Source organism: Phocoena phocoena, chromosome 17 (genome assembly GCF_963924675.1).
Source record: "Phocoena phocoena chromosome 17, mPhoPho1.1, whole genome shotgun sequence".
NCBI lineage: Eukaryota > Metazoa > Chordata > Mammalia > Artiodactyla > Phocoenidae > Phocoena > Phocoena phocoena.
Window position 1 is genome coordinate 8,107,835 of NC_089235.1, and position 288,358 is coordinate 8,396,192.

The 288,358-nt window shown below is 46.5% G+C and overlaps 1 protein-coding gene across 1 annotated transcript; it reads left to right on the forward strand.

Moving 5' to 3' along the window:
• The first annotated feature begins 25,401 nt into the window (after positions 1-25,401).
• On the forward strand, positions 25,402-145,027 carry CHD7 (chromodomain helicase DNA binding protein 7). The gene is made up of 37 exons (XM_065895739.1): positions 25,402-27,162; positions 64,150-64,580; positions 78,480-78,621; positions 83,657-83,794; positions 85,073-85,138; positions 91,212-91,267; positions 97,550-97,664; positions 100,857-100,940; positions 102,383-102,520; positions 102,603-102,724; positions 103,079-103,322; positions 104,536-104,712; positions 108,865-109,008; positions 110,215-110,470; positions 116,365-116,575; positions 117,235-117,430; positions 117,718-117,885; positions 118,098-118,277; positions 121,216-121,326; positions 121,413-121,618; positions 123,910-124,109; positions 124,285-124,444; positions 128,686-128,775; positions 129,238-129,341; positions 130,677-130,806; positions 131,242-131,314; positions 131,474-131,531; positions 132,221-132,449; positions 132,699-132,907; positions 132,986-133,654; positions 134,390-134,550; positions 136,706-136,933; positions 137,162-137,605; positions 140,827-141,048; positions 142,300-142,440; positions 142,660-142,764; positions 144,074-145,027. The coding sequence occupies exons 1-37, from the start codon at positions 25,468-25,470 to the stop codon at positions 145,025-145,027; spliced, it is 9,057 nt and encodes a 3,018-aa protein (XP_065751811.1). The 5' UTR covers positions 25,402-25,467.
• The last annotated feature ends 143,331 nt before the right edge of the window (positions 145,028-288,358 follow it).

Genomic DNA, 288,358 nt, shown 5'->3' on the forward strand with positions numbered 1-288,358 from the left:
TGGATGAGCGAATGGACAGATGGACTTGACAGGCTGGCAAGGGCCGTGGTGGGGTGTCGAGGGTGCAGGTGACACAGGGAAGAGGAAGGACATTCTTCTGGCAGCCACAAGAGAGTCAGAAGGAGAAATATTCTGTCTAAAACATGTGTTTTTTGAGTTTACAGGATAGCTGAACGCATGTCTCCTGGGATCAGTGAGAAATGTGACTGGGGAAGGACATGAGGGTTTTACCGGTGACGTTACGAAACAGCAACATGGACACTATCTGCCTCTTAAGGGAGAGCAGGGAGAGCAGCGGACAGCCCGAGGCTCCGCTCTGGACCTCTGGGGCTGGATGGGCCCTTGCTCTCCTTCTAGCTGTGCGGATCCCTTGTAGAATCGCTCAGGCTCCCCTGAGTGAGGGACTCTGCAGCATACAGATGGCCTGCGTGTATCGGGCTTCTGCTTGGTAAAGGGAGCTTCCCGACCTCCAGCTGCAGGTGAGTTCAGGTGAGGCAGCTCGTGGGTCGAAGCCAGCTTTGGAAACACCTTAGAACAAGGCGTCTCCATTTTCTGTAGTACTCTGCCTTGAGAAAATAAACGGAAAACCAAAAAAAGCCACACGAGATAGTGGAAAAAAACCCTACACTTGGGAAGGAGATCCAGGCTCCTGTTTAGTTTTGTTTCCAACACTACTGTAGACAGACAAAACACTTGCTGGTTCAGGCTCCTTCCCTGCATTTGTAAAGGGTGGGAACCCCACCTTCACAGCCTGCTTCACGGGACTGTGCGTGCCGCGGCGTGAGATGGGATGCTCTAGGATGCAGTGCTTCCCGACATCCGCCTGGCCTCCGGAGCCTCCATCACGCGGCCGTCTGACGTGGAAGCTTGGGATGCTCTTTGACTTGCCCTGCCCACCAACTCACGCTGCATCACATTTGTCCTCGGAGGCTGTTGGCCCCACCTTCAGACTATGGGCAGGGTCCGACACCTTCTGTCTCTACCTGTGCCGTCCGCCCACGTGGCCATTTTTCCTGCTGGAGCTCCTGCAGCGGCTCCCTGACTGGTCTCTGCATCCGCCCGCTGCCTTCAGACTGTTTCCTCGGTCCTGCGCCCTCTGCCCAGCGCCCCCCAGACCCTTGGTCCCAGACTTCCAGAGTCCTCTTCCTGAGAAGCTTCCCCACCTCCACTTTGAAATCTTACCCCTCCCTCCAAATTGCCTGTCTTCCTTCCGTGCTGTGGTTTTTCTCTCATTTTACCTTTTACTTATTGTACTGATAATTTACGTCCTGACTCTGTCCTCACTAGACGGCAGTTTAGCTCCACGAAGGAGGGAGTTGCTGCCTGTGACGTTTACTGCCGCCTCCCCGGTGCCTGGAGCAGCCTTCCACCTGTGGCAGGTGCTCTGGAAACAGTTCTGCATCAGAGTCCACGGAAGTTCATCACCGGAGGGAAAGAGATCGTCAGTGTGCTTCTCTGTGGTACATGTTTTTGGCCTGCACAGCAGGTGGAACTTCATGGAAGGTAGCAGCTATCGTTATACTGTGGTGGCGTTCAGAAATTAGGCACCTCCTCTCCTTGTAGTGGTCCGCCTAGCAACCTAATGAGCAAATCAGACTTTCCCCCTCCTGTTTAGACTTAGGTTAAGCCTGTTTCGGTCAGAGTAGCACACGGGCGATGGTGTGTCTGTCTTTAGGGCATTGCGTCGGGAGACATGGTGTCTCTCCGTCCCGTTTACTGCTGATGTCTGGTTTGATCATTTGGTGAAGGGGGTATATTCCGTCTTGAAAAGGAGGTCATTAGAATTCCATGCATAACCTTAATTTATTGCCAATTAGAATTACAGTGACTGGTCTGCTGGAAAATGAAGGAAAGTGGGTCACTGTGGTGTTTCCATTTAGTTGTTACTTGTTGGTTGTAATAGAAACACTTTGGTTAGTTACTGGACTTGGCAATTGAAGCCTTCGTGTAGAACAGCTTCTCCAGGAGCTCCAAATAATTTTGCATTTGTTATTTCACCGTACATTTTGTTTATCTAGAGAGAGAGTGACTGAGGTCTTGACATGGATGAGGCCTTGGTAGTCGTACAGCAAGTGGCCGCAGTGTCTGCACTTGGCTCCTGGTTGCGCTGCCACTCGACTGGCTACACAGTTAAACCTTAGCCGCACAGGGGATGGGTGGGCGGGAGGTGGGCGCGAGGGCCTGAAAAGTGTAAATGAACTAGCTGGAAGGGTTGACTCATGAAAGTCTGATCATAGGTTCATGGATAACGTCTCACGTTCTGGACCATCACTTGAGAAATGCACTCTTTGTATTTGGGAAAGAATTTGTCACCCAAGGGGTAAGAAGCTTTGGAGATGACAGACTTCCTTTTTTTTTTTTTTGCGGTACGCGGGCCTCTCACTGTTGTGGCCTCTCCTGTTGCAGAGCACAGGCTCCGGATGCGCAGGCTCAGCGGCCACGGGCCCAGCTGCTCTGTGGCATGTGGGATCTTCCTGGACCGGGGCACGAACCTGCATCCCCGGCATTGGTAGGCGGACTCTCAACCACTGCGCCACCAGGGAAGCTCCGACAGACTTCCTTTTTGATTCAAATACATCTGAGTTATGATTTCAGATGAGTACCCTGAAAATATTTTATTTATTTTTTTATTTATGGCTGTGTTGGGTCCTCGTTTCTGTGCGAGGGCTTTCTCCAGTTGTGGCAAGCGGGGGCCACCCTTCATCACAGTGCGCGGGCCTCTCACTATCGTGGCCTCCCCTGTTGCTGAGCACAGGCTCCAGACGTGCAGTCTCGGTAGTTGTGGCTCACGGGCCCCGTTCCTCCGCAGCACGTGGGATCCCCCCAGACCAGGGCTCGAACCCATGTCCCCTGCACTGGCAGGCAGACTCAACCACTGCGCCACCGGGGAAGCCCTGAAAATATTTTTTAAGCTTCCAACAGGAATGTGCAAAAATTTGGACATCTTTCATTTTGAACTTCCACAATTGTTAAGACATTTAGATAGGTGAGTCAGTTTTATACCTTTAGAATGTTTGGAGTGTGTGTGGCATTTCAAAGATTCATAAACCCTTTTTTCCAAGATTCCCTTTTGAGAGTGAAATGTATTTCAGCCTTGGACTGACACATTCTTCTATGGTTAGCATTGATTTCAGTATGCTAGCTCTAGGTCATCTTGTTCACGAATTATCATTTGGTCAACTTTTTGTACTAGGCAGTCAGGGGGCCCTGGCATAACAGGTGAACAGGGCACACAGGCCCGCTGTCTGGGGGCTCCCAGCCCACAGACCCTCGCCACCACGCCCAAGGTGTGAGCGCAATGAAGGGAAGCAGGGGGTACATTGAGAGCGGACCACAGGCGCCCCGTGTCCCCCAGCACTGTTCCTGCTGACTGGTGAGGAAGCCGGGGCTTTGTGAGATTTAATAACGCAGCCAGGGTTACCAGTTAGCGCAACTTGGATGGAAGCTAGATCAGCATGACATAGGAAAAAATAAATTGTAATAAATTATTTTTCTAACATCTGCCTAATTGTAAGTATGCTCATTCCCAAAGGTTCACCCCATAAAACATGTATAAAGTAGAAGGTGAAAGCCCCCATCCCCATAAACTCTGGTATATGAATTATTCCTCTAGGTTTTTAGCGGGAGAAAGGTTGTCACAGTGCAAACATACTGTACATATTGCAACTCCCTTTTTTCATAGTACTGTGGCTGATTTTTCATATCTATACCCGGCGCCGTACTTCATCTTTTCCAATAGCTCAGACAGTGACATCCTATGCTGTGTTGCTTCATTTGCCCATCCTCCTTTAACGGGCATTTAGGTCATTTCCCGCGTTTCCCTGTTGAAATCAGTGAATCAGTGCTGCTGTGAAGATTCGCCCTTCTTGTCCATCTGCATGCACCTTTAGAGCACGTTCCTAGGAAGGGGTGTCCTGGGGTCCCAGGCTGTGTCCATCTTGTAGGGTGCCTGTCCTCTGAGTTCACCGTCCTTTCCGTGGTGTGGGCTTGCCCATTTGTTCTGCACTTGCCAACTTGGGACGTTATTGTCCTTTGCCAATTTGGTAGGTGCCCTTCTTTCATTGTCCGTGAAGTCGGGTGTTTTCCGTGTGTGTTACGGTCTTCTGTGTTTCCTTAGCTTCCGTCCCCTGCGTCACGTGCTTTGTGGCCTCTGGCACCTGGAAGCGCTCTCTGGTTGAAGATCCCACGTGAGCCTGTGCCCTTTTCTCCCTTCTCGGAGAGAGTAGAGGTTAGGACCGCTGGCTCTGAGAGCAGCCTTGGGAATCTTCCTCTCACTGCTGGTGCGTCCAGCAGCGGCTCGTTGGCGGGTTGCTTAACCTTTAAATCCTCCATTTCCATTCCTGTAACAGGGGTGACAAGGATTACATGAGTGAGGGTATCTGCAGCCTGGCAGCTGAGTGAATGCCACCGCCAGCATGAGGCACCAGTGTGGGAGGTGGCTTTCCCTCCCTCCTCCCCTCCTGTGGGAGCCCCTGAGTTGCTCAGCTGCTCTGGGCCCTCGTCAGGGCTGGAATTCCCTTGACAGGTGCTGCTCTTCCAAGTGAACCCCTTTCTCCTTGTCCCGGCATCTCTCGGGCTCTGCAGGTGAGCTCCTGGACCAGCAGTGCCAGCCTTGGCGTGGGGCCCAAGCATTCCTTCTGACGTTGGTTACGGACTGGACCGTGTCCCCCCAAATCCATGCGCTGAAGTCCCAATCCCAACGTGACTGTTTGGAGATAGGCCTTTACGGAGGCAGTTCAGGTTAGATGAGGTCACATGGGTGGGGCCTTCACCGAGTAGGATCGATGGCCTTATAAGAGGAAGAGAAAGAATCCTCTCCCATCTTTGGCACAAAGAGGTCATGTGGGACACAATGCAGTGATGCCATGTACACACCAAGGGCAGAGGCCCCAGGATGAAACCTACCTTGCCAGTTCCTTGAGCTTGGACTTCTAGCCTCCAGAGCTGTGAGACATGAAGTCCCGTAGTTTAAGCCCCCCAGCCTGTGGAAGCTCCAGCAACTGAGATAGTTGTCCTGACAGATGGGTGTCTGCCTAGGGTGTCATTGTTTGTAGGCCATCGCTCCAAACATCAAAAGCACCTGGAGGGCTTGTGAAACACAGATTGCTGGGCTCACCCCAAGAATTTCGAATTTAATAGGCTTGGATTGGTCTGAGAAGTCAAGTTGCTAACAAGTTCCCAGTGGCGTTGATGCTTCTCGTGCAGGACCACACTTGAGAACCACTAAGTAGTGTGTGGAAGGGCTTCAAACAGGAGCCCAGGAGACTTGGGGTCGGGATGTTGGTGCACCCACCCAGCTATGGAAGTCTTTTTAAACCCAGTTCCATCATTTGTGACATGGGATAATGTTTATATTGTTCATCTCATAGGGTTATGGAAGCTACGATACATACATAAAATAAAAGCTTTGGGTCTTCCTACCCTTCAGACGAAGTGGCGGGAGCGGATGTGTCACATCCTTGAGGAAGAGAAGAACGAAGGGATGGAGGCCGGAGAGTTTTGCTAGTAAACTCAAAGCAAAGGGAACGCGCTCTGTTGCTTTTCCGCCCTGGACACTTCCCGGATATTTGACTTGCTGGCTGCAGGGACATTCTCTTTACCTTCTTCTCTTGTCTGCATCCCTCACCCAGCTTCTCTTGAAAGCCGGGCATCTTAGCCAGGCGGCCTGGGGAGTGTCAACTTCTCCCCTGTCAAGGGTGGCTGTGGCTCTTTTGGTGATTGTGGCGTCGGAAATTACCAAGTTTCTAGTTCTCCACGGGTAAGACTTGCTTTTCATGGCCAGGTATTGTGTTTGAAAGGTCTTTTTTTTGGTTTCGTTTTTTGTTTTGCCACGTTTAAAATGTTTTACGGTATACACGTTTTAAGTGTGTGTATAATTAATGGTAGGTGTGTTGCATTTTCAGCAATGTTGTTGACCAGTGATGAGCCTCTGAATCATTTGGAGCTGTGGTTCTCAAACTTTGTGGTCTCACGGCCACCTTATACTCTTATCGAGAACCCCAAAGAGCCGTTGCTGATGTGGGTTATATCTATTGAGATTTACTGTATTTGAAGTGTAAACTGTTTAATCATCTTATTTAGTTAATTTCAAATAACATTAAGTCCATTACATACTAATATAAACAACATAATTTTTATGAAAGATAATTATTTTCCCAAACAAAAGTTTAGTGAGAATGAAGGACGTTACTTTATATTTATTTAAAAATTTTTTAAATTGCAGTACGATATTGTATGTTACAGATGTATAATATAGTGATTCACAGTTTTTACAGGTTATATTCCATTTATAGTTATTATAAAATACTGGCTCTATTCCCTATGTTGTACAATGTATCCTTTTATAAAAAATATCCTTTATTTTATTTTATTTATTTTTAATTGAAATGTAATGATTTACAGTATTGTGTTAGGATGTTAGTTTCAGGTGTACAGCACGGTGATTCAGTTATATATATATATATATATATATATATACACACACACACACACTTCTTCAGATTCTCTTCCTTTATAGGTTATTACAAAATATTGAGTATAGTTCCCTGTGCTATACAGTAGGTCCTTGTTGTTTATTTCATATGTAATACTGTGTATATGTTAATTGCATGCAACCTCCTAATTTATCCCTTCCCCCACCCCCTTTTCCCCCTTGGTAACCATAAGTTTGTTTCTCTGTTTTCTGTTTTTTTTTTTTTTTCGATTCCACTTTTAAGCAATACCATGTGATATTTATCTTTCTCTGTCTGGCTTACTTCACTTAGTGTGATAATCTCTAGGTCCATCCATGTTTCTGCAAGTGGCATTATTTCATTCTTTTTTATGGCTAAGTGTACAATATATCCTTGTAGCTTATTTTATACCTAATAGTTTGTACCTCTTAATCCCCTACCCGTATATTGCCCCTCCCCCCATTACTTTATATTTTTGTAAACCTCTTCAGTGTCTGGTTCAAGAGAAGACAGATTCTGATAGCTGCTGTACATTCCATCTGTTGTAATATGTTGTTTTGGTTGAAGAACATGAAGAAAATCTGGCATGCAGATTTGTAATTGAAAAGGGAGGAGTATTTGAAGAGCCTTTTCAGATAATTTGATATTACACTAAAACCATAAGGGGTAGTTTCCTAAAGGTTAGTTGCAATGTGGACTCTGAAATCCTATGAGTGAAATTTTTGTATTTGGTTTCATTAAAATTCGTTGGTGTGTTTTGCACTTTGAATGGCTCTTTTATCTGTGCATGGTTTTGTAACATCATGTGTTGGTAATTTGGAAAATATTGCTTCAGTGAATTACAGAAATGTTGACACATTTCATTATACAATATTAAAAAAAAATCACATTTGTTAATATCACCACCCATATAATCAGAAAAGTCTTTAGGTATTGGGAAGCTGTCAAGTTCGTGATGATGGATAGAGATTTTCCAAAATTCTGATTTTTGCTTTGAAAACTCAAATTCTGTCATTGGCAACAAAACTGTCAATTGTTTTCCTTGAAGTGACAGACTTATTTTGTTCACTTTTGAGGAAAATGCCTGCCAAGTGCTCATGTCTGAATAACTATAGTTTTTCAGTTTTCTTCTCCCCCCCCAAGTCGAAGTGGTGCTCTTTGAAAAAAGGTTGCAACTCAGTTGTACAACCTATTTCTGTATCTGCCTTGAATTGGATGGTTTCTGACATGCACCATCATCTAGAAGGATGCAGAGGTACAGGAATGGTGGTGTAGAGAGCAGATGTCTGTGTGTATAAAGGCTTCTCAGAGACATTTTGGGGAAGCAAGTATACTCTGCTGGTTAAAAGAAAAAATTCCTCATAACACAGTTGACTTAATACACCAGACATTATGCAAATGAATGTTGCTTCCTTCAGCGTAGTGACCTTGGAGACAGAATACCACGTTAGGACGTTTTAGAATGCTGCCTTATTTAGAACAGCTTCAAGTTATGACTAGAGCTCACTCCATAGATCGTGTTTGGATGTCCTGTTTTAAAACCGTATTGCCTCCACTGTCTGTTAACATTTTCCCGATGATGCATAAATACAGTTGTCTAGTCTGAGAACAGGGGGCATGCTCTTCCGCAGTGTAGGGTGTTTATTACAGTAGCACTGGCCCTAGTCTTGGGGACCGAGCATGAGTCTTGGCTCTGTCCCTGACTAGCTGGGTGACCTTGAACAAAGCACGTGTCTCCTTAGCGCCTCTGTGTAAGGTCAAGTGATCGGATTAGAGCTTTGGTCTTTTAGTGCTCCCATTCTGGGGTTCCCAGGTTCCCGAGGCATGAAAGTAGGATTCCCCTGTAATCTGGGAGGGTGCCCTGCAGGGGACTTGTCTGCAGCCATCCTGTCCCTTCCTGCCAGCCCTGCGTCTGCCTCAAAAGGTGGCAGGTTAAGGTCGGTGCAGATGTGGGGAGGGCAGCTAGTGTTACTGTCTGCCTGCCGGGTGTGGTTTGTGAATAGCCACTTGCGACAGTGAAATGAGATCATGTCTAAGTATCCCTTTGGGGGAGGTGATGGAACACTTACTTTCATATTTTCGTGGTTGAGGAAGCTGAGGTCCACAGACCTGCTTTAATTTGCCTGAGGTAGAGAGAGTGTCAGAGCCAGATCCAGATCGAGCTGGTTTTCCCCAAATTTCTCCGTGCTGCTCTTCTGCCTCCCTCCCTGGCCCTGATGTTTCTTCTTCATTTCTGTCTCCAAGATGGTTACAGCCTTTTCTGAAGTGTTGAAGAGATGTCACGATTGGGCATCATTCATCTTTGATGAGAAGCGGTGATTTTATAAACTGTTTTTTTTTTTTTTTTTTTTGCTGTACGCGGGCCTCTCCCGTTGCGGAGCACAGGCTCCGGACGCGCAGGCTCAGTGGCCATGGCTCACGGGTCCAGCCGCTCCGCGGCATGTGGGATCTTCCCGGACCGGGGCACGAACCCGTGTCCCCTGCATCGGCAGGCGGACTCTCAACCGCTCCGCCACCAGGGAAGCCCCTTATAAACTTTTAACATTTGTAAACTTAATGTTTGACAGCGGCCGCTAAAAGTTAAAGGATGAGAAAATGCTGATCTGAACCCTTAAGCTTGTGTTGAACTGGGGTCTGCCCAGGGTGGTTAGACACAGAAAACCAAAGGGCAGGTAAGCCTGGGGGTGAGTACAGAAACTGGTGGCCGGATCCGCAAATAGAACATTTGGGTGTTTGCAGTGTGCCTTCCCGTATCAAGAACTAGAAAGTCCAGTCTTTGTGGATTACTTGTTGAGAAGAGCTCTTAGTTTTCTTACTCTTCCCACCAGCACGTCTGTACACCTGCTTATCCTGGCCACAGTGAGATGTGCACCATGACAAGAGCCTGGGGCTCTGGGGGCCGTGGTCGGGGTCCCCCAGCTCCTCGGGGTGAGGGGTCCAGGCAGGGACCCGTCTGGCAGAGGTGCCCTGCTCTGGACTCCAGACGCGGGGAAACACCCTGATCCTGGGTGGTTAGGGAAGACGATGTTCTAAAGAAATAGTGGAAGCCGAGGTCAAGGATGGTTTGAAGGTGAAATCTCTTGTGGCTTCTTGATGAGAGAGTCTTTCCATGTGCATTGTCAGGGCATCTCAGGGAAGAAGTGTCCCAACCTAGACCTTCGAGACTAATCGAAGTGGAGAATAAACATTTTTATATATTTTCTATCTTACTAAGCATGTTTTCGGTAGGAATTTGAAGTAGTTAAGTCATCCTCACAGCATCCCTGAAGATGACAGTTGACAGTAACCCGCTTTGTTAGTGGAAAAGGAAGTTAAAGAAGTTACTTCGCACTTAAGTTTGTTCAGCAAATAAATGGGAAATGGAAAGAATATATCCAGCACCCAGCTCTTAACTTCAGAGCTTTCTAGGGTGCCTTGTATATAGCTGTGTTCTGAACACTAATGTTGTTAATTTAATGGAGGAATCGCAGTTGTGTGGCCAAGGGCGTCCACTGTTGGTGCTCGGCGGGGAGGGTGTGCTGCCGGTTCTGCTGCGGAAAGGAAGCGTGAGGTTCCCCTCTTCTGGGAAATTCACTTCAGGTGGCTGCCTGGGCTCCAGACGTTCAGGAAAGGACCTGGGAGATGTCCGAGGCCTTTGTCCTAGAGGTGGTGCCAGCAGGTACCCTATGGCCCTGACCTCTCTTTCTCCAGGTGGGCTGAGGCCGAGGGATTTCCTATGACAGGTGAACGTGTTCTGAGAAGTGATGGCTTCATAGTCTTGCTGTGTAAACCAGGTGCTAATTTATGTGTAGGGAGCAACAATTGCTTTAGAAATACTAGTGGGTCCGAGCAATTTTACATTTAAAGCTGAAGCTTCACTGAATTATTTACATGATACGTATATGTGTGTGTAATTTATCTTTATAATCACTTTTCATCAATTATCTGTGCTTCTTGAAATTTTGATTATTTTCCTACCATTAAAAATGTGAGTTTCAGGGCTTCCCTGGTGGTGCAGTGGTTGAGAGTCCGCCTGCCGATGCAGGGGACGCGGGTTCGTGCCCCGGTCCGGGAAGATCCCACATACCGCGGAGCGGCTGGGCCCGTGAGCCATGGCCGCTGAGCCTGCGCGTCCGGAGCCTGTGCTCCGCAACAGGAGAGGCCACAGCAGTGAGAGGCCCGCGTACCGCAAAAAAAAAAAAAAAAAAAAAAAGTGTGAGTTTCGGAAGATGACAGCTATACTTTGCATAAGTCTAATTGCACAGCTACTTAGGTTAGGGTCTTCTAGTGGAGGGATGTTTGCCATTTTGTTCAGCTACCTTTCCAGCTCCGCACCCTACAGGTGAGAAACCAGGAACTGAGAGGCTAAGTAACTGGGTCAAGGCCACACAGCCTGGTCGACATACTTTGTGTATCTAAATTTCTCATGTTGAAGGGGAAATGGATCATCTGCATTGTGTACTAAGTGTGTGCCAAGTGCTGTGTCAGGCGCTTTATGTATACACTCTCGTCTTCATGAATTAGAGGTTGGTGGTATTATTTGTACTTTACAGATGAGAAAAGGAAGTTCTAGGACAGGACGTCATTCACAGTTGGTCTCAGACCTTGGGTTCATAGTGCCCTTTGACTCTGCCACTTGGTTCAGTCGATTTCTTGGAGTCTTCTGTGGTTCCATACAAATTTTAGGATTGCTTGTTTCTTTGAAAAATGCCATTGGCATTTTGATAAGGATTGTAGATTTGTAGATTGCTTTGGGTAGGATGGACATTTTAAGAATATTAATTCTTCCAACCCACGAGCATGGAATATCTTCCCATTTATTTGTGTCTTCTTCCATTTCTTTCTTTAAAATTCACACCTCACAACCAGCGCCTCCCTCTGAGTTCAAGCCAGTTGAAGCCATGGGGATGAGACCACGTTCTCTTGGTTACTTCTTTGCCTCTGCACCCGCCCCCCCTTACTGTCCCAGTGCAAGAGGCGGGTCTCGTGTCCTGTGCTGTGGCTCTCACTCATCTCCCCTCTTCAGAGATGCGTGCGCTGGTTCTTCCCCTTCTTTGCGCCACTTCTCAGACTCTTGCCCTCCGTGCTCTCCTTCTGTTAGTGTTTGTATGTTTTACTAAGTGGCAGGCACTGTTCTAAGTGCTTTACGAATATGAACGCACTTAATTCTAATAACCCCATGAAATACATGCTCTTACCATCCCCATATTATATTGAAGCACACAGAGGCTAAGGAACCTGCCCAGGGTTACCCGGCCTGTGCGGGAACACAACCCAGTTTCTCTCACGCTGGGGAGAACAATACTAGTCCTTGATCTGTCCACGCCCATGACTCCCGGCCCTTCCCCTTCTCGGTCCACAGTCGGGAGCCTTCTGTACTGTTTCTCCCCACCCATCATCACCATAACTGAGCACTTCAGCTTCTGCCACCACTACTTTATAGAAACCCCTCTGAACAGTTACTAATCTCCTACTGGTGGAGTCTGATGGACACTTCTTTCTCTCTAGCATTTGAACTTTTTTTTTTAGCATTTGAACTTTTTGATCGCTTCTTCCTCACAGCCTCTTTGTGGTGTTTGTTTCTGTCTTACTGGCTGACTCTGCTGTTTGCTCTGTACGTGTTGGTATTCTGCAGGATTCTGTCCTTGTTTTCTTCTCTTGTCCCTTTAGGATATGTCTGACCGTGCTCTCTGGGTGATCTCATCTGCTCCTAGACTTTGCCCTGCTTCTGCCTGTTGTGACTTGAATAGTTGCGTCTTCAGCTCTGCTCTCTCCCTGGAGTGCTCTTCCCTCTTACATTGTGCTGCTAACTGGGTAGCTCCTCGCGGACTTTCTCTGCACCTCCCCCCTCCCCCCGTGTGAATTCTCCTCCTCTTCTGTTCCCTATGTTTCAGTGCACGGTATTGCCATCTGCTCAGTTACCCAAGCCAGAGTGCTGTCCTCCTAGACGCTTCTTCACCCTCCAGCATCCAATCAGAAACCGAGTCAGATGGCTGGTGTCCTGTCTCCAGTATCTCCATCCCCTTCTTTTCTGCACCATCATCTCTTACCTGAATTCCTGTAAGAGCCTTCAAACTGGTCTTCCTGGCCCTAGTCTTGTAATATTCCCCCCTCTCCCAATCTGTGATCCATATTTTAGTAAGGGAGATTTTGTCTAAAATGTACATCTTTCTGAATGGATAAAGAAGATGTGGTGTGTACACACCACACCACACACACACACACACACACACACACACACACACACCCCAATGGAAAATTACTCAACCATAAAAAAGAATGAAACAATGCCATTTGCAGTAACATGGGTGGACCTAGAAATTATCATACTAAGTGAAGTCAGACAGAGAAAGAGATATTAATATGATATCATTTATATGTGGAATCTAAAAAATAATACAGATGAATCTATTTAAGAAACAGACTCACAGACACAGGAAACAAACTTATAGTTACCAAAGGGGAAAGGGGGTGGGGGAGGGATAAGTTAGGAGTATGAGATTAATATAGATACACACTACTACATGTAAAATAGGTAAACAATAAGGGCCTACTATATAACACAGGGAACTTATACTCAGTATCTTGTAATAACCTATAAGGGAAAAGAATCTGGAAAAGAACATATGTCTATTCATATAACTGAATCACTTTGCTGTACACCTGAAGCTAACACAATATTATAAATCATACTTCAGTTTAAAAAATAAGATGTACGTCTTTCTAAACAGCATCGCCGAAAAACTTTAGACTGACTTCTCCATGAATTCAGAATGAATTATGAGGCCCTTCACGATCTGGCCTCTGCTTAAGATCCCTACACCTTGGAAATGGACTTTTCAGGCCTCTCTACCTCCCTCTTGCCCAGACCCTCTACTTGCCAATCTCCTGTTTGCCCTTGAGGTCTCAGCTTAGGCAGAGTCTTCTAGACCAGCGCTGCCTGTGAATTTCTTGTCATGATGACAAGTCAGCTGAGCTGTGTGTTTGCTGTGTCCCGTTCCGTAGCCACCCGAGTGGCTGTTGAGCGCTTGAACGTGGCTGGTGTGACAGAGGAACTGGATTTTAAATGTTTTGTAGTTGTAGTTAATTTAAATTTAAATAGCCACACGGGGCTCCTGGATCCTGTACTGGACAACACAGGGATTGTTGGGAGGGGCGCCTGTGTGCTGCTTGGCTTTCCGTGCTTATCTCCACCGAAACACTTCCCCAAGGGCAGCGCAATAGCTGATAGTGTTGGAGGGGTCAGAAAAAATTCACAGAAAACAAACTCAAGAACTCAAAGCATTTGTATGAACATGCAACCAATATTATAATGCAGAAAAATGATTTTACTAAAAATGATTTATCAAGAAGCAGGTATTTTCAGCATGTTCACGTGGTTACTTTTTAAATTTTTATCATTATTATTATTTATTTATTATTTATTTTTGGCTGCGTCGGGTCGTCGTTGCTGTGCGCGGGCTTCTCATTGCGGTGGCTTCTCGTTGTGAAGCACGGGCTCTAGGTGTGCGGGCTTCAGTAGTTGTGGCTCGCGGGCTCAGTAGTTGTGGCTCGCGGGCTCAGTAGCTGTGGCTCATGGGCTCTAGAGCTCAGGTTCAGTAGTTGTGGCGCACTGGCTTAGTTGCTCTGCGGCATGTGGGATCTTCCTGGACCAGAGATCAAACCCGTGTCCCCTGCATTGTCAGGCAGGTTCTTAACCACTGTGCCACGAGGGGAGCCCCACGTGGTTACTTTTTAAATACTAGATTTACATCTGAAATTTTAAAATAGAAGCTGCGGACCAAAGGGGCCAGGTGAAATTTATAGTCAAAATTTATTTCAAACGTTTTCTTTTTGAGTGCCAGATAACATTATAGTTTTTAATGGTACTTGAAATTGGATGGTTAGCAATTATTGATGGAACTTGAAATAGGTGAGAAAGCAGTGTATAGGGAACTTTGGACTTTTTGGAGGAAAGGTGTACAGCTGCAATAAGCAATAAATAGCATTTAATGCATTCCTTTCTTGGGTACACCAGAAGATAGGTAGAACATAAAGTGGGGAGAAGAGAGTGCCGGGTCCTTTGGACCCTGTTGATGGGATGTGCACCAGGTCACGTTGCTCTGGAAGGTTTAGTCTGAAGGCTGGAGCAGGTCATAACACAAACAAGGAGTTGTAAAGCTAGAAGATTGTCACCAGCATGCAGTTCTCCTTTTAAACGGCACAGCAGGACTTCCCTAGTGGCGCAGTGGTTAAGAATCCGCCTGCCAGTGCAGGGGGACATGGGTTCAAGCCCTGGTCCGGGAAGATCCCACATGCCACGGAGCAACTAAGCCCGTGCGCCTGGAGCCCGTGCTCCGCAACGGGAGAGGCCACCGTGGTGAGAAGCCCGCACACCACAAAGAAGAGCAGTCCCCACTCTCCTCAACTAGAGAAAGCCCGCACGCAGCGGGGAAGACCCAACGCAGCCATAAATAAATAAAACTTTAAAAGTGGTACAGCAACTGTGGAGAGATGGAAGATGGCTAGTCGAGTAATTTTTAGGGGAAGTATGTGAGGCAGGTCATTACAGGAGGCTTTCAGTGATGCAGAAGAGTTTGGTGATACAGTCAGATATGTTACATATATGTACGTATGTTACATAAAAGAATGTGTTACAGACTGTACTGTAGCTTTTTGGGAAGCAGATTTAGGTTATGAATTAGTTTCCTTAGAAAAATGTAAAAGATATTTCATGAAGTTACTTTTCCCCACGGCACACAGCGCATTGGGGGAAAGGCTCAGAAGATTTCGGGGCAACGAGGAAAGGGGCCAGGTTAGGGTTGAGCCTTTGCTATGGATGCAGAAAAATATACACATAGTTTATGGATAAATCTTTTGTCTTTTGTTATATGCAAATATGAATGAAGACATTTAATTTAGCTAAGAGAGATCAGGCTTATTTAGTTGCATGAATTGGATAGTTTTAATAGTAGTTATTTTATCGTAATAGTTTTTGATAATGGTTTTGATTGTCAGATAGTTTTGATTATGGTGGCGTTGTAGAACCAGCTTGCATTCATAAGTGTACGTATGGAAAAAAGTTTCCAACTTTGTTATATGTCAGGATGATTATGACATAATGAATGCAAACTGTTTACTGTATATTCCAGCCTTAATTCCATTTCCTTTCTCAAATATAACTTCTTGAAAGAGTAATATAATACTGTAGTCACAGAGTAAGTGAAATTTGTTTTCTTCCATTTTTTTGTCTATAGATTGAGCTTTTTGAGACCATGGTCAGTTTTCCAAAATAGTTTCTCTAATACTCTTCCAAAGGTGTCCTCGACCCTCCTTAACAGTTCTGTTTCCCTTTTTTCTTTCTTCTGGCCGCGCTGTGCAGATCTTAGTTTCCTCACCAGGGATGGAACCTGCGTCCCCTGCATTGGAAGCACGGAGTCCTAACCACTGGACCGCCAGGGAAGTCCCCTGTTTGACTTTTATATTGCTCACTTCCCTGATGGAAGTTTGGATTTATATAATTCCTGTGTATTTCTCTTTTGCATGAAATGTGGCATCTTAGAACACCCTCCAGGTTGCCGTGTGACTTCTGCCCTCGGTGTCCTGTGACACTGGCCTGGCTCTGAGCTCGGGTTTATTCGTGATGGATAAGGCTCCCTTGTCATCACATGCGCTCTGCTCTCGCAGGGAAAATAGATTATTTTCAGCTGTGGTGTTGCCGAAGGGGTTCCCACCCCGCCCCCCGAAGGAAAAGAACATTGGAGGTGTGTGTATCAGAGGAGACTGTTTAACCACACTCTCTCTCCCTTCATTTCAACCAAGCAGAATTGGGGTACAGTTTTAAACTCTTCCCAGACTATGAGGCGAGATCCCCCTTTCAGCTTTCCAGAACCTTTCAAAATGCAAAAGAATGCAGCCAATTGCCAGGTCAGTTAGTTAACCAGTGACAACCGCAGTGCGTGTACAGAGAGCTTGGTCCTTACAGGAGCAGTTGGCTGCTCGCGGTGTTTGCATCCCCTCAGCATGTCGCCCTTGGCGTCCTCCAGTGACTCAGGGTCGCTGCCTAGGAGCTCGGGATCACCCAGGGCATCTCAGGATGGGGGTGGTCCCGGGCTGCACCTCCCGTCCCTCCTCCTGTCGTACGCTCACGCCTTGTAGGCTTGGCCTCACCCAGATGTTTGGCGTGCATGTGTGTGTCAAATCAGTAGCTTGAAATAGATCTAGAGTGAGTGGGAAAGTATATTTTCAAATGACTTTTTTTTTAGTGGCTTAGTAAACATGTGGCGTCATTTACCTTTATAGACCAGCCAGGTTGTGTCTAAACTATCCCCGGATGTTTTACAATGTTAAGCAAGATACCCGAGTGATCGGCACACTGTGTAAAATGTTCATTACTCTCCCCTTAGTCTGCACTATACACCCCCTGTCACGTGGGTTGAAGTACATTTCCAAAGTTGAATTCTTCCCAGTCCCAAACGAATTACACACAGAATTTCCATTTTTTAATTTCTGGACCTGTCTCTCTTCATTTGCTTTCCCCTTCACCTACAATAAAATTAATTAGGGTAGCATTAAAAAGATAAGGGAGAGATACACATATGGATATGGTATGTGTGGCTCTGAATACAGATGATTTTCCTCATCCCTCTTCTGCCATATACTGTTGCTTATTTTAAGTGTTCCTGGAATGTGTACTGGTCTCCTGCTGGGCCACGCTGAGCTGCATATGGAAGGAAGATTGCCCCGGATCTTCTCCTGGTGTCTGTGGTGGCATGAGCAGGTCAGCTGTCTTCTCACTGGGCTTAGTCTTAGAAGGAGTTAATTTCAAAGAGTGATATTTCAGTGTTGAATTGCAGGGTGTAAAGGTTGTTCTCTGAAGGACATTGATCCTGGTGCTTTAGTGGCACAGCTTATGTATAGGACAGTATACGCCTTTTGACCAATTTAGGAAAAAAAAAAAAGTGCGGAGGCAGTGCGCTTGGAATAAACTGTTAGCTGAGTCCCATTTCATTAGTTGCCTTGAAAGAAAACATATTAGCCCCAGGACTCTTACGTAGGAAAAAAACCCATCTTTATCTGAAAGGCAGCTCAGAATATCCAGACTCCTCAAAGTTGTGTAGAAATAACTGAAGTATTTCTGCAAGAGACCTGTGAAATAGGGGGTTATGTAACGTAGCATTAGATATTAATATTAACTGCATTTTTTTTTTGTCTTGCAAAAATGATAGTCAAGCAGAGGGACAGATGAATCTTTGAAATTAAACCACTTTCAGATGTCCTCTCTTTGACAAGTTAAAACTTGTCACTAAGGGTTATTCCTAATTCTTTGGATGAGGTCAGTATTGTTTCTTTGTGGGTCAGGAATAACAAGACTCCCTTTCCTTAAATGTAAGATGACATACCTTTGTTTTACTTGCTTTGTAATTCTTTGGGACCTGTTGTTGATTATTTCTTCTCACGTTAATTGAGGGGAATCCCAGCTGTAGCTCCGGAGACGCCCAGAGTCTGCCAGCAGGACTTGCTACACTTGCAGGTGTCCGGGCATCACCAGGGCGCCTTGTTAATAACACGCAGACTCCAGGGCGGGAGGTTGGGTTGGGCCCAGGACCCTGCATCTCTCACCAGCTCCCGGGGGGTGCCAGTGCTTCCAGGACCCTCCTTCAAACGGCAAGGCTGCGGTCTGCAGGGAGAGAGGCAGGGAAAGAAACAAGAACAAGGTGTGCTTGGTGCTTGTGTAGCTCCTGCCCCCAGCGTGGTGGGAATAACGGGGAGGGCTGAGGGTCAGGCTGCTTCCCGGGATGAGTGGTAACAAAGGAACCGAGCTCACGAGTGGGAGGTCAGACCACACAGCACGGCGTGGGGGTGAGGAAGGTGTGAGGAGGTGAGTGGATGATACGCAGCAAACTTCCCGTGCCTTGACGGACCCAGCCTGGGTGCTGGTGAAGGCTTCAGGGGCAGAGGGAAGGGAACTGGGGCGTAGAGAATGGAGTGGCTGACGGGGCTCTGAATACAAAGTGCCTTGCGACCTGCTGGAGCTTTGGGGCTCCATCCTGGGAGCTAGGGAACTGCTTTAAGGATGTTAATCAGGGTGGAGAGAGGACACGTTTTGTGTCTTACAAGATCATTCAGTCAGCTGTGCGAGCGTATTGAGACCGGATTCAGGAGAACCAGTCAGCCTTTAAAGTTCTGTCCTTCACGAAACCATGACGCCTGATTACATCAGAGACTATGAACTGGAGGAGGACGAAGACTTGTGACATACTTGGGAGGAGAATCCACAGGTTGGTCAGTGGACTGAATATGCAGGATATCCTCACGTCTTTATTAGAACAGCAAGCTGCATGGAACAGGGGCCACGTCTGTTCGTTCAACTCTGTATACCCAGTGTCTATTAAATGCTTTATGCAGGGTTGGCCCTCATTAAATATTTTTTAAGTGAATGAATGCTGAGAAAGATTGAGGGTGGTTTTCCATCATCTGGCTGGGTGGAAGGGGTGGGTGGAGGGAGCTTAACTGCCATGGGGAATGCTGGCGGAAAGCACAGCATTGCTTTACATAATGAAAGATATATCTGTTCAACTAACACCAGCAAAATTGGAGGCTACCTAGTGGTATAAATCGAAGCTAACTGTAAATGCAATTCTTATTTCCTTTTTTTGGTTTTATTTTTCATGTGCTTGGGACTAACATAGACCTTCTGAAGGACTTCACATCCTTTTCTTCCAGTAAAACAGAGAATGAAAATAATGCACAAAGCCACTAAAAAAAGTAATGGCCTCACTATTGCTATGTAGATTTTTTTTGTGTTAAAATTAAGCTTGCAAATACTTCATTAAAGAGCAATGGTAATATGGCAACTATAAGTGAAAAGGATTCTGAAATTATTCCTAAGTGTCTGAATTTTGTGTAGTTGAGAATCATTCCTAACATAATAAAAATTATTTATTAAGAAATAGAGGGCTTCCCAGGTGGCGCAGTGGTTGAGAGTCCGCCCGCCGATGCAGGGGACACGGGTTCGTGCCCCGGTCCGGGAAGATCCCACATGCCGCGGAGCCTGCGTGTCCGGAGCCTGTCCTCCGCAACGGGAGAGGCCACAACAGTGAGAGGCCCGCGTACCAAAAAAAAAAAAAAAAAAGAAATAGAGCCTTTTCAGCAACTGTGAAGCTGGGGAGGTCCCGGCTGGGAGAAGGACGTCGAATCTCATTGTCCTCCCGGCCTTTCGACCCTCCCCCGAAGCCCGTCAATAAAATGGCTTGATTCCAAAAAAACAAAACAAAACGAAACAAAAAGAAAAAAGAAATAGAAATATATGCTGGGAGACATTACAGAAAGGAGAAATTTTATAGGTTGAAAATATAGTTAATAACATAAAATATGATGTATGGAAAGAATACTATAAATTTCATCACAAGGGCTGGGTATGGACCTTTGAAAGAACACTAATCCCTGAGCAGGAGAAAAAATTTTTCATCAGAGAATTGCTACTATTTAATATGGTCTTCACCTAAGAATGTTACCTCTAGGAAGAAACCAGTAGCAGTGCTGTCCATAGAATTTTCCGCCCTGATGGAAGGGTTCCACGGGTGCACTGTCCACATGTGCACCACGGCCACCAGCTACACAGGTGTGCTGAGCACTTGAAATGCAGCTTGTTCAACTGAGCAACCGGAGTTAAAATTTTATTTAGTTTTAGTTAATTTAAACAGCAACACGTGGCCAGAGGCTGCCGTGTGGGACAGCACAGCCATAGCCCCGACACATGAGCGAGGAAGAAAATGTAGTCTAGCCCGGGCTGGGGGGGTCCGGGAGGGGCATCATTTGGTCCATGTGGCAAACCTGGAACTGACTGGTGATGAACTGATGCTGGTAACTTGGAGACGCTTCCTGCCTCTCTCTCTGGGTCGCTGTCCATGGGATCAATGTCTGGGCCGACCCCCCGCCCCCTTCGGCGGCTGCTAGGGGCCATGGGTGGGGAGTACCGTCCATAGGCCTCGTGATCGAGCTGGAAGGACTCTCAGGGTGAGGAGAAGCCCAGCCATGCGGAGCCGTTTCTCTTCTGTCCATTCCCCTCTCAGCCGTGGGTCCTTCCCCCTCGCGATGTGATTTGTAGCCTTGAGGGTCTAGAGGCATCTCCCGGGCTGCTCTGAGGGTGGGAGGCGTGCTTTCCCGCTGCTCCACACTCCCTTGGAAATGCTGGCACAGGCTCCACCCGGTCCCAAGAACCCTGATCAAGTAATGTCACAAACCTTAGGCTCTTGGGAGGTGGAGGGGAGACGAGTAAAGAGAACAATGCAGGTCGAGCTACGGAACACTAAGGTGGTCTTAGCGTCTACAGGGCAGCTCCCTTTTACTTGCCCCATGTGTTGGATACTTTTGAAAAAATGGACAGCACCTGGATGGCGTTCTACTTCCACAACCGAATACAAAGTGGTTGAGCTGTAGGAAGTATTTTGCCCACGAAATGAAAGGTGTCCTGTGTTCACCCATCTCCTTTCTAGCTTTTCAGGTCACTGTGATACCAAATTAAAACTGGGCTACACAAATGCCGTCCTACTTTAAGCAGAGCACAGTAGTTAAGCATTGTTTATGTAACCTTTGGGAAGTCAGAACTTCACTTCAAAATCTTAATATGTATTTTTGCACGACTTATTTCTTTCACCTTGGTTTGTTGTACACCCCCTGCTTCTGTCCCCAGTTTTCTGGGTGCTGTTTACTTTTTGGGGCTGCCTACTTCGCATCCTGCTTATTTCCCAAAATATTAACCAGTAGCCTCAATGTGGTGCTAATATGTGCTTGCTTCCTTAAAGTTATCGATAGTATAAGTAAAAATTTCCTTAAAAGGAAACTCTCTTCTGTTTGGTGGTTTCAGCAATTGTTCTAGTGACTTACCTCTGAATAAATAGGACCCCGTGTAGGCCTTTCATAGGACCCCGTCTAGGCTTCACTGGTGAGTTGCCATTTCATCTATACATTTCTCTTTCATCTCTGGGAGTTGTTCGTCATTAAAATATTTTGTTGGAGATGTTTACTGCTCTCAGTATATAAAAGGGTTTCTTCATCTGTACAATGAAGAGGGGCTTGAATTAGGAGGTCTTCAAAGTGTTAGCCGGCTCTAAATTTTCATCATTGGTTTCACAGTGAGTCTCCATGGTGTCCACGATGCTGTGAGTTAGGGTGTCTCATGGTGCCTCTCTTCACCCCTAAACACGCCCCCAAGCACCTTCTGAACTCAGAAGAGACTTGCCAGTAGGGTGCTGAGCAGAAGCACGTATTATGTCCTCGTTACAGGTGTCTATACTGTTTAGTATATAATATCACACACACAGCACTTGTCATCATGAATTACCAAGAAATATTTTGTAAAATGGTATCGTAAACTTTTATACCATGACCCATGAATCTTAATTTTTAATTAAAAGTTTCATCATTTACAGATGACTGTAACCTCCATGAGGAAGAAAGGGAACTTTGTTTTTATTCACCGATATATCTCTGGCAGCTGTGATCAGTGCCTGGCTCATAGTAGAGGCTCAGTAAATATATTTTGAATACATAAATGCTATTTGAGATTTAACGTGATTTTCATTTAAAGCCAAATCAAATGTAAATACAGCTTGAATATTTATCTCCCAAGTGATAATGATGAGAATTATTTGGTAACACTGATAACTTGCATTTCTGCCTCTTCTTTTTAATAATCTATACCTGTGCCGTCCAGTATAGTAGCCATTGCCCCCATGTGCACCTTTTTGACTTGAAATGTGGCCAGTTGGTATTGGTATACTGTAAGTGTGAACTACCGGGTTTCAAAGACTCAGTACCGAAAAATGTAAACTGTCTCATCTCTATTGATTACATGTTGAAGTAATATGTAATTACTTACATATATTGGTTTTATTTAAATAAATAAAACCAATAAATAAATTGGTTTTATTGGTTAAATAAAATTTAACCAATAAATTGGTTTTATTCGTTAAATAAAAATGATGAAAATTAATTTCACTCTTTTTGGGGCTACTTTTTAAACGTGGCTACTAGAAAATTTTAGACAAATATGGCTTTGATTTGATGGCTCATTGGACTGCTGATTTAGACACAGAAAATGTAGATAGTGAATGTAGACAAGGGGGCAAACTCCAAAAAGGAATTTTAAATGAATATCTTTGATAGGAACAAAATTAAATGTTGCAGCTGTGACTTGGGAAAGTGGGCATTCAAATGGTCTTGATCAAATTAAAAAAGACAAAAATAAATTAATTAGATTAGCTCAGATCAGAAATATGAAATCCAGCTACCAGATGGATTCCTAGCATAGTCGCCAGCCAGAGTCTTGAGGTCAGAAAAGGGGCAGGAAGGCCGTGATGGCTGCCCCAGCAAGCGTAAGTGGTGACCGGTGACACACTAAAGCCATAGTTTTTGGACTTCTTTGCCCGAACTTCACGTGACTGGGGTCGCAGCTGTGGTGGGTGACACGTTTGCTGTACCAGGTAATGCTGCCATTTTTCCTGCTGCTGGGAAATGGCCTCTTGGTGGAAGGAGCCGGGAACTGGAGACCCAAGTGTCGGGTAGGATTACTCGCAGTGAGTGCTCTGTTTTGTCCCTCCCCTGGGCCTGTAGTCAAGTTCTTTTTCCCTTTCTGCTCAGCCTTATAAAGTGAGTGCCAACTCCATGCTGCCCCTCCAGGCAGTGGACCGAGCCATCTCCTCCCCCTGGGCTCCTTTCCCTCTGGAGCTGGCTGGGAACACATCCAGTCCGTAGCAGTTCCTCCCGTGACACATGCTGGGCCCTGGAGGATGAAGCCACCATTATCCTGTAAAGGCCACCCAGGACAGGCAACTAGACGTTACCTTCCTTCAGCTAATTTGAAAGGTTATTTTGGTAAGTGGTTAGTCTGCACGGCTGGTTTTAAGTTCTTATCAAGTCCATTCCCGTATTTATTTCCTTGAAAGCTAGAATGAGCCTTGAATAAATGAGGACTGACCGCGTAGGCTTTTTAGGATTAAATTCAATTTATAAATATTTGTTTCATTTGGCACTGGAGATCTCGACTTCTCTTTGGTTTGGGTTTTAAAGCAGCATGTCTGTAAATAAAATGGTTTTCATGCTCACCTTACTTCCACCTGCCTGACCTCTGTTTCTGGAGAAAGTAGATCAGAAAATTCACAGCACTTAGCGGCAGAGTGAGGAGACCTTTGGCTTCGGCTGACAGCTGTCGCCTGAGTACTGCCGACCTGGAGACCCTCTCAGGTGTGCTGTCTGTGGTTCTGACAGCGAGCAAGAATGTTGTTTACATACATTTCCTGTAGGCGAAGTTCTCCCCTTGCTGGGTGCATGGGTTCTTGGTGGGGCTGGCTGCCTCCACCCCACTCCTACCCCAGCCGTCCCCAGTCCCGCCCCAGCCGTCCCCAGTCCCGCCCCAGCCGTCCCCATTCCCACCCCAGCCGTCCCCAGTCCCGCCCCAGCCGTCCCCATTCCCGTGCTCCTGTGGACGTGTGTCAGTAGGATTTATGGCGGGGCCTGTTTGTAATATCCCTTTTGAAATTCTTCAACGAGATACTGTTTTTTTCAAGTTGGGCAGTATCACACAATGCTTCATGTGCTTATGAAAGAGGGAAAAAAATGAGTTAAATTCCAGAGATGTTTAAGATTTTGGACATTTTTCCTATGTGAATTAGTTCTTTATTAGGTCGTTGATTTAATTAGCATTCAACAAAAACACTTTCCTGTCTTGATTGTGGAAACATTCTTTACGTTGGTTATTTTCATCTGACACAGAAGCCGTTAGCAAGTGTTTGCATGAAGCGCAGAGCAGTAGTAGTTAGTCTACAAGGTGTGCTGTAAACGGGATGCTTACGGGCAGGCCTGCCCACCTTTCCGCCTACCTGCTCCGGTCTGCCTTGTCCCAGAAGAGGTCAAGGCGAGGGTGAGGGCTGCATGGACATTTTGAACTTCATTCTGTTAAAAGTTTCAGTTTTGACCAGTTTGGGGGAAAGGTTTCTGTCTCTGCTGATGAGAATGGTCATCGTCTAGAAACTGTCCGTCCAGCTAGAGTTTGTCCGCGTGGTCTCATGGCTCCTGGTCCATCCCCAGAGCCCGGGACCCTCGGGTGGATGAGGGACCCGTGATGGGACTTGCTCTGGCAGGGGGGAGGGGGGGCGGGCGTGTGTTGCTGGAGAACGAAAGCCTGGCGTGTTCCTGCCGTCAGACGGACGTAAGGAAATGATGAGTTACCGCTCCGCTCGCCAGCGTGCCTGCCAGCATCCTTGCCTCGGCCGCTTTCTCCTTCGACGCCTCTGTTTGCCGTTCTGTAGTTGGTTGTATGTGGGCCGTAAATATCCAATTTGTACGAAATGACTGATTTTGGTATTTGTATAATCCTCTAGTCAATTTAACTAAGTTGAGCTTTTCACAGCCCTCGGTGCTGTGGCTGCTCATCTGATTACACCGCTCAGGGGAATAAGGTGAAGGGCGGGCTGTTGGTAACCAGAGCATTTCCAGGGCTTTCGTGCAGCAGATGGGCTGCTTGGCGACATTCGTACATCTGCTGGCCTGCTGTGGCAGCTGCTGCCGCTTCATGTTGTGTTCTTTTGTTCTGTTCCATCCAAGAATGGAACGTGAGGAAGTGGAGTGAATGGATTAATTTAAGGTTAAGGTTAGTGTTTTGCTTGCTTTCTAAGTAACCGATCATAATAACGCTTCTGGTAGAAGCTAATGAGTTTCTCTTAAAGTGAACTAGATTTATAAAATACAGCTCAGTGAGGGGGCTAGACCAGTATTGTCGATGGAGACCAAATTCAAATGCGTGCGATGCCGGCAGTTTTTATCATTGGTTCCTAATTCTTTGTTTTCTTCCTCCCTCTTCCCCACCTCCCGCTCCCCTCCTAGGACCTCTATCCAGATTTGCCTGACACTGCAGGGTCCAAGAGAATTAGAGAAATATGGAGTGACATGAAGAAGATTAGTCAAGGATTATAGGCTCTGAGGACAAACCCTCAGTGAAGTGAAGCACAGACAAGCTCCTGAGCGCTGGTCTGGAGGAGCCGTGTGTTGGGAGAAGATGGCGGATCCAGGAATGATGAGTCTTTTCGGCGAGGACGGGAATATTTTCAGCGAAGGCCTCGAAAGCCTGGGAGAATGTGGTTACCCTGAAAATCCCGTGAATCCCATGAGTCAGCAGATGCCGATAGACCAAGGCTTTGCCTCCTTACAGCCGTCCCTCCACCATCCCTCCGCGAATCAGAATCAAACCAAGTTGACCCACTTCGATCACTATAATCAGTACGAGCAGCAAAAGATGCATCTGATGGACCAGCCGAACAGAATGATGAGCAATGCCCCTGGGAACGGACTGGCGTCTCCCCACTCGCAGTACCACACCCCGCCCGTCCCCCAGGTCCCCCACGGGGCGGGCGGCGGCGGTGGCGGCGGCGGCGGCGGCGGCAGCGGCGGCGGCGGCGGCAGCCAGATGGGTGTCTACCCCGGCCTGCCGAACGAGCGGCACGGGGGGCAGTCTTTCGTGGACGGCGGCTCCATGTGGGCTCCCCGGGCCGTGCAGGTGCCGGACCAGATCCGAGCCCCCTACCAGCCGCCACCGCCACAGCCCCAGGCGGCCCCTTCGGGGCCCCCCGCGCAGGGTCATCCCCCGCACCTGCAGCAGCTGGGCGGCTACCTGGCGCGCGGGGACTTCTCCATGCAGCAGCACGGGCCGCCGCAGCCGAGGATGGGCCAGTTTCCCCCGGGCCAGGAGGGCCTCGGTCAGGGAAGCCCCTTCATCGCCGGCCCCGGCCACCTGTCGCACGTGCCCCCGCAGAGCCCCGGGGTGGCGCCGAGCCTGCGCCACGCGGTGCAGCCCTTCCACCACCATCCCCCCGCCGCTCTCCACGGGGAGCCCGTAGCCCACAGCCCCCGGTTCTCCCCCAACCCTCCCCCGCAAGGGGCCGTGAGGCCGCAGACCCTCACCTTTAGTTCTCGGAGCCAGACCGTCCCCTCACCTACTATAAACAACTCAGGGCAGTATTCTCGCTATCCTTACAGTAACCTAAATCAGGGATTAGTTAACAATACAGGGATGAATCAGAATCTAGGCCTTACAAATAATACTCCAATGAACCAGTCCGTCCCAAGATACCCCAACGCTGTAGGATTCCCATCGAACAGTGGCCAAGGACTCATGCACCAGCAGCCTATCCACCCCAGCGGCTCCCTTAACCAAATGAACACGCAAACTATGCACCCTTCGCAGCCTCAGGGAACTTACGCCTCTCCGCCTCCCATGTCACCCATGAAAGCAATGAGTAACCCGGCGGGCACCCCTCCTCCGCAAGTCCGGCCCGGAAGTGCCGGGATCCCGATGGAAGTCGGCAGTTACCCAAATATGCCTCACCCGCAGCCGTCTCACCAGCCCCCTGGCGCCATGGGGATCGGACAGAGGAACATGGGCCCCAGGAACATGCAACCGTCCCGTCCGTTTATGGGCATGTCCCCGGCGCCGAGGGAGCTGGCCGGGCACCTGAGAGCCAACGGTTGTCCCGGCGTCGGCCTCACAGACCCGCAGGCGATCCAGGACCGGCTGCTCCCTGGCCAGCAGCACCCCGGGCAGCCGCCGGCCTTCCAGCAGTTGCCAAGCTGCCCTCCGCTGCAGCCCCATCCGGGCCTGCACCACCAGGCTTCGCCCCCGCCCTCGCACCACCAGCCTTGGGCACAGCTCCACCCCTCGCCCCAGAGCGCCCCGCAGAAAGTGCCTGTGCCGCAGGTAAGGGGGCGTGGCCCTGCCCGCCCTGCCGCGTGGGGCGCAGGCGCGAGGAGCCTGACGCGCAGGGCTCCCTCTCAGCCTCGCCAGACGTTGCTTCGTCCCGAGGTCCTTGAGTTCTGCCGTGTAAGCTGCTCCAGCACCTCTCTTGTTTTCTGTTTCTCTCTCTCTCTCTCTATTTTATTTATTTTTTTTACTCCCTCACTGTTGGCTTGTGTATTTATTCACTTTTTCAAAAAGTCGTGACTCCTCCCGTCCCGGGGTTGTGCTGGAGCTGAGGGTGCGTAGAAAACTAAGCCTGGGTCCTGCCTGCAAGGAGCTCTGTTCTCACTGCCAGCAGTGAGACGGACATTGGGTCTAAACTGTTTTTTCCTTCCCTTTATTCTTCTATGCTGTGCTCGCTCTCTCCCTCCCTCCCTCCCGCTCTCTTTCTCTCTCTCTGATTTAGAAACACACAGAAACTTGGTTTCCAGCAACGTTTTATATTTTTGTGATGGTCCCTCCCACCTCTTTTAGAAAATTATTATTTTTCCCTTGGGAAGCTACAAAATATGTTCTTCTGTAATACTTATCGGACCAGTTGTTAAATGTTAGCGTTAACTTGCACACTTAGAAAATCACAGTGAATGATAGGCCGCACGAAGCGGTCTCTGAGAGATCTGGATGCCTAGTACTAAAAGCAGAAGTCTTCCTTTTCGTTTGCTGGGATTGTATCCGACAGAATTTATAAGCAGACAGATTTAGGTTTTAAGCTCTAGTACTCCCGTACACACCTTTCCATTATAAATGTTGGCGTTTGTGCTCTAGCTCTAGGAAAAATAATGTCTGTATGTCTAGATTATTCAGAGTGCTATTCAGAAATGTGCACTGATCTTCCACTGCGATGGCAGCCCTGAATGTGGATGGTACAGTGTGATCTTTAGAGCTGTTAGGCGCAATGCTTGTTCTTAATGAACCTGTAATCAGTTTGGGGAAACGTGACCAATCCGTGAAAGTATAAAGTATAGTAAAAGACCACGCATGGTTACGTGACAGGTGTTCAGAGAGAGGCAGCACCTGTGGTGCTTGGAATCTGGCTAGGACGTAGCCAGGGATGTGAACCGAGGATGGTATTTCAGGTTGGGGGATGGTTCCTTAGAGGGGGCATGGCACGCTGAATTCGCTGCAGGGCAGGGCCAGGTGGTAGAGGTCTGATCTTCTGTTGTAAAGGATTTGGACTTCACTGGGGAGCCAGTGATATCAAACTAGACAGTGCACGGGGATAGCTGGGGAACCAGAAGATGAACTGTGAGCCTGTGGTCCAGGCCTGTGAGGACAGTTTGGTCCAGGGACCAGGGATTGGGGAATGGGAACAGAAGGGAATGAAGCTACGTGCAAGTAAAAGGGTCGGGTCAGGAAACAAAGCCCTCCGGGGCATCCCGGGTGGAGAGGCATTTAGATTGGAGATCAGAAGCTTCAGCCTTGGTGGGACTGGGGAAGTGGAGGCCAGGAAGGTCTCCTGGGGAACCTCAGGACACAGGACTCGTTGGGGTCTCGGGAAGGCTGCCCTCACAGGTCCAGCGGACTTGGAGATTCTCAGGAGGAGCCCCGAGGTCAGCGGGGACCACGTGGGCCTCAGCCACCGGAGAGAGCCGCTTCCCTCCTGGGGAGCCTCATCTGCAGTGATGGGAGCGGGCTCCTGAGACCGTGGACAGCGTGGAGGGGGGTGAGAAAGGGCGTCTACCAGCTGCTGGGGCCTCGGCCCACCTGGATGGCTCCTAGGGCAGAAATGAACATGACTTAGTTTCCAGGGATTATTCTTTTCTTGCTCCTTGGGAGTTTCTTACTAAACATGGGATCTTTTCAGAGCAGTGGTCCTCAGACTTCTCCTGGTCCCAGCATCTTCAGTTCTCCCTGGAGGACAAAGCACAGTTTGAAGGAGACCCCCTGTGACTATAATCCCATCCCTGGTTGGGAATCGTTGGTCTCCTCCAGCGTTTCTTAGTTTTAAGAGCACAGATTTCTCAAGGGGTGTTTCAGAGGACGAGTGTGAGTAGGTGGACTCTGGGTCCCTGAGCGCTGGGGGACACCAAGTGTATTTCCCTTTTTCTCCAGCTCCATTTTCTCGAGCGTGCCATCATAGACACACTTGGAACGGTTTAAGGGGTGCAAACAAGTACACTTGAGGTATCTTTATTATATAAGTTCAGTTGCATGTTTTAAACATTTCGCACGGTATTTGCTTTCTTATTTCTGCTCACCTTTGCATCCACTTCAGCTTTTGAAGCACTCAGTTCTGCACGTCATGCTAGGGAGGTATAAAGTCTTGAGAAGAGCACAGACTTTGAAATCAGCAAAGTGTTTGAAGTCCAGGTCTGCTGCTTACTAGCTTGGTGGCTTCAGGCAGCTTGACCCCTCTGAACTTCAGATTCGTCATCAGTACAACAGGAAAAATAGTACCCATCTCAAAAGGTGTTGAGATTAATTAGGGTAATACACTCACATCAAGTGAGTGTGATCTCTAGCCAGTGGTGCATACTTAAGTGTGAATTCTCCTCTAGGTTTTAGTTTCTGATCTCCTGCAATGCGAACCTTACTTTATAATTCATGTCATTTCAGATGTACTAAATACAATGTAAAATTACTTTTATTTTTAAGGAACAGGTTACATATTATGAAATGTAGCCTTAGTTGTGACACATGAAATTTGACTTGTGGAAATATTACCCGCCTTTGTGCCCGTGTTGCTGGGTGTGGTGAGGATAATGAGGTAGGTTCAAAATGCTGTTACAGAATCCGAAACGCCTCGCTCTCCCTGGGACTGACTCACATTCTACTCTAGCAAATAATCTATTATTATTGTTTTGCTTTAGAACTACTAAAATTATTTTGCATTTCGTGTATGACCGGATGGTGGTTTGAAACCATGCTGTGTAGCAGGGAAATCACCAGATTAAGTTGAAATATTGATGTAATTTGCTGAATTATCACATTCAGAGAGGCTTATTGACTCTTTTGTTTTTTGTTTTTTTTTTTGCGGTACGCGGGCCTCTCACTGTTGTGGCCTCTCCCGTTGTGGAGCACAGGCTCCGGACACGCAGGCTCAGCGGCCATGGCTCACGGGCCCAGCTGCTCCGCGGCATGTGGGATCTTCCCGGACCGGGGCACGAACCCGCGTCCCCTGCATCGGCAGGCGGACTCTCAACCACTGCGCCACCAGGGAAGCCCGCTTGTTGACTTTTCTATCTTGAGATTTTACTTTGAAAAAAATAGAAGTTACGCTTTTTAGATGTTTCATGGGTAGTGAACAGATATTTTCTAAATTCTATCACATGTTAAAGTATCTTTGAAGATAAGTCTAACTTTATATTAAAGAGTCAGCAAAGAAAAATATTAGAACTGAGGCCAGAGTTCCTCATGCCATATGTTCATTGTCTGGACACAGTCTTTAATGGAAGCTCCAGACTAGCCTGATGATTTGATAAAAATGTACAAGGAAGGAGAAAACCTAGCTTCCGTTTCAACAGCTGATTAGGAGAGTGGTTTTCCTTCTCATTCTCAGACCCGTTTTTCTATCCATCCATCCATCCATCCATCATTAAATAATTTATTATATTTTAAGTTTTTCTTCCAGTTTTACTGAGATATCGTTGATCTGTAGCCCCGTATAGAGTGTATAAGGGCCACAGCATGATTTGATTTACATACGTCATGAAGTGATTGTCACAGTAACTTCCGTGAGCACCCATCATCTAAGCACACAATGAAAGAAATAGAAAAAAACATTTCTTGTGATGAGAACTTTTAGGATCTCCTCTCGTAACAGCTTCTGTATGTAACATACAGCAGTGTTCGTTATCCTTCCGATGCTGTACGCTCCACCCCTGGTACTTACTTATCTTACAACTGGAAGTCTGTACCTTTGGACCACCTTCCTCCAGTTCGCCCTCGGCCAGCCCCTGCCTCTGGTAATCACAGATCTCATCTCTTTTTCTGTGAATTTTTGGTTTGTACTTGAAGTATAGTTGACCTACAACACTGTGTTAGTTCCTGTTACACAACACAGTGCTTCGATATTTCTTTACCTTTCAAACTGGTCACCACAGTGAGTCTAGTTACGATATGTCACCATACAAAGATATTACGTAATTGTGGACGCTATTCCCCATGCTGTACATTTCACACCTGTGACTCATTTGTCTTGTAACTGAAAGTTTGTACCTCTTAACCTCCCTCACCTATTTCTCTTCCCCTCAACCCCCTCCCCTCCAGCAGACACCTGTTTGTTCTCTGTATCTGTGACCCTGTTTCTGTTTAGTTATGTTTGTTCACTTGTTTTGCTTTTCCAGGTCCCACATGTAAGTGGAGTCATACACTGTTTGTCTTTCTCTGCATCTCAGACCCTTTTATGCTCCTAAAAATTACTGGTGACTCCAAAGATCCTTTGTTTATGTGGACTTTATGTGTTGGTATTTGTTGTCTTAGAAATTTAGACTGAGGACAGTTTGAAATATTCGTTATTCATTTTTAAAATCAGTAAAAATAATAAACCATTATGCGTTAACATACATCACATTTTTAACTGAAAAGCAGCTGTTTTCTAAGACAACAGAACATTAACGGCATTGTTTTACGTTTTCCGAAGTGTTGGATTCTAATAGCCGCTTCTGCGTGCAGTCTGCGGGAGCCTCTGGCCAAGCCCGTGCACGCCTGGAGAGAAGGCGAGTGAGAGGCGGAGAACATCTCAGGGTCCTTACGAAAAACGGTCCTGACCTCGCAGGCCCCGCACCCTGAGAGCCACCGGTGTGGGGGCAGGAGCGTAGGTCTCGGAGCCTGCAGTTCCTGAGCCGGAGAATCAGCAGCTGATTTCTCACCCCACGACCTCGGGCAGGTTCCTTAACCTCAGGGCCCTGGCTGCATTCTCTCCAAAATGAGGGACGATACACCTTCCTAGTTAGAGCCATAGAGAGATTAGCAGTAACGTCTCTCAGAATTTAACATGGTGTCAGACACGCGGTGGGCACTCACAAATGATCCGTTATCATCGGGCAGATGTTTACAGTTGCTTGTCGCGGAGTTTAGGAAGTAATCTCAAGCACTTGTTCCAGTGTTAAGTACGGTCAGAGTTGTTGCACTTCCTTCCCTTGGCTTCTGGGAGCAGTTAGCAGACCTTGAGGCTTCACCTCCTGCTCCCTGGGAGAGAGGAAGGGCCGGTCGGGGCAGAGGTGGTGCAGGAAGCCCCTGGAAGGCGCAACACGGAGGCGAGCTCGCGTGCTTGGGGGCAGCGCCTGGTCCAGCGTGGGCGGGCGTGCCGGGGCAGGCGACAGCTCTGCTGAGCTGTGGAGCATCAGTTGAGTTGAGAGGAGGACACACAAGCGTGGAGGAGGAGAGAGTTTAAGGCTTGGCAACCGTGAGGGTGAAGAGAGTGCGCCTGTGTCCCTGGCATGTGGGGCCGGGGCCTGGGGGTCCCCTCTGCAGGACGCTCCTACCAGGCCCCGGGTCCACGGGTGCACTGGGAGGACGTGGCGGGAGCCGGCACCGTCCTCGGCAGCAGGAAGCGAACAGAGAACGGAGCCAGGTGGACGCCAGCGAGGACTGCGTGGAAGGAGAGCTCAGCACGTCGTTTTGTTTGTTTGAAGAGCTTGTCTAAGGAAGACTTAGTTACGTGGGTTGTCCTTCGAGGTTCCAGGGGAGTTTCTGAATCACTCATCCTGCTTTTAGGCCTACACAGGTGTAGGTAGAGTCACAGATTACGCTCACAGGCGGGCAGATCCTGGTGGGATTTTTAGGATCTGCAATATTGTGTCCTTGGATTAAGTGTATGTTGGGTGTATTTATGTGTGCTCCCCTCATTAATTGGGTCCTGAATACAGTCATGGTGAAGCAGGACAGAAGCAGAAAGCATTTTCAAAGGACCACTAAGATTGAGGTGGTGGGTAGTAATTTCTGTGTCCTGATTTTCCCCTGGAGATTAAAATAAAACAGATCCAGAAGAATCAGTGGTGCAGCTTCTCCAGTCCTCTGTCTTTCCGTGATGTGTTACGAATATCGTTAAAAAATAGCCTTTCTGGGAAAACCTTTTCCTGGTAAATCTCAAGTAGAGAAATCCTCTCGGTTCACCTGGTAAATACAGAATTGCAGACACGAGCAGAGTAACTGCAACTACTAAATACATTTTTATGGAAAAAATAGGCACGTATCTTACGCCTCATTTATGCAAACTGTGCTCAGAAGTAGAGGAAAGGGCCTTTTGAATCGTGTCTCTCTGAATACTACTCCGGACAGACTTATACTTTCACACCCCTAAAGACGTCTGGTGGAGATGGGGAAATGGATCATCTCTGAAGAAAACCCAGTTTGGACCTAAGTGGCTCCCAGGGGCTGTGGTGAGTGTGCCCACGTTCCGGGACAGGCACGCGTGGTTAGACCTGCTTGGAGCAGCTGCCCTGCAGCACTGTTAGGGGGAGCCCTGCTCTCCCACATGCCGGCCTTCAGGACATCGTGGGTTAAGGCCGCCTGCCCCTCCCCGATTGCTCTCGACTTCCCTGGTCCATGAGGCGCTCCCAGAGCCTCCTGTTGTTCACGAAGACTGAAGATGTCTCTTCTGACCACCTCTGTTCGTATATGTTACCGCTCAGTGAGCACTGCCCGGCATTTCCCTCGAGCATAGCTGGTTTATCCAGAGGGCAGCGTTTCGGTGGGTTAAAATGGAAAACGCCAAGTGTAGACTTAGAGCAAAGAAAAGCAGTCTACTCCATCTGTCCTTTCACCCCACAGTCTGAAAGCATGAAATGAGCCGAATACTAAATGTTAGCCTTGCGTCTTAGTGGCTTTTATTTTGTAAAAGGGTATTGCTTCCTGTGACTGTCAAAAAATGTTGTAGGTAATAAGAAGTTCGTTTTTAAATTACTTTCTAAGCCTGCATGTTAACCATCTGCTAGGTGTCCCAAGTAGCCAGTGGGTTTTCTTAACTTTTAAGAAGCCACTTTTAGATACTGCTTTTTAATCTTGTAACTTGGTTGCCTTCATTCAGCTCCATTAAAGAAACATTTATCGAGTGCCTGTTGTGTGCTGTGCACTGTGTTAAGGACAGAGATTGGCGGTGTGCTGGAAGCTGGGGAGGAGGTCAAGGCCTTCACTGAGACGGACAGGGAATTTTGTTATTTAGGTAGGACCTGACCTTCATTTCTTTGTGTACCTACTATGTTGTAGACCAGTGCTGTCCAACTGAAATATGATGGGAGCAGTGAATGCAAGGCACATGTGTTACTTTAAATTTTCTAGTAGCCACATTAAAAAAAAAGAAACCACGCGTTAGTATTGTATATTTAATTAACCAAATATATCCAGGATATTCCACCACATAATCAGAATAAAAAGACATTTTACACAGCTGTTTGAGATCCGATGTGTACTTACAGGCAGAGCCCTTCTGCATTTGTATCTGCATAAGGCAAGCCAGTAGCCCCATGTGGCTGGTGGCTGCCATATTGGACAGTGCAGAGCTACACCCTTTCCATAGCCGTTGCTTCTAATTCTTTTGGAAAACAAGTCAGAGTGTAAGCAAGGCTAATGCACATATAAATAAATTTAAAATTGTTTAATGGCAACAGTCAACCTCCAGCACAGGTGTTAGCACCCTCATTGTAAGGTTGGAAACTTAGTAGCATTGTTTAATATATGAACAATGCAGGTATTGTTGGAGGGGTGTGTGTGTGTGTGTGTGTGTATATAGTATCAGTATCAGTTCCTGAAAAGATAGATTTTCAAAGTGAAATTTCATTTGTTTAGATTTCAAAGAAGGCTGTCTTTCTATTTTCTTGTGGGGAAAAAAATAACATTTTTCTCAGAAAGGTGGATTACAGCCATTTAGTTTCAAGTGGTTTTTGGATACTTTTAGTAGTTATTCACACACACACACACACACACACACACACACACAACCCAGCTCAACCTTTCTTTGCCCCTCTGTCTCTGATGCTTGTTTCTTTATGAGACTGGTCCTCCAAGGATGAGGGAGAAAGCCTTCATTTTCACTCTTACACATGCACTGCCACGTGCCCCTGCCGGCCCCCTCCACTCTTTTTCCTTTCACCTGTTTATTCTCTGCTGCTTTTTCTTCTTCGTTTTATCAGTTGTTCAGAAAGGCAGTCTCTGGCACTGCAGAGCGATAATTGGCTGGGAGAGGAGAATTGGGAAAAGGCTCAGGGGGACAGTTAAGGGAAAAGCATCGCTGGACCTAACTTGGAGAATTTATCTTAATCTTGCTATCTAATAGTAGTCTCCGTTCTCTGTAGTTACAGCTGTCAGTCTGTAGATAATCTCTAAGTAACCACGGGGAGATGGCCTTCATTCTTCCTTTGTTACTGAATACAGCTCTTTATCAGCGAAGGAAGTCAGTAGCAAACTTTTACTTGTTTTTTTTTTTTTTTTTTTTTTTTTTTTTGCAGTGCGCAGGCCTCTCACTGTTGTGGCCTCTCCCGTTGTGGAGCACAGGCTCCGGACGTGCAGCCTCAGTGGCCATGGCTGACGGGCCCAGCTGCTCCGCGGCATGTGGGATCTTCCCAGACCGGGGCACGAACCCGTGTCCCCTGCATCGGCAGGCGGACTCTCAATCACTGCGCCACCAGGGAAGCCCTACTTGTGCTTTTGCCTTGCAAAACCTTAGTAGGTTTTATTTATGTGTCACCACGAGTGAGGTTTCGATTTTTCTTCACTTAGTGTAAAAAACATAGACCTTCTAGGGGCTGGGCCATGGCACTGGGTCAGGGTACTAGTGGAGAACTTAAATGAAGTTGGCAAAAGGCCAAGAGATTGGCACCATTTTAAAAAGTCAACATAGATACAGAGGCGCTTGTGATTCTGCTTGCTTGTGTCCTGGTCTGGATTGAATGATGAGAGAGATGGTCTGGGAAGACTGGGTGGGATTTCCTTAATTCTTCATTTAATGATTGAATCAAAATCAGCACCCAGGAAGTTATTTGAAGGAAACACGCCATTTTGATGTCCATTCGTGAAGAGCATGGTATTTCTCATCTGCTTTATATAGCGTTTCTGGTCTGTTCTCTGCTGCCTTCTGTGTTTAGTTTAACTCCAGATAATTCTGTACCACAGATCTCAGGAGAATTCTTAGACTTGAACGCTAACTGGGTGAAAGTAAAAACAGTTGTTTTAAGTTGTAAGTAAAGAGGTCTTAATCTCAAGAGCATTTTTGCTTTGTTTGTTTGCTTTGGCTGTGGGCGTAAAGAGTTGGAGAATGTCGAAGGCAGTGCAAGTGGTGACGTTGGAAAAACCTGGTTAAGAGTTTCTCCAATGATGTTAACTTGTGCTCTCCTGCCTTGTCATGGGCTGGCTGGACAGGTGTGCAGCCTTAGCATAAGAATCCCACCCTCGCCCTTTGGTGGGCTGTGAAGTCCCTGCCTCTTGTTTATCGTAGGGGGTCAGGAGCATCTCAGGGTGGATTTCCCTGAGATGCTAGTGAATAGGCAAGGACTTTCAGATCATCCTTTTCCCAAAACTTTAATAAAGTTATATTTCTGGATGTACTTTTAAATGAAGGGACATGGGAACCCTCTTGCACTGTTGGTGGGAATGTAAATTGATACAGCCACTATGGAGAACAGTATGGAGGTTACTTAAAAAACGAAAAATAGAATTACCATCTGACCCAGCAGTCCCACTACTGGGCATATACCCAGAGAAAACCATAATTCAGAAAGACACATGCACCCCAATGTTCATTGCAGCACTATTTACAATAGCCAGGTCATGGAAGCAACCTAAATGCCCATCGACAGACGAATGGGTAAAGAAGATGTGGTACATATATACAATGGAATATTACTCAGCCATAAAAAGGAACAAAATTGGGTCATTTGTAGAGATGTGGTTGGATCTAAAGACTGTTGTACAGAGTGAAGTAACTCAGAAAGAGAAAAACAAATACCGTATATTAACGCATATATGTGGAATCCAGAAAAATGGTACAGATAACTGGTTTGCAGGGCAGAAATAGAGACACAGACGTAGAGAACAAACATATGGACACTAAGGCGGGAGAGCCGGGGGGGCAGGGTGGTGGTGGGATGAATTGGGAGATTGGGATTGACATGTACACTAATATGTATAAAGTAGATGACTAATAAGAACCTGCTACATAAATAAATAAAATAAAATAAATGAAGGGGCAGTATATCGACTTAAAGTTCTCTTTTTTTAAATATTTATTTTATTTTACTTATTTATTTGGTTGCAACGGATCTTAATTGCGGCAGGTGGGCTCCTTAGTTGTGGCACGTGAACTCTTAGTTGCGGCATGCATGTGAGACCTAGTTCCCTGACCAGGGATTGAACCCAGGCCCCCTGCATTGGGAGTGTGGAGTCTTAGCCACTGTGCCACCAGGGAAGTCCTAGACTTAGAGTTCTTACTGAATATGGTAATACTTGAAATTAGGGTTCAATTTTTAGGTTACGCCTCTAGATAGACTCTTATAGTCTGAACATTCTCTTTAACTTAGAAAAACATCATATACAATTGTGGGATTATTCAGAGTTGTGATGTGTTTGTTTTCACTGTTAATGTTGGAAACACTTCAAAATGTCAGCATGAAGCGATGGTCAAACTTTAATACCACCATGGAGGTGGCTAGAAATAGACAGTGGGGACTTATGGAGAATTTACCTTAACCTTGACATTTCGCTGTTACTCTCCCTTCTCTGGAGTTGCAGCTGTAAATCTCCAGGTGATCTGTGAGTAGCCATGGAACGCCGTGGCACTGGGGCAGTGACCTAGCGTGATGCGCTAGCATTGCTTTAACTCGGCCCACTCACTACTAAGCTAACTCCGCTTCTGGCGGCTCTAACACTGCAAGGACATTTTCACAAAGGAAAGCTGATGAAACACATGGAGGCACACCATGGATTAAAGGAGATAAGTGAGAGTTCTTCAGGGAAAAAGTTGATGATTTGGTGAAAAGTTAGGTAGTATTTTATTTTTACAGTTCTCTGAATATCTGATATCCTTTTCACTTTAACCGTTGTCCCCCAAACTCTGGGGATGTTAACGGAGCATCCCCATCCTTCACGCTGGGGTCAGAGGCCACAGTGGCTCGTGTGCTCAGTGCCTTCAATCACTCAACTTCTGACTCAGCCAGGTGTCCCTCTTACTTTGAAACTTAGCTTAAGGCAGGAAATATTCCAGGGTCTGATTTTGGAAAAGGTCTAGTCCTTAGAGCTGAGTTTAAAGCTCACAGCTTTAGTTTTTGCAAGGAAGTTAAAAAATCAATATTTTCATATAAGGTCTCTAAGCTAGGGTGTCATTGGTGAAGGGAAAAAAAAAGGAAGAAACTAGTCACTTATAGAGTAAAAATGAGCCAGATTATAAGATCGGTTTTAACGTTTCCCTCGTTGCAGACTTGAGTGGAAATCCTTTCAATGCTGTGCTGCGTTAGATGCTAGCATAATAATTCATATTAAATATAAATATAGTTCCAAGAATAAGGTAATGGGAAGAGGTGTCCATTTACTTGTTTTATTTAGAGTTTCTCTCCTCATAGTTTAGACGCCTCACGCCTGCTCTTGGGTCCAGTGGCCTCACTGGGCTCTGTGTGTCCCTGCTGGCAGGAGGTAGCTGAGGGGACACGGGCGCATGCAGAGCCGTGGAGACCATGGGTTTTAGGGCACAGGAACTGCATTGGAGTCTCGCTCTTCCAGTGTTTTGCTTGGCAAAAATTTTGACTTGGTAAAAAAAACTGGATACGTCCCTAAACCTTAGTTTGCTGAGGATAATAGTTGTACCAATTGCACAAGATTCTTGCAAGGATTAAAGGAGGTGAAGTTTGGCTGTGAAGTTTTAGCACAGTGCAGGACACTCAGTGAGTCCTCAGGGAGTCTTAACTGTTTTATTATAACTTTTGTAAATGTGGTTGTTGAAATGAGCTCTTGGAATTTTTCTCCCCTTTTCTACTCTTCATCATAAAATAGAAAAAGTTTCCCTTGTTGTGTAAAATAGAACATCATTATCTCAGCGCCCTAAAAACCGATGTGTCAGATTCTCCATTGGGCAAACACAAATTCATAATAGTTTTAAGGGGGGAGGGCAAAAATTGCTATCATGCTGCTGTATTTCTTTTTAATTGAATCTCTAGGAAATGGGATACTATAGATAAAATACTAATTTCTTTCTCAGTGTTTAATTTCTTCCCAATTTTGACCAAGGCGAAAACCATCTCTTCAGCGTTCAGCAACTTGAGGCTGCAGGGGTGAAGCCAGCATCCTGTTTTGTATTGCGAGGGAAGTTGGCTGGCGTTCCCCCCAGCATCCAAGAGGTTAACCCGCGAACTCCGTTTACACCTATATATAGTCAGTCTTGACTTGGTTAAATATAAATCTAAAGTTACAGCTGGTAACCACAAATGCAGCGATCCACTTCATCCGGTCGTCCTGGCTGGCATCTTGCTGTGTCTTCACCGTGGGTTCTCACACACCTTGAGCTGAAACTGCAATGTTGGATTTGTTTGGTGAGCGGGTTCCTGGGGAAGTAGCACTGCCCGCAGTTCTGAACTCACTTGGTTTGTGAGGGTCGTACCACTTTATTGTTTCCTTTCCTAATCTTTTTTTTTTTTTTTCTTTAAAAAGTGACTTCATGTTTTAAAGTGAGACAGTCAAAAAAGAAAATAGTTTGTTGTAGTTTGATTCAGTAGCTAAATTTTAAAACCATTGCCAAAGAAAAGGTGATTGACATTTTTGAGTATGTGAGGTCTACAGCTTTGGAAACGATTTTTATGCAACTCATAGCACTGTTGCCCCTCTTTGAAGTTTGCTGCTTGGGGCTCTGGCGCTTTAGAGCTGGCAGAGGCTGGAGCCCGAGTGTTGTTCTGTAGGAAAGGTCACAGTTGCGTCTTTGCTCCTGTTTGCAGATGAGGGACGGGGCCTGTTGGCTTATCATCTTCAAACTTTATGTACTGTGGGTTTTTGCGTTTTATAACAATATTGGTTGAAAAGCAAGATCAGAAAAAAGTAAGTGGAAAACCTCTTATTTGTTGTCTAATGTCCAGATATAAAGTGTTTCTCAAATACCATGTGTGGGGTTTGTACATACTACTTTTTTGAACCGCAGTCTACAATCTGTGTGTAAAATGAAGCGCTCCTTTCACATTATGGAAATACTAGAGAGTGGCTGCAATCCAGGCCTGTCATATACTTTCATTTAATTCAGTGTTTAGGGGGAAAAAAACGCCTCTAAATATACTTAGCTGTGTACTGAAGTTTGTCAGAAAGTATCTAGTGTTTTCCAAATTATTTTTTTAAAGAAAGTTTGCCATGTTTTTGGATGTCACACGGTAATGTGCTTGTAGGAAATGTATAGCCTAGTGCTGTCTGTGAACTTGCTGTGATGGTGAGAATGGCCCTTGTTTGCTCTGTCTGGTATGGAAGCCACCAGCCACATGGGGCTCCTGAGCATCTGAAATGAGGCGAGTGAAACTGAGGAATTGAAATTTTAATTTAATTTAATTGTAGTTAATTTAAGTTTAAATAGCCATATGTGGCTAGTGACATACATGTTGGACAGCTCAGTGTGTATAACCAAATAAGACAAATTATTTAAATCACAGGAATATAAGATGTAACGAGTAGACCTAGAAAAAGACAGTGTTTTGTTGAGTGCGTAGCCAGTGTAAGCTTTGTATTTCTACCGTTATTCGCTCACCTCTTAACCGCATGGGCCCTGCTAGATAGTGAGAGGATATAGTGAATGATCCACACGTGGTAATGCCGACACAGTTCACCTCATTATTTCTGGAGTAAATCTTTGCTGGGTACCAGCCAGTTGTCGCTTAACACAACGCACTCTCTTTAGTAATGTGAAGAGAGTGTCTTGTTTGAAAATATAAGTGATCTTTCAGAAAGTCGTTGTTTAAATTTCTTTCCCAAAGTCATCCCGGTCACACATACTTCATATAAAATGTTTGATAGTACTTGGTTTTGTAAGTTGGAAAGCTGTTATTACAGGTGGTAAAAAATCGATTTTTTTCTCCTCGAAAAAGATTTTTCACAATTTGATATTAAATTCGGTCTCCTCATTCCTGGAAGAAAAAATTTCAAAACGCTTTCTCCAGTGGGTGCCAGCCGTGTCCTGCCCAATGGCCTCCCAGGCTGTACTTTGCACGTCTCCAGGTCGGCGTGGGAACCTGTGTGGATCTCTCGATCAGAAGGTGCTTGGCCTTCATTTGGCATTAAAGACAAGCAGAGAAACTTCAGTTGTTGTAAGATGTTATTTTAGGGTGAATTAGTCCTGTATTAAGATTGATGTTGTTCCCAAATTTTCTAATGTATGATTAGTGGCAGAGGGTATATGGAATTAATAGAAATTTAGGTTATAGTCCTTAGCCGATATTTGTCCAAAAAGGATTTGAGACATTTTGACAAAAGTGTGTGCGTGCGTGTGTGTGTGTGTGTGTGTGAGTGAAATAGAAACAGGAAATCAGGTTCTGAAATGGAGAGCGAGGAAATATGCTAATTGCGGCCCTGGCTGCTGGGCTGAGTGCCCTGGTGAGTTTGCAGAGGGAAGCAGGGAGGATATATCTTTCTCTTCATCAGAAAGAAGGAAACTTTTTTTCTCCCCCTCAGAGATATTTTTTTTTCCCTGGCATGAAATCCTAAGAGAAATCGTGCTTGGTGTATTTTATACGTAGGAGGTGTCGACAGGCATCACAAATTCTTTTCTTGACAAGAGTAGTTTTACAGCACATGTAGAAGTAGTTTTGGGTTTTTTGTTTGTTTTTCATCTGCTAGTTCCTTCCTTGACCCTGGATGATACTGTCCGAGGGAGTGTAGCACTCAGGGCTACGAGGCGAAAGCTGTCCTGTGAGGGCTGCCTTGACCTGGCCCAAGTGATGTATCCCAGAGAGCCTGCTCGGTGAAGTCTGTGGGCTGAGGACGTCCGAGGTGACGGGTTGCACGTCGTAGGCAATCTCCCCGAGACTTCTGGTCTATTAATTAGGTCATGGATAGGCTCTTGACAGAAGATAATTTGACAGTTCTTTAGGTCATCAAGAGTCTAAATTATTGTGAGTATATTTAATGCCACTGAATTATTCACTTTAAAATGGTTAATTTTATATCTGTGAATCTCAACTCAATTAAAAAAAAAAAGAGTCTAAAATACTAATTTTGTATATTACTGGTGGAGAGCCAGAGCCCTGTCCTTTGGCAACTAGATTATCGGGTTATCGGGTGAACATTCCGTTTTGAAAGTTGGGTTCCCAGTAGGCATGGTCACGTGGATGGCAATCTCTCACCTGCTGTTGGCATTTGGGGCCGTAAAAATGCTTGTGGGTAAAATCCAGGATTTCCTCTAGAAACAAAGTCAGTCCTTTATTAAGCAGTTGATCAAGACCCCAGAGCCGGCCCTGCCTTGTGAATTTTCTGGAGGATGAAAGTGTCTTCTGCACTGTCCATTCCGGTAGCCTGTAGCCACGTGTGGTTATGAACATTTGAACTGTGGCTGGTGAGACTGAGCAACTAAATTTTAAATTTTATTGAATTTTAAGCAATTTAAATGCCACATGTGGCTGGTGACTCCTGTATCCAACAGCACAATTCTAGAGTCATAATCGATAGAGCAGAGGTATTCAATGTTTTTTGGTCCCCTAAAAGCATTTTGAAACAAAAAAACTTTAAAAATTTTATTTTTCAGTTCAAACAAATACGTTAACTTGTGTCGGTCTGCGTGACCGTCACCACTAAACAGGCATTTGCCCCCTGGCGCTGCCCCCTTTTGATGTTTCTTACTTGAACTCTTTGCTGCTGAGGAGACGTCTCCTTGGGAGCTGACACTGAGCAGAAAACCTGAATAAAGTGAAGGGAGCAAGTCTTGTGAACATCTGGCGGAAGAGGGTATAGCCTGTGCAAAGGCCCTGAGGCAAGAATGTGCTTGGGATGTTTGAGGGGCACAAAGAGACCAGTGTGTTTGGAGTGGAGGGAGGGAGAGAGTGAGGGAGTGATAGGCGCTTCGGTTAGGAGCGTGAAAGGGGGTCAGATCAGGTAGGGTGTTGTGGGCTCTGGTAAGGAGTTTGAATTTTACTGTGAGTGAGATGGAAAGCTGTCGCAGGGTTTTGAGCATGCGAGTGGCGCCATGTGTTGTGTATTTTAGCAGGCTCACTCTGCTCTATGAGGACTAGATAGGAGGGCATGTGTGGTCCCACAAGGGGACTGTTGATCAGGCAGGATGCAGTGGTGGCCTGGACTAGGGGCTGGTAGTAGAAAGTGACAGTTTTGCTGACAGATTGGAAATGGGGTTTAAGAGAGAGAGAGAGCCCTCGAGGTTTTGACTCGAGCAGTCGGGAGATCTGGAGATGGCTTTGGTTTGGACATGTTAATGTGGAGATGCTTCTAGACTCCAGTGGAGGTTTCAGATAGGTAGTCGGATATGGAAATCTGGGGAGGAGTTTAAGAGTTACCATTGCATAGGTGGTATATGCTGCCATAGGCCTCGACGAGGTCATTTAGAGCAGATGGTTAGAAGAGAAGAGTGAGGCTAGGTCTCTTGTACAGCCCATTGTTAATACTCTAGACTAGAGCAGAGGATCCGGGAAGGTACAATGAGGAGGAGAGACCACCGCCAGGTGCACGTCCTGGCTTCCAGGCGGGGAGAGGGTTGCCAGGAGGGAGCCATGCGTGGTGTCAAATGCGCTTCACTGTGAGGTCCAGTGAGACGAGGACTGAATCTTACCAGTTTTCAGTCTTAAAGGTCAACCCTTTTCATTACCCTTATATGCTTCTCGCCAACATCACTCTTTTTTTGGTTGTTAAATTTTAGCAGAATTCTGAATTTGAGGTAGCAGTTCACCTAGAGATGGTTGTAAGAACACTTGGCAGCTACCATGTACCAGCTTGCGTTGGCTCCTGAGGTGCAAAGGTGAATAAGAGAGGCCCTTGTAAACTTCCCAGACTTGTAATCTTAAGAGAGAAGGTATGTAAAAATTTTAGTTCAACGCTTGCCATGATAAATAGGTGGAGATCGATTGAGCGCCGCAGAGGAGCTAATGATAGATGACTCGCAGGGAGGTGGTGCTGAGAGCAGCATCAGAACCAGGACTCACCTGACATTCAGTCGCTACTCACCTTCCTCCAGCCGGTGCCATCTTTACACCGTAAAAAATAACCAGTCTTAAAGTTCATGAAGATGTTTACGGGAGGACGTCCACTTGAAAAACAAAATCACTGTACTTCCCAGGTGCCAGTAGAAATCTTTGCGTGTTGTTTGTCCCACTTTCCTACCATGTGCTGTCACTAAAATAAAAGAAAGAATGAACCTCTGTGTGTGTGTGTGTGTGTGTGTGTGTGTGTGTGTGTGTGTTGGGGGCTAGGGGGTGTCCTGTGGTGTTGCTTGAATTGACTGACAAGATAAGCATTTCTTCTAAATCTCACGTTTCATCTTTACAATGAAAGTGAAGTTTGCAGTCCACTCAGATGTGTCATGTTTGCTTAGCTATTTGATCATTTAACTCCCCCTTCACCCCAAGGCCTTAAGCAAAAATTCTGATGCTTAAGGAAGATGTGCTTTGGGAGTTACTTTGAATCCCTGTTGGCTGCTTTGGGGGAAATGCTTAAGCTGGTGGTTTTGTCACATTTCTACTCCGTAACCTTGTGATCAGAAATTTCCGTAACGTCTAGGTGTATGTCTCCGTTGGATAAAATTAGTACAATCTTCAGAAGCCCTTAGGCAGGGCCACTAGAATTCCTCACGAGGACTGGGTTTCCCACTGGTCAAGACGGGAAGTTCTGGCTCGCGCATCGGACAGGGAGTGAGCGCTGCAGGGCCCCCTCCTCTTACATCAGGGAGCCATGCGAGGGGCCCATCTCCCCGGTTTTTGGTTTGTCCTTCGCCAGGCTTCTGGGTCGGCCTGTCTCATGGCTTCACAGACCCTGCAGGCTCTTTAGAAAAGCTCCTTCTGCAACCACAGATGAGCAAAGCCCTGTCTTCCTCTACCTGCTGCCCTTTCTCTCCCCCTCAGACACAGTGAACTGATTCTAGTTCCTCCAGACCTTGTCACCCCAGGACTTCTGGTTCAGAACATTCACCTGTAGTGTAGAGATCGCTTGCTCTGTAATGTCTTTTCTCACCCCACCTATTGTGGGGTCCGGGCTGCCCCTCTGTGTCCATAGCAGCTGTGTGATCACTCATCTTGGGAGTGGGCGCAGCGTGGAAGAGCAGTGTCCCGGTTCCATCACTTACGAGCTGTGTGACCTCGGGCGAACTGCGTAGCTTCTCTGGGCCTCCGTTTTCTCACCTCTACAGTAGGAATCATACGAGTACCTGTCTGATACTGTCGTTAGGAGGATTAAGTGAGACCATACACGTGGTTTGCTTAGAATTGTGCCCGGCGCATGGTCTGGTGTCTGTAAGTGACTACTGCTGTTAATGCCTCATTATTATGTCATAACTACTCCTGTGACTCTATTTTTGCTAGAGTATTTGACAGGGTATTTTCTCTGTCGCCCCCGCTGTGTTCTAAGTTAGGTGAGGGCTCCTGTCCATCACCTTCTGTGTCGTATTCCCAGTGCAGGGCATGTCCAATGTGCGACACCGCACGGCAGAGCCTGGGAGAGAGGAGGCCCTGTAGGGGGGGAAGGGGGTGTGGGGAGAATGGTATTGAGGGACCCCCCTGCTGGAGGAGGTGCCTTCTGGGCTGAGTTGCCCCTGCTGGTGGAAGGCAGGCAGATCGGAGAGTCACGGGGCAGCCGCCTGGAGGACTCTGGGGAGGGTGGGCGGGGAAGACAGACGACAGGGGGAGGCCGGCAAAGAAACTGAGGGCTGCCCTGGGCAGCGCTGTCCCCTGGGAACCGGATGTGAGCCCCAGGTGTGGAGTAAAATCGCCTCATTGTCACATTAAAAAAGCAAAAAGAAGCAGTGGAGTTCATTTAGATATATTTAATGTAATGTACTATATCCAAAGTATGGTTTCAGCATATAATAATTGAATATCCTTTCAACAAACAGTATCTAATACAAAAACATTAACGGGGTAGTTCACACGTTTTCCCCTAATTCTTTGAGCTCTAGTGTGATTTACACTTGGAGCCCCTCTTAGGTCAGGCCTGCCACATTTCCAGTGCCCTGAGGCCACACGTGTCTGGTGGCCGCCGCCTTGGACGTCACAGGCCTTGGGAAAAGGTGGGCGGGAGGTATCGGGTCTGGAAGAAGGCAGCGGCGGTGTGTGTAGGGGTCGGGGAGGGAGAATCGGGCCACCACGTTGCTCGCTTGCTTAACCAGGTGAGTGGTGGCCTCACAGGTAGGTGGAAGACATCAGCAAAAAGAGCACAAGGTCTTCGGGTGTTTGTTTCAGCAGTAGAAGGGCAGGAGGTAAGACGGTGAGTGAGGTTCTGGAGTTTGAGGTCCACGTAGGTCATCGGGCTTCATGGTGATGGAGCCTAGTCTAGGGTCTTTATGACCTTGGGGCCTAGGAACTGGGACTAGAGCTCCTTAAACCCAGCGCAGACCCCTGGGCCATCCATCCCTCCAGCAGGCTCCAGGCCTCTCTTCTTGGGCTTCAGCGGAAGACAGATGATCTTCCCCCCACCCTCTCGAGAGATGGGCTGTGGTCAGAGCCAAAAAGAGAAGCAAGCGGGGCTTCCCTGGCGGCACAGTGGTTGAGAGTCCGCCTGCCGATGCAGGGGACACGGGTTCGTGCCCCAGTCTGGGAAGATCCCATATGCCGCGGAGCGGCTGGGCCCATGAGCCATGGCCTCTGAGCCTGCGCGTCCAGAGCCTGTGCTCCGCAACTGGAGAGGCCACAGCAGTGAGAGGCCCGCGTACCGCAAAAAAAAAAAAAAAAAAAAAAAAAAAAGAAGCAAGCGTGTGGCAGAATTCGCAAACGTGCCTTAACCTTCCATCTAAAGCAGCTGAAATATTTCACAGTTCAAAGTCATTCGAATTTTAATAATTTACATACAGAGAAATTAAAAGCCATCTTAGATAAAAATATATGATCACTGTAGTTTGGCAACTACAGGAAAATGTCTGTACCTTTTTATTTTTGGAGGTCAAATTCTGAGAACTCTTTCTAGATGTCTTCCCCAGGAGCGCTTTTGTTGGGAATGAGATATGGGATGGTAATCAGTTCATAGCAGAGGGACAACGTTTGGTGCCTGTCAGGCCTTATTTAAGGATATTTAAAGATGAGGTGAGAACCTCACCCATCTGTCCACCCATCCGTTCATTCTCCATTTATTCATCCGTCGGCAGTTTTGAGCATTTATAACGTGCCAGTCGCTATGTGAGGTCGTGGAGATATATAAAAGAAGCTATTCTCCCCTTTAAAAAATTCCAGTTAAACAGTGATGTAACTGCAATGAAAAGAGAGAAGTGCAGACTTGTATGGGAGTAGATACACAACTTAGCTATTTGCAGGGCCAGGAAGAAAGGTGATACTTGAGTCAGGGAAAGAGGAATAATGAAGAAGTTTGTGCAGACAAAAGGCGCAGAATATGGTTCTTTCAATGGACAGCGAATGTTTCAACATTGCCTTGGACCGGTCAGTAAAATGTGTGCCCACTTATGTATGCATTTATTAGTTCCACAACGGCTTAAGGCACCCTTCTGGGCACCTTGGGGGTACAGCTGCTGCAAGGATGCAAGGAGCTCCCAAAGGGTGTGCACGTGATCAGGACAGAGGCTGGAGGTGTGACATCTGTTTTAACGTTTGAAGGAGACTTGGGGAGGGTTTGATATTCAGTCGGTAAACACTAGGCCTACGGTATGTATCAGCTCTTGCTTTAGGTGTTGGAGAGATAAGACAGACAGACACATATTCTTGTGTCTATATGCTCCCGTATACAGTTGACCCTTGAACAACTCGGGGGTTTGGGGCACCAACCTTCTGCAGGTCAAAAATCGGAGTATGAGTTGCAGTTGGTCCTCCGTGTGTCCATGGTTCCTCTGTATCCACAGTCCTGCATCTGTAGGCTCAGCCAGCCTCGACTGTGTAGTATCATCGCATTTGCTGTTGGAAAAAAGTCCTTGTTCAAGGGTCACCTGTACATACGAAAACAGTCTCTCAGAGGCTTACAAGTCCCGGGGTCTAGAAGGATCTAATGGTAAAGAGCCAAGTGATGTGGTGTTACTAGCCTGGTGAGACTGTTTGACTCTACCTGGAGGGATCAGGGAAGGCCTCAGGAAGAGGTTACGTTTGGGTTGAGTTTTGAGGATGGAGTAGGATTTAACTGGGAGGAGAGAGTAGCAACAGGCATTCCAGGCGGGGGAGTGACTTGTCCACAGGCCCAAGTTGGGAAAGAGCAAAGTACATGGGTGTGACCGCAGCTGTTGGCCTGGGGGGGCGGTGTGTGTGGTGGGGAGAGGTGGACCCAGGGCCGGGAGGGGGTAGGGGGAGGGCCCTGACCAGCTATCCCCAGCGGCTCCGTTTTAGATGTAATTGATGGGGAATTGCCGACAAATGGTACAAAGAAAAGCAGCAGAGGCGCTTTGCGTTTTAGAATGGTCTCCACTATGATTCAGGTAGTCCAGTGAAGAAGGCGAGCCCAGTGGGAGAAGGATGGGCACGGAGAGGAGAATGGGGCCGGAGGAGAGGCAGGTCTTATCCACCGGTGGGCTGGGGCCAGTGAGGGTGAGGGGGAAACAAGAGTGGGTGACCGGGAATCATGGCGACTTTAACCAAGGTGGGGGAGCAAGGCTGTTGGCAGGGGAGAGTGATTCTGGTTTCGGCTGACCCTGTGGTGCTGGGGCAACATCCAGGCTCAGCGCACTGAGCAGCCGGGCCTGCTGGACTGTGTCACTTGGAGACTGGAGTCCTGGGGACGCCCAGACCTGGGGGAAACCACAGAGGAAGGAGGAGGGTCAGGAAAGGGCAGATGAGGGAAGAATGGTCAGAAACAAGGTACAAGAGGGAGTAATTATGTGGAAGCAAGGAGGTTTTCCCCCTCCAAGTTTGAGTTTTGAAAATTTTTGAATCTACAGAAAACTTCAAGGATTAATGCAATGAATACTTGTTTATCCTTTACCTGAAATCACCAGTTAACATTTTGTTATATTTGTGTTAATCTGTTGCTGCCTCAGCCCTTTTGACGGAAGCAAGGGAGGTAGCCATGGAGAAGCTTGGGTGAAGAGCTCTGAGGACAGAGACAGCCTGTGCAAATGTCCTGAGGTGGAAGGGCTTTTGGCCTTTGTTGTTTGACAATAAGCAAGTGGTCAAAACAGTTGGAGTGGAAGGCCTCAATTTTTTTTTTTTGGTAGGATAATGCTGTTTATTAAAAGTATATTCAGGGAGAAGGAAGTCAGTGCATTTATGCAATTTTACATACACATCTGTAGTTTGAGGCCAGGGTGGGGCTGGGGGAGGATTGTAGGAGATGAGGTTAGGGAGGTGGCCAGAGTCCATGCCATTTGAGGCCTTGTAGGCCATGCTGAGGACTTTTTTTTTTTTTTTTTGCAGTACGCGGGCCTCTCACTGTTGTGGCCTCTCCCGTTGCGGAGCACAGGCTCCGGACGCGCAGGCTCAGGACTTTTGATTTTACCATGAATGAAATGAGAAGGTACTAGAGGTTTCGAATAGAGGTGTGACATGGTCTGATTTGCCTGTTTGAAGGATCACTCGGCCTGTGTAGCACACAGACTGGGGCCGAGGGCAGACCTGGGAACCAGGGGTCAGCTATCGAGGCTGTGGCAGCGGTCCAGGCAGGCCTCCTGGTGTGTGGAGAGGGCATCAGAGGCCATTTCCTGTCTGCTGAAGGCGGAGCCAACAGGACTCCCATAGTGGATAGAAAGCGTTAGGTGAGACCAAGTGGAGAGTTGGGGTGACTCCACGCATCTGGCTTCTGCTGCTGGCGGAGTGACAGTTCATGGGGCTGGAGTTTGGTAGAGAAATCAAGAGTTTGGTTTGGAATTCATTAAGTGTGAGATGCCTCTTGGGGCGTGCAGGTTGCCATGTCAGGTAGACAGTCGCATAGGGAAGCATGGAGCTCAGGGGAGGGGTCTGGGCTCCGGGAGGGACCCTGGGAGCCATCATCCGTGGGTGGGCGGTATTTAGAGCAGTGGCACCCCCGGAGGGAGGAAGCGTAGATCTGAGATCCAAACGTGAAGGCGCAGGGCACCTCGGGGGATGTAGTGGAGAGGTTGAGGTCGGAGCGGGCAGGGCTGTGTCAGCTCCTGCGGACAGAGGGGCCAGGAGCAGCGAGGGAGGGAGGGGCCTGGGGTCCCCGCAAGGGGGAGGGCCGGCCGCCCGGGTGGAGTGTGAGTGTGAACTCTGTCTACCGGGAGGAGGGCAGCAAACGCTCACTCTCTGGAGGATTCTGTTCTAAAGGAGTGCAGAGACAGGTGACCGGCTGCAGGAGGATGTGGGCTCAGGAAAGGCCCCGTTGGTCGCTGAGAATCCGAGCGAGGGGCGGAGGGGGTTGAAGGTGGAGAGAAATGAGGTACCTTTGGAGGCTGTCGCTATTTACATCATCCCGAGGCCGACTTCTGTAAATGACCGTTCTTAAAGCCTGTTGCTACCAGGCTGTCCCGTGGGGAGCCCGCGCACGGCTACGGGACTGGTGTTGCGTGGCCCCCGGGTGATGGGCATCTGTGCTGCTGCGGCCCACACTGAGCTGTGTCGTGAGGAATTTGGGGCCCCCAGGAATTCCCTGTGCCTGCCTGCCTGCCTGAAGTCAACCGTGCCTCGCTCCAAAGGTCTCAGCACACCTTTCAGGGCTGGGAGACGGCCCCTGTGCAGTGGCCCTCGTGTGCGCCTTCTCGCTGCTTCCTGTCCCTCCTGCCCCACCTTTGTCCTTCCCCTTCCGTGTCACCTCCCCATGGTTTATGTGGTGTGGATCCAGGACTTCAGGGGTTCACAGACATGAGTGGATTTTTATACCTTAGTAGTATTTGGCGTGTACTGCGATGTTTGATAAATATTGTGACACATTATATTGAGCAGAGACTAAACTTACTGGGAGAAAACCTTGTAGAGGTTAGGTATCGATGAAATGAGATTATGAATTATTGCAATGCAGTTATAAAAGTTCTCCTTTTTATAAATGGGAAAAGTAAATTGTATATTTTAAGATTTCTTTTATATTTCTAATTCTGGTGTATCTCATTTAATTTGGGCTTTCTTTTGTAGATTTTCAAATCAGTTTTATTTATTTTCTTGTGTTTAAGAAACTTCCTTAATAGTTCCCTCTGAAATTATCTTCACTTCCCATTTCACTTTACAAATGCTCATTTCTTTTTGGACGTGTGGGCGAGTTATTTAAGCAGGGCTGAAGCCAGATCTATCCATCTATCTATCTATCTATTTTTGGCTGTGTTGGGTCTTCGTTGCAGCGCGCGGGCTTTCTCTAGTTGCGGTGAGCGGGGGGCTACTCTTCGTTGCGGTGCGCGGGCTTCTCATTGCAGTGGCTTCTCTTGTTGCGGAGCACGGGGTCTAGGCATGCGGGCTTCAGTAGTTGAGGCTCGTGGGCTCAGTAGTTGTGGCTCGCAGGCTCTAGAGCACAGGCTCAGTAGTTTTGGCGCACGGGCTTAGTTGCTCCGCGGCATGTGGGATCTTCCCAGACCAGGGCTCGAACCCGTGTCCCCTGCATCGGCAGACGGATTCTTAACCACTGTGCCACCAGGGAAGCCCTGAAGCCAGATCTTAGCAGTAGAGAATATCCAACTGTAGAGTCTTAGAGTTAGAAGGCTTTACAGATCAGCTCATCCACTTCTTCATCTTTCAGACAGGAAGTTGAGGCATCCTCAGAAGAGTGTCTTCACACTTGATTGTTAAAGCCCCCCAGAGAAAATCCCCAAAGCCAGACCTAATAGCGAATCCTCTAGTCCATCCTCCTGTTCTTCCTTCAGCTGACTTACATCGCAAGAGCTGCCAGGGGCTTCCCTGGTGGCGCGGTGCTTGAGAGTCTGCCTGCCGATGCAGGGGACACGGGTTCGTGCCCCGGTCCGGGAAGATCCCACATGGCGCGGAGCAGCTGGGCCCGTGAGCCATGGCCACTGAGCCTGTGCGTCCGGAGCCTGTGCTCCGCAACGGGAGAGGCTGCAACAGTGAGAGGCCCGCATATAGCAAAAAAAAAAAAGAGCTGCCAGCACACAGAGGAACGTGCCCAGGTGAGTGCCCGGCTGGTGCTGGGTGTGGGTGCAGACCCACTGCAGCCGCGAGAGACCTCGACTGCCGTCAGGCGCCCTGGGCCAGGGCCGCTCCGTGGTGGCCTCATCCCTGTTGGCTGGGTCCTTCCTGGTTGGAGGTAAATCCTTTCTGCATGTTGTTTCCTGTTTGTCAGCTCTTCCTGGGGTCGGGATGGTAACAGATAGAAACAGTTGTGAGATTGTCCCCAAGATAATTTCTGTTTCTAGTTCTGATTTGCTGTAATAGAAGCAAAGGAGAAAACCTTTAGGGTTCCTGAATTAGAGAAGTGTTTAATGTTGGACTGGATGTTAGATGATTATTAAATTTTGCAACTGGAGAGTTGATCATCCTAATACTTTTGAATAACTATGTTAAACGGCCATTGAAAACCTCCGCTCCTTTGTTTGCTGATGTCCATAGGTAAATATTGCTCAAACACACCATCTCATTGTGAATAAATACATTCTTATTCATCCCCCTAAATTACATTTTAAAAGGGAATATCAAAATACAAATATTTGGGCTTCCCTGGTGGCGCAGTGGTTGAGAGTCCGGCTGCCGATGCAGGGGACGCGGGTTCGTGCTCCGGTCCGGGAAGATCCCACATGCCGCGGAGCGGCTGGGCCCCTGAGCCATGGCCGCTGAGCCTGCGCGTCGGGAGCCTGTGCTCCGCAACGGGAGAGGCCACAACAGTGAGAGGCCCGCGTGCCGCAAAAAACAAAAACAAACAAGAAATACAAATATTATTTTAGGCATAAGTGATATTGTCAGGAGTCATCTGAAGTTACACATTTTCAAGAAAGTGATGAATTTTTAAATATAAATAAGTTAAAATAGAAACAGATTACTCAAAATATACATCATTACATAACAGCGTCTTCAAATTGTTCCAGTAGTTTCAGATAGACACAGGTATCTGAGGACCATGAAGAAGGCTGCTTGAACGGAGGGTGACATTAGGCGCGGGGTAAGTCACGCAGCGGTTTAAACTAAAACAGCTTAGTTCAGAGGGCACTGCTGTTTTATCACCATATTTAAAAATCTGTCCCTCCTTTACTCCCTCAAACTGAGCTCAGGGATATAATGGATCCCATTATAGGTAAAAGGTCTGTGACTCAGCCATCGAGCTACTCAAACTCTTGGCTGTTTTAATTGCCGCCATTAAAGCTTTAGTACTTTTATCTCATAAAAATAGATATCATTGATGTAAAATGTGTGCCTGTCGAAGATACATTGGTACTTCTGCCCTGATGGTTAGCTAATCATCCTTTCGTGTTTGAAGTTAGGTTTTAGGCAGACGGGAACTTGACATGGATCACAAATTTGTTCGGATTTAGTCACTTAATTAAGAAGAGAATTCATGGAGTCATAAGGATAATATCCAGCTAGAATATCATATGAAAAGAAACTTGTTTTGGTTTGTATTTTAACTACATTTAATTGACGGAAGGACGGTGGATTTTTACCAAGCTCGTTCGTGAGCCCCAGAGAATAACGATGTCTCTCTGATTCTAATGCCGCAACTTCAGCAGTTCAAGGGAAATATACTAGTCACTCTTCGGTCCCTGTCAGGCACATCTGTGTAAACTTACATGTGGTAATTGGCGGTGTTTCTCTGCCTATCTTCTGCAAAGGGGAAAATACCAAGGTGGGAAGGAAACTCCAAGAACACAGTGGGAGCTGAATGTTAAAATGTGAAAAGCAACTTTGTTCTGGGCTCTCCCTCCAGTATGTGCCCCAGTCATGGTCATTCATTATTCATATCACCGTGCACAAACAAGATAAAATGTCTCTGGAAGAGATCTGAAATGAGTGCATCGCAAGGAAGTTTCACCTCCTCACCGCTCTGTACACACTTATTCTTCCGTAGTACAAATGACAGCAAATAATTGGTGGGGCAGTTCATTAAGTTTTCTCTTCTGCAGTTGTAATTGTGGAATTGTATTCGGTTGAGAGAAAAAAAATCTGACTGTTAAAGGGTCTCAAATCTGAACCAGTGCTAAAACGAAAACCTACCCACACAAAGCATTTGTGAGCTGATAGACATAACCAGGCTTCTATTCTTGCCCAGCTGTGTAGATTCAATTATAATAATTTTCTCAGTTGCATAACATTGCTGTTTGTTTATTACTGCATTATTAGTCAGTGAATGAACCTCCCTCTTTTTGACCCCTCAGCAGTGTTTATACAATACTTAATTGCTTTGGTATCTTCTGTTTCATGTGTAATTCCAGCTGGAAGGAGTCATGGGGACACACAGTCCCCTTTAAGTGTTAAACTGACTGTTTCAAAGGTGCAGTACATTTTCTGTTAAAGTACATTATCAGGGACCTTTGATGTCGCTTGTAGCGCAGTTTCTTTTCCTTTTCTTCTTTGTCCCTTCCTTCCTTCCTTCCTTCCTCCCTTCCTTCCTTTACTGGAAGGAAGCGATTTTCTTTTAAAATCTTCTGCCTGTGATGGTTTCAATGTTAGTTAACTGTCTCACGGTGTCAGGCTCCAGCCTGCCTGTAACAGCTACACACCCTTTATGTCATCCGGGTTCTTCCTGTCAGAGAGGGTCCCACCTCTGTCCAGCTGTTACCTCGCACCCAGCTCTCGGTGTCATCACGTCTTCCTCCTCTTTGAAGACACGGCGGCAGGAATGGGTGAGCTGTGTAACAGCTGAGATGTGGGCTCTGCAGACAGGTGGCCTGGGTTGAGTCCTGACTCTTACAACCAGCTTTTTGTGACTTTGGACAGATGCGTAACCTCTTTGTGAGCCTGGAACAGTGCCTGGCACAGAAGGGCTCAGTTTGACCCTCAGCAGAGCAGCGTCGCAAAGGGATAAGGAAGTCCTGCTGTGCTGTCCGTCCTCCTGCGGACAGAGACATGTCTAGCATGGAAGGGGGATCCTGGATGGGAAAAAAAGACTGAAAAAAATTCCTTTTTGAGTGACAGAGGATTTTAAGGTATGCATTGTTTATCGCTGCATAACGAATTGCCACAGATTTCGTGGCTTGAAACAACATTGCCTTCTTATCCCTCACCTCCGGCAGTCAGGATTTGAACGCAGCTTAGCTGGCCCCTCCGCTTGGGGTCTCTCCAGGCTACAGTCAGGTGTCAGGACTGCGTTCACATCTGGAGCCTTGGCTGGGCAACGATCAGCTTCCGGGTCCACTGAGGTTGTGGGCAGAATTCATCCCGGGCAGCTGTGAGACTTGGGACCTCAGCTTGCACTGCCTGTTGCCTGGGGCTGCCCTTGACCCCTGGAGGCTGCCCTTGACCCTTGGAGGCTGCCCTTGGCTCCTGACCGTGGGGGCTGCCTCCTAGCAGGCAACAGGGAGTGTCTGGCCCTCAAGGGGGGCCCACACCCTCTTCACAAGCCCCCTGATTAAGTCAGGCCCACCGACGGTAATCTCCCCTTTGAGTAACTCAGAACCAACTGACTTGGGCCCCTTGATCACAACCTGCGAGACCCTCTCAGCTTTGCCATGTTCCGCTGGCTTGCAGCACACGTGCCTCCACAGCCAGGATGCGGAGGTCATGGGGTCACCTTAGAATTCGGCCTCCTACAAGATGTGAACGAGTTTTTTTTTTTATAGGACCAAAGTAGTCCATCATTAAGCATTTATTGCCAACTAGATTTGCTGTACTCAAAGGCTCTGAATCCCAGAGAACTTGCCGAGTGTAAATTAGCTTTATCGCCAAGCTCTTTATAAATGGATTTTTTTTTCCCCTGAAAGATTGTTCTATTCCCATTTCTACACAAACCCTTGGGATTGTTCAATGCTAGGTAAAAAGGCACATTTTCCTTTCAGTCTATTGAGGTTTGACTTTTTAAATTCATAGGAATAGCATCGTAAGTTACCTTTATTTTTAACATCTTTATTGGCGTATAATTGCTTTACAATGGTGTGTTAGTTTCTGCTTTATAGTAAGTTACCTTTAACATTGACCTTTTTTTTTTTTTTTTTTTTTTTTTTTTGCGGTACGCGGGCTTCTCACTGTTGTGGCCTCTCCTGTTGCGAGGACGCGCAGGCTCAGCGGCCATGGCTCACGGGCCCAGCCGCTCCGCGGTATGTGGGATCTTCCCGGACTGGGGCACGAACCCGTGTCCCCTGCATTGGCAGGCGGACTCTCAACCACTGCGCCACCAGGGAAGCCCAACATTGACCTTTTTTAGGCCAGTGCAAACTTGGAATAAATTGCTTCTCCAGAGCCAAACTCCATACAGTTCACCTTTCTGTCTTGAGGATCAAACTTACAATTTAGGTACACCAGTGATAGCTAAAAACAATGGAAGTGTACGGTTAAAAAAAAAAAAGAAAAGATTGAATTGAACGAAATGATTTTTAGTACGTAAATTTGGTCTTTGTCCTTAGTGCCTTGAATAGGATTTATTTATGTTAAAACATGTCGACCAGCCCAGAAGCCCTGCTGTCTTGTGTTTTTGCCGAGTTTTATCCCTGGTAAGCTGGGTGGCTTCACTTCTGGGTATCTGCTGCCAAAGTCCAGCCTCCAGACACTCCTTTGAGAACATTATGGACCTTAGAGATAACTTGAAATAAGGAAGAGACACGCCCGCGAACTGGGATTGGTTCTCTAGACCCTCATTCCCTGCTGTTTGTGGAGTGGAGCCTATTAAGGGTAGGGCACCATATGCACCGTGGTGAAGGAAGAAAAAATGAGGGACGGGAGAGACAATACCGATGACTCTGCTAAGGACCCTGAGCACATACGTTATCTTTTCTGTTTTTACTTCTAGCGGGCAATGTCTGGTAAAAGACAACACTTGATGATTTACCGCCTTTAGGAACCAAGACGTGCAGAGCAAGAGGGTGAAAGTGTGACTGTGTCTCGGATTCCCCGAGTGAGCTCAGAGTTTGGTTTGCTTATTGTAAGTCAGAGGCACCATGATGCCACAGTTGCAGGCCCTGTTTCTTCTTGGGGGGCTGCTGTTGGAGGAGAATGGGTGTCATCTTTATGGGTGGGTGGCCCTGCTGCGTGCAGGGCCTGCTCCCCTGTGTGCGGTCCAGGAGGCCTAGGAAGTTACTCATCGTTCCAGCGCGTGGCTTTGAATTGTGTCGAGTTTGTGCTGGTGTTTGTTTCTCCCCTGCCCAGAGGAGTGATGCTCCTCTCGGCCCCTCTGCGTTTCCCTTCCTTCTATTAAAAGTGCTGGGATGGGAGATTCTCAAGGTCAGGGGCTTGGTCTGATGACTCGCGTACGCTTTCTGGAAAACTAACACATGTTAAAACGACATTCAACTCTTGTCCAGACGATTAAGCTACTTTTCCCAGGCCCTTGTGGAGAAACATCAAAAAAACAAAAACAAAAAACAAATTTCAGAACTTTAACATCACTTCAATTCTATGCCCTTGGGGTGTGTGTGTGTCTGTGTGTGTGTGTGTGGCAGACAAACGTTATTTCACTGCATGGTTTTTAAGTGCAAGCCTGTTACTTGGCCTGGTGCTTTTTCTGAGAAGTAGAATTGACCTGTTACCCAACTGGAATGGTGGCCACAGAGCCGCACCCTTGGGCCAGCACCTCCTGAGCCTGGTGGCACAGACACAGTGGGCGGTGGCGAGAGTGAGGGGCGGCGGCCAGACGCCCTCTTCTCCTCCACTGAGAGGGAGTCCGCACCACTTAGAGCTTCTCAGACACTCAGGAAGGAGGTTTGCATTGCTGGAGCCTCACCGCTGGGCTGTTCTGGTCCAGCTGACCATAGAAACACCTCAGCACAGTGTGTCACACGTTACAGAGGCCATGGGACCCTTCCTGTGGCGTCGTTCCACCCTGAAGACTGGAAGGTGGTCAGTATTCAATATGGGATGGGAAGCTATTTAACATTAAATTTAACATGGCCAGTTGGTTCAGTATTTCTCATTATTTTGGACTCTAGTGATTCAAAATGCATTTATAATGTAGGTGCTGTCACAGTGGCTCACGTTAATTTGTAGCTGTTCAAGATTCTGTGCATATGGCAGATCTATTCTAAGGACAAAATGTAAGCAGAAAACCAAAGGTTCAAAAATGCCTTCAGATGATTTTTAGACGAGATACTTCACAGTAATTAAAAATTTTTTTTTTCAATTCTAAAATTTAATGATTCTTCTGAGGGACCCACTAAGATAAGTTATTAAATTTCAAAGTTCATTTTATTTAACTTAGTAATTATCTTCACTGCATATATATTATAATGGAAATTGTACAAGTCAGAAGATTATATGATTATCCTAATATTCCTGTTTTATTCCTACATCTGTGCATAATTGAGTAAGCTGTTTCAGTGCGTTTATATAAAATTGTATTTATTCGTAGAGTCATATGCTATCTTTTGAAACATTTGATAACCACTGCTTTGAGACTGGCGCGTGCCGTCTCTCTTGTTCTCTCTCACACTCTCATATCCCTGCCACAGAGGTGATGGATTAACTGTATCAGTGTAATCCAGAGTGTATTTTGAAGAGCATTTTTATTCAGGATATTCTTGGAAGAAGAATATCTTTTTCCTGTATGGCACACTGTGTCCTGTTCCCCCTCAGAGCGTAGTAAGGGCTTGGAGAGCTTTACCGTAAAGAAAAATGCTTAACTTTGTTTAACCCAGAATTCTCAAAACTCCCGTGACCCGAGTCTTCTTTTCTTGGAACACGTCTTAAAATCCTAAACTTAGAAAATGTTGTTCTCTACTTTCTGCCTTCTCAAGTCACATGACCAACAAGCGTGATGATGTTCCATCTTTGTGTTTGTGTCCGTAAAAGTATTCACTCGATATTTTTTTCCCTAGAAATTGTCTTTAAAAATGAGCTGAATAAAACTAACTGACAGATGAAAGGCTTGAACTTGAGGCCGTGACTCTGATACCAAATTTAGTCAAGCAGAAAATATTCTAATCCTTGATTCTTTTCTTAAGATTATTTCTGTACGTATTATTTTGTATCAAAGAACCAAAGGTAAAAGTTATTTCAGTTGACCCTTCAAACTAATATCTGTTCTTCTTGATCTCCTCCCCACAAAGAAGGTTTTAAAAGCCGCTTGTGATGCATTTTTGTGCCTTCTGTCACCCCATCCTGGACGTGGTCTGTTGCTTGGGCTGGTCCATTGGGGAAGGAGCCCCTGGCCAGCACGTGTCTCCCCTTCAGTCCCAGCCTGGCTGCCTTTTTTCCAAGAACCCTCCTTGGCATCAGCCTGGGTTAGGCGCTCTGTTCTGCCCCGGCAGGTACCAGGGCTGCTTGGTTTACTGTTACGTCCTCAGCTGTCTGTTGGATGAATAAATGAATTGGGCACCGAGTATTACCGAGTGCTCTTCTTTTTATCAGTGTCACTGACGAGAAAAAGATGTGAAAATCTCAGTGGGACTTGCTGAACATTGGCTGAATGATCTTTTGAACCCTGCGTTCACTCCTTTGGCTGGAGATTGAGCTTCAGGGCTCATATTGGAATTCCTTTTGAGAAGAGTGCGGAGGGACTGAGAACCTGTGGGATCCTGGAAGAGTAAACAGAAGTGAAGAAGGCCGGTAGTAGGAATGTGTCTCCAAAGCGATTAAAAAAAAAAAATACCCCAAAACTGAATTGTACTTTTCAGTCTTAAATGACTACTTAATATTTGTATTTTTACAAGCCACTTAAATCCTAGTGTAGCGTTTTAAGATTGTATTTGTTGTCACGTGGGTTGTAGTTGGCCTGCCGCTTCTCCCCCAGAACCTGCGTTTCTCTGAGCTCGCAAGTGCCTGTCTCCCTTCGGCCTGATTTGTGGGGCGGGGCGTGCGTGTCTCCTGGAAGTGCCATGTTACTCTCATCCGGTTGGTAGTATCTTCTCCTTATTATAAAAGTAGTGTTTTGATTTTAGACGTGTTCGTGTCACCCAGTAAGTAGAATGTTTGCCCAGAGACGTCCTGTATTACAGAATGGTGCGGCTTTGCAGGGATTGTCCATACTGGAGACATTGCACACTGCTTGCTCATTCATGGTGCTTGACGCTGAAAGCACGTTGAGGCTTCAAGACTATAATTAAGACAAAATATGGTTAAATAAGATAGCCTTTAAAGTCAGAAAATGCTGGGTGAGGTTGGAGGGAAAACACAGTGGAGATGGATGAAAAGTGTCTTCTTACACATTGTATTTATGTTGTTCTGACGAAGGCTCCCGAGCGTTTTGGGTCATGTTTGCTTAAAGGTAACGGAGGGGTTGGCCCCGCCTCCCCGGCCCCTCTCCTTTGGTTAAATTTACATCCTGCCTACTCTGCTGTTTTATGTGAGGCAACTTGTTTATGTGTTTGTCTAATTTATATGTGACGAAAAGTGAAGTTAAGGCTAAAAACGACTATCTTTAGTTTATGGTAATTTTTTGGACAACACGCACCTTGGATCGTTTTAATTTATTGTTCAACTGTCCGTCATTCTGTTTCAGTTTCAGAAGTCCACGCGTAGTCCTTATATATTCCATAATGCTCCAAAAGGCATGTGGAATTATGATAGCAAATATGTCAAGCAGGAAGTCCTAAAGGGTGTATTTAAAAATACCTTTGGTATCTAACATTCTCTGCTTTTGCCCTAGTAAATGAGAGGTTTGAGGAATGCCCTATATGGTGATATCAGATGTTAATGGCATTGATTACCTGTCAGGCAGTGGGAATTGATGGGAAAATGTCCGCTGTAAAATTAAATAGCATTAGAGAAGACTGTACCATGCGCGGGGGTGTTGGGAGGGAAACGGCGGGCCTGGGAGACTTTGTCAGGGTATTACTGTGAGCTCCAGGTTTTTTCCCCACATGATTAAGGCAGGCCATCTGTTCTTTGTTAAATGTTTACAAAAACAGCTTTTCTCTAAAAGATTTAAGGAGATGTGGGCCTGGTAAACACTATAATATTTCCGAGCACCTTTCCACCCTATTTCAAACAGTACCAAAACATAATTCTGCCGCGTATCAAACAGGACTACTATCTTTTTTGTGTTTGGTCTTTACATTTTTTTCCTTCTTATGGAAGATTAAATTTTTAAGGGATACTAATTTATGGCTTCATGTATTACTGAAAGGAGCATCCAGAATGATTTGTGTGCTCAAGTGCAGATAAATTTTCAGTCGTCTGGTATCACGTGTTACACGCCTTTTCTGATTCACAAATGTGGACCAGGTATCTCTCATCAGAGGCTGGCATTTGGTTACCGGAGTTAATGCCATGCAGATTAAAGAAAGGTACACATGCAGAAAAATGGTACAGATGAACTGGTTTGCAGGGCAGAAGTAGAGACACAGATGTAGAGAACAAACGTATGGACACCAAGGGGGGAAAATGGCAGGTGGTGGTGGTGGTGGTGGTGGTGGTGGTGGTGGGATGAATTGGGAGATTGGGATTGACATGTATACACTGATGTATATAAAATAGATAACTAGTGAGAACCTGCTGTATAAAAAAATAAATAAAATAAAATTCAAAAATTAAAACAAAAAAAAGAAAGGTACACATACCTGGAATTAATTCACCGTTCTAAGCTGTAAGCATTGTTTACTGGTAGACTTTCCTCTTTCCTTCCCTTTCCAGGAAATGTTTTTTCTTCCATCTCCTGAGAAATAGCTTGTCCCAAATAAGTTTGACCTCTGTGTCTCTTATGAAAAGAATTGGCTTTTTCCTTACATTAGGAAATAATATGTAACAATTAATTCTACTTCAGTAACTTAGGTATAGTAAAACCATTAAATCAGATCCCTTTATTTCTCAGCGAATATAATTTGGAGAGCTCCTTGGTTGATGTTTGTTAAGCGTGTTTGTGAGGGAAAAACCGGGGGCAGGTGAGTGGCTTTTCTCAGGATCTGGTCGGTTGTGTTACCCCTGGATGGACACTGCATCCATGTTGTGTTCATTCTCACTCCTCTGCCCTGGCTTCTCTCCCCTCCTGTCTGTCCTTACTCTCCTTCAGCATCTTTCTCTCTCAGCTCTGACCAAGAAAGGGCAATGTGTATTTTAAGATTTTCTCATACCGTAGGATTTTGGAAGAGACTTTGGAAATCAGCTGAACCAAACGCTTCATTTTGCAGATGAAGAAGAAGTGAAATGATTTTCCCCAGATCACAAAGCTCATGGCAGGGCCCGGGCTAGAATTTTCTCTCTCAGCTCACGGTTCTGGGCTCATTCCCTCACGCTAGTGCAGGTGGAGAACTGAATGTAGGTTTTTTTCAGTGACCGTAGTAGGTTGTACTGGGAACAGGAAAACCAGTTTCTTTTCTGGCAGTGATTTCGTTTTTTAAACGTTTCTTTGGGTCACTGAGCACTTTGGAAATAAAGTGAATCCTGTGGCACCTTTCCTAGGAGGACGCCCGTGTGTGAGGTTTTAGGAGCCGGACAGAGTCAGAAGAGCACTGGATTTAGGAAACCTAGATTCAGATGTCACCTCTGTCCCCCATGGTGTGGCCTTGGGTAGCCACGTGGCCTCCTCAAATTTTACTTCTTTTCTGAAAAATGGGGGTAAATTATCACATTTTGGTGTGAGGTTCGGGTGCACAAACTCCTGCAAGCACCTTGCTTAGTGTATAACATGAAGTAGATGCTCAGTGGATGTGAGTCGTACCGGAATCTGATTTGTAGCCCTTTGTGGATGGTGAGTAGCAACTCCTGGGCGCCTCAGCGGACCTGGGCCTGGGCTTCCCTGTGGCTCCTCTTTTGAGGGTCATGTGTGAGGGGCCCAGTTCTCAGTTCTGTCACTTGCATCCCTAACTCCTTGGGTGCGTTCTTCATCTTAGCAAGTCTGTGTCTCCATGGAGCTCTCCGGGCTGGCGTGGGGATCGGATGGTGTCCGGGCGTAAAGTGCTCACTGAGCACATGCCCAGCACGTGGTAAGGCTGTCGCGTACACGCTTGTGGCTGTTGCTGTTTATATTACAGTTACTATTTCGTGTCTGGAGAAGCATATGAAAAAGGCAGATACAGCATTTTCAAGTCTTGCGTTCAAATGTAAAGGCTCATTAGATGTCATAGTTTACAGTGGAGACAGATGGTCCCCTACCTCTGCCCTGATTTGTATCATGACCACTCAGCGTCCCATCCCAGGTGTTGGTATTCTCCACCATGTTTAAGACCATTTCTGGGTATGGTCTTAGTGGATGCTGAAAATCTCCTGCAAGGCATGTCAAATTGACTATGTGGGGGCGCTTTCCCTCTCTCTCTCTCTCTCTCTCTCTCTCTCTCTCTCTCTCTCTCGCTCTCTCTCTCTCGCTCTCTCTCTCGCTCTCTCTCTCGCTCTCTCTCACTCGCTCTCTCAGTGAGATTTGGAAATGTAAAGCTTTAATAACTTAAGAAAAACATTGTCTGCGTTTTCTATCAGTATGAGAAATCTAACCAACCCAGAGTCGTTAAGCTTGTATATGTGCTTTTAATTTGACATTTGAATGTCATTTAAATCAGAAATGACCTGTACTGTGTAAGATTTATGTTTTTACACTCGGATTTCAAACTTTCATGGTATCTGATTCTTACAATGCTCAGTACACTTGTTCTTTTTAAAAGTGACTTGATTATGTATCTTTAATTGGAGCTCCTGTTCCTGCATGGGGAAAATTCCACTTGAATTCCATCTGTGTGTCTTAGCTTTTGCTGCTGTTTTGTTCTTCCCCATTTCCTACATGGGTGCTAAGGACATGGAAAGTGTCTTCAGCTGAATGAGAAATTTTCTTCCACCCGAACAGAAGTTTTTCCTGTATTACTAAATTGCCCTCTTTATTTATTTAAAAGCTTTCCTGTTGAAGAAACCTGTTTTTTTTTCTGGATGAGAGAAAATGATAGGTTTCACAAATGCGTAGTTGGTTAAGTTTGCTACCTTGAGTGTAGTGTAAGTTTCAGAAGCATCAGCCACTTAACTTTCAGTTCCTTTCTTCACTATGAAGAACAATAAACTAACTTCAATTCCTATTTGTGTCTCTTAGCATTCTCCATCGGAGCCCTTTCTAGAGAAACCAGTGCCGGATATGACTCAGGTTAGTGGACCGAACGCTCAGCTAGTGAACAGTGATGATTACCTGCTGTCCGTAGAACAGCAGCCGCAGCAGAAGAAGAAGAAAAAGAAAAACAACCACATTGTTGCAGAGGATCCCAGTAAAAGTTTCGGTAAAGATGACTTCCCTGGTGGGGTTGATAACCAAGAACTAAACAGGAACTCGCTAGATGGGTCCCAAGAAGAGAAAAAGAAAAAGAAAAGGCCGAAGGCAAAAAAAGATCCCAAGGAACCGAAAGAACCCAAGGAGAAGAAAGAGCCCAAGGAACCCAAGACCCCGAAAGCCCCTAAGATTCCCAAAGAGCCAAAGGAAAAGAAAGCAAAAACTGCCACGCCAAAACCCAAATCCAGCAAAAAGTCAAGGTAGGCTGTGGGCAGAAACAACCACCACCAAACACAGTAGAGACAAGCACAACAGTCACAGCCTGTGGAATGGGGGTGGGGACACGGGGTGGGCGCGGGACGCTCTGACACTTGTCCTCATTGCTGAGCTGCCTTTTCTCATACCTGAACTGAAAAGTTAAGGTGTTTATGCGTTCTAAGTAAGATTTAGGACTCAATTATTATGAACTGTTGATTCGGTTGGTAGATTCTTTAGAAACGTTACTGGATAAAAATTGTTTATTATTTTAAAATCACTTTCTTGTATTTTTGTGAAAGCCTGTCATTTTAACAAATACAACCAAGTTACCAGCAGAATCATTTGTGAGCTTAGACCACCAACCTCATTTTCAGCGACAGTGCCAAACTGGGTAAGAAGGATTCTAGAAGGCAAGGCGAGTCACTGCATTTCACTAGGCTTTTTCAGTCCTGCTTCCCAGAAGTTGAAACGGGAGAATGCATTCTCTCCACTTGGCAGGCGGAGTAAGCCTTCCAGGGGCAGCGTTGGAATCCTAGTGGGCAACGTGGGAGAAATCAAATAGCAGTTACCCATTAGATATGCACTGGAGAGTAGCATGCATTTTAGGTCCTAGGAAATAGCCGCCTCCACATCGTGCTTCCCCTCTGGTACTTCCCCACCAACTCTCTGACCCCCCAGGAGGCATATTTATTCAGTAAGAAAAGCTGAGAGGAGAAGACATTGAAGACTAATTTTTTTCATTTGTACCGAACATTTCTTACAACTGTTCTGAACCAGTTCCAAACATCTGAATCTGTTTTTCAGAATGTGGCTCATGTTAGAAAATATAGTTTCCAGATGCAAGTACGGTCAGACTTGGTTACTCTGAACCTGTTTGCGGACGCAGGAGAAAACACGCTCCACCGCTTCCCGCCACGAGCGAATGCCCGCTTGTGCAGGGCGCGTGGCATTCCACCCCGAGATTGACATGCTCCACGCGGGCTTTGCGAGCTCGCCGGCCTGGCAGCCCTGGGCTTGTGAGCTTGCTTGTGTGTCAGGAGCAGGTACACAAAGAAGGGTGGTTTCTGTAACTAGAAAGATGCCGCAAAGTGAGAGAACAAACTTGGATTTTCAGCTTCCTGCTAAAAATATCTAAACAACCCAATACATTATTCTGTAGTGTTTTGAAAGTTTGAATCATAGACATTAACAAAACTTTTGTCACCAGTACTTTTTATGGTACCCAGATAACTGAATTACAGTTGGCCCTCCACAAAGGGCTTGAGCATCTGCAGATTTGGGTATCCGCCGGGGTCCTAAAACCGATTCCTTGCAGATACTGAGGGACCACCGTATATTCAGTAACTCAGTCTTATAGGTAACTTAATATTTGCATTCACTTATAGTGTCCTTTGATGCCTCAGTATGTGGTCTCTTAATTGAAAGCCATTAGGTTTTTCTCCCTGTGAACACTCCTCTGACCTCAGAATTTATTATAAATTCTGTTTTCATTTACTTAAGCAATACTTTATTAAGGACTTATTGTTTGTAGGTACTGTGTAGGTACTGTCTGAGGGATGTGAGGCCAGAGGACAGTTATACTTTCAGTCTGATTTATGAGGGGGTTTTAAAAAATACATAGTTGCTTAAGTCTGAGTATTGCGCTTTTAGTAGGAGGAAGCATGTGCTTTATTTCTCCTAAGGAGAAAGAAATGAAAGCAAAATCTTAAAAGAATGTATTTTTTTAAAACAAACTTACAATGTAAGAGTGTGTGTTCTAAAGAAGTTTTCTGGAACTCAGAACATATATCACCAAAACTAACTGTAGCCTCAAAATACATCTGTCTTAAGTTTTTATCTTAAGTTTTTGAATTTATTACCAAATGGTAAAAATTGATATAAAAAACCCCACTGTATCTTGGATACTTGTCGTAAATTTCCAAATATATTCTTTCAAGCTCTCAGTCTACCTCAGACTGACCCTATCTTTATTTTTTTCTTTTCTTTTTTTATAAATTTATTTACTTTTTAATTTTTGGCTGCGTTGGGTCTTCGTTGCTGCGCATGGGCTTTTCTCTAGTTGCGGCGAGCGGGGGCTACTCTTCGTTGTGGTGCGCCGGCCTCTCATTGCGGTGGCTTCTCTTGCTGCAGAGCACGGGCTCTAGGCGCGCGGGCTTCAGTAGTTGTGGCTCATGGGCTCTGGAGCACAGGCTCAGTAGTTGTGGCGTACGGGCTCAGTTGCTCCGCGGCATGTGGGATCTTCCCGGACCGGGGCTTGAACCCGTGTCCCCTGCGTCGGCAGGTGGACTCGCAACCACTGCACCACCAGGGAAGCCCGTCTAGTACTTTTTTTTTTTCTCTTTATTTTTGCTTTTGACTAGTAGTCTCAGTTGATGGCTGCTGTAGGTGACAGTCATTTTTCTCCGAGTGGTGTGAAAGTAATTGAGGGGAACCCTTCTTTAGAGCTTGGAGAAGTGCAAGTGGGAAGGGGTTGCGTCCAGGAGGGTCACTGAGGGCATTTGCAGCACCTCTGCTGGCCCTGGCGACTTGCCCTTGGAGGGCCACTTGCTGATTTAGGATGAAGTGGGGTGAGGACAATGCCTGAGAGGTTTTCCTGTCGTTGATGTTCAAATGGGGGTGGCTGTCCAAGAATTTGGTAACTGAATAGAGATTGTCATTGAATTAACCAGCCAACGCATTATTGTGTTGAGCTACAGTGTTTCAGGTGGTCAGGGGAGTGGAGTATCTCAAGTTGTGGTCTCGTTGTTCCTCTAAGTCTGGGAAGGAAAAAGCATCCCTGAAGCAAGGATAAGTAGATTGCACACAGCTACCTGTAAATTCTGAATAGCATAGCAGAATAATTATGTAAATTGAATATGCAGTCATGAAGGTAATAGGAGGTTTGGGTTATGTCAGTGCTGGGGCTGAATTGCTGGAGCAGGTTGCTTTAGGCGCTGGAATACTGCAGTGGCAATTTTGTTTTGCAAAACGTTATGTGATACCAGTTATTTCCATCCTTGAATAAGTTAACTTGATGAATTTGTTTATACAGAAAATAATTCTCCTACAGAGGGCTGAAGCAGAGGGGATAAACAGAAATGGAAGGAAACATTTACTGTAGAACTACTCACATCTTTCTTGTTTGGCCCTCTATGCCTTATCGCTGGTGAGATTCTCCTAACAGACGTGCGGCCCTTTGAGCGGCTGGTGACGGCAGTGACCCGCTGGGGGTCTGCATTATGTCCACACAGGAGAGAGCTGGTTTCGCGTCATTCACCTACTGTCATAAATGACATGAGAAAGGTGGCTATCATTGGTGGGGCTGAGTTTCTCTGTGTGCCTTCACCGTGTCCTTCTCACTGCCTGTCATCCCTGAAAGCCACCGAGGCTTGAATTTGTGGCCATTCCCAGCACACTCGCCCTTTTGGCAACCGAGATATAATTGGGTCTGTCTTGCCTCTGCAGGAGAACCTAAAAGAATCTGCCCAGAAGCTGTTATATAGAATGGTAGTGAAACAGAAAAAGGTGTCAGCATTTCAGAAAGAGACATTTATTTATTTATTTGTTTGTTTGTTTATTTTTGGCTGCCTTGGGTCTGCGCGCGGGCTTTCTCTAGTTATGGCAAGCAGGGGCTACTCTTCGTTGCGGTGCGCAGGCTTCTCATTGTGGTGGCTTCTCTTGTTGCGGAGCACGGGCTCTAGGCTCATGGGCTTCAGTAGTTGCGGTGCATGGGCTCAGTAGTTGTGGCTCGTGGGCTTCCGTAGTTGTGGCACGTGGGCTCTAGAGTGCAGGCTCAGTAGTTGTGGCACGCGGGCTCAGTAGTTGTGGCTCGCGGGCTCTAGAGCGCAGGCTCAGTAGTTGTGGCGCACAGGTTTAGCTGCTCCGCGGCCATGTGGGGTCTTCCTGGACCAGGGCTCGAACCCGTGTCCCTTGCGTTGGCAGGTGGATTCTTTTTTTTTATAAATTTATTTATTTATTTTTGTCTGTGTTGGGTTTTTGTTTCTGTGCGTGGACTTTCTCTAGCTGCGGCGAGCGGGGGCTACTCTTCCCTGCGGCGTGCAGGCTTCTCATTGTCATGGTTTCTCGTGTTGTGGAGCACAGGCTCTACACGTGCAGGCTCCGTAGTTGTGCCTCACGGGCTTAGTTGCTCCGCGGCATGTGGGATCTTCCCAGACCAGGGCTCGAACCCATGTCCCCTGCATTGGCAGGCAGATTCCTAACCACTGTGCCACCAGGGAAGCCCGCAGGTGGATTCTTAACCACTGCACCACCAGGGAAGTCCCCAAAAAGAGACATTTAAAATCTTGGTGAAAAAAATGGACCACATGCCTCTTTTCTAATTAGGACCATATCTTTCTTCCCCTCTTCCCATTTTACATTAAATATATATTTTTCTACCTGTCTAGTGCTTTCCCCAGGTGTCTTTATAGCTTTTAAATATTGACGGTTAATATTGAAAATAAAGGCTAAGACAGTTGTGTCCTGGAGAGGATGCCATTTTGCATATGGAAGGATTCACAGAGCTGAAATATGAGGATTCGTGGTCTTCTCTTCAATGCGTTTTCTGTTGTGTGTGCTTGGGTCTTGTGAAATGAGAGAGAATTTGGAGGAAGTGCTTCCTTTGAATGACTCTTGGAGGATTTAGTGGTCCATTTAGCTATATAAAGATTCTTTGAATGTACATAAAGAAGGGAACTTAGCCAAAGGTTGTGACTTGATTACTGAAGCTTCATTTAAATGAAGCTGTGGAGATTTGCTTCTAATGCAGTTTCTAGGAACTCATCTGGTCCTTGCCCCCCCCTCCATCCACCCCCAGTATTAAAGTTAATAGGAAGCTAAAATGCTGCTTCTCAATTAAGAGTGAAGAGATATATTTTTTAAACTGTGAAAAGTAAACATACCACTCTTGCTTCAAAAGACATATAAAGTACCCAAAACACGTTAAGTGTATTTTTTGCATACCACACTGTCCTTAATATTTATGTTGCTACTTTCTTCTGAGGAACTTGGTTAACTTTTCAGATATTGTTTTCTCAGTGATGATCTAAAAGAGTAGCAGCATTTACCTGAGAAATATTTTTATTCAGCCAGCAAGCCCAATAGTGGTGTATTTTGAGTAACTAATACATATTTTCTAATGTGCTCTTATATATGTAAAATTTCTCGGACACAAAAGCAAACCGTTAAACTTGTTTTGCTAATGAGTGCAGAAAACCTAGATAGTCAGGTATCTCCCCATCAGGTAATAAAGTAAATGAAACCAGCAGCTTTTCTTCTTCTATTTTCTTGTTCTTTCTTTTATTCACGTGCCGTGACTTAGCTTTGACCCAAGACATTGGATAGTTGAACAGACTGAACTAGGTATTTTGGATACTGTACCAGCAGAAGAGAGTGTAGGTTTCTTTGGCATGTGGTTACAAAGGACTTTTGAGCCCTTTAGGTGTTGGCAAGGAACAAGGAAGATGTGTCCGTGAGCATCAGGCGTCTGCCCACAGGCCTGCCCTGTCCGCTCCTGGTCACTACGTCCAAGCTCCGGGCCAGGGGTGCAACCAGGTGCCCCCTTCCCCTTCCAAAGATTGCCTTCTCTTTGACAAAGGCGCCGGGCCGTGAGGTCTTCTTAATCCCCGTGGGGATTCCTTTCCTTCGAGAAAGGAAGGATAACCATCTCAGAGCCTTCCTTGTACGTGTAAAAGGCCAGTGACAGGCCACCTTGTGACCCTGCCTCTATCTGATTTGTCTTAAATCAGGATGAGCGGTGAGGGAGCTGTCAGCCGCCTTCAGTTCAGACCCTGCCGTCTCTGATAGCCCGTGGTTCCCTTTACGCTCCCTGGCGGGGACGGATGCCCAACGTCACTGACCCTAAACAGCAAGTTCAGCTGATTCATGCTCTGTGCCGGATGCAGGAATGGGCCGCAGTGGGCCTGGTGGGAATTTGTTCCTGCCCGTCCAGGGAGCTGCAGTAGACTTCAGAGCGGTGGCCTGCTGGCCTTGTGGTTGTGTGGCAGAGGTGAGGTAGGTCCCACTGCACCCGTCGGAGGAGAGGTGAGGAGGCCCTGGGCAGCAGGAGGATGTTAAAGAGGCATTTTTCTGGAGACACCTTCCTTTGAAGTCTTCTTAAGTGGAATTTTAGGGTGTCGCACGTGTTGCCGTAGGAGATGTGTTGGGGATGTCAGAGTCGGAAGATAAAGAGCAGGAGGCGTCACAGGCTGATTTTTTAAATTATCGTTAAAAATGTCTATGGATATGAATGTGCTTTTGAAAAGTATGAAGTTCTGTGCAGATGCAAAACTTGTCACGTGGCACATAAAGATCTTTTTGCTAGTTGTCTTCTGCCCAGCCAGAGCCCCCCCTGTGGGGTGTTGGATGCAAAGCCACTGTGAGAGCATCAGTCACGTGAGAGGCCGGCCTCTGCTTCAGCCACCTTTCCGTGGAAGTCCGTGTGACTGAGCTCTAAAATGTTAAACAGGGAGCTGGAGCGTTTGAATTAAGAAAAACGACACTGTGGGACATCCCCGGCGGTCCAGCGGTTAAGACTCCGCGCTTCCACTGCAGGGGGCGCGGGTTCAATCCCTAGTCGGGGAACTAAGATCCCACAAGCCGAGTGCTGTGGCGAAAGAAAGAAAGAAGACACTGTTCTCTCTCTCTCTCTCTCTCTCTCTTAATTTTAGAAAGGCAACACCCTTGAACTTCCATTAGATTACTAATTTTATGTGTAGCCCAATTCCTGTAGGAATGATGTAGCTTCATGCTTCTTCTGTTGGGGTAGGTGGTGAGGTTTTCTCCTCGTAGGCCTTGCCATTTGCTCTGCCTGATTCTCCACCTACATACCTCATACCTCACCCTTAAACCGAGGGTGGGCTGCATGTCTCACCGGTTGTCATAGCCACCTTGGCGGATCAGAGAAGATACTTATGAATCCAGGAAGTGGGCTTCTGGCTGCTAACGCTGTCCTCACTCTCCGCGTCCTGGGTCGTGGGAACGCTGGGCGTGAGTAAGGCTGGCGTCTTAGGACTTGGCACAGACAGCCAAGTATTGGCCCTTGGAAGAATGTCCCATAGTAAAAGGGCACTGAAAGGCATGCTTTCTGCACAGGTCGTGTGATGTCTGGCTTGCCCGATCCTTTCTGCCGTGTTGCAGTGCCAGGTGGTGCTGCAGAGCTGGGGGGCTGATGTTCATGTTTGTTGAGCTTCTGGGATCGGACAACACATCAGCTCACCAGACTTTGCTTCCATCTTACTTCTGGTGGATCTTAATCCATTCCATAATACTCAATAACCTTTAGATTTTCAATGATAATTCGTGGCTTGGTGATTTTTTTTTTTCCCCCCATCTACAGTATATTCAACATTAAAAATGGGTTTAGCTCTTTCAGGAGAACTATCTACTGTACTTTCTCTTTCATTTTTAAAAAACATTCTTCTTTATAAAATGGTCAACTGGAGCTTTCCTCAGGACAGGGTTCTGATGTTATTGGAAGGCCACCCAGGGATGAGCCGGAGTAACAGAGGCGTTCACCAGGGAAGGTTTCCAAGGCCTGGAGGGTCCCGCAAAAGGCCAGGCCAGTGCTGGACGCATAGTACGTCTCCACGAGGAGGTGAGACCTTCAGGCCGGTCCCAGGACGGAGACGGGGGCTCTGGAGCCGGGCAGGTTCTGGCCCAGTCCTGGGACGGCTGCTTCCTGGGCCGAGCGTGTAACCTCTTCGACCCTGTTTCCTTATCCTTGCACAGTTTGATTGTAAGATGTGAAGGCAAGGCCTGTTGAGTTTGAAATATACATTTTAAATGAAAGCAAGTTGGGTTTCTGTGTCTTTCCTAACTGTGCTATTCCCTTCCTAGAAATTTAGCACAGTTAATGTACCTCAGGAGTACTTGATCGTGTAAGAGCTACCTAAGGTAACAATATAAATTATTCGTCTTTGAGGCAGAGAACTTAAAAACTCGATTGATAATTTGTCTTTGCAATTTGTTGTTCAGAAATAAAATAGAGCCCCCTCCCCCAACCCCCTCTCTCTTCCACTTCTCAGCTCTCCTTCTTTCTCTTTCTCAAGCAGAAGCATAGGGTGAAGAATTTGTGGGTGGCATTTAGGAGTCGGGGGCCGGCTCAGCACCCGAGGGCTGACTGCCTGGGCGGACGGGGGCTCCTGTCCCCCGATCCTGCCCAGATGCTCTCTGCCCTGCGCTGCCTTGTAGGGAGTCTCAAGCATTCGGATCGTCTGCTGACCGCTGCTGGGCCCTTGGCCTAGGGAGCTCCAAGGGCCTTCGTGTGAAGGTGGTGTTGACTTCTGCGTTTCTTGTCTGTCGTGCAGAATTTGTCTTGACTCTTATTTCATTAGTTTATTCTGTCACCTGCATTTTATCACATCCCAGTTTAGCTGTTAAATAAAACTTTGGTCTTGGGACTTTTAACATTTTATTTTGTTGGGTTATTTTACTTTATGATGTATCACATTTTATATTGCCTTCATTGATCCTTTTAGTCCTTGATCTTGTCGCTTTTTTAGTTTGCCTCTTTATCTTTTAATTTTCTTTTTCATTGTTTAAAAACTTAGAGGAAAATCTGAAGTTGAGAGGCCAGACGCTTTTCTCCTACCAGCCTTGAGACCTCGACCCTAGCGACTCATGTATTTTATCATACGTGATCTTTCTGAATCACGACAAGCCATACACTTCCTGTGCCACAGACATCCCTCACTTCTCATCCATGACATTCAGTTTTTTATTAAAAGGGCTTTATGTATGTAAAATATAAGGATATGTTTCAATACTCTCTGCTCTCCTAAAAGATGGTAGTGTGACACTTCGGCTTGATTTCCTGAAAACGGACCTGTTTGATCTTCACGAGCCTCCAGGTTGATTTTCCCCGGTGTGAGGGGGCCCATCACTGACGTGTCCTGTCTCGAGGGTCTGTGTGGTGGAGAATCCGCTGCCCCCGCTCCGCCCAACCCCGCCACTGTCCGCACAGCTTCACCCGCTGACTCGACTCCTCTCGTTATGTTTGGCTCCACGATACGGTTCCTTTTCAAACTGTCTCTCCTTCGAGGACTTAGACCCTTAGGCTGGTGCTATCCATGTTTCACGGCACTCTGTAATAAATCAGGGCAGCTAGCTGACTTTCCAGTAAGTTCTAGCCCTTTGCATAAAGTCGTGTATAAAAAACCTGTACTCGTTTCTCACCGAAAAGACTTCATTATTTACATGCTCTATCTTAGCTTGGATTTATGTGTCCAGCCCCACTTCAGGTACTGTCACTGGGCCCATCGTTGTGGACTCTTACAGCCATACACTGAATATGTCCTTCCAGAGGGATGACTCCCTCCATGTGGATTCCTCCTCTCTGAACCCAGCATTTGTTTCTTGGAGTTTTCATCAGGATGGTGTAGGTTTTGATCACTTGGGGTTGGGGGAGGCAACCACAGAACTTCAGAGCTTGGTCTGGCAGGGTGACCTAAGTGTTACTTAGCCATGGACCCTGAGAATATCCCGCTGCCCGCCACTGGGACTTCCCTCTCATGGTGAAATGTGACATGTAAGTAAAACTGGTGGAGGGATGGTGGCCCTACGGTGGTCAGCAGCATCCCCAGAAAGATATAACCCTTTCCAAGAGTACAACGGCCTGCCTAGCTTCACGAGGGGGTGGCCCTGCATCTTGGCCTCACCAGTAATGGTGGGCAATAAGGGTCAGGAAATGAAAGAACTCTGTGAGTCCGGAGGAGAGGTATACAGATGTATGGGGTTTGAAAACTTGCTAGGTTTCACTCTACTTTGATAGTAGTTTAGCCCCATTTTACTGAGCTTCGTAAAGATAGAATCTACGTGGGGTTTTCGTAAATGAATTAAGGAGAAGAGCGCTTTAGCTGCATGTAGTCAGGGCTGTGTATGTGTTTGTTGATTTCACGGTTACTTGTACTGTTTAATTGGTCAGCTAAAGTTTATAAGTAGCCCATCTGACCAGGTACAAGGAATACAGAGATAAATAAGACACATTTCCTTCTTGAGCTAACAGGATAGTTGGAGAAAGACATATACACACACACACCTGGCGCTTTGGTTTTACTGCATTGCAGTAATGTTACCACCCAGTACTGTGTGTTTTAAACATCCCTTGTGTGGGGGTACATCACGTGGCATGCAGCGTGTGTGAGATCTTACTAATCCAGACTTTGGTGGCCAGAAAATGGTTCTCTGACTGAGTGATGTCCAGCTGAGCCTTGCAGAGGAGTGCGCAAGGGGCAGTGGAGGGAGGAGAGATGCGCGTACGCTTCTGGGAGCGGTCCTGTATATCTGCAGGGTGGAGGGTGGAGAGTTTGGGGTGTGGGAAAGGTAGAAAAATAAAGTTCATGTTGCCGATGATAAAAACCGCGCACTGAGAATCTCAGACGTCAGTACACGTGGGGCTGCGGCTTTGGGCGGAATGATTCGGTCGGGTCTGTGTGTGAGCGGGGCCGCTCTGCTGGTGCCTGGAGCTGGGTTCGCAGGGCATGTTCGGGCGTCAGGACTGAGCCACAGAGCTCGGGGACGCGGCGGGCAGGGACGGTCCAGGGGGCGTGTGGAGGCAGCCGGGGCTTCTCCGGGCCACGGCCAGTCGGGGCTGGACCCCGCACAGCTGGCTCTTCTGGCAGTCCTGGCTGGCGGGGCGTCGGGCCGGGGCCAGCCCTGCAGCTGTTGGCGGCGCCCTGAGGGTCTGGATTTGCGCCAGGCAGCCCGTGGCTTCGTCCCGGGCCTCGTAGTGTCGGGTTGAGGGGTTGTCCATGTGAATAAGTACCGCTTCCTTCTCCCCAACCGGAAGAGCTGCCCTCTTCGTGCGTTCAGGCTTCCCAGATTCTAGCCGGGGAGAGGAATGTGTACGGCCGTGTTTTGGCTCAGACATTACGAAAGACCAGCCTTGAACCTTACAGATTTGGGTCGCGGCTGTGGCCGTGGGATACGTGTCCTCTCGCCAGCAGTCTGATGGCGGGTGGCCCTGCCCCTGGCTGGTGACGGGGACGAGGCGGGGAGGCCGTTGTGACGGTCGGGGTGGGACATGATACGCGTCTGAACTAAAGCAGGGGCCAGGGGTATAGAGGCGAGTGGCCTCTGGGCGGGTGTTGAGACTGTTGATAAAGGCCGTTCCTTCTCTTCACGTGGCCTAGGTGATGTGGTCACGACGCAGAGGGTCCCGTCCCTAAGTCTCCGCAGTTGATTCCGCCCGTGGGTCTGAGCCGCAGTCAGAGAACAGCTCCCAGTCGAGTGTGCCAGGTGCTTGGAAAGGTCGAAGCTTGGAGCAAAATGTAATTACTCACCTCATTTTATGGATGAGAAAACTGAGACTCAGGGAAAAGAAATGACGTATCCAGAGTCACAGACAGGCAGGTTATAAATGACAGAGTTGGAACTTGAACTGAGGGCTGTCTGAAATCAGTGCTCCTCGTTGGCTAAAAAAAAAAAAAAAAATTCTGGCTTTAGCTCTTTTGGGGCAAAGCAGTTTTAATATAACAGTTGAAAATCCAAATGAGCTTATTGCAAAATAGTGGCAAAGGCAATCTGATGTAAATAACTTCATCTTGTCTTTGATTGTAATGTCTTGGGGTGAACATTGAAGACTTTGTAGCTTTTTTGACTGCTTGGTGTGTTTTTGATTTGTACGTTGATGTCACGAGAAGATGTTAGCAAGGAAATGCTTCGATGTCTCGGGGCAGCATGAATAGCTCAAGGTCCACTGAGTTTAGAAATCCTCCAGTCATCAGAACTGGGGTGGTTGCTTCCCTTGGCTACAGGCATTTTGTCCGGGCATTTGGAGAGGTCCTGTCTGACTTTGCACGTTCTTGGAGGTTCCACAGAGTGCATCCTTGGGACAGACGGAACATCATTAGCACTTCTCTCCTCCAGTAGATTGACGTCTCCTCAGACCTGGGCTCTGGCGGGCTCCGAGGCAGTAAGCCTTTTTCTCCCGTAGGACAGTTTACCCCTGGTGCAGGAACCCCACTAAATCAAATTGTGTCCTTCACTGTGGCGTGGAGAGGGCACTGGGGAAGGACCTGCTGCCAGCTTTCTTTACCTGGCAGTGGTTCAGCTCCGTGACAGGCCTACCTCTGATTTAAACAAATTTGAGAAATATGTAAAGTTTTGGAAGCAGTTTTGCACTGATTTGATAAAAGAAACCACAAAACACTGCAGCGCAGGTGTTGAGAATGTTTGAAAGCTGATTGAGGGAAGCAGATGGCTTTAGTCAGTGGCATCCAGCCAAAAGAGCAGGTGCTGGTCATGTGACCGCTGGTTACCAGGGTAATCTGATTGCTCTTGGCGTGCAGATGAAAGGAAAGGGGCCCAGCGTTCAGCTGTAGTATTGTATAATTTGTGGCAGTTAGAGCGGAAATAAATGCTGGAAATGGAGCCTCATAGTAGGGGAGACTTCTGTCCATGTGTAGCGTAAACACTAGGACAGTTGGATGAAGAACTGTTGTATGGATTTTTTTTTTTAATTTAAAAAATATGCTTTCTGTGGATCTTTTGGGGGCTTAAAGTTTTTAGGACACTCCTTTTATTTATTTATTTGTAAATTAAAAAGAACTCTTTAAACCTAACTGCTGCTTGCTGTAATCTGAATTGTCGTAAGTTTTTTCCTTATGTGGCCATTTACTAGGCTCAGATATTAACAGAACAAAATAAAAACAAGCTCTGAGTATTTGAAAATGACTAGTTTATCAAATATTGTATTTATTCATTACAAAAATGCCTTTTAGGTGTGTAATTATACTAAGTACTTTTGAAACATTTTACATGACATGCTTTACTTAAATAAAAGCATATCGGTATCTTGGCCTCTTTTCCTTTTGTAGTTGTTGGGATTGAAAAAAAATACTGTTTAATGCATTCTGACAGCATACTTTTCTAGGAATTTACAAACTTAAATAAACTTTTCAAAGCTTTTCGAAATGTATCTTTTGTTTTCAAAATTTATTAGAATTTTAGGCTTTCTTGAAATAGTAAAAATAATTATTACTGAGGTTGGATTATTTGAAATGTTGGATAGTAAATGGTAATAATCAATATTAGAAAACCCTTGGGGCTGGGTTTTGGAAATTGGTATGGAAGGCAGCACCAAGTGTGCATTCTAAAAGAATGGCAAATAAAGGTTCTAAAGGTGATAGTAAACTTAAATTAAAAAAATTTTTTCTTACAGTTCACTTGTCTTTTGACTTACGTAACATTCAAATCCTGTTAACGTTTGATGGAAACATACTGTGGAACGCGCACTTGAATTGCTGGGGTCACTTTGCTATATTTCTGTATTTTGGAGACCCAGCTTTTGAAAAAAAGGCCATCGTGACTACCTCAAAAAAAAAAATGTCTAGCACCAAAATAAAGCTGATTTTTACTTAAGGATACAGCGTTAAATAAATTTATGTAGAAGAGGAATTGCTATATATCTTCTTATGTTTTGAAAGGTTATAAATTGGATAAAAATGTATCAGTGTTATAAAAGTGGTGTCAAGAAAAGGACTTAAACAGGAGTATTTAAAACTATCTGCAAGAGACAGAAGAAATGATCATTGTGTTCTAGTTTTCCTTGACAGTTTTAAAAACCATCTTCTGGTACCTTAAAAAGTTGATAGCAAAATGATTTCTTAATTCAATTTTTCATTATGGCTTGGTGTATTGGCAGGGATCGTGCGTTGTCTAGATGAACAGATGTATTCTGTGTGGTATTAGGAGTTTTTGCATGCAGTTTTTCATTAGGTCAGATATCTGCTGAAGGTCATCAGTATGGGGTTTTGCTGTAAAAACTTAATTGAGAGTACTATTTAACTCTCGATGGCCCACATGCATTGATTTATCAATTGTTATCGATACTTTAGGGATATTGACGTGGGAAATATAAGGCGTGGGGCGTACGAAAAACCTTGTTAAAAAGTGAACACTAAGTGATCCACTTTGAATTCTAGTAATAAGAAACCTGATTCAGAAGCAAGTGCTTTGAAGAAAAAGGCCAACAAGGGAAAAACAGAAGGTTCTGAGAATTCAGACTTAGACAAAACACCCCCATCATCTCCTCCTCCTGAAGAAGACGAGGACCCAGGTGTTCAGGTAATACCATTATTCTGATCCCGAGCTGTGGTTGTTTAGCGTGGGTAACTTTAGCTGCATATCGAGTGCACTGGACCTCCCTGGCTTTGTTATAGAGCTGCCGTAGAGATGGCTTTATTGTCGCCTGGAACATTATATCCATAGTGATGAGAGCTGGGGGGCCAACCCAGAATTAAATAAACTCCTGACTTCTTGGTTTTGCCATCTTTGACTCTGTGATAAATAAAACTGAGACTCTTCATTTATTTCTGTACATGTATCTTTTGATGTTTATGTTAGTGTTAACATAGCCTTAATATGTTGGTCCATTTAAAGCTTCACCCACATTTCTGATTTTCTGCTAAGTTTGGTTCCTTGTCAATTCTTTTATTTTGCAGAACAGAAAGTCCCAGTGTAATCTGTAGCTCGTCTTCAGGTTTCTGACATCTGACGGTCAGAGTCGAGATGTATTTGTGTAACACTAAAGTTTCTGAACAAGTTAGTGACTTTCTGGACAGCAGCCCCGCACAAATTTCCAGTGTTAGAGTCTCCTGGCTTTCGGAGACTTTTATAGGAATCAGTCAAAAAAACTGGCCCTGAAATAAACATCAGGAATTTAGGTTCTTGTGCGTAAAGCACACTGCCTTCGCTGATTGGACAGTAAGTAAGGGACCCCTACACGTGACCGTTAAACATTATTTCCTTGTTACGTTCCCTGGAAGCATGCCAGCTTGGTCCTCTGGGATGGCTGGGAATGTGGCTTCTGTGAATGACATCTAAGTTATCAAGGAGCAGTTACTGAGGATCCTGCTAGAAAAGCAAGCAGCCCCTGGAAGCGGGCTTGACCTTTTCTAATAGTTTGGTGCACTCTCAGTACTTCTCCCTGTACCTACTGATTTGCTTAAAAGTTAGAAACAAAGTACTTGCAATATACAGCTCTGTGCTAAAGAATTTCAGATAGATTTTGTGTGTGTGCGTGCGTGCGTGTGTGTGTGTGTGTGTTTAACTAGAACTCCCTGATATCTATAACTTCACAGAACGACGTAACCTTAGAGGACCTGAAAGGGCGGGGAGAGAGAGAGAGAGAGAGAGAGAGAGTGTGTGTGTGTGTGTGTGTGTGTGTAAATGAATGTGTTTCAGTTTGGTTTGGTTCTATAACTAACATAGTGATAAACTCTGGCAGTTAGAGTTAATCTTGTAATTTCCTCTAACTTTCCATATCAGTGAAAAGATATTGGGAAGGTAAGTAGCTATCTTTTAAAAAATTGTTCAGGGGGTTTTAAACTGAAGTATTTTTAATTATTTTGAATTTATTCCTTATGCCCACAGGTGTTTTTTTTTTCCCCTGAATTGCTTTTGCTTAAACTAAGACCTTTGTGCAGTAGTATTTGGACAATACTAAGAAGACTGTCACACAAGTCAAGAAAATTCTGTTGTTCTTTCACAAACACTGCTGTTTTTTACAAGTCTGTTTGCATTAACACAGACTCAAAATGGACTTTATGAAATACTAGTGGTGTTTTTTTTTCCTTCTGCATCTCAGTTATAGAAAAATGCTAATCAATGCAAATGAACATCCGTGCATCCTTTCTAATTGGCTGGTGCCGAACTGTCACGGGTCAGACAGCTAATATCAGTAAACACACAGGTCCATGTTTCTCAGTGTCTCTTCTGTATCACAGCAACACAGGAAGTGACGCTGACTGCTTGTTTGTTGTATTTCTTCCTGTAGCACACGCGTAAAGGGCTTAAAGTTCTTGAGTTTTATGATCAACTTGTTTAAACTTTAGTAAATGCCATGTCTTTTTTTTTTTTCTTTTTTCTTTTAACAAACTGAAAAGTTTGTGTCACAAAGTACTACAACAGTGAGATTGTGGTAACGCATTTAAATTTGTTCTTCAGCCTACCTGTTTTAACTATATGAAACTTTTCGAAAACAATCCAAGTTTAACAAGTTGACCTGTTATTGTAGTGTTAATTCAAAAGTTTTGAGCTTTCAATGCAGTTGGTTTCAGTACAGTTCTTATATTTTATTTTGATTCCCCCAAATGTTTCAAATAACAATAGTTTTAACAGACCATAAAGAAGCCTATTATGTGATAAATAATTTTATCTTATGTTGGGAAATTGGGAAAGGAACCTTGATATCCAAAATAAATGAACTTAAGATCAATTATTATTTAGAAGGCAGAGAAGCCATATAACATTTAAAACTTTCAGCAAGTTGAGTTCTAATTGTATTTTGGGGTTTCTTTTACTCTTATGAAGTGACCTTGTGTCCACTATTACTAACCCTATCACTGTTGCATAGATTTATAACACAAAGTTGATATGAGGGGAAACTTCCGTTATAAACATTATATTCACCAATATGCACATTTCTATTAGAAAAATAAACAGAAGTCTCTGCTTTTATTGTACTGGAACTTTAATATCAGAGTGGGATTTAGTGTAAAGTAGATTTGTCTTAGACTCTGTCCAAGCTTAGACTCTGTCCAAGGATGTTTAGTTACTTGTGCTGGAAGAATACTAGGGCAGTGTGGCCCCAACCATGGAAACCTGATGAAACATCACAGATGTGTCATTAGTAGCACATTTTCCTTAAAGTAATGACAGAAAGGTGAAACTGTAGATTCATCCATTTCCATTTAGCTAAATTGATATATCAAAAGAAATACAGATACGATACTAAATTTCACCAAATTAAAATGTTGTTCCTGATAATAGGCTTTTATATCTTAAAGAAACTGACAGCCAGAAGCAGGCGATGCTGAAGTAAGCAGAAGAGGCGGAGCTATTCCAGATCAGCTTTGGGAAAAGAGGAGGGAAGCCGTATGACGTAGCCCGGCTTCAGAGCCTCATTGCTTTCTGATTTTCCCTTGGAAAGGTGGAGCTAGTTACTGATGACTGTAATCCTACTAATTGCATTTGGCATTAACATGTCCCTTTAAGTGCGCTGTTTTAAGTGCTTTCAATGAATTCTCATAGATCTTCACAGTATACAGATGAGGCAGCTACTATCATTACCCCTAGTCTACAGACCAGGAAGCTGAGGTCCCTAAAGGAACTCGTCCAGGGTCACGCAGTGAGAGCCTGGCCTCATTCTAACGTGGGCACTCAGCTCCTGGACCCCCGAGGTCAAACTGCCCCTGGTGACGTGGGGCAAGATGGACGGTGGTAGGACCCCCGCAGGCCTGGGTGTCACCTCCACGTGGAACTGGTTATTCTGTGCGGGGCTGGAGAAGAGAGAAGGGTCAGAGGTGGAGCCTTTGGCCCACATCACCGCTCCCTCTCGTCTGAGCCGCTAGGAATTCTGTTAATAAGATGTTACCCGCCCCCCACACACACCAGATACCTCCCGGCAGAGGGGTACATCGCGCCTCTGCAGCCCTGGCTGTAGGGCTGAGTTCACAGCCTCGAATGACCCATCTGACGGTCCTATTATACACAGTCGTAACGTGAGCTGTCTCACATCCCCTTTGAGAGCAGGGCGAGCACAAACTTAATACAGTAAAATTGAGTGGTTCCCATTCTTTGAGACATGGTACGGGGGCTTGTTGGTCCTGACTTGTGCCCCGTAGGACCCATGCCCGTCCCTCCTGAGGTCTGCACGGCAGGGTGATTTGCCTCTCTCTGCCCTACTATCCCAACTTTAAAATTCGAAAGGCTCTTCAGAAGGGTTTATTTCATAATTCTTAGAGAACAGTTAGTATCAGTGTTACTTTTCTCAGTATTCTTTTTATTTCTTCCATGTGCTTTGCCAACTCACCCGTGAGTTGTAATTGAACAGGGTTTTAAAATTTACACGTGTCATTTTAGAGTTATCTGAGATGTCATCACATACACATATTAATGAGAAGGTTATTTCTGTCTGTTTTTAATTAACTGACAAAACTATTTCTATATCAAAAAGGTCAAGCCATCTAGAATTGTTTTGAACAAAAAGTACAAAATCCTTTTTTCTGCTCCATTCATTTCACTCTCCAGAATTAATAGCTATTAACAGTTTGTTGTGTCTTTTCAGATTTTTTTTCTGTTATTGAAAACATTCATTTTTTCGCAAGTATTCACTGCGTGTAGGGAAGTAAACAGGATTTACAGTATGTTTCTCTGGAGTTTATATATTTATCGCCCACGCATACAAATAGATACACAAGGTATTTTTGTAATCTTAGAATTATAAGCTAGCTATTGTCACTTGACTTGCTTTTCTTTTTACTTAACCATTTATCTGCTAGATGTTATCCAGATGCGTCATGTAGCTTACTAGACGTGTGCTTGCTGGGAAGGGGGATGGGCGTGTTTTACGTTTTGACCACACTGTCCTGCAAAGGTGTACTGCGTTCTATTTTGACCACTGGGTGGGAGAGGGCCCATTTTGCCAATAATCCTATTAATACTAGCTAGTAACAGTCCTTCACATTTTCATCAGTGCAGTAAAAAAAATTGTTTTAATTCCTTTTCCTAGTCACTCATTATAAATTCTGCCGTTCAATCCTTCAGCTCTTTAAAAATGTTCAGACTCTTTCTTTCAGGACCAAGATGAAAATACAAACTTTCTATTTAACTGGGTCTCTGAGATAGTTTTAGAACCTTGGATACTACTGTAACAATAGTTATCTAGAACTTTATTATTCACAAATTATCTTCTCATGCCTTCACTTTTTTTGACTTTTTCTTGTGGGGAAAATTTTTAAAACCTACAGAACTAGAATAGTATAACGAACCCCTACATATCCATCACCCGGCTTCAGTATTGCCTTCACGTTTGAGCAACTCACCGGCTGAACGAGGAGGAAGATGTATCGTTACTTCCATGTCCCAGTTAAAGGTCACGTACCCGGGAGTGGCAGGGCCATCGCTGGCCGAGGCACCTGGCTTCAGATTGCCCCCATTTCCATTATATTTGTTGCCACTGTGATATCTTCTGTGATTTGCAGGGTTAAAGTCACCAGCTTTTCTTTACGATTATTATTATTTTATAAATGTACCGTGCCATTCTGAGAAGGGGGAGAGCAGCAGCTTTCTAAACCCAGGCTGTGGGTTTTCGTTTTAGAAGAGACGGTCCAGCAGGCAGGTGAAGAGAAAGCGGTACACCGAGGACTTGGAGTTCAAGATCTCCGACGAGGAGGCCGATGACGCAGACGCTGCTGGGAGAGACTCGCCCTCCACAACCTCGCAGTCGGAGCCGCAGGTGAGTGGCCTGTGCAGTTCTCGTGTGCATTTCAAAAGATGGGCTGGAGGGCTTCCCTGGTGGCGCAGTGGTTGAGAGTCCGCCTGCCGATACGGGGGACGCGGGTTCGTGCCCCGGTCCGGGAGGATCCCACATGCCGCAGAGCGGCTGGGCCCGTGAGCCATGGCCGCTGAGCCTGCGCGTCCGGAGCCTGTGCTCCGCAACGGGAGAGGCCACCACAGTGAGAGGCCCACGTACCGCAAAAAAAAAATTAAAATTAAAAAAAAAATCAAAAGATGGGCTGGAAATTTTATAGCTGGAATCTGAGAAGTTCAGTAGAAGCGTCGGACTTTGAGCTGGGAACATTCATCTCGTGTTGGTGAACACGCTATGGGAAATTAGTCCTTTAGGAGTGTCTTTTAAAAAGCCCCGTTCACTGGGATTTATTTTTGTACAAGCCTGTGATATGTAATTTGACACAATTTTGGAGAATTAATGGTCTTCGTTGAGGATGAGGCAGACCTAGGATGCAAGGAGGCTGAATTTACCTCCGAGAGTTCAGTGCTGTAGCTTCTGGGACTTTAATAAACCACTCAAGCTTGTCTCCTGCTGCTTGGCACTGTAAGAGCCCCTTTATGAAATTATTGCCTTGTAGTACCCAGCAGGGCCTACTTTATTCTCTGTGCCATGTAAGTGATGGATAAAAGAGTTTGTATAAAGTATGGGTAGTAATGGAGGATTGATTATTGTGAAGATCTTCCCCGCCCCCCAACAAAAGCCCTCTTCTTACTGTTGCTGTGCTTTAGTTAACAAACTGGTAACCCATTGAAAGATATATTAAACACAGTTTTGTATTTTATTTGGTAATTGGCGCTCTGTTGTTATATAGCGTTTTATGTGACCTCCATAGATAAAAAGTTGCCTACAATAACAGAATGATGAGTATATTAACCCCATGGGTCCAGACGAGGAAAAGTTAGGTTTTTGCTGTCACGCAGAGGTCATTTTCTCTTGGCAGCTGGAATTTCTGAACACTCCTTGGCTTTAGGGACCCGTGCTAGTCCACGCAATTAAACCACATAATCAGGAAGTAATAAACAAGCTCTTCCTTTTGCCTTTCTGCAAGGGAGATTTTTGTTCTTTTCAGTCATATTCCCCACTGGTGATCGTACCCAGTGATTTAAAGGGTATGAATTTAAAGGGTATGGAAGGAGGTGCAAAAGGGAATGATTTCTTGCTTTTACAGCTTAGAATGAAATACTTTCTGTTTGGATTCATTCATTCCACTTTATGTTTTAGGAATCTGTTGATGCAGACGGTCCAGTGGTAGAAAAAATTATGAGTAGTCGTTCAGTAAAAAAACAGGTAAGCACCGTGTAGAGCTATCAAAACCTGTGGTGTGTGTGTGACTCTTAAATTATTTTTTTGCTTTATAATTTTCTTTAAAAATTTCACTGTTGGGCTTCCCTGGTGGCGCAGTGGTTGAGAGTCCGCCTGCCGGTGCAGGGGACACGGGTTCGTGCCCCAGTCCGGGAAGATCCCACATGCCGTGGAGCGGCTGGGCCCGTGAGCCATGGCCGCTGAGCCTGCACGTCCGGAGCCTGTGCTCTGCAACGGGAGAGGCCACAATAGTGAGAGGCCCGCGTACCGCAAAAAAAAAAAAAAAAAAAAAAATTTCACTGTTGAAAATGAAACTTCTGGTGATGTTTCTAATCCTGTCTGATTTATTAGTCCAATATCAATCTTTGGGATGTTCAGCCCAAAATGAAATTAAAATGTAGCAAACAATCAGTGCTTTATTACCCCGTTTAGAGTAGGCAAGAACTCAAACGTCTCAAAAGAAATACATTAGGACTCCTAGAGTTGTAGGCTGCCTTTTTCATAAATATTATTTCCGAAAAATCATGACCATGAATCTATCTCTCATCTCTCTTAGGGAGGTCCCTACCCCAGCCCCCCACCCCCCGGAAGATCTCTTTATCATGTTAGCAAGTAGGTGTTTTCTCATACTTTTCATATGCATTTGAAATATTAGTATTCTTTTGTTAGTGCAGAAGTGAAATACAGAACTATTTTCAGTGTAATTTTTGAAGATAATGTGACTTATCCTTCCAAATTATTTGGAATTCATGTTGATCCGCGAAGGTAAGCCCTAAGTACCTGTCACTAGCCTGGTGCCCATGTCACTGAGGGGCACATACACTCTGTGACAACAAATTCCAGGAACACTGCATCTTCTTTTACTGATGGAGACTCCCCATTTCATCCCCCCCATTTCCCTTCTTGCCCAGTTTGAGAAAACACTTGAAGAAGCACATAGGCATCCAGATGCATTCACGTATTCCAGCAAACCGTGTTTGGTGTCTCTAGAAAATGGTCTCCTTTAGACATAGGTGTCTGTCTTCTAGCTTGAATCATTGTCAAAGGCAGAGTTGTTACTTTTTATTGCTTTCAAGGTGTGTGGAAGACAACCTCATTGTTTTGACATGTAAAATAAGCTTTTTTTTTAAAAGATGTAAAGTGTATACGAAGTGTAATTTCCAGGGAGAGAGATGAGGAATGTAGGAATTATGAGATTTAAAGTGAGCTTCTGGGTTTATCAAACAGGAAATGTTTACTATTCAGATACTATCTAGAGATCCTTGAAAATGGTATTGCACCAGCCGTAAACTTCTCTTTACCTTTGCTCCAATACTCTCTGCTTTTTGTGTTGTGTTATTCAAAGTATAGATTTTTGTCAGAAGATAAAACTCTGGTTCAAACAAAAATAATCAAGAACAACATGTCAAGGTATTTTCATAATGAGTGGAGGTAGTGGGAGTGTATGGGGTGTCTATCTGGTAGCTCTTTGAACCTGAGGATTTCCTCTCTGATGAACATAAAATCTCAACCAAATTTCCCACCCGTTCAAGCAGAAATGAGCACTATTTAACTAATTGGAAAGGTTGCATTTGTGTCCTTCTAATGACTCTAGAACTGTTCACTTGTGAATTGTAGATATATGGCAGAATTTGAAGGCTTGATGTCCTTTAAAGAATAATCCCCTTCAGCGGATTGAAGTGGCTTGTTTGAATAAATCGCACGTGGTTCGGATGGGATATAATAATTTTCATTCAAGCGATACTGCTTCAGCAGGCATACCCAGCAGGTTTGGGGGTTGCAGATTATAATTAGCTCTGTTATTCAGAGCTGCTTAGGCTATGCATGATGTAGGGCATCACTTTTTCTTTCTGTTTTGCCCACCGGAGGGCATTTTTTTGTTTTTTCTTTCCAGCCCTTTAAAGATAGGTACCCGCAGTTGAGGAGTAGGTATTGCTGCCATTTACAGACGACCAGGCTTCTCTTAACACAGGAGATTAAAAATCACGGTAACTGTACTTGAGGGTAGAGTATTTGTTGAGTAGGTGAATTTTAGGATGGAGAAAATTACTGGGAAATTTCCTCTGGAAGGAGAGCTATGCCTTGAGGTATGATTTGCAACAAGAAAGAGGTTATGGAGCCCATTGAATTGCTTGTAGATTAGTGGCATTTCATAAAGGGCCAAAGAAAACCATTAGAAGGTTGTAAACGTTAGCAGGTGCTAACTTTTTAAACTGCTCATGTTCTCCAAATAGTTACTTTAGTTATCAGCTTCAGTAATATTGGAGGAAAGTGTAGCAGGTAGAAGCAAAAGGAAATTTGAGATTTTTTCCCCCGGATTCTAGCTATGCCTGCTGGTCTGTTTCCTATTACCATGAATAATGGAAGACATGGCTGTGAGACGGTGCCTTTGTCTCCCCCTGGCAGCACTGTGGAAACCGGTTAAGGGCTCAGAGCCTCCCCAGCATGGTGCCGACACGTAGTGGGGACAGTTAACGGGTTTTGCAATCAGCTGACCTCATCACTGTAGCCTGAGAAGCATCAGCCATTATGGTGGAGTCGTGCAAACTCACAGAACTCATCCGGCAGAACCTCCCTAACTCCGCACCTCGTGTTATATAGGGATGGCTCAGGCACTTATGTTGTTCTAAACCCAAATCAATGTGCGTGAGACCCAGTGCAAGAGACATAGGTGGTACTTGTATTTGAATTTCGAGGTAGATTTAAGAATGGACTTTTGGGTTGTATAAAGGTTAATTTTCTTCTTTTCCACATTTGGTCATCATGTAGCCCCTTCTGCTTTGAGCCATCTGTCTTTGGGGGAAAACAGTTCAAATCCTTTTTGTACCAGAAGGTCAAAAATAGTTTTGAAAGTGGATTCTGTATTATTATGTCCTATTTTCTTTCTAAATGAACTATGATTTGGCATCTCTGGTAGAATATACAGCAGGTTGGGCCAGAAGTAGGAATGGATTCATACCTTTGCTTTATTGTTACCTTTCTCAAGGTGCTTTCTCATTCTTTTGTGCATTGTTTAACAAAATTTCTGCCTTTTCACACTACGGTTTAGCTTCGTTTCCCCAGTGTGACTGCTTAATTTAGTAGTAGGATGCTTGGGAAAGGTCACTCGTTCTTTCAGGTATGATAGGATTATCATTTGCTGAACGGCTGTTTTAGAATCCAGGTGACCAGAAGAGTTGATTTAGTGCCTGGTCAAGGTTTCTGTTTCATGTGAACAGTGGAACAAGTATGGCTCAATGTGTTTGGAACTTTCTATTTCATGTGAATAGTAAGGATTTTGACAGACTGCTTTAGGAGTCTAATGAATGAAACGATATACACATTTCTCAAAACTAGTCTATCGAGCACATAAAATTACTTTAGAGGACTCTCAAATTTAACGGTAACTGTCCTAGAAATAAATCTGAGTGGTGTGTGTGTGTGTGTGTGTGTGTGTGTGCACGCACGCACACACACACCTGCAGAAATAGTGCCTTGACTCAGTTATGCATCGGACATGCCCGTTATGGAAAGGCTTCGGAACACTGGGGCATGGGCGGTAGAGGCTGGGGCTGTTTTCAACTGTCAAGAGAGTCTGGTCAAACCGACTGCCGTTCAGTGTGTAATTAAAATGATGCTCCTGAGAGCTTATGAATGCACACACTTTTGTTAATTGTTTTGCCCTAAGTAAAGCAGAAGAGGCCAGCATGATAATATTTATATGAAATGAAGGGCAAAACGGCTCTATTACAGCTCTCTACTTACAGCTCTGGGAGCAAGAAGCTGATCCAGTATGTGTGGTCAGTTAAACAAAGCACAGGGTTCTAATTTGGGACATCCAAGAGAAATAGGTCCTGGGACAGTTCCCTACAAGCTCCAGGTGCTACTAAATGAGGTCTCAGAACCTGATCACCTCCTCCCAGACAGCCTGAGACTCTCTTGTTGAGATCTCCACAGCACACCCCCAGAGGCATAGCTGATCGTGATGAGAAAATGGGTGTTCACGAGAGTCAGGGACAGGCAGCTGATGGCGTTAAGAGTCGGAACTTTCTGGAGCAGAATCGAGACAGAATGAAAACTGCCCCTTTGTTCAAGAGTTGATCTGTGTGCTTTGAGGCCCACTTAGAAGTTACAGACAGTGAGGCCACTTGGAACGAGATGGAAAGGGGACAGTACGGGAGGAAAGATCCGGAAGAAGGAAATCAGGAGATAACAGAACATAGAAAGGATAAAGCGTGTCTTTTTACTACCTCAAAGATAAGTAATTTTGAAAAACTCTTTCAGAACTGAAAGAAATATAGTTAACATCAAAAAAGCAAAAACAGTAGACCAGACGTTTGAATTCCACTCGAGGTTTGAATTTCACGATACACTATGAGAAGCATCACAAGATCTAGCCTCACCCTGGTTCCCCATTCTCCTTGGCTGACCACAGTCTTATCTTTGCCTTTCTACTGTGATCTCCAGTTCTGTGCAAAGATACTGTGTCTTGAAATGGTTGCTGAAATGTGGGAGTGGAACGGAGTAATGTTAAGGGCTAGAAAAATGTAAGGCGAGTTTGGGATGGATTGTTACTTGAATCGACCAGAATTTACCTATACAGTAATTGCAGGCTTATATCCCTGCTCTTGAGGGCACCCAGCAAACATTTCTTTTCATTTTGGACACCTGAAAGTCTGGGACATGCCACAACACTGTAAATCAACTATACTCTAATAAAAATTAATTTAAAAAAAGAAAATCTGGGGATACAGATGGTTTTCTGAACACGTTGATTTAAGAAGCTGCTTTAGGGTGATGACCGTTTATAGATCCATTAGGGCAGGATCAGATATTAATGGGTCTCGACCCCTCTCCTGAATATCCTGTCTTCTTACTGGTGATCTCTAGGCAGATGGAAAAACTGCTTAAAATTTAGGTTTAACTGATAACGTGGGATAGTTTTGAAGACAAGTTTTAAGTTCACAGTCTTTGACAGTAGTTCGAAGATTGGGGATTGAGGCTGATCCTAGGCTCTTTGAGCAGATCTGGTGCCAGTCTGTCACCCAGTGAGAAGTCTCTGCTCCTTTGTTCGCCCTCTGCTGCGTTCTGACTTGCCTTAATTTTCTTTGCGGCACCTCTGAGGCAGTTTAGCAGCCAAATGTGACCCTCAAGGCAGGTACTCTTGTAAGAGTGTAAAAGCAATCTCTAGACATCTGTAAGTGGTGTTGATTTTTTTACATCCCTGATTTATCTGATCAAATGTTCCAAAAGAACATTACCTATTACAACTTGTTTAACAGCCTACAACCAAGAGGAAAAAAAATATTGAAAGAGATGCTTAAAATATTATATGTGCAGTGTCTTCTGCAGACATTACAATAGGCAGGATCAGGGGAGACGTTCGAGATAATCCCGCCACTGCACCCTTGACTTGGCTGATGGGTCACGATTTTAACCTCACCTCGGTGTCGTATTTGGAGTGTTAATTTTATTTGGCTGCTGTGCGTATGTGACATCTTGTCTGAGAGATTTTAATTGTACCATTGAGTCAAACTGAAACTGTGAATAGTGATGCACTGAAATTACAGCCTCGGAACAAGGTTTAGTTTTAGATGGTTTCTTGTTTAGCGTTATTAACTATATGGAGGAATAAATGTCTTTTAAATATTTTAAAACATTACAAAACCCACCATGTAAAGTTGCCATGAGGCGGCCAAAAATAATCCATATGGCATTCAGGAGAGCAGTGGCTAATTGGCTGCTGCCTGAGAAAATGGTACACTTGGCGTCTACTTAGCCCTGTGGGTTTGGCAGAAAGCCACATTTGGGGTCAGGCTGTTGTGAATGAAGCTGCATGTGGTTAGGGACGAGCTAAAGCCATGCACGTCTGAGAAGCCGGAGCCCATCGGGTAGCGCGCGTGGTCCGCCCTCATCCCTCTGGCCTCCCAGCAGCTCACCAGATGCTCATCCTTCCAGGAGCGAGCGCCCTGTGCCGCTTCCGCGATGCCTGTTTGTGCCCACACGGGAGTAAATCATGCCTTTGGAACATTCTAGTAGATGGTTTCAAGTGCATGCCTGAAATTTTCCTCTGTTGCAGAAGGAATCTGGAGAAGAGGTAGAAGTTGAGGAGTTCTACGTGAAATACAAAAACTTGTAAGTACATTGTGATTTCTTTTTTTTTTTCCATGGAGGAATATATTTTCAATGTACCAAATTTTAAAAGGTAATCAGGAAGTTTTTTTTTTTAAATTGGCAACGGGGAAATTCTGGTGTGGTTTATTCAGTGCCATCTAGGCCGTTGCCTACTAACTTTTCTATCTTTGATAGTTTACGAACTTTATTTTTCTGCAAAATGTGTAATTGGTGTACAGGCTGACTAGCTTTTGTGTATAACCAAGACGTTCTTTTTAGAGGGGATGAAAGCTCATGCAGTAACAGAAAAGTGAGGAAAGTATTATAATACCTGCCTGACTCTGAGAATGAATTTTGCTCTGCGGGGCTCCCTGCCTTCGTATTTCATCGGGATGCTTGGCACCCGAGATGAGAACTCTGCTCTCAGGCAGAGGCTCTGGGAAATCGTGACATCACTCGTGTTCTGAAATGCAGTGAGCTATGATTTTGTTGCTCCGTTTTCATTTCTAATTTTTGTCTAGTGAATTTGAATTGCATAACTCTTAAGAAAACTGCATGAAAAACCACCGTGAGTTGTTCTGATTGTAGATGGAAGCTGGATACTAGGGCCAGGCACACTCTGACGAGGCAACCTCGTTGGAAGCATCAATAGTCACCCTGCTGAGGAGGTCAAATAACAATCACAGAACAAGGACAAAAGTATTTATTGATAACATACAAGTGAAATGTGCTGTAAACTTTTTAAATGTACTTTAAGCTTTTTGAGGCAAGGAACTCAAGTACCATATTAATAAATTCTAGGGTTAAAGAGAGGCTTTGGGGAGCTGTCAGAACAGCTTAAGAAAATTTACCCTACCCTCGAAAATAAAAGCATCAGGCCTCGTGGTTTCCGTCATTCCCCCCTGTTGCAGTTGGCACTGGGTTAATTAGCGGATGCATTTCTGACGTTTGCGGGCAAAACCTTTTACCAGGTAAAAAGATGGTAAGAGAAGGAGTCTCTTACCAGTGTTATTGTAAGAATTCAGTGAAATGAAAAATGCTCAGTAAACATTAGACGCTGTCATCGTTCTATATACTCAGAGCACGATGAGTTTACACACGTGCAAGTTATGCACATGGCGTGGTTTCAGATAGTCTTATAAGGAGAGTGGAAAGACCAGATAAGGAGGAGAAAACGAAGTAAGCTGGAGAGACAGAGAGTTCTCTGGCCGGTTGATCAAATCACACTCAAAGCACAGAAGTTTTAAGTATCGATTGCCAGGAAGTGGCACCGCGAGACAGGCACCCGTCCCGGTCAGCGTGTGGCTGTGGGAGGTGAGGCGCTCGGTCTGTGGGAACCATCTCAAGTCGCCTGCGCACAGCCCCAGAGCTGGGCCCGGGCTCCCTGCCCGGGTGCCACTGCCGCCAGCCAGGGGAGGCGAGCCACCTGTCTGCCATCGGTCACGTGAGATGAGGCAAAGCAGTGCTCAGAAGTAGCTTTCCTCTCTGATGTTATCGAGATCTAAGGGAAGTTAACGTTTCCATAAAATTAAAAGTTTTTCTTAACCTTTCATTTTGACATGATTTGAGATTTACAGAAAAATTGCAAAACCAGTGCAAAGAATTCCTGGTTTTCTTCTTATAATTAAAGAGTATCCTGTGGAAAGATGCTTTGAGACTATTACACACGACAGTCGCTAAGTGGTGATTTAACAATTCCATTGTTCCTGCTGAATTTACGGGTCGGGCGTCTGCTGTTAGGAAGAGCTTTACCTTCTTACCTATCTGCTTATTTATAGCTGTGTGGACTTGCGGAGTCTTCTTTCATGCAGTGCGTCATAGTTCCTTACCGTCCTACCGTTACTTACTTTGCTCACATTATCCCAGATCTGGCCGGTGGGAGCCCCTGCAGGCTGTCTCCTCCCTTCCTTTTGTCTTGTCCCCATCCTTCTTCGAGCTCTTCCTTACTTTCTGGCACCAGAGGATGTTCCTAACCCATTTGCATCTTCCCTATTTAAGTCCTGGAACCGATCGTTTCTCTAAGGAGCCTTGGTTGTTTTTTACTGGAGAAGGGCATTTAGAAACCAAGATTTGGGTACTAGATGTGCTCATTGCTGCTGGGGGGTCATTGCTTCCAGACCTCTCAGTGGATGGGGCTTGGAAGGGCATGCACGTGCATGTGTATATTTGATATGTATGTATGTATGTATGACATGTATACCTACATATGTTCCACAGACATATATGTTTGTTATATATACACACATGCACGTCTCTCTACCTACCTCCCTACCAACAAGGAGAACCAGTGCCTTTATAGTGATACTTCCAATTTTATTTCAATACCACAGGGTTCATTCTATTCTTTCCCCTTCCAATATTAATAACTCCATTTTTTTCGACTATGAGAAACCTGGCTCCTATTTTCCGTAATATATTTTCTTATTTGTTAATCCTAGGGTATATCAGAAGTGCTTTCAGAATTACTAGACCATATTTCTGTGAAAAAGAAGCCTGCTAACTAGCGTTCATTCTGTATTGGTTTAGAGTTCTTCTGTCTTTAGCCTGATGCTGTAGAGGCTAAATGCTTTTTCCAGTATTTCCTCAGGTTAGTTCTCCTCCCCGACCCCCTTCAGTGCAATGTTATTTGCTACTCAGTTTGGTTCATTAGCTTCTGTGTTTGTATTCCATTGTAGGCCGCCCCCACCCCCATCCTTGTTGATTTTCTTTTTTTCTTTTTGCTTTTTTCCAAGTTCGTGAAATATTAACACGGCTCAGTAGTCATAACTGTACACAAAATGATGCCCAAAGAAGAGGCGCCATCCTCCCTTCCTTCCCACCTCATTCCTACTTACCTTTTCATTAATCCCAGATTTATCCTTCCTATAAGTTTTGGCATGAATGTGCGGATAGATAACTATTATTTCCCCTTCTTCCTTAAACACAGAGGAATAGCATCAGTACACACTTGCACTTTGCTGTTTTCACAATACTGTGTATACTAAGTTACTCAACAGCAGTTCAGAGCATCTTCCTCATTCTTTGTTACGACTGCCTAGTACTCCTTTGCATGGCTGTGTCGTTAACTTATCCAGCCAGTCTCCTGGGTATGCCGGCATGTAAGTGGCTTCTCATATTTCACAGTTACAGATAATGCTGCAATATATATTCTCATGCCTGTGTATTTGCGAATTGTTGGAGGCATAGCTTCAGGGTGAATTTTTAGAATAGGGATTGCTAGATCGAAAGGCATAACATAAATGTAGTTCTGTTAGACATTGCAAAATTCCCTTCCAGAAGTGTTGTGTCAGTTTGCATTCCTACCAGCAATGTAGGAGAGCACCTATTTCCCCACAACCTTTCTCCCGTGTAGTGTGGTGTGTTTTTTTGTTGTTCTGTTTTTTGTTATTTTTACTTTTCGTGGGAAGTCGTATTTCAGTGTGGTTTTAATTAGCATTTTCTTTCATTGTGAGTGATTTAGAACATCTTTTCATAAATGTAACGGCCACTTTTGTATCTTGTTCTGTCAATTACGTGTTCCTGTCTCTTGCCCATTTTTCTGTTGTGCTTCCCTCAGTTTTTAACGGTTCTCTGTATATGTGGGACATTAGTCCTTAATCTGCGTTATATGTTGCAGCTATCTTTTCCCAGTTTCCGTGGTCATTTGGCTTTATTTATTGTTGGTTATAGCATTGTAAGTGTTAAAAAGTGTTTTGTATATTGAGATTTATTAATCTTTCCTTTTATAGGATCTGACATTTGAAGCATAGTTAGAAAACCTTTTCCTACCCCCTGGTTAAAGGGGAATTTGCCATGTTTTCCTCTAGTACTTGAATGGTTTCATTTTCTCTGTTTATTAGGTGCTTGATCCACTGGTGTTTACTCTTGTAAATGGGGTAAAGCGTGACTCTAATTTTTTATTGTTTTCCAAATATTGTTGTTCCAGCACCATTATTAAAAAGCCCATCTTTGCCCGGGTGATTTGAGATGCAATCTTTATCCTGAACTGAAGATACATATTTATGGTATCCATATCTGTTATTTATTCTAATCCTTCGCTCTGTCTCTTCACGAGTCAGTAGCACACTGTTTTTACTTGTAGAGGATTTATAGTGTATTTTAATATCTGATTTATCTAGTTTCCTTTTTAGTGTTTTCCTGGATGTTTTGCGTGTCTGTTTTTATATATAAATCTAGCATTCACTTGTCTAACTCCATTGAAATGGTTGTTTATATTTTTATTTACATTGTGTTAAATCACAAATTTATGATTTATGATGTTGAGTCATGCTATCTAAAAACAAGGATGTCTTTCCAGTTGGTTCAACTTGATTTTCTTATCTTTTAGGAGGGTTTTAAATGCTTCCTCATGCAAGTTTCACACACTTCTTGTTAAATATATTACTAAGGATTTTATCTTTGTTGATACCGTAAAAGAGGTTTTCCCTGATGCTATTTTCTCTAAGTGGCTATTATTTGTGTGAATGGAGACATTTGACTTCTGTCTGTTAATTTTATATCCTGCTGCATAACGGAATTATTTTATTTTATTATTTGAATTACTTTCCTAATTGATTCTCTAGGGTTTTCCAGTTATACAGTCATGGCATCTGCAAATAAAGATAGTTTTACTTCTTATTTTCCAATTATCACTCCTCTTGTTGTCTTCTCTCATGTAATAGCATTGGCTAATGCCTGGAATATGATATTGAATAGTAGTGGAGAGATATGGGCGCCCTTGCCTTGTTTCTGATCCTAGAGCAAAAGCCTGTGGTTTTTCTCCATTGAGTTAAAGCAGAGTCACTGCCAGAAAGTTTCAGCCCAGTTTACAAGAGGGAGAGCAGAGCTGGACCCACCTGCTCAAGTGCCTGTGTCTCCCTTGTGGTCACCCTGGCAGTGCTTTATGGCAGGTTCACCTCAGCCGAGACAAGGGTGCTGACTGCACACATGCCTTTTTCTGTCCAATAATTAGGAGACTAGACTAGGTGATTTTTATAATATTTGGTTTCGGTTGTAGCAGTATTGCAAATAATTTATTGAAAATTTGGAAATTACAAGTTGAAAGTAGAAGATAGAATATTTACCATCTTACCACCCACAATGATCATTACTAACATTTTGATGCATTTTCGTCTAGTCTGTTTTCTCTCTCTCTCTCTCTCCCTCTGTGCGCAGGGTTTCTATCAATTCATATCTGTACAAGGTATATGTATTTAAAGTCCTTATCTCCCTTGGTCAATTGCAGAAGGACTAAATCAGTCCTACCTATGAAAATGCATATTAGACGTTACATAAATACAAATGATGTGATATTTAATGTCAGAAGCTTTTTCCATATCGTTCATTATTTTTTGAGAGATTTTATAGTGGCTGCATAATTTCTAAGAGTAGTAGTACCTTGATTGTGAAAGCACCTCATTTCTTTTTAATGTCATCACCAGAAAGAGAAACAAGAGACAGTCGAGGCCATGGAGGGGGGTGGGGGGGTGGCAGAGAGAGGATGATAGTACAGAAGAATATTGAAATACCAAACGAAAGAATGTCAGAGGTACCATAAAACAGTAACTATATACCAGTGAGTCTTGGGGATGGACAAGGAAAGGTGGGGAGTATTCAAGTTCAGGTCAGAGAAGACACAGCAAATGCTCAGCACAGGCCTGTGGCAGGTCTGAACGGGAGGAGACTAGCCAGTGCAAGGAGAGGGTAGACAGTAGGGAGTGAAAGATTCACAAGGGACCCCAAGGGGCATCAGTCCTCTCAGAGCTGGGAGACGGGAACTGACCAGGAGCTGGTTGGGGACAAGGGAGTTCCAGAGCTGGTGGTGGCCCTTTGCTGCCCAGCAGCTGTAGAAGGAGGGAGTTAGGTTTACCTTCGCTCTTTTAAATTTGAATTCTTTTACCTTGACAGAAACCTTTTATTTCTCAATTAATGATAAAAGGCTCAAAACGAATTCATAATTAAGGCCACCCTGTAGTGCTAATTGTTTTGTATTGAAGTGTAATCCATTCACTTATGAAAACAGCTTGTTACTAGGTCATTTCCTTTTCTTTCTTTCTTTTTTTTTTTTTAAATGGGAGGTGGGTAAGAGAACTGCAGGCCCAGGACAGAAGGCAAATTTTAGGCATTATTATTGATTTTCTTTTCTTATTCTCAAACATTAGTAGTTATATTGAACGTGGCTTGGCAACCTCTGTGAGTAATTAAACAGGTTATTATGTTAATTATCTGTTTAGTTCATTTTGGGGGGGAATGATAATGAACATGTATAATAAAATAGATTAATTATCTTCTACCTGTTTCAAGGATATTATTTTGTTCTTTTAGCTCTTATCTTCATTGTCAGTGGGCATCTGTAGAAGATCTGGAAAAAGATAAGAGAATTCAGCAAAAGATTAAACGATTTAAGGCAAAGCAGGGCCAGAACAAATTCCTTTCAGAGGTATGGAAAACCTGGTTAATTTTCTAAAGTGTTTACATTTTTAAAATGTTCTGAATTTTGAATTTTAGGTCAGTATATTGTTAAGAAAAACTAGTTTGCCTCATTTGGTGCTGTTACTTGCATATCGGTAACTGGTTATTGCTAAAATAATTTGTAAACAGGAAATTTCTCATTCTTCCTGTTGCTTAGTTCTAGAAGATACTGGTCCTTATGATATTATGTGGAAATATGATGGTGTGATTAAATCTTGTAATGAAAATACAGTTAGTAGACAGTGAAAAAAGTAAGTAGACAAAAGTCCTGTTAAGATTTTAGCAGGGTAAAAACGCTACAGTGAGTATTAAGTATAAGTTCTAGGATATAAAAGTTTCTTTCTGTTGGGGGAGGTGTGTGACAAATTTCTTCTGTTCAAGTCAGTGCCTAATTACAGAGAGTTTTCACTGAACTCCTTTTCACAGATTATGCGCTGTGGTACAGGAGTTGATATAATATTCTAATACCTTTGCCTGCCCCCCTTTATCCTAGGTTATCAATTATGATGAGAAGGTACCCATACCTAGGGCAGGGAAGAAGTCCTGCGTATTTTACGAAGTGCCAGGTTCCCCTCCAGTGTAGTCAATTACATTGACAAAATGCTCTCACAGAGTGCTTCCTGGGGTCCCTGGGCTTGTGACCACCAATTTGCTTTCACTTTACAGCCTAAAGCAGATAAAAGAGAAACCTTCACATTGAAAGGCTAAATTGGCTGACTTATTAGTTTTTCCTCTCCATAAGGGAATTAACAGAATGCAAACTGTAAAGAAGTGTGAAATTTGATGGAAAATAATACCTGCTTCACGACCAACTTCACACACACCGACCCCTTGTTGGAGACGGGGGAACGGGGGACCGAAGAAAGTTCCGTAGTTTTATGTCCTAGAGTCAATCCTTATACCCTCAGGTGACAGGTCTGGGTTCTCCTGGAATCTGATTTCCACGCCCCCAAAGGCATATTGTAAAATCTGCACTGGATGGGAAATGAGGTGGAGGGGATTCCGCTAGACAGATGTGTCCATGTCACCAAGCCCCAGCCTCCTTGCCTGCAGTGGTCAGCACCAAGGGGTGCAGGTGCTTGGATGGGACTCACTCCCTCATGTCCTGGGGAATATGTAGGTGATTCTTTCTTTGAAAGGACAGGTTCTGAGAAAATACTAGGAAGTTCTGTTTTTCATGCCCCTTAATGAAACTAAAGTTAAAAATGTTTGTGATATTGGGCAAGTTGAAATCCTTAGCTTCCTCCTAGAAAGAGACACTGTACGTTCTACTGATGTTTTTGTGCATCCGTGTTAGGAAAAGGAAAGAGTACTGTGGTTACCCCCACCCTGCTCCTTAAATCATGGTTCTGCTCATTAAGTTTATTTGTGCTTCTTGGAGTCAGATGCCCTTCAGGGACGTGGGCCCGGCCCGAGGTGTGTAGTCTACCTTTTTGAGTCTATCTCTGGGAATCACCTGTACCAAGGCTGAAATACATTATCTTGCTGGTAACTTGGCAGCTAGAGATCTCAAGTTTTGTCCTGAATGGAAGTAGCATAAACTTGAGTCTGAAAAGGTGATCTGAAGGTTAACAGAGAAGGATACCAATTCTCTTCCCCTCTTTCTTTCTTACATACACACACGCACCCCCCGACCCCCACCCCCCGCTCACCACACACACTGTTTGTCATGTCCCGTAGATGGTCCTGGCTTCAGGTGCCCGAGGGTTCTGCTTCTTTGGGAGTTTTAGTTATGACCACCTTTGCATTCTCTGTTTCACCTTAGGCTTCCTTTTAAGTCACTGCAACTCAAATCTCTACTCAAAAGGATTATCGGAACTGGACATTATGTCACACGCGTGGCGGCATAGATTGCCCGCTTGAAGGATAAACGTGTTTAGGAGTCAGGTTAAGGATTTTACTTCAGTGATGAAAGATTCTGTTTAAGAACAAGTTGTCTTAGAGCTTTTATCAGAAGAGCCTAGTTTATGGCCAGCTCCAGTGCTTATGCTTTATCTTGTATGCCTAAGTCTAGAAGCTTTGACAAAGCCAATGCATTTAATATATGAACATTTTAAATTAACGGAACGTTCCAAGGCTTTCTTTGCCTTCGTCGTGAACTCTGTGTAAAGGCCTGAGGCAGTTGAAACACATTCTGGTATTTCTGGCTTTTGTTTTATAATTCACAGTTCAAAGCATCCAGACTGGGTGCTCTAAGTGGGCCCAGGGGCCCAGGGAATGTTTGTTATCCTCAAGCCAACTGTGACCAAACGGCCCTTTAACCTGCAACTCAGGGGATACAAAGAGTATCTAAGCGGCTTGTAATATGTCTTTGCCAAGCATTTGAATGAAGTTACATTACTGATGAATTAATCTCTAGAAACACGTAATAATGTGTCTTTTCTAACTTGTCTGACTCTGACTTCTTTAAAGTATGGCCGCATTCAGTTCTTTTACATGAGATAACTTTGCAGGCACGCAGCCTTACTTTAGTTTTGTAAAGATTGTTAATATATTGGCTAAAGAACCCAAATTTTTAAGCCTCATTTCTTTATCCTTAAGAGTTTTAGCCAAATGCTCTGTGTTCAGTACAAATAAATCATTAGAACACTTAGATGAACGCCAAGACTGTGTTCAAATGAGGTACTAATACTGATTGGCAAAGACAACCAACCATCACAAGCTCTGTTCACACCAAAATATGGAATTCACTGGTCTCAGCGTTTTTAGCTTTTGAATAACATTCTGCAAATGATGCTGTGAGGCATCAGACAACTCCAATAGTTGTGAGACTCCAACAGCACTTACTGTGCATGGCTCTGAGTCTTCATTGCAAGCTGTGGCTTCAAGAATGTCAAACGCATTGTGTGCCGTAAGCCTTTTGGATTGCTCATTAGTGAATTATAATTTCACACTTCATTTAAAATATTCTTAAACATTTTCTCACAGTAAAAAGGTTTCACACAGTAATTAAAAGACCCAGTTAACAAAGTCTGAGAAGTCTGATTTCCTCATGGGGAGTGATTTTGCTAAATTGTAGCATTTCACTTAATATAGTAGAACTTGCCAAATATAAATTTTGTATTGCTGTGACCCAAAATATTATTGCCTGATGAAGAGTGAAATACTGTCTACTCTGAGGAGTTAAATAAACATTTTAACTTTTTTTCCTTTGGTGTAGATTGAAGATGAGCTTTTTAATCCAGATTACGTGGAGGTTGACCGGATAATGGACTTTGCACGTAGCACAGATGACCGGGGAGAGGTAACAGAAGATCATTTGTATTAGAAGCCAGTGACTCAGAGAGCTTATGTGTGCTTATGGAGGATGATTGTGGACTCCTAGATCTGGTTCTGGTCGGGGCCTTGGGTTATGACACACTTGCTCTAAACTTAACTGAAATTTATTGACTTACTATTAGTTTTAGGACTTAATAATCACTGTAAATGTGTTGTTTTGTTTAGTCTGAGAGCTTTTTAAAAGAAATCAGTTTTCAGTGTGAAGCAAATAGACTTTTTGCACGGTTCCAGATACGATCAATAAAGGATTCAATATATTTTGGTATAAATCTATTACGTAGCATGAATTTCCCTTATAAACTAAGAGTGCTCTTAGAGCAGAATGCAGTGCAACGATATTTAACATTGGACGTCCTTAGTGAAGCTGACGGACCTCATTTAATGTGGTGCACAGAAGATACTATAAAATCTTTCTCTTTATGAGATCCCAGTCTAGGCATGCCCAGGTTGCTTTGCAGAACCCTACGAGGCTGTTAAGGACAGTCGGTAGGGCACAAGAGTAAAGACAAGTCTAGTGACTTCTGAGCATTGTGTCTTAGTAAGTCTATGCCCGCCCGCCATGAGGTATGTCATTCCTAGCTTCTTCTTGTAAATTAAACTTTGTAAAGGTTTGTATCTTGCTTGTCTAGTGAGTCTGCAGTGAACTCCCATTTTACTCCAAACTCTGTATCACGAGGTCCACGATGTTTCAGAGATCGTGTCTGTGACATGATGTTTACCTTTCTAGTTTTGCTAAGTTGCACTTAAAAAAAATTTTTTTTTTCCCCATCGTATATTTACCTAGTACAGCAAATGTTTGTAACATCACAACCAGGTCAGTGTACCTTGGTCCTGAGATGAAGATCAACAAACCAAAATATTTTCAAGAAGAAAGACAAAGGAAGTCCTATTGATCTGCGTTATCCAAACTGTTTTGCTCTGCAGTCTTTCTAGAGCTCAAGCACATTATTTTAAAGTGATAGCATGCAAATAGTATCTCTTTAAGAAGAAGGCAGAAATCCTCATAAATTGAAGTCTGTTTCTCATTCCTTAAGAAAGTAGCCAGTTAGGCAAATATGTGAACACACCAAGATGGGTTACCGCGTAAGTCTGAATCAGACGCCCGATGATTTGCACAGATCAGAATAAGGCTCAGATTCGGCTTTGTTATTTGCTAGCTATGTCTGTGTACTTTTTTGGCTTTTGAACATGACTTACCGGTGGCTTAGATAAAAGTCAGTTTGTTCTGATAATATTCAGTAATATTACTTCCAGTTTAGACTTGAGACTCTGTAACTAAGGACTCCTCGTTCAGTGGTCATAGTTCTAAAACTTCTCCCAGCTCCATCTCACTGTGTCTGGGGTAGTGTCTGTCGGTAAGTGCAGTAGAGCATGAACCCAACTGTGCTGTGTTTAAACCCGGCCCAGCCTGTGACTCACTACCTGGTGAAGTGGTGCTCACTGCCTTATGAAGACAGCACGTGGGAGCTGAGGCAGGACATAGACCAAGCCAAGATCGAAGAGTTTGAGAAGCTGCTGTCCCGGGAGCCGGAAACAGAGCGCGTGGTAAGGAGGGCGAGTGGCGGTGGCTTTAATGTATGTGGTCTCTGAGAAACCACTAATGGGACTTTTACTATATTTGAAACAGGAGCGACCTCCTGCTGATGACTGGAAGAAATCGGAGAGTTCCAGGGAGTATAAAAACAATAACAAACTCAGGGAATACCAGTTGGAGGGAGTAAACTGGCTACTTTTCAATTGGTACAACATGTACGTAAAATGTGGGGGTTTTCACTTAAAAAAAAAAAAGCCTACAGTAGCTCTTTTGTCGTTATCTAAAGTATTGATCAAATATAACTTAACATTTTAACTCGCTAATAGAAATTATTTTGAAAAAAAGCAAACACTGGAAGTATGTATGCTTAATATTTGTTTACTTAACACATATTAATATAGAGATTGCTAGAAGTGTGTAGCAATAATTTTTATGTCTTAGAGCATTTTGTTTGAAACTGTTATTTTGTTGCATGTAAGGGAACGTCTAAGGCATGCATTTATGAGTATGAAAGCACTGTCTTGTGTGTATACTTACTAAAGTTTCCTTGTTTTATTTCCCTCCCAAAGGCGAAACTGCATTTTAGCAGATGAAATGGGTTTGGGAAAAACTATCCAGTCCATTACATTTCTCTATGAGATATATTTGAAAGGAATCCATGGCCCTTTTTTAGTAATTGCCCCATTGTCCACAATCCCCAACTGGGAAAGGGAATTCCGGACCTGGACAGAGTTGAACGTGGTTGTGTATCATGGGAGTCAAGCTAGTCGTCGGACCATTCAGTTGTATGAAATGTACTTCAAAGATCCCCAGGTAAAGCATCACAGGCGGGCGGTCCTTAGGCTTATAGACGTTTTAAGGCGTTGGCTGTTAAAATGGTCTTAGACCTTTGGCACGGGAGGTCTAGATTTTGCAGATAGAGAATTTTGCTTTAGATTTCTTACCCAATTTGTGTTTGTCTTATAATTCCACATCTTTTGCTTGCAGCTCTTTATTTTTATAGCCTTGGTCATTCTAATTATTAGAATGAATGAAATTTCGTTTTACCTTGGATGACTGCTAAAAATCATTTCATGCGTTGATATGCTCATTTGGTTTATTTTGCAAGCCCTAGAAGAAAGCGAGACAGAAAATGGAGTTTTTTAATGTGAATGGAAAGAATATTGTGTTATTTATTGTTGCTAGAAGTGAAAAATATTAGGTATGTGGTATTAACTGGTACATTGAATGAAGTATACCCAAAGGGGAGAGTTTATACTTTGGGTCTTAGTAGCAGCTGCTATGATTTTTAACTAATTTTAGTTACCTGTCTGCAATTATCCTATGATATTGACAGTGAAGCATTATAAATGACAAAGAAAGAAGAATAAATAGTATATGCGAAAATAGTTTTAAGCAATAGGTGGTAAATGGAAGTCCTAGAGCTGGAAATGGGACAGAGTTTTGTTGTCTGTGTTTGGTTAGCTTGAGTGTAAAATCTGCCCTACAATTAAATACTTAAAGGAGAAAAAACCTAAAATCTATTTTGGTGTTGATCTTTAGATTTGGGAAATTGTTATAAGTCCTGTCCTGAGTTGAATGTTCTTTTCGTGTTAGCACGTTAAAAGTAAAAAGCAAGTTTTACAAAAGTTTAGATACATAAATAAAAAGTTTTAAAAAGTAAAAGCGGTTTTAAAAAGTTGTCTTAGTACATAATCTCTTTGGCCTTTCACCTTTTGGAGTCTGTAGGATGTAACTAGAATGGGCCCACTTAGTGACTCTTTACTGCGTGTGATCTGTAAGGAAATTGGGTTGGAAATTTTACTAACAATTTTCAGACTTCCTTGAAAAAGGTAAGGTTTTAAAACTCTGTGGTACCATAAGAGCTTAAAACCTCCAAAACACCTTGAAAACAAAGTATAAGTGTTATGTAGAATAAAGATGTCCCCAAGGGGATCAGTACGTATATTTGACTGCCGTTTATTCATCCTTAAAGTTATGAACGTAACCTTTAATGCTAAGTAATAATCCAGAGTTGTTCTTGTAGGGTCGAGTGATAAAGGGGTCCTATAAGTTTCATGCCATCATCACTACGTTTGAGATGATTCTGACCGATTGTCCTGAGCTGCGGAATATTCCCTGGCGCTGCGTGGTCATTGATGAAGCCCACAGGCTGAAGAATCGGAACTGCAAGCTGTTGGAGGGACTCAAGCTGATGGACTTGGTCAGTGGTCATGTTGGCGATTCCCTTGACCCCGGATAGAGTTGTCACTGACTCAGTATTCCCGTTGCTCTGAATCTGAATGGTACCTTTGAAGGGTGTTTGCAAAACCAGTCAAACGCTGTGAGGTACGCTCCTGCGCTTCCAGTGACTTAGAAGTCGCTGCTGTCTTCCTCATTCTCACGCTGTTGGCTGGTGTCTTTGCACGGTTGTATCACAGCAGAGGATAGTCATGGTATTTTTCACTGAAATGAGTTTCCAGTATTTGCTTTTCCCTTTTGTATGTAAATACTGCCATTTCGTAGGCTGTTGGGCCAAATGTTAGCTCCGTGACGACCATCCAGTTATATTCCAGGGCTCGTAGGTTTTGGCGTCCAGGGGCCAGGAGGACTTGACTTGTAGGTGCAAGTTCTCAGTAAGTTGAACGGATATCTGGAATTGGTTCAGTTCATGCAGACACTTAGAAGTTTGGGGCATTGCAAGACCTTGCGTTTGATCTGGAATTTTAGACATGTCTATCCCATACTCTTCCAGCTTCCTAAGGGCTAGTCAGGGCTTCCTGATTTTCTAGATTTTTTTTCAGTAGGAGTATCATAGGAAAACATACTGTAGAAGTGGTGGAATTTGACTGATTTTCCTTTCCACACTGTTGTATGATTTTCTAGCAGAAATTACTACATGACTCAGTCATCCTCAGGTTTCTTTTCACTCTATAGTTTACAAGGTGGGTTTTGATCACTTGTTTTTATTTTTAATGTACATTTAAGAAGCAAAGCTATTGTTATTTAGCATGTCTTGGATGTTTTGATGAGCTTTTCAAAAATACAGAAAGATTTTTTAAATCCCTTTAGTGTTGACTTCTATAGATTAATTTGACCTCCTGTTAATCGAGAGTCTGAGATGGGAAGGAATATGCTGTATGTTCACGGCTTGTAAATTTCTTACTGAAGACTGGTACCACCGAAAAGAACACTTAAAAGCTTTCTGTTGCAGCTGGTTCTTTGAAGCAGCTTCTTTTATTCCTAAATTATGGGGATTGGATTAGCCAGCTATTCTTTTAATTAACAACAAACAAAAATCTAGTTTTGTTTAAAGGAAAAGGTCTGACTGAATTATCCTATTTAGGATGGGATTTCCCATCCTTAAGACCTTTCTCAGAGCAGTTTTGTATTATTTGGTGTTCAGTCCACAGAACGAATTAGAACACTTGTAAATGGTGAACAGTCTTCAAGACATGAGTAAGCATGTGGAAAAGAGAAGCTCTGTGGCTGTATTTGGTCTCTCTAGGTGATGTTTTAGTCTTACATTGAAGTAAGCCTGTTAATGGTTAGGTGAACATTAATTCTCGTGAAATATCTAACTACGTCTTCTGAGTAGGGACCCATCTTCACAGTGGTCCATATAAGACACGGTTACGGCACCATTTCCTGAAGGCTTAGATAGTCATCTCAGTTTATTTCAGTTGTTTTCTGTTATTAGTGTCTGTGCTCCCAGGTAGTAGATTCTTAACGGCAAAACAGCCCTTCATTGGTGAGCACAGTTCGTTTAACTGTCAACATCAAACAACCTTATTGTCGCTGGGAGATTTCAAAGGATTTTCTGTTGTTTATAGTAACACTTCATTGGTGGATTAGAATTTGCTACCCAGACAATTTTTCTGTTACACATTGCAGTGTTCCCAAACCACTTTCACATAATGGCACATATAGAAAATGATATTTGTATATCATACCGGGGTAAGCTGAGAAGGGCTGGCCACTACTGCAGGTGACCGGCCCTGGGGTCCTGACTGTCACAGCCGTGCCGGCTGCCCCAAGGACTTGGCGTACCTGTAACTCATTCATGTCTCACCATGGGAAGCTCTGATTAACAAATGAACAAAATCATTCTTTTTTCTGATGATCAAGAATCTTTACTTTCACAAGAATTGTTTTCTAGATGGAGCACATTATTATTGTTCAGAGTTAGAATATAATTATATTTGTCCAATTCTGAACGGCTCATTGCCTGGTCTTTAAGTCCTTCCTTAAAATATCCATCATGAGAACTTATACACTGGCCACTTTTTGTTCATCGTTTCTAGAATAAGGCACGGCGCAAATAATAACTATATCCAGCTGTGGAGCAGGTCACAGGGAACTGCTGTTACCTGCCCTAGACGCAGTTACGATGGAGGTGATTCGGGTTGTCTTTAAGTGCGTTCTGAGAAAGGGAGGACCAGTGAATGTTTTCAGCTCTCCCATCGCAAAGGAAATTCTTGTGAAGATGCTGGGATGAGGGACATTTACGGTCCCCACTGTCCTCCACGGGAGCCTTGGAAGCAGGGCCATCTCCTTGTCCCTTCTTGACAAGGAGGGGACTCTCTGGAGGTGGCAGTAGTTCTTCGTGGATTCTGTTACCTCATCTTTCATTGTCAGGAGGCCTCACACAAATTAAAGACTGCTGAAATGAAGTCAAATGGATGCCACTCCATCAGAGCTAAAAAGAATGGTAACGTTTTCAAGCCAAAAGCCCAGCTGCTGACATGGTTGAGCTTGGAGATGATAAGCTTGGTAGCCCGTCTCTCACGTGACATTCTGTGACACCTGTATATTAATTGTATGTTACATAATAGTTACTTTCAAAGGGAAACCTGGTTTTTTTTTTTGCTACCCATGCAGCCTTACCAAAGGGTCATATGTGTAATCATTCAGTGAAACTGGTTTCAAACAGCCCTTGAGGGGAAGCAGCATAAAAAAGAAGTTCTTTTTTTCCCCCCCCCAAATAAGTTAATTTTGAAATTAATAACTTACAAGGCTTTTTCTGAAGTACTGATATTTGGTTAGCGGCTCAGCATTTCACTTGGTCACAAAGGATATAAAAAAAACCAGGAGACAATCTTTAGTACCCACACAGCTCTCCCACAGCAATAACTCTTTTCCTGAATCTATGGCAATATTTTAAACAATTCTTGGATGAAGTAATTTTGGACTTGAATATGTCAGGGACCGTGGCCCAGGTTACTCACCAGTATGGTTATACGTTAGAAAATCCTGAATTGATTTGCAAGCTTCTTACTCTTTATGAATTTAATGAGTTGGAAGATGATGATGGTCTGTGTATCTTCCTGAATCAGAGACCTCTTATTCAAAAGGGAGCAAAGGAAGAATAAAAGCAAATTGAACTGCTTCACCTCGCTTTCAAAGTACTCCATTGACAGATAAGACACGGTAGGTACTGAGAAAAAGAGCATGCCCTTAGGTGTATCAGCATCCAGGGTTTACTGAGCACATACTCTCTGCTCGGCAACCAAGCCTTATCGGACTTCCAGTTGAGTCAGAATATTGCTTTTGAACCTCCTAGAAGGTGTAGCCACTTTTTGAAATAGCTTTAGTAACTGGACTGTGTACCAGATGGCCAAAGTAGAAAATAATAAGGCCCTTCAGATTAATAAATTCACCGTCGTTAAGACTGGTCACCATGTCGGATACGTGGAAGTGTGAGGACAAGGGTACAAACGCATAAGGAAAGGTGGAGAAAGAGCTCGTAAACAGGAAGAATTGCCTTAAAGAAATACGTACCTTGGTTCAAGGAGACAAAGTTAGAAGTAGCATCTATTTACAAAAAAAAACAAAAAAGTGATTGTGGTATTTAAGACCAAGCTGACCTCTTTGCTAGTTTGAAATGTTTGCAGAAAAAAATAGCTTTTCATGTGCTGTTGCCTGTGGAAGACCTTCTTTTGTCTCTGAAGTGAGTCATGCAGGAAGTAGACGGGGAGGGGAGAGCCCTGTCGGTGTGGAGAGCAGAGAGAAGCATGCGAGCTTTGTCTGAGCCTAGGGATTTGAGGGAAAAGCTTAAACTTTGGTGAGGAGAGAAGCCTCAAGATGTAGGGGACCTGTGAAGCCACAGCACCAGAATGTTTCCTGGGACCTAAAAATCCCAGGAAAAAACAAAATGGCAAGACACGTTTACGGGGTCCGGGAGTCTGTCTGAAGCAGAGACCACATTTCTCGCATCTCCGCCTTCGGATCTAACTCCTGTATTTTATGCAGGGTGGGTGCTGAATTTCAGCGTTCCTGAGTGGAAGTCGGAAAATGCCTGTGTCGAGAGAGGCTTTGGTGTTAAGAGATGCGCTTTGTTATGATCTGCTCAGTTGCTCTCCTCGCACCCCTGTAGGAACACAAAGTGCTGCTGACAGGGACCCCGCTCCAGAACACCGTGGAAGAGCTCTTCAGCTTGCTTCACTTCTTGGAACCAGGTCGATTCCCTTCGGAAACCACCTTTATGCAAGAATTCGGTGATCTGAAAACCGAAGAACAGGTACTGACCAAGCCTCCTTTGTATTTCAGTCACGTAATTGAAGATGAACCCCCGAAAGGGCAGAGCGTTAAGATTCAACCATTTAAAAATGTAAATTATATCCATTCCCCGCCCCCAGCCAACCTCAGTAGACCGGTGAGCTTTACACCCCCTTTCCTTGGACATTCTGAGTCTTGGTTAAGGTGGTGTTCTGATTGGTTTGTTTGTCCCTTTGCCCTCCGGAAGGGCTGTCGAGACTCATAGAGAGGTTCCATAACTGTTCATGTACTTTTCAGCCGCTGTGCTTTTGAGTTTGGTGGTTTTGCCATGTATGCTTTTGGGTGTAGTGTCAGAAGCTGCTGAAATTTGTCGAGCCGTTTCCCTCCTGGAGTTCTGAGGTTCTAGTCTTATTTCTTACTTGGTCACATTGCTTACTTTTCTTGAGTCTACATATGTTCATTTAGAAACGTGGGTCCTAACTACCTTGCAGGATTTCTGTGAGAAATAAATATGGTATTGCATATGAAAAGTGGTCGGTTATTTCATACATCGTGAGAGTTATGTTGGTGTTGGTTATTAGGCTGTATTTGAGATAAACATGGAGATACGCTTGAAATCTTGGTCTTCATGTGCCCCCTTCCCTAACTTACTGTCTAAAACCTCTTAGCTTAGTTCAGAGTGGAGTCTGTTTTGTTTTGTTTTGCTTTTCTTTAAGTAAGAGCTGTCGGGTGTGCAGTATCCTATTGCCAGTCAACAGAAAAGAACAGAGGGGGACGTCCCTGCATGCTCATTGGTGCAGGGACCGGACAGCTCCTTGGCTTCCTCACGCTTTCTATCAGCTCTCTCTAGAAAGGAAGAGAATTGAAGTGTGGCACTCCCATGGCATTGTCTCTTCCTTCCTCATCATCACAAAGGCTTAAGACAAACAGAAGGGAAAACTAACAGAATAAGTGGGGTTCTTTTCTGCTGTGTTGTACCGTTCAAGCCTCCTGGCTGTTCAGGACTCCTGGGCAAGCGAAGTAGCCCATCGGAAATTGGCCACGCAGCCTTTATGCACTTCTGTTACGACATCTGTAATGTAAGATCAGTGCTTCCATACCCTTCCTGGGCTTCGACAAATGAAAATGAATGGTAAATAAATAGGAGAATTGTGGTTTTTCATGTTAGTATATGTTATACCATGCAAGCAAGTCATGATACCGGTATTTACTTGAGGTCCTTTTTTAGGTGCAAAAACTCCAGGCTATTCTAAAGCCAATGATGTTGAGACGTCTCAAAGAGGACGTGGAAAAGAACTTGGCCCCCAAGGAAGAAACGATCATCGAAGTCGAGCTAACAAACATTCAGAAGAAATATTACCGAGCCATCCTTGAGAAGAATTTTACGTTTCTTTCCAAAGGTGGTGGTCAAGCTAACGTACCCAACCTTTTAAACACTATGATGGAATTACGGAAGTGCTGCAATCATCCCTACCTTATTAACGGTAAGCTGCCCGCCTGGCACCTTGTTTCAGTAGTTGTCCAAACCCCAGAAATCCTTTTCTCCCTCCAGACTGATGATTTTACGGTTCGTGATCATCCCAGTGTGGGTTTCATCACCTTCCTATTCTTCACAAAGCCTCCTTCTCTGTAGCCGAGGGTACAGAACTGTTGCCCCCGCCGATCCCTGAAGCAGGACCTCCACGCACCTTTCCTGTGTCTGCATCTCACCCCTTGAAGGGAGGTGTTGCTGCTTGGTGGCTAGAAGTCATCAAACATGGTAACAGTTAAAGAGAAATTAGCCCCTGATTGAGGTTTCCCTGCTCTGTATGTGTGTGTGTTTAGGTCAGAGAAGTTAAAGAGCAGCTTTGGAGTGAGAGGCAGCTGTCAGCTGTCTCAAGACTTTGATGGGAGAAAAGTTCTTGCAGTCTTGAGGCCTCTAGCATCCTTTCTCTAAGAGTGAGAGGTTATCTCGAGTGTTGATAATAGTTGGTTCCTGGTGCTGATGGATGGTTTTCCTGTTTTCTTAACTAAACTGATAGTGTTATGAACTGATATGAGTAAAAACCTGTATCGTACCCTTCCAAAAATCATTAGAGGAATAAAGCTTTCGTGCCTATGATGTGTAAGATACTCTGGGGAATACAAGAACCTTCAGTTTGTGAGGGATTGAGATTAGGAAAGCTGCTAGAAAGCGATGGCGTTGAGACAAGGATTTTGCCAGTCAGGGTTAGAAAAAGAAAGCACATTTAGGCTGATGTAATCACGTGAACAAAGAGAAGGAGGCAAGAGAACAAAGGGGGGAACCTGCCTGCCCAAAGTATAAAGGACGCGTAAGAAACGGTGGGACAGTGAACCTTAGACACAGTGGGACCTTGTGGGAAGCCCAGATGCTGGCTCGTGGAATTCGGGTGAAGCTTGGAAATGATGAGAGATGTGATTCAGGATGATTGATCTGGCAACATGGTATAAAATGGACGGGAGTAGGGAAAGACATACGAGCAGAAAGCCCCGCTAGGAGGCGACTGCTGTAGTCCAGGCCGGAGTTAATATGGGTTAAAGAAAAGTGATGGCCGGCTAAATCAGGGTGCTGTGTGCAATTATAATTGGCCAGCAATTCAGTTAGGTTCCTTTCCAGGCGAGAAGGAACAAAGCCAGGTTTGTCATTACCACACTCCATGAGGTTCAAGCACAGCTAAATTAAAGAGTTCCTCATCTCTCCCCGTTGCGTAACTACACACGTACCGACCACCTCACATCCAGAAGCTGCAGTTACTAAACCACAGAGTAGTCCCCACCTGGGACTGTCTCCACGTAGCACACGAGGTCGTGGCTGTGGTGTGACATCAGTGGATGTCTTGTTCAAACTTTGCGCTTGTAGCTTGGTCTTTAAAGAGAGTATCACGTGTGATCATTGCCTCTTTAATGCTGCCAGCCTGCTAATTGCCATGTGTTTAAGAGCCTGTGAGGCCACTGTGGCGAGTGTCACCAGCCTGGTCCTGAGCTGGGGAGATGGAGTTGGGGCTGAAGGTGGTTGATGGTATGAATAAAACTCTGGTGCATGGACACACGCACGTGAGAGAGACACACACACACGTTTTCATTTAATGTCTGTAAAAATAAAAAATAAAAAAACGAGGCACGGTAGCTTCCAAGGGGAAAGAAAAGGCACTAACAAAAGCTGAAATGCTGTAGCAGGACGTGTGGGAAAGGAATGTCTCCCCAGTGGTTGGTAGAAATCCACCCTAGTCCCATCAGTTTACCTTGTCGGTTTACACGCTAATCACGTGCCTTGAGCACTCTGAAGGGGGCAGCCCACCCCAAACCACCGCCCGGAGGTCCCCTCCCTGACTGACAGCTCTCCAGGGTCATCCTGTGTCATTCCCTGTTGGCAGAGGTTCTGAGGACTTCCCAGGTGTGGATCCGTGGCTGTTGTTCTGAGTGGTCACACCTCGAGGTCAGCTTTTCTGTCCTGACAGCAAGTTACAAGGTGTCTCTTAAGCAGGCATCCTTACATGCCTTCACGTTGGGAAATTATAGTAAAAAAAAAATACACACATGGACGCACCAGGTGTTACAGCTGCCCAGATGACCTATGTAAAGGTTGTGTTTCAGAGGTTGACCCAGGGCCAGGACTGTCTGTTCTCATCCACGACCTGGAGAAGGAAGGACAGAAGTACTGACCCAATGCCAGCTCCACGCTCATTTATCGAGCGGTTACAGGAGGCTTTCAGTTTTGAAAATTAAACTGACATTTGGGTTGGTTGTGAAAGAGCAAAGCATCCCCAGTCAAACGAAAGTTCAGTTCAACAAAGCACAACATTTCTGTGATCGTGGACAAGAGAAGCAACTGTTTGTGTAGGTTGAGAGCGATAACATCAGCAAAGCGGAAAAAACATTAGAAGTGATTGTAGAACACAAACTGTACATAAATGAGAAATGTTTCTAATATGTACTGAGACTTTTAAGAGCATCGAACAGTGTTAGGCGACCATAACAAACGTTTGGTAAGTGTTGCTAGTTGTTTTTCTTGCTAAAAGTTGAGCAGGTAACTGTATGTTACCGTATGTGAGAGTGAAAATGATGTTGAAGACTTGGTAGGGGCCCCAATGTTTCAGGGCGACTTACGCATCCTCTGTTGACCACCACGGTGGAGAGCCGTGGGCAGAAAGAAGACAAGACTGAGCTCACGTGATGGAATGAATTTCAGAGAGAAAATGGTAATCTGCAAAAGAAAATAGTTTCTTGGGCTTCCCTGGTGGCTCAGTGGTTAAGAATCCGCCTGCCAATGCAGGGGACACGGGTTCGAGCCCTGGTTCGGGAAGATCCCACATGCCACGGAGCAACTAAGCCCGTGCGCCACAACTACTGAGCCCGCGAGCCACAACTACTGAAGCCCGCGCGCCTAGAGCCCATGCTCCACAACAAGAGAAGCCACCGCAATGAGAAGCCCGCGCACCGCAACGAGAGTAGCCCCTGCTTGCTGCTGCTAGAGAAAGCCAGCACGCAGCAACGAAGACCCATAAATAAGTAAAATTTAAAAAGAAAAGAATTTCTTGTTTGTTTGCAGCTAATATAGCCAGGTGACATTGCAGCTCCTGCCCTCACAGTGACCATCTGTTTAAGGGAACAGACTTCCACACTTCTTCAAGTTATCTCTGACACACACACACACACACACTTTTAAATGTAAATGCAGGACTTTAGGGCAGTGCCAACGGTGTATTTGGGCTTACCATAACCTATTTCCAGTTCATTTTCTGATTTGATATTTACAAATCTAGCGTCAAGGTAGATCTTTAACTGGTGAACTTGAAAATTCGGCCTTGTAATGACTTAGAAGGTAGGTGCTGCTTCCCTGCCCTCTTGTCTTCAGCTCTTCTGGGCATAATACGGTGCTACAGGAAGCACATAGGAACTATGTTCGCTGATAGCTCTAAGTGAAGTGTTCTTGGTGTCAACTGGCTGCCACTCTAAGAACCTGAATTCACGGCAAAGAGCGGAATTGATCAATTCAGGAGAAACTTCTGTCAGATAAGAAAGAGTGTATTTTAATTCTGGCTACTTTTGATGACATGAGAAATCATTGGTAGTATTGAAAAAGCAGGCAAGTTATTTTTGTCATATAAATAAATTTAAAATGAAAAGATTAAATTTCTCTACTAATTAGACTGAGCTTATATTTTCAAATTTTTTACTAAAATAACTCAAACATGTTTATTTTGTCAAAACGATTATTTCATTTTTTTTTTTTTTTTTTTTTGCGGTATGTGGGCCTCTCACTGTTGTGGCCTCTCCCGTTGCAGAGCACAGGCTCCGGACGCGCAGGCTCAGTGGCCATGGCTCACGGGCCCAGCCGCTCCGCGGCATGTGGGATCTTCCCGGACCGGGGCACAAACCTGTGTCCCCCGCATCGGCAGGCGGACTCTCAACCACTGCGCCACCAGGGAAGCCCCCGATTATTTCATTTTTAAAAGCTGATTCACCGACCGTTAGCTTAAGCTAAAATGCTGTATTTTGATTATGGACTGTAATCCTAATATGAGCAAAAAATAACTGCCCAGATATTATGAGTAAAATCTGTTTCTGACTTGCAGAGCTTGTAGTATATTATCCAACAAGAACAAACTTTTTGAAAAGACCTAATGTAATATATGGATGTAAACCTGTTTTTCCTGTCTCCTGAGGGCCTTCTTGTCCTGAATCCGGAACCTAGATTTCTAAATTTCTTGCCTTGAAAAACATTATTCAACTTTACGCAAGAGTATTTATTCAAGAATATTCTTTATTCAAGAATATTCCTGCCGATTCTCTGCAACAGCATTTTGGTTTTTACCTTTTCCTAGTAAAACCTTTGCCATTTGTTTCACTTAGATTAACATCCTGAACGTTAGCGTTTTATCATGTGGAAGGGGGAGGGAGAGACAGCAGTTTGGACCCAGCCGGCATTTTCTGCCAGGCCCTTCCTGAGAAGCAGCGATGCACTTTGCGTGGACCTCAGTGCCCGGTCCAGGCATTAGTGACTTTAATCTGGTCTCAGTAAGATCCTTTGTTGATTAATAATGAACAAGCTGTGTTTCAGTGTGTGACCGTGTCATGAATTAACTTGCCCGAGTGCCCTGAAAACGGGAATGGAGGGCACTTCTGTCCCACCCACTGCTGTGTGCCACCGTTCTGTCCTCACGGCTCTGGTGGCCCAGCTCACGTGACCTTTACACCCTGTGAGGGTCCCATATCCCCATCCTGTGCATAGTTCGTTCACGTTTAAAACCAGTGGTAAGAAGAGTAGTTTAAAGTTCCTGGTACGGTTTAAGGCTGAGGACAAATCCCATTAGATGGTTTTGTTTGTATTTTCCAAAGGATAGGTGACCACCCCTCTGTGCCCAGGGGAGAGGGGCTGGCTGAGCACAGCTGCCGGCCCTGATCGACCCCCCTGCCCCCGGCCAGCGCGGCCGAGCCCCTGCTGCCTAATTCTAGTTAAGCCACCTAAGCGGCTGCAGGAAGCTCAGCCTGCTGCTCCCTGAGCCAGCACGTCTGGGGTCAGGGGAGGAGGTGGAAGGGCTTCCATCCCTGGGAAGGTCCCTGTCTCTCCAGGCTTCTCTCTGATGCACCCAGGTCTTGGAGCAAAGCAGAGGTCTCTTGTGGGGCGATGAGATAAAGAGGGTTAGGTATAGAAGTCTTTCATGAAACAGAGGTCAGGTTTTGTTTTTTTAAAGCTTTGGATAATTCAGGGTAGAATTTTTGTAACTCACCAGTTGAGAATGACCGTGGAGGGAGCTGCAGAGACCGCAGTAAAGATATGCTCGGGCACCCTGAGAAATCCCTAAAATGACCCTGGAAAATGGGCTTCCTGTTGTCGCAGCCCTTTTGGCTGTACTAATGTGTGGTTGGATACACAGACGTCTGCCCTTGCACCGTAACTGTTAGAACCCTGTTCCCTCGTCTCTTCGTTTCAGAACAGATTCTGTCATTTGTGTTTATATTCAGCTAGTAAACAGTTCTTCCTTTCTTTAGCATTTTAGGTTCCAGGTTTTCTGTAGGTATCTGGCCCTTGGCTTGTTTGTGCCACTTCTGGCGTGGCAGTCTGTTGTTGAAATTCAGTTTCTACAGACAGCAAACGTTTGTTTGTTGGAAAATGTGGGGCGTTTTTTTTCCCCCCACAAACGCCTAAATGTGCTGCGCTTAAAACTTTGATCCCTTCTGTACTTCCACGGTTCTGTGTAGACCCTCCTTGGAGCCAGTGGACGGATGTGTGTTCATAAACACGAGTGCGGCCTCCCGGCCCTTACAGTTTGCAGTGGGTTTCGAAAGCAGGTTCACTGTTCTTACTCATAAAAACAGTATTCCGTACCGCAAGAGAATATTCCAGTGTTCCCGTTACGCTCTCCAATCTCCGCAGGTGCTGAAGAGAAGATTTTGGAAGAGTTTAAGGAAACACACAATGCCGACTCTCCAGATTTCCAGCTCCAGGCGATGATCCAGGCTGCTGGGAAGCTCGTGCTGATTGACAAGCTGCTGCCGAAGCTGAAGGCCGGCGGCCACAGGGTGCTCATCTTCTCCCAGATGGTGCGCTGCCTGGACATCCTGGAAGACTACCTCATTCAGAGACGGTGAGGGCCACGCACCGGGCTGGCGAGCTGGGGTCAGAAGACGGGGGCTCCACGCGCTTCACCTCCAAGTGGCGTGGTGGGGTGGGGGTTGGTTTTTTTTTTTTTTATAATTTTTTTGGCTCTACAGCACGGCGTGCGGGATCTTAGCCCCCTGACTAGGGATCGAACCCGTGCCCCCCTGCAGTGGAAGCTTGGAGTCTTAACCACCGGACCGCCAGGGAAGTCCCTTGAAGTGGCGTTTATAGTAAAGGGGACGGAGTAGGGGACATGTCACACCTCTTTTTAAAAGCTCTAGATGGGCATGACGGCTATTCCATGCGACACGTGCTTTTGTGGGCAGTTCTGCTTTCCAGTTCTTTCCTTCGGCTAGGCGAGAACAGTGCCTACCGAAAATTGAAATTGATTGTTGTTTCACTGTTGGAGGTGTCAGCCCTTTTCAGACACTGGAGAGGAAGTAGCGGGAACTTTAATCTTTGGGGCATTCGACCAGTTGTATGAAAAACTACAACAACACCTATTTGCTCTGACATTATTTCTGATAAATAATACCATCCTGTTAATACATATCCCATATCCATTTGGTTCTTTAAAACACCAAAAAAGGAAGAATGTAGTTTGGCCGTTCGTCAGGCCTCCTTGTTAACACTGACATTTTCTAGGTACCCGTACGAAAGGATCGACGGCCGGGTCAGAGGGAACCTCCGCCAGGCAGCTATCGACAGGTTCTCCAAACCTGACTCTGATAGGTTTGTTTTCCTCCTGTGTACAAGGGCAGGAGGTTTAGGCATTAATCTTACTGCTGCTGATACCTGCATCATCTTTGATTCCGACTGGAATCCCCAAAATGATCTCCAGGTAAACATGCAAGAAAATCTCCCCGATGCCTCCCTCTCCCACTTTTGAAAGTCGTTCTGCTGTGTCAGACCAACAAATTAAAATCGTGTAGTCGCTCAGGCAGCGTCCCGTGATTGGGGCAAATGAACCAACTAGTAATCGATTTATTAATAATGTGACAGTAATTTCTTAGTGTGTCAACCCTCTTCTCTTAAACTGCACCCCTGTTTATTGGAACAGATGCTCTGATAACTTGACAGTCGAGCCTTTTCTTTCTTTGGTAGCCATTCATTTCCTTTTTCTTCCAGGCTCAGGCTAGATGTCACAGAATAGGACAGAGCAAATCTGTGAAAATCTACAGGCTGATTACAAGGAATTCTTACGAGAGGGAGATGTTCGACAAAGCTAGCTTGAAGCTCGGTCTGGATAAAGCTGTCCTGCAGTCCATGAGCGGAAGAGAAAACGCTCCCAACGGGGTAAAGCGCGCCGCCCACACCGTGCATTCACTCTCGCTCCGTCATTTAACTGACACTGAGAAATTTTCCGGCATCTGATCATCTTTTGGCCTCGATATCTTAAGCATATCTTGTCACACTTTCCTTGCTTGTCATTACGGTTTACCCTCTTTGAGAAAGATGAATCATTTGTTCAGTCTACAGACAATTCTAAAAATATTTCTCTAAAACAGGTACAGCAGCTTTCCAAGAAAGAAATAGAGGATCTTCTCCGGAAAGGGGCCTATGGTGCCCTCATGGATGAGGAGGACGAAGGGTCTAAATTCTGCGAAGAAGATATCGACCAGATTCTCCTCCGGCGAACCCACACCATCACCATCGAGTCTGAGGGAAAGGGCTCCACGTTTGCTAAGGTGTGGATCGATCCCAAGCGGCGGGTGTTCTGTGGCAGCGGAACAGAGTTTGTGTCACGCGCTCCCGGGAAGCACACGTAATGTCTGCTTTATGTTGCACGTTACGAGATGCGTGATTAACTCCCGCTCGGTGGAGCCCCCCGATGCACGAAGCACTCGTTGTGTTTTGGGTTCTCTTCTCTGTACCGGGCCTCGGGGTCACCCTCGCCTTGTCCCAGCCACGCTTCCCGCCTCGCCAGGCTCGTCCTTTACCTGTGTTCAGGCCCCGCCCTCTCTGCTTCTTGAGCCTCTGCTCCGTCACCCTCTCCCCCGTTTCCTGTGATCCTGACCCCTGACAGCCTTCAGACCAGTCAGCTCACCCCTATCTGAAGAAGACCCCATCTGTTTTCCGCTCTGGCTACAAGCCCGCAGCTCTTCTTTCGCAGCGAAGAGCCACGCAAGCGTTATCTACGCAGCTCTCTCCCCTGCCTCCCTTTCTGCTAATTTCCCACCTGCCAGCTTCCACCCCTCCCTCACCTCTCCACTCCATCCCCTCCGCCCAGGACCCCTTCTGAGGCTTCCCCCATCCACACCCAGGCCCAGTGCCACGCTTTCATTTTTAACAACTCTATTGAAATGGAATTTACTTACCGCAGAATTCCCCTACTTTAAGTGTACCGTTGAGTGCATCTCCCGTATTCACAGACTTGTACAAGTATCCCCCCATCTAAGTTTAGAACGTCTCCATCACCCCAGTAACAATCCCCCCACCCCGCCTCCCCCTCTGAGTCCTGGCAACCCTTCAACTGCTTTCTGTCTCTCGAGGTTTGCCTACTCCGGACATTTCATATAAGTGGAATCATACAACGTGTGGTCTTCTGTGCCTGGCCTCGCTCACTCAGCATGTTTTTGAGGTTCATCCACGTTGTAGCACGCATCAGACATTCCTTTTCATTGCTGACCAATATCCCATTCTATGGTTATACCTCACTTACCACTTGATAATGGACATTGATTGTTGATCCATTCACTAGCTGATAATGAAATTTGGATTGTTTCCATTCTTTGGTTATTATGGATACTGTTGTTACAGACATCTGTGAACAAGTTTTTTTGTGGACATACGTTTTCATTTCTCTTGCATATATACCGGGAGTGGCATTACTGGGTCGTATGTTAACTCTGTGTTTAATCGTTTGAGGAACTGCCAGACTGTTCTCTAAAGTGACTATGCCATTTTCCCTTCCTACTAGCAGTGTTCAGGGTTCTAATCTCTCTGCATCCTCACCAACGCTTTTCGTCGTCTGACTTTTTGATTATCGTCCTGTTACTGGGTGTGAAGTGGTAGCCCACTCTGGTCCGTTCTGCGTTTCTCTGCTGCTGTTTAGCGTCTATTCATGTTCTTATTGGCTATATATATATATATCACATCTTTGGAGAAATGTCTATTCAAATCTTTTGAACAACTCTGAACTCTTTTGAGTGAGTTGTCTTTTTTAATTGAACTTTAAGAATTCCAGATAAAAGTTTCTCATCAGATAATACAATTTGCAAATATTTCCCCTAGTCTTTTCCTAATGGTGTTTAATTTTAAGAAGCCCACCCATTTTCTCTTTTATTGTTTGTGCTTTTGGTTCATTGTTTAACCTTAGGTCACAGAGATTTGCTCCTGTGTTTTCTTCTAAGAGCTTTATAGTTTTCACTCTTAACTTTATGTCTCTGATCCCTGTTGAGTGAATTTTTGTGTGTGATGTGAGACAGAGGTCCAGCTCCCTCCTTTTGCCTGTAGATTTCCAGTTACTTCAGCTACTTCAGTTGTCCCAGCTACTCTACTTGTCCCAGCTACTCCACTTGTCCCAGCTACTCCAGTCTTGAAAGGCTCTCCTCCTCTGGGCTCTGTGACCCAACACCTTCTCGCTCACATCTTTCAGCCTCTTTTCAGGTTCTTTCCTCCATCCTCACAGGCACCTCAGATTCAGTAGGTACCAAAGCAGATTAATCATCCCTGTCCCTCCACCCTCTGTTTGCACGCGTGTGCGTGTGTGTGTACACACACGCACACGCCCCTGTTTTTACACCTGAGCCACACCTTTCAGATGCCAGAGTTGGGTGCTGAGGTTTTCCTGGCTTACTCGTCCTTCAGGCTTCACATCCACTCAGATTCCAACGCCTTTAATTTTACCTCTTAAAGACTGCCTTCTAGGCTGTATCCTTTTCTTCATTTCTGCCGGTCTTCACTATTCCTCCCTAAACTATGGCCGCAGCCTGTCCTCTTTGTTCTGCCCTCCCTGCTCCAGGACACCGCTGTGGTCCCTCTGGCAGGTGACTTTGGATATGGTCGCATACCTCTTGAGATTATTCCCATCTTCAAAGAGTTCCCCACTACCTCAGGATGGAGTTCAGACTCTGTTAACAGGACATGCAAGGCCCTGCTTGACCCGGCTTCTGCCTCCTCACCAGCTTGACCTTGGGCTACACTCCCCTGACCACCCAAATCCCCAGCCGTACGACGTGATCACCTTTCTTCTCGGTGCCTTGGCACATGCCCCGCACTGAGCGTTTCCACATGCTTTGCTGTTCTGTGGGCTTTTAACACTCTGGTCCAGGCAGACGTATTCTGGAGGGCCTGTTCTCTCCGCCCAGCAGTGCCCTCCCTGTACCCGCACCCAACCTGAGCCTGGTTAGGTCTCCTCTCTGTATATCGGCTACACCTGTAAGTACCTTTGTTGCCTGTCATTTACTATGCTGTGCTGTCATCTTTTATTTTATCATCTTTTATCAACCCCTGGACAGTGAGCTGCCTGAGGGACAGTCCTTCATCCCAGTCCCATGGGCCACAGCCTCTGGCTCACGGTAGAAGGATGGGTCCATGTTCGAGTGAATGAATATGTGAAAACTGCTTTGCATTTTGCCACTGAGAAAAGCATCTCAAAGTAATGCGTGCGTTTTTCCCTTTCAGGCCAGTTTTGTTGCATCTGGAAACAGGACAGATATTTCCTTGGATGATCCAAATTTCTGGCAAAAGTGGGCTAAGAAGGCGGAATTGGATATTGATGCCTTAAATGGGAGGGTGAGTGAGAGGCCCCTTCACAGTCTGCCTGATCTCCCCCAGGGGTTGCTTTTTCAGAAGTTTCCAATGTATCTGCTGTCTTTCAGAACAACCTGGTTATTGACACTCCAAGAGTGAGGAAGCAAACCAGGCTGTACAGTGCAGTGAAGGAGGACGAGCTGATGGAATTTTCAGACCTGGAGAGTGATTCTGAAGAGAAGCCCTGCACGAAGCCACGGCGGCCGCAGGACAGGTCCCAGGGCTATGCCAGGAGCGAGTGCTTCAGAGTAGAGAAGAACCTGCTTGTCTATGGGTGAGTCAGGCTCATGTGAGAGATTGACTTTTATTCGAAAAATGGTTAGAATTCCAAGTGGCGGAGGAAAACCCTATTTGTGTTTGGATTTCTGTGACTCTCCGTAGCAAATGCCTTTGACGCAACCCGGGCAGGCCTGGGGCCTCTTGGTTAAAGAGCTAAAAGCCGTGCAGATCCTCACGGATTTGAAGGGGGATTTTGCCCCTTAAGGAATTATGTCAGATCCAAATTGACTTGCTAATCATTAATAACCCAGAACAAAGTCTCAGAATAACAACCTCTTTTCCTAGTGTACCTTCACATAAAGTTTACCACTATGGTAATCTTTCATTATTTTTCCATTACAAAAACTTGTTAAAGGCAATCGTCTCAACTTGTATAGCTCTTCCAAGTCATCTGAAATATAAATGGCAGTCATTTCAACTCTCTGAATGGGTCGTGTTTCTCCTTCTGGACCACAAGATCCACATCTGACCCATGTCTGACCCTCCGGCACCCACACAGGGCTCTGAAAGGCAGGTGCTCGGTGTGCATCTGGATCCGTAAATACGCCTGCTCTGGCACATGGCGGGACTGCGGGCGAATGCCGCTCAAGTGAAAAAGCTGCCGCCAAAATGATATTTCTATAGATCTGGTGACATCTGCTCTGTGATTTTTTTTCTTCCGATGGATCAGCATTAGTTTCAGAAGAAACACAAACATTCTGCCAACGTGGCAGACAGGGCTCCTACCTGGCCCTTGTCTGTCTCGTGGGTCCTTTCCGCGGGCACCCCGGGCTGCTGTTGGGACAGAGGCTTCTTCTCCTGCGGTGTGCGCTGCTCCCTCTGTTTCCACACGCAGCCCTGCCCGCCCACCATCTCCTGCCCTTGACCTCTGAGCAGGCATCACCTCAGCACCTGCCCCAGAGGGTCTCCCTGCACTTGCTGTCACACTCGGCATGTCAGGTGATAGCCTCTCCTGCTGGAGCCCTGGTGAAGGGCTCCGTGAGGACCAGGGCTCCCTCTTCGTGTCCTCGGGGCAGAGTGCGGGGCCCGTGGGCACGGTGAGTGCTGGGTCAGTGGCTGCTTATGCAGTAAAGGAGGTTCCGCTGCAGCCGGTCCTGTGTCTCGGCAGCTGTGTCACCTCTCATCATCATCTCTGCAAGCCGGGCGTTCTTTCCTGGCCACCCCTAGCCACCGAGCCCTTTGCTGCTTCCCCTACTTCCATGTTTCACCCTAATGATCAAAGTTGAGAACGTTGCTGCTGCCTTTAGAAGCGGAACGTTAGTAACTGCTGAAGCTAAACAGTATGCTTCCAGTGACGCCCTTCCCGCCTCCCACGGGCCTCAGGTGTGTTGGACACCTACCACCTGCAGGGCACGGTGCTAGGACAGGGCTGTGAGCAGGTTACCCGGGGGGCAGGTGGGCAGGCAGGTGAACCAGCAGAAAGGGCAGTAAACTGGTAAAGCTGCGCAGGTGCTCACATGCCAGTGGGGCAGAGGCACGTCCTCTCTAAGATGCAGCTCGGGGCTGTCTGCCCACTGTGGGGGGGGGCGGGAATCAAAGGAGGCGCGTGAATGGATATCATGAATTAGCTGGGGTAAGAGGGAGGGTGGGACGTCGTCGGGCAGGGAGGAGGAGACAGTTCCCAGCAGAAGGAGCCGTGTGTCCGAAGGCGATTTGAGGAACTGGGGAAACTTCTCTGAAGCTGGGAGGACCAGGCGGGGCCGCGGGGCGAACTGTGCCCCTCGCGTGGAGGCTGGTTCCCGCCCTGAGCGCCTGGAACCCGGGGAGGGCACGCTCACGCAGCGTCTGCCTGTGCACTGCACGCGTAGGTCTGTCCACGGTCCTCTCTCCCCCCGTTTCACACAAGGACTTAGGAGCGCTCTTATACTTGGCACCTAGCACCCCTGTCTCAAAGGGAGACCTTTCGTGGCCTCTCACTAATTATCAGGGCGTCCCTTGGAGGTGAATAGGTGCAGCTGCACCTTTACCCGCGTGCACCCCTGACTGGGGGGAGTCATTCCCGTCACTTTCCCTCTCAAACGGTGGGTCAGCTGCGGAAGGTACGAACCATGCCCACGTGAAGGGGAGCAGGGGGTTTCCAGGGGAAGGCCTGTGTCAGCCCCTGCCCGACGGCGCAGTGAACATGCGGCCGGGTGCTAACAGCGCCCTGGATTGCCTCACGATAACCTGATGTCACATGTCGCTAGTTTTGACCCAGGCTCTCCTAACACTGCCACCTGACCATGAAACCAAAGCCGCACGTCTAAACCCAGAGGCACCGTCTGCATGTGAATGTTTGCTTTGCAGCTGGGGGCGCTGGACAGACATCCTTTCCCATGGCCGCTACAAGCGTCCGCTCAGCGAGCAGGACGTGGAAACCATCTGCAGGACTATCCTCGTGTACTGCCTCAACCACTACCGGGGGGACGAGAACATCAAGAGCTTCATCTGGGATCTGATCACACCCACGGCCGACGGCCAGACGCGAGCCCTGGTCAACCATTCCGGTGGGTCGGCGTCACGCCTCGTGCGGTGGGGTCCCAGGGAGCTGTCGGGGACGCTCAGGACGTGTCCCAGACCCCGTGTGTCCCTGCCTTGCACGGAGATTCCTGACCCTGACGCCGTAACTGGGGTCGTGGAGAGCTTCTGTTGCTATGGTTATCGTGACTACTCTGCTTGTAGGTTTATCAGCCCCGGTGCCCAGGGGGCGGAAGGGCAAAAAGGTGAAAGCCCAGAGCTCGCATCCAGTGGTGCAGGACGCTGACTGGCTGGCCGGCTGCAACCCAGATGCCCTGTTCCAGGAGGACAGCTACAAGAAGCACCTGAAGCACCACTGCAACAAGTATGTCAGGGAGGGCGGTCGTGGGGAGCTGGCGACCCTTCTTTTCCTTAGACATGCGTGTGTTTAAGTAGATGCATATACTAGATGTGTATCAGTAAGGCTATTATACCATATTTACTGTGTTGGTACAACCTTGCTGTTTTTCTTGAAGCATGATGCCAAGTCACGTGGCAGCCTGCCTTTAGGCAACTGATTTTTTTTGGGGGGGGTGGGGGTGGTGGTAAAAGATGCGTGACACAGTTTTACTATCTTAACTATTTGTAAGTGAACAACTCACTGGGAATGATTATACTCAGATTGCTGCGTCCTCATCACCACTGTCTATACCCAAAATCTTTTTGTTGACCTTCATATGAACTCTGTACCCATTAAATGATCTCCCCCCTGAAGCCCCCGGCAACCACGCCATTCTACCTTCTGTCTCTCTGAATTTGCCTATTCTAGGCACCTCATAAGTGGACTCATATAATACTTGCCTTGCTGTATCTGGTTTATTTTACTTAGCCCAGTTTCCAAGGTTCATCCGTGTTGTAGCTTGTGCCAGATTTTCGTTCCTTTTTATGGCTGAGCCATATTCCATTGTACGTGTAGACCACATTTGTTTATCCATCCATCCATCGGTGGGCACTTGGGTTGGCTGATACCTTTTGACGGTTGTGAAGGATGCTGCTGTGGACGTCGTGGATAACTGAGTTTTCACCGACGTGTATTAGAGGATTATGGTTAACTTTATGTGATCCCGCCTTCAACTGACTGCTTTCAGTCGAGCAACGGCGGAGTTCACATGGTGTTTTTTGCTTCATAATGCCTCAGTTACTGGGTCCTTTCTTCTTACCTCTGAGCTTAGAATCATATGCCTTATCTTTACTTCCAGAACCTGATTATATATAATTGAAGGATACTAGGTCTGAATTCCTTTCATCGCTTGGAGCTCTGTGAGCTGCCGACACATTACACCAGCATCCACATGTGTTGATTCCTTCCGTCCTCTGAGCGTGCATGTTCGGTATCCGGGCTCAGGCAGCACTACCGCTGCACAGCGCTCCCCTTCCTGGCTTTGGGCGACCTGGGGCAAGCTCCTTGACCTCTCAAAGACCCACTTTCTGTATTCGTCAAATAGAGCTTAAATAAATGTCTATCTCTCTAAGAAATCGTAGCAGCAAAAGTCTGAGCACCTAATACTGGCAGCACGCCAAGCGCTTCCTATGGATTATGTGTTTTGAGTTGTCTAAGATAAGTCGTGCTCTTTCATCCCCATTTACCTGGCAAGGAGACCAAGTCTCGGGTGCTTAAGGTCCCTCAGCTAGTTAAGGGGCAGCGAGCACCTTTGCTTCCGAGCAGCCCTGCCCATCTCGGAACCCTGCCTCCCCTCAGGGTTGTCGAAAACCTCAGTGAAATAATTCCTGGAGAACATCTGCTACTCCTGGGTCGCACTGACTTGTGGTTCTCGTCCCTTTTTAAATGCAGTGGTGCCTTCAGGGACTCGCTTTGATCATCATTGCTGGATTTTGACCGACAAAATTTTTCCCTTTTGAGTCTTCAAAACCTATTACCTCAAACCCTTTTGGCACCTCAGAAACTGCTGTTACTGCCATAGCATAATGGTTCTCCCTAAAGTCCTGCCCTGCCTAGAGCTATTAGAAAACTTCTGTTTCTTTGTGGTTTATGTGAACTTGGGGTCCATAACCTTCCGAACTCTGGATTCAGACAAACTGTAAGTGAAGGGGTTTAGTGTGGGAACAACGGCTCCTCTTCCTGGACCCCAGTGTCATGGTAGCGGTTTTTAATTCCCCACTCTGATGTCAGTAACAGACTTCTGCAGGGTACGCGGCCCAGTTAGTACGTGAGATATAACTAGTGTTCTTCACATCTTCCCCTGGGTCTCAGGAGAAGAACTGGCAGTGCCTCTTCCATCTCCTCTCTGGGATGAGCAGTCAGAGAGAAAATGAGACCCAAATTGAGGGACCTCCTGGAAAATAGCTGGCCAGTCCTCTTCAAAAGTTTCAAGAGACAGGGCTTCCCTGCTGGCGCAGTGGTTGAGAGTCCGCCTGCCGATGCAGGGGACGCGGGTTCGTGACCCGGTCCGGGAAGATCCCACATGCCGCGGAGCGGCTGGGCCCGTGAACCATGGCCGCTGAGCCTGTGCATCTGGAGCCTGTGCTCCGCAGCGGGAGAGGCCGCACAGTGAGAGGCCTGCGTACCGCAAAAAAAAAAAAAAAAAAAAAAAAAAAAGTTGCAAGAGACAAAGACAGGAACTGTCTCAAGTTGAAGGAGATGAAAAGGGGGTAGGACAGTTCGGTGCACACGTGCTCCCGGTCCGGATGCTGGTCCAGAAAACGGGCACCAGTGGGATAGCCGCTGAAATGAGAGTGAGGTCTGGGGACTTGTTAGGAGTCCTGTCTGTCTGACTCACCACGTGCAAGCTCCTTAGGGTCAGAGGCCACCTCCCATCACCCCGTTATCCTGCCACTCCACTCAGCTTGCCAGTGCATTGGTTTGAATTTTTTCCTCTAGAAGAAAGGTGACATTCACAGTTCGTTCGTAAAAGTCTCCACAAAACTAAAATTCCTCATGAGGTAGAAAACTTTGTCTTCTACCGAAGGGAGGGAAACCGTCAGGATCACTGCTGCCGCACCGAGTTTTGGTGAATAAAAGAGGATCCAGCTAAAGGTGGAGGGCATCCCCTTGCCAAGCATCCTCTGTAAGGAGATCTGGTGTGCAGGTTCTTCTTGTGCCAGCCATGGGGGCCTGCACTGTCACTTTTCTTCTGCTGGTTCAGTGTGGCACAGCCAATTTTTAATCTTATCAAAAGAAAGAAATCTTAAAAAATAAAAACGAAATATCCAGAAAGGTCGCTTACTTTGGAGTGCATTCAGGTATTTACAGCCTCACGCTTTGCCCGCTAAGAACCCAGGTTGGCCAGGAGCAGCCTGTTGGTGGAGAAGGCGGCGGGTCACGGGGTATCTGTGTATGATTGGGAGTGGCCTGTCGTGGTGAAGCTGCCCCTAGTTGTCATTTTGATATTTTCAATGACAAGTGCCACGTCCCTAGAGACATTAAGAAGTGATGGAGTCAGAAGGCCTAATTCTGAGTGGTCCATGCTCAAGGTGACCCTGTGACCTTGGATATGTCATTTGCCCTCTGTTGGCCTCAGTTTTCACGTTTGTGAAAATGGAAATTGTAACTTGCTCCACTTTGTCATAGAGTTATTGTAAAGATCAAATGAGCTAGTGTTAGTCAGTGTGATACATGGGTTGTAAAGTGTTCTGCAAGTGTATGATGGGATTATCTAGCTGGGGGAGTAGCACTTGGTGTTATCTACTCATGGCCAAGGAGGTAGTCTTCAGATTATGCACAGTGGGGGCTGTCCAGCAGGAGATGCTAGGCTTGGAGTAGACAGGCCTTGGGGATTTACCAGGTGGGCATTATTGAAAGAATTAGGTGTACGCCATTGAGGAAATCCAAGTGAGATCAAAAGTCTGGTTCCTAGAATTCCATGAGTTTTTAAAAACTGATTCCTTGAAAATGACTAGGAACTTCAGTGAACTGGACACATTTTAATCTCCTTTGTGATGTTTTATTATTACTTGTTAAGCTATAACTTAGGCTTCCAGGTAATATAAGCTAGAAGGAATAAAAAACGGTTACTGTTCCTTAAGGGGGAAACGTAAGGATCCACTGCCACCACCATCTTCCTTTCTCGGAAGCAAAGTTGTATAATCTGAAAAACCTGACATTCCATATTGAGGGTTTATTGTAAGGTAGTAAAACCAGATTTTGTATCTCGTTTATTCCTACAACTTCTGATGTGCTTCCAAAAATGGTATTAAGGCAGCAGCTGAGGAAGTTTTATGAGATAATGAAGCAGAACAGTTACTGAAAGCCATCTGCTCCGTTGTTTACAAACTCGCTTCGATACTTCAGAGGCAGCGGTGGACTACGTGTCTAAACTTCACAAGCTGCGCTAGGTAGACTCCACGAAGTGTGCCCGGGCCGGGCTGAGCTCCGGCCCTCTCTGTGCAGGGGGAAGCGGTTGCCAGGCAGGCCTGCTGGAAGCTAGCAGAAAGCACCACGCAGAGGTGATTATGTGCCACCATCTGTCACGCTTCAAGCCTACCATACAGCATGGCTAATCAGCCTTGGCAGGATGATGGATGAACACCAGCAGCTGCCAGGAGCCGCTGTTGGCAAACAGTCCAGAAGTTGAGAACTTCTCCCCCCGCCCCCGTCTTCCTCTCCAGGGTCCTGCTGCGTGTCCGCATGCTGTACTACCTGAGACAAGAAGTGATAGGAGACCAGGCGGAGAAGATCCTAGAGGGCGCCGACTCAAGGTTGGTGTGAGCCCACGTTCACCCCGTTCCTCTCGGCGATGATCCGGGCGGTCAGAACAGAGCACGGAGCGCGCCCCGAACCTCCGTCAGCCGTCAGTGGCGCCTCTCCCTTTTTGCATCTCAAGAGCAGTTGTTTGCCCTACCAGCCTGGGGACGTGATGAGAATCGGGAAAAGCCTGTTCGTATGTATGTGTGGATGTACGAAAAGGTGTGCACTAAACGACCGGTGTTCTGAGCTGACCTTTAAAAAATGGGGCCCTGCGTGGTAAAGTTCACCTCTGGTCCTGCTAGGACGTGGCCGACTTCTGCCCTTTCTTTTAACCTTTGCTTACGCCGCCCCCAGCCCCACCTCACGATGCTCAGGTGCTTGTGGGAAGGGGGCGCGGGTTGCGTTCGTCCCTTGGCGTTCCTTTTTAATACTGGGATTTGTTTTAAATATCACGTAAACGGTTGTCTTTGTAGTGAAGCTGATGTGTGGATACCTGAGCCTTTCCACGCGGAAGTCCCCACAGATTGGTGGGATAAGGAAGCTGATAAGTCCCTCCTGATTGGAGTGTTCAAGCACGGTAAGGGGCGTCTCTGTTGGACCACATCTTGACCGTGTGGCTTTGTCTTTATTTAGAGCTCTGTGCATTCTCTTTCCAAAGTCATAATATTAATGAGGATAGTTCCAGAGGACTCTTGGCGTCTACCATTTCCTGTACTAAAAATCTAATATGAACTGTAAATATCAGATGCTGTTTTTGAATGTTTGTTGAGTATTTGAGAAGAAAACATTTCTTTCTTGGCTGTAAATAAAACCCAAGCCATATTTGTTTTAATAATAGCCAAGTTGTCCTATAGCTCTCCCTAAACTTTGCTTCCAGCATGGCTCCCCTTGCGAGCTCTGCCAGCCCGTGTCAAAGTGGACGGTGGGCTTAACCTCTGCTATTAATCTGTACAAGTGCCTCCTGGGCTTTGTTCCAAGCAATATTTCACAAATGTCAGTGCCGAGAACTCGTGGCTCCCCTGAGTGGGATGCAGCCTTGTTAACTTTGAAAGGCTGGGGATGCAGAACTGGCATGATATATACAGTGAACGATTCCTGATTATAATCCCGAGTCTCTGGAGGTCGTGGAGGTATTCTCAGCAGCCCGGCCTGACTAAAGGGGAGAATGATGGCTTATAAAACCTTTCATGATCACAGTTTGGCTTGCGGCTCTAGAGCAGTTAGGAGCGGGGTGTGGTAGTACACGTCCTAATTGAATTGTGCTGTTCTGCCTCTGTACCACAGCCGTGTTTTGTGAGCTCAGCCTAAAAATCATCTTCCCGCAGCGCACTGTTGGGATCTGCCATCTTCCATCTAGTCAACGTGGGCAGTCAAAAAGCAAATTGCAGTCTGAAAACCATAGAGGGAACAGTGTCATCTTACTGACACGCATCACCCTAAACCTAATAAGACAGGTTCGCTGGCCTGACGTAGACAGGGATGTTTCAGCCGGCGGTGCACGTTCCTGCAGGACTGAAGCCGTTCCCGGGGAAGGTGGGGTGGACCACTGCAGAGGTCACAGAAGAACATTACGAAGCCTTTTAATGCCAAGCAAAATTAGATCCTGGGGACAGTCGGGTCAGACACCTTCCCAGGCATCTTGCAGTTATTCTGAACCCGTTTTTCCGTTAGTATTTGCAGTCATTCTGATAACATCCCTGAAATGTAACCTGGCCCCCTCCTCCCCCTCCAAATCTGCCCGGGGATAGGTGTTCCGTAGAATAGGCTACTGCAGCCTGGTTCGTTTAAAGCCAACATAAAATGATCATCTCAGTCGAGAGCCACGGGTGAGGTGGCCCTGCTCGTGATTCTGTGAGTGACGGGCCTTCGTTGTTTCCGTGTGTGTCCTCCGTGGGCCGGTGGGACGGCACAGGGTACGAGAAGTACAATTCCATGCGAGCTGACCCCGCGCTGTGCTTCCTGGAACGAGTTGGTATGCCCGATGCCAAGGCCATCGCTGCCGAGCAGAGAGGAACAGACATGCTAGCAGATGGCGGTGATGGGTAAGAAGGACATTTTAAAATTTTAATAAACTTTATGTCAGTGTCACATCTACTGGCAGGGTTCAGTTCTTACACGGCACTGTGCATTACATTGCATCTGATTTGGACTTAAGTGATGTTTACCAGTGTAGTCTGTTTATATATCATAATGACTATTTAAACACAATATATGATCTAGATAATCTGCAACTTGTCTGTCTTTTCCAAATGATGACAACCCCCCGCCCCCCAATGCGCGCGCGCGCGCACACACACACACACACACACACACACACCCTACCCCTCATGGCTGCACGCTTTGAATACCGACAGAGTCGCTTTGGATGTCAGACTCAGAATTCAAAGTAGCATCAGGCGGGGTGTTACTCTTTCCCAGGCTCCCTTCAGTCTCTTGCTAATCAGTGTGATTTAAACATTTTTTAAAATTTTATATAGGGGAGAGTTTGATAGAGAAGATGAAGACCCAGAATATAAACCAACCAGAACACCGTTCAAGGATGAAATAGATGTAAGAACTTGAGTACATTGACTTTTACGGCACCAGTAAAATATTGTATGCTCATATAAGACTTGTTAAACTTTATAGATAACGGCCTTTTCTTTAAAAGATAAAAGCAAAATAAAACCACAACTTAAAATAATTTCTCTTTCTCGCTTTGCTTTTGAGGAATTTGCAAATTCTCCTCCAGAAGATAAGGAAGAACCCATGGAAATACGCGGCCCAGGTATGACTCCCTGAAAGCCGGGGGGAGCAGGGCTGAAGAGTGGGGTGCAGGCCTTGCCTTGCAGCTGGACTGCTGCCGCTTCACCACGGCGGTGTCTTCAAGTGCCGCTTCATCTACGCTGACTCACCTCTTTTGTGAAGAATTCTAATGCCTGTTTATTCTCGGTTTTTCATTCTGTTGAATTTCTTTGATAAAGTAGCTATTTTTTGGATTAAGATAATTTACATATTTATGTTTCAAATCAGGTGGTGAAAACTTTTAAGCATCCTTAGAAATACAGCTCTTACAAACAGGGCATTTGTTAAGCATCTGCCAGTTTATTGAGACACTACTACCCTTTTTTCCTAATGCAAGATCATTAGCTAACAATCATGTGATTGTTTTTTACGTTCAAGATTATCACATTACAGGAGAGCACCCTTATCACGTTGTCTGTGGCACAAAGTATGTTTCTTTATGTAGGATTGACGTACGACCTTGGTTTTTTCCCCCTAAGGAGCTGAGAAAGAAACGGTTTACAAGTTCCACACTAACATCACTCCTTATTTATATTTTAAAAACGAGAGCACTGCGATGCCCTTTCCCATGCTGCCATTTGAATGTTGGCGAGTCATCTCGTTTTGCTGGGAAACCCTGTGTATGGCGAGGTTATGGCTACGCATTCAGAAATCTTCTCTTCGATTCCCCAGGCAAGCACAGCGAGGGCAGCGCTGAGTTAGGCCAGCTGTACTGGCCCAATACCTCGACCCTGACCACCCGTCTGCGCAGGCTCATTACCGCCTATCAGCGCAGCTATAAAAGGCAGCAGATGAGGCAGGAGGCCCTGATGAAGACCGACCGGCGGAGACGTCGGCCCCGGGAGGAAGTGCGGGCCCTGGAAGCTGAAAGGGAGGCTATAATATCGGAGAAACGGCAGAAGTGAGTTTCCGAGGGTCTACCAGCGCCTGATACCTTGCCCTCTCCTCTGTTCTTCTGCACCCGCGGGAGGCAGACATCGCAGGCAAGATAACCGCCGTCAGAGGGCCCCGCCGCGCCCCCCCCCCCCCCCCCCCCCCCCAGAAAGAGACAAGCCCTGTGAATTAAGTTCAGGGCAAACGAGGAAAAGCAGTAATAAACGTGAAGCCTTTTTACGCAGCCCAAGTCCGGCTAACGTCTCCTTTCTGACAGGTGGACGAGACGGGAAGAGGCGGACTTTTACCGCGTGGTGTCCACGTTTGGGGTTATTTTTGACCCAGCGAAACAGCAGTTCGACTGGAACCAATTCCGAGCCTTTGCCAGGCTTGACAAGAAGTCCGATGAGAGTCTGGAGAAGTACTTCAGCTGCTTCGTGGCCATGTGCCGGCGGGTGTGTCGCGTGCCCGCCAAGCCAGATGGCGGTAGGTTCGCCGGGCACGGAACAGTGGGGCGGGGGAGGGGCGGGCGCCCTCGGGTGACACGCGCTCCCCCTGCCGCAGAGCCGCCCGACCTGCCCTCGGCGATCGAGCCCATCACGGAGGAGCGCGCCTCGCGCACCCTGTACCGCATCGAGCTGCTGCGGAAGATCCGCGAGCAGGTGCTGCGCCACCCGCAGCTGGCCGAGCGGCTCCGGCTCTGCCAGCCCAGCCTGGACCTGCCCGAGTGGTGGGAGTGCGGCAGGCACGACCGGGACCTGCTGGTGGGCGCCGCCAAGCACGGGGTCAGTCGCACGGACTACCACATCCTCAACGACCCCGAGCTCTCCTTCCTGGACGCGCACAAAACCTTCGCCCAGACCCGAGGGGCGGCCGGCGCCCCGGCCCTGAGCGCTCTGGCCCTGGGCTTTGGCCAGACGCCCGCCACCGCCGTCACCGCCGCCGCCGCCACCGCCGCCCCGGGCCAGGAGGAGAAGGCGGGAGGGGCGGAGGCCAAGGCCGGGGAGGCGGGGGAGGCCGAGGCAGAGGAGGAGGAGGTCGAGGGCGGCGGGAAGGACCGGAAGCAGGACCGCGAGGCCGAGGCCGAGCCCGGCACTGGGAAGAGCGATCCGAGAGGGGCGGAGGTCGGTGCGGACATGGGGCCCAAGTCCATTTCAGAAAAGGGTTCCGAGGAGGATGAAGAGGAAAAGCTGGAGGACGATGACAAGTCGGAAGAGTCTTCCCAGCCCGAAGGTAACTCCTGGCCCTTCAGGCCTCTCCTAACCCCATCCACGCAGGTGTCTTCCTGTCATGTGACCGGTCCTCTTTTTTTTCTACCCCCCCCCCCCCCCCCCCCCCGGTCGTTTTAAAGGTAATGAACGTACATTTCTTTCTGTGAAGGAATAGTGTCAGGTTATGCCTAGATGTACGTTTTGCTCTGATATGATGTGTGAGCATGCTATTTCGAACGACTTAACTTCCCAGAAGGAGGGTTTTACAGACACTAACAATTTTAAAACAAATGATGCTTTATTTTTCATTCCGAAGTAACGGGTGGGAGTAGAGTCTGGGAAGAACCAGTTCTCTTCCTAAGTCCCAGGTGGGTTACCGTACCTGCCACGAAGGAAAAGTGAAGCGCCGCGTTGTACTTTTCCTGCTGGAGGAACAGAGGCTCTGCTGGGTCAGAGGTTTGGCTGTCGATTCAGCCGCCTGTGAGACTTGTTCGCAGGATGCCTGACGACTAGTGAGACGTAAGGTCCCTAAGCCTCTACTTCCTCATCTGTAAAACAGGAATGACACCATCTACGTGAAAGGGCCCTTGCAAGCTTTAAGCGACAAGACTTGTAACATGCCTAATACCATTGTAGCCGCAGTAGGTACTCGATAAAATGGAGCTCATCAGCATTCAGATATTAAATCATGTCTTTTCTACACTCCCTTTCCAGCGATATGCTGGTCGTGAGCGATGCACATTAACTCATTTCTCAGCAGGAACTGTCTCGAGAGGGAAGAATTTTGATGAAGAGAGCAATGCTTCCATGAGCACTGCTAGGGATGAGACCCGAGACGGATTCTACATGGAGGATGGAGATCCGTCCGTAGCTCAGCTCCTTCATGAAAGAACGTTTGCCTTCTCATTTTGGCCTAAGGTCGGTGGGGTTTTGTTGTTGTTTTGGTGACCAAAAAAGAATAGGGTGGAGGAAATCATTCTAGCTTGATTTTTCAACTAATTTTAAGGTAAACTCTGACACAGTGTATGAAGATTGTAGATTTTTCTTGTGTTTTTAAAAGAATGATCTGGGAAAGCCCAAAGAAAAAATTCTGTGGAATAACTTTTTTGATAGGATAGGAAAGGTGCCAGGAAGCAAAGCGAGTAAGAAAAAAGAACTGTTCGTAAGGATCTTTGCTTCCTCGCGGTGTTTTAGATTATTTGTCTAGTACCGTCTACGGATTATTGTTTCAAAAGACTCACCCCTCTGACAAAATAAAATGTGTGAATCTTTTTTAAAAAGAATTTTTTATTGTGGTAAAAAACACATACCATGAAATTTACAATCTTGACTGTTTTTAAGTGTGTAGTTGGGTAGAGTTAAATATTTTCAGGTTGCTGTAAAAGAGACCCCCAGGACTTTTTTTTATCTTGCAGGACTGAAACTCCTTCCCGGTAGATCAACTCCCCTGCCCCACTGCCCCTAGACAGCTACTATTCTACTTTCTGTTTCTGTGAACTTGACTGCTTTAGCTTAGATGTGCCTCATACAAGTGGAACCATACAATACTAGTTCTTTTATGACTGGTTTACTTCGCTTAGTGTAATGTCCTCAAGGTCCATCTGTGTCAAAGCATGTACCAGGGTTTCCTTCTGTTTTAAGGCTGAATAATATTCTATCGTGTGTATATACCACATTTTCTTTATCCGTTCATCCATCATTGGGACCTTTGGGTACCTTCCTCCTCTTGGCTTATTATGGTGCTACAGTAAATGTGAATGGACTAATGTCTCTTTGAGACCCTGCTTTCATTTCTTTGGGAAACATACCCATAAGTGGTATTGCTGGATCATGTGATGGTTCTATTTTTAATTTGGGGGGGAACTTCTATACTGTTTTCCATAGCCATTGTACCATTTTGTAATCCCAACAACAATGCCCGATGGAACCTGTGTGTACTTTAAAAACTGTGTGTTTTGGGTTTCTTTTAAATCCTGAAGCAGAACCTTCAGATTTAAGACAACTTCATACATTTGGAACCCTGTAATCTTCTGAACTGGGGAGAGGGTGGGCGTTGGCCCATTTGCTCGCATACATTATGAGATAATTCCAAATGTAGTTATCTATAACCCAAGAACAAAGTAGAAATTACTTTTTTGGCTAACTGGCATAATTTGATAATAAATCCCTGTGTAATTTGGGTCTGTTTCTCAGGGTGGAGAGAGAATCATCCTAATCACCATGACAGGGCTGTCTGGTTTAAAACAAACACAGAAAAGGCTTCCTTCGACTCATCCCCAGGCTGCTCTCCCATAGTATTAATTGTGAAGGAAACAATGTGAAATTTTTAACTGAAGAGTGTACTATCGGAGACATTTTTTTTTTCCTCTGTATGCTCCCTTATTTCCCCTGTTTTGCTAGTCTGCCTTATTGAGTTGAGAAGGCAGCTTCCCAGGTAAGCCGAAAGGTCTATAGTAGCAGGCTTTTAATCTATGGAAACTGGGTCTAAGAGCTGTAATTAGACATTTTTAAAGGACACGCTTCAATGAAACTTGAAGTGATAATAGGTAGGAGATGCAAATTGACGCTCATTAGGTGTTCCTAGGTTGGTGCCCATTCGTAATGCTGAACTTTATTAATAGTGACGCTAATGATGTCCCACTTCCTGGGACAGGCTGCAGTCCAGCCTGGGGACTGAAGCGCCAGAGCGTCGAGAAGCTGACTGCAGGCTTCCACTGTCACCTGCTGACATGCACCAACAATCTTTAGCCTACACAACAGTTACTTGTAAAACATGGGGACATTTTAGAGGTGGTGGTTAGGTAACGTTCTCTCGTTTGTGTGATTCATTGTTCATAATTGAAAAATGCTGTCTTATGTGTTGCGGTCACCTTCAGGCCTCGCACCAGAGTAAAGTGGTTCTGGTGGGTTTGGTTTATTTCCATGCTTGTTTGCTTTTTGTTTACTTTTGCTTTTCGCTCGCCCGTCTGCTTTTAAGCCTTTTCTGCTCTTCAGCGTCTCAGTGGATGTATTCATCCCGTAATTTTCACCAGGTCTTTGTTACAGTTTCGTGTGGCTTTTCTTCTCCCTCCAGGATCGAGTAATGATAAACCGATTAGACAACATCTGTGAAGCAGTGTTGAAAGGCAAATGGCCGGTAAATAGGCGCCAGATGTTTGATTTCCAGGGCCTCATCCCCGGCTACACGCCCCCCACTGCCGACAGCCCCCTGCAGAAGAGGAGCCTGGCCGAGCTCTCCATGGTGGGCCAGGCGAGCATCAGCGGCAGCGAGGACCTCACCGCTTCCCCTCAGTTGTCCAAGGTCAGTTAGAGCGCTTTGCTGGTGCCGCTTAAACATAAGCTCCCTTGACTCGGTTTGGAAGCGTGTGTTCGCTGGTCCTGCTGAGAACTAAGGAGGCGGCTGTTTCCTCAGCTCCGTTCAGTAGCCTCGGATGTTTAATTCCTTAAGCTTCTCGTTCCCGCTTTCCGCGAGCCGGCCCGTGCAGCAGGTGCAGTTTTGGCTCACTCTTGTGTTGGGATTTCTCAACAGGAAGACGCCCTCAACCTCTCCGTCCCTCGCCAGAGGAGGAGGAGGAGGAGAAAGATCGAAATCGAGGCCGAAAGAGCTGCCAAGCGGCGAAACCTCATGGAGATGGTTGCCCAGCTGCGGGAGAATCAGGTGGTCTCGGAAAACGGACAAGAGAAAGTTGTCGATTTATCAAAGGCCTCGAGAGAGGCAGCAAGCTCTACCTCAAATTTTTCATCTCTTACTTCAAAGTTTATCTTGCCTAATGTCTCGGCGCCCATGTCTGATGCCTTTAAGACTCAAATGGAGCTGCTCCAGGCAGGCCTGTCCCGCACGCCCGCCAGGCATCTGCTCAACGGCTCCCTTGTGGACGGAGAGCCTCCCATGAAGAGGAGGCGGGGAAGGAGGAAAAACGTGGAGGGCCTCGACCTGCTGTTCATGAGCCACAAACGGACGTCATTGAGTGCAGTAAGTCCAGGGGCTGGCTCCTCCCCGCGTGCCCGCGCCGGCGGCCCGGGTCCCGGCACGCGCCCCTCGGTGACGCGGCGCGAAAGCCGGCCCCTTCCGCTAAAGAAGCAGTCGCGATGGACAGAGTCGTGGTTCTGAGCCGGAAAACTGTGTTGAGCGTTGACGCAGATCACTCGGCCTGAACCATGGGTAGCTTGAGGACCTATTCTGCCCAAGATCCTAATGTATTGATCACTCTCGGAAGAGTAGCCCAAAACAAAAACATGTTCTTCTGAGCCTGTAATCGTTAGCTCTGAACCCTCGAGGTGGAAAAAGCTTCTGCTCTTAAAAGTATCCATCTGTTTGGGGCCTGGCGTTTATTAGATTTGTTCCGTTTCAGACTTAAGATTTTTGTTCGCATGCAAAGCTAGGGATTGCAAATTCTCTTGCCTCCAGAAGCAGATATTTTAAAAATCTCAACTGAATTGAGACCTGTGCTAGTTTAGGTTTGCAAGAAATATGTCGTTTTCTTCTTCAATTCAAAGGAAATGAGTGCAGTGTAGTCAAAATAACTGTCTTCCTTAACCCGCTTCAACCACTCGCCTCAAAAGTGCCGCCCAGCTAACGATGAGGTTTCACCCCAGAGAACCCGATTACACGAGGTCTTTTTAAAGCGCTGAAACTGGTACAAGGTACTGTAAGCCTTTGGATTTGAAACCCGAATCAGCACAGAGGTGCTGGAGCTCCTGCCCGAGGAGATGGGATGCCGGCGGCCGGCCCATCCCCTGGGCGGCGGGACACAGTTTGGGAAACGCCGAGGGGAGACGTTTGTTTCAATATGTTTTTCCTTATTTCATTCCTATTATTATTTCCCCAGTTTTTTTTTTTTTTTTTTTTGCGGTACACGGGCCTCTCACTGTTGTGGCCTCTCCCGTTGCGGAGCACAGGCCCCGGACGCGCAGGCTCAGCGGCCATGGCTCACGGGCCCAGCCGCTCCGCGGCATGTGGGATCTTCCCGGACCGGGGCACGAACCCGTGTCCCCTGCATCGGCAGGCGGACGCTCAACCACTGCGCCACCAGGGAAGCCCTTTCCCCAGTTTTTATTTCTTGAATTTAGAGGAAACTTAATAAAAGAGTAGGGAAGGCGTGGTCAAGTTAGAGTCTCGAAGTGACAAAATAGCCTTCACTGAAACTTGCCCCCTAGCGGGGTCTGATTAAACCAGAAGCATCCGGGTGGTTAAAAGGTAATTTTCAAAACTCATTACAAATGTACCAGTGGTAGTAATGGTCATTTTTGTCGATCATCTGACTACTTCTAGAATCTTGAAAAATACACCTCACAGTGGATCAGCTGTGATTGTTTTTTCCCTAAGTTAAAACGCCATTTCTAGGTGTGTGGTCCCCAAAGTGGCATCGCCAGCCATTAGCTTCCTGCTGGGAACCACGCTGATGCTTTGATAGGTTTTGTTCACTGAACAAACATCAACAAATCGGGGAGTTCCTGCAGCTCACACACGGCTTCATTTACTGTCTTTCAATTTGAATCTCACGTTTGTCTGTGGACCCAGCGTCAGGGATTAACAGTCAGCGCGACCAAGTGCTTCTTCCTATTGTAGTTACACACCCTATATTAAATAGTCACGGCTGACTTCATTCATTCACGTATTTTAAGCTGTCCCTAGGAATTTGTTTTTTTCCCTGAAGGCATATTTAGCAACCTGGCTCAAATCTCCTAACAGATGTTAAGAGAATGTATTTTAATATATATATATTTTTTTTTAACTCTTAACTGTTGGAATTTGGGGATTCCTCATTTGGTGTTATAGAGGGTTATGTACATGCACATTAAACACAAGGAGAATGCTGATTGGTCTGTAAATAAACTGAGTAGTGAAGAGGTATAGAGGTCGGCAAGGTTACTTGTGTGGAACAAGACAGATCCCAAAATCTTGTGTTAGCATTCAAACTGGAGCCCACTGAGCAGCCGTGAAAAGTAAGTAAGTTGTGAGAGCCAACCCCGCCCTGTGCCAGGCACGGGGGACGCGAAGAATAAAGGCCCGACGGGTGCTTGCACCAGAGAACTCAGTGTATAAGATGGGTGACAGATAAATAACAACATACCACTGTTGTGAGAAGTCCCTGGGGTACTTTGAAAACCCAAAGGAAGAATGGGACTGGAGGAGGTGGATATGGGGAGAAACAGGTGGGGCAGTTTCCCTGGAGTTGGTCATACCTTGGTGAAAGTTTGAAGGTTGTATGGGGGTAAGTCATTTGAAAAGAGGGGGCGGGGAGAGCGTGTGCAAAGGGACTGAGGCCAGAGAGAGCCTGTCGTGTCTGGTGAACTGAAAGTTACTGGCCAGGGAATTTGGTGAGGAGGCAGCTTCGGCAGAGCTGGCCTTGCCGACGCGGTAGGCTACAAATCACGGAGGGCTGTGATTCTTATGCTAAAGAACTTGGATTTTATCCTGAAGGTGATGCGGGTTCACTTATCAAAATGGCTTAAACAGGGGAATGATGTAACATGATTTTGGAGCAGAGTGGAGGTTGGATTAAAGAAGGGTGGAACTAGAATCAGGTGGACCGTTCAGGAGTAATGCAGTGATACAGGTGGTCAGTGACGGAGACCTGAACCAAAGCGGGAACGGTAGGGATGGACAGATGGGCCTCACTGAAGATGTCTGCAGGTTGAAATAACAGAGTTTGAGGACCAGTGGCTGGGCGATGGTAGAGTCTCAGCTCTAACTCAACTCCAGTTAGCATTGATCTTTCCATGTTGCCACACACGCCTCACATGAGCTATTGTACTACTGACAAAAGTGTGCTGACCACAAAGTGCCACAGAGCTAGGTATAAACTGGCTTTGGGAACATTCCTTTAATTATAATTTCTTTAATGATGCTATCCAGGGATCCCCAAAGGAGATTGAGAGGCTACCTTTCATACGTATCGGGCTCAGGCTCCACTGCCTGTGTCATGCTCCTAGCGGCTTGCTTAAGATCTCAAGCATGGAGCGGCGATGGACTGTGAATTTTCTACCCCATTACTAATTCTACAGTGTGAAGAAGGATACACGTTCCATCTTCTCATTTCATAGCTGTTCCCAAACCGCCGTTGTTTCAAGTAACTTTCTTCCCTTTATGATCAGAGATCCATTATGCTAGGCTGGCGTCTCCTGGGGCTAGGATGTTGTCAGGATCTCTCTCTTCATGTGAGAATTCCGACCATTGTCAACTTTCTGCAGGAGGATGCTGAGGTGACCAAAGCTTTTGAAGAAGATATAGAGACCCCACCTACAAGAAACATTCCTTCTCCTGGACAGCTGGACCCAGACACGCGGATCCCTGTTATAAATCTCGAAGATGGGACTAGGCTGGTGGGGGAAGAAGCTCCTAAAAATAAGGACTTAGTCGAATGGCTGAAGCTGCATCCCGCTTACACTGTTGATATGCCAAGTTACGTACCAGTGAGTATCACAGAGTGTAGAGTTGGGAGGATCCTTGCTCAGTCAGTCCATTTCCTTCTCCCGTGCGACGGAGCAATCCCTGGTCCCTCTGCCTTTCACTTGACTGTCTCGTCATCTCGGACGTTTCCCAGCTTTTGTCATTGTATATTCTACATTAGAGAAACTAGCTTCAGGTCTGTCGTACGTGAAGGGCAGCCTTGTACTTCTTTGAAGACGCCTAGTATGCATTTCCTTGCTTTTTCCTTCTCCCACCAAATAGATGTGGGTTTTCTTCTGTTACTCTTCACATGGCGTGGTTTCCAGGGGGGTCTCGTTATTGGGAAGACACTCCCCAACGTGCTCTAATTGGTCTCTGGACAGGGTCTGCCTAGCACAGAATATTAGGAAGCTGTTACTGCAGAGATCTGAGCCGCTAACACAGCCCAAGACTTTTTAGCTTCTTTCTTAAACAGCTAACACTCAATGCCGTTTATTAAACATGAGACAGGATCTCCAGATGATTTGTCACTTAAACTGCTTGCGAGCTAGTTCTGCACATGTCTTATGTCCTATAACTTATGTGTTTGAATTTCTTTTTTCTTTTTTGCGGTACACGGGCCTCTCACTGCTGTGGTCTCTCCCGTTGCGGAGCACAGGCTCAGCGGCCATGGCTCACGGGCCCAGCCGCTCCGCGGCATGTGGGATCTTCCCGGACCGGGGCACGAGCCCGTGTCCCCTGCATCGGCAGGCGGACTCTCAGCCACTGCGCCACCAGGGAAGCCCTGAATTTTTGAAAACTTAAGTGTAGGAGTTTACATTTTATCTTGTTGAGTTCCTGCCACTCAGAATGCACCCTCCTGCAAAGGCTCTTTTATCCCTTGGGTTGTTTCTCCTCATGTACAGTCGCATGTCGTAGATGTGAGATCACCTCTGTATCCACTCAAGTCTCTGAGTAGAGATCAGCAAAGGTACCAGAGAAAGTTTCCTTTTCAAATACCATGACTTGGTTAAACATGTGAAGAAAAGATTTTAAGCAAGTTATTGAGAGATAAAAGGAAAAGCATGCTCTCCGCTTCTAAGTTTGTTCCTTAAGTAAAGGAAAAAGAGAATAGTCTTTCCTTTCAAAGGAAACTACGGTTTCTAATAATTAAAATGATTCTTGAAACTTCCATAGTAATTGAAAATGGCTTGACTGTTCTGTTTGTCATTTATATAGGAAAGAATAAGTACCAAGTACAATTTTACTAAATATGTTTTTTGTTTTTTTTGCAGAAGAATGCAGATGTGCTGTTTTCCTCATTTCAGAAACCGAAACAGAAACGACACAGGTGTCGAAACCCTAATAAATTGGATATAAACACTTTGACAGGAGAAGAAAGGGTGCCTGTTGTCAATAAACGAAATGGGAAGAAGGTAAACATTGGGAAAGGGAATTGATCTCTATGTGATTTCTTTTCCCAGAAAGAAGTGTTTTATTCTGACATCTTTTATAGGGGAAAAGAATCCTGTTTCTTCCAGAATACATGTATATTTATATGGTCTGTGTATGTATATGTGTAGATATACAGACGGGAGGGGGAGAGGGAAGAATTTGTCTGTTTTCTAAATCATTTTCCGAACGCCTCTCCCTAGATGGGTGGAGCTATGGCGCCTCCGATGAAGGATCTACCCCGGTGGCTGGAAGAAAACCCCGAGTTTGCAGTTGCCCCAGACTGGACCGATATAGTCAAGCAGTCTGTAAGTACAGACTCTGCCTTTCTGTCCAGAAAAGTATCTGTACAAAACTGTTTTCCTGAGTTTTTCTTTATTTTCTGTGGGCCATTAATTATTCAATGATAACTTATTCTTGGCTTAAAGGAGTTGACATAATGCATCATTTTCATACATCATTAATACATCATCATTCCTTGTATCAATATGTCATTAATCCACCAAGGTGGATTAATTTGACAGCTCTGATTTAAAGGGATTGTATAGAAATATACATTCACAGTCTTAGAGGCAGACTTGCTCCAGGGAGGAATGCCCCAGGTAAACGTGGCTAACAGCATCTGTGGAACGGAATTTATGGGGGTTGAGATCCTTAAGATTAACTGTGATTTCTGATTTTAAAATAAACAAATGAAAAAATACAGCAGTTCCACCTAAGCATTAATTTCACTGTTTCTTTTTTAAACTAATGTGTTTAAACGTCTTGATTTCTTTTTGTCTGTCTGTTTAAAGTATACAGTAAAAGTGCTTATTTTTCTTTTGGTGTACAGTTCTATCAGTCTTCACACACGGATGGTTTCTTGACTGGCCACCATAATCAGAATACAGACAGTTCTGTGCCTCCCCCGAATTCCTTTGTGTTATCCTCTGTCCCCACCCCTAGCCCAGGGCAACCACTCCCTGATCTGTTCTCCATCCCTAGAGGTTTTGTCTCTTTGAGGATGTCACCTAAACAGAAGCATAAATTACGTACCCTTTTTGAGACGGCTTCCTTCACTCATCACACTGAGATTCATCCAAGTGGTTACATGTGTCACAGGTTTCGCTGCTGCTCAGGCTCCTGTGTGTGGATGTACCCCTGGGTGTGGTTACCCATCACCCATGGAAGGACATCTGGGCTGTTTTCAGACTTTGACAATTATGAGTAGAACTGCTATAAACATTCATGTACAGGTTTTTGTGTGAACATGAGTTTTTGTTTCTCCAGGGTAGATACTAAAATATAACTTTAAATTTTCCATAGTTTTCCACTTCCTTCTGATGTGCCATTTCTCGAGTTAGCTATGGATGCAGATATCTTGACATTCACCTCACCGATAGAGCAGCCTTTAACATTTTTTTCTGCAATTCAGCGTAATTCGGTGAGCTGTGTAATGCTAAAAAAGAGAAGTTTTGCTTTCCGAGGTCTGCTCCTTGAGCTTCTAGAATGGAAATAATTGCTTGTGTATTTCCATTACGAATGTCAGTGTTCAGTCCATCACAGAGGCCCGCGTGGAAATGAGGTTTTCTTCCGAAGCTTTTGATAGCCCCTGTTTGCCTCTCCCTTCACTTTCAGGGTTTCGTTCCTGAGTCGATGTTTGACCGTCTTCTCACCGGACCCGTGGTGCGGGGAGAAGGGGCGAGCCGGCGGGGACGGAGGCCCAAAAGTGAAATCGCCCGCGCCGCCGCCGCCGCCGCCGCCGTGGCCTCCACGTCGGGCATCAACCCCCTGCTGGTGAACAGCCTGTTCGCTGGGATGGACCTGACGAGCCTGCAGAGCCTCCAGAACCTCCAGTCTCTGCAGCTGGCCGGCCTCATGGGCTTCCCTCCGGGACTGGCCACGGCCACAGCCGCTGCCGCCGCCGCCGGAGGCGACACCAAGAACCCGGCCGCCGTGCTGCCCCTGGTGCTGCCGGGCGTGGCCGGCCTGCCCAGCATGTTCGGGCTGGGCGGGCTGCTCAACACCCCGCTGTCCGCCGCCGCCGCCGCAGCTGCAGCCGCCGCCGCCGGCAACACCGCGGCCGCGGCCGGCCCCGCGGAGCCGGAAGATGGCGCGTGCAAAGCGGAGGAGAAGGGCAACGAGAACGAGGACGAGAACAAGGACTCGGAGAAAAGCACAGACGCCGTTCAGGGCCCGGACTCTGCGAATGGATCTGTTGGTGCTGCTACTGCCCCGGCCGGCCTGCCCTCCAACCCGCTCGCCTTCAACCCCTTCCTCCTGTCCACCATGGCCCCGGGCCTCTTCTACCCGTCCATGTTTCTACCTCCGGGACTGGGGGGATTGACGCTGCCGGGCTTCCCTGCCTTGGCGGGACTGCAGAACGCCGTGGGCTCCGGCGACGACAAGGCTCCCGACAAGGCCGAGGGGGGCGCCTTTCAGGAAGAGGAGACCCTCGAGGGCAGCGACGCCGAGGAGAGCCTGGACAAGACGGCGGAGTCCTCAGTCTTAGAAGACGAGATAGCACAGGGCGAAGAGCTAGACTCACTCGACGGGGGGGACGAAATAGAAAACAATGAAAATGATGGATAACCAGTACCAGTTTTCAGTTAAAGTGTTTAAAACTTTTGACAAGTGGTAGTCCTACTGTTTACACTCACAGTTAATGTTCATACCTAGTTTTATAAGCTGTTCTGTAACATAGTGTAGCAAAAGAAAAAAAAAGTCCAAGTCATGTTATACAGGTGTGTCAAAAGGTATCTTGGTCATTAAGTATTGTGCAGTGCATTATTTATTATCCCTAGGAGAGATGAAATTTGAGAGATGATCGTGTCTTTTTAAGGAAACTTACATAATGCTCTGCTTTTTTTTTTTTTTCTTTTCCTTTTCTTTTGGTACCATTGGTATTATAATAAAGAGCAATTTGTAACCAAGTGGCACGAATGGAAGGAAGTGCTGCTCAAAGGAAGTATGAAGTTATATATTTAATTTTTTAATTTTAATTTTTTTGCTGTGAAGGTCAAGATGAAATTTACCATACATATCATCCTTGCTCATTTGTTTCCCTTTTTGACTACACGGGGGTTCCCGCACTTGCGCATCACACACATCCACACACTCTGACAATCTCCACCTTAGTGTGAACGTCTCTGTCCCGAGGCGCAGCAATAATAAGGCAGCTGTTGAATGTGAAGGGTCCCTTTGGAAATTAACCTACTGGGAGGGTTCTTGCCAGACAGAACTGCAGTTCCATTGTCTCGTGGTCTTGTAATGCACTGGTATAAACAAAATAAATAGATGAATAAATAAAGAGTGAGAGAAGAGAGAATCAGGTACCTTTTTTAAATTAAAGGACTTCGTTACTTTAGCCACAAGCTAAAACAGCATTACCTCAGCTCTAAACTAGCCTTGAAGTTTACAGACATGACTTTGTAAATGTCTTGTTTTTCTTTGTTGTGATGTCCTTTTATTTTTTTTTCCTTTGAAAACTGCTATCATGTAAGATAAAATGTAAATTGCTGCCAACTGTAGTAATGATGCTTTTAATAAAAGTGACCCATGATATGCAGAGATGTCATCATAGAATGTAGTAGGGGAGGGGAACTGGTTTCACTCTTATTTTTTGTATTCGCAATAGATGCAAATACAGCATTCTGGCCTTTGTACCGTTTCTTGATATATCCTCCTATACCAGATTAGCTGTTGGTAATACGCTCAGCTGATTGTCTTCCGCCTAGACTGGAAGAAAAACCTCACATTACCTTGACATAATTCCACTCCAGATATCTCAACAGAACCACACGCAGAAACCTCCCATTACTCCCTCAAAAGGTCACCCGAGGCCGAGACTACTTAAAAAACGTGTGCAGCGTCTGATAATGTGGTACACCGAGGAACAAAGGGTCAAAAGAAAAATGAGGCTTTAATAGGCACAATATCTGGGTCATTTATCCTCGGTTAATGGGTAGAAAAACACAATGCCGTGGTGTCAGCAAGGGACGCGAAGGCACTCTGGTGTCCTGAGGACCCGGGCTCGGTGCCAGCGTCACGGAGCCCCGCGTAGAACAAGCAGGGACCCGCTGCAGCAAGCGCAGGCGAGCGCGAGGACGCACGCACGCACGCAATGCAGGTACGCGCACGCACACGCACACGTGCAGGTACGCGCACGCACGGGCTGGGAGCCGCTGGTTCGTGCACTCCTTCATGACCTCTGATGTTCAAGGTAAGCTAGAGTTTGAGCTGCTCTGTTTTCACCTTGTAATGTCACCTGACCAAACATAAAGCCCCGTGTCCCTGCAGTTAAAAAGGAGGGGAAGAGAGGGTGAGGGTGGTCTGTGGTGGCTCCCTGCACGCCGCCCCCGGGACGCCCCCCGCCCGACGTGGCACGAGACGGGCTGTCCGAGTCCCTTTTAGATAACGAGGTTCCGTGAATTAGCATCGCAAGATGAAAATATACCCGTGATGATTCTGGAAAAAGAGCTCCGTGAAGCCTCCACCTTAGACGCCCCGTGGTGGCTTCACCTGTCACGTCACCGTGACTCTTCTTTCTTGAAGAGCGCCTGGGTAGTGCGCGGGCAGGAGAGTGCCTTTTGTAAATCAACTATACTTCAATAAAAACAATAATAAAATTAAATTTAAAAAGAATTTTTTTAAAAGAATAGCTTCGGGAACAGAATTCTTCAAACGTGGAAAATAAGACTAGACTTCCACAAAGTATAAAGAACTTAAATATTTAAATAACTGAAAGACTTTTTAAGCCTTAAAATAGGACCTTAGGTAGGGGGAATATGTTTCACAAAGTGAGTCTTAAAGGGGCTTCTTCTGAAATTCTTTATAGCGTTGGAAGTTTTCCTATGACCTTCTGTAAATAGAGCACACGATGTGACTCTGTCCCGGTTAAAGGAAGATGCTGAGAACAATGACGATCTTCAAAGCAGAGGCATCAATTGCTTGTGGCCAGAAGGAACCCTGATGTGATAGGTAGGTCAGCAGCTGGCCCTGAGTCGTCTGGGATTTACCTGTGAAGGTGGCCTTGAAGTCATGCAAGTTCCCAAACGCAAAAAATGCATTTGTTTGTGGTTTTTTTTCCTAATGGAATTAATTCTCGACGTGAGATCTCGAATTTGCCTAAGAAATATTTTAAATTCAGTCTGATTCTTCATAACCGGTGTTCGTCACGTGCTTGTATAAATTAAGCACTGAGGTGCTCAGTGCTTTCCATGGCGTTTCTGTTTCACCGTCACTTCTCTTCTGTGAGGGAAGTGCTGCTTTCCAGGGGGAAGCAGAGACTTGGAGACTTTAAGTAACTGGCTAGCAGTAAGTACAGGAGCTGGATCTGAACCCAGGCTGTCTAACAGTAGAGCTTCCTTACAGTTTCTTGAAATACTGCACTCTGGTCTCTGAAATAAAATAGTTATTTAGTGATGTTTTGAAGTGTCTAGGGCTTTTGTATTTTTACGTTTCCCCCCCCCCCCCACCTTACCCCTCCATAAGGGACCTTAAATCTCAGATTGGGGATTAAGAGGCAGTCTATATGAAGCAGAACCTGGAAGAAGAGTGTGATCTCTGACCAGGCAAACTTGAGTCCCAGTTACCTCATTTAAATTTGGATTCATCTTGCCCCATGAATGTTTCTATTTTATGAAGAAGTCAAGTCTTTGGAAAAGATTAACTTCAGCCTCAGAGCTAGCAAATAGCAAACCTGGTATTTCAACTCAGATTGATCTAACTTCTGGGGTATTTCAACCCTAGGCACTTAATCACTGCGCTGGGGTGATTAGCATTCATCAACAAACATTTACCGGGTGCTGTGTGCTAGGTACTGTTTTAGTGGCAAGAATATAGCGAAAACCAAGGGCCCTGCTGTCATTGGGCTTATATGCTAATAGGAAGAGACAGGTGATACACAGATACAAATACAATTTTTGTAGATGGAGGAATACTATTAAATAAGGCGATGGGGTGCTCAGGTCTGTGGAGGGGACAACTCTGCTTACACCTGAGTGATGAGAAGCAGTGGCCAGACAGAGCTGGTTGGAGAATGTTCCAGGCAAATGGAAGAGCCAGTGCAAACGTCCTGTGTTGACAGTGAGCTTGGAGGAAGCAGGGGCAGGGAGCCTGTTTGCCTAGAAGATTTGGGGTCTAGGGACCAAACCGGTACTGGTGGAGGATTTGGATTTCTTTTCTAAGTGCCATAGAAAGTTCCTTGGAAGGTTTTACGCAGAGAAGTGATATCATATTCATGTTTCTAAAAAAATAATCACTACGGCTGCAATGTGAAAAAAATGACTTGTAAAGAGGAATCAGGAGCCCCATTTAGGAGACTGTTGCAGCAGCCTTGGATCAAGGCAGTAGGTAGCAATGGAGACGGAAAGCAGTAAATGGATTTGGGCTATGTTTTAAAGAAATAGAGCCTCCAATTTACATTAAGTGAATAACTTGAATTAACTTTTCAGGATTAGCCCGAAGGTAAAACCAACAGATGAAGAACATACACTTTTTTTTTTTTTAATTCCATGATTAGTGTTCATAGAAAAGGTGCTAGGAACAGAAATCTTTCCATCCATGCCCTGTTACAAAGTTATCTTTTCAGTTCAATGAAAATTCTTTGTTAATTATCTCTGGGAAGAGTTTTCCGCGATTGTCTCCAGCAGGTAGCGGAGGTAAGAAGGCGTGTGCATCGTTGAAGTGATGCGTGTGCAGTGAGCATCATTGCGCCTCCAGAGCCAGCAATAATTTAAATTAGGAAGCAAAGCAATGCAAATGACCTCTACTAACAAGCACTTAAAAGTTAGAATATACCTTATTCATTCAACTTGGCTCTCTAATGAGCAATTTTATGTATTTTCTTAGCACAGGTAAGATTTACCATCGTTTTATAGACATTTTATAGTAAAGTAAACTACATTTGGCAAAATAGATGTATAAATTACCATCCGGAATATTTAATCTAATGTAAGACTCCTTCAGTGAAAGTATTTCATCATTGAATTTTTTGTTGGGAGACTCACCTAATTTGGAGATTTTTTTTCTTGTAGGAGTTAGAATGGTGATTTTCAAAGTAGTTTGAGCTGTATAAATCATTTCTATGTCTAAGGTTTTTGCTGAACTTTCCTAATGCTGTAGACCAAAACTAAAAAACTCCCTGTGTATATGTGTTGGCAGTGTAGGTCCAGCGTCCTAATGGGCCTGTTGGTCTGTAGATCTTATTTTGGATCTACCAATGTAGAGTCGATTTTTAATTTGCATCTCCTTGATGAATGTTTACCATGTAATTTAAATGAAATTGAAGAAAAGGGTAATGACAATTAAAATTTCAAATATTTTTTCATCTGACATCTTTAGCTCCAGAACGGTTGACTCTTATCATTTGTGTAGCTCCTAAACTGGTTGAAATTTTCATCAACTGAACAAGATGGCAGAACCCATCTCCAAACGCAATACAGACATGTTATTTAAGTGTAGTGCCGTCTCCCAGTATGTTTCTTCCTGTGAACCTTTCTCACTCGTGAGGTCTTTACTGGGCTCCAAGATAAATCTGTCATGGTGAATCTGAGTTACAGCTGAAGGACAGCATAATACGATTTATTTCTAAGGTATAATAAAGAGAAACACTAAGTCAAAATATTGTTTAGGAATCACTTAAGACTCTACTCTTGGTGGTTTCCTCCATCGTCCCTTGCCTGCCTCTGCATTTTGATCTGAAAATTACAGGAATTTTGATTGATTTCAAAATTACAAATGAGAGGAACCCGATTCTTTTCCGTGACTCAAGCCAGGTACTGCAGTAGCTTCACATCCTTTGCAGCCCCAAACCATCTCCTAATTGTCAGCTGCAGTTAACGCGACTTCAACTTGAATGTAGGCTGGGTGACTGAAACCTAAGCGGGCTGTAAATTTAATAGCTTGGGGAGCACGCATCACGTCTTGGAACGGAAAATTCATCGTGTTCAACATGTTTCACCATGTTTCCTTGGGAGTCGGGAAGCTCTTAACATTTTAGAATTCAGCATTTGTGTTTGGTAATAGGCACTTGTGAGTTAACCCACAGCACAGCCTGGCGAGTTAGCTCAGAGTTCTTGCCACCAGCCGTTTACCTGGTGAGGCAGGATCTCTTGCCCAAGTCTGAGTGCTGAGACAGGTGTGGTGGCGAAAACTAGTATTTAGACTCCTCCAGTGTAAGCCGTGTCCAGCAGTGGGCTGTCTGTGTGAAGTATAAACCTGCCGTTCTTGTTAATTCAAGTCCGTGAGCTTAAATAAAAACTCCCAACCTAAAATAGAATAAGCTACACACTCTATTAATAACAGCTGATGTTGTGATCTGGCGAACAAGCCAGAAGGTTGCAGTCTCTCATGTTGCAAGACCAAAGTACGCCAGGACGGGATGACTGAAAGATGTCCAAGTTAAAAAAAAAAAAGTGTATACAATTACGAGCTTGCTTTATTTACATCCATGCTGATTTTATGATAGAACCTGCGCAACTGATAGTCTAAATGTCTTTGCACGTTCTTGAAGCTTATTCCTTAGAATTTTTGGATAGTGAATCGCGTATCTGAAAGGCCCTAGCAGGCAGCCCCAGCTAAGTCTGGGACTTGAAGTCCCTGCAGGGATGGGACGCGGCCTTGGCAGCCTCCACCCCTACAGGGCTTTTCTGGGCAGTTGTGGCTCTCAGGACGGATTTGCATATCTGTAGCTGCAGAGCTCCTGTTCTCTCACGAGGCTGGAAGCCCTGCGAGGCGCCTCTGGGATCCTTTCCATCTGATTGTAAGTGTCCCTGGAAAATGAGAGCAGCCACCGTGTCTGACTGCGGAGGCATTGTTCTTGCTGGACGAAGCTGGCCTGCTTCTCAGCCGCTGGGTTTCTGCTGCCTCAGCCTGGCCTGCTCTGGGGAGCCGCTGGACTGACTCAGTGGCCTGAAGGGTTACATGAAACCGTTTAAAATTCTCCCTTTCCCCCTCACTCCCCAAAACGTAAAGTTACAAACAAACCCCGAACCCCCTTTTCTTTCGAGCCTCATCTTGTGCAAAGCCTGTGTGTTCTGAGAGGAAACAGAGAGAGTAACACAGCAATGGCAACTCAAGGACAAGGGGCTCAGCTCTGCCCCTCAGCCTCCAGACGGCTCTTGAGAAAAAAAACACCATTGGCCATCAGGACAGCCTGCGGGGGGGAGGACAGGATGCAATTAAAGCTGAAAGTGTCCCTTTACGTTTCAACCAGAAAGCTGTCCATTGCTAGGAGATTCTCGGGTATCAAATGTTTATTACCATTAAAATCCTCCCGTGGGGGACAGTCACCGCGAAAACCTAAATACCGTTTGTAATGTCAGAGAAACAAAAGCTTTTGTGTTTATGTTGTTGTTGTTGTTGTTTTATTTTTGGCTGTGTTGGGTCTTCGTTTCTGTGCGAGGGCTTTCTCCAGCTGTGGCGAGCGGGGGCCACTCTTCATCGCGGTGCCCGGGCCTCTCACTATCGCGACCTCTCTTGTTGCGGAGCACAGGCTCCAGACGTGCAGGCTCAGTAGTTGTGTCTCACAGGCTCAGTAGTTGTGGCTCTTGGGCTCTAGAGCGCAGGCTCAGTAGTTGTGGCTCACAGGCCTAGTTGCTCCGCGGCATGTGGGATCTTCCTGGACCAGAGCTCGAACCCGTGCCCCCTGCATTGGCAGGCAGATTCTCAACCACTGCACCACCAGGGAAGCCCCTGTTGTTCTTTTTAATGTGGTTTGGGAGCACTACAGCTCTGACCTGTGAAAGGTGAGAGGGGACTGGGCGACCAAGGTGGAAAATAGATGCAGGAAGAAAAGCAGTTTTGCAAATCATCTGGCGTTCCTCCTTGTATTTGGAGCTCAAATGACTAAATGGCCAAAAACTCATCTCCAGTCCACACGTTCCCAAATGCTTGAACTTATTTCTCTGTGTACGTCCGTGTGCACCAGACAGCGCATGATTTTACCTTGCAGGTGGTGTATGGCATTAAGGCGCAGGGAAAAGGGAGAACTGGTCGCAGCGCTCCCGTTGTCTAACGTGCTGCTGACGCGGCACATGTATCCTCACGGGTGACGGGAGTCTGGTGCCTCTCCCTGCCCTCAAGGAAACACAGAAATCCACCGTAACTGGAGGGTTTAGACAGACTTACGGTTTTAATAGCCGTTCCAGGTACACAATATCCTGGCCAGTTGATTGTCAGCTGTGTGTAAATGTATTGAATACTTCAGGAGGGCCTGAGCCCACAGATCCTGGAGGAGGGGGGGGACAACGATGGGTTGTCCTCGGCTCCAGGTAATTTTAGCTCCCTGCACCTGACAGCCTCATTTCCAGAGCACCAGCAGCTTGAATTGATCTCGATTAACTCGAAGGCGAGGCCATCTGGGCTTCTGAATCATTGCCACCACCACCACCCCCCCAAAAAAGTTTAGAAATGTCAGCTGCGCGGCTCACACGTCAGCCCCTCCTGCGTGAACGTGGTAGTGATGCCTCTTTTCTTGTTGGTGCACCAGCGGTGATCTGAAAATGGCGGCGGCGGGGCCGAGGACAGGATCCCCGCGGCCCGTGCCCACGGCCGATTTCCTCCTGGACCTGGACACCCTTGCTTGGTGGATTCAGGCAGCCATTCTGTGCTCCGGGCTTCCTACAAGAAGCCTCCTCTTCTCTCAAGGACAAACGTCATGGAGTCTTTTTGTGTACGAAGGACACTTTTGTTCAAGCTCGCTAGGGAGAGGGAATACTAGGCATCATTCTTGTTCTTAAGCAGCCACCATCAGTTGGCAAATACTTAATGTGCAGCTAGAGGGTGTGCCGGGGGGGCGACGCGGGACAAAGGGTGTAGTCGGGCTCCTTGCTCTCTGGGCCCTTCGCGTGTTGCTGACGCAGTGCGTGTAAATAGTATATACCTGCCTGCGATTTCGAGATTTCAGAGCACGAATGCAGGCGTTATCTCAGCTGATAGAGCTTTGAAACCGCAAGTTAGTCGTGAGTTTAGAGATGGAAGCTATTAAGGCTCAGCCATCCCAGAGTAGCATGCAGGCAGGTGTTTGGACTGTAAACCCAGAGAACTTTCTACCATGTTATGACAGCCGGCAGGCAACGCCACTATGCACAGCGGGGCAGCCCTGCACGGCCAGAGTTCCGTTCTCCTCTGAGCCTCACCGCTGTCGTTTGTAAACTTGGAATAAAAATAAAAATAACACCAAACATGCCTTCCTTGTAGTGCTGTGGGAAGATTAGAAATTGTGACTGTGCAAAGTCCTTAGCGCCTGGCACTGAATTGACACGCAGTAAAGGATGACTTTAAAATCATCCTGAAACTAACACAGCATTGTAAAGCGGTTGTACTCCAATAAAAAAAAAGTCTTAACAAAAGTAAATGAAACCATCCTCATCTATCGAGTTAGCCAAGCAGAACAGGAGGTGCAGTTGAAAAGCACTGAGGGAGGGGCTGGGGTGACGGCTCTGCAAGGAGCGTCCCACAGAAATGAGGCTGATGCCCGTCCTGAAAACGCTGGTGGGTAAGAGCACTGCAGAGCCTGGAGGAGGGAGTCTGGGTGGCGGCGAGGCTTCCAGGGCGCTGGCCCTCAAACACCAGAGAGAAATACGAGTGGCACTGGGACCTGGTACATATTCACATTTGGATATGAATTTTTTTCAAAACTTCATACAGTATAACATATCCTAACTTCCTCTAACGCACTCTTCTCTGTTGTATCCTATTCCATTAAAAAAAAACAAATGTTCACGCCCCTCTAAATTGATTTTAGGATACAATAATGGATGGTTATTGGAAAATTATTTGAGTAAATTGATAAATTGAAATCTATAATTGCCTGCTTTGGGGAAAATTGTGCTTTAAAACAAGGAGTTTTGGGCTTCCCTGGTGGCGCCGTGGTTGAGAGTCCGCCTGCCGATGCAGGGGACGCGGGTTCGTGCCCCGGCCCGGGAAGATCCCACATGCCGCAAAGTGGCTGGGCCCGTGAGCCATGGCTGCTGAGCCTGCGCGTCCGGAGCCTGTGCTCCGCAACGGGAGAGGCCACAACAGTGAGAGGCCCGCGTACCACCAAAAAAAACAAAAAAAACAAAAAAAAAAAACAAGGACTTTTAACTTGGGCCTGTGGGTGGGCTTTGTGGGAGGGACGTGAAGGTGGCCTCAGATATCCTGGAGTTGGACGCACAATTGTGTGTGTGCGTTTTTCTGGAAAGAGTGTCCCTAAGTTTCATCTGGTTTTCAAAGCATCTGACTCCCTCTTTGAGAGGGTGGTGAGAAAGAGAACCAGAAAATTAAGTTTGTGTTGACTGGGAATTGCTTTTAATGCCACTTAGAAATGGAGAACCGATGAAAGACCAGTCCCTGAAGAGGAAAACCCAGTTCACAGTTAAACTGAGCGTCCTCCACGCGTCTCCTGGATAGAGGATGCCTCTCTCCATTGTGTAACAGCCAGCGATCATGACTGCCCCCCTTTTCAACTGCAACAAGTCGGGATGGAAAGAGCACCCACCATATAGGCCTGTTTTGAAGACTGGATGAGATAACGCGTATAGAACAATGAGCAGGATGGGCACAAGATAAACACGTTCACAATGTCAACCATTGTGCACACGGACCCTGCGTGACGGTGGTACCACAGGGAAGGTTGTCCCATTGTATCTGCTCCATTCTTGTATGAGTGTGTGTGTTTGTTTTTAGTAGAATGAATTATTTCCCTCATTCATCAGGATGGAGGCTGATAGATAGAAATTCAGGGCAATCAAGTATATGTCTGGGCCTGGCCGCACGGTCCTCGTACAAAGCTAGAGGATAGAAACAAGTCCTTTCCTCCCTCTCTGGCTTCTGGAAGCCGGCCCCAGGGCCGGAATGGCATGCCTGCCAGGCTACCCCGGGTTCCTGGGCGCCCGTGTGCCTTGCTTTCCAGATGGCAGACAACACCCAGGACCTGTACTCGGGCGCCTACTCACCCTTCCGTATAAAAATCAAATCAGAAGGAAACAAAACAGGCCCGAGAGAGTTGCCCTCCACTTTCCATCCTTATGAAGGAGAATGTGAGTTGAGAAGGAAGATGCCTCTGTGTGTGCGTTGCTTGCCTTTGGGGGAGGCTGGATTTCTGCCTTCTTATCTGCGAAGCCCACCACATTGTCTGCTGTCAGGCGGCTCAGTCGTGACGCCCGGCTCCACACAGCAGCGGCTCTGTTGGACACAGCGGCAGGCAGTGCGGCAGCTCAGGCTGTGCTGGACACAGATGGACCGTGAGGTCAGGTCCTGCTCCCAGGAGGGGCTGAAATGCAAGCAAACAAGTCCTCTGCCAGAACCAGCTCTTCTTTTCTGGAGCTTGGCTTAAAAGGACACAGAGAAAAGGTTTCTCTGGTTTTAACAGCTCGTACCTGGTAACGAATGAAGATGTATATACCTACAAGAATTAGGCCTATTTGTTTTATTTATTTTTTTATAAATTTGTTTATTTTTGGCTGTGTTGCGTCTTCGTTACTGCGCGCAGGCTTTCTCTAGTTGTGGCGAGCGGGGGCCACTCTGTTGCGGTGCGCAGGCTTCTCATTGCGCTGGCTTATCTTGTTGTGGAGCACGGGCTCTAGGCACACGGGCTTCAGTAGTTGTGGCACGTGGGCTCTAGAGGGCAGGCTCAATAGTTGTGGCACGCGGGCTCAGTAGTTGTGGCACATGGGCTTAGTTGCTTCGCGGCATGTGGGATCTTCCTGGACCAGGACTCAAACCCGTGTTCCCTGCATTGGCAGGCGGACTCTTAACCACTGCGCCACCAGGGAAGCCCTAGGCCTATTTGTTTTAAATCAGGTGTTTTCCACTGGGAAAAGGCATGCTGTGCTATAGGCTGACTTGAGTTCCCACCACACAGTTGATACGCTGAAGCCCTGACTGACCCCGCTCCCCCCGCCAGTGATTCAGCATGTGACTGTATTTGGAGACAGGGTCTTTCAAGAGGTAATTAAGATAAAATAAGGTCCTATCAGTTGGCCCTAATCCAGTGTGGCTGGTATCCTTATAGAAAGGGGAGATCAGGACACAGACCAAGGGAAGGCCATGTGAAGACACGGAGAGAAGACGACCGTCCACAAGCCAGGGAGAGAGGCCTCAGAAGGAACCAACACTGCGGACGTCTTGATCTTAGTCTTCTGGCCTCTAGAACAGTGAGAGAATAAATTTGTTGTTTCGGCCACCCCATTCGTGGTACTTTGTTACAGCGGCTCCAGCAAACTAACACCCTGTGTGCTTTATGAATTCATATAGTAACAGGTTACAAGTCTGGCCAGCCACATGAGAAAAGGAAAAAATAAGAAACCATCACAGAGAAGTAAAAAACAGTGGCGAGGAATATGGACTTGGGTTGGAGTGAGTCTGCTTGAGTCTTACCCAGCCAATTACAAGTCCATGCCCAGAGCAAGCTGCTCTGTCTCTCTGGGGCTGTTTGCTTAAATGTGATGGTGATGGTGGTGGTGGTGGTGGTGGTGGTAGTGCCCACTTCACAAGCCTGCCGGAAGGATTCAGCCGTTTACCATGTGTCCAGCACTTAGCTCTGAACCTGTACCTAGACGTACTATCGGAGTGATTATTTTGTTACTATTGCAAACCTGACACTCGGCTCCAAGTCTGGAACCTCCTCCTTCCCAGATGTGTGACCTTGAGGAGGTCACCGCCCCCTGGGGATACTTCATCTACACAGTGAAGGCCCGGGCGACACTTGAGGACTCTTTCAGCACTAACGTTTTATTATTCTAATAAATGTTGATATGAACCGTTCTGCAGGAGCAGTGAAAAAGCTTAGCGAGTTGAGAGAAGCGTAACAATTTAGGGGGTTTCTATACTCTGTGTGTTCATGGTTGAGAAACCGAAGTAAATGTGGTGCCTTTAAGGAATGACCTTCCAAATGATTCCCTTAAAAAATAACTGTACCCTTGGATTCTGTAGGCATTAACACAGAAAGGAGGGGGAAAAAAAACTTCTATTTTGAAGCAGTGCAAAGTGACTGCAGTAAATCTGTTTCGGTATCATCGTGTTTGACTTTAAGAAAATGGCTGAGCTATGGACAAGGTAATTCAAGAAGATATAAATGGCTGCGTTATAATAAGCAGACACCTATTTTAAGCATGATCTATGTTTTTGAGAAAATTCATTACAATGAGTCTTACAATACCAACCTCTTCAATGAATTTTTCATGTCTGCATACCAAGACGTATATAAAACGATCGTAATCATGTACCTTTGGGGCAATGCTGAGCGCCAGCTGTTTCGGGGATGATTTATAGGTTGCCACGCTCAAGGTTAATAATAAGGCGAAACAGGTTACAGTGTGCAGTGTATTTATGTCAGGTTAGAAGTTCAGTTAGTGGAGATAGCGTGTTCTAAGGAAGCACACACTTTTAATTATTTTCTAACCACCCTCCCCCTACCTCATTTCTCTGCAATAAACTAAAAATAAATGATGTTTTACATAGGGAACCCTTTCTGCCAAGTGTATCTTCTGGTTACTGTTGGCCTTATTTAAAGGGAAACGACTGCTAGGAGTTATTAGCTGTACATATGAAAACACAGCTTGAAGGTACTTGAACATCTGTGCAATGGGCCCACGTAAAGGGTATGATGGAGTTTTGTAAACATCAAGGTAATTACGCCCTTTGGAATGGCAGCATTTTGCTGCTGGCAGGATTTCTAGCAGGATTTTCAGAGATGTGACACATACCAGCCACAAGTCCATATCCAGAAGCACTAAAATGTGACTTGTCTCCCTTTGGAGACAAAATTATTGCATCAGTTTCATAAAAATCTCAAAAATATTCCCATTTTGAATTGAGACAAAAATTTTTATCTTATCCTAGGAAGCTTTTTTTTTATAATAAATAATGAGAAAAAAATTTTTTCTGCAGAGAGTTGAGTTCACTGTGTTCCTCATTAGTCATCTTTGGTCTATAAAAGTCTCTCTCTTCTTTCATTTCTTTTTTTATTCTCTTTTACCCCAGTTCTGGTCTCTCAGCTCCCACTCACCTAGGAGACACTTTCTAATGTGTTTATCACAGATATATGCTTTAGTTTTGCTTATATTTTTTTCGAAATGTGTGTTGTTTTGTGTGCACACATATTTAATTATGTAAATGGCAGTTTGTGTATCTCATTCTACTTTTTAATCTTGTGAGTTTATCTTATTTTTAACAGCTTTATTGAGATATCATTGGCAGACGTTATACTGAACATGTTGAGATAAGTTTGGACACCTGTGAAACCATCACCAAAATCCAGATAACGACAGGTCCAGCATCCCTCAGGTTCCCTCTTGTTTCTTTGTAACCCCTCTATTCCTGCCCCTTCCCACCCGTCATCTCCAGGCAACCACTGATCTGCTTTCTATCACTATAGATTAGCTTGCATTTTCTAGAATTTTCTATAAATGGGATTCTATGGTGTGTACTCTTCTTTTTTTTTTTGTCTGCCCTCTTTTGCAAAGCATGACTGTTTTTTTGTGTTTTTGCGGTATGCGGGCCTCTCACTGTTGTGGCCTCTCCCGTTGTGGAGCACAGGCTCCGGACGCGCAGGCTCAGTGGCCGTGGCTCACGGGCCCAGCCGCTCCGCGGCATGTGGGATCTTCCCGGACCGGGGCACGAACCCATGTCCCCTGCATCGGCAGGCGGACTCTCAACCACTGCGCCACCAGGGAATCCCAGCATGACTGTTTTTGAGATTCATTCGTGTTGTGTGTATCAATAGTTCATTTCTTCCTGTGGTAGCGTAAGTAGTATTCCATTATATGGATATATCAATCTATGTACCTAGTCACCTGCTGATGGACATTTTGGTTTTTTCCAATTTCTGGCTGTTACAAGTAAAGCTGCTATGAGTTTTTTAATAGAGAGACACTTCTGTTACTTTTGGATAAATGCATAGAAATGGAACACCTGTATTATGTGGTAGGTATAAGTTTAACTTTTTATAACTGCCAAACTTCTTTCCAAAGCAGTTGCAGTGTTTCATTTTCCAGCCAGAAGTGTTCCAGTTCCTCCACACACTTTGCCAACACTTGGTGTAGACAGTCCTCTTAATTTTAGACATTCTAATAGGTGCATAGACATTCTAATAGGTGCATAGTAGTGTATCATGATGGTTTTAATTTGCATTTCCCTAGTGACTAATGATATTAAGGACCATTTATGTGCTTATTTGCCATCTGGGTATTTCCTTTGCAGCGGTGTCTGTTCACATCTTCTGCCCGTTTGTGGAGGAGGTTGTTTTCTTATTATTGAGTTTTGAAAGTTATTTTTATAATCTGGATACACTTGTATAATTTGTGAATATGTTCTCCTGGTCTGTGGCTTTTTTTTCATTCTCTTAATAGAGCCTTTGGAAGAGCAGAAATGTTTAGTTTGGACGAAGTTCAGTGTATCAGTTTGTTTCCCTCCTGGGTCATGCTTTTGGGGTTGTATGTGGACTCTATATTCTGTCCCAGTAATCTGTTTGTCTATCTTGATGCCAAAACCACACTGTCTTGATTACTGTAGCTCTTTAATAATTCTTGAAGTCAAGTAATCTAAGTCCTCCAACTTGATTCTTCTTTTTCTAAGTTGTTTTAGCTATTCTAGTTCCCTTGTATTTCCATAACAATTTTAGTATTCACTTGTCAATTTTTAGGAAAAAACCCCACAAAAACCTGCTGGGAATTTGATTAGGGTTGCATTGAGTCTACCTACCAATCTGAGCAAAAACATCTTAACGGTATTGAATTTTCCAATCCATGAACATGATATTTTTTAAAAACCCTTTTCTCTTAACATTGAAAATTTAAGCTTAATTTATGTTCCTATGTGTATAGTTACTGCATTGCTTCTAACTCTTGCTTAATTTCAGCAAGAGTATTAGTTTGCTTTGACAGCTGTAACAAGTTACACACACCTAAAGGCTTATAACATCCCCAAAGTATTCTCTTACAGTGCTGGGGGTCAGAAGTCTGAAGTCAGTTTCACTGGGCTAAGGTCAAGGCGCTGGCCACACTGGTCCCTTCTGGAGCCTATTTCGCTGCCTCTTCTTCAGATTCTAATGGCTGCTTGTATCCTTTGGCTGTGGTCCTTCCTCTGTCTTCAGAGTGCATCACTCCAGCCTCTGCTTTGTCCTCGCGTCTCTTTCTCTCATTCTGACCCTCCTGCCTTCCTCTTACAAGGATGTTGTGATCACATCAGGCCCACCCAGATAATCCAGGATAATCTCCTCACCTCGAGATCCTTAACTTTATCACATCTGCAAAGTAATAGTCACAGGTTCCAGGGGTTGGGACAGGGACACCTTTGGGAGCATCATCCAGCCTCCATGTGCCACGTGCATCCACCACATTGTAGGTACACACTCTCCCAGTGCCGGACACCAGGTTGGCCCCTACTCTCCATCACTCCAGAGAATGCTGCAGAGAGCATCTGCATTCATGTCTTGTATGGACTTCCATGCAAACTTCCTTACGATGTGCACTCAGAAATGAGGTTGCAGGGTCACCGATGCGTGCCTGCACTCGCTGTCCTGAGCAGTGATGGGCTGCTCGCCAGAAGTGCTGCACCAGTCTGCCCTCCACCAGCCCAGAACCAAGGTTGCCCTACCTCCACATCCACCCTAGCCTGTGCCATTGTCTATCTTTCTAACTGTTGCCAGATGTAAATTTATGTCCTGTGGTTTTATTTTCATTTCTCTATTTACGAATGAGTTTGAGCAACTCTTCGTGTTTATTAGCGTTTTTGGTTTCATTTTGTAAATTGCCTGTTTAGCTTCTTTGCCTATTTTTCTATTGGGATTGCTTTTTTTTCTGGTGAATTTAATTTTACTTAGAAAGTCAGTCTCCAAACCTATATCAGAAAGATCTTATCCTAGGCTTTCTTGACTTGGTAGTTTTACATTTCACACTGAGAATTTTATCTATCCGGATGTCATCTTTGTAAGTGCTGTTATGTAAGGGTGCAGTGGTACGTTTCTCCTTAGAGTGAACCAGTTTCCCCATTACCAGCTACTAAAAATTCTGTACTCTCTCCATTGGTTTATAGTGCCACCATGATCATATATTAACTTCGTGTGTTTGTGTGTGTGTATGTGTGTAATATTCCATTAGCCTCTTTGTTCTTGTACCAATATCACATTTTCCCCCCCGTGGCTTTATAATATACTTTATTATCTAGTGTGGAAAATCCTGGATTTAGATGTTTTATTCTTCCATATACATGTTAATATAAGTTTAAGTTCCTCAAAAATTCAATTTCTAGTCATGATCATGATTGCATTGCAATCACGGGTTAATTTTAGAGACACTGACACAAACTATTAAATCATCCAAGAGCGTGGACCATTTCCCTGTTGTTTTTCAGGTCATCTTCTGGGTTCCTCCTCAAATTTAGTTTTCTCCGCAGAAGACTTCAGGATTCTTAGACACTTCATAGATTTTGTTGCTATTATGAATGAAGGATTTTGTTTTATTTTTCATTAAAATTTCTGGTTGGTTGGTTTCCGCTATTTAGTAGGTTGATCACACTGACTAACCTGGCGAAGCTCTTGGTTAGCTCTAACGGTCGGTTGTTGATGCGTTCAGCACCGGCGCCCCAGGTGGGTGACCCTATTATCTGCAAACAATGCCAACTTATCACTCTAGAAAACATTTCCCTCCAGAATCCTATGAAAGCTTCCTTGCCTAAATCAGGGAGTCCTCTTGCACGACATCTGTCCTTTTCTTACTTAGTCTAATAACATTTGAAGTATACTTAACGACCACTCTCCTACTGTCATTTCAGTGTACCTGTGAGCAACACAAGAATGGAAGAGTTGTCGTTTACAAACACGTAATTACTCAACATTATTAAATATACGCTGCCTGCTGGCCTTTCTCTTTAGGATTCTTTCTTTAGTCAACACTTTGAAATTTAGTTAAGAAATAAAATGAGAAGACTAAAATTCAGAAAACTTTCAGAACTAAAGATGAAACACCGTAATGACATCACATCCCCATGAATTATCCCTCTTTCAACCTTCTGGGGATTACTAAATCTTTTCCTTGCTTTTCAAGTTTTTTGTTTAATATAGTCAGTAGACTACTCAAATCTAACCTGTTCTACAAAGGTTGGGTCCGTTTTTCTGAGTCAATTTCACATTATATTTTTTACAGGGAACAAATAACTTGGAACATTTTTTTACACTCCACACATCTAGGAAGTGTGTGGTATCGTGGTTTATACTTGCATGGTTGTCCCAAAGTTATTCTAAGTATTTGTTATGTCTTAGCTCATTTGAAAGTTCTGATTCCTTTGACTGAAATATTTGAGGGGAACTTGTCATTAGGTCCGGTGCTGGGAAAAATTGGAACGAGAATGAATTTCTATTTTATGCAACACCTATCTAACACTCCATTGCGAGACATACCCCAGAGACAGGAGTTCCAGGAGAAGTGTAGCCTGTGGCCCTTCCCCTAACATCCTGAGCTTGTCCGAGCTGGATCCAACTGGAGGAAATCAAGCCCAAGCCTCTCAAGTTACAGATGAGGAAACCGTCTCCAGCCCCCACAGCGAGAGGCGGGTATCAACACTCAGGTGCACGAACTCTCACCCCAGGACTCCTTCCAGCAGCGCCCAAAATGCTCCGCCTTATACCTTATACAAGTGGTTACCGCGGACGACACAGAGGGAGAAGGAAAGGGCAGATATATCCTAAATAATAACTAACACTCTATAATTTTAGGTAATTTTCTTTAAGAGTCATATCAATAATAGATAATGATAGTTAACATCATGACTCCTTGCTATATGCATTTTATGCAAATTATCTCATTGAATCCCTACAAAAGCCCTAAGATACAGGTGCTTCAATTGTCATTTCTTTTTTTTTTTTTTTGGCAGTACGCGGGCCTCTCAGTGTTGTGGCCTCTCCCGTTGTGGAGCACAGGCTCCGGACACGCAGGCTCAGCGGCCATGGCTCACGGGCCCAGCCGCCCCGAGGCATGTGGGATCTTCCCGGACCGGGGCACGAACCCGCGTCCCCTGCATCGGCAGGCGGACTCTCAACCACTGCGCCACCAGGGAAGCCCATCATTTCTACTTTATAGATGAGAAAACAGGACAGTAACGTCATGTAACTTGCCTAAGAGGCCACAACTGGAAAGTGGCAGAGCAAGGACTTGAATTAAGGGATCATAAGTCTGTGTGCTTAACCATTACCCGACAGTGAGCAGTTTTCTTACCTCCACTTTACAGCTATGGACCTGAGGTCCAGCCCAGTGTGGCAGAGTTCTTGGTTACAGCTCACAGTAACCGATTTTGGCTCATTTAAGTAGGAAGAGAAAACTTATCAAAACGCATGACTCCAGGTTCCAAGAACACTGCATCCAGAGGCTCTCCAGGGAGCTTCCTGGAGCCTATCCATTGCCCCCGCTGTCCCACTGTGGAGCAGCAACTCCATTTCCTCTTTATAAGCAGATTAATTACTTCAGCCCCAATCCCTAACACCCCCATCACCACACACACACACACACACACACACACACACACTTTTTTTTTTTTTTCTCTCTTCATCCAATGGAGGAGGGTCATAAAATGTCCAGGTGTGAGTCTCAGCTTCAAGTACAGTGGAACCAGTGCCACCCCACCTGGAGGAAGCATGCTCTCCTTGTTTATTAAGACCTCTAAACAAAGCCCAGTGCTGTGGGATCAGAAAACAGAAGGGTTCCAAGTGATAGTGAGGTCATACCATTCCCACAATCCACCGTATTCACAGGTGGAGGCACCACGTGTTGATTGCTGGCTCAACACATTCTGTGTACCCTAAATCATTAGGTTGAATGGCCTAAACGCACCATTTTTGTAGGTCAAAAATGGTCGTGTAATGGCAAGATCATTTGGTTCAATTTAAGGGCAAGATTTCTTTTTTCTACTTTTCCTGTCACTAGAACCAAGTCTTCAGTAGGTTATTCTGCTGTTCTATAAGGGCATCTGCTTCTGAGAAATGGGCTACAGGGTAAAATCAGTGAGTCCCATGGACACCAGCCCATTGTCTGTCTTCTCTCCCTCAGAAGTAAGTGCTTTGGCGAGACGTAATTGTGTGTGAATGTGAGATACCATCAGTAATCATTAATAAGATACCATCATTAATAAGACATCCAGGGCTTCCCTGGTGGTGCAGTGGTTGAGAGTCCGCCTGCCGATTCAGGGGACGCGGGTTTGTGCCCCAGCCCGGGAAGATCCCACATGCCGCGGAGCGGCTGGGCCCGTGAGCCATGGCCGCTGAGCCTGCGCGTCCGGAGCCTGTGCTCCGTGGCGGGAGAGGCCACAACAGTGAGAGGCCCACGTACTGCAAAAAAAAAAAAAAAAAAAAAAGACATCCATAAGACTGTGCAGGTCATGGAGGAAGAAGCATGGTAGGAAGAAAGGCAGATGCACTCCAAATCCAGAATAAGTGTTTATCCCAGTAAGGATGAATCGCTACCTCTTTAATTATGGAAAAGATCCAGTGTAATTAACTAGCCACCAGGAAGCTGGCTGCTCCTCCTGGGGATGGCACCGTATTGACACTTAGGGTTAATCACTGCTGCTGACAAGCTGGATACTCAGCCAGGTGAGGACATGCCCATGTTTTTGAGCCCTTGCTTAGCTTCGCTGGCACCCTTCATGGCCACTTACTTCATGAACCTATTGAGTGAGCCCAGATGTTGACTGATAAAATAGGTCATCACATCCACCTTAGTAAAGAAAGCCTCCTCCATCACAAGGGACTTTTGGTGAGTGTTTATTACATGGCATTCTCTGTGCCTGTTCTTAGAGGCCAGTCCATATTCTTTCCCTAACCTGGTCACCAGCTCTTAAATTTTACTCTTTCCCATTCCCTTACCGTATGGCTAAACAATTAACCACTGCCTGTATAGACTGATCAGCTCCAATCTCCTTCCAGGTGAGATAGAGGATGAAAAAAAGTCAAAGTTATAGTGACTGGGAAGATTTCTTAGCCATCCTTCAAGGCCACCCCTGAGTCAGGTGTAACTCTTCAGCACTGTGTCTCTGGCTGACAGCAGCATATAGTGAGGAGAATTCTCCAGGAGGCCCAGGTGTAGGTTGAGGGAAGGGTCATAATACAGGAGGAGGGTTCAGACCGGGAGCGTGAGTCATCTGCTCATACAATTTCCTTGTGCCTTTGGGATCTGTTCAGCTTGAATAATGGGTGCGTCGGGGAATGCCTGAATTTATGGCCAGGAGGATGAGATAAAACCCACTTCGTGATGTGCCTTTCAGGTTTACCTGGTGTTCTAGGCTGAGATTTTTCAACACCCTTCAGAGTCCAGTAGCAATGCCTGTTTCTCAGAATAAGAATCATTCCTGCCAAACGATTGTGGCTCTGCTTCTCAAACCTGGAGGCTCTGCCGTGAGACAAGGTGGAGCCTGGCTGAGTAGACCAGTGTGATGCCTTCTGGGAAAGAGAGATGATCAGTGGCCCTTTGGCACAGAGCCTTGGAGCCAGGTGATGAAGTGTTCTGTTGGCCGACCAGGCAAAACAAAACTTCTGATGTTCTCTACTTATTGAAGTAGAGAAAAAAGCATTGTGTTTTTTTGTTTTTGTTTTTAGATTATTACCCGCGGCTCTGTTGACTTATTTCAGTAGAGAGAGACCACTTCTGGAAGAGTAGTGGCAATTAGAACAACCACTTTATTAACCTTATGATAACCCACTGTCATTCATTCTCCAAAACCTGCCTATCTTCAGCATCGCCCTGAGGTCTGTAACCACTTCTGGTTCCATTTCCTTTACCCATGATCATCCTCAGTCAGAAGCAACAGAAACTGACTCTGGCTGATGTATGTACTTTACAACCCCCTACATCTTTGGTGAAAGAACTTATCTCTGCAATTCTCCCAGAGGTAAAGCATAGTTTGGGATTTACTGTTTACCAGGGGCAGTCAGTATGCTTCAGGGATTTCCATCCAATTCATTGACCATCGTAGCCTTTGCTCCTTTTCTAAGAGAGAGCCAAAGTGAGGATTCTATGAATTGTTGAGATGACACACTTAGTAAAGGGTGGGGTGGGGGAGGGGGACGGGGGCGGGGAGCGGGGGTGGGGGGGGTAGGAAAAACTTTTACTGAATCTCCTGGGAGAGGACTTTGGTCAAAGGTCAAAACACTATTTCTTACCTCACTCTCCCAAATCTCCCTCTCTGACTGGAGGACTAGAGTGGTGTTGTGGGTCTCCAGAAGTGGGTGTTTTCTAAGACCACCAGCAGCCCAGCCTAAAGAAAATGGCAACCCTAGTGCCATACAGATACACTGGCCTTCACTTAACCCATGCGTTTCTCATTGCTTTGACAAAGGGAGTGTTTTCTTGGGGCCTACTTTGGAGACACGGTACATTTGGCGGAATATATTCCACTTATTCACTTACGATAAATCTGCTTGTAACAGTCCTGTCCCTCCAAACTTGAAGTCTTTGGATTGATTTTTTCAACTACATCAACTAATTTTGGGTATCGCCGTCTCATTCAGCAGGGACTCTCGATGAGTCAGACTTCAGTTGACTAAACAAATAAATAACTGAAACTGTTCCCAGCCGCCTGAGCTAACTCAGTGAACCCAGACTCTCCTCTATCAACTGAATTCAGTTTGATCTACAAATATGTACGTATCTCCTTGGTGTGGATCTTTGTGGAAGGTTCACAGGGGGCCAGAGGATTCTAGTGGATCCTCCCCAGATCCCCATTTCAACTCCCAGGCTTTTACTCTTTCCTGATCAATGCCCTAAATTTTGCATAAAATACCTACTAAGGCTGTGAATTCAACTGGCAACGGAGTTCTTCGGCCTTCAGGACCCAGCTTTGAGTCTCGCTGTTGTCTCCCTCAGGCCTATCTGCAAGAAATGAGTTCATCCTAACTGTCATACAAGTCCCATGTTTTTCTGACTATGGTTTGCGCCAAGAGTTTACATATTTGAGCTCCACCCTTAGATCTTTAGTTCCTTGTGGCCTTTGTACCATTGTTGGCAGGAGTCACCTGTCCCCCTGAAGCCTGCCCTGAATGGGCACTTAATTCGGAGGACCACAGCTCACGAATAACCATTTTGCCACCATGCATTGGACCTTAAAGAATCAGATTCTTACCTGAACTTTTTTTCTGCTATCTGCCCCAACTCGGTCTGATAACCAATCCCAGATTTCCCTCATTACCTCGAGGTCTGTTTCCTATAACCACCTCTGGTTCCAATTTCTCCATCCGTGAGCATTCTTAGAGGTAAGCAGCAGAAACTTATTGGGAAAAGAAACTCATTAAAAAAGATACTGGGAATCCCAGAGAATCTAGCGGGGTGAGAGAAGGAATAACACCACCAGATTACATCACAGGATCTATCGAATGAAGACCCTGTGGTTCTCATCTCCTAGTACCATCTGTCATGGCTCCCGCCCCTGACACCACTGGGCACAGTCATGAGACAGAAGAACCAGCACTGCTGGATCTGCTTTCTCCAAGTGTAGGAACTTCACTCACTACAATTGTCCCCGTGCCAGAGAGCAGTCTGTACCTCCTGATACGAGGCACCACGGAGGACACGTTACCTCTGAAGATTCCTTCCCAGTGATGCGGGACCTCAGTCTAGTCATGAGGAAACATCAGGCAGAGCCAGATTGAGGACCATTCTACAAAATAACTGACCAGCACTCTTCAAAAATGTCAAGGTCATGGAGGACAAGAAAAGACTGAGGAACTGCCACCAATCGGAGGAGGTGAGGAGATGTGACAACTAAATGCAGCGTGGGGTGCTGGACTGGGTCGCTGAACAGAAAAAGGACATCAGTGAAAAAACTGGTGGAATCCGAATAAAATCTGCTACCTGGAAACGAGTTCCTCCATTACATGAGCCACATTTCAAGTGTTCCATGGCCACACGTGGCTAGTGGCAACAGTATAGGACAGCACAGATACAGAACATTAGCTGTATTAGCTAGTAGAATTAGCTAGTAGAATTATACTGACATTGGTTTCTCAGTTTTGATCATTGTATTATGATTATGTAAGGTGTTAACATGAGGAAGCTGTATGAGGAGCATACAGGAGCTCTCTATTATTTTGACAACTCACCTGTAGGCCATCTAAAATCATCTCAACATCAAAAGTTAAAACCCAGAAACAAACAGTATTATGCCCTGTAATCAATGGCATGTTTGAATGGAGGGAAAATGCTCTGTTTTCTCCTCTTTAGCTGCTGTTTCCCTGGGTTATTACATCAGGGTTACTAGACACCAGGGATCAGCAGAGAGAGGAGGAAGTTGGCAGGGGTGGGAGGGAGGGAGAAGTGGGCAAGAGTGGGTGGGGAAACCCCACGACAAACTCGTGGGGAAGGTTTTTTTTTTTTTTTTTTGTGGTACGCGGGCCTCCCACTGTCGTGGCCTCTCCCGCTGCGGAGCACAGGCTCTGGATGCACAGGCTCAGCGGCCATGGCTCACGGGCCCAGCTGCTCCACAGCATGCGGGATCCTCCCGGACCGGGGCACGAACCCGTGTCCCCTGCATCGGCAGGCGGACTCCCAACCACTGCACCACCAGGGAAGCCCGGGGAAGGTATTTTTAAGCAGACATTTGAGATGCCTTAAATTCTGCCAAAAAATGACTATTGGTTTATGGGACTGGCATTGGAGGTCATGATTTATCAATCTGGGATTAGGAGGAAGAATACGCCTTGGAAGATAGTAACCAGTCTTGGGCACCCAAGCTAGTGTCTTATTATTATTTTTTTAATACATTTATTAATTTGTTTTTGGCTGCACTGGGTCCTTGTTGCTGTGCGCGGGCTTTCTCTAGTTGCGGCGAGCGGGGGCTACTCTTCATTGCGGTGCGCGGGCTTCTCAGTGCGGTGGCTTCTCTTGTTGCGGAGCACAGGCTCTAGGTGCACGGGCTTCAGTAGTTGTGGCACGCAGGCTCAGTAGTTGTGGCACACAGGCTTAGTTGCTCCGCGGCATGTGGGATCTTCCTGGACCAGGGCTCGAACCTATGTCCCCTGCATGGTCAGGCGGATTCTTAATCACTGCGCCACCAGGGAAGTCCCTAGTCTCTTATTTAGAAACAATTTTCCTTCTAATGACAGCTCTGGTCCAATAGAAATTTCAGTGATGGTGGAAATGTTCTGTATCTGTGCTGTACTATACTGTTGCCACTAGCCACGTGTGGCCATGGAACACTTGAAATGTGGCTCATGTAATGGAGGAACTCGTTTCCAGGTAGACAGCCACGGCGACTAATGGCTCCCGTGTTGGATGGGGCAGCTCTAGTAACGAACTAGCTTAAGTCTTTTTTTTCGGTTGATCATGATATGGCTCAATACAGGCAAAGAGATATAATTTTAAAGATGTGTTTGTATGTGTGTAATCAACTACCGGAACCCTGAAGACATACTGAAATAAGGACTAGCTGAATGCACAGTTTTACAGTTGGTAAGTTGCTAAATCATGGAATTTCATAGCTAGAAGAGACCTTAGAGCTTGTCTGTTCCAACAGCCTCATCTTACTGCTGACAAAAGTGGAGACCACAGGGATCTATGTGACTTTTCTAGGATCAAGGGTGAGATAAGGGCAAAGGCAGGATCAGAACCAGGTCCCCCCAGACCCGTTCTGGGGCTGTGCACGCTCGCAGGCGGCCTCACGCACCTAGAACTAAAGATGACATTTGCCACCGATTCACGCTAAAGCTGCATCCACACCAGTGAGCTATGGGTGCCCCACTCCACTCCACTCCTCCCTTCCCACCTTGCCCCTCCCCAGCCCCTACTGTTGAGCCTCATCAAAATATCCCAAATGGGATGTTTGAAGAACAATTTATTGTTACAAAAAGTGTCAAAGCCACTGTCTTTCAGCCACATGGGCTGTCTTCTGGCCCCCAGGGAGGAGGAGAACTAACTAATAAATCCTCCAGAGGATCCAGAATCAAGGACACCAGAGAGCTCTCTCATAAATTGCTTCTCCATTACAGTTTGAATATCTACACAATGGAGGACTCTAAATAAGATGAGGGAGAGCCTAATTCATTTTATAAACATCGCTTTAAATCTCTTCGTGTACCTGAGCCACAAAATTAAATTTGACTATGATGAAATGGAAAAAAAAAAAAAGAGTCATTTAAAACTGCAATGAATATTACCAGAGCTACTTTCATAACCAGTTTACTTTCCAAAGATGAGTAGAGGATTTCTCGAATCTCAAGCCTTACGAAAAGGCAGAAGATGGCAAACCACAATAAATTGGGTAATTCAGCAGAAAGTGCAGAAAATGTATGTGAGAGTCTCATTGTCAAGGATGTCTCTTTGTCCTAAAATGACCAACACAGTTTAAGTCCCCTGTTGGGGCAAACATTGGGAAAACCACCCTCAAGTGGAAACATGAAATTGCAAAGATAAGTAACGTCTTCTCAACAAGTTTGTGTGTGACGGAGTCTGGTACGGAGATATTCCAGATTTTTTTTTTTTTTTTTTCTGGTGTGAATTTGGGGGTTTTGAGAGGCCCGTTTCTTACAACTTTGCTTTTGGAATGTAAAGACCAAAGCTTCCACCTGATTATCAAGGGAGACCATTCTGAGAACTTTCACGCTTTATGTGACTTCATTTGAGTAAGAGCCCGCTTTGGTGAAGTTCCAAATTCCCTTACTGACATTGAATGTTTCTTTCTTTTGTCCAAGGTCTTTCCTAAGTGGGACCTGAAGCCTATGGCAACTGACAAATCTAGTGTGTGGATTAGTTTCTGCTGACTGTAAACGCACACGAGATCAAAGTGACATCCCCAGCATCCTCTCCGGCCTCGGGATGCCCAGAGGAGGATGGCACTTCGTCAATAATCTATACACACATCAGTTATCACAGGCGCTGCATAAGTAGTGAAGGATGGGGGAGAAGATGCTATAGTAGCAACTAATATTTACGGAACATTTTCTATGTGCTGGGCACTTTTCAACCATCATCTCTTACAGTCCTTTGAGATAGATAGTATTATTATCATCTTCATTGATGAGGGAATTGAGGTAAAAAGAAGTAACTTGCTCCAGGGCAGAAAGCAACCAAGTGATGGTCAACGTATGAATCTATCAATAGATTTATCTGGCTCAGACCCTGGACTCTTAACCCTTCTATTAGTCTGCTCTCTTTTGAAGGAAAGACGAGTAGAGAGAGACCCAGAGCCAATAGTTAATGGGGTCCCCTGCCTTGTGACAGATTGTTTCTGATCTTGGTTCCACTCACCACCGCACCCCCTAATCTCTCAGGTGGCGGGGGTGGTGGTGGAAAGTTGATGGAATATTTGCCTTCCATGACTCTCACTCCTTAGTCCATGCTCCTTCCTTCCACCCCCATCCCCTGCCCCTACTCTCTGGTCTCAGTGTTTCTAGGTCCTTCTGTGTCCTCTCAAATTGCATCAAGTCTCCGTTCCATCTCGGTCCAGTGTATAAAGTGAGTGCTAACTGAATCAACTTTCCTCCTTTAAGGTTATTGTAGCCCTCTGAGGACAGGAGACCTTTACTTCCCCCTGCGTGTCTTGGTGGTGGGCATTGTGGCTGCACTGCTTTCCCCCGGGGAAGGGCTCCCACAGAAGCGCTCACTCTGTGAGATCAGTGTCAGGGAGGAAATGGGGCTTGTGCTGCTCTGAGCATCCATGATTACAGCTTTCTTGGGAAAGCCAAACCTTTGCGTTGCTAACCTCTGACCCTGGGAAGTATCCGAGAACGATTTTGTTTTAGTTTTCTTCCAGTTTTATCGAGATATAATTGACATGCAGCCCTGTGTAAGTTGAAGGTGTGCAGCGTAATGATTTAACTTACATGCATCATGAAAGATTGACCACAGTAGGTTTAGGGAACATCCATCATGTCAGACACATACAACATGGAAGAAATAGGAAAACACATATTTTTCTCCCTTGTGATGAGAGCTCTTGGGATCGACTGTCTTAGCAACTTTCATCTGTAACCTACAGCGTGCCGTTATCTTCATCATGTTGTACCTTCCATCGCTAGAACTTACCTTGTGACTGGGAGTCTGTACCTTTTGACAGGCTTCATCCAGTGTTCCCTCCCCCACCTCTGCTAACCACGAATCTGATCTCTTTTCCTATGAGTTTGTTTCTTTGTTGTTGTTTTTTTTGCGGTACGCGGGCCTCTCACTGCTGTGGCCTCTCCCGTTGCGGAGCTCGGACGCGCAGGCTCCGGACGCGCAGGCTCAGCGGCCATGGCTCACGGGCCCGGCCGCTCCGCGGCACGCGGGATCCTCCCGGACCGGGGCACGAACCCGCGTCCCCTGCATCGGCAGGCGGACTCTCAACCACCGCGCCACCACGGAAGCCCCTCTTTGTTTGTTTCTGAAGTGTACTTGACCTGCAACACGTTACTTCCTGGTGCACAACATAGTGATCCAATATTTCTCTGCATTTCAAAACGAGCCCCATGATAAGTCCAGCTGTTATGTCACCATACAAAGATATTATATAATTACTAATTCCCCATACTGTACATTTCATACCCATACTCATTTATTTTGTAACTGAAAGTTTGTACCTCTTAATATCCCTTACCTTCTTCTCTCCTACACTCACCTCCCCGCCTCCCGCCCCTGGCAATCACCTGTTTGTTGTCTGTATCTATAACTCTGTTTCTGTTTAGCTATGTTTTTTTTCATTTGCTTTTTTTTTTGAGATTCCACATATAAGTGAAATCATACAGTATTTGTCTTTCTCTGTCTGACTTATTTCACTTAGCATAATACCCTCTAGGTCCATCCATGTTGTGCACAAATGACAAGATTTCATTCTTTTTTATGGCTGAGTAATATTCCATTTTATATACGTATATATATATATATATATATATATATATATATATACACATATACGTACACACATATATGTATACCACATCGTCTATCGATGGGCACTTAGGCTGTATCCATATCTTGGCTCTTGTAAATAAGGCTGCAATGAAAATAGGGTTGCAGATATCTTTTCCAATTAGTGTTTTCTTTTTCTTTGGATAAATACCCAGGAGTGAAATTACTGGATCATATGATAGTTCTGTTTTTAATCTTTTGAGGAATCTCCGTACTGTTTTCCAAGGACTATTTTAGAATTACCACAAAGTTTGCTTTCCAGAAATGCCCCCTTCAGCTCTGGGCGCATGCTGGGGAAAAGAGAATCTACACGTCAAAGTGTTTTCCAGGTAGACTGACCTGGCAGCTGATATTTGGGTGCTGATCTACATAGTATGATTGGATGGTGATAACTTAGCCGGGAACAGGCCATAATATTAGAGCATAATTGCCACATGCGTATTTGCCTTTAGTGGATTTGGCAGTAAAGGTCAAAAAGAAGAAAACGAAGGTGGTGTGGGGAGTGCAGAGTAACAGTACGACAGTGCGGGCCTCAGTGAGCTAAACCCCTCGCAGGCTGAGGTGGGCGTCAGAAGTCTGTCCTTCTCCTAGGGGGCCTCAGCTGCCACACGCCTTTGTGGCCTGATCTCTGTCACTCTGGCATTTAAAAAGATGGATTCTCCACAAGTGCTCACATGTAAACGCTGAGGAAGCAATGATCTGTCCTGAAGTGAGGAGAATCTGGACGTATTGGACCTTGGAGAAATTCTCTCCAATGTGGCAGCTTCGTAAGGGACTTTCAAGGGTCCTTTTGAAAATTTGTGACTTTGCCCTGAGAGTCAGAGACGGGATCCCACTGGCTGATAAGCGTGTGTCATGTCCTGGTAATGATAACTATCACCGGCTAAGAAGCCATTGTGTTCTGAGCTTCTTTCTTTCAGCAAGCATGGTGTTAGGTTTATATGGTACATACTAGAGAGAATGAGGGCCGGTCCTTCCAAGCTGGCCCAGCTATGCCACTGTCCCCTGAAGCAAGCACCTGGCCCCATCACGGTGCCTCCTTCTGTGTCAGAGAGAGGTAGGCCTCACCTTCATGGCCCAGGCTTTCCCCCTCAACCCCTTGGGTCTGCCTTTCTCTGGGCTGACTTCACATTGGGGCCGACATCCTCCATATGGTGGCTCGGGGCGAGGTTAGCTTCACAACCGCAGCAAAAAGAACTTCTCTTTGCAGCTTCAGTAATACTGCTGGAAGCCAGTTCCGTTGGCTTCGCTCACCTGGTTTGGGTCACAGGCCCATCCTCACACCAGTCCCTGCAGCCAGGTGAATGGGATGCTCTGACTGGCCAGTCCTGGAGCTGGAGCTGGAGCTGGGGTGCGTCTGTGCCCTGAAAACAAAGCCCTGGAACGGGGGTTGGGGAGGTGCCCCAGGGATGGTCATGCCCCTGCCGCGTGAAGAAAGGACAAGGGATGCTCGCCGCAAGCATAGCCCAGGCCAGCGTCTCCTGTGTGCCTCTGCTGTCACTACCGCTGGCCTCCCTCCCCCTCCTCCCCTCTGCCTCCCGGACTCCCATGACTCATGGCCTTGCGGCCTTCCAGCTTTCCCGCCTTCATGCCTCCTGCTTACGTCCTTCTCTGATTCCTTTTCCATCCCTTCTCACTCCACTGTAGCTGCGTCTCCTTTAACAACTCACACTGCAGTTCCCTGAAAGGTACCTGCTTGGGTTTGTTAGCATCTGGTCCAGAGCGTCTGTATGAAGCAGTGTGGTCATGTCAGGACACCTCACAGCCACCAACCAGCCTATAGCTCGTTTCCTTCGGGTCAGACCCCTTTCCCTGGAATAATCAGCCAGGATGATAGAGCTGTGCTGTGTTGTAGATCAAGGGACCTATGGAGAAGCTACAGTCTGGCTTTTTTTTTTTTAATGTGGGATCCTCCCGGTCCGTGGCACGAACCCGTGTCCCCTGCATCGGCAGGCAGACTCTCAACCACTGCGCCACCAGGGAAGCCCCAGTCTGGCTTTTTTGCTCGGCACGGCGATCAGCAATCTTTGTGGCCTAGAGATTACGTTCAGTATTTTCTCCCACCATTATTTCTAGTATACGCTGTACAAACCTAAAACGACATTGGCTGAAAGAAAGATCTTTGTAGAGAGTGTGTTTTTTTTTTGGAAACCCTAGGTGGTACCACTAGAGTATATGTGACTAAATGGAAACTGGAAACCTAGCACCTCAATGACTAAAGGAAAATGGGTTTGATAAGAAAAGGTGAAAGGGGTTGAGAGGGGCTAAAAGGTGATGTTTTTAAGAAAATAAAGGTTAAAAAAGACATTGCTCAGCTCTTCCACACGTACAGGGAGCGCAGAGCTTGGTGGACAGGTTTCAATAGCAGCAAGAAACAACCTTATTAAACCAGAGTGCCGTCCTGAGAAAAGCTTCTAAAAGCATGTTCTTAGATGAGGTGATGGAGTCAGGGGGATTATAGTTTAGAGTTTTGTAGTTTGAGTTCTATAATATAATAGAAATGGGAAGCCCAGTACTTCTCTGATTTTATTTTAGTAAAAGAGGCTTCATGCTTTCTACCGTTCTCTCTTCCTTCCACCCCACTGTAATTCCTAGTGGGCCAGAGCCAGAGGGAGGCACAAGCCCCCAGTTTAAGGAGGCCCTCCCTCTCCCTCTCAGGTGCCAGCCCTGCACTTGCATGCACTTGCCGGACAGTAAGTGCCTTCTTAAATTTTGTGCCCTGGGCTCCTGCCTGTCTTATAAGAGTCCCGGCCCTCTTCAAGGAAGTATGGTGGTTTCATTTTCCTAAAAGCAATTTTTTTTGGTGGTTGAGATGAGATTAATCACTTTATCCTGCTCTTTCTGACCCAGGTTAGCATCCTCAAACTAAAAAATGAAGAATTTTGTTTGTAAGTGTGTGAGATAAAGAAAGTAAAAATGCAGATTCTACTACGTGTAGAAAAAGAATCTTGATTTTATGTTGGCTCACTTTTTTTTTTTAAATCCCTGTGGACGATCAAAACACCTCCTCTCCTGGCTGGATCCATCCGCAGGGCTGCTAGGTGACCGCTCCGAGCATGTTCACACCGGTAATCTGTTTCCTGTGGTCCAAGCACATCCCCAGACAGCTCATGTTCACCTGTCTTATTAATAATTGGCTGCAACCTTTTCAATTTTCCCCTCTAATAGGCTCGCAGAATTGTGTTACTTATCACGTTATGAGCTCAATTCTTCTAGATTTTTACATTATTCCTCTAATGCCTTCAAGTAAATTGAAGGACCACCTGAGTAACCTGAGGCTGATGAGGAAGGCTTTGAGGCCAGCACAGACCCACCTACATACGGGGCCAGGATGATCTCTGGAAACCTGGCTTAATTGTCTCTAGGCTGCTCCCCAGAAACACATCATGTGTGGCTTTCCTCCAGCAGTTAAAAAAAAAAAAAAAAAAGCCCTGTGAACAAGTAAGTGTTTCCCCCAGAAAACAGTGAGACTGCATTACCCCTCATTTTCTCACTAAGTGGTACCATATTCATTCATTTATTCATTCATTCACTCTTCTACTTCCTGAGAGGCCTTACTTTCTGAGTTGAGCGTACCTCATAATTGTAAGCATGATTCCTTCTCATTTTCTAGGGAAAATCCCTAGAAACTCTGACTTTGGGGTGTCTATTTTCAAGATTGTTGAAAAATAACTGCTTTTTGATTAATAGTTGTGAATCGTGTGAAAAGTATCAAATGTCGGGATTGCAGCTGCGGGCTGAGGTGTTGTGAAGAGATGGGGCACTTTCCCTCTCAGGGTTTCTCCAGGCCCTGGGGTTTTGCCACAGTTAGGGAGTTGCTGGATGCGCCACCAGGGGGCTAGCTGGCTGGGAGGCTGGGTTCCCAGAGGGCACTGCCTGGCGAAGTCCCCAGTCTGGTCCCAGGCTTCTCAGGTCAAGAAATGATTAGTTAGGTCACCTGGAGTGGTTGGCTTGGAACTGCTTCTTGCTTAACCAAAACCCACAGGAAACTGACATGTCAGCCCTAAGTCCAGCTAATTCATATGTAATGCAAAATCTACCAACCACATGGTCAAGAATACCTACAACACGAGGCCGCCGACGTCTGTCCTTCTTGCCTCCATCTCTGGGGTCAGGAGTCTGTCCCAGAGTGCATAATATTACTCATCGGTCAAGTCATCCTCTTCCCCCTTCCCCCCGACAATTCTGGGGAGACAGTGACAATTTCTGGATCTAAAAATCCCCGTGCTGATCATTTCAAGTTGAGACTGGATCCCTTCACTCCCTCACTGTGATGGGCCCAAGGTCTTCTTTGGTGACACGATGTTACCTTCCTGAGAATGTGGGTTCGTCCCTCCGTGACACCAGGCCTCTTAATTTTCTGCAAGCTGCACATTCCCTGGCTACCCCTGAGAGCCTGTCATTTCTACAGACAGCTGATCATACCTCATACACCAAGGTTCCCCGTGTCACAGAAGGCCTTCCTGAAGGGCTGAATGAGCCCCGATGTTGCTTTCACGAAAAGACAATTTTCACATCCAACACACAAGAGAAATCACTGATGAAACCAGAGCAAACTGAAGGTTCCCTTTGCCTGCCTCAGCTGAACTTCAGCGTCATTTAAGTATAACAGCAAATGCACGTTATACAGAAGCTCAAGATTCGAAAACTCCCCCCTCAACACACACACACACACACGCACGCACGCACGCACACACAAAGTGAACCGGTGAAACCAAAATTGTGTACTAAAAGACACAAAAAGAGTGCATATAATCTCTCTCGCCTATGTTTTCACGATCAAGTTTGGATGTTACAAAATGCTCCTAAAAATCTCAATTTGGTCTGAATATTTATATTTTAAAAACCCATCTGATAGAAAGTTAGATGATGTCTCACTTATGCTCTAAGTAACATGCCGAAATACACATCAGTGCCGGTCTGTGTGGGTAGGTTTTTCTTGTTCAAACTCTGACAACAGGCAGAGATGATTGATAATAAGACCAACTCTAGGTTGTTTCTCTGCATCCCACCTTCTCATCCCCTCCCCCTACAAGTACAGGTCGGCTTTCTTTCACAAACATGAAGACTCAAAGTTAAAAAAAAAACAGCACTGGTTAGTCAGAACGCTCTCCTCACTGGAAAACCACCATTGGAGGGGCCAGGAAATGACAATTTTCAGCCTCCTGTGGTACGTGAATTATAAACCATACACAGTGTCACGTGAAACCAGGGAAATTCATATATTTCAGGAAAATCTCTCCCTCCCCCTGGGCTTGTGTTTTGTTCCATGTGAATCGAATTCCTGTATTTTCCTGTGGAGCATCTATGGTTCCTGCCGGAAGGAAACAGAAAACTTCAGTTCTCTGAAGGGAAGCTACACCTACAGGGCTTTGCTGGAACCCGGCCGCGCTTCCTCAGTAGGACTTGCACAAGGTTTATCTCAGCTGTGAAAGCAACAAAAAGGCTAAGGACATTTTCCTCATTACAGAAAAGCTGTTTGCTTACTGTCTGGAGAAACAGCAAATCCTTAATTTTAAAGGCACTCCAGCAATTTAGGGATAAATCAGCCCCTCCTCTTTTTGAATTTTGCCTTTCTCTTGGGTGAGGGCTTCTTCTGATTTATTCAAAGATTTAGAAGTACAGTTGTCCCTCGGTATCCAAGGGGGATTGATCACAGGGTATCTGCAGATCTTCAAGTCCTTTATATAAAATGGCACATCCTCCTTTAAACTTTAAATCATCTCTAGATTAGTTATAATATCTAATACAATGTAAATGCTATGTAAATATTTCCCTGCCTGGAACAAATTCAAGTTTTGCTTTTGGGGACTTTCTGGAATTCTTTTTTTCCCCTAATATTTTTGATTTGAGGTTGGTTGAATCTGAGGACGCAGAACCCGTACATAGGGAGGGCCAACTGTACTAGAAGAATAGGTCACCGGGTTTGTGGCTACATCTGGCTCCTACTGTAGTGAAATAAAACCATGTTCTGCTGGTTTCCTTAGGTAAGAGCAGAAATGACTGGATGGTACGCCCATCAGCCCGTGCTATTTGAAGAGACATAGTCTGAATCCTCAAATACTTTGAAACCTTAAAAAAAAAGTCAGAAATAGTAGGAAACATTGCATCTGAAGCCACAGAATACTTAATGTTAACCTGTATGGCTGGAATAAGTGTGCAAGATGATGTATTCATCTTTGATGATGTATTTGGAAATAGCACCCTTCTGAAAATTCAAATTGTTCAGAGTCCCTTTTCTATAGAATCCAGTTGGGTCTTAACATTTCTTCATGATCACGTGTGTTTGTCATTTTGTTTTTGGCTTCAGTCAAAGCTAGCGACCTGAAACAGTCGTTGCCCCATTTCAGCTGTAGGACTTCTGGCAAGTTATTCAGCACCCCTGCGCCTCAGTTTCTTCATTTATAAAGTGAGGGTAATAATAGTATCCTCCTGTGAGAGTGCTTCTCTGTTGATTAACAGATACCACTGCGTGTCCCCAAAACACCAGGTGTGGAGGACGCATCAGAGAGCAACACTGAATGTGTGTTCCTGTCCTTCTGGCTTTTGTTGCTCAGGGAGGGAAATGAACAAGTAAACAAACAAAAAATAAGCAATTTTACATGATGTTAAGTGTTATGAAGGAAAACAGCGTGATTTGATTGGTTTGAAGGAAGATCTCCATGAGGTGGAGACATTTAAATTGAAGAATGAACAAAATTAGCCAGGCAAAGGCTGGATATTTCAGGCAGAAGGAGAAGCATGTGCAAAGGCCCTGAGGTGCAAGAGTCTTTGAAGGCTGAAGAAACGGAACACTGGACTCTTGGTTGGAGAACAGTGCTGTGGGCTGCGAGGGGAAATAGGCAACAGGCGGGTCCAGGTGGTGCCGGCTTGTGGGCCAAGGGAAGCAGTTGGAGCTCAGTTCCTGAGCACTTTGGGGGGCCGTTGGAAGACTTCACTCAAGAGCAGCGCTTGACCTCATTTACATTTTACAAAGCGCTCTCTCGCTACTGCTGTGTGGAGTGGAGACTGGGAAGGGAGTGGAAGTCAGGGTTTTCTTTGTAAGGATTAAACGAGATAATGAATGTTTAGCAGTTGGTGCAATACTTGACACACAACAACTGCCCAGTTTACATGATTGCTGTTATTCATTACTATCAGTATTAATAGTAATAATGCTTCAGTTTGGCATCATAATCTGATGCTATAAACTCAACATGTGCGCCTGAAATTAAATGTCTTCTCTGATTTCAAGTCACCACCACGTCAAAAAAAGTTAGGTCAGGAGTTGGGCGGCGAGTTTACTAGCCTAGCTGGGTCTCGAACGTAAAGCCGATTTTGATCCCTAAACAGTTTACTGTTGTCCATATAATGAGTTGCATGTGTTGAGGGCAAACTTTTTTTTTTAAATAATTTATTTATATTTTATTTTTGGCTGCATTGGGTCTTCGCCGCTGCGTGCAGGCTTCCTCTAGTTGTGGCGAGCAGGAGCTACTTTTTTTTTTTTTTTTAATTAATTTATTTATTTATTTATATTTTATTTTTGGCTGCGTTGGGTCTTTGTTTCTGTGCGAGGGCTTTCTCCAGTTGCGGCGAGCGGGGGCCACTCTTCATCGCGGTGCGCGGGCCTCTCACTATCGTGGCCTCTCTTGTTGCGGAGCACAGGCTCCAGACGCGCAGGCTCAGTACTTGTGGCTCACGGGCCTAGTTGCTCCGCGGCATGTGGGATCTTCCCAGACCAGCGCTCGAACCCGCGTCCCCCGCATTGGCAGGCAGATTCTCAACCACTGCGCCACCAGGGAAGCCCGAAGGCAAACTTTTTAAGAAGGAAGTTTGTAAAACATGTTTCACTAATTAAATTACTATACCAACCTATAAAAGAAGACACTCCTTGAAAACAGTTGGTTTTCCAGAAACCCTAACATTAACTTCTGTGAGGTTTACTTCTGACCCGAACCAGGACATGTTTGGAGAGAATGTCTTTGGAGAATGAGCGTTTCTGTGCTAGATCTCAAGCTTTGAGAAAGGGTCTTTGATGGCTACAGAAAATCAGAATATACGTTCTCATTCCGCCTGCTGTCTGGTGGGCTTTTAGCTCCTACTGCCATCTCCTCACCTTCCCGGCAGTGCGACAGGACTGCTGGGCGCTGAGTAACTCCGTGTACCCCCCAGGGCTTCACTAAGCCTCAGTCTTCTCATCTGTCAAATGGTGGTGATAAGTGCTTCCAGAGTGTCTGACACAGGAAAAGAGCTCAGCAATTAGCTGTCGAGGTGATTCTTGTTATTTGAAGACCAAAGTACCCACTCCCCCTTATTTGACCTATTTAATTCCAGATAAAAAGGATAGTGCTGGTATTCCAGGTAGAACTGCTTTGGTTATTAGCAAATTTTAGAGTGATGACCTTTGACATTTTATCTCTGACCCTAATTTGACCTTTGAGCTAGGAGGAGAGCTGGAAAGAAGCCCCCGGGGAACTGGTTCCAGCTGTCGAATCTAGAGTCACAGACTGGCAGCTTTGCGAGAGGTGGTGGCCTCCAAAACCTGCTGGAAATTACACGTGTAAACTGGGAGTTTCATAAGCCAAGGGGTCTGGGGTTTCAAGTCCCCCGTCCTCCTTTTTTCTAACTGTGAGTAATTATCTTTGCAGTGCTCTAATGCTCAATAATGATGCTGCTAATGCACGCGGCATTCTCGGGCACAGGTGCCAGCTGGTACCTCGCCGGGCAGCTGACCGCCTGGGCGCTCTCAGGCGAGTTCCCCGGGGCCCAGACCCTGCCGGCCCGAGCCAAACAAAGGCAGCCCGACCTCCCCCCGTCCACCCCGCCCTCCTCGCGCGGCCTTAAGGAGGCCCGGTCCCTCCTCGCAGCCCTCTCCCCTCCCCGCCCCTCTTTCGCCCTTCCCCTCGCTGCCCTCCCTCCCACTGGTGGTTTCTTCCTGCAGCAGAAATCCAGGAAGCCGTCCCCCACGTTTCCTCTCCGCACAATTTTCTCCAGGGCCTAACTCACACCCGACTCAGCTTGATTTGGAGTTCCCTTTTCTCTGCCCCAGGAGAACCCCCAACTCTGCCATTCATTTCTGGGAGTAGGGGCTTGCTAGAGAAGGTTGCTTATTTTTGAGTCTCATAGTTGACCTTTCATCATCATCATCAAAAAAAAAAACTTACTGAAGACAAATTACCGAAGAACAAATGTGAGGCTTCTCCCTCCCTCCCTCCTTGTCTCTCTCTCTCTCTCTCTCTCTCTCTCTCACACACACACACACACACACACACACACACACACACACACAAAGCCCCTTTACACATTCGTCAATAGAGCAGCCTTCCGCAGGCAACATCTGCAGGATGAGTCGTTTTTCGGTGACTTTAATCTCCTCATTCACTGTGTCTGCGGTGCGGGTTGCAGTGCTGAAAGGCTGTAACAGCAGGCCGATTTGGCACACAAACAAATTTAAATATGAACCGGGGGGTGGGCTTGCCCACCTTATGAAGAGTGGTTGAAATGCTGCCAAAAAACAAAACAATAGGTGGGGTTGGTGAGGGTTGGGGGACCCGGCTTGCAGTTCCTACGCAGGGCGGAGGCTCCTTTAATCCTGCCAGCCCGGAGGCTGCCGGGGTCACGGCACAGCTGCCCCGCAGGAAGGCCGAAGGGCGAGCAGGGGCGCACGCGGCCTGGCGGCGGGGCGCTGGGCGCGGCGCGGGCCCAGGGGCCGGGGCTCTGCGCCCACCGAGGCCCCGCCGCCGCCGCCGCCGCCGCCGCTGACCTTGACTTCTCCCCTCGCCGCCGCGGGCGCTGGAGGAAGGCCGGGCCAGATGGGCGTCCGGCGCCTGACGCCGCCCTCCCGGCCCCGCACCTGCCCCGTGCGCCCCTGCGGTCCCCCGGCCCGGCCAGCGCTCCGGGGGTCCCGGCGAACAAAGGCGAGCCTGGCCTCGGCCGGCTCGGGGGGCTCCTTCCCCCCAGGGCCCCGCGGGGCATCGCAGGCCCCGGCGACCCGCGCGCCCGGACCACGGTGTCGCCCGCGCCCGGCGGGTCCCTGGAGACGGACCGCGCGGTGACAGGCCGGAGGCGGCTCGAGGGATCCATAATTTATGATGTTGCTCTTACCAATCCGGTTTGGGGTTTCACAAGCGTTGCCTGTTTTCTTTCCCATTTGTTGCTTCCGTCCGTCCTTTCCGAGAAAATGCCTCCCCCCTCCCCTCCCCAAGACTAGTTGCCTTACAGACTTAATGTGATAAGAAAGCAAAAAGTGAGTGTCTCCCTGAGGGATTGCTCAGAGGGGGTGAGAGGAACGCAGGTAAGGGGGCGGGGCTGAAGGAGACGGCTGAGTCCACCGCGGACCTTCGACTACTTTTACCCCAACTATGTAGGAAGAAACCTTATTTCCAGAGAGGTGGGGTGAGGCGTTTGTGCTGAGAGGCAGTGAGAACAGATGCTTTCCCTCCCCTACCACCAATCATTTTCCTCATTTATAACTATACCTTTTCGCCCTGATTTTTTTTTTTTTTTTTTTTTTTTTAGCAGGCCTGCAAAAAATGATGTGGGGTGGCAGGAAGGGAAGTGGTTAATTGTTCCCTCCCTGCACCCGGACCAGACTGATCCCTGACCCTGCCGGGGGCCAGCATTACAGCAAAGCAACCTCAGGTGCTCCTAACTTAGGATACATTGGGGGACCCTTTGGCAAAGGATGCTTCTGTCCTGAAAATTCCTTAAATTGCTGTAGTGATTGGGGAAAGATGTATGGATTTTATCACATTTTAAGTGCAACAAATGAGTAAAAGATAGGGACAACAAAGGACCCCAAACTAAGTTGGGAGAAGTCTTTTTTCTTTCATGAAAAGAAATTTATTCTGGGTCCCTTCTTTTCCTCATTTGGACTCGGTGTGGCTAAGTGGACTTGGGACCAGAGAGCAGCTGTTGCCAATGCTTTTGCTGAGGCTGGAGCCTGCAAAGACTTGAGTGAGAGGAAGTCTGAGCGGGTCAGATCCACCCGTCTGGATTGCTGCACATGCCCAGAGGCCCCAAGCCCAGGGCCACTCCCATCCCTTCCGCAGCTGAGGAAGGAACGGGCCTGGGAAGAGCTGTAAGCTCCAGAGCCTGCAGATGGCTGGGTCATTTTGCGGTTTACAAACAACCAAGTCAGGTTGAAGCCACAGTCACTGTGGTTCCAGGCAACCACGATTAGTCACACACAGTGAGTGACCCAGTTACGGCACACCCTCTTTTAAAAGGACATCAGTCCATGTCTTGCTAGCTTGATGGCAGAAACGGTCCATGGATACAAGGAGGATGAAGACTGCAAGGGATGGGGAATTGAAACCTAGGGTGTAGGTTCCTCCTACAGGCCAGGAGTTGGGTTTTCTAAAAAGCAGCAGATCTGGGGTGTGACTTTTAGGGCAAGTAGAATTTCACTGAACTTTGACGACAGAGTGCTTTCCAGGTCAGGTATGGCCTTCTGTGAAGGGAGGCAGGGAGAGAAAAGTGCCTCTGAGTTAGCTCCTGAGTGCTGACTTGCCTTATAGGTTCCTGACCACCTGTCAGATGAAGGTGGGGAGACAGGAAGAGGAAGAAAAGCCCTGCATATGGAGGCTTGTGTGGGGTTTTGCTTTTTAAAAATAGCATTTCTTTTTACCGCAACGGCATAGGAACTTGTAAACACAAATCCCCGACAACAGTAAACAAATTAGTCTAGGTTCTTCCATCTGAAAAGTAAATAGAGCAAGTGTCTCTCTGTCTCTGTCTCTCCTCTCTCTCTCTCTTTTTTTTTTTTACAAAGGGAAAATGCAAAACAAAAATTCCCCCTCCTCCTAAAGGCTTGGTGAGTGTCCAGGAACAAACAGTCTTTTATTCGAATGGTCTCCAAAAGTTCATAAGCAAAAAGCAGTGTCCGATGTCTGGTTGCCCGCAGTACAGTCTCTGGCTGCACAGTGAAGCTTTTCTGTCCTGAATTTGTGATCTGCTATCAGAGTCCTTTAATTTCTCTGAACAGAAGGCTCTTTGGGAGAAGAAAGCTTGGGGCTGGGGAGCAACGTTGGAATCAGTCTTTTTTTTTCCGTTTGCTCTTTTCTTGCAGTCAGCGAGTAGTGCTCGAATTCTTTTGATCTTCCCCAGCATCTTAGTGAGCTGAGGGCCAGGGAAGGGTTAAACCAGGCCACAGGCAGGTTTCCCTGCTGCCCTATTTTACCGGGGTGGAGCAGCTGGCCCTGCACCACCTAGGAACTCTTCATAAAAAGGCGCCGCCCTACTCCTGACGCCCTTTATCTCCTTGGGAGATTTTCCTTTTACAGCGTGTTTCATACCAACTTCAGTGATGACTGTCTTTTTAAAGTCATAGGTTCCCTTTAACCAAGGGGAGTTTATAGATGTTCCCGACATTCCGAATGTAGTATCTGATGAGATGAAAGAGGCAAAGGAGGAGGGAGAAGATGGACCATCCTTTTGAGGGATGGGCAAAAATAATTATTTGTAGCTAAAGTGTAATTGCTTAGAAACAAATCATGTGTAACATTTGGCCACTTGTTGTGGGTGGAAGCTTCAGTTCAATGAATTCAGTTTGATATCCTTTTACTGAGCAGCCTTGATCCCAGCCACGTGCTTTCCTAGGTGCTGAGGGTACGGAAGGGCAAGGCAGGCCAAGGCCGTGCTCTCACGGAACTTACATGCTACGGGGGAGCGAGAGCTAACAGGTAAATTTTTAAATGACTTTTGGATGGGGATGAGAGCTTTGAAAATGATACCACCGGACAGAGAGACGGCCTCTCTGAGGAGCTGATATTTCAGCCGAGATCAAGAAACAAAAGGGAGGCAGCCATGGTGCCACTTGGGAGAAACAGTCCAGGCAGAGAGATGCAGGAAGTCTGGGAGGAGCTGCTTCAGTCGCAGACAGGGAAGGCGCAGGTCACAGGGCTGGGGAGAAGCAGGAGGGCGGCGGGCCGGGGCGCGGAGGCCCAGGGTTCCTTCACTTGCCGCGTGCACAACTCCAGGGGGCGCTGTCCTGACCTGCAGCCTGCCTGTAACCGGCGTCTGCCCTGAGTCACTTCCACACGCAAACCAGCAGGCCTGCTGAGCTCAGACGATGCCTCTTTACCTGTGAATCTTCTTTGCTTTGCCTTGAAAGCCGGCAATATTGATTGAAAGCAGAAGACACAGCTATTGCAGAGCAAAAATCCATTGTCTGCAGTGGGGGGGGGGGGCGGGGAGGTGTCAGAGGGTACATCTTGGCCAACTGGTGGGGACGGGCTTGGGTTACGCAGTTCTGAGGGGAGAGACCCGTGACGCGTGTACCAGGACCAGTGTTTCCCCTTGGGAGAGACTCGTGCCCCCAGAAGCAGCCCCCTCAGACCTGGGTGTGGGCCTCCTATCTCAGGCGCCTGCCATCCAGCCCCCCAGGTCTGCTTCCCACTTCTTCCAGAGGCCTGGGGTGTCCCTCATCACTCAGGTCTGTCCCAGCAGCCAAGGGCAGATTTGGTTCTTTTCTCCCATGAAAGCATCAAGTCACCTCTGAGTTCCCTGGAAAAAGGGCCCATCTCTTTCCTTCCTTTCCTGCTTTTCTCATTCCTAAATTTAGATTTCTGAATGGTGAGCAAGGCTTTTCCAGTTCTTGGGTGGAATGTGGAGGAGAGGGAAAGATAAAAGAATATTAAGTGAGGCAGCAGGAAGCACCCGGCTGAGGAATGAGGCAGGACAGCCCCTCTGCCTCACCCCTAGGGCTCTCAATTCACTTGTAAGCAAGCTCGGAGGCTCCTACAATTGACATTTCCTTTTTTTATGGTCACCTCCCTCCCTCACCCCCAGCCGCTGGCCTCAGGCAAGTCCCTCTCAGGGCCTCCACCTCGCTCCTGGGTTGTAGGGCCTTTTGCCACCAGGGCTCTGGCAAGTGGATGAGCTGTTCCCCGTCTCTGCCCTCACTGGCTCTGTGGCCATTGGAAAGCACCCATCCTGGCGACCCTGGGGCTGCATTTCCAGTAGGGGAGGGGGAGGGAAGGAGGCTCCAGAGAAGCCTCCAGGCAGAGGCAGCAGCCAGCCCAGCAGACGCCGGCCACTGTCTCAGGCCTGTGGCCCTTTCTCAAACCTCTCTGGTTCCCTCCCTGTCCTAGCCTCAGTTAATCAGAAGAGTGTCTAGACTTCTGTCTCTTTCAGCTTCAATGCCCACGCAGAATAGAGACTTCTGTTTTGTTCTGTCAAGTGACTTAGCATCACAGAACACTGGCATGTCCTCTGTTCCATATTTCCCTTCCTCTTTCAAGATCCAGCTCTGGGTTCCATGGCGATGGGTTTGAATCTTACCACCTGACCTTGATGCGTTGTGCGATTGCTGGGCGTCTCAGCTCACTTGTGAAATGAGGATAATGATTGCACCCCTCCCAGAGAGCTGTTGCAAGAATTCAACGAGCCCATGGGTGAAGACCTCCTGGGAACAGGCCTAGCCCGTGGCCGGGCTCAGATACGCGGACCGGCTCCTTAAAGCCTCTCCTCCCTTGGCTTTGTAACCTCGCACTACGTTTGGGACGCCTCTGATCTTGGCCTGCTCTGGCTCCTTGAAGTCCTTCTCCCAGTCTCCCCTGGTTGTCTCGATGTCACCTGGGGAGGACCTGCTGGCCCTGTATTTGTCTCACACTGTTGAATCTCCCGCATCCATCCTGCAACTACCGACTCTACACTGGTCACCTCCGAACTGGCATCCCCAGCCCTCTCTGCAGATGACTTCCCGTGACTCCAAGTTCCACTTGGACTGCTTGTGGCATCACAGACCCAATCTGCCTAAAACCCAAGTGATCACCTTCCCTCTCCAACAGAAATCCTCTCCCAGCCTCGGGATGTATGACTCCACCCTTGGAACCATGCTGGTTCCACCTTCTCCTGAACACCCTTCCTCCCGGCTGCTGTCTACTTCTCTGAGGTTCTGAGTCTGAGGCATCTTCATCCACAGTGACTCCGCCTGATAAGCTCTCTTGTTTCCTTTCCAAGACCACCACACATATCTAGTTCCTGAGCCCTTCGTGTCTGTGATGTTTTGGTTGCTACCTCCCTGCCCCCAGCCTCCAAGCTCTCCTGTCTCATCTATCCTTCCACAGACTGTTTGGTCCCCAAGGCAGCCTGTGGGAGAGAAAGAACAGTCTGATCTGTTACATCAGCCGTCTCTGTGCGAGGACTCAGTTTCCTCATCTAAATGATACGCTCCTGCACACGTGTAGTGGAGATGTCTTGGTTTATGTCCACCGTAAGTGTGATGTTAGGAGGAGAGACTTCTGGAAAGGGCTGTGAGGTTGATTTGCATGAAGATCCAAGAGGGTCCTGGGTAAGGACTCACCATAAGGGCAAAGAGAGTCAAAGTGTGATCAGAGGAATGAGACTATAATCTACAGCCTAGTGCAAAAAGGGAGGAGAAATTTCAGGTGCGTTAATACTCGTAACAGTAATCATTATTATTAATGTTCTTCTCTGGCCTCATCTTGCACCTTCCCTTTCAGGACTTGTATCAGATCCTTAAAAGGTGTAAGCTATAACAAAAATGAGTAGAAGGGCTGGTTCCCTAAAATATCTAACAGTATGTTGTTACGAACCTAATCCATTCATTCCTCCAGTCCTTCCTAAGCACGCACTGTGGGTTCAGCATTCGGGATACACCTGCATGGAGCTTACAGTCAAGCAGGGGAGACAGGTAATACAAATGAGGAACAACCAAGAAGGTTGCTAAGTGGTCAGAAGGTCTCAGGACCACATGTTGGGGTTCCTTCGCCTTGAGTTTAGAGTCAAATGAGGCTTTGCGGAGGACACGGAGTCTAAGCTGAGATGCCACGGGAGAGTCGGAGGCAGCCAGGTAGAGGAAGAGTTCTGTGCAAAGGGGAACGGGGTGCACGAAAGTCCCTCGGGCAGAGAAGCACAGCATTTTTGAGGAACTGAAAGAGGTTCAGCCTGGGCAGAGCGTGGGCGGGATGCTGAGAGGCCCGACAGGAGAGGGTGCACGGCCAGGGCATCGTAGGCTGAGCTCGGGAGTTTTGATTTTACCCTACAAGGGAAAGGAAAGCCACGAGAGTGTATTAAATGCTCGTGTGTGTGTGTGTGTGTGTGTGTGTGTGTGTGTGTGTGCGCGCGCGCGCGTGCCCGCGCCCGTGCGCAGCAATCAGGCTTCAGCATTAGACGTATGGGTATAGGAGGTTGCTGCAGATACCAGCAGGCGATGGAGCCTGGACTAGGGCAGGGCAGTGGAGGGGCAGAGAAATGGGTGGATCTGAGCGATATTTGAGAGGACTGGTAGTAGGGTGAATACGGGAGGCGAAGGAGAGGGGAAGGTCGAGCTAACGCCTAGGTTTCTACTTGAACAACTGGGAGGGTCTGGGAACACATGGGGAAATGCAGGCAGGAAGTGGATGTGTTTGCTTGTGTACATGCTGGGTTTGAGATTCCTGAGAGACATCCACAGGGATCTGAGACTGGGTACACTGGTCATCGTTGGCAAATTGAGACAATCATTTGGATAATTTGTGTGTTTATTTCTGTTGTAGTCTGAGACCTTTTGGTTGTAAGGAAAGAAATTTAGTCAAGCTAGCTCAAATAAAACGTGGAACTGTTAGCATACAACAAGCTTCCTGGGACACGTTGCTCACGGGACAGCTGTGAGGATGGGCATAGCTCTGCTGGGCAGCACAGGGCGGCGTGGCCACTGGTGCCTTCGTTTCTGCCTCGCTTCCCACTGGCGGACCAGCCTGTCCCACTCATCTGAGAGGCCTCCGTCCTCCACATCTGTGCTCTCGATGGAGCTGACGCCTGTTCTTGCCTCACAGGCCAGCATCTGAACTGAAAAGCTTATTATCGTGACGCTTTACCGTAATTTATACATCTCTTCTATTCAGATTCTTGAGAAGAGAGGATCTGATTGGCACTAAGAAGTTAATGGCGTGGTGGCTTTGGGTCAGGTGACCATCCTTGGTGCAGGCAGTGACAGCAACGTGAGTGTGTGTGAATCCTGATTGGCGTCTCATCCTGATTTCCTCTGTTTGGCCCAGAACAGGTCGCAGATGGGGCAGTGTTTAGTTAGAACCATATTTATTTGTACCAAGTTACAAATATACTCCAGGCAAGAGCTATGTCCATTCAACTGTACTCTGAGATGCTAATGAGGCCAAGCCACAGGTTTCATCCTCACAAGAGCCAATTAGCCTTACTAACTACTGTGGCCACAAATTTCACCCCACTCTTGGTTTCCCACCTTGAAAATGAATGGCAGGGGTCACCAGGGAGAATCCATTACTAGACAGCCAACCTAAAGGATTCTTTTTTGAACCATTAGATGAACTTGGCAGGGGGTAATGCTTAATAGGCACAATTAGAGTATTTCATGTTGGACAGTTGTTGGATTCTAGAATGAAAGTTCCAGATCCAGCTAGAATAAAACCAGTCCAGATCCATCTCTTTTCAAGGACGGTACGTGAAAAAAATCTCTGTAGTTTCAAATGAAATGGCAGTCAGCAGCTTCAAACAATGACGGAAACCAGAGAATTCCTTCAGCAGGTTCTTCTTCTTTAGTACCACCCCACTGGTTATTAGAGTCAGTAATTCTGAGAAAAGAAAAGTGTAGTTACTGGTTGGAGAAATTTGAAAATATGCCCATCAACCTGTTTACCTGAGGTCATCTGAGAGCAGACACACAAATTTCAAAAATTCCATTTGAGAATACCGCATCATGCAATTGGGGAATGTTCTACAGTGACGCTAAGTATACGTCACTGAGCGTCTGCATGGAGTTTTACCAGCCTTACCTCTACCACGATGCACTCTCTGTGCACTGCCTGTGCTTTCTTTTCAAGATGACTTGTACCCACACCCGCATTCCCTGCAACTCCATGGAGGAGAAGCAGGCTGTCGAGAAATTCATGCGTGGGCTCTGGTGACCTCTTCCCCCCGGGTGACAGGAGTTTGTGCCATGTTGATATGACACCCCGCCCTTTGTGTTTCAGTTGCAAGCCTGGAGAGGGCAAGGATCTTAGTTCTTCTGTGTGATGGCTTTTCATCCACACTCACACGTCTGCCACGTGGGCTTTAGTCACACAGGAGAGGAGAAGATTTCAACCACCGAAGCTCTTGGGCTGCTTTTGTAGCATCTGAATTTTTTTCCTCCAGAGGCTTCTCTTCTCCTCTTTGCAAGCCAACCACAGAGTTTGCGCTCAGAGCTTGTGTTGGAGGCCTAGTCGAGCCGCTGTTCGATATCGTGCTTGCTTGTTACCGCATCGCTGGCATCAAATGTCCTTACTGATCTGTTCCCGATTGGTCCAACCTGGAACAGGACTGGCTTCGTAGATGGGACATCTTGTGGTTTGAAACAGGAGATTTGTTTTAACAAACTGCTCTGAACCATCATCTGTCCCAGGGAACGAAGCAAAGGCAAGTTGTGAGTTTCTTCTCGGTGGCCTCTCTGGGTGCTCTTCTCACTTCTCCTGGTGTCCCCTGCCTAGCATTCTCTTGCCTCTTTCTCCCACTGCCTGCAAACAAAAACCCCCAAACAATACTCACTGAACTCTCAAATCATTCCCTGGGCCCCTGAGTCCGACAGAACTGTGTCATTCTGGCTGCTAATGGAGTGGAGGGTGTTGGAAAAAAGTACCATTGTGCAAGTTAAGGAAAGGGTCAGAGAACTGAAAAGATGGCAGCTGTATTAAAGGGCTGTTCTGGGTTGGGATTCTCCTTTTAAGCTATCCAAAGGCATAAATTAAAGACCACAAACTAGAAGATGTGGCAAAGGAACAGAATACTAGGGTTGTTTTTTTAAGTGAAATTCCACGGTTTCCCAGGAATTCCAACATGAAGCATTACATATTTTTCATGTCAGCTCTGTTCCCAGCCACCTTTGTTTCCCAGCCTGCATGCGTGCCTCCCCTTAACAGCTGGACACATCACCATTCCATTTTTCTATTGGTTGTGACTGAAGTAGCTTGAGGTCAATTATTTCCCCAGCAATTGACAAAGAATCTTGACGAAGAGGAAAGTGACATTGTCCCTTGAACAACACTGCCCCCTCCTCGCCCTGCCCTCCCGGTTGAGCGGCAGGCAGACTCTTTTTGCAAGGAGCCCAGCGGGGCAGTGGCAGTGGGGTCTGTGGAAGTGCGTGGGTAACATATGGCAAGTGGAGAAAATATTTATATTCATGGGGAAAGAGCAGGGGAAGATCCAAAGAAGGTCACTGCACAGAGATTTCAAGCAGGAGACGCACAGACTTGATATTCTGTCTCTAGCTGGACGCAACAGAGAATTGAAAGAAAGAGTTTTGTTGCTTTCTCTGCCACCTTTGCTCCTCTCAACAATCTGCATTGTTGGCAATTTGAAAAAGGGAATATCCCTCGCCCGCGAAGCTCCAAGAAAGTATCACACTGGACCTTCCCAGGGCCCTGGTCCCGCCCCCCCCCCCTCCCCCGCCTCCTCTCCCCCTGCCTCTGCCCCCAAGACCAGAATTCAAAGCCAACTTTCTCTGGTCCTATGCCTCGGGCCTGTCGGAGTTTCTTGCCTCGTTTTGATTGGGAGGCCGGCACAAAGTGGGCATTTGGGCAAATGATTCTCGGGGGAAGATATAATTAATCGGTGTTAGACTGCGCTCTGATGAGACACCGGAAACCTCTAGGGTCCTCTCCAGGGCTCTCCAGCCGGCGTTTTGCGCCACAGCTTCCTTAAGAGAGGTAAAGGGCTGACTGCTAGGCCCGCAGTGGAAACACTTTTGCAGCCCGAAGCGCCACCTTCCATCGCGGGCGGTGGCGCGGGTGTAGGGGGGAGCGGTGGCCGTCTGAGCGCCCGGGCTGGGGAATGGGGCCGGGCGCACACGCTCCGCGGGTTGCGGCGACCGACCGACACGCGGACCGACGGGCACACGTGCGCATCTTGCCGCGCCCGCCCTCCCGCCCGCGTTCAGCACTCGAGGGGCGGCGCGCAGACTTGCGTGGAGAGTCGAAGACCGCGAGGGGCTCAATTCCCATCTCGCCGTCGCACGTGTGCCCCCTCCCCCGGCGTGCAGGAAGGTGTGAACCTGGAGCTCCAATGCTCGGAACTCTGGTTTGGTTTGGGGGCTTCTTGCTCTCCACTCCCCCCCTCCCGAGTTCCAGTTCCTGGCGGGGGAGGGGTGGTGGCGGTGAGATGGGGTACAGGTGCGCCTGCGTCCTGGCTGGGGAGAGGTCCTCCTAGGGTGCCCTAGTGAAGCTGCCCGTAAACAGCGGCCCGCGGCTCCGAGGCCAAGCTTAATGGATTCTTGCAGATAAAAGAGCCCGGCTACCTTTCTTTCCCATAATGGCCCCTGAGGCTAACAGCTTAAAGAGGAAACCCTGGGATTGTTTTACAGCATGTGTGGGGGGGGGAGGGGGGCCGGCTGGCCAGGAGGGGAAGGTGGCCCCGGCCTGTTAACCCTTTCCCTCCCGCGGCCACTCAGGCCTCCCCGGCCTCGCCTGTGCTGCCAGCAGCAGAAACAGGAGGGAGGAGAGGATGATGCTGGAGGGGGCGGCCCCTTGACCCGGCCCCGACTTCCGCCACTCCCTTCTCGGTCTTCTTTCTAAAGAACTTCCTAAAGGGAGAACGGAGATCAAGGGGCTGCAGTTTTGAGAGGCAGGCCAGGGGAACGTTTCTTGGGAGCTTCGGCTGACCCCCAGGATCAGCGGGTGGCAGTTTCTCTGGGCCCCGGACTCCTGTAGGGTGACCCCTGGAAGGCGTCTCCTCGCCCGGCATCTCGCCCCGCTGCGGGGGGCTGGGGTGAGAGCTGTTCCTGGGCCCCTTTGGAGACCCAGTTCTTCAGGTGTGAGTGCTGTGTACCCGGCCTGGGCGTCTCTTACAGGAAGTTTACATTTGCAAACTGCGGAGGGAGGGGAGGGAGAGAGGGGTAGTCGCCTCTGCTTCCTGGCTTTTAGTTCTGGCTCCAGGAAAAGATCAAAACAATAGTTAAATGGCAATTGAAGACAAGTGATGTAAGAAATAAACAACTCAACAACAAAAATGCCCATAGGGTTGGTTTTTTTTTTTTTAAAGCCTTTATTATGGAAATAATTGCACAAACACTGATGGAGAAAGAAAATAGTATATAACGCAGCGGGTCTCAAATTTGAGCAAACATCAGAATCACGGGAGCAGCAACCTTGGGAGGTTTGGTGAAAACTCCAGATTGCTGGGCCCACCCCCAGAGGTTTTTATTTAGTAGATCTGGGGTCTCCTGCAGCCGCCTGAGAATTTGCAAGTTTCCAGGTGATTGTGCTGCTGGTCTCCAAAGGGCTCTATGAGAGCCACTGGTATAGTAAACTCCCTTGTAACCCTCACCCAGCTTCAGTATGTAAACTGTATAACATTTTGCCCATCAGGTTTCTTCCATTCCCTTCCCCATCTTTCAGGTGGCTGGAAACTTTTATTTTATTTTATTTCATTTCATTTATTTTTTGGCTGTGCCATGTGGCATGCGGGATCTTAGTTCCCCAACCAGGGATCGAACCCGTGCCCCCTGCATCGGGAGTGCGGAGTCTTAACCGCAGGAATGCTAGGGATGTCCCCTGGAGACTTTTTAAAGCAAATCCCAGACATCATGTCATTTCACCCATATGGATGATTTTTAATTCGGTAGTTACTCCAGCCAAGAGTAGTAAACACTCTGAGAGGTACTTGGAAAAGCCTTTACTTGATTCCAGGAAGTTCACCCTCCCTTCTGGTCATTTCGCCCTGGGGCCTACTCCAGGGCCTCTCTGTAAAACCCATGCCTGCATCTTGGTTCTGAGACCACTCTTCAGGAGTTCCTTGCCAGCAAAAGTTGTCAGGTTCCCGGAACGCTGCTGGATTTTTCCAGCAAGCTGGCCTGGTCTGGGGTGTCACCTGGTCCCCAGCTCTCAGTTTCGGGTCATTATCCCGTCTGCCCTCATGTGCTCCCCTGCCCATCATTTACCCTTGTTAGGTGTTTTCCTAACAAGGCACCTTCCCCCAGCACCAAGCTCTGAACCTCAGGGGGTTGAGGTGGTACCCATAACAGTGCAGGCCCACGATGATTTTTTTTTTTTTTTTTTTTGGTACTCGGGCCTCTCACTGCCATGGCCTCTCCCGTTGCGGAGCACAGGCTCCGGATGCGCAGGCTCAGCGGCCATGGCTCACGGGCCCAGCCGCTCCGCGGCACGTGGGATCCTCCCGGACCGGGGCACGAACCCGCGTCCCCTGCATCGGCAGGCGGACTCTCAACCACTGCGCCACCAGGGAAGCCCCACGATGATATTTTGAATCCGTTGCCTCCTCCTTTAAGAATCCTGGGCTCATCCCCCAAGGGAAGCCACTATGTCTGCCGCTTCTTATAATCACTGGTGTTGGACAGGGGGAGATTCTAGCCTGAAGTTTCTGGAAATGTCCATCATTGAAGCCCAGTGTAACCTCCCTTCATTGGTGGGTCCTGTACAGTCGGGCTGTGCAGGTTGGTTTTGTTCAGAGGTGCTGAGCTCCCCCTTATGTTCCACCTGGCTCATTCTCAATGTGAAGCTTTTCGACCCCCTCTAGGCCACTCCGAGAGAACCCCCCAATTTAGGATCCCTCCTCCCCCACCACGACTTTCTCACCCCCATGGCAGTCCTACCCCATCGCTCCTACCGGATCGCAGCCCTGAGGGCTTCCTTAAGCTGTTCGCAAAGTTCACTCTCTTACATATTGGCTGTTCTTTCTTTTTCTCTTCTCCTGACTCTCCAGGAGGCTGTATGAATTTTTCCTTTCTCCATCTGCTGCTAAAGAAAGCCCCAGGGATGGAGGAGGCTTCTCCACCCCAAGCTCTGTTTCTGTTTTCATTTTGCCTTATCTTCCTATGTTTTTCTTCTTTTGCCCGCCTGGAATCAGCTGTCACTTTTCTGTTGTCTCCCGGGTCCTTCGACTTGCCTTTGGTTTTCTAGCCTTTCTCAAAGAAAATGCGAACAGCATGTGTTTGCTCCCCTTTGGGTCCTATTGTGCCTCGTTTTGTCTGGTCGTCCATCTCCCAGGCCGCAGCTGATGTAGCGGTTTTAGCCGTTCTCCCAGGAAGGGAGGCCTGGTGCTGGGGCAGGATTTGAGATCCAGTACTGGTTCTGCCTTTTAATAGCTTGTATTGCTGGGTTCAACTTCGGAACTTCAGTTGCCTTATTCATTCATTCATTCATTCAATAGACATGAATGAGCCTGCACTGTGTGAGCGCTGTGCTGGGTGCTGGGGATACAGCTGTGAACAGAACAGACGTGGTCCTGCCCTAATGGAGCTTTTATAATACATGATTATATAGAAATTATATATTTGAGTCGGGGAGACCGACATTAAATAGGAGACATAAGTAAACTAGCATGTTAGAGAGTGATAAAGTCGTACGGTGAAAAAGCAAAGCAGGAAGAGGCACCAGAAATGTTCCAGGAGGGGCTGGTGTTGATATTTCAGGGAGCGTGGCCAGGAAAGGCTTCACTGAGAAGCTGGCATAAACCAAGGCCTGAAGGAAGGCGGGTCATCTGCAGAACGGGGGTATGAATATTTCACAGACTCGTGAGGAGTAGGTGGGGTGATGTGTGTGGAACGCATCGCCCACAGAGACACAGCCCTTGCCTTTGTCCGGTCAATGCCTTCTCCTAAAATTGCGGTCCTTAAAACCTACTCTGAACCAGTCCAAGGTTAGAGCCCCTTTGATGGCTTTGGTGACCGTCTCCCCTGTTAGCTACTTCCTTAGGGCAGCGCTGGCCCAGAGCGGCGCCTCTGTGGGAAGCCTGGCTATAGTCCTTTCATCAATTCCCTGCAAAAAATGACATCCCTGGGGAGGCTGGAGGAAGCACCCAAGGGCAGGGCCACATGGGTGTCACTCTCTCCCTTAGCTTTCGTGGCCTCGGTGACAACGCAAAGGAAGCGATAATGCAGAGGCTGATCTTTAACGAGAGGAGGTGACAGTAGTCATGGGAGAGCTCCCCATGAGAAAGAAGACGAACCGTCTGGTTGAGGCAAAAGCTGAACGTAGGTTGTAACTGCAGCGTGGGTACTGATGCGCCTTCAGGCTGCCTGTGCTTTTAGCAGTTTCTTGGTGCCGTTCCTGGTCGTGCGATAGATGAGACATTCTCAGGGATGTGCAGGCCCCGTCCTCTTCTGTGCATAATAGGTGCTTTTCTGCACCTCGATGTCTAACGTTTATTCACTCTTCCTACCCCTTGAGGTCATCCGGGTGCTGGGCTGCAGCTGTTTTCAGAAACTCATGCAGTTTGGTGCAGAGATAACTGTGTCCCTTTTGACCTTCACTGTCTCTTTAGAATGTTGCAGGAATGAGGAAAGGGTGGATTGTTTACCGATTCAACTCTTGGTGGTTCCCAGTCATACCGACTCAAAATTGCAGGGCCATGCGGCCTGCTCCCCTGAAGAAAAACAGCCCAACCCTCTGTTCTCTTTGGTGGTGTTGTTGATAGCGGTACTGGTGACAACGTAAACGGGTCTCTGTGTGGCTGCCATCGCCACGATCAGGTCTGGACAGGAGAAGCCGAAGCTTTCCACCCCAAAGCAAACAGTAGTGCCGCTGGGAAGCCGGTCGCACAGGCCAAGGGAGCTGCTCTCCCTGCCGCTGGTGAGTCACTGGAGGCTTGATCGGCGGTCTGAGCCCGGGAGAAGGCTTCCCGCTCACAGCCACTCTGAAGGCACTGCGGGCTCGCGGCATATGGGGGCTGTCTCTCGTCTCCCTTTTGCCAGAATGAACAGGCTGTTCACCAGACCTTCTCGGAAAGGACTGGAGAGGCAGGCCAGGATAGAGGGAGATCTCCCACCCAACCCCTTGTGCTGGGCTCACTCTCAAAGCACCTATGTGAGTGGAGCTGGCTGGCAGGAAGGGAGAAGCAGCTGGGGGAGAGGATGTGGTTACTTTGCAAGACCCTGTTCTGCTCCAGGATCAAAACAAAACAAATTGTTGCAAAACACACTCATGTTACAGTGTAACAGACCTGTAGCTATTAAAATAGTGTGTGTGTGTGTGTGTGTGTGTGTGTGTGTGTTTTCCTGGGTATTATTATGTGGACCTTGTGGTCAATGACCATTTAGTGTGATCAGTAGTTTACCAAGAAAGAGTCATATCTCATTGTATTGCTTTGTTAGGGCTAGAACAAATCACCACAGTCTCGGGGGCTTAAACAACAGACATTTATTTTCTCACAGTTCTGGAGGCTGGAAGTTTGAGATCAAGATGTCTGCAGGGTTGGTTCCTTCTGAGGGCTCCCTCCTTTGTCTGCAGATGGCCGTCTTCTCGCTGTGTCCTCATCCGGTCTTCCCTCTGTGCGTGTCTGTCCAAATCGCCTCTTCTTATAAAGTCACCCACCATTAGATCCCAACCTAATGACCTCATTTAAAACTTAATTACCTCTTCGGGAATTGACATATATACACTACTGTGTATAAAATAGATAACTAATGAGAACCTACTGTATAGCACAGGGAACTCCACTCAGTGCTCTGTGGTGACCTCAATGGGAAGGAAATCCAAAAAAGAGGAGATATATATATAGGTATAGCTGATTCACTTTGCTGTACAGCAGAAACTAACACAATATTGTAAAGCAACTATACTCCAATATAAAGTAATAAAAAAAAAACGTAATTACCTCTTTTAAAAACTCTTCCTCAAATATACTCAGTTTTCTGAGGTATTGGAAATGAGTACTTCAGCATATGACTTGTGGAGGACACAAGAGTCATCATGACACAGAACAGGGCCTTGGAGTTTAGAAAGTATAAGGGCTTAACCATGAAAAAAAAAAATCAAATGTACTAATAAGATTTTTTGTCCTGAAAAAACAGCTAAAACATTTTAGTGTTTTCCAGAACCAGTTATAACTATAAAACTAAGCGACCTTTGTTAGGACAATAGGATTAGAGGTAGTTAACTTTGTCTCCATTTCATAAATTTTATTGTCCTTATATATTACCTTTCTCATTAAAAATTATAAATGCAAAATGAGTGGCGACATGGCACATATATCACCCTTGGAAAGCACCTATTTCAGTGTCTCCTGTTTGGAGCAAGGAAGCTTGGGCACAGAGAGGGAGCCGCTGCCAACTTCCCAGCGCGCACGGTCCAAAGGCCCGCACGCAGGTAAAGCTTTGCACCGAGGTAGCTGGGCGGTTCTGAGATTTCCGCAGCTCCACGGAAGTGGACTGGAGGTATTAAATGAGCCTCTGATCCTGAGTTGGGGCTTTTGCTACGTTTTCAGAGAATACTTTCCTTTGCTTGTGTTTCTGATAAATCTTGAAACCAGTGCCGGCTCTTCCTCAGCACCTGCGCTCCCCAGATGAGACAGGCCGGGTCTCGTCGGCCTCCTCGTCTCCGCCCACGACACCCACGCAAATAGGAGCCCAGAAGGGTGAGCCCCAGAGTCCTTCCAGATTCTTCTCAACGGGGGTCTTGATTCCCTTCTCTGTAAGAACAGCGTGCAAGCATCCCATCGGGGTGCGGCTTGTTTCAACAGGAGGCAGGCGCGCGTCCAGAGAGACCGGGAGCGGGGCCTCAGCCTCGCTGCGGGGGACAGAGCTTCTCGGAGCCCCCGGGAAAGCCTGTCCGCCGGCCCCCTGGCAGGAAGCACGCGTCAGAGCACATTTATCAGGGGCTGCGCAGCACTCTGTAATCCAGGCCCTGGGGATCTGATGTGAGGAAACACTTTAGATCCCTCCAACGTCCCCTGAAGGCCGAGAAGCGACTTCATAAGTCGACTGCTTCCTTCTTGCAGTGAAAATTAGGGTGCACGGATGTCATTTACAGGTTCCAGGAAGGATACAGTATTGTCTGATATGTGAGAAGGCGGGCGTGTGACCAGAGGAGGATGGTTTATTTCTCAGTGACGTGAGATCCCTCGCTGTTCCTTGCTGGCGTGGCAGCACTTCCCACCTGCTCCGGGATGCTCTGGGTGTGTGTGCGCCCGGCGTCGCCTGGCAGAACCCACACCCTCTGCCTGTGCATCTTCCCCTCCCAGGCGTGCCCCTTTCCCCTCTCTCCCTCGCTGCTGCTCCCGACACACTGTGGGAACGAGGTTCGTCCCTTCTCGCTGAACACAGGTCTCAAGAGTTTTCCTGCTCTGGATTTGGGGTAGCATGCTTAGTCACCAATGCATTTCCTTGGTGATTTTAAAGAATGGTGACAGAGTTTACACCACATAAAACCTACCATTTTAAAGAGTGCAGTTTGGGGGCATTAAGTACATTCACAGCGTCGGGCAACCGGCCACACAGCGCATCACCAGGACTTGCCCATCATCCCAAACAGAAGGTCTGTGCCCGGTCCAGTCACTCCCCACCCTCCCGTCCCTCCAGCCCGAGCTAATCTCGATTCTATTTTCTGGATTTGTGAACGTGCCTATTCTAGGTGCCTCACATACGTGGAATCATACAGTATTTGTCTGGCTTATTTCACTTAGAGCGTCCAAGATTCATTCATGTTGTAGCATATATTCAAACGGCATTCCTTTTTAAGGCTGAAAAATATTCCTTTATATATATCGTATATGACACACACATATCACATTTTGTTTAAGCATTTCTCTGTTGGTGGATAGTTGGCTCGCCTCCGTCTTTCTGGCTTTTGTGAATAATGCTGCTAACATTACTGTACAAACGTCTGAGTCCCTTCTTTCAGTTCTTTTGGGTGTATACTTAGCAGTGGATTTGCTGGATGATATGGTCATTCTATGTTCAACTTCCAGAGGAACCGTCAACCCCAAATCACTAAGCATAGTGCCATTGTGTACTTATTTGTAAAAGCAGGACCACTGCCTCTTAGGGACAGGACCTCAGAGGTCATCCTGTCTACTTCCTTTGACCATGGGGCTGAATGGCCCAGGGGTTCTGTGCTCTCCAGGGCCAGCCAGGCAGAGTTGAATTCCAGTTCTGACACTTGCTAGATCTGTAAGGTTGGGTGAGTAACTTAAGCGCCCTAAGCAACAGTTTCTAGTGAGGAAAATGCTGTCTACTTTGGGGGGCTGTTGTGAGAAAATAAATAAGACAACATGGTAAAATGCTTGGCGTAGACCCAGTGATGGGCAGCTTCTTGATGAGTGGTAGATGCCATCGTCACTGTGACCGTGTTTACAAGACTGAGAGACCCAGGGAAGGTAACAGTCCTCTGGTTGCTTCTTGCCACGGCTGGTTCTAAATTTCTGTGTACATGGCTCTCTTGATATGTCCGTACATCACAGTATAGTGTAAGTTGAAATCCTCCTGTGAACCTTGTTCATCTCCCCTGCACTGTTCATGGCTGTGGTTGGTTGACGATTCTGATCCAGCTCGAATATTCCAGGAAGCAGGGTGACTCGGAATCATCCCGCCCTGCTGTTTATGCACCGGGTGACCTCAAGCAGGTCACTGAATCTGGCCGCTCCTCAAGTTGCCTCATAATATGGGGCATCGCATCGAGCGTTCAGGGCTGTGGTTAGACCCATGGAAAACATTTACATAAAGTCCCGGCGCTGAGGTACTCAGTGAAGAACAATTTCCATAGTTCATGCAAACAAAGACACTGATTGTCAGATGGGCAATTTACTACACAAAGCTAAGGTGCCGTGGACTGTAAAATGCATCTCCATTTCCCAGATGTTGAATGTGAGGGAAATGTGCATCATAGGACTGATGAAATATGGTAACTGCCTTTCGGTGAGTCCCTAAGTAAAAGGTCGTAAAGGAAAAAAAGGAAGAAAAAACACAAACCAGAAGCTCAGAAAAACCTCACCTTTTGGAAAAGGAACAAAGGGACTGGAGTAGTTCTGCTGTTCCTGTGATTAATTTGGGACTCACACCTGGATCATGCTCAAGGAATTCAAGGAGAAGAAACGTCGTTGGAAATGCAGGCTCAGCTCTGGCACACAGGGTGGGAGAAGGAATGCTTTGGGGGAAGAATGCTCTCCCTTTTTCCGTTGTATGAGATGGAAGCAGTGTCCTTGACCTGTGGCCGCGGCTAGTGGCCGGTGGTCTGGGTGGGGAGAAGAGTCACCTTGGACACCACAGGTTAACCAGGTCCAGCTCCCTTCCCCCCCCCCCCCCCGGGTTTCTTACACAATGGATCCATCTGAAGGTGCCAACTGTAGGTGAGTGACTCACTTCTGAGCCTCTGAAACACCAACTTGTTGGGTCTTGATGGAACTTCAGAGATGACCTTAACAGTGGCCTTGCCTCCGAAACACTCACGTTCCCACAGCTGGGTGTGGCTGAGGCCGCAGCAGAACCCAGGACTTCTGAATCGCTCTCCCGTGTGCACACTGGCTCTCAGAGTTTTACAAACAAGGTGGAGCGTCTGTTAGAGGTTGAGCAGGGTCGCTGATGACGTTCTGCAGATCACCTGGACCCGCAGCCCACTGGGTTCACCAGGGTTTTACTTCTTTGGTAGAAGCTAAACTTTAATAGCTGTGACCTCTTAGCAGTTCCACGGTTAAGTCTCTACTTCATTCCTCAAGACCCTCACTCACACGAAGCAGACGCTCGCTGAGCATTTGCTACATTTCGGGCCCAGTTCTAGGCACCTTTACCTTGAGGAAGGTCCCGTCACTATCCCCGTTTTATAGATGTTGGTCAAGCCCTGGAGTCCTCCGCCCGGTGTTATGCAGCAGGTTTGAACTCTGACTTTGGAGACTGAATTCTCAACCCAGTGCTTTAGGGCCTCCCTTGACTGACGTTGTCTCCTCCTCGGAGCAAATCGAAGCCATCAGATGGGAAGACGCTCAGTTTCCCTTCACTGAACTCACAAACATCCCTACATCTGCACCGTCTTCCTTGCTGGTGCCCGTCTGCTTGTGCTTCTCTGCAGCCACTTGTCCCCTGTGCGCTCGGGGTCCCTCCCTGGCCTGCCTCCTTAAGGACTTCACTCCATGACCATTCTCTTCCACCTTTACTTTCAGCCTCTTGTCATTCACGGACTCCTTTCCTCACTTAAGTATCTCCCGTGGGAAGAAAGAAGTGTGATGCCCTGGCCCCTTGCTCCCTCCCCTCCCCTCCCCACCCCACAGGTCCGTATGGCTCTGCATGTTTGTGTCAGTTCCTGCAGCGATTGTCCCACCTGGCCTCACCATCCCTCTGTATTCCGGCTCCACCACCAGCACCCGTTTACAGGAGGTCTGTCCAAGGTCACAGTGGCCTCCATGCTGCTAAATCTGGCAGGATCCCCTTAGTCCTTACCTCCTTGACCCATCTGAGCATCTGACAGCGCTTCCCACTCCTTTTTTGTCGAAATGCTTCCTTCAGCTTCTCTGGTACATCTCCAAAGTAGACTTTGTTTTGGGGCTACTTACCTTCTGATCCTCCACCTTTGGAAAAAGAACCCCCTCTTTTCCTCTTGGAAGATCCCCTGTCTTCCCGTGGGGCTGTCCGCGGAAAGGCTGGTCTCCCTCAGCGACCCCACCACCTGCCTCGAGCTGCTCAAACAGCTGGTTAGGAGTGAAGCCTTGTCTCCTGCCCCTTGTTTCCACGTGGAGGGGTTTTCACAAGTAGCGGTTCCTGAAGTGTGGCCCCTGGACCAGGGGTATCAGCATCCCTTGGGAACATGTTAAGAATGCAGGTTCTCATTCCCCACCCCAGACTCACTGAATCAGAAACTCTGGGTGGGATGTAAAACACAGATTGTGTTTTACAATCTCTCCAAACGATTCTGACACACGTTAAAATTTGAGAACTAGCATAACACCCCTGTTTTTTGTTGTTTATTCTTGTTCTGTTTTAGGTTAGGTTTGTTGGCGTTTAATTTACATGCAGTAGTAGTCACTCTTTTTACACACACAGTTCGAGAAATTAAAAAAAACAATGTATATAGTCATGTAATCACTATCATTAACAAGGTATTGAATAATTCCATCACACCAGAAACTTCCCTTTTCCCCATTTGTATTTAATCCCTCCCTTCACCCCCTGCACCTGGCAACAAGTGATCTTATTTTTGTTCCTATAATTTTTCCATTTTCAGAATATCACGTCGATGAAATACTACTGGCTTCTTTCACTCAGTGCAATGCCTTTGAGATTTTACCACCTTGCTGTGTGTTATCAGCAGCATGGTCTTTTTAATTGCTGAATAGTATCTATTGTGCAGATACTAGAGTCTGTGCAATCATTCACCAGTTGATGGGACATTTGGATGGTCTCAAGTTTCTGGTGACTATGAGTAAAACTTCTATAAACATTCATGTACAGATCTTCATGTGGACGTACATTTTCCTTTCTCTTGGCTAAATGTTTGGGCGTGGGATTGCTGGGTCATGTGGTAAAAGTTCATTTAGCTGCATAAGAAACTGTCTTCAATGTGGCTGTACTATTCTGCACTCTCATCGGTAATGGACGATTCTTCCAGTTGCTCTGTGTCCTCATCAGCACTTGGTTTTGTCAGGTTTCTAAATTTTAGCCACTCTGATAGGTCTGTGCTTGAATTTCTTTTTCCTTTTCCATTATTCCCTGCTGGACGGAGAGATGGGCAGGTGGGTGGAGAGGTGAATTATCTGACAGGTGAGTTTGGGAGAGGGCCTGCGAGATTCAGCTCCCTTCTCTCCTATGCCTGAGAGAAGGTGCACGATGGTGCACGTGGCCGGCCTGGCTGCACAGGCTGTGGTCCCAGGCTCTGCCCCTGCTGGGACATCTCCCACTGGTCCAGTTTTGCCTACGCCTGGTGGTAACTTTTTTCTTAGGTGCAATATTAGAAAAGCCCATTTTTTGCCAAATACCTAGGTCATGTCTCTATCCTCCCCATGCCACTGTCCCCCCAACTCCCCAGCTTTAAATCTGACATGTGGATTCTATTTGTCTGGCTCTTGCATTCATCTCTCAATTGATTCTAAATTTGGAGGGGGAACTCATCGCCCTGGACCCTGTAATTGGTTCAGGGTTGGCAAGTGATGGCAGAAAAACTGTTCTGTGGAGATTAACATCAGTCAGGATCTGCCTGGAGCTCTCTTTGCCATGGAGTCAGTAGAGTGTGTCTGAGAATAAAGCCAACACAGGGGAAGCTGCGCTGAGAGACAGAGAGAGAAAGAAAGGGGTGGAAGGGAGGAGGGAGAGAGAGAGAGAGAGAGAGAAAGGGAGGAGAGAGAGAGAGAGAGAGAGAGAGAGAGAGAGAAAGGGAGGAGAGAGAGAGAGAGAGAGAGAGAGAGAGAGAGAGAGAGAGAGAAAGGGAGGAGAGAGAGAGAGAGAGAGAGAGAGAAAGGGAGGAGAGAGAGAGAGAGAGAGAGAGAGAGAGAGAGAAAGGGAGGAGAGAGAGAGAGAGAAGTGACGACATTGCCTCTGTCCCCTCAGGTGTGCCTGAAATATGTCCCGCGTTCTACCCCTCATCGTTTTAGTTACGGTGAACTGGTAAATCCCATGGTTAAGTCAGTTTGTGTTCAGTTTCTGTTCCTCAGAACAGGAAGAGTCAATTTGGCGTAAGAGGGAGGACAGAGAACGTGGTCTCTGGGGGCAGCCACCTGAGTTAGAACCCTTGTTCTGCAGTGTGACCTTGGGCAAGCTCCTTCTTCTGTCTGTACCTCAGTTGCCTCATCTGTAATATAAGGGTACTAACGTGATAATGCCTCATACAGGGTTGTAAGAATTAAATGGATTAATACTTGCTATCCACTGAGAACAGTACCCGGCGCGTGGTAAGTTCTTAATAAATGTTAGCTGTGATTCATACGGCCGTATTCTTAGTTTTTCTCCTGCCGTGCTGGGCACCCTTTCTCAGAACCCTTTGAGACCCCTGCTCAGCTGCGTATCGTCTGCATTGGTGGATCCTCAAGTTTCTGTCCTGGACTTTCTCCTCGTCTCTGCACACTCTCCCATGGCTTTGGCTGCTATCTATACGTTAACAATTGCCAAATGTGTATCTCCAGGCTTGACCTCAGTCTCGTGGTCCAGATCCAAACATCCAAGTGCTTGTTCGCTGTCTCCAGTTACATACTGTGTTATTTTCCAATTAGTGCCTTCAACTGACACACATTTATTGTCTCCTGGTTTTCATGGGCCAGGAGTCCAGGCATGGCTTAACTGGGTCCTTTACTCAGCGTCTTACAAGGCTGAAATCAAAGTGTTGGTTGGGCTATGATCTCATCTGGAGGCTTAGCTGAGGAAAGAATCTGGTTTCAGGCTCACTCAGGTGTTGGCAGAATTACTTTCCATGGGGGCCCCCAGCCTCAGTGTCTACAGCCTGTTCCTCAGCACCTGGGCTTTCCCAACATGGCGGCTCATTGCGTCAAGCCCACGGGACAGTCTCTAGTTCCGGATGGCTGAGCCAGAGTCTTCTGTAACGTAACGTTATGTAGTCACAGCAGTGATGTCCCATCCCCTTTGCCATAGTCTGTTGGCTGGAAGGAAGTCACAGGTCCTGCCCACACTCAAGGGGAAGGGGTCACCCAAGGGCATGAACTCCAGGAGTTGGATCGTGGGTCACCGTAGGGTCTGAGCGCCAGACGTTTCATAAGCATCGTCAGCATGGCCACACCGAACATCATCTCCTGACCACTCTGCTCTTCCTCCATCTTCCCGGAGGTAGGACAGGGTGCCACTCTTCACACCACAGGCCGAGAGGTCCTCCTTGATTCCTTCTCCTAACAGCCTCTCAGACAATCAGCCATCAAGCCCCGTTGATTTGCCTCCTAAATGCCACTTGATTCCTTCATGCTCTCCGGTGTCTCACTACAGCTGTCTCCTGCTGCCAAGGTTCTTCTCTTGCTACCAGAGTCAGAGCAATGCGTCCGAAGTGCAATTCTGGTCACATTGTACCCCACTTAAAACCCTTTAATAACTTCCCATTGACCTGAGGATGAGACCCAGATTCCTTAACGGGCCCATCAGACCTGTTGTCATCTGGCTTCCCCCCCCCGTCTCCAGATTCTCTCCCTTCTGACCTTGGCGCTGTCTGTCCCTTTCACCTGGAACCCTTCATCCTTCCCTCTGCCGTTAACTCTACTGATGCGTCAGGACTCAGCTTCTGTGCCATGTCCTTTGGGAGGCCTTTCCTGCTCAACTCTGGTCCCTCCCCGGCCCCCACTTACTTTCCATGTTCATACCCTGGACTCACGTGTCCGCGACACTCCACATACAACGTGGGTGCTTCTTGATCACTTGTCCTTATTCTCCTCTGAACTGTAAGCTCCGTGAGGCTGGGGGACAACCTCTGAAAGCTGGCACCATGCTTTCCACACTGTGAGCCCTCAGATAATTGTCAAATGCATCAAATGATAGATGAAGACTTGGATCTCAGCTTACCCTTAAAAATATTCCCACCTTCCCTCATGGTGACATCCAGCTTTCCCTCTCGATGGGCTCTGTTCCAGTTGGCAGACCATTTTAAATCACAAGTAATATATTAATAGAGGCACCTTTGTTTTGGGTCATATTTCTTTCCTATTACGGCCAGTCCAGCCTCAAGACATTTCCTTGCCGCTGACATACTCCGGTGACATGAGTGCCGGGATGTCACCTATCTCCTCCTTATGTGATTTTTGTCCTTTAGCTATGTAATTGGAATTTTGTAAAAAGAGCTGACCAACTGCAGTACATACAGTCCTGTGAACTCACTGGGAACTGGCCCCTGCATCCACGCTATGGAGGGGCCCACACCTGCTCCTGGGACACTCCAGGAGATGCTCTCACCCACGGAGAGCACGAGGAGCATTTGTTCCCCGGGCTCACTTCGGAGGGACAGCCGAGGCTAGGCCTGAGCCAGCCAGGTTCCTGTTCCTGGGCACCGGGCTATCTTCACACAATAGGCGATTGAGCTTAATTGACAGGTGTGAAGTATGTCCTTTCTCACCATCTCTGTTCACTTCTGCCTGTATGAGTGAGGCAGACTCTCCTGGGAGCCCAGCTAGAATGTCATGGGGGGGGTGTGTGTGTGAGTGAGAGAGAGAGAGAGAGAGGGAGGGAGAGAAAAAGAGAAAGGAGAAGCAAAACTCAAACGGGGAAAGAGAGGTGGAGAGAGAGAAGCTCAGAGAGACAGAGAAATAGAAGGAAACAAGGAAAAAGAGAAGCAGAGAGCTGGAAGTAGAGAGCTGGGTGGCTAAGAGGGCTTGGGAGCGTGTGCAGGCGGCACCGCTGGGGGCCTTTTAGTTGGGTTAAGTGCGCACAAATATGTGCGCATATGGTGTCCACCAGTATGGTGTAGAGTGTCAGGCCCATCTGGAGGCGCATGTGTGAAGCCAGGGCAAAGTGAGCATCTGTATGGCCATTAGTTTCTTCCTAATGGACTGGATTCTCACAGGGCGGTGGCTGGGGGCAGATTAGACCAGGAGACTGTCTCCCTGGCAGGAGGCTGTCTCGTACACACATGAGGCTGCGGAGATGCTAGAGTGCCCACCACGCCATTATACCGGGCTTCAGATGTGAGGGCCTGTTCCGTGTGGAGGGAAATCATTCTTTTGAAGGTTTAGAAGTGGTTCTAGCACACAGAGATCCTGGAAGCCAAGCAAAGCCGTTTGGAACCATCCACTGGCTTCAGAGCCCCACCGAGAGGGGCAGGGCGCCATTCCTCCTGTTCTTCATATATTAACTAACTTAATCCTCACAACACTCTTAAGGGGTGATGCTTTTGCAGCCCCATTGTACAGATGGAGATAGAAGACACAGGGGAAATAACCAGCTTGCCCAATGCCACACTCCTGGGAAGTGGTGGAGCTAGACTTTGAACCCAGGATTTCTGGTTCCAGAATCAGTGCTTTTAACCATTATCCTGCTAATCAGATTCAGCTTTCAAACTTTGTTCAGTTCTTTTTTTTTTTTTTTGTCGCCAGAGTCCTTTCCAGAGGAGAGAAGGGGCAGTAGGGTGTAGTGGGAGAACTGAGACATTTGTAGCTCTGAGTTTTCCTGACGACCTCTCTAAGCTTCAGGTGGGGCTAGTGACGAAGTGCCTGGACTCTGGAGCCAGACCAACCCCAGCTCTGCCACGTCCCAGCTGGGTGCCCTTGGTCCTTTACTGAGCCAACATAGGCCACAGGCTCTTCCTCTGTAAAATGAGGACAAAAATAGGGCTGTCCTCATGGGGTTGTGAGGGTTCAACAAAGTCATGTATTTAACATGCCTGGCCTGAAGTAAGCTCTCAATAAATATTACCCATTATTATCTTTCAAATGATGGTCCTTTCTATTTTGTATCCTTATTGCAGGGATAAAATGAGATAATAAATGTGAAAGTGCTTTGTACAATTTTCTGCACTGTTCCAGAGTTAGATATTATTATTGTTGTTAAACAGTGAGTATAAGGCCCATGGAAGGCATGTGGATGAATACTTCAACAGATAAGTCAGCAAGACATGGAGACCACCATGGAGGGACTGGAGGGAGGGGCTGGGGGATGAGGGGCAGGCAAGTGACTGTGATACCAGATACAGCATGGGAAGTCCCACAAGAGAATTCCAACACCGAACTCTGGGGTCCAGTAGACAAAGGGATAGGAAAAACTTAATTAAAACACCAATTTTTGAAAAGGATGTGAAATCCATTCATTCAATGTACATTGAGTCTTTACCCCTTGCCAAGTCATTGGGTGCTGGGGATACAGTGATGACTACGACATAGTCAAGGTATCCAGGAAATGATCCTTGGCGTGAGTTTTCAACTAGAATTGGTTGGGAAGGGCATTTCCAGAGGAGGGAATAGGGTGAGCAACGACAGAGAGGTAAAAAAATGGAAGCGAGCTTTGTGAAGCTCCAAGGAGTCATCTGTGGCTGCTATGGATTTTGTAGAGTAATGCAGGGTGAATCCAGAAAAGATGTTTGGGGCCGTATTTGGGCAGGTTTGAATTAATGACTGTGTGTAATTAATTTGAAAGGCAATGGAGGAGCCATCTAAGGGCAGCAATATGACTGCAGCCGCATAAAGGCCACCCTCAAGTACAAATTCACATCAGCACCACTTATTTTGGCTAGTTTAGAGATTACATCCTAAATATAGACGATAGCATACCCCAGAAAAGACTAACCCAAAACTTTTTCAGGGCATGAACATGTATATTCAAAGTCCTTGAGGGTGATTCGAAGTGAACTTCAATAAACAAGCCATTCTTTTAACTTTTCACAGATTTACTGTAGCGCACACACACACACACACACACACACACACACTCACGCAGATTAGTAGACTACATTGTAAAGTCGGCTCTGTATTTGGGTGTATTTACGTGTGTCATTTTCTCTTTCAACTCCAAAATTTAATGTGTCAGTATATAACATTCAAGAATAAATGTATATGGCAGGGTAATTGTTCAAGAATTAAAATATATGCCAACAGAACATCGGCAGGTTTTATTTCGTGACATTTGGGGCTCCTTTCTTTGCAGTGTTTCTTTGTGGTAAAAGAGGTAGATTAAAGATCATTGCAAATCAAAGCGATGCTTTCAACTTTTGAAATGAACGCTAGCTTGTCTTTTCCCACTTTTCACACATTTGCTTGGATGTCAACCGAATTCTGAATTCTTTTAAGAGTAATGTTTTATACAAAATTAGGAACACCCGGGTGCCACAAAATTGCTTTGCCCCTCTCTCCTTCACCTCACACCCCCTCTGCCCTTTCCTTCACCCTCTCTAGAGCCTGGTTCTACCAGAAGATTTCACAGGAGCTTAAAGAGGTGGAATCAGAGCCTTAAAAACAAACCAATAGCCACCAAACAGAACCTGCAAGTAGAAACTGACCCCTCCCCGCCACTGACCCTCCCATGTGATGTTCTGTGTTTGATTGCAATTCTGCTGACAGTCGGAGAAATGTGTTTTCAGATGTTCCCCAGTGAAATGCCTCAAGTATCTCCTGGCGGGATCCAGGTAGTCAGGTGTGATTCTCCTAGGGTAAAAGATCTGTTGGCTTGGGCAGGGTTAAAAGGCCTCCGTGAGAGAGCCTCCGGCAGTGTGGGAGGATGGAAACCCTACGCGCTCCTTCAACTTCATTTAGGGGTAGCCACGTTGGTGCAGGGGTGCGTTTGATTCCAATTGGCTGCCAGCTGCCAGACACCATTCAGGTTCTCTGCTGGCAGTGGGTTACTAACCACAACTGTCACGGCCTTGGAAAGAAACAAAACCCCAGGGCAGGGCAGGGCCTTGGTTGGGTCTGTGTTTTGTTGTCTGTTATTTTTAATTCCAGATTAACAGCATAGATCAAGCCCACAGTTAAATCACACATCTGCCTGGGGGTTGGGTAGTGATTCGCAATATGTTTTTATTCATTTTTGCTTTAATTATGGCCCATACTTCTTTTGAATCTCTCCCAAGTAACAGGTGGTTTTCTGACCATAATAAATGCTAAATGCTGCTGAGGGTAAGGCAGTTAGGCATTGTTTGCCTAGAGCTGCGGTTACACCTAGGCCCCAGGCAGCCTCTGAATTAGCGGCCTGCAACAGATTGGAATTCCTAGGGGACTTCACTTAACCCTTAGTTCTCCCAAGCTTGTTTTCAATGCACTGTGGGGTGAGGGCTCCCCAGTACACCCAGCAGCGCTGCAGATGTACTTTTTGTATCCTGGGAGGTAGCGGGAGGGTTCAAGACAGGTCAAAAAGTTAATATGTCAATGTTCTGAAGGCTGATGGGAGTAAGAACTTGGTGTGATATTAAAGATGATTTGAATTTAGATTTTTTTTTTTAGAATAAAAGCATTCTTTTATATATCTGCAATAGATGATAACAATTAAATAAGTCACACATGAATCATAGAAATTAGAGCAAGGGCAAAGACCTATTAGATCATCGAGCCAATTCCCCAGCTGACACAGAATTATTCCCCACAGTATTTTCAGGAGAACTTTGTACAGTCTCTTTTGAAAGAGTTGAGCAATTGGGGCCTTCAGTTATTTCCTTGGGGAGACACTTCCCCTTATAAAAGGCCACAGTGTTTTTCTCCTTAGCCTGATTCAAGCTAAAAAAAAAAATGTCTCTGTTGCATGCAAAATCGTCTGCACAATGAGACTGATCAGAGGTAGAAATTATGCCCAAGTCTTCCAGAAAACTGTGCATATACTTGGCATTCTTCTGTGTCCTCTCATTTCTGGGTTTTATGCTGGAATTTGCGTACCCCGTGGGGAGCAGCACAGAAATATCCTTTGGAAGCCTCCATGTTTCCCGTATCACTATCACAAACCCGTCAGAGGTGACGTGGAACCCCCTCCTTAGTCTGAAACAAGGGGAGAAGATGTTTTTGAATAAATCTGTTCAGACCATCCATGTTTCCAGTGTAAAGAGTACTCCATCATCCAGGAGAGAGCCACTGCTCAGAATTCCTCTCTCTTTGGAACAAACTGGTATTGTCTTCCAGGACTGTTTGTACTGGAGAGGTATGATTGTATGCACACGTGGCCTGGGGCTGCAGGGCAGGCACCCGGCACCAGATTCTCTGTGATCCCAGGCTGGGAGCCTCTGACCCAGCACCAGCAGAGCAACACCCACGAAGCTGCCCACTGAGTGGCCGTGGTTTGTGTCCCAGGGCCCTTAGAGGGCAGCGTTCAGTCTAAGAGGTAAGATTTTGTGTTTGGAGAGTTATAAACACGAAAAGGGAGACATTGCATAGATTTCCAGAAGTTGGGATGCTGCGATTTGAACGGCTCTTCTGTCCCCTTCCCCTTACCTTGCATTAGAGTCAGCCAACGGGCTAGGAAATGGGGAACAAAGGATCGAGCTTCCCGCCCTGAAAAACCTATGGACTGCTGACAGGTGACCCGGATTAATCTCCAGGCCCTGAGGAAAGGGTATGAAAGAGGCAGGGAGGGGAGGCCATGGGCACAGGGAGGGCACCCGAGCAAGCCTGGAGGCAGGAAAGAGTTCCCGGGGAAGCTGAACTTACAGGACAGATGTGGGGAAAGTTGGGGGGCGGGGGGGAGATGCAAACAGGCAGAGAAGAGCAGAGGCGCTGGGGGGGTGGGGAGCGGGGCAGCCTGTTGTGGGGTGCCTGCTGCCACGCCAGCTTCACGTTTCTACCCGGGCCTGTGGTCCTCATTCTGCAGAGGAGGGCGCTATGGTCCAGAGAAGCCAGGTGCCTCTTCCAAGGTCACACAGCCCAGAGGCAGAGCTAGGATGCTCACCTGCTGACCGTGCGGGCTCAGGAAGGCAGGGCAGCTGGAGTACACATTCGGGGTGGGCAGATTTGCAGCCTCCTTTGGGGAGCAGGTGGCCATAGGAGCTGCAGCCCTGGGAGCGCCAAAGGTGGCCGGGACCTTTTGGTGTCCGCCTGGAAGGGACAGAGGCAAGGAGAGGAGAAAGAGGTTCTTGCGGGGTTCGTCAGCTCCTGTTATTACTCAGAATGACTCACGTCGAGGCAGAACAAGTCCCTTCTGCAGACCGGCCACCCTGACCAGGGCTGAGTCAGCGGGGCTGGCGACAGCCACACTGAGCCTGTGGCCGTGGCCAAAGCGAACGTGTAGCTTTGTGGTGGTGGCCTTCCAACAGGCATGTGATACGTGGGGAAGCCGTGGGGAGCCATCCCGACTCAGATCTGGGGGGAGGAGGCGAAAAGACGAAGAAGCTGCAGCAGCAGCTGGAGAGCCGTAGGTGTGTCATCAAGTGCGGGGGTCCTTCTGCTGGAGCGACCCTCCCGGCCTCTTCCTCGTGCTTCCTCTGCCCTTCCTCAGCCCGGGTGAGGGCGTGTTTGGGTCTGATGGTTGAGGTTGTGAGAAGCGAGTGTGGCATCTTAGCCCTCCTCCTCTCTCAGAGATTTGCCAGCTCACAAATATTATGGGTTCCAGGAGCTGCGAAGCTGGGTCTGCTGCTTGCTGTGTGCTTGATGTAACTCAGAGGGTACGACGAGGCAGTGGTTTGGGCTGTCTTTTGGTTCAGATGTGGTGTTCCTTTAGGAAGAGCCAATAGTGGCCATATCTAAACTGTGGTATCCGCTACAGTCTTCTTGTAATAAAGTTGCCATGTTGAACAACTGTATCTACTTTGCATTGATTCTGAGCTCAAAGATGGAGCAAAGAGCTGTGATGATCATTGCTATAACACTATAAATTTAATATTAGCTTCTGAGACATTGATCAAGTGACGAATAGGATCGGAGCTGGGGGGAATTGCTTACTGAGAATAAGATAGACACATTAGGTTATAAATTAGAAACCAGGACAAGCTCGGTTGTCCAACAGTAAGATTTTGGTTAAATAAATTACAGCATATCAATACAATAAAACATGACTTTAAAAATGATTATATGTGGGCTTCCCTGGTGGCGCAGTGGTTGAGAGTCCGCCTGCCGATGCACGGGACACGGGTTCGTGCCCCGGTCCGGGAGGATCCCACGTGCCGCGGAACGGCGGGGCCCGTGAGCCATGGCCGCTGAGCCTGCGCGTCCGGAGCCTGTGCTCCACAACAGGAGAGGCCGCAACAGTGAGAGGCCTGCGTACCGCCAAAAAAAAAAAAAAAAAAAAGATTATATGTGTATGTAGGGTGTCATAAATATTCACACTCTATGAGAGGCCAAAGCAGATTATAAAACAGCATAATTGTGTTTTTGGTTAAAACATGCACGCCCAAGAAAAAATCTGGAAAAATATAACCTAGAATATTAATAGATAATTTCTGGGAGAGGGATCATGTGAAATTTTTTTCTAATTTGTTATGTTAATTTTTTCCTAAAATGGATATGGATTTCTTGAGTAACTAGAGAAAGTGGAAGACTGTAGACATCTTGTCATACAAAAGAGAAAGTATGGCAAAAGGAAACAGTACTGGGTCTAGAACAGGAAAGAACTGGTTCTGAATCCCAGCTTTGCTCCTACTGGCGAGATGGCCTTGGCACTTGGGTCTTTTGTTTCTTAGTCTGACTGCTGTGGGTTCACAGCAATGCACAGTGACACAGGCTGTCATCAGGTGGGGCCCTAAAGGTCGACAGGTGCTGATGTGTGAACGGGGCTTGGTCCCCACAGCTTTGCAGGCTAAAAATCTTGATTCTGTTATCACGCAAGAGTAGATCAGTGATTGACTTCCACTAACCAGCTTCATAAATGACTCACGCATATGTTAACTCCATTTTTATTTGACTTGATAGACGTAGAGTGAGCTGGCAAGAGGCAGGAGTCTTGAGTTCTCAATTTTTTTTTTTTTTTTTTTTTTTTTTTTTTTATGCGTTACGCGGGCCTCTCACTGTCGTGGCCTCTCCCGTTGCGGAGGACAGGCTCCGGACGCGCAGGCTCAGCGGCCATGGCTCACGGGCCCAGCCGCTCCGCGGCATGTGGGATCTTCCCAGACCGGGGCACGAACCCGTGTCCCCTGCATCGGCAGGCGGACTCTCAACCACTGCGCCACCAGGGAAGCCCTGAGTTCTCAATTTGATGTAGTTTTTCCATGCAGGCAACTTCCTAGGAAGCCAGACTATAATAAAAACCTTGCTGGGTGAGCATAGAGTCTTTTATTTGTTCAATAAACAATTTCTAATTACCTAAGATGCTCTAGGCTTTGGGCTAGATGCTGCAGAGGCAGTAGTGACCAAATTGACAGTGTCTTAGTGGGTATAATATTAGAATATTAATAACTGTATAGGTTAGTGTTTAGGAGCTTTGGAGTCAGATGGTCCAAGATTCCAACTCGTCCACTTACTTACTACATAGCCTTGGGAAAGCCACTTACCCTCTCTGAACTTCATATTTTTTCTACCACTAAAGTAGAAATAACACCCACCACACTCATAGTCTTGTTCTGAGTATTACGTTAAATAATGTATATGAGGTACGAAGCACAATGTCTGGCACATAGCCTTGCTTGATAAGTGGTGTTATAGCAGCTACTGATACACAATTTTAGCTCAGTGCATCATTTTGCAACAGGCCCTACCAGGTCTGCTAACCCAGGGCCTTTGTCAGGCTAACCTCACAAGTTAGTACTTGCCTGGGAACATCTGGCTTTCATTTTCTTGACTTTTTTTCCTTTGAAACACCCACTGACCTTTCTGATTATTACATTTTTTCTTTAAATATGTTAATACTATCAATTAGGCCAGGGGTTGGCAAACACTTCCTGTAAAGAATCTGATGACAAATATTTTGGGCAAAAGGAAAAAGGAGCTAAAGCTACAGGAGGAGGTGAGGCACATGTATCAAGTGGGGGTGTGGGGGACCCTTGTTGCTACATAGGCATTCTTTCCTCTGAAGTAACAGTCCCAGCCACTTTCCTTGCACTTTACTCAGCCCTTACACTGTTATCTCTGTTGCAACCACTGAGCTCTGCCGTGATGGGACAGAAGAAGCCGTAGACTAGATGTAAATGAACAAGCATGGCTGTGTGCCAATAAAATTGTATGGATACTGAAATTTGAGTTTCATCTAGTTTTCACTTGTCACGAAATGTTTTCCTTTCTTTCTTTCTTTTTTTCCTTCAATCATTAAAAAATGTAAAAATCAATCAGGAAGTAGGCTGGATTTGGTTAGGGTGCTGCCCTAACTTTTCATTTGAAGGGCTCTTACTCCTATCTTGAGAAGTAAATTTGGCTCCACAAAGCACTTGAGAGAAATGTATACTTTACTGAAGATATTGTGGGAATACAGGAAGAAGAATTCACAATCCATCCCACACTGCAAAAACATAATAAAACATCTATGAGACATTCCTTCTAACTCCCACAAAGTGTTGCTGTTTTTGCCAGCTTTCTTGTCTCCCTTTCTTCTCTTGCCTCAAAATCCTCTCTACTTTCCTCAACACCCCCATTTCTACTAAGATCAGGTCTCAGTGTTGATGGTAGGTTCCAAGCACAACCTCTGGGGAAAAGGGAAATCAAGAAATGACATTTACTGAGCACTCCTGTGACAGGCACCGTGCACTGCAATTCAGCTCAGAATTTCTTGTTCTGTTCCAGAGCATCCTTTTAGGAACATTTTGTTCTTTTAGATGTTCATCCTTTAGAAGTTTCTTTGATAAGAATCTATTAATGGTAAAGTGTCTCAGATTTTGTTTTGCCAAAATGTTTTTATTTTCATATCATTTTTGAAAGATAATATTTCTGAGAACACAATTCTAGATTGACAGTTATTTTCTTTCAACCTCTGGAGATGTGGTTCCACTGTCTTTTGGCTTCATTGTTTCTGCTGGAAGTTCGCTGTCAGACCACGGTCATTCTTTGTTAGGTGATCTGTTTTTCCTTTCTTGTTGTTTTCAAGATTTTCTCTTTGGCTTTGCTGTTTTACAGTTTCACAGGATGTGCCAAACGTGTGTGATAATTTAAAGAATTTTTACTCTCCCTGGGATATATTATGCTTCCTGTCTCTGCAGATCCATGTCTTTCATTAGTTCTGGCATTTTCTTAGCTATTAGTTCTTCAAACAGGGTCTCTCTCTCTCTCTCTCTCTCTCTCTCTTTCATTCTTTCTGTTCTCTTTTGTGTAACTCTGTTTGGCTGTATATTAAAACTTCTCATTTATTCCTCCCTTTCTCTTTTCTATTTGTTTTTTTGTGCTGCATTCTGAATGATTCCTTCATATCTGTCTTCAGTTCACTAATCTTCTCTTCATCCATGTTTATTTTGTTGTTTCACCTATTCATTAGTGTATACAAACACACCCATACACATATATGTATGAATGTATCTATCTCATTATAATTATTATATGTAATATATGTATAGTTTTAATTATGTATAGTTCTATTTTTATTTCCATAAGTTCTATTTGGTTCTTTGTCAGATCTGTTTGGTCACTTTGGTGGTACCTTTTTCAAAACTTGTTCATTTTTCTATCTTTCATTTCTTTTAACATTTCATGTGTAGTTATTTTTATGTCCTATATCTGATAATTCTAATATTTGAAGTTCTTGGGAGTTTAAATCATGCTTGTTATTTCTGTTGATTCTCACTTATGATGGTAGTTACCTTGTGGTTTGGTAAATTTTTTCTCTTTTCAAAAACTTATATGTAATCAAACTTAAACTGTGGCAATCCTCATGTGACTGAGTTAGGAAGGCTTTGCACTGGAGAGGATTTGCATTTCTCTCTGCCAAGTGTTGTCAAACTGGGACCACTTTATTTTTTTGTTTGGGGTTTTCAAAGTTAGGTGGGTAGCAAAAATTTGAATCTGAGGTTCATATGAAGCAGGTTCGTAGTTACAAATCCCCAAGGGAGATCATCATTATTATTTAAAAATTTTTATTATTATCACTATTATTAATAACATTGTTGTGGTGAAAACAGAAAGATTTACCTCTGACTTGTTTTGCCAGCAGGTGTGTTTTTCTAGCCCACCCTTTTCCTGGAGAGTAAGCCCCTTTGAAGGTTCAAGCTTTAATGACTCTCGGGTTCCTCTCCCAACCTTGTATAGGTCCAAAGACCCCATTTCCCTGAACAACCATTAAGGGCTTTCTTAAAGGATCAGAGTAAATATTTTAAAAGCTTGCAGGCCATATAGTCTCTGCTGCAACTACTCAGCTCTGCTGTTGTAGCACAGAAGCAGCCATGGGCGATACATAAATGAATGGGCATGGCCATCTGCCAATAAAATTTATTTACAAAAACAGGTGGTTGGCCCATGTGGTATGGTTTGTTAATCCCTGCTGTAGAATCCTGGCATTGGCATTTGTTTCCTGAGCAGACCCGGCTCCTGAGTTTTCTTACTTTTTTGCTCATGGCTTATTTTGGTTTTTTTTATCTTACTTTATGTTTCTGGGCATTTCCCTTATTAATCAACTCATTTAATATTGCAGTCTCTGTGCTTCACAGTGAAAGAATATTTGAAGTATCCAGTCTTCTGTATTTCTAACAGCAGAACTTAACAAGTTCTCTCTTTTAGCTCACATACCATTTCAATTAGGCAAAGCGTGGTAAATTAGCTAAAGGAAAATCATCTATTTTTCCTTAAGCATCTCCCTCAGTTCTTTAGCATCTTGTTGTACCAATTTATAGCTCCTCTTCCATATGAGAGCTTTTCGTCACAGGCTAGCAAGATTTCAGAAGAGATATCCTAAGAGACTGACCCCTCTTCTGTCGTGTCAGAGGATAGAGTAGAAGAAATTTGGGTGTTCAGTATGAATGTGGCCTTCTGAAATCTCTTTCAGCCTGTTTCCTGGGCTTCTCCTACACTTCTCTCACTGCTCTAGGGGCTAGGGTTTACAGGTAGAAAAGACAGAAAAAACTCCTGCTCTCTTGGGCCCGACATTTTAATGGGGAAGAAAAGAAAATAAGTCAGTGAATAAAACTAGAAGATATCAGGAAATGAGAGTGCTATGCTGAAAGTAAAAGAAGTTGTTTCACTAGCGAGTGACTGGGAGGTTGTTTTTGTCTGTTTATTTTTTTGACGGTATGGTAGCAGAGGGATGCTCGGTGAGGAGGGCAACATTTGAAGCTGACTTAAATCAGATAAAGGACCGAGTTTTGTAAGGATCTGAGGTAGGGGAGGGAGCATTAAACACAGAGCAAGAGCCAGGGCAGAGACTGTAAAAGAGGAACCTTTCTGGTATTTTCGGCAGTCAGAGAGAATGCTAGTGTGGCTGAGACAGAGTAATACAAGACTGAGACAAAAAAGTCTCCAAGAGAAAAATGGGAATCTGAGAAACAGTGGAACAAACCCAGGAGCATAATGAAAAAGAATCCCGGATGACAGCTGTGCGGCAGTCTTAGAAAGCAGTTGATCCAAATGAGTATAGGACAGCAGAGGGCCCAATAAAGAAGGCCTTTAATACGATAGGTACTTACATTACACACATTATGTGATTAAGAACCTGGAAGATTTTCATGATAAGACGGGTGCCTGTGTCTTCCGTGAACCCGAAAAAAGAAAGATAATAGAAATTGTGAGAAAAATATGTATTATATATGTGTGTATATATATATGTATATATATATATAATTTTCTTTATTCATCTATTGATAGACAAGTTGCTTCCATATCTTGGCTATTGTAAATAATCCTGCAATGAACATGGGGTGCAGATATCTTTTTGAATTAGCGTTTTCGTTTTCTTCAGGTAAACACTCAGAAGTGAAGTTGTTGGATCATATAGTAGTTCTATTTGAGGCACCTTTTTGAGGCACCTCCATACTGTTTTCCACAGTGGCTGCACCAATTTACATTCCCACCAACAGTGCATGGCGGTTCCCTTTCTCCACATCTGCCTTACATCTTGACGTGGGGCACACTCTCCTCTGGGCAGTATGAACTCAGTGACAGACAGTCCAATGGCTGCACTGACTTTTCTACGAGCACAGTCACATCCCTCGCTGTTGCAGTGGGCGATATTTTTACAGTAACAGTAGTATACTTGATGTTGTTTTGAAATTTAGAGTTAACCTAAATTGACAAAGCAAGAAGGACCCAAACGTAGTTAAAGACAGAAGGTAAATATAAACCTTGATGCTGTAGGAGGGTGCATGGCAGCTGACGAAAACTGGGGTCACGATGGACTCTCCGTACGCTCATTTCCTGCTCTTAACATAGCACGTTTGAGGGGTGAGGGTGGAAGGAGAATTTAAATTTAAAGTTATTTTGTGTGCTTTAAAACTTTAAAAACTGCCTGCCTGTATTATTTTTAGAACCTTATATTAAAAAGGGTTATCCTTCAGTTCTTTTATTCCACAATATTTATGGAACATTGCCTACATTTCAGATGCCACGTACTGTGGAACAAGTGGAGAACAAGACAATAAAATGTCCCTGCCCTCATGTAGCTTCTGTTCCAGTGGGGGAGGATGGGCCTTTCTACAAGAACCCAAAAGAGCCAAGGTAAAGAAATGGGGTGTCAGTAACATCTCGGCCACGCTCGCCAGCTCCCCAGGTTCAGTTGCTGTGTGCGTATCGACGGCTCCTCGCTCTGTATCTTCAGACGAGATCTTGGTCCTGAGCTTGCAATCTGTGTGTCTACGTGCCTAGTGAGCACCTCTAAACCTGATCTTCCTCCACAACCTGCAGCTCCATCAGAAGACATCTTCCCCCCCTTCCTCCATCCTTCCCTGCACTCACGCACACACCTCCCCGTGGCCAGTCAGTTACCAAGCTCTGCTGATTCTGCTTCCTGTGCAGAAGTCACCTCCCTCCTATGCCCACGGCTCCCTCTCAGACCTGGCCATCATTTCTCACTTGGATTATCCCAACGTGCCCTTCACTGCGCTCCAATCCATATCCCACACTGCGGCCAGGGCAACATTTCAAACAAACAGATCTGATCATCTCATTAATCTGCCTATAGTCTTTCAATGACTTCCCATGGCCCTTAGGAAAAAGTTCCGATTCTTTAGTATGGCTTGCAAAGTTCCTCTCTCTCTTTCACGTATGTGCGCATGTGTGCGCACACACACACACACACACACACAGACACACACACACACACAGACACACACACACGGGCCTATACATTTGCTGCTTTTTCTTTCCAGAATGTTCTCTCCATCACCTAGCTCTCTTCTCCCAGGGTCTTCCCACCCTTCCTGTGAGCCCAGCTGCTTGTGCTGCTGGCAGGGCACCAACCTCATGCTTGGCTCTGAGGCTCTTCCTGTCCTGGTGTCCCAGTGACTGTCTGGTGTAGAGCGATTATGCAGTGCAGGCTCTGGGGTCCCAGCCCTTGGTTCAAATCCTGATTCTACCACTTCCTTGGGCAAGTTACTTAACTTCTCTTAAGCTGTGTGAGCATCTGTAAGATGGGGATCACAGTGAATTTACCTCCCAGGTGGTTGTAAGATGTGTGACCGGTCCCACAGTACATCTTGGCTGCCACCGTGAATTTTATTGGGACTCACAGGTCTGGTCCCAGCTCAGTGAGGCTCTCAGGGTGGCCTTCCGTGACGTGCCCTCTGTTTTCCTGCACCCCACATTTCCCCTCCCTGCACGCATCCCTCTTTACTGCCATCACTCGTGGATACCGCTAGTGTGATAGCAGGAATTGTCTGCCGGCGTGTGAGCTTCATCCTTGTGGAGACCAAACCTTTGGTCCTACAACACTCCCAGGGTTCAGTGGAGAGCTCGGTACATGGTCGGGCTCCGTAAAAAAGGAATAAATGCAGAACTGGGGTAGATGCGGAATTTAGTTCATCTGACTTGACCTTGGAAAGAACTTTCTGACCTTGAGAGCCGAGGGGCCCTGAAACACCTCAGCAGCACAGCTCCACATCTGGAAATGCATTCTGTCCTTCCATAGAAGAGCTTAAAAATGTATTTCGTTATTGGCTTTTACAAAAATACTTGTTTTCCAGCCATGTTTCTAACTTTGAGATGATTAGGAGGTGCCCAAATGCTGGGGCCACCTCTCCCGGCCGAGGGCAGAGAGGTTTAGAGACCACGCCCCCTCAGACCCCTGTGCCTCTTTGCCTTGGGTGTCCTCTTTCAAGAGGCAGTATTATTCATTCAGCGCCCCCACCATGCACACGTGTCACAGGACCAGCCAGCGCTCCAACCTCGAGGATGCCGCTCTGCCCTGAGGCTGGGGGACCAGTGTTCAAGGCGGGCGTGACACAAGCTCAGGCAGCGATTTGGCTCCTTTAAGAGCTCTGACAAGCTCCATGAGTCCGGCAGCTCCCACCGCTTGGCAGGGCAGCCAGCAGCAGAGCCAGCTGTCGTGGGCCCCGCGGGGACCTCGCTGTGTTTACGTGAATGGTCACGTGGTAACCTCTCCCAGCTCGCGGGCGGCTGCCTAGTTACCTCATCTGCAGCCCGGTGACCTCATGCACATAAAATGTGGCCAATGCGAGACAGGAGCAGGACGGCCCAGCCTCTCCCTCGGAGCCCAGGAGAAGCTCAGGAAATCAGCTGGAGAGCTGTCCACTCAGTAATCCCTCCCATCCAGGAGCCGATTCCTAAGTCAAGTGGACGTGGCTTCCAGCGGGTAGGGCTGGGAGGTGCCTGTGCAGAAATGTCCACGCCCACCCTGGGAGCTGCTCCCCTCAGGGGATTTGCATCTCCCCTCCTCCACCCCAGGAAGGACCCTGACCTCAGGCCAGGCAGAGCCACCACCACTCCGCCTCCTCCCAGACCCCAGCCCTGAAGCGCTTTGAAGAAGTTGAGGCACAAACAGGATGAGAAATACACCACAAAAGCAGAGAAGGGCCAAGTTCTCTTGACTTAGGGGTGGAAGCATCACTAGATAATGTGGTTTATTTTTTTTTTATTGTTTATCACTTTCTTTGAATTATATTTGCTCTCCCCCTCCAAAAAATATTGCATGTGATGACTAAGAATATAAAATAAATTACCTTTGCCATAGGCTGCTGGGTTTATTAGCCCCTTTCAAGCTCTTTCACAATGTAAAGGACAGGCTGACCTAGAGTGAGCTTCCTCCAGTCACCTCCCTCTCCTGCTAGCTCGGTAACAGGAGCTCTGCTATTTGTGCATTTCACAGCTTAACCCTTTGGGTTACCCAGAGCTCTGCATCCTTTCTGGGCTTGCTTTTGGGAGAGTGTCCGGCTTTGGGTTGGCACTCTAAATTTTAAGGCAGCTGATTTATGTTATCCATATCATGTGTATATTAAAAAAATAAAATAAAACAGATTTAAAAACAAGCCTAGGAAGTAAAAATGGAAGAAACAACACAAAAGTTAAATAGCTTCAGAGGTCAAGAATTTGTTTGGATGAGGTCTGCACGATGAAGGTCTTGTCAAGGGGGGCGGTTTACTCATTTTAAAGAGTAAATGTCAGTAAACATATAGAGCCATTGCCCCCACCCCATTACATGGAGATCAACTAGCCATATAGGAGCCATTGCACGTTTTCTTTAAACACCTGACCAAACCAGTTATTAAAGGTGAGATCTAAGTCTTCCGGGGTGAAGCAAACCCTTGGCTGTAATGATCAAAGGAGCAGAGGTCATTGTTTTGATGGGGTGTTTGCTATTTACTTGCAGTCAGGCCCTTGACGTATTCTTCCTTATTAGCAAGCTCGGAGCCGCCCTGGAGAGTGTGCAAATCATTCCCCCCAAATCTGGATTCCACAACACTCCCCCTCCACACAGATGAATGCCCCAGCAAGCAAACTGCACCCTTTCCCACCCCCCAGCCTGTCCAGCGTCACCGAGGCTGCTGGCAAATGGGTTTTCAGAGCAAGGTAAGCACCACGGAGAACCGGAGGCTGTATATTTAAACAGTTACGGCCCGTGTGTGTCTCTGCGTCTTCTGCCCGGTCTCAGCAAGATGGTGTCCTGTGTGCATTTTACATATCAATAGCAGAGGAGCCTGTCTCCAGATGGCTGTACCTATTTCAAAGCCACCTTTTTATGCAGAGGGAAGACTGTGTGACCTCCCTCCAAGTAAATGTGTTTTGTAAGCCCTGGGAATGACTGCTTTAAAAAATGGTCCTGGGCTATATTTCACGTCCAGGCCAACGTGGTGTGTGCACAGCTGTTCCGGGCTGGCATGTGAGAGCATATTAAAAGGAAGATTACCATTTCCCATTTTTTCCCCCTTCTGAAGGCTCGATATGCATATATGAAACTTGTGGAAAAAAAAATAGGCATAATGAAACAAGGAAGCCGGGTCTCCAGGCACTCGGCGGGGCACATCTGGAGTTTGTAGCATTCTAGAGATAGTTGCTTATTCCCAGGAGCCGCCACCGGGGTGGGAATGGGAGCCCGGTCTCCATGGTAGCCTCCCTATCGCTCCGCGCCAGGTGTGAGCGTGTGTTATTTCTTGGAAGGGCTGTCCTCTGAGGGAGTGGGGAGGGGAGAGGACCAGAGAGGAGAGGAAGGAGAAAACAGAAGGGAGGTAATTAGGGGCCCCCTTGCCCAGCGGAGCGAGCTCAGAAGCGGGTATTGGGAGGGCGCTGGCGGAGTCAGATGGTGCGCAGCGCCTTCTCCGCGCCCGCCAGCTCCTGGCTTGTTTCTATGGGGATGAGACCAGGCAGGAGAGGCCCTGGGGTCAGCAGAGACGCACAGATAACAACGCCAAGCAGGAGGGGCTGGGAAGGCCCTGGCTACTTGCCTCCTAGGCAGTGTGATATTGGTCTTGAACTGACACCCTGAATTCTTGCTGGTATTTTTCCCAGTTAAGAAATCCGAAGTGTTTCAAACCTCGTTGGCTGTTATGCAGGAAAGGGCTTCCTGGGGTAGCATTTTTACTGGGCAGGAGAAAGTGGGGAGTTAGGAGCTGTAGGGACCTGCGTTACAATAGGAGACCAATCAGGACCGAGTCTGGGACATTTTCCCAGGAAGAGAGTTCGTTATAGTTTCATGGCTTCATGAGATTCATGGATTTTTTTTTTTTTTTTTTTTTTTGAGCTGCAGGACTGTGAGGTTTGCAAATGCCCCGTGTAAAACAATGCCCCCCAGGGGAGAGCCAGGGACAGGAAGTGCGAGGTCCAGCTCGAGGCCACCCTAAAACAGGCTGTAAACAGCAGCTGCTTCTGTTGTGCGTGCCAAGTGCTGCCTATTAGTTGAGGTCTCCTAACTCCTCGTTTCTTTCTCTTAAACCAGATGTGACCAACAGGAGTTTTGTCAGTTCCTAGGTGGATCCCAGATGGTGGGAATCAGGGCAAGGAAGCTGAGGGGCACACGCAGGGGTGCGGGGGCCCAGGCGGGAGAGGGCTGTCTGCCCTTTCTTGGGTGCTTGGTCTTTCTCCGTCTCCACATCTGATCTGCTGTCCTGCCGCCCAGCTCTCTGGATGCAGCAGCTGAGGCCAAGTGGGGAAGTGATGCCTGGCGTGTCTGATCTTCAAGCTCAAGTGCGGGCACGTGGGGGGCACAGGGCACACTTGTGGAGGGTAGATGACGGCTGAGGAGGTCTCAGAGGGGCCGCGATTAGGGAGCCCCAGGTGGAAGGCAGGACGAGGGTAAACAAAAGGACTCCAGGCCGCTGGGACTCTGCAGACCGTGGGAGATGAAACACAAGGGCACGGGTGGGAAAAGACAGAGTCCATTTCGCTCAGCCACACCTGGCACTGGGGTTCATCAGTCCCCAGGCCGGTAGGGAGGAGCCGTCAACTTCAGAGCCCTAGTCCGTCTAGTTAATTGTGTGTGTGTGTGTGTTTACCCTTTAAGAAACTGTGGGTTACAGAACCTTTTGAGCTACGAATCAAAAGCACTGTCTGAAATAAGTTGACCCCTAAGGAGCACAGGTGAGTCAGCAGCAAGGAATGGGGGGATCAGGGAAGCAGAGGTCTCCCAGAGCTCATCCTCGACCCTACATTAAAGCCCTGTGGCCGGGGAAAAGACCCAAAAGAGCAGCCTCCGTCTTTCTGTCCTCTCCTTTTCGTGGAGATGCCGAGAGTCACTGTGAGACTTATCTCCTGAGGTGCTCAGCTGTCCCACTGTGTCTGACAGCTCTTTCTGTGTTACACAGCAGTGAGTTCTCATCTACAACTGGTAGAAGTGAGGTGGGTGTAGCCATTCTGGACAGCAATTAAAAAATTGTATATTATGTATTTTATATGCCATGCCATGGCCATCCCAGCGTACGCCAGAGAAACTGTTGCGTACATCCATATGGAAACGCACAGGGGTAAGGGTACTCCTCATAGCGTTACTTCGGGTCCCAGGGAGCTGGAGGTGACGTAAGTCTCCATAAGTTGGGGAATGGATAGGTGAGATGTAGCAGAAGTGGTAAACACCGTGCAGCCATGAAGCAACAGATAAACATAGTTCCTTAGAAAGAGTGTTGAATGGGAAAGGAAGATGTAGAACGGGATCTTTAACGAGATATCATTTTAATAGAGTTAGGAAAAGCATACACACACTAGCGACACTCTATCTTTAAGATCGTATGTTTCCAAGGGCAAATTCCTAACACTTTAGATGGGTGTCTATCGGGTGGGGAGAGAGGAAGGAAACAGGTCATGGGGTCAAGGATACAGGGAAAAAATAGAAATAAAATTAAAGAAGGGAGGGGGTTTTTTATTGACTAATTATAATAACGTGCCATGAAATGAAGAAACAATGAACTGAACCCTGTACCTGGTTCCTATGCATAAAAATTCTCTCTCTCATCCATCCACCTACCTATCTAATACCATCGTTTCTGTGATAAGAGCTACTGTAGAAATGCATGAATGCATATATAATATCCTCAACAATCAATCATCAAACACTCTTTAAACCGATACTATATGCTGAGTATCGGCAGTACTCGGCCTGCGGCAGTATATGGGATTGTCCTTGTTCTTTTCATGCAGCTTGGAATTAACAGTGTACAATTCAAAACAGTTTATAATAAAGGCCCAAACTCTGTGAGACATACCGCATGAGTTGCATGAGATTGGAAAAAAAAACAGAAAAAGATTGTTGGTGAGGACAGTAGAAGTCAGGAAAAATTAATGTGGAAAGAAGCTCCGTCCTGGGCCATGAAGGATGGTGGGCTTGGCTTGGAGGAGGGGAGGTGGTCTTGGCGCTGCCCTTGGAGCTGCCAGGCCTCGCAGATGGGCAGGTTTGAGATGTGGAGAAAGCGCACGCCTCCCCTGTGGCCTGGGCAGCACTCACCCCTGAAAACTCTGCTGTTCTGTGTAACCTCTTAGGAGCCTGCTCTGGGCGTGGGCACTTGAGTAAGAGTGCGATTTGGGATTTGGCCAGGAGGATACATCTGCCACCTCTGAGCTCCCTTCCACTTTATTTTCCTCCTATACTAGGGGCTGCCTCCCCTGCTTTCTCCTTCCATAAAGCGATGAGAAAGAGGCACATTTTAAAGTGACAGTCCTACACTGGCAGAATCACATAGAAAATTCTCACTCCGCACACCTTCCCAAGATCATTTTTCAAAATCATATATGCATGAGTTGAAAGAGTCAGCCAGTCCCCTGAGGTCTGTTAGAAAAAACACAAAACACAAGACCCCAGGAGTCCCAAGCCCCTTCCCGCTCCATTTCTCCTTCCTCGGGGGCAGTTACTTGGAGCCAGGGTGAGAGGGTCCTTCTGTATCTATTTCTGTGTTTCTATTCAGTAGGACTATGTTGCTTCTTCTTAATTTTTCAGTTTTAGGCATTTGAGATCTAGCTTTCTTTCCTCTTCCTCCTTTGACACACTGAACATTTCCCATCCCCACCTTCCCAGTGGAGTTCATATTATAATTCTGATTAAATGAATATTCAGAGTATGTTACTCAAAGCTGAGCCATGTCGTAACTACAATGATTTTTCCTTTTCCACGTAACTTTTTGATCACTCTGGATCTTAACTGTCCAATACAGTAGCAACTAGCCACATGGAACTTTTGAGTGCTTGAAATGTGGCTACCGTGACCAAGGAATTAAGTTTTAATATTATTAAAATGTTATAATAATTATTATTATTATTTAATTATTAATTCGTTTACATCTAAATTGAAAACGGATGGCTTTTGGAAAAAAATTAAGTATGTATGGAGCACTTTTGGTATGTGAATCACTTTTTCAACTGCAGATTTAATGAAAACTAAATACAGCCGAAATCAAGTATTTCTGAGAAATTTCAGTGTGCAAACTGAGATGAGCTATAAATGCAAAATACATACGGGACCTCAAAGATTTAATACGAAAAAGAATATAAAAATCTCAATAATTTTATATTGATTTTATGTTGAAATAAGATTTTGGATAAATTGGATTAAATAAAATATACTATTGAAATTAATTTCAGCTCTTTCCTTTTTTAATATGATTGTTAAAAAGTGTAAAATTACATATGGGACTATTGAGGGTGCTGCTCTGAATTGTAATTGTTTTGTTTATTTATTTGTCAATCCCTGATTCTATGCCAGTGTTTTAGATGTCTCTTGAGATAAGCATTCACAAAGGACATCCTGTGTCTTACTCTTCTGGGGGAGTCTGTCCGGGAGTCCTCTGACGAGCTCTTGTGCCGAGTGGCTACTGTCATTCGGAGGTCCCCCTTCACTAACGGCCTGGGAAGTCCCTTTATTGTTCTACTGTGTTGAAGCGGAGCCCTGCAACTCATATCTTCTTCCTCCTTGGTTCATTCCTTTGTTTTATGGAACACACGCTCCCACAGTTTTTTAAGAAAAACTGTAGGAGGAGGTTAATTTTTCATATGTCTGAAAATGTCTTCCTTCTACACACACCTTTGACTCATAGTTTGTCTGGGTAGATGAGTCCAGTATGGAGGTCATTTTAGAAGGCATTGCACGGTTGTCTTTTAGCTCTCTGTGTTGCTTTTGAGAAATTCTAAGTCATTCAATTTCTTATCATTTGTGCGTGACATTTCTCTCAATCTCTCTTTCAATCCTCTCTCTCTCTCCTTGCAGAATCTTCTTTTTCTCACTACTGCTGGGATGTTTCATGGTAATGTGACTTGGTGGGGGTCATGCCCTTCAATTTGGGGAAATTCTCTTGAGTTACTTCATGGGTGATTTCCTCCTCTCCATTTTCTCTGTTCTTTCTCTCCGGAACTCTTTGTTATTTGGATATACAGACGATTGTTGGTCTGTTTGAGTCCTCTAATTTTCATGTCTTTTTATTTTCCAAAACCCACCTGTTCCTGGAAGGCACTGCAGGCCGCTATTGGCTGCTTCTGCCTGTTATCTGTTGCCGTTTCACGACTACCTCAAAACTTTGTGGCTTGGAAGAACCCTTTTATTTTGCTCACGATACGTAGGGTGAGGAGTAGCTCGGCTTTGGTAGCTCGGCTGGGTGGTGTGTCTCTGATCATGCGGCCTCGGCTGGTGCAGCTTGGATGGAGGGTCCACTTACATGCTGGCTTCTACTCCTGTGGCATGGCGGCCCTGCCCCGCCACCATGGTATCTCACTCTCCAGGGCCTTTCTGTGGCTTGGGCTTTTCACAGTGTGGTGGTCTCAGGGCGGTCGTACCTTTTACATGACTGATGACTTCCAACTGGCAAGAAGCAGGAGCTGCTAGGCCAGTGGGGAGCTGTGCCCAGCGCTGGCACAGCATCGCTTCCCGCACATTCTACCGCTCAGAAGTTTTAGTCTGTCTGCCACCCATGACCGCTTCAAGGATGTGAAGAAATAGACTCCTCCTCCTGGAAGAAGAAGTCCACATTGCAAATGAATATGGGAGTTGGGAGATTTGCCATCTTTGGAAAATTCACAACTACCCAGCTTGAAGCTGATTAAAAAAGAAAAATTTGGGACTTCCCTGGTGGCGCAGTGGTTAAGAATCCGCCTGACAATGCAGGGGACATGGGTTCAATCCCTGGTCCAGGAAGATCCCACATGCCACGGAGCAATGAAGCCTGTGTGCCGCAACTACTGAGCATGCGTGCCACAACTACTGAGCCTGCGTGCCACAACTACTGAAGCCCGTGCACCTAGAGCCCGTGCTGCACAACAAGAGAGGCCACCGCAATGAAAAGCCCGCACGCCGCAACGAAGTGTAGCCCCCGCTGGCCGCAGCTAGAGAAAGCCTGCAGGCAGCAATGAAGATCCAACACAGCCAAAAGTAAATAAATAATTTTTTTAAGAAAGAAAAATTCTAGTGAGCATGATTTTCACTGATAGGAATATTTATCAGTTGTTTCCTCTTTATAGCTATTCTCCATAATGTCCTTCCAACATTGTTGAAAATATAAATGAAAGATTGTGTTAAACTTATCCCCTGCTTTGGAATAAGTTTATTTCATAGATAAACATTTGCTCTGCGTCTTCAAAAATGTCTTCTTTCTCTTTTCATATGCTCCGTGATTTTTATTGTATTCTATTTTTTTGATTTGTTTTTCCCTTTGGAAGGAGATCTATATTTATTCATTTTGGAGATTTGAAATGGTTTTGTCAGCAATTGTACTGGTTCTTTTTCTCTTAGTCCCAAAGGGGGAATTTTAAATTTATTTGGTAGTTTTATTTTCCTTGCTTGGGGAATCTATTCAGCTGGGAAAAGTTGGTAGCAAACTACTGAGGAGGCATCTTTGCCTCAGGAAGTCACTGCTTTTTCAAACAGCTTCTTTGAAGCTTCTTGTGTTGGAGGTGTGGATGAGGGTCCCTCCTTCCCCAGGTGCCTCCTGGGTGGCCAGCAGTTCCGTGTCAGGCACTGGTGTTGTTGCCAAACTGCTCTCATTTTCTACCCACCAACTGTCCCACAGTCCCATCTGCTTCCAGATCAAGTTTGAGAATTTCCCAGGTCTTTGAGGGGGAATTTTATCCACTTGCTTCCCACCTGGCTTTTCTTTGTCCGTGTTGAATAGTGCTTGTCGGTATTTGGTGCGTCATTTTCACCTGCACCAAATCATGCCAACTTCTTCAAAGTTTCTAGCCCCTTGATACCATTCTTCTTCTTCTTTTTTTAAAATTAATTAATTGATTTTATTTATTTATTTTTGGCTGCGTTGGATCTTCGTTTCTGTGCATGAGTTTTCTCTAGTTGCAGCGAGCGGGGGCTGCTCTTCGTTGCAGTGCCCGGGCTTCTCATTGCAGTGGCTTCTCTTGTTGCAGAGCATGGGCTCTAGGTGCGTGGGCTTCAGTAGTTGTGGCACGCAGGCTCAGTAGTTGTGGCTCACGGACTTAGTTGCTCCGCGGCATGTGGGATCTTCCCGGACCAGGGCTCAAACCCGTGTCCCCTGCACCGGCAGGCGGACTCCTAACCACTGCCCCACCAGGGAAGCCCCATTCTTCTTTATTTTACATTAATGTCTTACACTTTTCTCCCTGCTTAGCATAATTCTGTGATCTTTTAGTGAGATTTAGGAAGGGAGGGGGCATTAAGCATGTCAGCTCAAATTGCCATCTGCAAGTCTCATTGGTCAGTTTGTTCTTGGTTTTCGTCAACCAGGTTTACAGAGATGCGCTCCAAAGATTGGATTACGCTTGAAAGAGTGAATATTTTCTTTTCTAGGGTTAAGAAGAGATCTTATCTGTCTCTTGATACATTGGGATGTTATTCTCAATCCTGCACTTTAAGATCATCTGGCAGGGGTGGGGAGGGCTTTTGACAAAATGTTGGTGTCCAGGCCACACCTCCAGAAGTTATGATTTGATTGGCCTGGGATGGGGTCAGTCATCAGCTTTCATAAAAGCTCCCTGGGTAGTTTTGGTACTGAGAGTGCTGAGAACAATCGCTCTTAAAATAATGGGTGGGTGCATGTCCTAGGTCTGTGAGTGCCTTCGGAATAAGGAAAAAGGAGGAAAAGGAAATAGAAATAGAAAAGGAAATAGCAGAAAGGAAGACACAATAGAGCTGAGGAAAAACAGTGGGATTTAGTGCTGATTGCCGGCTCCACAACTGAATGTCTGCGTAACCTCACGTTACCTCTTTGGGGCCTCATTTCATTCTTTATAAAATAACAGTAATGACACCTACCTTGTGGCATTGATGCAAGAGAAATTGCATGTCTGTGAAAGCAAATGTTTGTTATTATTATTTTTTTTTACAAGGAAAGAAAGAGAGAAAATGTCATGTTAGAAAAGGGAGAGAAATGACACGAAAGAAAGTAAAAATCATAAGATTGAGAATAATGATATGCCTTTTGTTGGCTACCTGACCTTGGCATGAATTTAATCAGTTATTTTTTCATGGTGAGAAACTGCAGGGGACAATCCAGGAAGGGGGTCCAAAGGGGCCTTAATCTGGGTCTCAGAGCTTTGCGTGCTTCCTTAGCTCTAGGGGCAGTGACAATTCCAGCGATCAACTCACAGATTTCACTCTCATTAAATGTAACTCATATTTCCTGCAGTGTAAGCCCAGGATCGGTGAGCAGGTGGTGTGAGTCCTGAAAAGAATCTTTTTTATAAAGTTTGTACAAAGACCTCATTACTAAAGGCAAAAGAGATCCCTAGCAGGAAGCACCCATTGACCTCCGTACTTTGCCTTCTTAGGTTGATTCCATAAATAAGACATTCATAGATTTAATTAACGTGTGCTCAGTACTATTAGATTTTGTGAGAAAACAAGGATCCTGCTTCTTCTTTCCCTTCCTCTTTGTAGTGAGTTGAATTATGCACCCCTAAAATATATATCCAAATCCTAACCCTAGTGGGGTATTTTCTCTGACACCAACTAATTCTCTAATTCTAAACACCAAAACTGGGTGTTCAGTAGTTCAGTTCAATTCTGACACTAATTGTGCAGAATTAGTACAGACCCCACAGGTTAAGGGCCTGGAGCCACCAGAAGCTAGAAAGGGTAAGGAGGGATTTGGAGTATTTGGAGGGAGCACAGTTCTGATGACACCTTGACTTTGGACTTCTGGTCTCCAGAACTGTGAGAGAACGAATGTTTTTGTTTTGAGGCACCAAGTTTGTGGTAATTTGTTATAGCAGCCCGAGGAAAGGAATACACCCTTTATTATACCCCTCTCCTTCTTCTCCTCCTTCAGCTTAATCATAATGTTTAAGAAATTATTCTTAATAATTTCTCAAAAGAGATCTAAATATGCTGAAGGAAAGGACACCTATCCCAGTGGAAGTTAAATGGTATGCAATTTAAGTGACCAAATAGGACCACAAGATGGGGATGCCACAAGCCACCAGGTGACCAAGGGCTAAGAGTGCATACAATAAGTACAGGGAGGTCAGGGACTTTTTTGGACTCAGAGTCAATGTTTCTCTTGCTCAAACTTTCCTTGATCTGAGAAAAAGCTTTCTTCATGCTCTGGAAGATGTACCTCATTTAGCAACATCACTTTGGTCTCCCAGTTCTGACCCTCCTGCTAGACTCTTCTAGGTCTAAGGTTTTTTTCGGATCATGTTTCCAGCATGTTTTATACTTGCCTGCCTCCTAAAGTGATTTTTAGAATGTATGTGACTTAAAGATGGCAGATAAAAATCACTGGGTTGTTTAATCTCTTCTGAGAGACCATGAGAAAGTTAAGACCCACATTTATGAAATGTTTTTTCATGTTTGGAAAAAACGTGTACTTTGAATTTTACGTTAACAATTATTTTCTCTTTTTTCTAAATAAGAATCGGTCAGTCACTACTGCGTGTCTTCTTGGGGAGAAAGCAGAGTAGAAAGCTCCAGGAATCTACCCATCCACCAAAACAGTGACTGAGCTAGCAGGAACTGTCAGCCCTTCCATGTGTTGAAGAGGCTTTTGAGGGGATTTAAAGAGACAGGACCCATTTTTTTTCCTCCCCTGCAGGCAGACATTTAAGGAAATCTGGCTGCAGAGATAACAGAAACATGAGGGACCACACAAAGCAAGGAATACACCTGTTGCTAAAATAGTTTGGAAAAGTTCAGCAAGCAAGATTCAGCAATCCCTGAGGTGTGGGAGAACTAGATCTCTAGAGTTGAGTTAGCACACTTCTCAGAATATCCAGTTCTCAACAATAATAACAAAAATACAAAATATACAAGGAAACAGGAAAACATGACCCATTCACAAGAAAAAAAGAGTTTGACAGAAATCAGTCCTGAGGAATTCCAGACATTGGAATTATTAGACAGAGATGTTAAATCTGTCTTAAATATGTTCAGTGGGCTAAAAGAAACCATGGGCAAAGAACTAAAGGAAATCAAGAAAACAATACATGAACGTCGTTGGTATGAGAATGCCAGCAAAGAGACAGAAATTATAAAAAGGAACCAAAAAATTCCGGAGGTGAAAAGTATAATAACCAAAGTGAAAAACTTACCAGAGGGGTTAAATGTCAGATCTGAGCAGGCAAAAGAAAGGATCAATAAATCGAAGATAAGACAACTGGAATTATCCAGTCTGAAGAACAGAAAGAAAGAGGAGTGAAGAAAAATGAACAAGAGCATGAGGGATGTGAGGGATATCATCAAACATACTCACGTACACATTATAGGAGTCCTAGAAGGGGGAGAGAGAGAGGAAGGGGGAGAGTGTGAGAAAGGGGAAGAAAAAAATTTTGAATAAGTAATGGCCAGAAACTTCCCAAATCTGGAAGTACATGAATATACATGTCCAAGAATCTCAATGAACTCCATGCAGGATAAACTCAAAGAGATTCACACCAAGACACATTATGGTCAAACTGTCAAAACTCACAAAGAGAGGATTTTGAAAGCAGCAAGAGAGAAGTAACTCACGATGTTCAAGGGATCCTCAATAAGATTAACAGCTGCTTTCTCTTCGAAAAGCATAGAGGCCAAAGGCAATGGGATAACATTTAAAGGCCTGAAGGAAAAAAAAATGTCAACCAAGAATTCTACATCTGGCAAAACTATCTTTCAAGACTGAAGGAGAAATTAAGACATTTCCAGATAAACAAAAGCCAAGGGAGTTCATTAGCCATAGACTTGCTGTAAAATAAATGTTAAAAGCAGTCCTTTAGGCTCAGATGAAAGGACAGTAGACTGTAAATCTCACCCATAAGAAAAAATAAGGAACATTGGTAAGGATAGCTACATAGTTAAATATAAAATCTAGTATCTGGATTTAAAAGTGCATAATACTGCACTTTGGTAATGATTTGTAACTTCTCTCTTTTTCCCATATGATTTAATAGGAAAATTCATACAACAATGATTATAAGTCTATGTTAACGGGCACACAATATGCAAAGGTATAATCTGTGACAATAACAATATAAAGGGGGAGAGATGGAGATTTATAGGTGTGGAATGTTTGATACTATGGAAAATAAGTTGGTATTATTCGAACCAGGTTGTTATAAATTTAAGATGTTAATTGTAACCCCCCAGGTAACCACCAAGAAAATAACTAAAGAAAAACAAAAACAAAAACACAGAGAAGACAAGAAGAGGGAATCAAAATGATATACTACAAAATGGAGTCCTACCAAAACATTCTACACTTTCTGAGTACCTTGCAATGTTTTTTATTTATGGGTTCTTACGACCCAGGCTGTGTGAGAGGGATCGGTAACATACTCAACCCTTTGATAGTTTGGAGCACTTAGCTGTGAGGTAGTGTGCTGGGCCAGTTCTACCAGGCCAAGCTAAGACCTTGGGTCAAAGAAGGAGTGTAATAGCGTGGAGAAAACACCAGGCCAGAAGACAGTAGCAGTGGGTCCTAGCTCCCTGGGTTCTTTGCTGCCAACCAGCCATGTGACATTGGACAGCTGTCAGCTTTCTTAGCTGTAAAGGGAGGATGTTGAACTAGATAATTCAAAGGTCTCTCCAGCCTGCCTATGGGCACCAGGGTTTGTGCACAGTCTCCCACTGACAGCGCATGCCCTCTGAATTGAAGAGCACGGGTATAACAGAGACCTCTTTCTACTCATTTCCAGGACAGATGCTCATTCTGTGAGGCTAAATTTAAGAGGGATGAAAGTGTCATGTGGCTGGAAGGGACCTTGCAAAGTGAGTTAGTGCAAGAACAACGACATCTGCAGCAATACTGATGCCGTCTGTCCGTGCAGAGTTTTGGAATTATCCTCAGAGGCAGCGCGCCCGGCGTGACTTTGAGACTGTGAGTCAGGTAAGACAGGCATCCGGTTCAGATAAGTGGATATATATTTTTTTTAATGTAAATCATTTTTTAAAAAATTTTATTTATTTATTTTTGGCTGTGTTGGGTCTTCATTTCTGTGCGAGGGCTTTCTCCAGTTGCGGTGAGCGGGGGCCACTCTTCATTGCGGTGCGCGGGCCTCTCACTGTCGCGGCCTCTCCCGCTGCGGAGCGCAGGCTCCAGACGCGCAGGCTCAGTAGTTGTGGCGCATGGGCTTAGCTGCTCCGCGGCATGTGGGACCTTCCCAGACCAGGGCTCGAACCCGTGTCCCCTGCATTGGCAGGCAGATTCTCAACCACTGCGCCACCAGGGAAGCCCCAGATAAGTGGATATTGATTGAGGGTCCTCTGTGTGCCAAGGCCATGTGCTCAAAGCTTCACACAGGGAATGAAGAGTGAGTCCTGCCTTTAAGGAGCCCACGCAGGACATCAGGCCCCGTTGAAGAAACCGGCACTTGGAGAGGTCGGGTTTTGTGAATGAAATCACATGAGTTAAAGAGGCATAACTGGGGCAGGGAGACAGAGGAGGGGATCCGGCTGCTGCTGGGTCTGCCAGGCACCATTTTCACGATGTTCAGAAGAGGCGGCTGTAGAGCTCCTCTTGGATAAACTCTGGGCTGGCGCACCTGACTGCAGGGATTTTGTTCTCATCGGTAGCCTGAACAGCTCAAGTCAAAGTTAACACTTCCTTCCTCTTGTTCTATTTAATTGAAAAACACACAGTCCCTGCCCTTTTTCACTTCTGGTCAGTGGCATAAGTTCCTCATTCAGCACTTTGCCAGAGCACACAAATACAGCCCCCTCTGGGCAGGACAAGGTGGAGGAGGGAAAAGCAAAACTGCCAGCCTGGGCCCCGTGAGATCTCAGGGCCCAAGAACCGCACACGTTCTAGTAGCAAGGCTTGCAAAGCTTGTACTTGCTTCATCTGGAGGTGAAGAAACAGGCCTGTTTCTTCTCCTGGGCCATGGTAAACACTATTTTTTAAAAGTCTCGCTGTCTCTTTAACCATCACATGAACTCTTATCTAATTATTGCAATGGGCTTTGCATGGACATCTATTTTAACTTGCTACCGATTTTGTCACATTTTGGAAATCATTTTATGTCCCTTCCTCAAGGACAGAATTGTATGGTCAATAAAGAATTAAGCGTAGGGACTATAGCAGACTGAATTGTGGCCCCCAAAATATCAGGACCTAATCCCTGGAACCTGTAAATGTTACCTTATTTGGAAAAAGAGCCTTTGAAGATGTGACTCAGTTAAAGAACTTGAAATGGGGAGAGTTTCCAGCATTATCCAGTTGGGCCCTAAATGCCATCAAAACTGTCCTTATAAGAGAGAGGCAGAGGGAGATCACGCACACAGAAGAGGAGAAAGCGACGTGAATAGGGAGGCAAAGATTGCAGTGATGCAGCCACGAGCAAAAGAATGCTAGTGGCCCCTAGAAGCTGGAAGAGGCAAGGCAAGGATTCTCCACTGGAGCCTCTGGAGCGGGCATGGCCCCAGGACACCTTGATTTCTGCCCAGTGAGACTGAGGTTGAACTTCTAGTCTCCAGAACTATAGGACAATAAATTTCTGTTGTTTGAAGCCACCAAAGTTGTAATTTGTTACAGTAGCCACAGGAAACTAACACAGAGACCAAAAAAAAAAAAAAAAAACAAAACCGCTTAGGCCTCTGTTGTTAGAGCAGTCTAGCAAAGCATATAGAATCCCTTCTCAGGAGAATGGATTCAGATCATAAAATAAAACACGTAAGATGGTGCAGAAAGCCAAATATATTGACACACTGTTGTTAGAACATAAGAAAACAACTCTGCACAGCTTTGAGCACAGTAATCAAGGTGACACATTTCAAATATAGCCAAGCTAGAGCTGATCTCATTTCTGCAAAACACCACTGTGACGGCCACTGTGGTCCAGCTTGAATCACACGCGGCATCGTGGACTGGCCTGCAGGGGAGAAAGGTTGAGTTCACGTGTGATCTACTGGGGGGTCAAATACCCACTGCTGTTTCGAAGTGGTGAGGAAAGTAAGGGGTTCCAAGATACCGACAGTAGCCGTAATGTAACCATGGAGGTGTCTGGTGTGCTCTGGTGACTCAGTCCCAGGGATTGCTAGGCACTGTGGTTTGTTGCCTCCTTTTGCAATCAGAGGAAATACTGAATTTCAGACAGTAAAGCTCAGCTCAGAGGGAGAAGAAGCAGGAAGGGCAGCTTGAACAGCCACAGTGAGTGTGAAGCTGGGGCCTGGGGAGGCCAAGGAGGGCCGTCCAGGCCTTTTTAGGGGTGCCAGCCTGTGCAGGAGCTGGACCCCTCACTCGGGCGCCCAGAGAAGCAGCAGGCGTGGCTAATTGGACAAGGTGTCAGGTTGACTATGAAATATGATGGATTAACAGCCTAGGCTGGCGGTGTGACCTGCTTTCAGACACTTATTTAGAAGTTATATTGCTGGATGCTTCCTATAATTTGTGATGATGTTGATTGTGATAAATCATGAGTTTCTGGCAGACTCCCCCGGCCTGCTCCAATGGCTGAACAGAGAAAATGTGTAATTCTGTGGGAACATTCATGCCACGAATGAAAGCGAGGATCTGCCTGTAACAACAGAATGCTCAGTCAGTGAACAAAGTAATTAAATCGAGCTAATTAAATCACAATAAAAATAATTTTAATTTAATTAATTTCTCTGCACTGATTGAACATTATGTTGCAACCAGGAGGCTTTCTGAACACTAATAGAATTTAGGGGCTGGGGCACCGAAGTTGTGGTCACTGGTGTGGTATGTGGGTCACTGTTGAGGGAATGAAATTAAACACATTTAATGAGATGCTGAAATGTTGCCTGAGCCACAAATAGAAAATGCTTTTGGAATTAAGATAATGGGGTCTTTTCCTCTCCCAGTTAGGTTTCTGTACTAACCGGGGCCATACATTTGGTAATCATTTTTAAGGGTCTAGATAAATGAGATGGTGCACAATTGCTTTACTTGTTGGAGCTGGTGGGAAACCTCAGTAGTGCAGAAGTACCAGGGACACTTACCTGTTGTCACCCCTCTCCCCAAGTCCCTGGTAGCTAAGAAAGGCTCTAGAAGCATTTGAACTGGAATCCTGTGGGGTCCTCAGTCAAGGACTAAACAGGTGGCAATGGGTTTCTAACAGCAGCATGAAAGATTTAGGTGAGGCATATAGAAGGACTTTCTATCTGCCAATAACCAGTTACTTCTTGAAAACCAGAACCATGGATCCCTCCCACCCCTCATCCCCTTATCCCCAGTGCGAAGCAGAGACAGCCTCAGCCTAGCTGGCACTCCAGTATTTATTATGAAATTAAATTATTGAGTTCTCAAGGAATTTCTTTCCTTAGCACCTGAAAATCAGGATGGATACTCTTCTTCCGGGGTTGCTTAGACGTTGTTCAGTTTATGAACAGGAGGATACCACACAAGGCGACCTCTCAAGGTCACCTCCCCAAGACTGATTTTGTCATGGAAGCAACCCTGGAATTCTGAGTATGTGTTAGCAGGCGCTCAAGTAATTGCCAACTGTGACTTTCCAGGAGTCCTACGCTTTGGATTCCAATATTATTTATCATGCACGTTATTTTAATTAATATTTTGTGTGCGTGCCAACACTTGAACCAGACCTCATTATGGCTAGTCGGGGCACTGCATTGTTTGCGGAGTGGAATTGTTTTCGGGATGCAGCTGGTTTCCCTCCCCAGCAGCCAGGAGGGCAAAAAGGGCAGCAAAAGCCTCTACCGTCACCAGTGTGAGCCCGGGTCCTAGAGGCTCATCAGCAAGGAGCTCCTTCTCCATCCAAAGGAGGGGGGTGTGGAGATGCCCCTTGGGAGGGCTCTGGGCCCTGAATGAGGTACCAAAGGGGGAAGGATGCGGGAATCAGCGGTGCCTGCATGCTGCAACCAGCCTCAGGAGCGAGGGGTGTTCATGTGCCTTTGAAGAGAGAATTGGCACCTTTTCTGTTGTCTGTTGTTCTGTAATTGTGCAAACAGTGTGAAATCCAGGCTAGCACAACGCCCAAGAGCTCCAGCTGGCCATTCAGCTCAGCTCAAACAACGACGGAAGACCCCCTGCTCCCCCAAACGTCTGCCCGCAGGACGTGTGGGCAGGTGCCCTTCTTCCCGGCAGAGCTGTCCCCGAGATTAGCACCTGACATTTTCCAGGAGATGTTTGTTGTTCCGAAAGGAGAACTTCACCTCCATTGTGACCCCTCCCCTTGCCAGCACTTCCTGGGTGCCTCCCTCCCTCCCTCCCATCCTCCCTCACAGGTGCAAACGGCCACCTTCACCAGCAGGAAGGGACTGATGGTGCAGATGGTGAGGTGGACTCCTCCCTCTTTCTAGAATATCTTTCCTTTTCTAGTACCTGATTTTAGAAAGATGCTACCCACCAACGTGAAGCTTCGTGTCCCAGTTTTGCTAATGAGAATTAAAACCCTCAGATTGGCTTTAACCCCTTTCCCTCACTCTTATAGACTCCTAAGATCTAGTTCTATTCATCTCATATGTTATTATGCTTCAAATAATACTATCTAACCTTCCTTTGAGGTCAAAGAGGTACCCAGCAATTTCCTAAGCTCTTATCCGCACCTTTAGTTCTCACAGAAACTCTCTCACATAGGTGCTATTTGAATTTCCTTCTTATAGATGGGGAAATGGTAGCTTGTAGAAGTTCAATAACTTACCCCCCATCACATCTAGTAAGTAGCAAAGCTGCTATTGGAATCAAGGTCCCTCTCTTTTCAGAATCCCTCCTCTTAACCATCAACTGCCATGGAAATGAATCCACGAGTGAGATATATTTTTTCCCTGTCCTTCTCCTTTCCTGCCCAACACACAGCTGCTGAGAATACACAAGTCGTTTGTCTGCGCCCAACTCCACAATCTTCCCCCAAATCCTCTTTCCCAGCTCGGAAGGTTCTTTTACTGAACGAAGATCTTGGACCAACTAAGAATGTTAAGACATTTTTTTCTCTTGTAAATTAACGAACACTTGCATCTGTATTGGTCCAAGGATTCTGTCACAGGAAGAAGTCTCTTTAAAGGATTTGACTCTCAGACCCTAAGGTGTCTTGCACGCAGGTCTTGAAAGCCGGCTCAGGTTCTGCACATGCCCGGCGGCCGTGGGGCTCAGCGGGCGGGGCTGGACCCGGTTTCCCAGATGACTGTCCCACGCCAGCCGCGGGCCCTGGACCAGCCCGTTCAGCTCCATCTAGCCGCCTGGAGAGTTCCTCCTTGATCTCCCTCTCTTTGATCTCTCTCTTTCCCCCTGTTCGTTTTCTCTCTTTTTCTCTCCAAATCGACTTTGTCAACTCTCACTCCCGTTGCTGTGCCAGCCCCTCACTTCCTGTCATCTTGACTGCGCCATGGGTGCCCTTCTCCGTTGTGGCCTCTGCCTGCTTCGTGATTCTCTGCTGAGAACGAATAATAACAGAAAATCCAAGAAGAAGGAATATTTACCAGTTCTGAAATGGCTTGAATTAATGAAATAACGTTCGGGGCCATTTAGGTTGAACGGGTGTAATTGTAGTTTGCAAAGTAGAAGAGTAGCTCATGCAGGGATAGCATTTTGTGCTATCTTACTTTCAGGTTTTTGTTAATCCGGTAGGTTTGTTGGAATTAGAGGGCTGCTGTGAAAGAAAAAAAAAAAAAAAAGAAGCCTAAGCAACCTGCTGGCTTGAGAACAGCCTTGTCAGACTAACAGGTAGCTGCACGTTTTCGCCTTTATCCAGCACACAATCAGGGCAATCTCCAGGGCCTGTAGAAAGAGTATTGAACTGTCGACACAGGACATTTTTGTTGAGCGTAGTCCTTTTGATTTCATCTTCCCAGGCTAATGTAATAAAAACAGACATTAGGGAATGCATTCATCTCAGTTTGATAGGGACCATCGTGAATCCCCAGCAACGTGTTCAGTCATAAAGGTTATCCAACTGCTGGAAGTGACCGGAAAGATGATTGTAGATCCAGAGGTTGTGAGCACCTCCCCAGATGGGGGCGGGTAGCTGTCACTGGAGCAGGCCTATGTGAGACAGAGTAGAGACACGCTCTTGCTACTAGGAGGATACTTAACTTCTCAAACATTTCAAATCTCATCCGCAAGCCCATTTTCTCGAATTAGCAAAACTTTGAGGGGTTATCTCAAAGGAAGAAGAAAGGATAACAAAGTGAAAGAATCTTGAACTTATTTTTGCCGAGCCAATGGTCATTTCTATGGAAACAGAAATGGAGGCAGGAAGCGGCACTGGTCAGAGGCCTGGTCCCTGTCGGCTTCTCGGACTTTCCACATGCTCGGATTCCATACTCTGACTCTGCAAGTTTCTGACCTCAATGGCGACCAAATGCAAAGAACAGAGCTTCATGTAACTTGAGAATTTAGGAGTTTTCTCCCAAACAAGAAGCTCACAGAAGTTGGGCCGATTCTGGCATTTGAGAGCATTCAAACTTACTAAACCTAATTTCTTTAACTGATTGTAGCATTCCAAGTTTGCTGTGACACGGTAAACATTACTCCCAATATTTATTTGTGTGGTTGCTATGGTGATCTTTTCCATGCACTCGCTGAAGGCCACTGAAAAGGACTGCTTATCCTCCATTCATTTTGGTCTGCCTTGAGTTTATAGGTAGCATGTTGCTGGGTGTTTGAGAACAGGTGAGTAACTGCGGATTGAATTTGAAATGTAGTATATAAATATAATGCCTCAAACTAAATAAAGCATGACCTGAAATTTCTTTGAGGTTGAAGAGGCTTATGTCTCATTGTTCTGATAATCACCGTTGAATTCATTGTATTTTATCCTTTTTGTTTACTTGTGTATTCGCTCAGCAAGCTGTCACTGAGCGCTCACTGTGAACTGGGATTCACGTAGCAGATTCTGGGAGCTTACACACAAAGGACACAGTCCCTGCCCTCAGGCCGGTTACAGTCCAGAAGTGCTTCCAAGACCAGGGGGATGGTTACGATGTAGTATGATAAACACCAAGATAGGCAGATGCCCAGGGTACAGGAGGAGCCAGGAGGAAGCCAGAGATCCAGCCGTGTGTGTACACGCGTGTGCTCATGGTGTTTGGAAATGCATAGTTTAAAAGTAGACTTCCTCCTAAATGGGAAGGAAATCCAAAAAAGAGGGGATATGTGTATACGTATAGCTGATTCACTCTGTTATAAAGCAGAAACTAACACACCATTGTAAAGCAACTACACTCCAATTAAAAAAAAAAAAGTATCCTTCCTGGTGATGATGTCTAAAACAAATCTGGAAGGATAATAGGACTTGAGATAGTGAAAGGGAAAGGGATTTCATTCTAGATAAGAGCAAATGGCATTCCAAGAACTACAGGTTACTTTGTTAATGAGTGCTGCCCTCACTTAGGGCTGCGGTGATGGATGAGTCTGGAGAAATTGGCAGTGCTGTTGTGTTTAATTCCAAGGGGTTTATTTATTGAAGGAAGGGAGGGAAGGAGGGAGGGAGGGAAGAAGGAAGGAAGGAAGGAAAGAAGGAAGGAAGGGAGGAAGGAAGAAATGACAATAGGAGTATTAAAGAATAAAAAAGGACCTAAGCCTCACACTGGTCAGAATGGCCATCATCAAAAAATCTATAAACAGTAAATGCTGGAGAGGGTGTGGAGAAAAGGGAACCCCCTTGCACTGTTGGTGGGAATGTAAATTGATACAGCCACTATGGAGAACAGTATGGAGGTTCCTTAAAAAACTAAAAATAGGGCTTCCCTGGTGGCGCAGCAGTTGAGAGTCCGCCTGCCAATGCAGGGGGCATGGGTTCGTGCCCCGGTCCGGGAAGATCCCACATGCCGCAGAGCGGCTGGGCCCGTGAGCCATGGCCGCTGAGCCTGCGCGTCCGGAGCCTGTGCTCCACAATGGGAGAGGCCACAACAGTGAGAGGCCTGCGTACCACACACACACACAAAAAAACTAAAAATAGAACTACCATATGACCCAGCAATCCCACTACTGGGCATACACCCTGAGAAAACCATAATTCAAAAAAGAGTCATGAACTACAATGCTCATTGCAGCACTATTTACAATAGCTGGGACATGGAAGCAACGTAAGTGTCCATTGACAGATGAATGGATAAAGAAGATGCGGCACATATATACAATGGAATATTACTCAGGCATAAAAAGAAACGAAATTGAGTTATCGGTAGTGAGGTGGGTGGACCTAGAGTCTGTCGTACAGAGTGAAGTAAGTCAGAAAGAGGAAAACAAATACCATATGCTAACACATATATATGGAATCTAAAAAAAAATAAATGGTACTGATGAACCTAGGGGCAGACCAGGAATAAAGTTGCAGACGTAGAGAATGGACTTGAGGACATGGGGAGGGGGAAGGGTAAGCTGGGACGAAGTGAGAGAGTGGCATGGACATATATACACTACCAAATGTAAAATAGATGGCTAGTGGGAAGCAGCCGCATAGCACAGGAGGTCAGCTGGGTGCTTTGTGACCACCTAGAGGGGTGGGATAGGGAGGGTGGGAGGGAGGCACAAGAGGGAAGAGATATGGGGATATATGTATAGCTGATTCACTTTGTTATAAAGCAGAAACTAACACACCATTGTAAAGCAATTATACTCCAATAAAGATCTTTAAAACAAAAAAAACCCAAATATTTATTTTCTGCTTATGCCTGGTGATTTTCATTGTCTATTATGTCTTTTAATGTTTAACCTCTGAACCGAGTTTCCTCATTTATGAAAAAGAGATGTCCCTCCACCATCGGGAAGTCGTGAGGGTCAGATGAGATGCGGATATAAGGTGCTGAGCACGGTCCCCGGCACGTTACTGATGCTCAATAAAAGTGGTTATTATGATGGTGAGCGTGGAGGATGGGCTGCAAGGTGCGGGATCCGAAACAGTAAAGACGCTGTGAGAAATGATGGCAGCCTGAGATGGGGTGGAGAGACAGCAACTGATGTGAAAGATACTTGGGAAGGCAGAATCGGCAGGGCTGGTGGCTGATGATGTGCCGTGGTGAGAGAGGAGAGTCAGCAGCTTCTAGGCTGCTGCTGGCCAGGAGCATGGGGGTCCCTCCACTGAGATGGATACAGAGGGAGCCGCGGGCAGTGTCCACGAAGTGAAAGACCATTCAATACCAAAACCTAAATGGTCTGTAGAGCTTGTTTTCAAAACTAGACTCAAACCGGGAGCATGTGAAGCAGTGCGTGTGCTAGTGGGTGGGATGCAAAGACATCTCAGTGGGGGGGGATTCGCAGCAGTTCCTCCCAGATGACCCTCCTGCTGGCCATGTGGACCACCTGCATCTCCTACTCAGAGACACTGGGCCTGTGGCTCTCCAGCTCCCTGGCCACCTGTAAGAGTCAAGCCTCTCTCTACTTTCTCCCATCAGCTCAGGTTTATCACCTTGTCACGTGATCTGTGATGCTGGTGACCTTTGGTCCTCCCTACACACCAGATCCAGCGTCATTTCATATAAACCTGTTGCTGGGGAGAAGAAAGTTAGGGGTCCTGCTTCTTTGTGTTCTAGCCAGAGCAATAAAATATATTCCCAATACTAATACCACAATTTAAATTTATTATCTTTGTGCTTTACAGTATCCATAGCAATAAAATCTATTCCCAAGAGTATCATTACAATTTCGAACTACTTAAGGAATTATTTTTGTTTACATTTTAAAGCCACAGCAATAAAATTTAATACCAACAATAATACTACAACTTTGCATGCCCTTAAAATTTGTCATAAATGATTATTGTGAGGGGATTGTCGGAAAACATGTAAATGTTTCCAGGGGAAGCAGACTTTTCCGTTTGTCTCATGGTGAGGCCCAGATTCTTCACAGAGCGTCAAGAAGCATACTCCTTCCCAATTAGCCAGCAGTCTGGTTGAGCATATCTCCTAAGTTTTTCTTGAATCATCCCGCTTCTCTGTCCTCGCACCCCTGGAGCTATGTGCCACCGTGGTCATGTAGGGAACCCCTCGCTCCTGCCCGGGGGACAGCATGGCCTTTCACTGTCCACTCTCCCACCTCCAATCAGTTCTCCTCACAGCAGCTTGGATTACATTTTCCGAACACAGATCTGGCCAGTTTCCAGGAAAATATGGGGGACAGAAAATAAGTTATATGACCGCAAAGAAGCAATCAGCCAAATGCAGAATGTGGGGCACTGAGCAGGACAGATGACCTGGTTTCTCTAACAAATCAATGGCACGCAAGAGAGAGAAGAGGGAAGAGAGGGGATTGTGATGGAATCAAAGAGGTGTAAGAACTGTCAACACGGTGACCAAGTATTATCTGTGGGCTGAGTGTGACTCCAGATTTCAACAAGCCAAGTGTATACAGACCTTCTGGAGAAAATCAGGGAAATCTGACCACGGCATGGATATTAGCTGAAGAGCTACTGTTAATTTTGCCTGCACACCCTTCTGTTCGCGAAGCGAAGGCTCTATCGGTTAGAGGTGAATTCTCGGGTATTTACAGAGGAAGTGACATGATGTCTTTGTTTTAAAATACTTCAGCCCTCTCCTTCCCCAGAGTGGATGGGTGGTGTGCATAGATGAGAATCAAGCTCGTCAAAATGTTGGTAACTGTTGAAGCTGGGGCATGGCGAAGTGGGTTCATTATGTATTCTGTCTACCTTTGTGACTCTTGGGAAAGTAGCCTAAGTAAAAGTAAAAATTCAAGTGAATAGGCCAGATGAAGCATTTGTTTTTTTAATAGTAACTGATTTATTTGACAAAGATACTCTTTCTTCACCTACTTCAATTCAACAGATTTTTTTTTTAACGAACGCCTACCTCATACAAAATTGAATAAGACTCAGCTTCTGCCTCTCAGAACCATCTGGTCAGAGAGGAGAAACTTACATTTGTGAAAAGATAACTGATACTAATACTAATATTAACACTCGTACTCATACTCATACTAACACTAAGAGCTAAATCGACAATATGCAAAACAGTCAAGAGCTATCACAGAAAATTCAAGGTACAGAACACAGCGCATGGTATGCTACTTCTTTTTTTTTTTTTTTTTTTTTTGCGGTACGCGAGCCTCTCACTGTTGTGGCCTCTCCCGTTGCGGAGCACAGGCTCCGGACGCGCAGGCTCAGCGGCCATGGCTCACGGGCCCAGCCGCTCCGCGGCATGTGGGATCCTCCCGGACTGGGGCATGAACCCGTGTCCCCTGCATCAGCAGGCGGACTCTCAACCACTGTGCCACCAGGGAAGCCCTACTTTTTGAATATGTAAGGAGAAAAATAAGAATTGCTAGTTTTGTTTGATTATGAGTGAGTATAGAAAAAGTCAGGAAGGACACATAAGAGACTATAAAAAATCGATACCTGTTTAGGAGAGAAGCAAATGAGGGACAAGGGAGGAGCTTTTACTGAACACCTTCTCATGCTTTCTGGTGTTTGAAAATATGTGAACGTATTATTGCGTATCAAAAATTTTAAATAAAAAGTAAAATAAGCTCTCAGCTCCTCCTCCATATCAGACCAAGTTTTTCCTCTATTAAAAACCCTTTGGAGGGGGGGGCTTCCCTGGTGACACAGTGGTTGAGAGTCCGCCTGCCGATGCAGGGGACGCGGGTTCGTGCCCCGGTCCGGGAAGATCCCACATGCCGCGGAGAGGCTGGGCCCGTGAGCCATGGCCGCTGAGCCTGCGCGTCCGGAGCCTGTGCTCCGCAACGGGAGAGGCCACAACAGTGAGAGGCCCGCGTACCACACACAAAAAAACAAACAAACGAAAAACAAACAAACAAACAAAACCCTTTGGGAATTCCCTGGCGGTCCAGTGCTCAGGACTCGGTGCTTTCACTGCCAAGGTCTGGGTTCAATCCTTGACCGGGGAACTAAGATCCTTCAAGCCGCACAGCGTGGCCAAAGAAGAAGAAGAAGAAAAAAAAAAGTTAAACAAACAAAGAAAACTTTGTGTGGTCCTGTTATCCTTGGTGTATAGTGCACAGTCCTTGTGGAGGCTTCTCAGGATGGACACAATGTGGCTTCTGCGTCCTCTCACCTCATTCATGCCCATCACACGGATTGTGCAGGCTCCCAGCTCAGCCAAGCCTACTCTCATGCGAAAAGCCAACAAGCTCTTTGTTCTGCCTGGTTCATCCTCGCTCCCGCCTGGCCTCACCAAGCCCTGACCATTCAGGTTTCCCTGAGATGCCACGTTCTCGGGCAGCTCATTTGGTAACTTGCTTTAGTCCCATATGTCTCTATTTTGGTAAGGAAATGCGTCTAATTTGTAAGTAATTGTCTGCTTTCATCTTTTATACTCACCTGTAAACTCTACGAGAGCCAACTAGTCTCATTGTCTCCTGTGTTCCATCACCTATTTCCAAGCCTCCTGTCTAGTGGGAGTTGAATATAGAATATTTAATTTCAGGGGCCACGGTTGTAGAAAATAAAGACACGGTCAGCTTGCGTGTGTATGATGTGTAGCGTGCAAGAGAAGATAGCATTTCTGTGAGAAAGGAAGATGGAGAGAAAGTGCTAGAAGGAGCAGACAAGGAGTGGCATAAAACAGCACCACAAGAAGTGACCCAAAGAATACTTTCTGAAGCAGAGGTCTTCTTTGAATCAATGTAATGGAGGGCACCCAAGAGAGGAAAGCTGTGGGGGAAAAATGGATGAAAAGACTTATTAGAGAAGGAGAGGGGAACACCTAGGGCAGGGGGTGTTGGCCAGGTGTTTTTGGAGGTTTGCAAACCTCTAGCAACTGCACAAAAACTTTCATGGAGATCTTTATGTACATATTTTTTTTGAGTGAACTTACTTTTTCTGAAAATTCTGAAAGTCTAGAGATATAAGACAGACTAAAGATCTTATTAGCCTTAGATGGACCAGATGAATTGAGAAGAGAAAGCCATGGCGCCAAGAGCTCAGGCCCACAACCTTAGAGAACCAGGAGGTGGACGTGGGGAGTGGTTCACAGAAACTGCAGCAGCCGATGGGAGGTGTGGGGGTGTAGTTAGGGAAGGTCATGGAAGGTCCTTGAAACCCCATGGAGGAGTCCGGTCACCGCTGGGATTGTGAGCACGTCATTTTCTTCATTGAGCCTCATTTTCACCCTTGGGAGAAGGAGAGATGGGTGAGCATTACAAAAATACCTTCTCATCTCCCTCACAAGGGTGTCATGAGGGGCTAAGAAAGACTCCTAACATCTGGAAAGCTATGGGGATTTTTCTTTATTTAAGCAATTTCCCTTAAATTTCATGTAAAAATAACAACAGTCCCACTGAATTGTGGGTAGGGGGAAGCCCAAAGCACTGTTTGGTCCTTAGCCCCTTACGGACCTTCTGGAATTAGGAAGTGGGATTTACAGCATCTCCCCAAACTACAGAATCTTTTCCCATTTAGTTAATATACAGTCAGTTTGGAATGGCCTTTGCTTCATTTCTATATAGTTCCAAGCATGGACGTCTACCCCTGGACCCGAGGCTCCAGAGCGGTTCTGTACAGTGACAGCCTGGGCAAAATTTCGTTCAGCAGTGCCCACTGGCCGGGCACTCTGGGCCATTACTTCACCCTGCACCCCGGGCTTCTCAGGTATAAAATGGCAGTGACAGTCGTCTCGAGCTCATGGGATGCAGTGGGGATCACCTGGTGTGACACATATGGAGCCCTGGGGAGGGACCTGCCCGTGAAGCTGCTCAGGGCTTCACTCCTCCGAGTGGCAGGAGACAGGCCAGCCTCACTGCAGCCCCTCATGGACCTCCACGTCAATGATTTTTCTAGAGCTGCCCAGGGTGGGCGGTTACAGGTTTAATCCCTGGGTTCACTCCGGAGGACGGAATGTTCTTGCCCAGCGCCTCTCCTGTCTTTAGGAGCTGGAAACTGCACTGTCTGTTCAAGGCTCCTGAGTTGAAGACAGAGGATGCCTTTTCATGCCTGCTTTACCCCCTCACAATTCTGATTCTGAGCAAGTTACTTTCTATCACTGAGCTTTTATATCCTCGCTTCTGTTCTGAGTGTACAGGCTGTTGAGAAGGTGCACTCGTCTGCTCGGGCTGCAGAATACCACAGACTGGGGGCGGAAACAACAGAAACCTGTTCTCTCACAGTTCTGAAGGCTGGAAGTCCGAGATCAAGGTGTCTGCAGGGTTGGTTTCTCCTGAGGCCTCTCTCCCTGGCTTGTGGGTGGCCGTCTTCTCCCTGTGTCTAAACAGTTGTTCCTTGATCTGTACCCTGATCTCTTCTTCTTATTGGATTGGATTAGGATCAGTCAGATTGGATTAGGATCCACCACCTTATTTTACCTTAACTACCTCTTTAATGACCCAGTCTCCAAATAGAGTCCCATTTTGAGGAACTGGGGGGTTAGGACTTCAACACGTGAATTTTTGGGGGGTGAGGGGCACAGTTCAGCCCATAACAGAAAAGCTAAATGAAAAACTGTACATTAAAACTTGGATGAAGCAGGCACTTGATCAGTGCTGGTTCAACTTGTTGACGTTTTCAGAATGGCTATTGTCAAAAAGAACACAAATAACAAATGTTGGCAAGGATGTGGAGTAAAGGGAACCTTGTGCACTGCTGGTGGGACTGTAAATTGGTGCAGCTACTGTGGAAAATAGTATAGAGGTTTCTCAGAAAATGAAAAAACGAAAAATGGAACTACCATATGACCCAGCAATTCCACTCCTGGATATATCTGAAAAAAACAAAAACACTAATTTGAATAGATACATAGACCCCAATGTTCATGACAGCATTATTTACAACTGCCAAGATATGGAAGCAACCTAAGCGTCCATCAACAGATAAATGGATAAAGAAGATGTGGTATTTATATACATATATAATGGAATAGTACTCGGCCATAAAAAAGAACAAAATTTTGCCATCTGCAGCAACATGGACGGACTTGGAGGGCGTTATGCTAAGTGAAATAAGACAGAGAAAGACAAATACTGTATGATATCACGTATATGTGGAACCTAAAAAATACAACAAACTAGTGAGTGTAACAAAAAAGAAGCAGACTCACAGATATAGAGAACATACTAGTGGTTACCAGTGGGGAGAGGGAAGGGGGAGGGGCAAGATAGGGGTGGGGATTAAGAGGTGCAAACTATTAGGTATAAAATAAGCTACAAGGATGTATTGTACAACACGAGGAACATAGCCAATATTTTAACTATGAATGGAGTATAATCTTTAAAAATTGTGAATCACTACATTGTACATCTGTAACATATAATATTGTACAGCAACTATATTTCAATATAAAAAGGAAAAAAATGTGTTGCTGCGTGTCGCTGCCCTGTATTTCGCTGGGATAACCTATGGTCCGTGAGCGGGTATTACTGCAGCTCTGACTGGGCTGAACTGGCAATCAGACTTCCTTTCCTTCTGTTTCACGCCCAGCTCCCTCACATCCCATGCCTGCTGTACCACCACTGGCAAGGGGCAAATGAGGGCAGAGCTGAGAACTTCTTTGGCTGTGACGCTGCTGCATCAAAAATGGACTTGGTGAGTCTCCTCCGGCCACACGCTGTTAGGGGTTTCAGGACATCGTCCAACTGTTGTCTTACTGGTCACATGCCCTGTGTCACTGGAGCACAGGTTCACAATTGTCATCTTAAGAACGAAGGAAAATCTGTCCTGAGCCGATGGGGTTGCTTGCGATATCTTCACAAAATAGCCTTTCGGTGTTTCTTCAATTAACACAAAAGGAAGTAAAGAGCACCAGTAACAACCACTGAAAATATTAAAAAAAAAAAAGGGAGAGAGAGCTACTTGGTTCCGAAGATGAGAAAAGTGAAAAGGTCTTTTGAAAATTCTCTCTCTGTCCCCGCCTCTGTCCCAGGTCAGAGCAGCAGCAGCTCTGGCTCTGGGCCTTTCCTCTCGCTTTTCCCTCTTCCTGGTCCCACGTTCCTGCATCCTATAAATGCCATCACCAGTTATGGATTCCTCTGAGTGGTGCTCTGGTGGTTCTCGGTCACTCAGAATGTCCCTCTGGCCAGGGTTCATGGCTCTGGGCAAGGCCTGCCGGTTGGCACCCCCCCTTCTTCTGAGGAGAAGCAGGCAGAGGCTTTCAAGCCCATGGGCTGTTTGTCTGCAACCTTTGACCCTCGAAGGCCCCTTCGTTCTGCCGTCCTCTGCTCTTCTGTTTAACGGCAATTGTAATGGCAACCACGGAGGGGAGCGGCCTCAGCTAATGGGGCTAAATGACGAAATAAAGGTAGACATTTTCTCTCTCATGCACAGCCCTGTCTATTCCAAGAGCATAAATAATGAATTTGAGGGGAAAAAAATGAAGGATGAATCCTAAATGGAGGTTTGAAGGAAAGAAAATTTTAATTCTAGATTTTGGCGAAAAAAAATTTCTGGTTGCAATTTTGAATACTCTTGATGGATGGATTTGGGGGACGGTGACCACAGCTGCAGCACAGAGAGGTCAGATGGCTTGCCAGGGAAGAGTGAAAACTCAGGGAACTGTAATGACGAGAAGTCCTCAAAGAGCTTTCAGGGAGCAGACAGACATGCTGGGAATCCTGGGAGCCACTGCAGTTAACATCTAGAAACAATCGTGGGACATCCTTGCCTAAAATACAGACCGACAGTGCAGTAGTAAACTCTCAGTGTCTAGAGCATGGGCTCACAACAAGCAAACAATCTGTGTAGCATATAAATGTGTGCAAATATGTATACATTTGATATATTTATATATTTAAACATATATATACATACATACATATTACAGTGTACGTGTATTAAATCTGTGCTGGTTAGAATAAAATCAAATGGGGAGGAGGGTGGCAGATCCCAAGTTTTTCTAGTCTCCATCCGTTGTCAACTTTCCCACATTGCCATTGGGAAGACGCCCCTGGCTACCGAGCTGCGAAGGGACCAGGTTCCTGTCGTGCCTTGCCTGGCCCAGCCGCTCTCTTCCTTCTGTGTAAACTGTGCCACCAAGGAAAGGGGAGGCTGTCACCTTACTCAAGCTGCTACCAAGCTCTCTCTTCTTCAGCTGAAAAGAGCCTAAGATTTTTTTCTTTTAAATAGTATAGGATCACTTTCAATAGCCAGGTGGTCATGGTCAAAAGATGTTCTAATATTTATGCAGAGTTCATGGAAAGGAGCTCACAGCACTCAGGATCCTTACCACCCCTCAGGTGTTGCTTGGTGAGTGCGAGTGTGTGTGTGTGTGTGTGTGTGTGTGTGTGTGTGTAGGATGGCGGGAAGGTTGGGAAGGCGAGGAAGGAAGGCATGATCTTCTTTTTAAAACAAGCTGATAGGGAATTCCCTGGTGGTCCAGTGGTTAGGACTCGGTGCTTTCACTGCCAAGGGCTCGGGTTCGGTCCCTAATCAGGGAACTAAGATCCCACAAGCCGCGCAGCTTGGCCAAAAACCCAAACCCAAACCCAAACCAAAAAACAAGCTGAGGCGATGAGCATTTGTGCTTTTGCATCGTTTTCAGTAAGAAAGAATCCATATAGTGCAGGGGTCCCCTACCCCTGGGCCTCGGACCAGTACTAGTGTACGGCTGTTAGGAACGGGCCAGCACAGCGGGAGGTGAGTGGTGGGCTACGAGCGAAGCTTCCTCTGCCGCTCCCCATTGCTCCCCATTGCTCCCCATCGCCTGCACCATTCCCCCGCCCAACCCCGCCGTCTGTTGAAAAATTGCCTTACACAAAACTGGTCCCTGGTGCCAAAATGGTTGGGGACCGCTGATATAGTGGACTCCTAGTTGAGTGCTCTGTCAGGGAGGACAAAAGACAGGAGGGGGAAGGGGGCTGGTCTCTTTTGCTGGCTGTGCTGAGGCCTTAGTTGGCAAGGATTTGAGAGGACAGGCGGAGAGGTGCCGTGTCACGCCGGGAGGGCTGGCTGGCTGGTCCCCACCCACTCCCTACCTGCTTCCCACCCATCCTGGTGTCATCTTCAAGCTGGAACACCCTCAGCCTTGCTCAGTGAGCTTATTTGACTTTGATTCCATAGCTGCAGTGCAATACCAGGATACCCAACCAAAGTGCCACGTGATGTGAGAGCTTGCCCTCGTGGCGCTGGCCCCTGGGGTGTAGGATGGGGAGGGGGCGCCACTTCTTCTCTGTGGCTTTTCGGGCCTGCCTGGTTTGGGTGCTGTCACTCTGGGTGGCACAGGAGATGGATCAAGGGACAAAAAGAACTCCTGCCAGGCTTGAGGTGTCGCAGGAATTCTATTTACTGTCCCTGCATTTCTATCTGGGTCTGATCCTGGTCTTGGAGGGGAGTCAGTAAACATGACCCCAGAAGTCTTGGCGTGAAAAGAAAAAACCCACAACAAAGCAGACTTTTTTTTTTTTTGGACAGACTTTCCCTTTACCTGAAGTACAGGTTTGTTGACTGTCAGGCAGTGAAGCTCGCACAGGTAGTCAGTTCCTTGTGTGGCCGGAGAATCTGCTAGCTGGGTCCTCCTTTTCTGTCAGCCCTCACCCTGGTATCTGTTTGCTCCCAGAGTGTCCTACAAATCACAATAAGGGTGAAAAAAACACAGATGAGCCCCCAAGGTGCTACAGCCTAAGGTGATTTGGGAACACAGGGGACAGTCCTGCCATCCAGCGGCCAGTATCCTGGGGTTTGATGGGTGTTTGTGAGATGGAGGTGACAGGACAGCGGGAGGGTGGAGAGCAGGTGGGGGACAGCCAGTGGCAGCATTTCAGAGCAAGATCCTGCTGTAAAGAGCTTGTAGCCAAACGGGGTGTGGGCTCTGGGATGACCTGGGACCTCTGGCTGACCTGTCCATTTCAGCTCAGTGTGTGAGGCTGTTGGCCGGCAGTTACTGTGCAAGAGGAACCTGGGGCAGAGGATGAAGAGGAGAGGAAGACACGTGGGTGAAGCCGAGCTAAGCAGAGAACGGATGAGAGGTGGGAGAGGCCAGAAATCAGAAATGAGAGTGCAGGAGAGCGGCAACGAGGAAGTGAGAACGTGGGGTTCTGCAGAGAGGCGTTGTGATTTGGGGGCGGAAGACCTGGGTCTCACCTCTGCCCTTTATGAGCTGGGGAGCCTTAGGAAAGGGATTTACCCTCTCTGAGCCTCCATTTTACCCTCTTGAAAGTAGAGCCGATAACCTCCGTCCTCTCTCCTTCATAAGGATGGTGTGAGAATTAAATGAAAACATGAAGACCTTGTAAGACAAAACTCATGCTAACGCCCTCCTTGGCCAGCCATTGGTTGGTTCAACAAATTCGGTTAAAGAAAGAAAGACATAGGGGAGTAGAAAACAGAACATAGAGAGAATCTGATTAATCAAAGGAGGCAGGAGGGAGCCAGGTGGAGAATTAAGAAAGAACCAGATGGTGATGGTGTTGGCAGAGACACCAGACTCACTTGAAGATGCAGGAAGAGTGATGGGGTCCAATGGATGAGCAGTGATACCCGTGCTTAAGAGCTTAGTGTCAGCCCAGTGAGTGGGAGACAGGGCCCGGAGAAGGGGGAGCAGGGGAGAACCCCCACGGTGGAGACAGCGAGAGAAAGTCAAACAACACTTGGTCTTAGGAAGCCTAAAGGCAGAGGCAGGAGGTCGCACACCGATGGGCAGACAGATGAAGTCATCTCGGGTGGGGTACAGTTGACAGTGAGGCAGAATGATGCAGGCTACCTTAGTTGAAATTTAGGGTAGATGAGATCTTTATCCAAAATGGTAATCTAAGAAAGGGACGTATTATTTTTTCAGGAGAGAAAGCCTTCACTGATTTGCTCTGAATCCAATTATTTGGTCCAAACTGGAAGATGAATCACGTGTAAGAGAGTCCAGAGAAGGAGAGTCCCATGTCCAACTCAAGAGGAGGTGGGTCAAGCTTCTGTAATTCAGTGTCATGAGAGGTAAAGGAAGAGGCTCTGGAAGGAGGTGACAGCACTGGTTAGCCTTCCAGGAAGGGGGCCAGTGAAAATGGGATGATTGTAGTTGAGTTAAGGGGTAAAAGTTGAGAGGCACAGGGCAACCGAGGTTGAAACGGCTTCTCTGAGAGGCCCTTTTGTTCCCAGGCAAGACGTTGCCGCTGCTGGGTTCACGGGGGGTGGGAGGGATGATGGATTGCCAATGAACATATGAAGAATGAGGCAAAGCAGCATGAAACCATTTGTTTGGGCTTTATAGATTTTCTAATAAAAATGTCAAGGTTTTTTCACACCATTTCGAAAATGTCATCAAATGCAAAACAGTTCTCCTTATGCCAGTGATAAAGGCTGCATTTCCAATGGTAAATTCCAGCCCGAGATGCAATAACAAAGTTTCTCAGGTTGCCTCCAAGTCAAACCAGGGGTCAGGGTCAGTCCAGAACCCTTCGGGGTGACCCTTCACAGTAACTGACCCCTCCCAATAGAGCCCGGAACTTTCCTGACTGTGAAGTACTGGGGGAGTAAGGCTTAGTGTTAGCCCAGTGGGAACATCCCTGAGAACAGGGAGTCCAGTCCTGAGCCATGTTTGGAGAGTAAAGTATGTATCTCTGAGCCTCTGACTCAGGATTTGTCTGCGGTAGCCGTTAAAGAACCTCTCAGTGGATTTTCTTGTCTCTAGACTCTCCTTGCAACCTGCCTCACGCACTTCCTCAAAGTTCTTCTTCTTATTAATTATTATTATTTTAATGCATCTTTAATCAGGTAGCAGCCCAGCTCAAAGACCTTCAATGGCTCCTCTTTGCCTTTTTTTTGTCTTCATTTTTCATAACATCTTAACGTAACCCAAGAAATCCAAGATATTATCGTTACAAAGTATGATCCACATCAGAATAAGGAATAAGATATTTTATATCCTATTTTTGTACTGAGCTTCAAATCCAGTGTGTGTTGCATAGTTACAGCCCGTCTCAATTTTAAAGTTAAATTTTATCAGATATACTTCATCTTGCGTTTAGCTTTCGTAAGATTACATTTATAAGAGAAGATTCACAAACCAAGTTGTCCAAACATACCTTAAACATTGCCAATAACTGAATAGAACATCAGGTTTTAGAGTTGACTTTACACTAGTTAAATTTGAATCAAAATTTAAAAATCTCATTCTCATTGCAGAGTACCATCCCACTGTAGGGCTGGACCATTCACTCCCCTTTGTCTTTTATATTAAGTGCAAACTCTTTTGACTGGTATTCTACCCCCTAATTCCTTTGCAGCCTTATCTTCTGCAATTCCTGGGCATGGACCTCATACTCCAGCCAAACTCATCCAGCCTCTGTCCCCACCTTTCACATTTCCTGTTCTCCACTGCAGGGCCTTTGTCACCCCCTTCATCCAGGGCATTTTCCCTTCACACCGTTTTTGCCTATCAAAATCCTGTTGCTCCTTCCAGATTTATTTCAGAAGTCACTTCTTCCATGAAATCTTTCCTGATTTTCTGAACTGTGAGTCTGTCAACGGTTATTTCTCCTTCCTTTTTATCCTTCAAAGCACATGGGTGCCTCCAATGAATCCACTTTGACCTGTATTCTAGTCTAATCCGAGATGCTCATCTCCTTGAAATTTAAGTAGAAATGGCCTCACACATTTTCTAGCCCCCCACACTCCATCAGCTGCACTAAAGCTTTCTCAAGTTGCCTCCTTGTGGGCCACCAGGATTAGGGAAGAGTGAAAGCTTTAGAGTCAATTTTCTTTTGGGGTTCATCTCTGTTAAGTTGACTTGCTAAAAGGACCATACGTGGAAAAAAGAAAAGAAAAGCAGGGAGAGCAGTTGGGTTTTCACCTTGGTCTGGTCTAGCACATCAGATCTGCTGCCCCACATTTGACTTTGGTAGATGTCTCTTTCCTGGGCCCAGAGGCAGAGGCCAGGAAGGGACTTGCAAATATGCTGTCTTCCGTCCCTGGCAGGTTCTCTGCAGCTCAGAGGAAAACACTTAAAGGACAAAAAAAGAGAGGGGGTTTCTGAAGGGACTCTGTTTCACGTGTGGGACTTCTAGTGGGGCTTCTAGTGGACCAGGACTCTAGGGGGTCCTGGTCCAAACACTTCCTCTTGGATCCTCTGAGCGTGAGGGATTTTAAACACCGGACGGGCTTACTTCCATGATCCAGGCAAACACCGGAATTACAGTCTTTGACTTAAAAAAATGTATGGATCTGGGGAGTGGCCAGCAGGAAGGCAGTAAGTTCTATGTGTACTGTCTGGAAGGCATAGGGGTCAGCTCAAGAGGCCTGCCACCTTCTGCATCCCAGGAGCGATGGAGTGTTGTTGGTTGGATTAGCGACGTCTAGGCAAGAGTTTTGCAGTGTGCAGGAGGAAAACTTGGAGAAGCGTAATAAAGCAGCTCCCGGACAGGATTCCCAGGGTGCAGGAAGCCACTGCTAGGATAACTGACGATAGCTTAGTCTGTTAGTCCAGAATTCGATGGTTTAGTCCTAGATCGACCAGTGTTTTATGGTAGAATCCTGAACATGTCCACCTCATGCCCGAGTTCTCCATATGTAGATGGGATTGTTGCCTGACATTTCTGGCAACCTGGCCAAACATTATGACTGATTTAGCTTCGAGCTTGAAAGCCCTGCACCCCCTTCCTCCCTCCCCCCTCCTCCCTCCCTCCCTCCCTCTCTTCCTTCTTTCCTTCCTTCCACAGATATTTATTAAATGCCTGCCAGTGACCGGGAGGATACAGCAGTGATCAAAATAGTCAAACTTCCTAACACGTGCTGGCAACAGCTAGACAAGAAAAAAAAAATTTTTTTTAATAATAAAAAAATAAAATACTTATTTTATATATATAATAATTATTGGGTATTGGTATATAATACTTACTGGGTAGTGATAAATGCTCCAAAGATAAATAAAGATGGGTGAAGGGACAGAGAGTTCTATTTGGGACTGAACAATGTAAAGAAGATTCATCTGTGGGGCGGCATTTGGGCAGAGCCCTGGAGGAGACGCGGGTGTCGTTGGGGGAAGCGCAGCGGGACCTGCAAGAGGGAGATTTGAGTCAGGCAGTGTGCTGCCAGCTGTGTGACCCAGGGCAAGACGATAACTTCTGTGAACCTTGTTTCCAAGGCTTAAAATAAAGCTAATGACGCCTACAGGAGATTAAAATGCCAGGAGGCCTGGAAAGGCTTGGCCTGCAGTACAAACTGGACCAGGGTGCATGCTGTCAGGCTAGCAGCCTGCAGCCCGGGTGAGCAGATTGCTAATCACCCCACTCTTCCTCAGGACCAAGTCAACCCTCAGTCTCTCTGGGCCTCTTTCTCAATCAATACAAACGGGAAACAACCCTTGGCCCCTCCTCAAAAGAATGCAAAAGGGCAGGTGAGGTAGCAAATGCAAAAATGCTTTGAACCAGCTCTTCGGATAAAGGTCTGCAGAGAATCAGAGCACGTGGGAGAGGCCGGCCCTCACCCCGCGGGGCGTGGCGGCAAGGACTCCAGCACCAGGACGAGTCCTTTAAAAACGTGGGGTTTAGACCGAGACGGAGGGAGACAGATTTGCTAGCACAAGAGAGAGCTGGGAAGAGAGCCAGTCCCGGGGCGGAGGCGCAGCAGAAGGGCGGCTCCGGATGGCCGCCAGGAAGCAACAAAGCGGCAACACAAACAGGAAGCAGGACCGCTGGTGACAGGATGGGGCCCTGCGAGAGCCGGGAAGAGCCCGGAGAGGCGGCGGGGCCGCTGGGATGCTGGGGGAGCAGGCGGCCTCGGGCAGGAAGGGGGGCCTCTCCGCGCGGGGAGTCCCAAGTGAAATTGACGCCTCCATCTAAGTACGGAATAATGCACCCTCTTACACTTTTCTTAAAAATGCAACAGAAAGCTGCCTACTCTGCAACTCTCTTCCCGCCACCTCTGTCGGGAAAGGGTTTTTCTGCGTCCCTTTTACCCACTTACGTATCCACCTCCTCTTTAGTGAAATAGCATCGCACCCCTCTGCTGATTGCAGAGGCTCGGGGGAACCAGCCTACCTTATTATTGGGAACCTGCCGGTGGGGGCGTCTAGCGGATGATTGACTCCCAATGAGAACAGGATCTGCGTCTAGAATAATATGAGTAGATTGCAATTTGATTCATGGGACCAAGCACGGAGCAGCCCAAACTCCAGTCTTTCTCCCGTTGCATCTCCGACCTCCTGTCAGTCTCTAAATTGATAGAACAGCCTGAAGCCCTTGAACAGAGTTATGTGGGCAATCATCTTTCTAATTCTTGCATATAGGTGCCAATATGTCAAGAGGACCCAGGCAAGGGGACAACAGGGTGGCTTTATTTAACATGATGACAAGCAAACGCTTGAATAGCAAGGAGCTCATGAGCTTTGCAGCAGCAGGAAAAAAAAAAAAAAAAAAAAGGAAAAAAAGGCCCCTGCATGGATGCCTGCCTGCACTCCAGTAGCCCTGCACGGTGCAAAAAAGAGATTGCTAACAAAAAGGTTATTCAGCGGCTCCCCGAACAAATCCAAAGGTAACAAGTATGGATGGAGCAGATGTCAGGAGACTGAGCGCTATTTTGGAAAACTGCCGAGATATTTAGAAACAGCGCTTTCTTATTAACCCAAGCATAATGCTGAAGGTCCTTTAAGATAAAACTTCCCAGATGCCACCTGTATTTGACATGGCGATAGGATGAATGCCTGAGTGTCCACTGATACTGGAAATGCTTTTAAGAACCAGCCTCAACTGATGGTTCTGGCACAAACAAATCACGAACTAATTTATGTATTCCTGCAGCTGCACCCCGGCCGAGGCGCGCAGGCCGATTCACAGCTGACTGGCGCTGCCTCATTCTTTGCAGATTTGGCATTTAACTGTAATTAAGATTTATTGTTCACTAGCTTGCAGGTCAGGGCGAGCATGACAGTATGGGTAACTTTTCTGTTTACCAGTAAAATGTCTGGTAGGAGGAAGCCTCAAACCTTCCAAGCAGAATTTGACGGAAATAAATAGCACCTCTTCACTCCAGGACCGGCGCATGACCGATTTTAATCGGACACGAGGGTTCTCTTTGAAGGAGGGCAGGGAGACATCAGAAAGAGCTAGTGAAATGTACTGTTGCTTTTGCCCCAGAAGGGGACGGGCCAGAAGCCAAATCAATGACTGCTGATCTTCCGGATCTGGGGAAGGGATTGTATGCTTGGTGCGGGAGGGAGGCGCGGATGGAGACCTCGATGCCGACAAAGGTTGTGCAGAGGTGGGGACGCGTGAGTCTTCACGGCCCCTCCTTGCCACCGAGAGGAGCGTCATTCCTCATCTCTCTCCGCTCTCAAGGATGCCCTTGGACCAAATCAGATGGCCAGAGGGGGAGGGAGGCAGGGGTTCAGCAGTCAGCGGCCGCTCACCTGCTTTTACAGTCTGTCTGCTGAGGTCCTGTGCAGGTGACCCAGGACACAGTGGGTGTGAATGAACAAACGGTCTGTAAGCAGGCAGATGAAGAAGGACAGCTCATCCCTCCTGGTGGATTAGAAGGCAGAAATGCTGAAGCATAATGTCCTTCAATTTTCTAGCATCTATAATTTATTATCTATTATTGTTTGTCCTCCTTGGGGTCTTTTTGTCAGTGCCTACGTGACATAAAACATTACTCACACGAACCAGAGATTTAGACCCTGATCTTGTTCTGTTTCTCTTGTTTCCTGACAGAGGACGGGAAAGGAAGAAAAATCCTCTGCTCTACAGTAGCACTGTTGACTCCAGAATATAATTTTATATGATCTTGTAAACGTATCCCTTTGTATCTCACCCTAAACTGTACATCATTCAAATTGTGGCTTACAAAAATGCACACAACACTTTAGGAAAAAATTAAGGGTAAATGAGGGAAAAATTGTGTGATTCCTGGCATTTTCTTGTTTCATGTTGTCTATTAATATTTGAGCTGCCAGTTCATGGAAGTTAGAGAGGGTTAGTTGTGGTCTGCAGTGACCCAATACTTCCCCGATTGCCTTAATTAGAGCACATTTGTTTTCCTCTTTACCAGAAAAGGATCTCAGGATTCTAAGAAGTATAAGAGATCTTTTGTTTTGACATTAAGAGGAGGCTGTAAAAGCAAGCATCTTTCCCGAAGGTAAAAGGGGGGAAATGGGTGTGAAATTCATTTTAACGGTGGATAGAGACAAAATCTGAAAAAGGACTTAAAAGAAAACTTCCTAAATATTTTACCAACTGAAGGTGTTTTATAGTCCTAGATACCAGATTTCTAGTCTTGTGAAATTCAGTTCAATTACAGCGACGCTGAATCACAGAAGAGGAAAATATAATTGCAGGAGGGTAGATCCGAATATTTAGATCCACTTGTTAGTGGTGTTTTAACCATTTAAAGGAAAGCCAGACCTCCGTTTCACTGAAGTCACTATCATTCGTTTGATTTTCAGATCTTGCCAGTTTAAGTCAGCATTACTGTATCCCAGGGACACTGAGACAGGCACAGAGAGGTTCAAGAACTCTCAACTTGACCCTAAATGTGAGCCTAGTGTACCGAGCCACAGGACTCTGGTCCTTGGTGATGCCCTGCAAGGTGATCTCAGAGAATACAAATGTCACTCCACAGCGTCCCGAGTTGCTGACCTAAGCAAAGCACGTTGACAGACTCGGGCTCCGGCTTCTCTGGATGCAGACGGGCGTAGAAAAGGACGTGGAGGATGCTGCAGCCATTTAGTGGACGGGACGCTGTAGAGCCCGCTGCTGTTCAGTCCAGACAACGGGAGGGGGAGAGAGGGAGCCGCCGTGGCTCCAAACAGGTGGGCAGCTGGAGGAGAGTCACTCTGCTCTCAGCTGGGGGCGGTCTGTGGAGGAAGGGAGGTCTCAGGAGCTGGTAGAATGATTTCAGGAGACAGCTTGACGAGATGGGACAGGGCAGGATTCCAGGCTCAGGGACTCCTGCCCCGAACGAAGGAAATCTTGAAGGAGGGAAGATGCTTAGCTGAAGGGGCCGTGGGAAAAATTCCAAAGAAGGAAAAGGAGGACTTAGCAGAGCCGCTTAGCTTCTCAGCGCGTAGGAGATCCTCACCCACTCGACACAATCACTGTTTCCCCATCTTTGCTGAAAACGTAATCACTTTGTTACATTGCTTGGGCATTTATGCTTTGTTTTTTAAGAATAACACTGTGCCCACATAGGTCACCTCATTCTTAATGGCATGTTAAAGAATGAGACATGATTCATCAAAGAATGCCCGGAATAGAGAGAAAATGGATCAGAACCCAGGGAAAATAACTCCATTGTTTGAAAATTTAAAAAAATGTGTTTGGGGTGGGGGGCGCCCACGGAATAATTATTATTTCCTGAGACACTAAGCATTGGGAATTTCCTTTTACAAGGAGGAGAATAAGCAGTATCTTCAAGGAAGGAACATAGAGCCGTCGGAGATTTTAGGGCGCTTTAAATAGATACTGTGGAATTATCCCTTAAAAATGCTGTAGGAATGTTGACGCCTACCAGTAGTGTGTGAGACTGGCTATTTCCCAATGTCCCGCCCAGGAGTAGAAGTTATCAGTACTTATGACATCATAGGCCAAGAGCTGGTGTCGTGTTTTATCCTGACCTTCTCTGATCGTGAGGACGGGTTCTATCCTAAATCAAAATCACCATCTAGACTGAAATCTCTCTCGTCTATCTTGACCACTTGTAACTCTTCTGTGAATTGCCTGTTCAATCCCTTTGCCCATTTTTCTCCTGGGTTCTTTGTCATTTATTATTTTGCAGAAGTTCTTTGTATATCAGGGACACAAGATTCGTGCAAAAGAATGCTCACACCATTGTACCCTGGGCTGCATTCAGTAGAACTACCTTTCTTTTGAAATTTTTATTTTATATTGAAATAGAGTTGATTAACAATGTTGTGTTAGTTTCAGGTGTACAGCAAAGTGATTCCATTATACATGTACATGTATCTATTCTTTTTCAAATTCTTTTCTCATTTAGGTTATTGAGTATTGAGCAGAGTTCCCTGTGCCCTATAGTAGGTCCTTGTTGGTTATCTATTTTAAATATAGCAGTGAGTACATGTCAATCCCAAACTCCCAGTCTGGCCCTCCCCCCATCCTTCCCCCCCGGTAACTGTAAATTTGTTCTCTAAGTCTGTGAGTCCAGAACTGCTTTTCTTTCTTTTTTTTTTTAAATAAATTTTATTTATTTATTTTTGGCTGAGTTGGATCTTTGTTGCTGCATGTGGGCTTTCTCCAGTTGCGGTGAGCGGGGGCTACTCTTCGTTGCAGTGCACGGGCCTCTCACTGCAGCAGCCTCTCCTGCTGCGGAGCACAGGCTCCAGGCGCGTGGGCTTCAGCAGTTGCGGTGCGTGGGCTCAGTAGCTGTGGCTCGTAGGCTCTAGAGCACAGGCTCAGTAGTTGTGGCACACGGGCCTAGTTGCTCCGCAGCACGTGGGATCTTCCCGGACCAGGGAATGAACCCGCGTCCCCTGCATTGGCAGGCGGATTCTTAACCGTGGCGCCACCAGGGAAGCCCCTGGAACTGCTTTTCTTAATTTGCCAATTTAACAGTCTAAAAAGGCCATTTCAATGTTTGTGTCTATATTTGTTTGCTTATTAATGAGATTAAACATATTTTTCATATGTTTATTAGAAATTTATATTTCTTTTGCAAATATCCCCTTGCCCATTTTTTGGGGGGAGGTGCTGACAGTGTTTTTCTTACTGGTTTGTAGGATATGAACCCAGGGCCTATTATTTGTGGTAAATAATTTGTCATTCAAATTTTAGGTACTTAGGTGTCCGTGAGCTTTGTTTGCAGGGGGACTTCTGGCTCTGTGGACTGACTGGGGAGAAGGTGTATGTTTCCACACTGGCTGTATTCTCCTTAAATTTGCAAATCAAACACAATTCACCATCCTGACGATTAATTTCCTTTTGAAGAACACCCAGTCTGGCCTATATAAGAAATGGGGGCTTCCCTGGTGGCGCAGTGGTTGAGAGTCGGCCTGCCAATGCAGGGGACGTGGGTTCGTGCCCCGGTCCAGGAAGATCCCACATGCCGCAGAGCGGCTGGGCCCGTGAGCCATGGCCGCTGAGCCTGCGCATCCGGAGCCTGTGCTCCGTAACAGGAGAGGCCACAACAGTGAGAGGCCCGCGTACCGCAGAAAAAAAAAAAAAAAAAAAAAAAAAAAGAAATGGTATTTCTTCTTGTAATGTGGCTTTGACCATGTACCATATAACATAGTAACTCTGGCCTTCTTGTGCGAAAGGTACATTTGCTTGTATTTATTACCATTGAGCTGATGAATTACAATGCCTCTGCCTTCTCCTCTGTCCACAGGAACTGGGGGCTAGGGCAGGGTGGGCAGGGAGTAGGGATCGGCAAGTAGAAAGCAGAATAACCCCCTGCGGGGCAGGCAGGGAAGAGGCGTTGTCTCTGCCTCTTGCGGAGTTCTGACTTCTGTCCTCGTCTCATTCTCTCCCTTGGTTGGTTGGCCTTCTTCATGTGTCAGACAACACCTTGAACTTTTAGCCCCTGGAAAGAGGGAGACTCTGTTCTCTTTTCATTGCATCCTGCAGAAAGCACTCTCTTGAGGGCCCAGTTTGGGTCAGGAGGAGGGATGCCAGGTAAAGTAGAGGATGTCCAAGCAGATGAGAATTTCAGAGAAACAGCTCATTATTTTTTAGTTATAAGTATCTCCCCAAAGTTGCATGGGCTATACTTATACTACAGAGTTACTAATTGATTATCTAAGATTCAAGTTTAACAGGACATCCTGTATCTTTATTTGCCGAGTTTGGCAACTCTAGTCAGGAGTCTGCGTCTGGAACAGTCAGCTCAGAGCCAGGGAGCTGGGGCTCTGTCCACCCTCACGTCGGTTACCAGTGTCCAGTGGGCATGTCCTCGCTGCTGCCCACTTGCCGGGGGTGGGGTGTGGTGTTCCCTGGACAACCCAGTGGGTGTCTGCCACACCCACCCTACCTCGACTGGCTGTCTCTCTGTGCGGCTGGCCTTTCTGCCAGCTCCCCACCGTGACTCTGACTGCCTGACCGCACCCCTACTCACTAGCACCGTGCTCTGTCATTCGCTGTCACTATTAACCCTCTCGGTCTCTGGTCCCCATGACGTGATGTAAGCCACATGAAGAGCAGGGTCTGTGTGTGTGTAGGGGGGGCTTCTTTAACGCCCCCTGACATTTCCTTATGGTGCCAGTGCACACCTGGTTGTAATGAATTCAGCCCAAGGTCCCTGAATCTGGGACATCATTTTCCTGCCATCCCTGTCCCCGGGACACCAACCTTACAGGAGACCCAGCACTTCTCCCCGGAGGCCACATCTCAGCACTTACAACCTGCTCACAAGGACGCATGTGTGCTTGGCCTTTCTACTTCTCCAGCTGTGGCCTGTGTGAACACACACTTAACTTTGGCACTTTCCATCCCAGACAGGTCACCACCAAGCCTCACGCGCATGCAGGGGCTCAGCCCTAGGTGTGGGTAGCTAGTGTGTCAAGGTGACCCCACCAGCATGAGAACCCTGTCAGGACCATCAGAGGCAGGCATGAGCTCATCCAGGGAAGCTGGACCCAGGATGCTCCAGGGTGGTCTGTTAACAGATGCTCCCACAGGGCGAGGTATCCAGGCCCCCTCCCCCATGCTCTCCTCCACTCCCCGCGGCTAGCTCCTGCTGACTCTCCCTCACTTCCCTTCCTTTGCAAGAGCACTTACTATATATCGGGCACTTCGCATACTTTTTCTTTTCATTTTTTCATTTTAACAACCCCACAGCATAGCCATCTGTGTTTAAAAGCGAAGCCATTAGGAAATGAGAAACATTAAGGAAGCCTGGCCAGAGTGCCGGCAGTGGGCTTTGACCCCAGGTCTTCGGGGGGCAAAGTCTGCATGTGGAAGCACCGTGAGGTGCCAGCCCTCCACAGATGCAGGGCAGGTACCAGGGGTAAGTGGGGAGGGCAGAGCTTCGGGGTCGGTGTCCTGGGCAGGACTGCGTGGACCGACTTGGCACCGCCTGTCCCGCCTCTTCCCATCCACGCCAGCACACCCCCCAATCCGGCAAGTCACCACCTGTCTTAACGCTGTCCTTTGTTTTTCATTCATTATGCCGTAGGTTCACTGCCGCATCCCCACATCCAGGGAGGCATCTTGACTTAGCAAACCAAACATGTCCCGCTTGCTCTGGAAGACGGGTCGTCTGGAGAGGTTGCCTGCAGACAGCTGCGCTCCTTGCAGCTCAGGGTTCTTGGCAACTGCGGTCCCAGAGGGTGGCACTTCCTGCCGGGGAGGAACCTCGGCCTCTCCCTGACCTCCGTCTTATCTTCCCTCGCTGTCTGTCTTGGAATCCCTCTCCCATTTGCATCGAGGGTCTTGTCCTGCCGACCTCAGGACGCCCCCACCCTGGGCAGGGAGAAAGCAGCATGGCTTGGAGGAGGTAGGGGACAGACAGGCAGTGCAGGGTGGGCCGTGTTCCTGCCTCAGGCCTCACTCGTCCCAGCCTGAGCCTCCCTGGAATCACCGAAGGCCGTAGGCTGGCAACATGCCTCAGCTCCAGTGGCCAGTTACATCAGCCAATAAATACAGGTGAAAAGAGCAGAGGTTCCTTCCTGGCCCCTTTCTAGAACCTTCCTTGAACCACACGATTCCAATCCGCAGCGGCAGCTGGGAGTGTGTTTCAGGGACTTCATTTCAGACAACAGCCCCTCCTTGCTCAGCTCCAAACTGCATTCTGCATCTCTCTCTCTCTCCCTCTCTCTCTCTGGGTCCCTCGGTCATCCTCTTTCCAGGCTTCAAAAAGGGGAAGGGTTTGGGAAGCAAATCCAAACTCTGATTTTGTGTAGGGAGAAGGCTTTCACATGAAGAAATAAAAGAATATGCATTAATAGCTCAGAAAACAATGGTAATATTTAATTAACCTTTTGGAATGGCTTCTCTGCAAATCTGCACGTGTCAGCTCATCTTCCGAACAGAGGGACTGTGTGTACCTCTGCCAAAATCAACATGCTGGGTCCCTGCTTTTCTTCTGTGGGGATTTCACAAGGGGGTGGGGTGGGGAGTAAGATGCCCCCTGCCCCTCCCCCCCCAAATCCGTTGTTTTACTTTAAAAATTCATGCGATCCAGCTGCCCTCGTCAGGGCTGGATGTGGCCTGCGGTGCTGCACAGCTGAGGACCCCAAGTCGCAGCCTGGCTCTCTCTCCTGTCATTGCAGCAGACAGGCCGCGGGCTCCTAGGGGAGTGCGGGTCAGGTCTGATGACAGCAGAAATCAGCTCCTCGCACTTGGGGCTCTCCGAGCATCCTGCATGTCCACAGGACAAAGGGAATTCAACTCATCTGCAAGTGTCAACGCTCTGGCGTTTTTAGTGATCTTTTTCTGTTAAAGGTGGTGTGCCCCTCTCATGGTGTGACATGAGGCATCATGTCATCCAGGGAGCATTGGGGTTGGCTCATTAAAATATCACCTGGTTGAAGTAAATCGGTGTTGATGGGATTGTTTAAGGTATTCCCCTCGTGGAGCTGGTGTGTCAGGCTGAGCACACTTGTTACTCCCATCACAGGCTAACTGGAAACACCTCCTTTCTTGCTCTGCACCCCATACCTGCTTTAATGAGCAGGTCTCACAGTGTAATTAGAAGCCTGGGTTGATGGGTGGTAACTAATATATTTCATTTTCCGTTATCAACAGCAGTAGCAGAAAGAATTGGGAAGGGTGATATTTTGCTCTTTGGGACTTCCAGAAAGTAAAGAGTGTGCACATCAAGAAAATGGATATGGAACAGTTGGATATGGAACAGTTGATTTGTATCCATCGATGAAGCAATAAGATGCATTTTGAAATGTTAAAAAGATTGCTATAACTTATTTTTTAAAAGAAGCTTTTTGCTGTTGCTTTTATTTGTTTTGAACCATCAAGGAAAAAAGTTTGGGGATTTTAAGAAACATGGCAAATCTGCCCAGCTTTGGGTAGAAAGGTTCAAAGCCTATGAAGACTTGATCAAGGTGGAAGATACACAGGTGATCAAATGAAGCAATTATTTGATTGCTAAGCTCTCTCCTTTCCTGATTGGAAGGACATAGCACAGTTGGGTACAACAATTGCAAAATGAGCTTATCTCTGTCACTCTAGCAAGATCAAAAGATGTAGGGATCAAGAAATTAGGCTTGACTATTTACAAGAGCCAAGACATGGAAGCAACCTAAATGTCCGTCAACAGATGAATGGATAAAGAAGATGTGGCACATATATACAGTGGAATATTACTCAGCCATAAAAAGTGAAATAATACTATTTGCAGCGACACGGATGGACCTAGAGATGATCATACTAAATGAAGTAAGTCAGAAAGAGAAAGACAAATACCATATGATATCACGTGTGGAATCTAAAATATGATACAAATGAACTTATTTACAAAACAGAAACAGACTCACAGACAGAAAACAAACTTACGGTTACCAAAGGGGAAAGGGCGGGGAGGAATAAATCGGGAATTTGGGATTAAGAGATACACGCTACTATATATAAAACAGATAAACAACAAGGACCTACTGTATAGCCCAGGGGATAGTATTCAATATCTTGTGATAACCTATAATGGAAAAGAATCTGAAAAAGAATAGATATATATTCTTTGCCGTACACCAGAAACCAGCACAACATTGTAAATCAACTATACGTCAAAAATAAAATAAAATAAAAACACAAGTAGTAGAATACTGAAAATAAAACAAGAAATTATGTTCGGATGTGCGAGATCTTCCCTGAGAGGATGAGGGCAGTGCCCCCCGGAAGAAAAAGTACCTCATCAGTGAGGGTCCCGCGTGGAGCAAGATGTGACCATCAGTGACTCACCTCACACAGCAAAAGGATGAGAGCATCTCAGTGACCATAATGAGCCAGAAGTGTTACAAATATCACATCTTCTGGTAACAATTGCTGGGTCAAGAGCCAAGGACTTTTTAGTCCCTAGAAGCATGGAAAGTAATAGGAAGTAAGCTTTCCTGGAGGTAAAAAGAAAATTCACGGTTTGTTTACCAGCCTACACTTAGAGACTGCTTAGTGTATTCACGCTTGTTCTCAGCATGTTACATGCCTTATCTCATTCGATCCACGTAACAAACCTATGAGGTATTTACTGGTGTTAGCCTGACTTTACAGGTGGGGCCTCTGAGGCACAGAAGGCTTAAGAAACTTGCCCAAGGTCACACAGGAGCTACTGTTCTGAGTAACAGTTGAAGAGCCGAGTTGAAGAGGAAGGTATCCATTATATCCACTGGTCTGTATTTTTTAAACGGCTTTCTCTGTTTTATCTTGTCTTCATTGTGTTTAGTAATCGGCCTCGGCTGCCCAGCCTGACTTTCACAGACTGGTAGTGCTGAGTGTCTCCAATGTCAGGCTCTTCTGAGAAGCCAGCCCCACTCCTGCATCCACCCCAGGATGTGAGGCAGAAACAGGACAGATCTTAGATTTCGGGGAGAGCATATCCCACTCAGGGACAAAACCCAGCCAAACTGAGAAATGAGAGTGAGGAGGGCGAGGGGTTCTGTGTGTGTGTGTGTGTGTGTGTGTGTGTGTGTGTGTGTGTGTGTGTAATATCCCCTCCCCCTCCCCCTCCCCTCCCCTCCCCCTCCCCTCCCCCTCCCCCTCCCCCACCCCCTCCCCTCCCCTCCCCCTCCCCCTCCCCCTCCCCTCCCCTCCCCCTCCCCTCCCGCCTCCCTCCCCCCCTCCCCTCCCCTCCCCTCCCCTCCCCTCCCCTCCCCCTTCCCCCTCCCCTCCCCCTTCCCCCTCCCCTCCCCCTTCCCCCTCCCCTCCCCCTTCCCCCTCCCCTCCCCCTTCCCCCTCCCCTCCCCCTCCCCTCCCCTCCCCCTCCCCCTGACAAGGGAAGCTCAGCTTCAGGAGGGAATTAGAAAGGGAGGCAGGATGGCAAACCAACAGGGACACTTACTGGTAGACAAATGAGCACGGCTGCCATACTGGACTTTCACCATACGGCCCAGTGCTCCATCGACCACTTTAGTCTGCAGACTTAAGTGCATGTAAGTAACTTCAGGAGTCCTGAGAACTGGGAAGGACCTTAACACAGGACCTGGGAGAAGGACCTGATTTCTAGCCTGGGCATGTTTCAGCCATCCAGAGTTCACACACTATGGCGAGCCGGGCAATTTCTCAATGAGGAAATAGCACATGGATGTAATACTATGGGGTCCTGCAACCCAAAGTGTCTTATGTATGGGCCACGAATGCAAAGTGGCTTCATTCATCTCTCAGGAGGTTGATTTGGGGCCAGGGAGTAGCCTCTTCACCAAGGGCTCTTTCTGACATTGAAAACCAGAAGCCACCAAAGGGCAATGTGAATAGCAAAGTCATCGGTGACTGCGGATGGTGGAACTCACCACCACACCAAGGGAATTCTTTGGTGTCCCAGGTATTCAAGCCTGTTAATTCCCCGAGCTGCTAAACGATCACATTTAGTGATTAGCACTCTTGGAAAATCTAAGTTGACTCCCAAGACGTGGAGGAAGAAAACTGTATGTGCATACAGAACAGTGGAGACTGTGTGTGTGTGTGTGTGTGTGTGTGTGTGTGCGCGCGCGCGTGTGCGCGCATTTGTGCAGGCAAGTGGTGAGAAGCTGAGGGTTTGAGCAGTTTTCCGAGATTCCCCAGAATATGGAAGGCTTGTGATGCATATGCGAGAGCTGACAAGTACACCAGAAGGTGAGGAAATGGCTGGAAGCAACGCTAATGCCACTCCATCTGGAAAGAGGGATACTGTTTAGTACGTCTGGAAAGCATTATTTCTGCAAATAGCTCAACCTCTATCAACTTTCAGGCAGGGATCCCGATCTGCTGCCAAAGTGAGATCTCCCTGACGGCTCTGTGGTGGGAGCAGCTGAGCGAATGAATGAACAGCAGAAAGCAGGAACTCTGTGGAGATGGCGGCCGTGAAGGTACCACACAGCAAGCACCTGCCTCTCTCCAAAAGCACAGCCGGGGCTTCACGTCACATTAGGCCAGGGCTGTGCTCGGGGAGGGCTGAACCTGGTGGGATTTCTGGGCTCAGCAGCCATCTCCAACAATTTCTCACCATTTCTGGGCTCAGAAAAGCCCCCAATATAGTTAGCCAAATGGCTTTCCTGCATTGATTTTTATACCCCTGGGTATCTTGGAGGAAATTAAGTCCATGTGTTTCTGATTCCGTTGCCATTAGCACATGAAAACGCTGTTTTGTGAGACTTATGGGATGCCGTGGGTGCCTTCGCACGGTGCTGCTAAATGCCATAAAACCGTCTAGCCAGACACGAAGGTGCAAGAAGCCGGGTGCGTTCTGTTGCCGCCATTTCCCTGCCTCTCCAGAAGGCAATGTGTTTTTGTCGTTTGCATCCTTTCTGAGTGTAGCACAACACGTTTTCTCATGCCTGTTAACCATCTATCATCTCCAATTTGAATGAAGCCTTATTTGTGTGGATGATGAGAAATTGAACTTAACCACTAAGAGCTGGACAGGATTCCTACTAAAGCAGCCACTGGTCTCCAAGTCCATGGGCAGAAAGGCAGGCTAAAATGCATCCCCAGAAAGGCCCGCTCAGGCTCTGGTCTGCAACCCCGAAAAGCAGTAAGTATGTGCTGGTGGGGAGAAAGTGGGAGAGTCCTGGTCTGCAAGCACAAGAGAAGGGTCCTGCGGCTTTCCGTCTCTGAACTTCCTCCATGATAATCATCTGGTCAAATGCCATGGGTTTAGGGCCCTCTCTAGGCCTGGCATTCTATGATTAAAAACTGGCCCCTGTTTGCCCTTAGTTATCATATTCATTGAATGATTGCATGTATTAAATCTTTGGTGTGTTCAATTCAATATTGAGGACACAATGATGAAAAGCGTGCTTTTGCCTTTGGAGGGAGGAGAAAGGGGCGGGGACTAATTTGTCGAGCACTGGCTATGAGTCAGACCTAGCACTAGGGGCTTTATTTGCCAATCTCATGTGATCTTCACAAGAATACTCTATAGCAGGCGTTATTGGCCCCATTTTGTAGATGGAATTGCAGGAAGGATGAGGAAGATTAGATAATTCGCTCAAGGACACAGTTTGTAAATGGAGGAGTTGGGAGATACAGTCTCTTATCTCTGACACCAAAGCTCTTGTTATTTTCTCTCCTCACTGTTTCTTGCAGTTTAATGTGATCAATGTTAATACTGTGATCAGATGTATAAAATGTAATATTTTATACCTGGAATCACAGAGGAGGGAGTCCCTAATTCCATTGAGGAAGTAATAGATTTCACTTGAGAAGATATTTGTGTTGGGCTTTGAAGGATGAGCAGGAGTTGGCCAAGTGGAGATGGAACACGGGTTGGGGAATGGCAGAGGGAATGGTGTGTGCGAAGATACAGGGTGAAAAGGAGAGCAAGGTGTTTTGGGTACTGAAAATATAACATGCAACTCATTTCTGCAACAATGATGAATGTTTAAACTGCTGAAACGGTTCTGGTCATATTTCTCCTGTGGACCCACTTAAATCTTGAGTGTGCATTTTCTTATCAGAAAGATAAGACCTCTGGTCTTCTTCGACTTCCAGTCCAGGCTCATTACTTCACCTATTGGGCTAGGCAGGATGCCATCTTTGAGAGCAGATGACTTCTCTTCAAGTGCTGGGGTTGGCTTTGACTTGAGTCAGGCTTGATGAACTCTTGGTGCAGAAGGGGTTCCCTAAATTTTTCTCTCCACTTACATTATCCTCAAAGATGCTTTGCTCTTCACTTGCAACAGAGAAAGTTGAAAGCACAGCTGGTGGCAATTTTGCTTTGAATTTGGAGGTTGTGGAGCAAACGGGAAATTTCACGCTGCAGCCGTGGGGGAGGTCCACCGAGCTTTAGTAACTTACACGGTGTGTCCACAACCTGCTTCCCATGAAATTGCCTATCAGCTCAGGGGAGCGACTGGAGAGTGGCCATTGAGCTGCTTGTCTAGAAGGCTCTCTGGATTTTATAACTGGGCTGACTCCAGCACTTCATAAAACCACATTGTCCTGTGCTTGGACAGGTCGAACTTGGCCTGTACCCCCTTCCCACAGTCCCTTTGCTTTCTGAAGCAGTGTAATACGCGGTCCACGAAGAGTGGTCTGGTCCCATCATAAGGATTTCAGGAGGTCTCTCAACGTCTGGCAAGGGGTGTGCTGTGTTCCTGACTGAACACCCTTGCTTACCTTGATCTAGAATTTAACCTGTGGCTGGAGTGCCTTTGGTGACGTGTCTGTGCTTCTAATAACGTCTAAACCGATCCTTTGGGTGCTGGTGAGAGCCAATTGTGAGAATCCAGCCCTTCATTTAGACCTAGGGGACCTACTTCTAGTCCAGAATCTTTCCCTAAAAAATAAACTTCATCGTCTGTCAAGTGAAGAGTTCAGACTAGATAATTGCTAAGGACCTGTCCAGCTCTCAAATGCCCCAATTTCTCTTGTTCTAGCTGTGCCAGAGGTTGAGAACCACTGCTTACTCTCAAGGACAGGCTCACTCTCCCAGTATCATTCTGAAGCCGGTTACAGGTCCCACAACTCCATTCTACCTTTCCCTCTTTGCTCCATTCAAACAAATCTTGATGTCCTTGGCTGTTTCTCAGAAGGATACTTTTCCCAAACACATCCTCACCCACATGGACATGAAACTCTCTGGAACCGTCTCCGTGGTCTTCGCATAACCCTCCAGTTGCACCTTCTAAACAGAATGCCAGTGTGGGCTTGACTACACTGCGGCTGTGTGGCTGGCTGGGTGTGGACGGTCAGGTTCTGCCCTTCCAAACCTTCCTTCCGCGAGAGCTAAGCCACGTCGGGGAGCTTGCAGCCCACTCTCTCCTCCAGTGGGCATCTTTGGGAGTATGGGCAGCATTAAATATGTTTCAAACATGGCGGCTAACGACGACTGTCCTGGACCCATTCCCCTCCTGGCTTGTGCAGAGAGAGACCGGTCAGGTGGTGTGGAAATGTTGTTGGCAGGAAGCATCACTCCCCAGATTTGGGAATGAAGGACCATAAGTTGTGGCTGCCTTCCAAACTGCCAATAAATAAGTAAATATAGAGAGTGTTGACACTGGTCTGCCTGCCAGACTCCAGGTTGTTTCTGTCCTCATATTGTGGAGTTATTAAACAGGCTGTTGAGAAGTAGCCTCCATTCTACTTGGAATCTCTCCTGTTGGAGACCTGTCAGTCGGCTTTCTGGTCCTTCTTGGAGAGTGAGACAATCTGTCCAGCATGAGTTTATTCATGATGATCATCAGCAACGGGGTGAAATGGAGCCATTTCTAAGGATGAAATGTTGTCCACAGATACTTAAGCTATAGTTTGGAATAACCGCTGAGCTCCTGAGAGGGCGCTCGTTCAGCATGCCGTGATCAGGAGAGATGGATTCAATTTCCTCTTGGTCCACAGACTCACAAGGGTTTTCACCTCTGCCTCCTGAGTTAGAGGATTTTGTGCACTGTCTGAGTGTGAATTCAGACAAGATGGTGGCCGTGTTCCACGTCAGAAAGGCATTGAGAAGAAGTAGCTAGTTTACTTTCACGTGCCTAGTGCTTAATGGGCACCTGTCACATGAGAGGCACTTAATTAATATTTGTGGCAGCAATGAGTTAATTTGGGGATGCACTGCTTCCTCTCTGCTGTGATCTACGCTCTCAGGCTGTTCCTGATTCTGAATTACTCCAGAGCTGTTCTTCCAGGATGTCTTAAAGCTTAAGATTTGTTTCTTTCAGAGGCTTCTCTTGCTACCTACTCACGTCCAGCCTTCTCCTTTGGATCTTCGCCACCAGCATCCTGCAGGGCTCCCCGTAAAGGCGGTTCTAGCCCACCCTGCACTCATCCTTTTCCTGTCCTGAAGCAAGGAAGGTCTCGAAAGTTTTCAAGGAAAAGGGAAAAAGGAAGGGGAAAGCAGTGAAACAATTTAAAAAGAAAAAAGAAGAGAAGGGAGAAAACACATGCCTACAAATCCCATGTACTTCCTCCCTTCTTTTTTTTCTTTTTTAATTGTTTCACTGCTTCCCTGTTCCTTTTTCCCTTTTCCTTGAACAATTTCAAGACCCCCCCATGACAAACAACTCACAAAATCTAACTGAGAAACTGAGGAAAGAGAAGGCAAAGGAAAGAGAAAGCAAAGAGGAATGAATAGCACAATAACTTCTCTTTTCTTAACACCCAACGGGGTTTTCTCCCCTGCTGCCTGGTCTCCGGAGCAGAGCCTAGAGCCTTAAAGGGCCATGCACACTTCAATTTTCCACTATTGTTTTGACAGCTGAAGAGCAAAGGAATTAACCCTTTGAATCAAAGTCTTCTGTAGTTTGTTTGGTTACTGCTTTCCTTCAAAGTGTGATTTATCATCAGCCTATTAAGGTATGGTGTGAGGACACACACACACACATATTGAATGTTACTGGGTTTTTGACTAGTTTAGAAATTACTGCATTCTTTTCACAGTCTCATGGCATCTGAGCTACCCAAAAGTTCCCATTAATGGTTTTGAGACAAGACTTTCAGGTAATTAGGGAGATTCTAGTTTCCAAGAAAGGCTCATCTCTTCAGAACCCCGGTTCCAACGAATTGTGGATTATTGGTATGCAAAGCTCAAGGGACAGCCTTCAACTGGGGGCTGATATAGTTTATGGGCAGTTCATGCCACACCATAACAGTAAAGTTACATAAATGTGCCCCTTACATGTTTCACATTTTAAAGAATATAATAAGCATGTCTGTGTCTATAAAGAGACGTAAGCCCCATGCTTGTTGGGTTTTTTTTCCATTAGGGTCTTGAATATACTTGCACTATTTGTATTTTTAATGGTGCGAAAGTACCCAGAGGGTTAGTGGCAAAGGAAGAGAGTTGTAAAAATGGAATAAATAAATAAATTTGAATTTAAAAAATCTGAGTTTAGTGATGTCTGACTTCCTCTATTCATGCCATCGCTACTCTTGTTGCTTTTTGATTTTTGTTTTGCTTCTTGACTGTTGTTGTTTTCCACCAAAGCTGTCATTTATCGTGAGAACAAGAGCAGCCATGTGTTGATTTTTCTGGATCCTTTTTGGACACTGTCCCAGTGCTAATGAAGGCCCTTCCAAAGTGCTAAAGCGCTGGTGCCAAAATCAGTTATGCTGAAAACAATAGAGGAGAGGGGTACACAGACAGCGTGTGTATCCCCCCATGCATGTGTACACACCAGGAGATATGTATATATTTTGTGATTTTTGAAGTTGCCTTTACTTATTTATTTTTCACACTCGGAGATATTTGAACCGATACGTGTGTGTGCACGCAGACACACATGCGTGTTTGTGCGCACAGAACGTGTGCATTGGAGCTACACGGAGGGGAAGGCGGGGGGCTGAACTTTTACCAAAGGACTTGTTTGCGTCTGCTTGCAGAAAATGTTCGTGGATCAAAAGATGAACAGAATCTCTGAGTTTTACGGTGTCCTCATTTGTGGGTTTAGAAGCTATTAGAGATGCATATTCACCAACTTAAAAAAATTTAGACGTGAATGTAAATATTGTTGTAGATCTTATTTGTTTTATTAAGAGATGAGGATCCTACTTCAAGAAGCGCCTAGAAAGCCCTTAGCTTAGGCTCAACTGCTGTGCTTATATTAAGAAGGTCTCCAACACTGGCCCTGGAGTACTTCTGAGGTGGTGTATTGCCCGAAAAGGGGGGAGATTTTGTTACTGGGCTCTCTCTCCCCTCCATACATTTCCCCCTGCCTTTTTCCCAACGTGTAATTATTCTTTCCTCGATTTGTTTACAGGGCTTGGAGAGGGAGACAGAGTTCTCTGGCGACCATGCAACTGAGCAATCGCCCTAAAGAGGAGCATTTAGAAGCTATAAAACCTAAATGCCCTGCCATGCGTCATTACCCTGCACAGTTATTCAAATTTAGTAAATTAAATTAAATAATCTCAAATTACTTGATTTCGGGGCTTTAAAAATTCATCTCTATGGTGCCCAGTAGTCAATTTCCTTTATTATTATTGTTCATCAAGTAGAATTTATGTTTTTGATGAACCAAAAGCCTTGCTTGTTTCGCCGGCCCAAGCCGAGGAGGCTGTGTCGGAGGCTCGGTGCGCCATCTACCGGCAGGTTCGGGCACGACCGCCGTCTCCGGAGCTCCGGGAGCGGCGCCGAAGGCCGGTGTGGCCGCTTCGCGCTCGTCGCTGTAAACATCCTAGGCAGGACCGAGCTCTCAGCGAGTGTGTTAACTGCTCCCTTGGGCTTTGCCGTTGTGGGTCAACTTGAAGTCGCGGGGACAACCCAGGGAGATTTGCTGTCGAGGCCGGAGGAGGGTTTTCTGTTCCCGCTGCAAAGCCAGCACGGTTTGGTCTGCTAGCAGCCCTGCTAATCCCATTCTTCTTTATTAAAGGCCAGATGATCTAATCAAACTGCTGTTTACCCGGCTGATCTGGGAAAGCCATTCCTTCATTACCAAAAGCCAGTCTCTGCTCTTGCACGACACTGTTTAAAGAGAACATTGAGGTGCAGAGACAGTGACTGCCGATGTGCCAAGAGCGTGATTTCCCGGATAAAGACAACGCTGAACCTTGCCATGTGCGATGTTTTAAAAAGTATTTTATTCCCAGGGAAATTTTTTTCCCTTCAACACTCTAAGACAGAGTTGAATTCTGGCGTGGTCAGGGCAACTGCAAACCATCCATTGTTTTAGAGGTTGGTTTCAACTGGGTTCAATGTAGTCATCTCGTTTAGCAAATAAACAACCATCAAGTGATAATTCTATGTGTTTTAGGAGGGAAATCCCTTCAAAGCAGCGTTAAAATGTTCCTCACTTCAAACTTCTCTGACACCTTTGCTTAATCTACGTTGCTTCACTAAAGTTCCGCAAATGTGCCACTCACGTGCTTTCACAGATTTTTAAGAACATGGTAATCCATATGTCCCAATGAGGGTCCCAAGCAGAGGACTCAGAGGAGGTATTCATGTGCGAGCCTTCTAATTTGTCAGCCACCTCCTTTCCCAGTCCAATGGTTCAACATAGCAACAGATGGTGTCCTGGGCTTTTTTTTGCTGAGTTTGGGATGGTCTATTTTGTGCTTTCTCAGGGAGATTTTCACTGTTATTAATCAATTCAAATGAGATGCTAGAACCGCCTCTTAAAAGTTAAGTTCACCTCACCAAGCCCCACAGTTCAGAGAATGTTTTTCTCATCCTCCAAAGGAACTCTCCTTCCCTCTCCTTAAAAGGAAGCCTCTCTCCCTACAGCACCATTCCCCACAGTTTCCAAGCATTTTCTTCAGATGTTTGTACAGGAAAGAAGTGTAAGGAAGCAGTTGCCGGGTTGGGAACAAAAGCACATAATTTATAGTTCTTCTGCACGTGTGAAGTTACAGATCTCTGGAGATTGTACGACCACTTTATTTTCCAGGCAAGCGTCAAAACTAAGTAACAGCCTTCATTTGGTTCAAGAAAAGCAGACGGAACGGTGCTAGATGGGTTTGTTACTGAACTTTCATTTAATGCAGAAAATCCCATTCTTAAAGGACCCAGGGCCCGAGAGCCTTCCTCCTTGCTACTCAGAAGAAAAATCAAAGACTCTTTGGTCGGGTCATTAACATTCAAGGTGGAATCACCTTTGCTTCATCTGGTGACTGAAGGCAAACTCTTCTAAATATCTTGACCGTGCACTTCACGTTGTGTTGGTAGTATTACCAGGAGGATCCATCTGGTGACAGTTATGTCACGGTCCTGCTTTCGTGCAAGTTCCCCAAGGCTTCTCCAACCAGCCAGCACGCAGTCCGTGTGCCGTGGCCTGGAGTCACCCTCTTGCATCCTGGTCTACCTGCCTTAGCATTATGGCTTTCTAGCTCCTGTCTAATATAATAATTTGTTTCATGGGTTTTTTCCTCTACTGAATAAAAAGGAGTTGGCAAAGAAACACGGGTATGAATTAGCTCCCCCAAACTCAGTCTTTAATCTGTTTGGCTTATTCTTTTATGGAGAAAACCAGGAACAAAATGTCTAAAGGTTGTGCTATCTGACACCAAAGTCCCTGTAGGAAGGAGTTATGGGCTGAATTGTGTCCCCTCCAAATTCATGTGTTGAAATTCTAACCCCCTAGTACCTCAATATGTGGCCTTATTTGGAGACAGGGTCTGTACAGAGGTAATCAAGTTAAATGAGGTCATTAGGGCGGGCCCTCATCCAATATGGCTGGTGTCCTTATAAGAAGGGAAGATTAGGACACAGACACACACAGAGGGAAGACCACGTGAGGACACAGAAGATGGCCATTTACACACCAAGGGGAAAGGCGCTTCTCTCAGGGCCCCCAGAAGGAACTAATTCTGCTGACACCTTGATCTCATATTTCTCACCTCCAGAACTGTGAGACGATACATTTCTGCTGTTTCCTAGTCTATGATTCTTCGTGACGGCAACCCTTGCACACTCACACAGAAGGTGAGAAAGTTAACGCAGCTGTCGGTATATTCTGGTATTCCAAAACGACTTCTCTTATTTCGAAGAGTGGGAGGCTTATCTTCCCTGTGGGGAAATTGGTGGTGATGGCGGTGGCGGTGGTGGTGGTGGTGGTGGTGGTGATGATGATGATGGTGGTGGTGGTGGCGGTGGTGGTGGTGGTGATGATGATGATGGTGGTGGTGGTGGCGGTGGTGGTGGTGGCGGTGGTGGTGGTGATGATGATGGTGGTGGTGGTGGCGGTGGCGGTGGTGGTGGTGATGATGATGGTGGTGGTGGTGGCGGTGGTGGTGGTGACGATGGTGATGGTGATGGTGGTGGCGGTGGCGGTGGTGGTGGTGGTGGTGATGATGATGATGGTGGTGGTGGTGGCGGTGGCGGTGGTGGTGGTGATGATGATGGTGGTGGTGGTGGCGGTGGTGGTGGTGATGATGATGATGGTGGTGGTGGTGGCGGTGGCGGTGGTGGTGGTGATGATGATGGTGGTGGTGGTGGCGGTGGTGGTGGTGATGATGATGGTGGTGGTGGTGGCGGTGGTGGTGGTGGTGGTGGTGATGATGATGATGGTGGTGGTGGTGGCGGTGGCGGTGGTGGTGGTGATGATGATGGTGATGGCGGTGGCGGTGGTGGTGGTGGTGGTGGTGGTGGTGATGATGATGGTGGTGGTGGTGGCGGTGGCGGTGGTGGTGATGATGATGATGGTGGTGGTGGTGGCGGTGGCGGTGGTGGTGGTGACGATGGTGATGGTGGTGGTGGTGGCGGTGGCGGTGGTGGTGGTGATGGTGATGGTGGTGGTGGTGGCGGTGGTGGTGGTGACGATGGTGATGGTGATGGTGGTGGTGGGATGTGTGTGTGTGTGTGTGTGTGCGTGTGTGTGTGTGGAGGGGGGTTGACAGTTCACTCAGTGAGGCCTCGGGAGGTCTCCAGCCTGGCCCTGACCTAACCGCTGAATCCTGGGTAAAGCATAACGTAGCACTGAAGTCCACGCAGCATTATTGTCGTGTGCGCGGTGTGTTTACGCGTGGATGTGGCTCTCTTCTATTTTGCTTCACACATCTGGACACAAAATTTTTCACGCTGACAGATCAAGCACTTCAAAACATAGTGCTTTCTGCATCTTTTTTGCAGACCCTTAATATGATTTTGAACAGAGTTAAGCTCTATGGACCCGCCAACTGCATGCTAAGGTACCGTGGTCCCTCGGTATCCGAGGGGGATTGTTTCCAGGACCCCTCATGGATGCCAGAATCTGAGGATGCTCAAATCCCTTATATAAAACGGCGGAGTATTCAAATACAACCTACGCACACCCTCCCGTATACGTTAAATCATCTCTAGGTTACTTGTAATACCTAATACAATGTAAATGTTATGTAAATAGTTGACAGCACGGCAAATTCAAGTTTGGCTTTTTGGAATTTTCTGGAATTTTTTGGGAATACTTTCCATCTACTGTTGGTTGAATTTGCAGATGCAGAACCAGCGTATACAAATGGCTGACTGTCCTGATGTGCCTGTGTGTGGTGTCCAGACAGAAGGCTCAGGTGAGAGCTTTTGCTGGTGCTCTGAAAGGTGAGGCCTCGTCAATAAATACTCCTTAGGGACTTGCCTGGTTCATCTTTTCAGTTTTTCATCGATGCAGCTGTTTTCCCAGGGAGTACTTGGTCAGATGCTTAATTCTTTGCTGGACGCCGAGGGCATTGAGCTTATCCTATACGGGGTTTGTAGTAACCTTCCAGAAGCTAACTTGGCTTGGTATCTGTAGAACACGACGAGCACAGCCACCACTCCGGTACACGTGTTGAATTCGGGTTAGTATCAGTAGATATGAGGAAACAACTACAACTCTAGGCTGGATTTGGTTTTTCTTTTCATGTTAGTAAATAAACATTTCAAAACCAAGTCAGATCATGAGAATTCAGTTTCACTCAAGAGTGTAGAGCATTTTTGGACATCCCTGGCGGTCCGGCGGTTAAGACTCTGTGCTTCCACTGCAGGGGGCGAGGGTTTGATCCCTGGTCGGGGAACTAAGATCCCGCATGCCCCGTGGTGCAGACAAAAAAAAAAAAAAAAAGTGTAGAGCATTTTTGTTTTCTTTAGTGCACCTCACTACATAACATTGACTTATTAAAGACGTCCTGAAGTGTTTTTTTGTGGAAAAGTGAATACAACTCAAAACTATTCTTAAAAGGTATGGGAAGGTAGTGGACAAGCGGAGCAAAGAAACACCTTTCAAGTGGGCTTTTACTAAAATTCAGGAGAGTCTTTTTTTTTAAAATCAGGTATTGTTACTAGTGTCCCTTTAAGAACCTGTGAGGTTACTAATGGATACAGGTGATGGTGACAGCCTTACATAAACCTCCAGTAATAAACAAATCTTGTGGAGTTTTTGTAAGATTACCACCATCCCATGCCTGGTCCAACAGGGCAAGGAACGCATGAAGGAAATGAACGTGATCATATCCATCACACCGTCATGCCCACGGGCGAGACAATGTTTCAAGGAGACTCACACTGTCTCCCAATAAAAGCCAACAAGGCTGTGCGTTAATATGGATCTTGTACTTTACAAAAAACTATTCCCTTCCCTGCCTTACGTTGTGTTTTACACACACATGCACACACACAAACTATGGAATTAAAAAGGATTCAGTAGACATTAGGCATCTGCTCTAGGGGTTTGGAAATTGAATACTAAGAGGGGCTAATCAGATGTCAAAAGTTGGAGTGGAATGTATAAAATAGGTAAAATGAGTGTCTAACTCAAAATTCTATATGTGTGTCACCTTTGCTTTGGGTCCGTATCACCACATAAATTAAAGTTATAGTTTGACCCACTTAAAAATAACTCTCTTTTGCTGTTGAGACCTTTAAGGTCAAGTTCAAAAAGTGTCAGCACCACCATGATTTACCATTTTGCGTTCCTTTCCTGAATATTTTCTCTAGTGTTGTTGTGTTTGTCTCTCTGCGCACTCCCATTTGCACCAGAGGACTGATGGGCTGTGTGTTTAGAATATCCAGTGTCTGCTTGGAATATGACAAATACCTGCATGGTTGTCCATTTTTCACTTGGCATCAGCGTGTTTGAGGTGATACACTAAATACGCTCACCTGACTTACAGTACCGTTCCCCTCGAAGTCATCTGATTCTCACGTTCGCATTCTAAAATACGATTTGGGTTAGCGGTGAATCAACCATTCTGTGATAGGCAATCAAGAGCATACTCTCGGGGTTTAATAGAAAAGATCCTCAGGGCTTTCCTAGCCGGATGGGCTTGAGACGAATGTGGTGTAAAAATATGATACACTTCACTGCTATAGAAGCAGCTCCGAAACCTTTATGTGTATGGATGGGCTAAGCTGCGAACACAGGATGACATCTTTTAAAAACATTTCTGTTTGGCTGCGTTGGGTCTTCGTTGCAGGGCGCGGGCTTCTCATTGCGATGGCTTCCCTTGTTGCGGAGCACGGGCTCTAGGTGCATGGGCTTCAGTAGTTGTGGCAGGCAGGCTTCAGCAGTTGTGGCAGGCAGGCTTCAGTAGTTGTGGCTCGCGGGTTCTAGAGCGCAGGCTCAGTAGTTGTGACGCACGGGCTTAGTTGCTCCGCGGCATGTGGGATCTTCCCAGACCAGGGCTCGAACCCGTGTCCCCTGAATTGGCAGGTGGATTCTTAACCACTGCGCCACCAGGGAAGCACCCCAAGGTGACATGGAGGTATTGATTGGACAAATCTGTTTGGCACGAGCAGATGTATAGATAGGGGAGCCGGGTGTCGGGAGAAGTCTGTGAATGCACGTATTTGAGAATAACTCGCACGATTCATAACTAATCATAGTTACAATAAAGGCTCTGCCAGTGGCTTAAGGATCCAAGAAATATGACTTGATGTTAACATTTCACTTTAAGGATAGTTTAATAAACGCTGAGTCACGCAGTTATTCTTGTGAAAGTCCTGTACATATGACACTCAAAATTCATACCAAATGAATTTGTTCCAAGTGGGGTAGTCACAATCCACACCCAATAACTAGTAACGACACGGCATTTAGGAGTCCAGGCATTAGAGTATTGAAGGTAGCAATTCCTGGCCACTCTGAGGTGTTAGGTTGTGTCAAACCCAATTCTGGAGGTTCCCCGGCATTTCAACGTGAGTTTCCCGGGTTCCAGATTTCTCTGCTGGCCACTTTGCCTCTGCTGGGCCAGATATGCTGAGAGCCTTGGGTCATGGTCCCTTGCTCTTCTAAGCGTGCTGGCTGTTCAAGGAATCTCCTAAGTAAACTGTTACCAAAGAAATGATGATGAGCTGAAGCAAATCACTAAGTCCTGTTTAACAGAGAACTTGCGAAGATTCCGGAACTGAGGGCTCCGTTCTTTGGTTGGTCTTTCTGATCCTCCCTTCCTGCTGCCTAAGCTTGTTGCATCCCGCAGCTTGCTCCGGCCTTCAGGGGGTTCCTGTAGCATCCTTCCCCTCTGCGTGGACTCACGCTGAGGCTCAGAGACCTGGAGGGTCTTCCCCAAGAGCACACATCTGTGAACCCCCAGACCAGGTTCCCATTTCTGGCTGCCAGCAGGGCACCTTGACCAAGCAGTGATCTGGTATCAAATGGGGGGAAATGCAAAAGTGTCTATTATATCAGAGGCCCCATGTGATAAGCCACGAGATCAGAGACGCCTCACAGGAGTTAATTTCCTTCCTAGAGGAAGGGCGCCTGCATGGAGTTCTGGGCTTTCTAGGTCTGCTTACAAAACTCAGAATTTTTCCTACTTTGCTAAAAACAAAGACCTGAGGCCCTTGGAGCTTGTCCTTTGTGCATTCATTTGATAATTCACCAGTTACTGAGAAGAACAAATCCGAAGTCTAAATATCAGATAGGTTTACCCTTCTCCCAGCATCTAAGCAGAACCCTTTTTGAGAAGCTCAGAGAGTTTAAGTTACTTTGCATGACAAGAGACCAAGAGTTGAGAAGACCTCCAGAGAAAGGCAGGTGAGAGGGCAGGGAATTTGGGGCAGCTGCAACGAGAATGGAACTTTCTGGGGAGAGACTCTTGCTGTGCGCTGTGATGTAAACCCCTCACCCCGGCCACTGCCACTTCGTCAAGGAATCTTGACTAAAGACCTGCATCATTGTTCAATGCTTTTGGAGGCAGTGTGGCTTTGAATATGATTCTACAGAGAGCTTGATCTCAGGGTAACCTAGCTTCGTGTGGTCCACCTTTAATGAAGCTTTTTTATTTCCTAACAAGCAGTGTGTTAGGATCTAAGGATAAAGAGTGACTAAGACCCCATTTCTCCTTCACATTTGGGGTAACGGGAGAGGGGGCACCCTGGACTTTCATAATTAGCTATTTAATTAATGTCGATTTCTCTCACCAGACTGTAGCTTTACGAAGCCAAGACCCAGATCTGTTTTGTTCACAATACCTGGAGGATAATCCACGCTCAATAATATTTGTTAAATGCAGGAGGGTTGTATTAGTGTTCTAGGGCTGCTGTAAAAAACCCCACAAACTAGGTGGTTTAAAACAACAGGACTGGGGCTTCCCTGGTGGCGCAGTGGTTGAGAGTCCGCCTGCCGATGCAGGAGACGCGGGTTCGTGCCCCGGTCCGGGAAGATCCCACATGCCGCAGAGCGGCTGGGCCCGTGAGCCATGGCCGCTGAGCCTGCGCGTCCGGAGCCTGTGCTCCGCAACGGGAGAGGCCACAACAGTGAGAGACCCGTGTACCGCGAAAAAAAACAAAAACAAAAACAACAGGACTTTATCCTCTCACAGCTCTGGAGGCTGTCAGCAGGGTTAGCTCCTGCTTGGGGGCGCAGAGGGGGATTCTCTTCATCCCTGCACCGCCAGCGGCTGGCAGTGACCATCAGCCCTTGGTGTTCCTTGGATTACAGGGCAGCACTCCAGTCTCTGCTGCTGTGGTCACCTGGCTGTCCTCCTTTTTCCTCTGTCGTGTCACGTGGCTTTTCCCCCTCTGTGTGTGCCTGTCCCTGTGTCTCTTCTTATAAGGACGTCAGTCAGAGTGGATTAAGGGCCCACCCGACTCCACCGTGGCTTCATCTTAACTTACATGTGGAAAGACCCTATTTTCCATTAAGGTCACTTCCACCTCTGCCAGGAGTTAGGACGTCAGCCTATCTCCATGGGGGGACAGAGCTCAACCCACGTGGTGAATAACAGTGTGTTTCTGAGATGAGTACTTGGGAGAATCGTGACCAGGAACCCAGCGTAGACAAGGGTAATTTCCAAGACCCATGGCCCGTTCTCTGAGAAGTGGTCAGGCGATGGGCTGGGAGACATCGAGGGCCCGTATCCCTCTCGGGTCCTCCCTGCTGCCCCCACTCCTCATTCGGACTCCCCACCAGTCCTCACCTGCTGCCCCTGGCTCTCCCTCCCTCTGTCCGGCCCCTCTCCTCTATTACACCCACATGCATCCCTGCCCTGGCCCTTCCTTCCTGCCTCCGCTTCTGCTTCAACTCCTCCTCCAGATGTGTGGACTCCAAGGAGGGTGAAGAAGGGACAGGGGGCGCACCCCCCTCCCCAGTCCGGATGCGTGCCATGCAGATGGTTCCAGTGGCCATGAGCAGATGTCACCGGGTCTGGGGACCTTGCTCTGGCCTCTGCAGTCTGACCAGGAGATGACAGCAAATACGATCGCTCACACTTATTAAGCACTTCACGTGAGCCAAAGGGTGTGCTGAACACTTGACGTGTAGCTTGATCCCCAAGCGAAGTAACTGGCTCAAGGTTACCTCGCATGTTAGAGATAAGTTGGGACTTTAACCCGGCTTTATTTGCCACCAGCGTTTGAGTCCCCCACCTGGCGCCGGTGAGGGTGTGGTCTCCCCCTGAGTGTCTGGTTTACTGTGAGGCCCCTGCGGCTCCCAGGAAACTGGGTCAACGGTGGAGGGAGCACAGAGGGAGGGAGGCGGGGCAGGGAGAGCAGCCACTGGAACTTCAGTGGAAGTGAAACCTGTCACTTCTGGGCTGAGGTTTTTAAGAATCAGGGACGACTTTACCACTCTCTTTCCCCTCGTCTGTCAGGAGATAGTGGAATCATGAGATGAACCAATCCAGCCCACAGGGAGCCCTTGTGTTGGGCTGTTACCTGGGTGAGAAATACATTTTGATTGTGTTAAGCCACAGAAATGTTGGTACTTATTCTTTCCCTTAACTAACATAGGGTGTAAAACAGGACAGAAGGTCCAGGGTGATTTTAGTTCCCACGCGGCTCAGCCAGTCTCACTGACCAACTCCTACGAGCCATGTTAAGATCCACGACAGTTTCCTGGGACAGAGGACACTCCGACACCGCTCCCCTGCGTTGGAACGTGTGTTTACATCTAAGGTCTCTTTGCCATAATCACAGAAACCACTGGAGAGCTCAGTGAATCTCTGGCTCAGCCTGGCCCCGGATGCCCCCGTGGGCTGCCCGCTTGGTGGCAGGTGGCCTGGGCCTGCCTGGGCAGCCCTGTGCCGATTCACGAGACCCGCGGGTCTGCCTCCGTTCAGGATTTACTGCTAACAGGGCCATAGTCTCCTCCAAACATTTCATTCAGAAATAGTTTCGGCCTTAGAGTAGAAATGTTCCTCTCCCCAGAACTTAGATCGTCTTGGGGAGGAAGGAAGTGACAAGGCACGGGCAGCAAACTATGAATTGACTAAGCGTTTACCTGAAAGGGACTGAAAAGAAATCTCGAATTGACTGAATCATCGTGAATTAGCAAGGCTACATTTTCCAACATCAGTGGAAAGGAGGA

What these genes read in the sequence shown, in the direction of transcription:
- CHD7 (XM_065895739.1), top strand. Translation starts at nt 25,468, where the DNA reads ATGGCGGATCCAGGAATGATGAGTCTTTTCGGCGAGGACGGGAATATT. An exon ending in GTCGTTCAGTAAAAAAACAG is followed by an intron (nt 85,139 to 91,211) that starts GTAAGCACCGTG and finishes CCTCTGTTGCAG; the next exon opens with AAGGAATCTGGAGAAGAGGT. An exon ending in AACGGACGTCATTGAGTGCA is followed by an intron (nt 137,606 to 140,826) that starts GTAAGTCCAGGG and finishes AACTTTCTGCAG; the next exon opens with GAGGATGCTGAGGTGACCAA.